At 41.9% G+C, this 288,358-nt stretch overlaps 1 protein-coding gene and 1 long non-coding RNA gene across 3 annotated transcripts; one reads left to right on the top strand and one right to left on the bottom strand.

The window, feature by feature from the left end:
* The first annotated feature begins 33,047 nt into the window (after positions 1-33,047).
* Positions 33,048-205,270, top strand: DIAPH2 (diaphanous related formin 2). Of its 2 annotated transcripts, XM_054516303.1 has the most exons (28): positions 33,048-33,255; positions 48,658-48,690; positions 50,923-51,099; positions 51,955-52,059; positions 55,598-55,618; positions 59,713-59,852; positions 60,229-60,303; positions 60,385-60,454; positions 61,436-61,572; positions 62,349-62,460; positions 64,723-64,833; positions 65,998-66,116; positions 67,049-67,165; positions 67,710-67,828; positions 68,116-68,180; positions 68,801-68,905; positions 70,544-71,185; positions 73,915-74,029; positions 93,278-93,379; positions 94,817-94,911; positions 96,692-96,793; positions 102,650-102,889; positions 107,347-107,476; positions 118,681-118,804; positions 134,648-134,813; positions 143,508-143,643; positions 154,193-154,288; positions 200,687-205,270. In XM_054516303.1, exons 1-28 carry the CDS (start codon positions 33,139-33,141, stop codon positions 200,749-200,751), a joined length of 3,636 nt encoding a protein of 1,211 aa, XP_054372278.1. In that variant the 5' UTR covers positions 33,048-33,138; the 3' UTR covers positions 200,752-205,270. The 2 variants fall into 2 exon arrangements, with proteins under 2 accessions (XP_054372278.1, XP_054372279.1); XM_054516304.1 differs by lacking the exon at positions 55,598-55,618.
* LOC118698551 (uncharacterized) lies at positions 184,704-197,773 on the bottom strand. The gene is made up of 3 exons (XR_004981911.2): positions 197,679-197,773; positions 191,974-192,105; positions 184,704-185,177 (listed from the first exon to the last, which is right to left on the bottom strand). It is a non-coding gene; the product is annotated as an uncharacterized LOC118698551 (long non-coding RNA).
* Positions 205,271-288,358: the final 83,088 nt, after the last annotated feature.

Here is a 288,358-nt window from a genome sequence, read left to right on the forward strand (position 1 = left end):
AACAGGGCTCACCAGCCAGGGACCAGCGTATCCCGTGATTTCTGTCTGTCTGGAACTGCCAAAGCAGCAGCACACCTTCCAAGCGTTGTATTGGGTCTGCAGGATTGGTCACTTGCTCAGGGTGAAATTCCAAATTTCTGGGGGTGATCACTGCCCGAGGCACTCGCACCACCCAGCCTTGGCTGGGATCGCAATGGGCGGCTTAGCCCTAAGCAGCACAGACCTCACAGCCGTAGGACCGCGCTGCTTTCAGCATCCTGGGGATACTGGGAGCTCCAAGGAGCGGCTGGAGCGAGCCGGGAGGAGGTGGAGGAGGAGGAGGAGGAAGGAGAAGGAGCCGGCGCAGGGAGGGTTCGGCACGGGCGGTGCAGTGACCGAGAGCGGCCGACAGATGGCGCCCGAGGCACGGGCAGCGAGCGAGCCGCAGCTCCGGCACCGCCTAAACCCGGCTCAAAGCAGAGCCTAAATCACCTCGGCCACGGCTCCATCACCGCCTAAACCCGGCTCAAACCAGAGCCTAAATCACCTCGGCCACGGCTCCATCACCGCCTAAACCCGGCTCAAAGCAGAGCCTAAATCACCTCGGCCACGGCTCCATCACCGCCTAAACCCGGGTAAAACAGAGCCTAAAATCACCTCGGCCACGGCTCCATCACCGCCTAAACCCGGGTAAAACAGAGCCTAAAATCACCTCAGCCACGGCTCCATCACCGCCTAAACCCGGGTAAAGCAGAGCCTAAATCACCTCAGCCACGGCTCCATCACCGCCTAAACCAGAGCCTAAAAGTAACCTCAGCCACAGCTCTGTCACCACCTAAACCTGGCTCAACCAGAGCCCAAACACAGCCCCAGCCCAGCGCAATCACTGCCTAAGCCTGAGCAGTAATGCCGTCACTCCTCCCCAGTTTTAAATCCACGGCTTTCTTGGCCTCAGCTTTGGAGCCCCACAACATCCCCTCCTCTATTAGCTCTAATAGAATGCACCACTCATCAGCCTGTAAAAATTAGTTTGGAATTTTAAAAAATCTAAATTATTATTTTGTACCTGGGTAACATTTTGTTTGCTATGTAATTATTTTCTTATTAGTCTGTTTAGTTCGATTTATCAGAAGCCTTTAAGTGATCATTTTGGAGGCATCCCTAGACAGAAGTTAATTGCTGCACAACAGTGTTATTTGCTGTTTCACACAGAGACTCACATCCTGTCCTGTTTGCTTCCCTCGTTTCTTTGGGTATGATAAAGTATCTACAAACATGGTTAACCCCAGGGTTGAAGTATTTAGTTCTGAGAAACTTTAATACAATCAATTATGTTTTGAACACAGGGAAGCAGGCAAAGGGGGAAGTTTTAATTACCATTAGTTAGCACAACAGTCCTGATGCACTGTTTGATTACATTTTCTCTAAAATTCCCTCGATATTTTAAGTTCATTACAAAGATATTTGAGTTTCTCTGCATATTAACTATTTCACTATAGCACTTCAATACAAGCTTTTAAAATTAATTGTGTTGGGTTTTCCATGAGAAAAGGAGGCAGAGACAGAAGCATCTAAAATCAGGAGATGCAAAACCATGATACTTCCATAAAAGAAAGCTAAAATTAATAAATCTGTATTCCATGGACAAACCAGTTGGGTTTTTTCTGCCAGCAGAAAACACAATCCAGAAATCAAAGATGTCAGCAAACCATTTCTGTATTGAACAGAATAAAGAAAACTCTTGTTGTTCATTAGTGTTCAAAACAAAGACTAAAGCAAATCCCCAAAAACCAGAACCCAACAGAAGACCTAAAAATCCTAAAATTCAACACCCTCCCAATAAAACTATCATGGCTAAATCATTCCAGTGAATCAAAATTGGGTTTCTCACAGGCCAAGAACTGTCTTCAGCACTCATCTGTTGTCCTGCTCACAAATTACCTTACTGATCAAAAAGGAATTCCATCCCACGTATTCAAAACATTTGTTTATATTTATTTTATTTCTATTCAGAGCATTCCTCTCCCTCCTACGCAGACAAAAGGCTCCCATGCCAGCAGGGATGCCAAAAGTGAGCAGAGCAGATCAGACCTGCAGTTCCAAATGCACCTTCCTGCCTATTTCAGCTTCCATCAGTGACAAATCCAGGGAACAGGAGAGCCCCAAGCACAGGGATGTGCTCTTTGCACTCCAGGCCCAGCTCTTGGCATGCTCATGATGTCACTGGGTTAATGCTGCCTCCAAATCTTTTGGATTTATAGATCTTATCTCTATTAGCTTGGTTCCCAACAACCCCAAAATGCAGAACAGCAAAACTCCCAGCTTAGCTTTACAGGCAAGATTTGCTTTTACAGATCAAATTTCATCCACATTTATCTTAATTTCTGATCTAATTTGAAGCCAAACCCTTTCCAGTTCCAGCAACTGAAGAAAACCCCAACACACTAAAGGGATTAATCCCTTCAACTTTCTCTTTCAAGCTTTTCTTACACCAAATGTTAGATTTAAATATATTTCACAAAGTAAACCATGATTTTTTTTTTTTTTTTTACAAACAGAAGTGAACAGCCAGTGCCTGCTATTTCAAAACATTAGAGAACGGGTGGAAAAAAGCAGGAATAATGGAAGTTGGAATACCATTCTTTGCCATGACTTGGGGATAGATTTGAGACAAAGCAGATGAGGGGCCTGGGGCTCCCAAGCCACCCCCTGACTACAGATCAGCCTCACCCCATCCCTGCTGGAAGGTCACTCCTCCTTCCTAGAAAATGCAGCTGCACTGGAAAAGTGAGCAAAGCACAAAATAAAGGATTAGTAAGTCTAAAAGCTGCTCCTAAGTTATCCTCTTGTCTTTGGTGTGTCCCACACACCCGGAGCTGCCAGTTTCCAGAGTCACTCTCTGCTCCTGGGCTGGGTTTGCTCACACACAGCATTTGGGAGCACGGCTGCAGCACTGCCATGCATCTCAGAAAACACATTCCTGTGCCTCCTGGCCACACCTGACTTCACTGGATGAGAGCAGCTGGAGCCTGGATATCAGGCACTACACTGAAATGTTAATTCTGACGCTATTGATAAAATGGGAAATCAGCTCCACCCCACTCAGAGCCAGCCACTGATAAGGAAGGAGCTGAGATGAGAGTGACTGATGGAGGGATGCAGCAAAGAGTTAAATCCAGCACACAGCACCCTTTGAACTCCACTCCATATGGCTACTCCCACCACAGCAGATGGTGGAGCTATTTGTTTTCTGTTTACTCTTGCTGTACTGTTTTCTGTCTTCTGATAAGAATCACTGTGGCTAAACAGCAAAACTGACAGCTGCCCATTGCTGCTGTCCTTTCCTCACAGCTTGCTGCCTTCAGGCTCAAGAACACTGCTGAAGGAGGAGATTGCTCATATGCTGCAGGCTCTGCAGTTGCTGTTTTCCCACTTCCCACTCCTCCCCAGAGCAGCTTTGCCTGGCTGAATGATCTCCCTGCTTGGGAAGCACGAGCAGGAGGCTCCAGAGGAGCCAAGGCCTTGCTTAGAGGCCACCAGCACTGGATAAAAGTAAATTGTTGTGCAACACCTCCTCACAACGCCCAGTTAGAAGTCCCAAATCATGATATATTTTATCTTGGGGGTCTTTATAAAAACATCAAAACTTGTACAAGATGCTTAACTTGAGCCAGTTCAATTTTCTAACTTCAGACAAAGTTTTGGCTTTCCAAGTCACTTAGTTCCAGCCCAGCTGTGCGCCCCAGGAAAGGCTTCATACAACTCCACTCTGTGCCTGACTCCTCCTTAAAGATGAGGCTCATATTTTATTCAAGTCTGTCTCAGTCACTTCCTTCTCCACCTCAGAAATGACATTTTGGCTGCCAAATATCCCAGGAACATGGCAGTGAGCAAGAGCTGTGATAATTCCCAACCTGCACCCAGATAATGGATACAGACATATTTCATGCAGATCACAGAACAGTGAGGTCTTCACTACATTTTCCCTATAATTTATTGTAAAAACAGATGAGCCTACAAAGTGCAGCAAAACCCCACAATCATTTATATAAGATAATGACAACAACGTGCACCCATTTACAATGTGAAAAGACATTTCTGGGGATTATTTCAGCCACTATTGAATGAAGTCATTACCTTTCATTTCTTGGTATGACCGACTGAAAAATGATCCAAACGCCAACATCAAACTGAAACAAGAATTATGTACTGCTAAATTATAAAACAATCTCCTTAATACAGAAAAATCAATTCTGTAGGCAAGGTGGAAATTTGTGGAAATGCCTATTTGGCAAGAAATAAGTATTATTCAGTCTTTGTGATATTTCCCAGGAGAGTTTAAACTTCTATATTTATCTGAGTTTGTGTCACTCAGCCTGCAGATAAGTGACCCCTACAGCAGTGGCTGCACAGGTTGGTGGTGCTGGCTCAGCTCTGTCTTTTCTCCCTAGAAGTAATACTGAGCTGACTCCTAGGATTCACCCCACAAAGCCCAAGATCCTGGGCTGATGCTCACTCAGGCACTTCTAACAGTGACTTTCTCATGGTATCAATGGGAGATTTTCTATCCTTGGCTGCTTGTAGAGTCACAGCAGTTTCACTGTGAAATGCAACCCTTCAAAGAGACATTTCCCCAACTGTGCCCTGAACTCCAAGCTGCTCCTTGTCCCAGCCCAGGCTCCTCAAGGATGATTCAGGTGTGCTGTAACAACATGAAAGCTTCTGGTATCAATTTGAGTCCAAAACATTCACTTGGCTCACAAACAGATTTGCAGATGAGGTTTGCTTGAACCATTTCCAGCACTGAGGAAGATGTGTAGCTGGAAATTCCAATGTTCTTCCCTCAGGTGTTTTCTCTTCTTTTAGACCTTATTAAACCACTTCAAGGACCCAGGTACCTTATTTTGGTCATTGTGCTTGGACCACTCTTTCTTCTATTGCCATCTACTACCTGTGCTGTTTATCATGTGTGAATTCTTATATTTAAATGGATTGGGGACAGTCCCTAAGTTGACCACTAGACTTGTGCTACATCTGAACAGCAAATTCCTTCTTCTCAGCACTTACATTTCACCTAAGGAAGAATGAATGAAGTGTAGCATTTGCTGGAGGACTTCAGAGTTTTCTGCATGCTGATGGACACAAAACACTGCAGAACCTGCTGCTGTTCTGGGCTGAATCCTCTGTTTCTGTATTACACCAACGTGGGCCATAAGCATAATCCCATTTTTGAGTCTGTGTTAACCTCTACAATGCCCTGTGGTTTGTCCAGACTGGCCAGCCAGGCACACAAACCTGATACCTGCTTTGGTTTTCTGTCCATTTGCCACATCAAATGTGAAGCATGAATGGTCCAGCAAGGACAGGGGATGCTCCTGCAACTCCTGCAGGGGCTCAAGGCTTGCTGAAGGATCAGCCATTGCCAGAATTACTCCAGGTACTTATTCTGAGCTATGCACAGTCACTGGGAGGTTGTGTTTCCCTGGCAACTATCAAACACATTCTAATGTCCCTGGAGGATTTCTAGTCAATAATGACTTCAGCCCTTTCAAGCTCATGTTTTAAACTAACTTTTTTGTTAGCTTAATCCTACCTCTAGTTTGTGTATTTATTATTGTCAGCTGGCTGAACAATAATATATATTGAATTTTCGGAAAGCAAAGTTTTTAACCTTAGTTCTCTGTAGACATTCAGAGCAGCACCTCTGAAGAAATCAGAGACATCAGTGAGAAATAAAAACACACGAGGGACCTACTCCATCTTTCACAGAAATGCAGAACCAAACAGAATTAAGGTGACTACTGAGATCAGATGCAAACACCTGCTCCCATCTATGTGGTTTTTTCCTCAGGTAACTCCTACATGGAAAACAGCAAACCCAATTTAATTGCAGAGATAAGGACAGTCATTGAAAACACAACTGTAAGATTATAAAAAACAGCTGTAAAGTGAGCTGGCCCCAAGATGATTTTGTTTTGTGGTTTTGTTGTTTTTTTTGTTGGTGGTTATTTTTATCTTGCTTTTCTTACCATGCTGTCCACAAAAAATGCATGTGGCTAGTACAATCTGCCTTGTGGTTCTTCACATGAAAGGATCATAAAAGTGCACATACAATTACTGAATATTAAGAAATATTGGGGGGACATAGTAAATTTGGAACAATGATTCCCTTCAAGGGAATTTCTTTAATAAGAGGAATTTCTGGTATCTAAAACCACTAGAAGGCAGCCCAGTTATTTTTCTTTGGAGCTGGTATTTTTCCTCACAACCAAAGCTTTGCTGTAGAAGAATCTCAGCCAGAAAATACTTTATGGGAAAAGGAAGTCAATTGGTTTTGTAAGCTATAAAGGTCAAAATACTTCTGTGAAATATTCCCTTTGGAAAGCTTGGAAGCAACCTTTTCCTCCAGAATTTTATGACAGCTGGCAAAGCAGGAAGACATATGGTTTTTTGTATTGCCTAAATAAAAGTGACTGATCTGACTTATTAACACTGATTCTCTCAAGATGCAAAATAGAGTTTGCAGCAATTTTATGCTGTTCTTAATATTCATTAGCAATATCTGCTTTTAGATGAGCAGTATTTATCCTAAACATCTGTTTGCAGGATCAGTTAGAGGATTTACAAGATACACTTCCAAATTTATTAGCTTTCATGGAAAGTATTTTCCAGTCTATTGAAAATGATTAACTGAAGCTTTCAAGGCTACAGAAATAAAAACAAGCACTAAGGTCTGATAAAAGTCATGCTTGTAATTATCTGATTCATAAAACAGAGAAGTTCAGCTTCTTACATGTTGAAAAAGCATTGCAGAGTTTTCTTTTCCATACACTTTTAAAACCAGGGAAAAGACTATTCTATAGTCTGAAAATAGAGGAGTAAATTCATGGCAGTAGGTAATAATAAAAAAAAACCCTCTAAGTAAGTGACACAGACATAAAAACAAGAACCTCGTAAAAATTCTGACTAAAACCCCATACAGCTTCCAGAAGAGGCAAGACCCCATAATGCCTCCTGCAAAACCAGGCTGGGAGAGTGGTACTTGCTCAGCCTGGAGGAGAGAATGCCCAGGGAAACCTTGGAGACTCCTCCAGTGCCCTGAGGGGCTTAATGAGAGGGATTTCCTACACAGGCACAGTGACAGCACAAGGGACAACGCCTTCAAACTGGAAAAGGCAGGTTTAGGTCAGAGATTAGAAGGGAATTCACTCTGAGGACAGTGAGGCCCTGGCACTGGGTGCCCCTGGATCCCTGGCAGTGCCCAAGGCCAGGCTGGACACTGGGGCTGGAGCACCTGGGACAGTGGAAGTGTCCCTGCCATGGCAGGGCAGTGGGACATAATCTCTAACATCCCTCCCAACCCAAACCATTCTGTGACTTTATGATAAAAGCAACAAATGAGAAAAATCAACAACTAGCTGGGAATCTTTTAAGAATGGGTCTATTAAATCCCACTCAGACTGTGTATAAAATAATCTAGAACCTCCAGACCTTTCAACTGACCCTCCTTGTTCTGAAGGGCAGCACAATTCCAGTGAAGCTGGTTTTGGGTAGAGTTCTCACCCATGGACACGAGAACAGCCAAGCATGGTGGGGAGGCTGGTGACACGGAACAGTGTCCCAAAGAGGGGCACACCTGCAAGGGGGCAGCCAGGGAGGGCAGGAAAGGGGCAGCCAGGGAGGGCAGCAAAGGGGCCCAGGGAGGGCAGCAAAGGGTTCAGGAAAGGGGCCCAGGGAGGGCAGCAAAGGTGCTCAGGAACTCAGGGAGGGTTCAGGAACTCAGGGAGGGCAGCAAAGGGGCCCAAAGAGCCCAGGGAGGGCAGCAAGGGGGCCCAAGGAGGGTTCAGGAAAGGGGCCCAAGGAGCCCAGGGAGGGTTCAGGAACCCAGGGAGGGCAGGAAAGGGGCCCAAGGAGGGTTCAGGAAAGGGGCCCAAGGAGGGCAGCAATCTCCATCCCACACTCCTTTCTGCAGTCACCTTCTCTCCCTGCTGAGCACAGGCCAGACCCACAGAGCCCCAGGAACTGGGCAGGCAGATTTTAACCAATACTCACAGGCTCCCTGTCAACCTCCACAGAAAGCACTGACATTTTGTGCACATGGAGGCTGCTTGGCTTAAAATACACAGTAAAGAGGAACTGGGATGTTATTAATGCCTCAAAAATAGAAGCTGTTAGACAGCCATGCTATGCATGCTCCTCATACAGACTGCCCCACTTTCCCCCTGCTCTGTAGCATCACTAACACTGTATTCTCACTTACATGGTTAAGCACACAACTTTTTTTCCCCTCACAGGGAGTTCTTTCTACTTCTTTGATACAATCCAGCTGTCTAACACTGGGACACCCTCCTCGTAATGGAGCAGCACAACAAAGACTTCCAGATTTACACAGTAAACCAACACTGCCCTGCTTTGTCCAGTTCATTTTAGCCAAAGCACAACCTCCCTTTCCTTGTCAGCAGGCCCAGTCCTGAGCACACACACTGCAATGCAAATGAGAAGATTTCAGCTTTGTTACACTCCAAAAATCCTTGGAAATATTACAGTTAACCACGACCAAGTCCAGCAGAATTATCACAGAAGTTCCATAATAGGAAATAAAAGCTCCCTTCCATAATGGAGTTGCTGGTTCACCACCAGTCACTGACTGCCCTCCTACTTCAGTGGAACAAAACAAATTTTTCTCTTTTTTTCCTCTTTATTAAAACAGGTTTTCATCAGTATTACAATAGACAAAGTCATACTACAGAGGTTTGTTTGGTTTTACTTTACCTAATACATCTAAACAATAAACTGATAAATAGCTCATGCTATGGTTTTCTTCCAAATGCAAAATATTGCAAGCCCCCTGTTTTTCCATCACATCCTTCTCTGCTGAAGCCTCCCAGAGCTCCCTGAGAGCCACCATTGATTGCTCTCAGGTGTTGAACAATCAGCTTAGAGACTTGCAGGGCAGTGCTGGTCAGCCCAGCAGCAGGCACCACCAACCCCAGGGACTTCATCTGAGTTCTGGAATCTCCTGCTGTGCTTCTTATCCTGTACAGATCCCCCAGCCAACCAGTTCTGGGCTTTGCTTCTCCAATTACTCCAATAAGCACATACGGGAGAATTAAGAGCCAAGCCAAGAGAGAGAAAAGGGATAATGATAGAACAAAAAGATAAAAGGGGAGTATTGAGGAAAATCAAGACAAAATACAGTGATTTAACCCACATTATAATGTGATATCTGAAGAATAAAATTCTTAAGAATAATTCCTGAGGACAGGACGGCAGTTGAGGCTGCTGGTCTTTGAATTGCAATGTGCCAAGACAGCTCTTTAATCTCCCAGCCTATCTATAGTAACATTCTGCAGTTCTACAGAGCTAAGCTATTTTTTCCTTTCCTCTCACTGTTCTTCCCATGCTCTCTAATGCTAATGTGCAAAGCAAGTAATTGACTTTCAGCAAAAAATCCAGTTTTTCAGTTGTTCTGATCCCCTGCCTGCCATTTGCAGGGACCTCAGTGAGGTTGGCCAGTGCAGGGTCAAACTCTCTGCACCATCCTGCCCCTGTCCCTGGAGGCCTCCAAAAGCAGAGGAAAGCACAAGAAGGATTTCAGCTGGATCTTCACACAGCCAGTGCTTTGTGTCTGAGCAGATGCTGCCCCAGCCCCAACAAAAGCTGTGGCAGAAAATGCAGTGTGCTATGGAAATGGGTGCATTCACTGATTAATAGAATCTGCAGTGTGCTATGGAAATGGGTGCATTCACTGATTAACAGGTTCTGCAATAAGTGCTATTTAATGCAGGTAACCAGGCAAGAGTTACAGTAAACTGGAAAAAACTTGTTCTATTCACAGTGAAAGGAAACGACTACACTAATAATTTGCCCAAATAGAAGAAAAATAAGTTTTGCAATTACCTGATACTACTAAGATCATACAGCAACTCATTCAGTAACTAGAACTGATCTGGCCAATATAATTCCTATTTTCTGGCCCTTCCCTGTGAACTGAATGTGAACACAATTCCAGCTCAAATCCCCATGGTCTTTAGCTCTTTTATATTGTTTCAGTGTTCTTTGGTATTAAATCCTGAACATTTCTGTGAAAACCCAGGGGATCCCCAATCCTGCAGAATTTCAGCAGACTGCACTTACACTGGGGATGGGCCTGTTGGTCCCAAACAGAAGAGCTACAGTCCCTAAAGCTGTAAAATTGGCATCTTCCTCACAGGCACAGCTCATGCTTGTTTGGAGCTACAAAGTCTTGCTCCAAACCATGCAATTGTAAGTAAACAAATCATCACAAAATTATTTTGTGCTATTATGTCTTCCCTCTCCTCTGAAGGCCTCTATTTAAAAGGAAAGCAAAACCAGGTCTCAATATTTAGTACTGAGTGCACTTTGAGAAACTTCAGTAACCAAATCTGACAGAGAGGAGATGGATCATTATGTACAAAATTACACAGCTCATCACTCATCTCTAGGCTCAAAATGGGAGGGAGGGGCAGGAATTTCCATCACCTAAGTCACTTCAAAGCAGTCCCCAGCATCATTTTCAAACTCAAACCATGCCATACCTCCAATAATGTTATAATATGACTTATTCTCTGCCTCAGCAGCGACACAAACATCAGTTAAAGTACGTTGCCAGCAGCCAGTGGTTTTTTTCAGGTTGGAAGGCATTTAGAATTCACATGCCTACATTACCCTTTCCTTCTATTCATTATTGTCCTATTTCCAAGGTCTTATTTCCACAAATATCTTCATGCACCTTGCTGACTTTCCCCCATTTCCATCTTCCTTACTGATGGCACATCTAGGAATTCATGCATGGAGCTGGTCGTCCAGATGATGGCAGAATCATTTCCTCCAAAATAAACATAATAACTCTGCCTCCTAAGGTTATTACTTTTATTGGTTCTTATTTGAAAGAAAACAGGGAGAAAAGGGAATGCAAAAAAAAAAAAATCAGCATTGCACTGGTGAGAACTGTAGCAGTAAAATGCACTGAGTAAAAAGCAAATGGAGACAGGAGGATATTTAAAAAGAGGTACCTGTACAGCAAGCATTTATTAAACATTAACCTTTTTAAGAGGGTCATTAGGGGAAGGGAGCATGTTTCCTGTATATGGCCTTAAAGACCAAGCTTAGGAAAAGGAATATTTATTGTGAAAAACTTCAGGGAGTTTAAAATATATCCACATAAAAGAATTTATAATCAGGTAATTCCTCCATATAAGCAGTTCTGATAAAGCAACTTATCTTCACTTCATCAACTGATAATCCTTGTGTCTCAAGGGCTAGCTCTCTTAAAATGAAAATTGGATAGAATTCCCTGTTGAAAAATGAATCCATATCCAATGAGCACCATCCTTTTGTACGAATTTAAATCATCAAGCATACAAATTCTTGAATTTCACACCCTAACTACAGAAATTATTTGTTTCCTTGGAGAGCACACTTCCATGTATTCGGTGTGATGTATTCAATGTTTCTCACATCATGCTTATTTGCACCCCAGAAACTGTTTAAATGATGATGCTTTTCCTTCTTTTCGATCTCTGCATCAGCAATGAACACTGAACTGCAAAATCACCTTTTGGGACCTTAATCTGTTGCCAAGGATACTGGGGATATAATTATGATTTTATTGTAGACTAACTGAAAGACTTCTCTTTGTTGCAAGTGCAATTCAGCCTCATCCAGTGTTAATTGCAGCTCCACACCCCCTTTCATCCTGCTATTGTGGAGTGCTAGGAAAATTATACACCAACACTCCTGAGACTCTGATTCTGGTCTGTTCCATGGACTGGGAGCCTGCAGCACAAAGGAATGACTTCCTGAAGGTCAAAACTGCTACTGGAAATCAAACCAAGTGCCCCCCTAATGGGGGCTGATCAAACCCACACACACCTGGCCAAAGGCTGCTTCCACTGCCGGCTCTGGGTGTGCTCAGGAATGCAGCTGAGCCACATCTCCCTGCATTCCCCAGGCTTTGTCAGACCAATTCCACTCCAGCACAGCTGCTGTCACTGCTCACATGCAGCTGGGACCTCCCTGGCCAAAGCTGCCAGCTCCCAGGAGGAAATACAAATTCATTACCTAAGGTTACCCTCCAAAGAGCACAGAACTTGAAGGAAAACTGGGCCAATTATTGTTGCAGTTGTAATGATAAAAAACAATAACAATGGTATGGAGACTCAGTAATGGAGGGAGGGGTGGGGTGGGGTGATCCCCTTTGTTTAGTGGGGGGGAATTGTCTTTTTTTTTCTTACTAATTTCCCAATATCTTTATGGAGTAATAGACTATTCCCCTTCCTACAGCTCTGAAGTTTGGTACAAATCCTGTGGACTCATTCTTCTCCCCACTCTTATCTTTAAAACAAAATAACTCAAAATACAATGGGGAGACAATCTAAAAAGAAGCCATACATCTACTGAAGGCTCAATTCAACCCAAACACATCCATCAAAAAGATGAAAACCATCACACGAGGGGAAGAAAAATGTACTAAAGGGCTCAAACATTTTGGAGAATTTCAAATTTCAGACCCTAAATTTCCTGCTGCAGGGATTTCCCGTCAGAGTTGAGGAGCACACCTTCTGCAGGTGGCCCACAGGCAGGTCCAGCTCACAGGGTGTCAGCAGCTCAGGACATCTCTGTGCCACATTTCAATGCGTGTCCACCCTGCTCTCTGCAGTTCCAGCAGCTCAGGGCCACCAGGACATTTCTGTGCCACATTTCCATCCATGCCCATCCTGCTCTCTGCAGTTCCACGGCCACCAGGACATTTCTGTGCCACATTTCCATCTGTGTCCATCCTGCTCTCTGCAGTTCCACGGCCACCAGGACATTTCTGTGCCACATTTCCATCTGTGTCCATCCTGCTCTCTGCAGTTCCACGGCCACCAGGACATTTCTGTGCCACATTTCCATCCATGCCCATCCTGCTCTCTGCAGTTCCACCCATCCTGGTGGCCCTGGCTGATGTGCATCCAGCAGGGCTGTAAGGTGGATTATGGAATAGCTCCTAAGCTCTCAAGAACTGCCTCAAAAACCAGTCCTCAGTCAACTCAGCCCTGTTTTCCATGTGAACCTCAAAAAAACCCAAAAAATCAGTGCTTTCAGATAATATGCACACAACAACAACCAAGCCTTTACGAACATTTATCTTTTTCTTGGTAAGAATTTCACTGCTGAAACTGAGCCATGTTCTCTTTCATGCCATGAAAAGTTTAAGGTGTCATCAATGCAGCACCCTCACCTAAGAACAACAAAGTAACAATTAGCCCACTAATTTCAGCCAAAAAGCCACTAAAAAGTGAAAACAGCCTTGATGCACTCATTTTGATTCCTGTTTTCAAATAATTAATTGTTTGCTCTTTGTACTGAGAATGCTCAGTGTGAGATCACTTGTAGACATGAAGTGACTTCAAATATTTGCATTTCCTTCTTTCCCAAGCAGAGGCCAGTCACTTGAACACAAATCTGGTCTGTGATGCAGGTAAGTGATTTAATTAGCCCCGTGTAAGACCCTGCAATAACAAACTCCTTTCCTCCCTCCTAAGCACGGGCTGCCTTTTTTTTTTTTTTTCTTTTTAAGAAAAAAGTAAAATTCATTGCTCGTTTCACAATAAGATTTCGTCTCTGTGTGGCCGGCAGAGGGAAGCATCGATTCCCAAATGTGGCCCAGGGATGCAGCCGCACAGCCTGAACATCTCCTGGTTAATTATTGGTTAGCTCCAATAAGAACTTGCCCTAAAGCTCCGAGAGCCTCGCCCAGGACAGCAGAGGGGCCACAAACACCCCAGGAGATGTGGGAACATCAAAGCCAGGTGCACTTTGCTCACCAGGTGAGGTGAGAAGTGAGACAGGATCCACATGGCAGCACCTGAGAGGGGCAGCTGGACTTGGGCATGGACATTGTATTCAGGCCAGAGTTGGGTTGGTGCTTCTTCATGGTTTTCCTTTAGGTGTTCTAGAAGAATTTGAGGAAGCAAATCCCTAACTATTCCACTTTCCTGTTTTCATCTTAATTTTATTCCAATTTGAAGGTATATAAATTCCTTGAAAATTAATTTAAGCAGGGAATTATGCTTAGGAACCACATAAAGATAAGAACAATTAGAACGTGCCCTTAACAAAACACTTGTTTTCTAAAACAAGACTTGATATTTAACAGTGAAAGAAGCACCCTTATAATGGTTCTCTTAGATTTGTGGAAATCCTTTCTGTTCCTAGCCTATTGATTTTTGGCTCCTTCACAAGGCCAAACCTTGAAGGGAGGCCCTCACACAAATTTTAAAACAAACAAAATAGATTTCAGCACTAAAAAGCCTCTTGTAATCCATCATGCCATCTAATTTTTGGTTTGTATTCATTCCTCTGATTAACATGAGTACCCTCTGCAGCATCTTGTTTGGGAACACTGGAAAAAGCTGGAACAATTTTAGCAATAATCTGTCTGTTCATCAACCTACCCCCCTGTTTCAGTTCTTCTCCTTTCAAATAAAGCAGGGCCAATTCTGCCACTTGGAGTAGAAAAAACCACTGCCATGGCCTCCTTGAGCAGGGCTCACAACCAGAAGGGGACTCCAAGTGATCTGCAATTGTCTCTAACCTGATTTGTGCCCAGCTTCACCTACCAGACAGGTGACTCCTTTATAGCTCCTTTATTACTCTGCTAATGGACAGTCCCCAAACAGCCCCTGTGGGTCACAGCCTGCTGCAAACCTTCAATAACAGGACCTGAATCACATTTCAGTGGCATTACAGGTTCAGATGTAATTCTGTTCTGGACTGGGACAGGCATTCTCTGCTGAGCACGGCCTCTCCAAGCTCAGACTGCATCTGGTACATGTGGAGCTTAATTGGTTATTAATTGCCCCCCTAATATTGGAGATTTTGAAATGCTTTGTCCCAATGACCTCTCCTCCTACAGTTATTGCTGCCAGTCCACAGTCACTTGTTAACTTCTATCAGACAGAAAGAAAAACTGGGTTTAAATTAATAAAGCCCTAGCCTTCAGGATGAAGAATTTATTACTAGTGTTTAAAATTGTATATCCGAGGTAATTTCATAAATGGTCTTCAGAAAACTTTGATTAGCAGAACTTGGAAAGGCAGCAAGGCAGAGAGAGCCCTGATGAAGGGAGGACTGAGTCCTTCCAGTGCTTTCTCTGGCACAGCTCAAACACAGCACTGGACTCTTCCCCCCATAAAAATCACTCACTGGCTTGCACTATTTTCAACAATTACAATTTCCAGCTGTGCACAAACATAAATATATTTTTATACAGAATATGCATTTTAAAATTCCTCTCATAAATTATTTTTGCAGCTTTTTCCTCTAGTTTCACACTCCTGGATGTCTCCATACAATGCCTGGTTTCCTGCCCCATCATCGCTTCCTATCTGACAAAGCTCCAGAGGGCATAAATCACAACACAATCCCCGAATCAGTGCTGACAGCAATGTCCTCTCTGCAGGCTCAGGAAGCAGTGGGGAGGTTTGATGTCCCTTATATCCATAACAGAACACTGAGATGTGCAGAAATATAGGAATTATACATGTGGGAGTAAACACAAATCTCGCTTGTTATAGAGTTTTATATTCCTGAAAAGTTTAGATACTTCCATCATCTGGATTTTAAAACTGTGGCAAACTCAGGGTCAGACATGAGATGATGATAAAACACATTATTTCATGCAAAGTTCCCAATTCACACTGTTCTCTCTCTTTCTCTGTGCAGATCTGTGCTACAGAGGGCTCAGCTGCCCTGCAGGAACCCTGATTTCCCTTACACAAGTCTGGTTTTGAGGTCAAGCTGATTCACCTTTAACTTTTTCCATGGCCATGACACATCCCAGTGCCAGGAGCAGAGTATTTCCATATCCAGGATTCACTCTCCCCCCAAAGCCAGCATTGGTGTGATTTCACACTGTCACCTCTGCTTTCCAGGACTCTGATGCACTCAGGTTTCAGAACAGACTGTCCAAGCACAGATCAAGACTTTTATTTGATCCCTTGGCACTACAAAACAAAGAATGAAGGGGAATTAGGGAATAGCACAACTGGGGGGACTAAAGATGAGAAAGACTCAACAGATCCACTTCTGGTTTTAAGTTAAGCCTTGATTCTACTCAGTGCCTAAATTATAAATTCAATTACAACAGCAGCACTACATCATAGCAGAATTTCTCAAGGACTTCAAACACAAAAAAGAGGAACAGTACAAGAGGAAATTCAGCTGGTGACTGGGACACTGTCTGCCTCTGTCACATGAAAAGCTCTGTCCCCACATGGTCTGTGTACCTGCAGTGCTGAAATCAGCTGGAAGCATTCTTCTTACTCATGGGCCTATTTCCAAAACTTGCAGCTTAGGAAGGTGCAGAAACTGGGCTGCTCTTTTGTACTGGTAAAGGTCAAAACCTGAATTTCTTCAGCAGCAATCAATGTTCTCTGTGTAGAGGATAAATCCATGTGGGTAAACCATGAATACCTCCTGCTCTTCAGAACAAAGATGCTCTGGTTACCCACAGGTACCTCCCCCTTCCGAGAGCCACAGCCTCTCCAAAATGCTGTGTCCTGTCTACAGGTAAATGACAGATTTTAACTGCAATGACTTGGTGCTCTCCAAGGGTCAGAGATCATTTCTAGAAAGCTTTTATTGCAGTCTCAGCTCCATCTTCAGTTACCTTGTTGACTTTTCTAATACCTAAAGATGCAATACTGTCCTGTACCATTAATTTGTGCCTTGTTTACATTATGGCTTCAAGGAAAAAAAAAAGGTTTATAACTTAATTACATTATGCCACTATTACTGAAAGCATTTGGTGCTTCTCAGCATCATTATGAAAAGGCAAGTTCATTTCAAATTGTGTTGCACAGAATTACCAGTGTACAGTGGTGGTGACCCATTTCCCTTTAATGATTATTTCCAGAGCAACAAGCAACAACATTAAATACAACTAAAAAGTCTGGCATGCAACAAAGCTGAATGGAAATAATTAGCAAAGACTCAGCTATGAATTGGTTTTCTTCTGGATAAATTTAAAATAAGAACGTTGTAGCTTTTAACTCTTGTGAAATCTCCAGGTAACAACAGAGAACTTCAGAGACAGCAGAGCAAGCTGAGGTGTGGAAAGCTTTGGTTTTTCAGAAGCCTGTTTAAAAATGTTCATAAGAGATAACCAGAGAAAACAGAGCTCTTGGTTTACTGGGGGGAAAATTTCATTGTATGTAGAAAATCTGCTTCAGAGAGCAGCAGGGAGAATGATGAAGATCAGATCACCTTCATCACTCACAGTGACATGTTCCCACTGCTTATTTACTGTTCCACAAGTCACTTGGCAGGGAAAACAAAGTCATCTTTAATTATTTACAGAACACCAATATAAGCAGATGACAGAGGACAGTTAAAGCTTTCCCCAGTTCATGTTACAAATGCTGTGCTGATTCTGACAGCAACCCAGAGCCTTTCTTCACCAAGTTCCTGAACTACCTGTGGTATATATAGTTTCTCTTTTTCCAACCCCATTTTAACCCAATTTCCCCCAGAGACCTCAAAAGACAGCCTTGAAAACCTCTCTGAAGATGGGTGGCAGTGTAGAGGAGAGCTCCATGGTACATTCTGTATGGAAACATCAGAAATCATCCCTGATACACCAGAGAACCTGTGTGGCAAGGAGGCAAGCACCTCATCTGCAGGAATGATTTCAGCGTTTACACCTTACACATGAGAACTTGAGCAAAACACTTCGAGAGAATTCAGGCTTCATGAACTCTTCTGTTCATCATATTAATTATCCTTTTACAGCCTTGGTTTTGGTTTTATTTTTATGATCTTTCACAACTCCCAAAGCATGAACTATTTGAATCTCCACTTACTTATATTTGAATATCTGCAATTTCAGCTTGGAGAAATCAAGGCAAGTTTTGCAATGTTTTCCAAGCATCCCAACAAGCACCTGCAATGCCACAAATCCAAATAAGAACTTAAAGTGTGTGCTTAGATTGGATTGCTAAAACACAACTTGATTTTCACAACCACGTTTGGCTGGAAGCTTTTCCTGCCTACTCATATTCCATTCAGGCTTAAATACTTGAAAAGAGGACCCTTGTTTTTGGAAGAGGCTAAAATCTGCTTCGATATATGGAATAGAAGATACATGACTCAAAAGAGGAAACAAAACCCTTTATCTGGTGACCCAGATCTACTCTGTTCACAGGTGGGAGATCCCATGGCTGTCATGAACATCTGAGTTATTCACTTATTTGTAATAGAAATAATCCTGTGCAGTTAAGCACTCAGCTTTGCAGTATCTCATCATCTTGTTGTACTTACACGGAGTAAGTATCCATTACCACTTGGAACACTCATTTAGCTGCTCAACTGACTGCTTAATGAGGTCTGCAAAGTAAAAGCCTTATCTGCAGAAAGCCAGTGTAGGAAGAAGCATGTATGCAGTCCTTCCTCCAAAGCAAAGCATTTGTTCAGACTTAGTGTGAAAAGGAATTAAAGAGAGTGTTCAAAAAAATAGAAATGAAATAAAAGATGAAATACATATACATAGTATTTTCTACTAATGAAAGCAATGTTTTTCCCCACTCACTGAATACTGTGTTGTTAGAATTTGATCTCTATAAACACCATCAGACTTTCAAAATTTCTCCTAGGAACTAGGCCTGCTGCCTCACCCCCACCAAATAAATCCTTCATGAATTCCATGCAGAAAAAAGGCCCAGTACAGCTTTTTTTGGAGTGCTTAATAATGACTCAGTCTGGTCTGTGTTTCAGCTCCAGAAATACAGTGGGACACGACCAGCTGCATTCACTCCGGTTTTAATTAACACACTGGTCATCATTAAATGCTTCAAGGATACTGGCAGGAAGGGCTGAGTACTTCCCTTGCCCTCAGCACTCATTCAGAGCTGCATGCAGGACTCCAAAGCAGAAACAAACCCAGTACCAACCCTGCCAACAGCTCCAAACCACAGGCAGCAGCTCAGAGGTGCCCAAAGGGATCAAGCAGAACTCAGAATTCCCACTGAGATCATACAGACTGCTCACCACAGACCTGCAGCATGACTCCAAGGCCCTCAGCCACAACTATCTGCTACCTCAGGAACCCAAGTTTAAGAAGTGTTCCATGAACTTTTATATGTCTGTCAATTGAAAAACACTGTTTTAAGCAAACTTTGAGTCATTTCAATGCTTTAAATTAAGTTTATGCTTACTTTGCTGCTTAAGAGCGTGCATTTTTTAAAGCAGTAATTTGTCTATATTTACTTATTAGTTAAAACAAAAACATCTCCACTGGTGGTGCAGCAAGCAGAGCACTTAATCCTTCCTCATGTGACAGCATTACTCAAAGATCTGCTATGCAGCAGCCCTTCCATCTGCAGGAACACCACTGAAAGCTCCCTTTTAGTCCTGCATATGCCCAAGGAGAAGCTGAAGAACGGGTCAAAGCCCGTCCTTTGTCATTGCAGCAGCCCAAACTGAGCCGCCCCCACCCCCCTGCTCAGGGCCAGCCCTGGGTGTGCCCCAGAGCTCTGCTGATGCGTGGTGGTGACACAGCAGCCCCCAAAGGAAGTGTGACAAAAAGCTGCTTCCTGCTCTGTGGCCACGTTATTCATCAGTAACTAACAACAACTTCAGTTTGTCTGCCCTTGGTTCCACACACTGACATATCCCACACACAAACAAAACAGAAACACCAACCCCAAACAAATGGAAACCCAGGACAACTTGTGTAAAACCCATATGCTTTCTCTTCCTATAAATACCTCTTGGCACTGTTCACACAGGTCTATCCTGTGCTTATGACACCTGTCAGTCAAGGTATTTTTTCCTCAATAAACCTCATTTCTCTGCCTTTATGGTGATAAAATCACTGTCAAGGGAGTTGGTGTGACAGTTGTATGAAGTTTCCAAATCACCACTGCCATTTCAAGAGAACTGGTCTCATGAAAGACAGAATACAGTGAATTAAATGGGGAAAGGTAGCATCAGCTACAAACTGGAAAAGCTCTGAGGCAGTAAGAGTGAACTGCAGGCAGTTTGTAAAAAGAAGGGCTGGGTGGGAAGCCCACATATTCCCAGGATCCCTGACTCTCCAAAGATGAGGTTTCCCCATTCCTCTGTTATCCCCTGCCTCATCTTTGAGCACAGTTCCCAAAGCCCTGCAGGTGCTGGAGGCAGGCAGGAGGTGGAACAAATCTGAAGGGCAAAGCAGCTCTGCCCCAGCGTGGCTAACACAGCCCAGTGCTGCAGTGCACGGAGCTTGTACCTCACACAGAGAAAGAGATCAAAAGAAACAGGTCAGGGATGGCAGGCAGGTGCAAACTCAGAGATAAAACCACCTGTGAAACAGGGCAGCAATAGGAGGGTAACAGATTTTTGTTATCAGTTATGAATCAGGTGAACTTCAGCTCGTTCAGGGCTGCTGGCTGGGAAGGCACAGGAAAAACGAGCACCAGAACCTTCCTGAGAATGCTCAGGAATGTTCAGAAAGTGAGAGCCCAGAACAGACCCACTGAGTGTTCTCTGAGCAGTGCCTCTGCCCTGGAAGCTGCTCACAGCTCCACATCTGAGCACTCTCCTGCAATGCACCACCAAAGAGGCTCCTAAATGAGCCAGCCCTTTATCAGGGGAACGAATAATTCCAACCTTGTCTCAGCATTTCAGGTTGTTCTCATTGGTACAAAGCATGCATTCGCTTGCTGAATGGAAACTTCAGCCAAGTTTAAGGTACAGACAGGCAGAAATAATAACCCTGTACATCTGAATAGCACTTGTGGTCATCAGTGCAGGACTAATTAATACAAGAACTACTGTGGAATCATACTTTGACTTCCAAAGAGGACACCATACAAACATGATACAGCTGCTTATGAAGACATTTCTATAACAAAAAAAGCCCCAAACTAAAACAAATCAAAGATGCTAAGCATGCTAACTACCTGGACCACTTCTTTCTTCAAAATGATTCTACAACCAAAAAGATTTGACATTTTTAATAATTAAAGTGTATGCTTTAGAAGCAGATATCTCATTTCAAGCAACACAGGTTTTGCATATTTTTTAAGCCATCTTTTTATGCAAAAAAGGAGCTGCCATCCTAGGAACGTGTTACAGGCAAATGTTAATGCCCTTGATGTATTTCACTTTAGAGACTCAAACCCCTCTATTCCTTTGTTCAGTTTTCAGAACAGGCTACTTGATTTTGAAAAAGAAGCTCTAAAATTCTCATGCTTGTGTCACTAAACCCAGATTAACATAATCTTGGCTGCTGTGCATCACTTCAAGGCCTCATTAGCTTCAGTTCTAAGTACATTAGCCCAGGACCTACCATTAAATAACTGAGTTATTTAATAGTTCTGATAATTATTTCATTGTGCTTCCCGCATTTAATTAGTAAATAAACATGCAGAAACCAGGAGCAAAAGGCACTGAGCTGTCCAATCCGAGAAGGAAGCCCTGGAGCTCTGCTCCCAGCTGAGCATTTCCCTCTCTCCCACACAGAGCTGGGCACTGGCAGCTCCATCATTTGCTTCTGGACCTGCCAGTCACTTCTGCCTGTCCTGCTGCTCCTGTGGGACATTATGGGGTGGATAAAACCCATCTGTGCCAGGGCAGCCACACAGGGAAAGCCCAAGGTTCAAGCACGTGGTCAGGAACAGCCCAAAATGGTTTCCCCCATGTCAGTGGAGTGCCCAGCTGCTCACACACAGGGCGCTCCTGCTCCACTAAGCTGAGATGATAACAAGCTTCTTATGCCAGCTTAATATAAGAATATTTGTACAGAAATAAGTGTAAGCATGGGACATAATACAGCAATCACAGTGAAGAAACTCCAACAAGCAGCTCCTTTTGTTTATAATAGATAACGCTAAAAAAGAAAATTTACTGGGTGGGTCATATACAAAGAGCTGGAAGTTTCTCCCAAGTTATTGTTATTGGGAGGAAATGATGCATATTAATTAATATTATCTACCAATTGATTTACTAATATGAGTTTACATCACCTAAAAACCTGCAACAACATCCACAGACTTTTAAAACTGCTATAAAAATTATATACTTCTAGTTTTGGATATTTTTATCACTGTTTAAACACTGGATGTGTTTATCCAGTAAGTTGTCCCTAACTGCTGTTGTAGATGGAAATTATATTTTTGAATACTTGAAAGCTTAATTACTAATCAACAATGGCTCTAACATGGTAAATCTCCCAGTTTGCTGTGTTTTGTTCCAGAACAATTACATGATGCATCTGTGGGGCCCCTTACAAACATAACCCCACCACAGTGAACACTGTAAAACGTTTCCTGGAATGGAAAGAACAAGGAAGATCCAAGTTGTTGCTTGTTCACATAAGGAACACGACAGAGCCAATGAAGTTTTCACTGATATGCAGAATTATCTGCTGGGGTTCTGACTCATAAGCAGCTTGCTGCTATATTTAGCAGCAGAGGAATGTTTACTTGATTACCTCTCCTATAACAATAAACAAGATTTTACTGAAATCTCTGGAATGTACTGTTAAGGATTTCAGGGTGTGGGACATAATGAATGCAAAGCCCAAGACCCCCAATTAACCAAAAACCCATTATAAAGCTTAAAATAACCTCTCAGTTGCTAGAAACTGGGACTTGTTCACAATTGTGTCATCTCCCTTATCTAAACATTCATAAGGCCAAACCATTTTTACCTCCAGTCAGTCACCCATGACCAATTGCCCATGTAATGGCATTAAGGGATTTGGTGACCTCACTTAGATGAGGCCTCCCAAACACTCCCCAAACCCAAACCTGAGCCCTGCAGCCTGGAATTACTGAAATTTCTATCAGAAAGCAAATCTGGGTAAGATTTTTTAAAAAAGTTGCCCAGTCCAAGCCTGAGCCCCATGGTGTCACCCTTTGTCCCTCCAGCTGAGCCAAAGGGAATTTTGGGCACTGCTCTGTAACAAGGCTTATTCTGCCTCCTCCTCTTGGAGCACGCTGCAGCCAGGGCTTGTTTAACCAGCTGCCAATAGGAAATAAATACAGATTTGTATTGCTAGGAAAAAACTCAAGGAACAGCATAGTTTACAGAGAAAAAGCCATGATGGTCTGGAAGGCACCTACAGAATAAACTCTGGGCAGATTCTTAGCTATAGATACTGGCCTGGGACAGGCATTTGGTTATGAGTGAGAGAATAAATGGGTTTGTTAAAGCACAGATTGACTTTGGAAAAATAATTTCAGGAGTTAATTCAACAGGTTGACCACGGCTGATCAGATTACAGCAGGATTAAACTAGTAGAGGACAAAGTATGAAGGGAAATTTGAGTCATACTAACACAATGGGATTTTATTAATTACCTAAAAGTTTCAGAAAAATGGTTTACGACTACAGTAGGTTCATAAACAAAAAAGGAAATAACCAACAAAACCACAAATGCCCTTTTGAATTCATAGCATGACCTAAACCCATGAATTTATTTAAAATACTACATTAAGATGCAAAAAAGGACCAGGAATAATCAAAAACATTCCTCTTTACTTCAACTGATTGGTCTAAAAGTAATTAAATCCAGGGAAGCTCTTCTGCTGCCATAAAAGTACTGGATGCTGCTATTTCCCATGCAAGTGAGACAAAAGCCATCCCTTGGATAATTACAAACACAAAGGGCCAACAGTGGTGCTAAAACAGCCTCCAGCACTGCCTGGGGCTCTGCTCAGGCACCCTCAGCTCCCAGCAGAGAGCACACAAACGTGAAATGCAGCAGCTTCCAGACATAAAGCAGTGACCTAAAAGTAGAACGTAGTTTAACAAGTAATTTCATTAAGAACACTCACCAGGCTAATAAAACACCTGGAAAACCCTTGCTGGCCACACAAAACTCCTAGGAGATAAAAATGAGCTTTTCCTGCTGAAGCATTATCATTGTTATTGTACCTTTCAATAAGTTCTTCCTACTTCCACTTAGCATTTCTTATTAATGCTTTTCCTTTTAACCCTTGAGCCAGCAAAAAGCCAAGCCCAGGCTGCAATTCTGCCTTTTCCCCTGTCCTGGCTCTGCTTTCCAGCCTTGTCACAGCTGCTCTTCCCAAGTGGCCAAGTCCCTGCAGCCAGGCTGGGGCACTGGGCCAGCTCAGAGCAGGGAAGGGGCTCCTCACTGCTCCTCCTCACCAGTGCCCCCTCTGGTACCACTGCAGGCACTTCTGGGAGTGCACGATAGGCAGGCACAAGGGACTGAGCTAAAATCAGCCATTTTGTTCAAGTAAGGTAAATTTAACCCAGGTCACTTCTGCAATCCCCTTAACACCAGTCACATGAGCGTTTGGTGTGCACAAAGCAAAGCACCAGGAGACTGGAAAGGGTAACAGGCAGGAACCAAAAAATCCAACTCTTAGCTCTGATGTTCTAAAGTGGCACCAAAGCCCAAATAAAATTTGAAGCAACTTCCAGTTGATAACAGTCAATGAGCAGAATAACACATGGAAAAGGAAAAAAAAAGACACTTTACAGCAAAAATCTCAGACCCAAGCGAGCTGTTACCTGCACAGAAGCAGCCCCCAGGGAGTAAAGGCTGCCCTGTCCTCAGGCTGTTTAAATCATGTCCTTAATTAGGGGGTGGGAGGCTCAAATCCCCCCCAACAAGCAATGACGGTTTCTATCACAGAACCCCAAATTCCAGCAGAGATGGGGCCAGAGAGCTCCATGCCAGTTCCACCCCTTGAGGCTGCAGGGAAAGCACTCAGTGAGGTCTGGAATGACCTTCCCTGGTGGAGCTGGGCAAGCCTGGCCTTTCCTGTGCCATCAGACACCTTCAGAGGTGACACAGCCACCCCTGGCCCTGAGCTCCTCCTGCTGCTCCTGGTTCTCTTTCAGAGCCTCTGTGGACAGTCTCAGCTCTCTGTGAGGATTACAGTGCTCTCTCCTCTGGACTTTAACTCTCTCTTCTTGCTATGGTCTCCTTGGACAGTTTCCTCCACAGATTTCCCTGCCATTTCTAGTCTGAAATTTTAAGACTGTCAAAACCACCATGTTCTTAAAAAAAAAATCTACAATAACCATTCCTGCAAGTGGAACCTATACTCTCCTACACATGAAACTTGCATTTTTTGTCCCATCCTTCTCACTGGACTTGTGTCACCTTCCTGTAATGGAACAAAGCATCTGCCACGTGCCTGGGCTCATGTTCCTCCTGTGCAGGAGAAGGTTTGGCATTGGCACCTTTGGATTCATACTGAAGACTCAATAAAGAACATGATTACAAAGAGTTCTGACCCAGAAATAGGCAATAATATCCACTGATATGGCTGATGAGCTTAACTTGCCCTCAGCCTATGGACTTTGCCCTCTTTGCATAATTTCTATTGATCTTCAAGCACATGGCTGAGAACTGGTGCTCAGTGCTGGTCCCTAGGTCAATGTGGCAGCAGGAAAGGATAAAAACCCTGCCAATTTTCACAATATAAACTGCCAATTTTCACAATATAAACTGTCACATCTCATCAACCAGAGCACTCGCTAGTGGAGAGTTAAAGGTGAGAGAACATTACTGGGAATCTCTCACCGCCACACTTGTGCCCTTTGCCTGTGCCAGAGCTGGGGACACTGCAGGTGAGGATTGGCTCAGCAGACTGACCTGGCAGAGAACTGGGCTTTTTTTAACTCTTATTAATTTTGTATCACAAAAAAACATTTAGGCTGCTGGAGAAATCCCCTTTGCACGTGCATAAAGTGAGGGAAACAAAGCACTGCCACCCTGAGAGTCACCTCTCACACTAAACCAAGTCTAACGTGCGTTCTCCTGGGCTGAGCCTCCAACTCATCTTCAGCCACTTGTGGGACTAAAACCAGACAATTGTGCACGTGCAGGAGAAGATCAGAGTTAATCTTGCTTCTCACTATTTTAACACATGCCCTCTTCATTCATTTATAAAAGGGATTAAGTGGACAAGCAAAGAATTTTGATTATTGCTTTTTACAAGTAAGTTCAGTGTGAGCAATATTTAAGGAACTAACAGACACAAAAGGAGGAATAATTCAGAACAAACCAAACATGTAGAAGAAGAGCAGATCCTTGTTTTCTGCAGTGTTTTACACACACAGTCCCATCCTGCTGGAACTGTGCTGGATGACAAGGATGCATATTTGACTTCAGAGCCAGGTTTTTCCCTCACAAAAGATAAACATGCAGTCGATTTCAGTGAGAGTTACTAAAGACTCTTAAGTTAAACCCAAATATTGAGTGAACCAAAATCAACACAGGGAGTATACTAAAAACATCCCTGCTGAGCATAATTCTTCTCATTCCTCAAAGCTGCAATACCTGCTTTTCAAGGTATTTAACTCTGTCAGTCATTTAAATGACACAATGAAATTATATAATAAAATTAGTTTACATACTAAATAACTGCACCATACCACTGGTTTATCCCCCTTGAGAGAAGCTGTTTAAATAATCCCACTGTTAGCTCCTGTAAAAGGACACACCTGTAAAATGTGTCCCTTTCTTGTCCCAGAAATGGGCTTTAGAGGAGTTAGCATAGGAAAAGTTAGCAAAGGAAAAACCTTTGGTGAGGATGTAGTGATGGAAGTCCCTCCATACCCCCCCTAATAAATGATCTGTGCTACCCACAGGGCAGAACAGTAAAATACAGAGTAAAATCCATCTCTTTCTAGTAAGTGCAGCTATGATTAGTATGCTGAACAGGCAGTGACCATGGATGAACATTCCACAAGTTTTTATCTAATTCTTCCATTGAACAATTTGAACAAAGATTTCTTAACATGATCTTTAGCTTTAATCAGGCCTGTTTTGTCCATCTGCTGGAACTCTTCATTAGCATTACTAATGCCTTCACCATGTGCGTTATTTCCATCAAAATGAACTTTATTTCCACCCAGAAATCTGCTTGTTGAAGGATGGGCTATGGAGAGAGACATTTCAATTATAATTATTCATTCCCTGCACTGTAGAATTCTTATCTGTTAGGGGTTTTTATCATGTACAGAAATGATAAACACTGTGATAGAGCTTTCTTTATAGACAAAATAAATAAAATAGGAAAGTTCCCAGCCTGACCATTAAATGCCCAGTTTGGTTCTGTCATGCTTTGAGTGGCCCTGGGCAGCTATAGAAATGTGGTTTATTAAGGAAATTGCTGTGGTACTTAGTTTTTGTGAAAAGCTGTGAAGATGTACAAAAGCAGGATAAATACAGACATCTCTAGTGCTGAATGTGGTCAAGGGAAGCCTTACAGTAAATAAAAGGAGTTTATTTTGAGCTGTTCAGTCATGTTTGGGAAGCAAATTGTGCTGTGAGATACGAACATCAAAAGCTATTTTCTGAACAATTTGGGGAAGATGCCCCAGCAGGATAAGCTGAGAACTCAGCCACGGGGCTGTGGGGAGATGTGCACAACAGAGAGAGGAAAAGCCTCCAGGAGCCTTCCAGGGGAAAATCAAAGTGCCAGTGGGAAGAAACAGGGTTCAGTTTCTTCTGCAGAACTGCAGGCAGTGCCAGAACTGCAATGTCAGAAAAAGCAGAGGTGCTGGGTGCCTAAGCCACCAGAGATGACAGAAAAAGAGTGGAAAATGAGTAGCTTTTACTGAGACCTTGAATCCTCTATTTAAATCCACAGGTACTGGTGGGATTTGATGCTAAATCAAAAAGATGTACTATGCTAGGGTAGCACATATGAGTAATAATAATTGTATGTTTAAAAACTGGAATCCAGTGTTTAGTGGCAATGTTAACTTTTTTTTTTTCATCTCTGTACAGATCATTTCCAGTTCTTTCAGGCTTGGAAGAAAAACTCATAAAGTATTATGAGACATAAATGTGTTTTATTAACATTGAGCAGTTGTGTCCTAGAATATAAAATGTTGGGAAAAAAACCAGAAGTACTAATGCAAAAAGTTCTGATTATTCTATGGAATAGGATATTTGAAAAGTAAAGGGAAAAAAGAGAATCAATTATTAACTAATTATCATTACTTCATATATTAGCAGTTTGCTTAGTTTTTCTTGTGGGAAAAATCCAAAATCAAGCAAAATAATTTCTTGTATTTTTTACATTGTCCTGTGAAATAATCCTGGGCTATTTTTAATACATTCCTTGCTTCTAAAAAGCATGACTGGAGCAAGAAGTATGTTTTCTTACTTTTCTGCTAAAACCTGAAAGCAGAAAATCTTTTGGAGAAGATAAACCTTGTTGGGATCTAGAATTATAGACTGAGGGGTCAAAATGGAGAAAAGAGTGACAGTTCACCTAAATCAGTTCACTGCTTCAAGGAGGGGAAATGCTTCCAACAGAGGAGTTGCACTTTGGAAAACATAAACCTTCAAACTGTATTGATGTTTTGTTTCCTAAGTATGAGTGCTCTGGGAGTCTGGCCCGGAGTAAATTAAAATCTCTAATGATTTTTTCTAGATTAAAACAATTATTCAGTTTAATGAAAAAAGTGCCTTGACACAAGTAAACTTCATACTCATACTGTATCATTTAATAATGGTAAAGCTTGTCCAGCTTTAGAATTTAAATCAGGGCTGGATTTAGTCAGTCAGGGTCAACTGGAGGTTTGCTGTAAGCACAATTACCTACCCAACACATTCAACATGAAATCTTTCCTAAACAAAAGGTGGGAAACTCAACTTCCTCTTCCTACAAGGCAAAACGTGTAAGTCATCTTGGAACTGAAAAGTTTAGAGCCCGATAAATGAGCTGTGCTGCAGCCACCTCACAGCTGGTCAAACACACCCTGCAGCCTTGCTCAAGTGTCACCCTGAGCCATTCAAAGCAATGTTCAGAATCAGTTTTAATTAACATTTGTTCAAAGGTTAATGTAAGGTGTTTTAATGTACCTTCGGATCACTAACAGATTTTATGTGTGTGTGATAGTAACCTCTGGTGGCTTCATTGACAGAACACTACTACGAGTGTTCAGTTACTGCTCTAGAAAGCCAGGAAATTGTGGTTTAGATTAAATAAAATTGTAGCGAACAAATAATTCTTGGAATTATCAGTGAGTGGATTTTCTGTGGATTTGAGTTTGCAAATAAATAATATTTACAAAGTAGTCTAAGAGAGTATTGTTTAGAAAGTGAGGTAGTTTTGTCAATAGAGACTATCTATTCATATGCAATTAACGCTCTTCATTTATTTTAATTGCTTAGCAGTTAATACTTCTAATCCTATTTTCCCACCTGTTAAGATAAGCTATTCAACCCCAGCTTTCCTTGTTATTTACCACATTCTCATGCACTGTCAACAAGCTGACTGATTTCCATCTGAAGATAAATTCAGGAATTTTTAAAAATTCCTCAATGTAAATCGATTCCAACTAAAACTGCAAAAAAGAGGCAGAGACAGGAGAGTAAACACTGAGTGCAGTGATGACACCGATCAAGAAGAGAGAAAAGCTTCCAGCTGGGCAGGAGCAGGGAAGGATTGTGGTGTGTTCTCTTGGTACAGTGGTTGTGCTAATGACATAGAATTTCTGGATGAAAAGCTGGGAATGTTCTGCTGGGTGACTTAGCAACAGATTTCCTGTTTGTGGTTGAGTTAAATACTGTGTGTTTTCTCTTCTGGTAGCATACAGAGTAATTACTTCTTTTTTTTTTTTTTCCCTCCTGTGCAGTTAGGACAAAGACTACAACACTGTTGACTTTCTTCTTCAGTTCTAGAAATGTGGAGACCAGAACATTTCCCAGGGACTGAAAACTCAGTCGCTGCTCTGGTGATCTGTCAGCTGCATTTTCAAGCAGAAACCTATGCCTTGTCTGGCAAATGGAAATTCAGCCACTGAATTATGAATTCTCACAAATGCAGCATCGTTTTCCTTTTGGGATCTATGAGTGAGCGCCTCCTGCAGCCCTGCATGACTGAACCTTTGGTCTGTTTAGAGGGAGAGTGTTAAGAGCTGTAAGATCTCACATTGCTGGGTTAGCCAGTCATCCTCAGAGGCCTATCTCAGTTCAGATATAAAATCTTGCACGTTTTGGGGATGCTCAGAATGCCTCATGCTCACCAGTGCCTGATCATTTTGCTGCCAGGTCATTGTGTGATCTCTGAGCTGCTGTGGTTGTGTGACTGAATGGGACTGAGATCACACCTAAGGAGAAGCGTCAGCACCTAGAGAGCAGTGGCTTTTTGGAGTTAGATGTTTGCAGCGTTGTGAAATGATATTTGTAATAAATAGTTCTGAAATCCATTTGCTTCAGAGACGAAGCCAAGTTAAGAACAGTTTGTACAACTCCTCGTTTCCACCCTCAGGCCACACTGTTGCTCTCGGAGTTGAGCCAAAATGCTGCATTGCAATGTCTGCCAAAATGAGGTTTGGCTGCTGCCTTAGGCAGAGCTGTGGTTTTCTGGAGGGTTTTTTCTTTGTTTCATTTTGATGTCGAGGGGCTTTTCCCTGTAATTTTTTCCTGATTGGGATAGCTATGTTATTTCTCTTCATTCCTTTTGTTTGGAACTACCTGCAGAGTTTATATGGTCATAAAGGTCCTCAGTTCATACATGGAATTTTTGCTTCTCAGTCCTGGAAACTGGAGTGGGGTGGGGGAAGAACTCTAAAATGCAGCAGTATGACTAAAAACATTTTCAAAAGAAAGCAACAGGCTTCAACTTCTGCTGAGGAGGCTGTGAAGTGGATCTAATGGCACTTGCTCTATGGCAAGCGTTTCAAGAGCAGGTCTCCAGCAAATCCTGGAGCAATGTTTTGTACAACACAAACAATTTTAAGCCACAGCCGAAATCTCCAAATGGAGACTTGCAAAGCATTTGTAAATCAGAGTTAAAAAAGGGAAATAACTCTGGCAAGCAAGCAGCCATCTGTCCCAGGAGGGCAGGCAAACCCAGGAACTCAGAGCAGCTGTGGGATGACTTTTCAGCACATGATGCAGCTGCAGCCCAATGGTTGCACATCTTTTCTCCATCACTCAGACAAGGGTACATTAATTACAATGTACCAGCACTAAACCAGCAAATCCCCTGGGATGTTTTCAGTGATGTGTGGTGCCCCCACACCTGACTTCAGTGGGTTTTTCATGTTTTGCTAAAATCAGGAACATGATCTGAATTTTACTCCATCAAAACTGAATTAACTCAAGGCCTGATTGTACGTTTGCTCAGTTTTCTCGATTTCTCACACGTGCACTTGCTTTCACTCACACCACAAATTATTTTTGGCATGTTGTGCCAGCTGCTCCTGAGTCTTAGAGGTTGGTTAATGTAAAGGTTTTACTGAAGAACACTTGGCAAGTGCAGTATGAGCAGCATTGTGGCGCATTTAGAACATTTGAGGACAAAAAGTTCTTGAGCACTTAAGAAGTTATGCTGAACAAATAGTGCTACAGAATTTGGTCTGAAAACTCTGAAATTTGTGCATAGAGATCCCAGGCTGCTGGAAATTCTTCTCTGTTTTCTCTGAATGTGGACTGACTGAACTTTGTACTCCAGATATGGGTGCTGCTTAATACAGAAAAATAGAGACAGCAGAGAAAACCCAAAATGGTCATTAGAGCTAATTGAAAAGAAGAAAAAAATAGATTTGAGCATTTGTTTTTAACAAACCATTGTTAAAGTGGTGCTGTAGAATGATATCCTGTAAACTATAAGTGTAGGTAGTTGGAAATAACATGACATTTCCTGACATTGCAAACAAATGATTAAATTCATGATTACTTGATTAATTTCATCATTACAACTTAGGTATGGTTAAGATGGTATCACAAAGTATGTCCAAATAATTATTGTTAAAATCAACAGAATGAGAAAAAGGAAGATTTATACAGCAGGGAAGACATGAATCGCTAAGAAAATTTTATAACAGAGCATCTAGACAGAGCTGGCCTATTTTATAACCTCCTAACTTCTGCTGCCAAGATTCTACTTTGAGTTCAAGCACCTGCCAGTTTTAGAGCTGTCCTTGTATTTGAAAGCTGGTATTGTCAGATTTTATCAACAGGTGTTCATTGCTGGATTTAAAATGTAAATATTTCCCCCATTACTCAGGTAAGCCTCAGAGAGCCACAAGAAATGGAGAGCCCCCCGAATCTCAGGTTTGTATCACTGTGTATGTATTAGACACAGATCAGAAATTCACTATTCTGTCTTGTTTGTCTTTTGGGACTCTCTCCTAGAGGGCAATCAATGGATACATTTATATCTCAATGTGAACTCCAAAGGATTTCCCTTGTCCCATCAAAACAACAGATCGTGATGGTTTTCATCACTGCTTTCTCAACATAATTTAGCAGGCATAGATTCAGCTATACCAACACAACGTGTGCATTTTTCTTTTAAAAACAGCCACGATATTGATGTGACACATCTGTCAACATGACGCCTTTAATAACCAGACATGTGAGCCGTGATTTTCCTCTGTCCATGCCGATACAGAGTATCCTGAGAGTCCTTCAGTTGAAACAGCGAGGCTCGGAAGGGATTCTGGAATCCACAGAAATGGTTTAAACAGTTTTCCATTGTTGTAATCCATGGGCACGGCCAGATAACTCAGATATTGCTCAGCCTGTGGAAGAGAGGAAGCTTTGGGGTGCTCCAAGCGGCCTTCCAGAGCCCACCGGGAACTTTCACCCAAGCCTGGGCAAAGCAATTTACAAGAGCACGTAGAGACAGGACCTGGTGGAGTGGGTTCAGCCTGGAAGAGTGAAGGTTTCCACGCGATATTAGAAAGAAATCTTAATAGAAATCCTCCCCGTGGGGCGGCCTTAGCACGGGCTGCCCAGAGCAGCTGTGGCTGCCCCAGGATCGCTGGGCGTGCCCATGGCCAGGTGGGACGGGCATTGCAGACACCTGTGCCAGCGCCAGTGCCCCGCCCATGGCAGGACGGGCAGTGCCGGCCTCTCCCAGCGCCCCGTGCCATAACCCCGGGCCGGGTGGCGGCGGCCGGGCCCTTCCCCGCTCCGGGGGCGTTCCGAGCTCCCCTCACGGCTCCGCCATTTGCTGCCCGCTGCCGCAGGGCGCAGGCGCGCGCCGCCCGCTCAGGCGCGGTGGCTCGGGCGGGCCGTGCGCGTGCGCGGCGGGGCCGGGGGAGCAGCGGAGCCGCCCCGGGCGGAGCGGGCGCGGGGGGCCCATGGGGCCGGTGCGGCCGTGAGCGCTCGGCTCGACTCGGCTCGGCTCGGCCCGGCGGGGGCAGCCCCGCGGAGCCATGGACGGACACGCGGCTCCGGGCGCGGGCGGCGAGGAGCCGCTGAGCTCCGGCAGGATGAACGCGAAGCGCGGCGGGCGCGCCGCGGAAGAGGAGAGCCGGAACAAGCCCAAGCTGGTGAGCGCGCCGGGAGGCGGGCGGGGAACGGCCCCGGCTCGAGCGGCGGCTGCAGCCGGAGGAGGGGGCGCGGACGCGCCGCTCCCTGCGGGGAACGCTGGGCGTGGGAGCCTTCCCGGGGACTGGCGGCTCCGCGCTCCGGGGTTCCGTGCGGGGTCGGGGGAGGCAGAGCCCAGAAGGGCCGGGCCGCGGTGCCGCTGCTCGGGGCCGTGGGGGCTCCGGGCGGTGCCGGGGTGGGCGCTGAGCGCGGGCGGCGGCGGAGTTCCCACGCTCGGGAGGGGACGGGGACAGCGGCAGCGCTGCTCCCGCAAGCCCTGCCCCGCTCCGCGGCCGGAGCCGGGTGCGGCCGGCCCCGCTGAAGCATCCAGAACCATCGCGGTGATCGCCATGCGAACCACGTGCTTGCCAATGGAACCTCTCACTTCATGGCAAAACAATCTCAGAAACTGGGTGGTGGCTTATGGCTTTTTGGAACGTAAATCCTGTTTAGGACTGCGGTTTGCTTATAATGGCTGTGCTCTTGGATTTTTTCACTGACAGACCTGATAAATCGAAATCCAGGTAGAGTTCAAGGCAGCATCGCAGGGTTGTAGCGCAGTTCATACTTGTTGCGGTAGCAAAAGCTGCAATGTGACAGTGTTTACCTTTGACTGTTTACAATTGTCAGCTGCACGTGTCGAACCTACCCCGCTTAGCTCAGTTCTTGCTGTATTTCCAAAAGCAGCAATGTAGCAGACACTTACAACTCCCTGAGTCCTCTCCTCGGAGAGAGTACTGAAGTTACAAACTTCATTTCACCTGTTGCAAGGGCTTTCCCCGACCCTGGTACAACTAAGTCAGTATTGAAGTTCTCCCACCACGTGCTCCTTTCAGTGAGTACAGAGCTTTTAGATAATCAGCCTGACAACTGCAGTTTCGGTTCTTGTTGTTTGTTTGGGGCTTTTTCTTGTTTTGTTCGTTTTTGTGATTTTTTGGGGTTGTCTTGGTTTTTTTTTTTTTTTGTTGCTGAACATGAAGTTAGCGTTTGGGGAAGTTGGTAAATATATAACGTTGAGGCATAGAAAGGTTACTGAAAGCTGTAATTGTTTCAGAGGATGGCAGTCAGAAGCGTGAATGACCTTAACTTCACTTGTATTAAAATTGACCAAGTGTATCTTGGCAAAAGATAAGCACATGTGGTGTCTTGTTTTGTTTCATGGTGTTATTGGAAACAAACTCGTGTTTCCTTGCATAGGATAAACTTTGTATAAACAGCACCTTTGGGTGTGTTTATACTACCCCTATGATTTCCTGCTCAAGTATCAAGATACTTTCCCTGCCTGAAGATTCCTGCAGGGAACTGATTCAAAAATCACTCAGGGAAGTGCTTCTCTTGGTAGCTGTGAACATAAATTTGAATTTTGCTCTAGCAGAAGAGAACTCTGTTCTGATAGAAACACATAATTTGAAAAATCAAAGTGAAATGAGCTCAAAATTGGATTGAGCAGGATGACTATTTCCATTGCATGGTCTATTCACTTATTTTAGAATTGCTAGAATAAACTTTCATTGTTCCATTGAGTGGAAAAAAAGAACATTATGTTAATATTTGGCTTCATTCACAGCAGTATGCATTTGTTTCTTGAGGGGGTGGATGATTGCAGTCCAGCAGCACCCTGGATCAGAGCAGGGATCTATTGCTCAAATCAGAGCCTTCTGAAAGATGGTTTTGCCCTGGGGTGAGTGACTGGCCTTTGATGATGGAATTGAGTGAGTGGGTTGAATAAGAAAGCAGATTTTTTTCACTCTGGACATGAACAGAGATTTACTTTTGAGGGAGAAAAAGGGCTGGGATTCAGGTGTGCTTTAAATTGAGTGGAAGTGACTGGACAGCCAGATTTACCAATTATTACTGTGGGTTTGTAAGAGATAAACAATTCTGCAATCAGGGAAAGGCTTCATCCATTATACACGAGAGTGATCCTACAGAGTTTTGCTGGCTTTGATTGCAATGAGGAGTTGGTTCTGCTGGGCTGGCAGCGTTCCCAGGCACGGGGAGAGCACTCTTACCTACACCTCATCCCTGTTCTCTTCTTTGTGCAAGATAAAGATGAGTTTGGGACCTGTGGCAAGGAAACCACGCTGTTTGTGCTGCCTGAGTTGTCACTGAGCTCATATCCAAAGTTTCTCACAGCTGGGTGTGGAGATTTGCTCGGTTCATCTTCGTAACTTCCAACTGATGGAGTTGTAGAGATGAATCAACCTGCAGTCCCTGTCATGTGTTGGGTGTAATTCCAGGAGCTGGCAGGAGTGTGCCTCCTCCCAAACTTCCTTCACACATCCAGGGGAGTGCTGAGCAAGGGCTTGCTGGGAGAGGCTGTGCAGCTACACACAGAGGAGAAATTATTTCTGGTTCCTGGCACAGGAGCTGAAATTAGGCAAATCCTTGGGAAGAAGTCCAGAGGAATGATAGTTTTATGATAAAAATGGCTCTAGGTGACAGAGGGCTAGGAACTGAAGTCGTTATCCTGAGGGAAGGGAAACTAAAATAGAAAGGTGGAAGGTTTTGATTTCCCTGTTCTTCTCTTCATCTGAAACTCAAAGGTGTGCAGTGCTGCTCTGCCTGCAGAAGTGCAGTGCTTTGGTTGGTGGGGCTTTTTTAGGGCTGCAGCCTGATCAATGGCACCTTTCCTGATGGACAGGAAGCAGGACTGGGCTGTTGGGAGAGAATCTGTGCTGGGAAGGAAAACAATGCTTCAGGTATTTCCCTGTAAGACAATTGACCATATACACACACAAATAATTGAGGGTGAGCTGTGTCAGGACTACTAATTCATTTATTTTCTGCTTTAGGTAGTTGGGAGAGGTGTTCAGGTTTCATGCAATTTGTTGAGTGTGACTGAGCTGCACAATGGTAATTTAGTTCCAGTAGTAGTAAAGTAGTGAAGTTTGGTGTCAGTGTTAACAGCACCTGGACTCAACTGCTGCTGAGGGAGCTCTGGGTTGGTGTTTTGGGGTTTTTTTCCCCCTCTTTTTTTTTTTTTTTCCTGGCTTAAGGGCTAGAGGTTGGAACAAGTGCCTGGTATTTTTGTCGTCATTTTTGTTTACAGTGAAATGGGCAGAAAAAATCGAGATGGTTTTGGCACACAATCATCTGATCTCCCGTCAGCCCTGAGAAGAGGCTGGCAGGAGGTGGCAGAGAGCAGTTCATGGGTTTGGCAACGTGCTAATTTGCTTGTTTTAAAGCATGCCTGTTCTGCTAGGGCAAACATACTAAATTAAGGTTGTCAGGGAGATTGCTGGGATTCCTCTGTTGGTTAATGCTTAACTCAGATGTTCTTTGCTCTCCTCCACGCTTCAGTCACATGGGAAATTGATAATTCTGTCAGGGACCTCGGAAATGGGAAGTGCTTGAGGGTGGCAGCTCTGGTTTGGCAGAGCTTACCAAGGGCCTGCCAAGCTGAGCATCTCTTTGGTTGAGAAGTCGAAGCCAGACTTTTGACAAAAGTTGATGGCAGAAGAAGGGGAGACAGAGGTCATGAAAAGGAGCTGGAGTAGAGACTAAAAGGGGAAGCTGATTTGAAGGGTGATGAAGGATTTGTTGGTCAGAGACACTGAGATCACTGCTGTTGGAGGTTTTCAAGTTCTGAACCTGGGTAGAGTCTTTAGCATGTGAGCTTGGTGGGTGATGCTGCTTTTTGGGCTGCCCTGAGAAAAGCGTGAGATCCTTTCAAACATCTGTGGTTCTGTGAGTCAGCACTTGAAAAGAGGTGCTGTAACAGGATTTGGGGTGCTCTGGGAGTGGTAGAGCACTGCCTAACTAGAAATCAACGTCACCAGTGGTTTTTGGTGGCGTTTTTCATTCCAGTTAATGTCTCATGTCTCTGCAGGATTAGCAGAAGCACATGGTGGCCAGGACGTGCTAACACTCACTGCTTTACCCCCAGGTTCCTCCAGGTCTGTGTGGGAGCTGTTCAGTGCAGGATTCTCCACTTCCTACAGACCACATTTCTGAAAGGGGCTGCCTTCTGAGTGTGATGTGGCCTTTTAAATCAGATTAGGAGAAAGATGTTGTGTAACTTGAAAAGCAAATTGTTAGGGGGAAGAGAGAGCTCCTTTAATTGGAGAGCAAGTGGATTTGGTGATTCACCCAAGGAGGATCTCATTTATTGTTTTAAAAGCAGAAATTGTTTGTGCTTAACACTGAAGTCTTTTAAACCATGTGAGCTTTAAGCAAAGCTAGGAACTCAACATTCTGACTAATGTGCCATAACCTGGCATCAAATAGCGGGATAAAAGCTTTTATGAAGTCACTTTAAAACAAAAGTAAGCTGAGTGTGCTTGGGAGAGGTTTCCCAGCTGTGCTGCACCACCCATATCAGTGCAGGAGTGATTGAAATTGTGCCTGTCAATCCCTGTCAGACAGACTGGGTGCTGCTGGACCCAAGGAAAAAAAAAAGGCAGTGTTCTTCTTGCATGACTCCTTTAGATATCTGTGCACTGCATACGTGAACTATGAGTCAGGTCGAGCAGGGATTTTTGGCAATCGAATCAAATGTCTTACATTTGAAATCACAGTGTCTGAGTGAGATCTGTGCATGCCTGCAGAGAGTTCTTGTTTCAAGTGTATGCTTGAGGAAGAAGTAAACCAAAATGCTTGTTTTCTAAAAGAGTCTTGGTTTTATTAGCTCAAAGTCAGGATATTCCAGCAAGTGAGGCTGTCCTGGGGTGACTTCATGATGCTCATATCCCCGTTGGTCTGTCTAACCCAGAAATAATTGTGCACCTCTAAGGCCGGTTCTGAGAGCAAAGACTGGGGAAGAAGCACACAGTTTTTCTCCCAAATTTGCCCTATACCAGGACAGAAGTTATCAAGGGTACAAGCATTACTGAAGAGTAAAATTAATGTCTTCTGGAACTTCTGTTGCTTGGAGCTGTCCTGGTCAGGCACTGCTGCTGACGTGGAGGGCAGGGCAGGCTCGGTGCTGATGTTTAGGTAAACGCTGGAGTTAATTAATGGGAATTGCTGTTGATACCGTGTGAGTGAGGTGATAGAGACAGTGATAAGCCTATCTGTGGTCATTAAACTTCCTGAACTCCTCCTTGTGAGACAAAACTGTAGAGCACTTCTGTACCTTACAGGAAGCTTTGCAAACAGAGCAGATTCCAGCCAGGCTGGGTGAAAGGCAGCTGTGAGAGCTGGCAGTGTGCACAGCAGATGGAGGTGGTGCTGTCTGAGACTGCAGGCAGCATGGTGCTGCATGTCCAGGTGTTCCAGGATCAACTTTGGTGCTGCTGCCCCAGAACTGGGATTGCTGGTGACCCAGCAGAAGGAAAAGATCTGCCTCTCCCCGTGGAGTGGGCCACAAGATGACTTCATGTTTTCTGCATCATTGCAGTTCTCTGGAAGTAAACAATAAAGCAGTAATGGCTAATAACATCCCTCTGGTTCTTTTCATCCTTGTCCAAATTCAGAGTCCAACAAGCAGTGTCAGTTACTGCTGGAGTGACTGTCACTTTCAGTTTGTTCTTCATCAGTTTGCTTGTTCAACCTTGAAGCACAAGAAGTTAGATTACTCAAATGAATAGTTTTAGCAGTTGCTTGAAGCTTTTATATCATTATTCCTTACAAAAAAACCTCCCCAATAATGCTGTAACTTTGTTTAGGAGGAAATAAGGGTTTTTTTCTTAAAATCAGCTATGGTGGTAGAGCAGATCATTTTGGGAGATTGAAACAATTGAAAAACTTTCTTTAGTATGTGTGTAGCAATTGATAAAGCTGCAGGTAGACAAATATAATTTGTCTTAAACTTGCATATTGGTTTTGTATCAAACTGATCTTCAGATCTTGTGAGTGAGGTGGCTTTTTGCTGCAGCCTTGGAGTAGTGAGCAGCCCAAGGATTCCCACCTGCACCTGTGCCTTCCTCCCAGGTAGATGGGTGGGATGTTGTGTGACAGCTCTAACACAGCCTGCAAGGCAAGTCTGTTCTACCTGGTAACAATAAATTGCATGGGAGGAAGGGGTGCCAGGTCAAGAATTGGCTTTTTTAGGGAGCAGTGTGGCTCCAGCTCTCTCCCTGCTGCCCTTGGTGCTCTGCTGACATCAGTTTTGTGTGGCAGTGGGACAGACAAGGTCACAAAATGAACCTGTCAGAACCACTCCTGTACTATTTGCTCTTCTCTGTTTATTTGGAATTATGGCACTGGAATTATGGCACATGATAACTCCTCCTGTTGGATGAATTTGTCTAAAGTTCATCCACCAGTTCCATGGAATTGTGGCTGCTTTTCTGCCCTCCTCTCCTGACCACCTGTACATGGTGTGATAGCAGCACAGATCTGAGAAGGATCTGCTGTGGCAGTGGAATGATATTGTGATGTACATCACGATCTGAATCATGGACTCTTCTGATTTATAGAAATGGAGAAATACCTTGAAAATTCCGGAACAAGCCACACATGGGGATTTTATGGTTTGCTCCAGCTCCTGAAGGTTTTTGGTTCACCTGGGTGTGGTGATATTTGGCCTGAAGGTGCAGGGCAGAGTGTAATGCCACCACACCTTGTGTGTTGTGTAAGGCAGGATTGTTCTGAGGAGTTTCTAATGGATACAGGCTCCTCCCGTGCCAACAGCAAACCCTGGGGAGACCGAGGGAAGGGCCCTGTCGAGGTGGTGCTTGTGGTGTTCCTTGTCAGGCTCCCTTCCTCTGAGTGATCCTCAGGGAAAATCCTTGGAGACAGGAGGGTATTGGGGAAAAGGATGGATATGGTGAATGCCTGATGTGTCTGCTGACCGCTCGTGTCCTTTGCAGAGTGTTACTAGGAATCTTTTCAGTTTGCAACAGTTTAAACTTGTTTCCAAGGCTGAAAAATGTAAGTGTAAAAGTGACTGATTGAAAACAATGTCATTGGAAAAGGAACTGCCTTACGTTCCTTAGTGATTTTTGTGTGTGTGTAAATGTATATTAACACACTTACTGCTGCCCTACTTATAGTGGAAATATGAACTTTTCTTTTTATAACAAGACCCCGTTGACACATTTAGTTTGTCCCTTTGAGTCGGAATAAATACAGAAGGACTTGCTTGAGGACTGTGGACCTTTGAGTGTTGCTACCTTGCAGTTTAGAGCAAGTGTCTAAATAAAAAAATTAAAATATTTGGGGGATAGTGCTGTAGAATCCCATCCCCTGGTGCTGCAGGACTGTTGCTCTTTTGCCAGGAAGTTTTAGGTTCCAAAGGCTGAGGGAATTGCAGGATTGGTGGGTGCAGGTTGCTTTGAGGGACACAGCCTGGTTCTTGGCTCAGGGATTAGCTGGTCAAACATTAATAACTTTGTCCTGGCTGAAGTCACATGAACAAACTGCTCCATGCTATGTGTGCAGGCATGAAGGTGAGAGGAAATAACCTCAGACCTTCAATGTCCCCTTTTTGTGACCTTTTTGTCACAATTAGTTGGTTATGTGTTCACAGGTGGCTCTGTATAAATGCAGTTTGGGCTCAGGGATGCTGGAACAAGCCTAAAGAAGTACTTGGTCATGAGAAATGTTAGTTCTGCACTTCATTACTCCTTCTTAATATGGTAGGAGCTAATGATGGTTTTATAATGGCCTTTAAGGGTGCCTGTGGTTCAGTGTTTTTAATGAGTGTAGCTTTGTCAGGAGCAAATACAAAGCCAACATGAGATTCATTAGATTCTAGCCCCTAATAACAGAATACAAGCTGTTAATTCTTGTGCAGTAGAAAGTTTTCTGCTTCCTTGTCTGCATTTTGGTTCTTCATGTTCTTTCTCTTGCTGTGAATTATTTTTGTCTATTAAATTTGAGCAACTTCTGAAGCACTTTGGTTTCATAATGGAGCTGAGCTGGATGTTTGCATTTGTAATTGTGTGAGTACAGGAGTAGATGAGAACTTGACAGTTATTAAGAGTTGGAGTGGTTGTGTGTCCCAGTTGTATTAGAACAGGGAGGAATTTCCATAAAGGAAGCAGATAACAGCACACCAGGCTGAGAATATGCACTGGTGCCATGGATGTTTGAATTTTTGTGCCAGCCTCAAGGATGGCCCAGTTCCACAGCTGCCACAGGAGCTGAGCCCACTGCCACCCTGCAGGCTGGCCCTGCCCCTCCTGGGAGCTGCACTCTGACTTTATCTGGTTTGTGCCCACTGAAGGGAATTGCACAGTAACAAATTCACAGCACTGAGTTTGGTTTTCATCCTCCCGTTTATTGTAGCTTGGTGGAGGTGTTCCCAAACTAGAAAGGGGAAGAGTGCAGCAGAAGGGTTTGGGGAAGCTTCTGCCTGAAAACCAGAAAGGCAATTTGAATTTTTAATATGCATTCATATTTGAACTTCAGACAAAGCTTGGGTGGATAGGACAGGCTTCCTAAATCCATTAAGGTTAGTTTATAGTGTTCTCTGATTCAGACTAATTCCTGAATGCCTTCTAAGATAAGCAGTATTCCCATCAGTTAATATTTGATATTTCAAAAGAATTGTTCCATGAAAAACCTTTATAAGATTCATGTAAGTGTTCAGGAAGAGCCAAAGCACATTGAACACTTAAGATAAGCAAAAAAAAAACCCCAAGATGGTTTATGTCCTTTAACAGAAAATAACAGTTTCTCCATAATCTATGACAAGTTTCTCTAATTGTCCTGAACTCCAGTTTCTTCTTAATAGGGACCCTCACCTGTACTGAAGTCAAGTGATACCATGGGATTCCTCATTATGAAGTACAATGTAATTGCTCTCTGTTCACGTGGTGTTTCATTTCCTACTTCCCCAAAGGACAAATCATCTTCTGAGGATGCTGTTGCAAACAGAAAAGAATAGGGAAGAGAACAGGAAGACCTGGAGTGTGACACAGGAGCTGTGCATTGTTCAACCCAATATTCTTGGCCTGTTGAGGTGTATTGTGGTCCATGCCTGTGGAAATTGTTTAACCTTGAATCTCAGTTCTGTGAGGAAAAGCCAGGGTTCCCTGCTATGGCAGCAGCACTACTCATTTTTCCAAGTTTTAGTATCACAGCGTTTATTATTAAGGGAGAAAAAAGTGGCTTTAGCACCAGCTTATTGTAATGCAGAGATCAAATACTGCTCTGATTAAGTACTTGCTCTTTACTTGTAGGTCTGTCTTGGAAGACAGACAATGTTATTCTAAGAAGTTGTTGACATGATCCCTGTGACCATGCTCCAAGTCTGCTGAGTACACACCAAATGAATGTTCTTCCCAAGGAATTCCAGCTCCTTTGGCTCGCTGCCCCCCTTCTGCTGCCAGCTTGTTTGTGGGCTGTGGTTTGGTTGGTTGGAGTTTCTTACTACTTACAAAACAACCCAAACAAAGCAGATACACATGTTCCCACTTTCTCAAAGCCTATCAAAGGCAATCTATTCCATTCTCCAGGAACTGCCCAGTATCCAGTGAAGCTCCTGCAGCTTGCTGTGGGTGTTCTGCTTTCAGTGTCAGTCCTCTCCCAACAGATGCATTCTGCCAGTTTAACTTCTCAAATGGTTTTGTGGGAAAATCCAAATGGAGTCTGACACTTATTTCAGTGTTTACTGTGCCCACAAGAGCAAGAAATGTTCTACACAACCACCAGCATGCAGTGAAAAATCTTAGCAAATCCATCTCTGCATAGAAGAGTAAGAAAAGTTTAGGGAAGCTGAGCCTCTCCCTTGCAGGGCCATTGGGCTGTCCTGTCTACACTGTCATAGAGGAAGCAAGTAAGCTGAAATGAAAAAAAAGTGTCTAAGAATTAGAGTGAAGAAATTTCTCAAGGCAGTTTCTGCTTCAATTTTTAAGATAATTTCAAACCAACTCTGTCAAGTCAAGTTGTTCCTCTTGAGAGAAAATACTTAGGTTACAACAAAAGAATAATTTCAGGTTCAAGGTGTGTGATTGTGGTTAAAAGGGTAAAAACCAGGATTGCAGTTCAGTCAGAGCAAAGGTGACTCTTGTCATGATGAAAAGGCATCTCTTGAGAGAGTGAGGAGGATAAAAGGAGGCCTGCTCTCACTGCCCTGCACTGAGCCACTCAGGGCTGTGAACAGCTCCCACTCAGTCCCAGCAGCTGCCCAGAGGGTCTCAGTGAGCACCTGCCCCCAGGAGGGCCAGAGCAGGGGCCAAAGGGGAGCAGCAATTCAGTGCACATCAGGTATTGCTGCCAGAAAACTGCTGTGTGCTCCCCCTGGGGTGGGAGCAAAGAGCTCGATCCCACTGCTTGTATCTCAGCATAAAATTGAGATACAGTCTGCACTTACTATGTCAGGAACTGTTTTGACATTGTTTTTCCAGTTTAACTGTTCTAGAATATTTCAAAAGCGCTTCACCATCATAATATACCAAAAAAGCAAAAGCCAAGTTTGCTAAAAACTCCAAGCTCAAGTGAACCACATTTTTGAAAAGCAAGCAGAGATCCAGTGCTGACTGTGGTTCTCCTTTGCAGGAAAGCAACTTGGCTCTTTCCACAGTCTAATCTGCAGGAGTTTCACAGCAAACTCTGTTGCTAGTTTGAAGTGAGGAATGTAGAAGCTGTGGAGCATTCTGAGGAGAGCCTGTGTTGTTGTCATGAGACTGATGCTGTCTCTAGTGAAAAGCATGCTGCCCCTGCACTTTTCCTGGGTGCCCAAGCAGTCCTGTCATGCAGGGAGCAGAGCAGGACCCAGCTGCTGGCTGTGGCCTGGGGAGCTCTGCACTTGTGCAGCAGGGCTGTGGACCCTTGTCTGATTCAGCTGCTCTGGAGGCTTCATGAGAAGTGTTTGGATTCCAGCTGTGGCTCTGGAAAATGCCAGGACTGCCTTCATTTGCCTGTGCACTGGCAGATGTTTCTCAGATCAGCCTAACCTGATTGGAGTGTCCTGCTGCCACCCTTGCCCTGTGTCTCACACCCAGCAATTTTGTTGGCTTAGACTGACGTGGAACTGCAGCTTTTGGTAAAAAGCTTATAATGTTCTTCTGGATTTTAAAGCTTACTTATCAATGAGCAGCAAGAAACCATTGTCTGAAACAAACTTTTCAAAACAGTGATGGCAGTTTGAGCTTCAAATTCTATATATATATATTAAAAAAAAGCTAGGTCAGGTGTCTTCCTCAACTCCTTTTGTATCTTCAGTTACAGAGCTGATGTAATTGACTGTTTGTTTACAGTGATTTTATTTTTTTTTTTCAATTTCTGAATTAATTTGCTTCTTTACAAAACTCAGCCCTTGGCATTTGTGAGGGGAGTGTCTGATATGATCTCCATCCTCTGGCATCTGTTCCCTCCCCTCCTGTGTGGGAGCAGTGCTGAGGCATCTCCCAGCAGGTGATTAAGGATTGCTGCCCTCTGCTGTTAATGATTTACCAGCCTGGCTCACCCTCGGGCTTTATTTAGCACGAGGAATTATCAAACTTATTTCTGGAGCATTGCTCATTCGTGGATGGTCATTTTCCTGGGGAGAAACTGGAGAAACTGGGCAAAGCTGGCAGCTTCCCTTGGGGAGGTGGTGCCATCCTGCCCCGACTCAGGGATGCCAGCAGTTGTCCATCTGCGTTTTGGCAGCCCGTGCTTCCCTCCATGCTCAGCTCTAGGTTGGGCCTTAATTTAAAACGTTGAATAATGCACATTCAAGGGGTTTGTGAAGCAAGCAGCTGCAAGGCAAACAAGATTTTTTCCATATGGTGTCATATAGCCCAAATGTAAATGTACAACAATAGTAACAAAACCATTGGTATTGCTCAATTCAAGTGTTTTGGAGAAAGCAGATGGATTACAACAGTCATTTCAAGGTTTTTCTGAAAGCGTGGTGAATGCTCCTCAAAGCGTGAAAAATATTATGCTAAAGCAAACACTAGTAATAAAATTAGTAAAAATATAATTCACAAAATGTCAGGTATACTTCATCATGAATAAAGATCTTGAAAGGCCTAAATGAGTGTGTAGTCCTGGTTTCTGCACATCAGCTTTATAGCTTGGATATCTTTTCACCATTTCCTAGGTGCCTTTTCAGATTGAATTCCAAAACTGAATATGTTAACAGATGGTTAAATTGTCTAATGGGAATATTATTCATCCTCTGAACTGAAGAACAGAGGTTGTAGGAGTGAGTTCTATTTTGTGACTAAGATTCAAGATGCAGACAACTTTTTGTACTTCAAATATTAACCAGGTTGGGGTTTGTCCCTTTCAACTCCCTGGGTTCAGGTGCTCATATGGGAAGTTATTCCTTTCCTGCTTGTATGCAAATTAAAAAGCTCCTGTCCTTGAGTGGAGCTTTTACCATGGCTTTTGCAGGTGTTGAAGTCGAGGTAAACTTTAGAAAACAGCAGTATCAGCACAGTTAAAAAAAAACCCAAGAAAACAACAAAAAACCCCGTGAAAGTTGAGAGAAGGTCAAGTTTCTGGTTGCTACCCCTAGAAAATGAGCTTTGCTGGGAGCAGTGGGGGCTGCAGGAATGGGTGTTCCAGAGCACCACAGTTTGCCTGGGCAGTGGAGGGAAAATTGCTGAAAGGTTTAGAAGCTCCCCAGCTGATCATTGTTCATTCTGCACGTGGTGATCTGGGAGTTACTGCTGATTGGATTTTTGTGGTGAGAGTGAGACTCCTGAGCATAACAATTAAGCACATGGGAAAGTAATACTTAAATATAATCAATCCATGTAAATGTACCTCAGTGTACAACTCACGGCCAGCTGAAGTGATTTGGAAGGTTTTATTAAAGCACAAGTTAGGAAAAGGTATAAACAAGTAGACTTGCTGTGAGTTTTGTATTAAAAGTTGATGCAATCACCTCAAGTAATTGAGTTCTGTGAGTGTGACATCGTTGCTGTTGTAGCCTGCATTGTTTGCATGAGGAAGCAGTGATTTTTGCATCAGGAAATGTAGTGATCCACAAATATCTTTCTCCTGTTTTCATGTGCAAGATTTCAATTACTCTGAATATTAGCTTGGCTGAAACCTTTTGAGATAAAGAATTGTCTGGTGCAGGTGCATTAGTATATGCTGTTATTTTTGGGTGATTTACTGTCATCATCTGTCTGTGCTTATAAAAGTAGCCAGATGCACAGAGTAGACTAAGACTGGGAAGAGTGACTAGAAAATGATATTAACTGTTGATGGACTGGCAAGGCTGTGTTTGAAAGGGAGAAGCTCTATCACTTAAATCTTCTAAGTCCAGAACTAAGTCAGTAGGAAATAGTTCTCTGGTATAGATGCTGAAGAAATTCTGTGGTTTGTGTTGACATTATAACTAGGGGAGGGAGATGATCTGCAGCTGTCTTAAATTGTATATGTATTTTAGATATAAAGGTTAATTTGGTATCCTTTATCTGCAAATGTTTCCCCAGAGGTTTTTGTGAAGCCTTTTCCCTTGGGCTGCTCCTGCAAACAGGGACTCAGTGTCTTTAACAAGCCAGGAAGGTACAGATCTTTCTGTCTTGTGTTGCTCTGGCTGTCTCATAGATGGCAGAAAGAATAATGCTAGAGGACTACAGAATCTACAATATCTTAAATTTCCTTCTAGAGTGCTAAACTACTTTTGGGTTATGTTCTGAAATCAGCCTGGAAGTGCCATTTCTTTGTTAGCACAAGAGATTATCAAAATGGTGTGAGGATCTGTGGCTACAGAAGTGCCTTGACTTTGCCTGCAGCTCCTTGCGGTGTCTCTGCTACCTGTTAGATGTGCTGCTTATCTCGAGTGGCTGCTGGCAGCAGTGGAGCTGTGCACCAGAAGGGAATCTGGGAAGAGTGCTTGCAGGGCCTGAAGAAATGCAGCGTGCTATCTTGTTTTAGTATTCTGTACTTTGCCCAGAGCAGTTTGAGTGACAAATGCAGTGTAAGTGTAGAGATGGGGTAGATGATCCTGTTCCAGCTTCTGGCAGAGATTGACAGTACTTCAATGAGAAGGGGAAAAAATGTTCTCGTACAAGTAGCTCCTAAAATGTATATGGAGTTTCAGAACTTCTTGCTTGCCTGGCTGTCTCTATTAAAAACAGGCTCAGGCTTTACTTCGTTTTTCTCTCCAGTCTCAATTGAAAGGTTTATTTACCAGAGTGCTAAGTGGACATCTTAGTTTTGCTTTCAAGATGATAAATTCCATACTAAGCCCAGGTGAGGGGAATACAGGAGAGGTGTAAGGAAGGGCCTTGAGATGAAAGGCTGCTGTCAACACCTGGATGTGCAGATGTCTGTCAGGCTCAGGTCGAGCTGGTTCAGAACAGCCCATCTGGTGCTGTGTCCTAGGTTTGTGACCAAAACAGCACGGACAGAAAGAACCCCCCCAGTGCTGCAGCTTTTGCTGAACAGCCCTTCCCAGTCTCCAGGATTTCTGCTTCTTGTGAGCTCCCTCCAGGAGCAGGGGGGGTGGCCTGGAGGTGGGGACACAGCTGGGACAGCTCATCCACAGTGACCAAAGACATTCCAAAACGTTTTACATCATGCTGAGCAGTCAAGGCAGGGCTGCAGGGTGGGGAGGAGCAGTTTTTCCAAATCATCAGGTGCTCAGAAGCTGGGTATGCATTGCCCTGCTGATGCCAAACAATGGCTTTTTTTGTTTCTTTATTTTCTTTATTCCCATCAGTTATTACATTGTCTTTATATCTCAACCATCAAGAGTTTCTTGCTTTTGTACTTTTGATTGGCTACATGATCCTGCTGGGAGGGAATGAGTGAGGACTGACCTGTGAGCTGAGGTTTGTCCTCTCCACTGTCCCACGGATTTCTGAATGCTTCTCAAATTCTCTCCCCCCATGAGGTCTAGACCTGAGCTCCTTTCATGACTGCCTTGTGTCAAAAAGCAGTCATGAAAGGAGCAAAGTTCCTGAACCAAATGCTTCCTCGATAATGCCTGTTGATATTGGTGTGCAATATGTGCAGGTTTTTGGCCATGAATAAGAACGTAACGCTGGTGATGGTTGTCAGCAGGATTTTCCTGCTTAGGAAGAAGTGAGGAGGGAGGGAGGGAGGTTTGTGCATCATCACTTGAGTGACTTGAGCCAGTTCCTCTCCCGGCCGGTGCCTCAGTGGCCAGCAGCAGCTGGCAGGAGGCTGCAGGAGGTGCGGGCAGTGCAGAGCCCTGAGCTCACAGCCCCGCGGTGCTGCTGACGCACGGCCGGCCCTGCACTGTCTGTGTTTGTTTTGGAAACCCTGCTGGGAGCCCTGGCTGCTCCTTTGGGCAGCACTGGGGCTGCTGCAGCTCTGAGGCTTCAGGGGCATCGATTCCATACCCGGAGGATAGGGTGCAATGGGATGCAGGCTTGCTTTTTCACAGAAAAAAAATGGGCATTCTGTGTCCATTTGCCTGCAGGTTTTTAGAACACTTAGTGAAATTTCAAATGCTTTTTAATGTTCAATTACATGAAATAGACTCCTTTATTCTGAAGCAGTAGGTAACGCTGTCTTTTTTTCTTTGATTTGTGTGTGTTGTTTTTTGTTTTTTTTAATAGAATATTCAAATAAAAACTTTGGCAGATGATGTGGTAAGGTCTTTGTAGCATCTTAATTTGCAATGGTAACTCCACGCTGCATGCTACTTTACTCAACGTTGTGGACAAAATAACATTCTTATAAGGATATGAAGCATTGGATGGCAGAAAATTGAGTGCCTATTCCTAAAGATCTTAATTTGTGGCTTCAGTTGAAGAAGATTAATCATGATTTCTATTTGGAGAAACTTCCCTAAGCACATTTGAAATACTTTAGTAATACTGTGGCTATGTTGAAACTGTTGCTCAACAGTTGAAGTGTTATTTCTCTTGACCTTCTCTTTACCAGTAAATGGTCTTCAGTGGCTCTTCAAAGCTGGTTGCCACATGATTCAAGTGGAACCATTTTGGGTAATAAATGTCCACTGAATGCCAAGGAACAAGTGTGTGTTCAGCAGCATTAACTTGATAAAGCTGAATACTTTGAAACTGATTCCAAAGTATTTTTTTCAGAAAATTGATTTCATTAAAATTACCGCCTTGTATTATATATATACACAAAATAAAGGCAGACTGGTTCTTTAGTTAATGATTGTCTGCACATCTGAAATGAGGAAATGGTGCCTGGAAATCACACAGAAGATTCCTTTGTGTCTTTCCAGTGATCTCACCGGTGCAATCTAATTGAACAAATTTGGTGTTAATAAGTTACACTTGAAACAGATGAAATGTGGTGCAATTGGATCTTAAATGACTTTTTGTGACTGTTGAATGGTCAATATAAAACTGCATTTCAGGCACTGTCATATCCTTGGCTTTTCACCAGGCTATGCCCTAATTTTAGTTTCCAAAAGTGTAATTTAAACTATTCTAATGAAGTAGAAAATGGATTAAAGTTATGTTCTTACTTTGTCAAAGACATTAACGGTATCCTTATAGGTATTGTGCTTCTGTCCACAAATATAAAAATATCTAAGGAACAAAACCTCAAAAAAAGTTCAAAAGAAGTTCAAAGGGAATGCAGCTTATCTAGGGACACTTTCCTTCAGAGATGTAAGGTAATGTCCTTGGATGTCAACAATAACAACAAAAACAATGAACAACAAAAATTAATAAAAAGAAACAAAGCAACAGAAATATAATCTTTCTTCTCCATACTCCACAGCTCTCACTCTAGTGTCTCCACTCTGGACTCATTAATCTAAAATGAATCAATTTTTGCAAACAAAGTCTGTCTCCATCAGACACTTCACACCTCAGAGAGGTCATTTTGTTGCAGCCAATATAAATTTTGGTTGACAAGTTCTGGTGGAGATGACAGTGACTGCTCTGAGTGATCCTGGTAACCCTACATAAGCTGCTGTTAGATGAAAGCACATCTTCATAAGGCTGTTGAGTGTCTGAAACGAATACAGGAGTATTTGTGGATGCAATCAGTTCTTTGAGAAAAATTGCTGTATGCATGATGTTCTCAAATTGAACATGTATATGTATATATATATAAAAATAAAGACAGATATTAAATAAAAGAATTCGGACTTTCTCCAGAATAGAGTTCTATGTTATAAACACGACAGAAATGGCCTTATAAGGAAGGTGCTGGTTATTTCCAACATTAACCCAGTAACTGAGCATGCTTCCAGCCCAGGAGTGGGGCTTGGTGTCAGCCCTAACCCGAGAGCCCTGGCAGTGCCTGGCCGTGTGTTTAACCCTGGGGGCTGCTGTGGGAGCCACCCTCCACCTGCCTTTCTCAAGCTCAGCACTAATTCCACGAGTTCCTCCTCAAAAACTCTCCAAGGGGTTCTGAGCTATGCTTGGAGCATTAATTCCTCTACAAACTTTCTTTTACTTCAGCAGGATGTTTTATAAGCCTGATGAACTTGTGAGTACCTCCTTCCCCACGCTGCCCTTTTTAGTTATCCTATAGCCCTTCAGGTGAAGGAACAGTGGACATTGCCTTTGTGGTACCATATTTATTCATTGTCAGGATAATTAGTAATGGGAGAAGATGAGCTGAAGATTTTGAAATGCTAGCAGTTTAACCTAGCTGGTGCCCTTTTGGATCAGTGCAAATTATTTAAATCCCTTTTGCATGTGACCTGTCATGAGTTTACCTTATATGTTATTGTCTTTCTGTGCAAAGTAATCTCTAAATATTAGAGTACTTTTACTTACAGTTCAGTTTAACTCTGATGCTTGAATTAACTAAAAACATGTGCATTGCTGCCATCCAATTGGCTGCTTTTCTCTCTTTCTATTTCTGCTTATTTTGGAATGTCTTTGCAGCGTGACAGAATCACAAGCTTCAGGAAATCAGCTGTGAAGAAAGAGAAGCCTCTCATTCAGCATCCTATTGACTCCCAGCCTTCCATCAGTGAGATCCCACATGCCCAGGCACTTGTGGATGAGCGCTGCATGAACTTATCAGAGAAAGAAGTTATGGATCTCTTTGAGAAAATGATGGTAAGATGTGCTATGGGGAGAAGTGTCCTGTTCCACTGGGTAGCTCTGCTCTGTTCTGTGGAGCTGTGAATGTCTTTTGAAGGATTGGATAAGTGTTAATTAACTCTTGCTTGATTGGCTTGTTAAGGGATTAGTTTTTAACTTTTCCAAGTAACGGTAATTGAAGCAGACAATGGGTCTGTCTCACAGACGCTTAAGTTCAGTGACAAGGCTGTTCTCCAGTAGTGATTACAGAGCATTGACTGCTCTTAGGTGCCAGTCTGAAATTCCTTTGACTTTTAATGGCAAGCCAGAGTCATGACTGGTAATGACTGCATTGTATTTAATCAGTTATCAAGTTAAAAGAAATGTCTTAATAGATTTAATCTAGCAGAGCATTTTGACTTTTAGGCTTATTTTAAGTACATCAATTGGAACAGTTTCAGCTCTATCCCTTCCACAAGCTACTAATCCATGTAATAACAGCCCTCTGATTAGATAGTGCAGGAATGGTGTCCACTGTGATAAGATTTCACTAAAAACACAGCAACATGTCAAGAGTTGGCACTTCTGCATCAACTTGAGATGTAGAATTGTTGTACTTGTCCTCTAGATTTACTTCTTGAGCCAAATTTTCCAAATGTTAACTCCCTTTGATTCAGTTTAGATTTTGGGTAAGTCTCAAAAGCAATGAACACTTGAGATGACAGAATTAAAGGAGAAAATCAGGGCAAAGTCAAACACACACAGATAAACTGGAAAAAGTCACTTGTTTGTTTGAAAATTAAATGTTTAACAAAAGTAGCTTAAAAAGAACAAAGACTACTGAAAACCCTGAGATGTGTTCCTGATGTTGTGTGCTGTGGTTCTTTGCAGGAGGACATGAACCTGAACGAGGAACGTAAAGCTCCTTTACGAGACAAAGACCTGAGCACCAAACGTGAGATGGTTGTCCAGTACATTTCTGCTACTGCCAAATCCGTAAGTTCTCACCTGAGGAAGGAGCTTGGCTCGCAGTCTTGGGCTTTTCAAGCTTAAAACTTGAATTTTTTGGTCTGGATTTATCTCAGAGTGGTAGGAAGAAATAAATGTGTACTTGCTAACACACTTGTGAATGCTTGCAGCTGCATCTGAGCAGTTGGTTTGCATTTGCCTTGCTGGGCAATGTCAAAACTTGGTCCTTTCTTGGAAGCCATAAGAAATTGCAAATCCAGTGATGTAGAGTCATGGATGGAACCTGAGCATATTTCTGTGCAATTCATCTTCAGAATTTTTGGTACCCAAAGTTTCTTTGTGGTTTCAGTAGTGATGTATGTGCTAGACTCCTGTAGTGAAAGGATGGTCTTAAATCCAGTTCCAAATTACATTTTGAATAGAAAAAATGTTTTGACTTTTCATTGATGTCGATTATTCTCTGTAATTTAATTGATTGATTAACCCTTCATGCAGAATTTTTGAGGTCTGTCTTCTTTGGGGTGCAAGAAGTGTAAGGAAATTGAAGACTGGGTACACAAACATTTTTGGGGTAGAGAAATAAAATTTCAAGTAGTGAAGAGCTGCAGTTTATTTTCTGCAGTTGAACTTTTGTACTAATTAGTTATAAAATACACCAGCAATGCTTTGTGTGTGTTAAAAGTTGACTGTGGCAAATATAGAAATAAGTAAAGATTATGTTGGTGTCTGGCTAAGGAATCTTTAAGCATAGACTGCAAGCAGTACAATTGACTTGTTAACCTTGGAAATCACCTCTGCAGAGTTAAATTTCAAAAATTAAGATGACAATGACATGCAATTATTATGCAAATGCCTTGCCTGAGACATTATAAACTTCAGTGAGGAGAAGTTTGTGTTATAATGGTGATGAAATGGTAATGAAAGTGGTGATTTAAGTTCTGAGAGGAGTGATGTTCCTGCATGAGTTCATCTTAAAGAAAATCCAAAGTCCTTTAGCGTGTGCTGGAAGGAATCCAGTGCTTTAAGCATGGTCCAACTAAATGTACAAATTACTGGAGAATTATTCAAGCTTAGGCAGTGAATGTTATGAACTATGAACTAGACTGTCTTTGGGAACTGTTAATTATGCTTTGCAAGGTTTTTATCTTCACTTCATGATCAATATTAAATCTGGAATTTTTTTCTTAGTATGCAGAAATACTTTAGTGAAGGAGTAGATTAAGGCAGTAGAAATGGAAGTATTTGCATTTTTCCCCAAAATGCAGTTGAACAATGGTGATGTCCTCATGTACAGTGCAATTGAAATGTAGCTGCCTCCAGCCCCAGAACTGTGCAGCTGAGTAAGGAAAGCATGTCTACCATTGCATGGCTCACTGCTGGAATGTTCATGCATTGCATTGCTCCCCATGTGTGCTGCAGCATGGGAAACGGAACAGAACTGGCAAGACATTTGCCTAAATGTACTAATAATTTAAAAAGAAGTCATCCTAAAAGGTCCTCATACATGAATGTCCACTTTGGGCTTAAGTCAGCACCAACAGTGTGGCTGTTTTACACATTGCAAAGTGTTTTTCCTAGAGGAAAAACAACTCATTAAAGTTTGTGTGCTTCAGTATGTCCTCCTTGCAATTGAATCACAGCATTTGAATGGAATCTTCCAGAAATACACATTACCTTTCTGTAGTGTTATCCTAATTTAACTTTTAAATAGCTAGCATCTTGATTGTTAAAAAAAAGAAATTAAAATACAGAGGTTAATTTTAAAATGTTGATTGGGATCTTATGGTGGCACCAAATCTCATTTTTACTTGTGATTTCATCTTCTGTTTAGTGCAACTACTATTCTGCTCAATGAATTCAAGCCCTACTCAATCTTGACTGCATCATGAATTGTCAAACTTTCCTTTCTTCAGGATTGTCTTCCATGAAAATGCTGGTTGCATTCAAAATGATCTGTCTTTAAATTTTCTACCTTTTTCTTTTGTCACAGATAATTATCTGTCTTCCCTTTTTACCCTGCAAATACTTGGACCTTCTGCTTAGAGCTCACAAAACACATTTAACAGTTGATGTGACTTTTCTTGCAGTTCATTTCATGTTTGTTTTAATTAGGCTTTTGAGCTCCCTCCCTTCATGTGAAAATATCACTCTCATTTGCTGATGTTGTCTTAGCCAAATTATTTTCAATTTGGTGCTTCATTTTCTCTGCCTGTGTGCTGTCTGCAGCATGTTGACCATGCTTTTCTGAAACACTTGTCTTCAGAGTTCTGAGAAAGGAACTTTGGGTTTCACTGGGTGAAGAAAGTTTTCCTTGGCCTTGGAGGACATATAGAAGCTGATGAGCTGGATGCTTTCATGGGAAGTGATTTTCTGTGCTTCTCATTCCTTCTCTCACTTGAAGAGAAAGACTGTTGACCATGGAAATTATACCTGAGAACTGGTGAAGGACTGAAATCCTGTTCCAGAACTGACCCTGGTGACATTTTGTGCTGTACTGACTAGTTGAACATTGGTGAGAGGAGAAGATAATGGAGTAGGAGAGGAGATTGTCTGGTGTTGGCAATCCCTTCTTGTGCTTCTAGGGGCAACTTCTTCAGGAAGAGAAGTGTTGGTTGTGAGAGACTTGCAGGCACTTTTGTTTCTTGAAAGAGTTCCTAAAGGAAAAATGGAAAAGAGTAGAAAATGGAGCAGATGGAGGCTGAGCAGAGTAGTGGTGACGAGAGGAAGGTGGCTGTGCAGTGAACTGGCTGCTGGCAGCCTGCAGCAGGTGAGCTCAGGTGAGCAGAGCAGGGGAGGCTGCACTGCTGGAGCAGATGGCCACGGTGCTCCCAGCAACCTGGGCATTTGTGCAGGGTGACAGAACGGGCACAGATGTGCTGCCTGCCTGCACTTTCCTCTGGGGAAAGTCACCTTTTTGTTCATGAATACAGAGAGATGCTGTTCCATGGTAAAGAGGAGATGGCATTCTGAAAATCACTGTTTAATTATCCATGTAATTAAAAGCATCCATACCGAGCAGTTGAATAAAAATGTCATGTGAGATTTTCTGAAATGCAAGTCGGAGTTCTAACTGTAGGCTATGTTTTTGATTACAAAAACTTAATTAAATTCAGTGGTGACATCATCTAAACAGATCAAAAGCTCCACAATAAAAGCAGTTGTTATACATACAAGGAAGTCAGTATGCCATTAGTGTTCTCAGTGTCATATGTAAAGTATCTGACCTGATAATTTTAACAAATGGCATATTTAATCTTTCAAGATGTAGCTGTCAAGACAGGTATTCAGTTATTTGTAGGTAAATGTGTCAAATACTGAAGATTCAGCAGCAAAACATAAGAATTTGAAATTGTTGCTCCTGCTGTAGAGCTGCTGTTTTCCTGTAGAGAAGCTCTGACCCCTAAACAGGTTGATAAAGTAATTAAAGAATGTAACTACTACTAATGATTAAACACTGAAAAATGTGTGTGCAACTACATCCTACTAAGTACTGTGCTGTGTTTATTTATGTATTATTATTATCTTTTTTACACAATAACCTCTCTTGGCTGACCACTGCATGCAGATAGTCGGAAGTAAAGTTCCGGTGAGTACGAACACCAGAGTTTTGTTTTCCCTTATGAACTTCCCTTTTTAGAGATTAGGCTGGAATAGTTTGGATTTTTATCTGGATTTTAAAAGTTCAGCGGGCACAACTGAATCCTTGTTTTATCAAAATAATTGTCAATCATGTTGATCTTAGCAGAATGAGATCATTGCTTTCACTTTTGAGGGATTTCTTCAAGTTTTCAGGAGTCTATTTCTAAATACTTCAAACTCACTGAGCTCATCTCTTCATTATGAGCAACAAATACAATTTAAGCTTGTCTTGCCTTTTATTGAAGGCAGGCACTTGAAATTTAAAATTGACAATGTTTGGCTTACTTCGTTCTGTTTAGATGGGGAATTTTTTATGTTCCAATTGTTGTTATTCATAGCTTGTCTTGGAAATGCCAACTTCAGCAATCAATGTGACAATAAGATTAATTTAGAGGATTCGGGAGGTCAGTATGTTTAAGATGAGATCACTGAGAGCATAACTTTTCTCTTATTAAGGACTCATCTACATTTTATGTTGTTTTGATTGAATTCAAATATTATAAACAAATGTTTGGGATTTAATTTGTTGGAGTGAGTTCAGCAAGTTTTTGTTTCCTCGTATATAGGATTTTTTTGGAATAATTACATATGGTTTTAAAGTAGTGGTTGAAAGCAAAAATGTTCTTTTAAATTATGGACGGACTTTATTTTTGATTACAGCTAAAACAGGCTTTTCAGGTACAGCAAGCCTCTCCACTTATTCAGTAATTAAAATATCATATTCAGTAATTAAATTCTGTAGTAGAAATAATAGGGAACAATCTATGACTTGAAACTGTCTAATCATCACCTCAGATGTAGTTAGGTTTTTCTCCTACACACTATATTCTTATATATTTTTCTCTTGGCTTTGTTTTATTCAGAGTGGCCCTTAAAGAGACTTGTGTTCACCAGTACTTTTTAGTTTTGTGCACACTATTGACTGTTCCCCTAATTGAGGAAAATATCTTCATTGTGCTTATGTATTTATAAGTATTTGATTTTTGAGGGGACAAATTACTAATTTTCCAGTTCAGTGTGTTAAAACCAGTTTCAAAAAATCCCTGCTGCTGTGTAATTTCCTTTTGGTATGAATTAGCCTGAACAGCTGCTTTGTGAAGAGGTTATTTTGTAAAGCAAGCTGATATTCCCAGAATGGGTAGGGGAGAAATTCTGAGATGCTTTCCTCCCCTTGCCTTTGAGTTCAGGCTCTGAATGGAGAGCAAGAACAGCTCTGCATTAAAAGCATGTTTTTGTGCAAATAACTTGCTAAATACTAAAATCAGAAATGCTGTGCCTGGTGTATGGCTTTGCACATCATTGCTTGAAGAGCTCTTGCACCTCCGTGTGCTTCCTCCAGGGTTCATCCTTTAGGAGCTGTTTGCTTCTGCCAGCACGTGGAGCTGTTTCCTTCAAGATCTACAGATCCACTGTGATCAGGGAGGAGAGGAGTTTTGGGATGTTCCTGGTAGTGCTGTTGGGTTGTAGAGATGGCAGAGAAGAGGTTTCCCTGTTCATGGGAACTTGGGAGCTTGAGCTGATTTGAATTTTACATGGGATCCTCAGCACTGGGGGGACTGCTGTGTGGTGCAGGCTCTCATTTGAGCTGGCATCAGGGAATCATCCTCTGCCTTAATTGTAACACTGAAGGTGACCAGTCATAAAGGAATTTCTGAGATTTTCATTCTTGAGCATTGGTTTAATCTCTGAACATTCTGATGTGGGACCCAACCCCCTTCAGTTTCTTTCTACTTCCCTTTTGCTTCCATCTTTATTAGGTGTTCTCCTGTAAACATTTTTCACTGAGACCTTACACCTCAAAGTAAATGAGAAATGTTTGTATCCAAATCTGATCCATGTAAAGGCATAGCAATTCTTAAAAATAGTATTCCAGTCAAACTCTTTGAATAGGGACATAAAAGTAGTAGCACCTGGTTCAGCATTCGAGTTAGCATGGCTAGAGGTGAGAGTGGATTGAGACTGAGACATTCCCTGATTGCAGGGAATAACAAAGTAATCCTGGTGAGCTGAAAAGTCTCTGAAAGATTTCAAGAATGGATTTTTATGAGCTGTCTTGAGTCACCATCCATTTTGAAGACGGAGGAAAATAAGGAAGAGGAGTTGGTTCCTTATTGCTGTGCAGTTCAAGGTGCTTTTTAAAGAGCCAGTGAAGAAATCTGCCTGTCCTGCAAGCTGTGGGAAGGAGCCTTAGCAGAGCTCACTGCCAGTTCCTTGAACTGTTGATCTGTTTTTGAGGAAGTCCTGGGCCTTCTGCAAATGAGGGACTGGGCAGAGCAGAGGTGCTTCACCAATGGCCTGGATGGCACAGAAGGACGAGGCAGCAGGATCCCAGCTTGGTTTAAATATGAAACAAAGAGCAGCAAAGACTTGAGGCTGCCCCATTCTGGACTGGAGTCTCCTGTGGAGCTTGCAGCAGGCTGCAGTGAAGGACAAACTCATGCTGGGAGCAGCCACTGCCTTGCATTCTGGAGAGCTGTTCAGAGTCTGGCTTCACAGGCAGTGGCATTGACTGAGGTTGCCATTGCCTCATCTCTGTGCATTTTGTGGCTCTGAGCAGCATTTCTGTTCTCTTCTTTTACCATTTGAGGAATGGCTGAAATGACAGCTGGATCTGTATTGTGTAGGTGATGTGCATTATTTACACACAAAATCTTTTCTGATTCCCATCCATCCAATGGGTGGGATAAAGCTGTTCCTTTTTCCTAGTTCTTTACCTTTTGGTCCTTCAGAGTGATGATTTTTCTGAATTTTGATGATATTTGATATATTAATCTGATTTACAATCAGCTCCCACTCCTATAAATGTAACCTCACCCATTTATTCGTTTCTCTTTTGGTGGAAGAGCATCTTTGTTTAGGATGTTGATGGAGACTGATTCTAGTCCCTCTGTATCCTTCTTACTCATCTTTCCTTGGTCCTTTGATGTGATGCCCAGCTGAAGGTGCTTTGCAGGTCAGCAAGGAGCAGCTTCAGAGCTGACACAGTGCAGAGGACCCTGATGTCTCCCTGCAGTCAGTCTGTGCTGGCTTTGTTCTGAATCTGAAAGTATATTGTGAACACAGCTCTGGTTTGTGCCTGGAATCTGCCTAGGTCTAAGTCATTAAATTAAATTTAGCCGAGTCTTTTTGTCATCAGCCATACTTCGTGTATTTTTGGAAAATGAATGGTAAGAATTTGAAGAGAGCAAAGCAGCAGCTTCATAAGAAGTGGAGCTTTGTGAAAGAGAGACAAAAAATGGAATATTTGTGGTGGAAGTGATACAATTAAAACCAAATACATCTAAATCCTCTTCTAGGACAGGCACTTGATAGGGCATTTGCACCCATGACATCTTTATCAGGCTCTCTTCAACAGACCCTTCAGAGCTAAGGAGCTTTAGGAGCTGCAAATGAATCAAAACCACTCTTCTGAGATAAGCCTGCTGCAACTTGTCAGAGCTGTACAAAAGATTAGTTGCACCTTTTGGAAAAGTGTTTTGTCTTTTTCAAGAGTCTGAATACTATAGCTCTAAAAACTGATATTCAGATATTTAGTAGTGAAATACTGTGTGAGTAGTTATTCTTCTGTAGTGGCACTTCAGCAGGAGGGAGCTCTTTGTCAGATCACCTGTATGATTTTTTTGCAGTAAGCAAGAGCCTCTAGAGATCTCTATTAGGGGTCAAACATGAGCTATGGTACAGCAAAAAATGAGCTCAGGAAGTTGCGTGAACTGGGTTCTTTGTATGTCTCTCTTTATGATTGTTTCCAATACACTCTCATTGCATATGTTAATACAGCTGAATGATGGAATTAAACTTTTCTATTCCATATGCAGTACATGCACTTTTATTCCAAGTGAAAAAGATTCCAGCAAAAATAATTATCCTTGTGATGTAAAACCAAAAGTATTAAACACTGATGACAAATCCAAGTCAAATCAGCTTTCTTGAATACTTGTACTATGATTTGGAAATTGCTATGGAAATATTAGTCCTCTATTTTATCATCTCAGCACTGTTTGATCACTAGAACACTCAGCAGCATTCTGCCTTCTGTGCTAGGGGGGACTAAAAAACAGCAAGCACGAGTGTACCCTGTCCTCACAAGAGTACATCCACGAGCTGCGGTCTGGAATTTCAGATGAAAAACTTCTCAATTGCCTGGAGTCTCTGAGAGTGTCTCTAACCAGCAACCCAGTCAGGTAAGCAGAGCAATTTCTGCAGCAGTTTTCATCATGCTGTTTTTGCTAAGCAGGAGAGTTGTGGGCTTTGGGGTTTTTTTGGAAAGCAGAGCCATTATGCTAATGCTTGCTGACAGGAGAGCAGTGCTGTCAGCACCCTGGATCAGGAGCAGTGAAATGGTCTGCAGGATCTCCTCACCTTTCTCCGTGGCTTTCAGCAATTTGTACTTGTTGGAACTGTTTGCCTTCGTGGCTGATCAGATCTTTTGGGAAGTGAGACTGAGAGTGAAGCCTGTGAAGGGATGCACAAGCACTAACGGAGAAATAGCTTTGCAAGTTCTGTATTTGATTAAGAAATAATTAAAAGCATTTTTCTCTGTTTTTTTTTTTTTTCCAGCTGGGTTAACAATTTTGGACATGAAGGTCTTGGGCTCCTGTTGGATGCATTGGAAAAGCTTCTGGACAAGAAACAGTAAGGACCTGGATCATTTGAAGGGAGGGATGGGGAGGTTGTGAGGATTTTCCTTATGTGATTTTCCTCTTTGCTTTCAAGGCAAGAAAGTATTGATAAGAAGAATCAACATAAACTTATCCAGTGCCTCAAAGCATTTATGAACAATAAAGTAAGTATTATTTTAAATTCACATATTTTATCATGTTTGGGTTTGAGTTCAACATGTATATAACATGGTAAATGTGGGAGAGGGAAGGAAAGCTTTTATATCCAGTATTTGGGAATGCCAGTCTTGAACTTAGTGTAACTTCTCTTCAGAGTCTTCTTCATGAATATTTCTGCATTTTTTCTTATCTTTGTTAAATATTACTGATTTTTGGAAGTAACATCTTTGATAAAGAGAGGATGATAGTATAAATTTAAGGTAAGTAAATATGGAAATTAATTACTTGGAAGCTTAAAAAAACAGCTTTCCAAATTCAGATTTCAATACATGATTGTTAATATAATGTACTTTTCAGCTGATTTAAATTGAGTAGCATTTGATCTCTTTTTAGCTGCAGTTTTTTAAGTTGGTAGGTCATGGGTAAAGGGTTAGGTTAAGTTGTATCTGATTTGTTTCTAACACAGCTTACTCAGGTTTACAGATTATGAGTACCTTCTGGAAGCTGATGTGTAAAATTTGTAATTTTGCTTTATTCATAGCAAAATCTGAAGTCTTGCATTTATATGTCCTCCCCAGCAAATAAAACTGCATAAAAGTTACTTTTAATTACTTTTGCTCAGTTTAGAAAAATCTCACAGAAGAATTTGTCCAACGAATTAGGAGAAAAGCAGATTTTTCCTGCTTCTGAGGTGTTTCAGATATAGACAGAAAATAAAACCTGACTTGTCTTTTGGTGGGTGCTGATTTTACAAGGTCCTGGTGTCCCGAGGAGCTGAATCTGGTTCTCTCTGTCAGGGGAAAGCCTCCAATGCAAGACGGGGGACCCTGACTTGTGTCCCCAAGCAGTGATGGCCGGGGGCTGGTGGGGTTTTGGTGGGGTGCTCTGGGAGGGAGGGGTTGGGGGAATCCCTCAGGATCTCAAGTTGGGGATGAATTTCCAAGGCAGGCACAACCTTTTCACCACCAGCTTTTTGTTTCTGCCAGTACGGTTTGCAAAGGATCCTAGGAGATGAAAGGAGCCTCTTGCTGCTGTCAAGAGCAATTGATCCAAAGCAACCCCACATGATGACTGAGACAGTGAAAATCCTTTCTGCTATCTGCATTATTGGGGAGGAAAACATGTAAGTGAGATATTGAAGCTGTTTTTTTTGGTGCTCATGAGTTGTTAATTTGGACACAGGTGAGAAAAGTTGTCAATGAAGCAAATGTAACCTGTTAAGTGTTTAATAATGTGGTTTAAAATTAAAGAGACTTCACCTGTAGTGTTGCCCTAATTCAGTATTAAATCAGAGAAAAGCAAATGAGCAGAGACCTACAGACTGTGGCTGAAGTGGAAGATGTGAAAGGACAAATCACCTCTCTACCACAGGAGCCAGGAATTTACATTTACAGCTGGGCTTTGGAACAGTTCAACTTGGAGTTATTTAGCACTTGCCCATGAGATTTTTAAAACAAAGATGATCACTTGTTCCTGTAATTTCACCACTGTGTTTATTTACTGAAGGTTAAAATGGGCAACTTCATGTCTTCTATGCAATAAAGGGATTAAAACATTCTGATTCCTGAAAGGACATTTTATTAGAATTTCCAGATGTTAAACATGTCCACTGTTATCAAGTGCACAGTTTGCAAAGGGAGGGATTTTTTCCCCTCATTCGTTGCTTGATTGCTGAAAAAATAATATGGAGATTTAGTCACCCCTTTTTTCTCATTTCTACATTAATCTTGTAGACATTTATAACACTTGCTTCTTGGATTGTTTTCATCTTCTGTAGATAAATGCATTTAAACTCTGTCAGTGCACCAAGCCTTGAGCTGTGTGAGTATTGGGCTGAGTATGTTTACAAGGAGTGAGGTGGCTGTGCTGTGCTCTCCTGACAGTTTGTGTCTCTCTTAGCCTGGACAAGCTTTTAGGTGCTATAACCACTGCTGCTGAGAGGCACAACAGGGAGGAACGTTTCTCCCAGATCGTGGAGGGCTTGGAGAACCACGAGTTCATCCAGCTGCAGGTGAGTTGGTGTGTGAGTGCTTCAGTGAAAGGCTGAACACTGCCTATGGCTTGGTGATCCCTGATTCACACACACCTTTTAGTGCTTTCATCAGTAAAAGAGGAGAAATACATACCACTGGCCTGCTGGTACTAGATTTTCTACTTGTTAGTAGGGGGAGCCCAAGGAACTCGCTTCCTGTCCCAAAAATAGGATTAAGAACTCTTGACCTGCCTAAAGAGAGTGATTAGTGATATTTCTTTCCTTGGATGCCAGGTGTAATGTTCAGGTAAGGTATCTGGTCCCAGTGCTGGTACTTTAGGCAGCAGTACCTGTGGCCTCTCAAATATTCAGATATATGCTAATTATGGCAGGTGTGGCATGGGGTGTGCCCATTTTTGGCAGGGTTCCTTTTGGGATGAGTGAAGTGCAGCAGGATATTATTGGTACTTTTGTCAACAAGGACTCTGCATTCCTTGCTGTGTGTGTTCAACATGTGCCATTCACCAGTGCCTCTCTGATGGTAATCTAGTGAGCTTATAAAATTATTTTTATAAAATAATAAAATCATCTGCGCCAGTGGTTTTTACTGTCGTGACTTAGATCATGTTCATTGCTGCATATGTGTCCATGGATAGAGGATTTTTGTGCTCTGTGGGCACCAGAGTTTTGGTTGGCATTAAGATGTGAGCTTTTTTTAGTTGGGATTGGTTGGGCTTTCTTGGTACTGCCATTTTTGCATAGAGGCCAAGTGGCTGAATATCCTAATAAGGGATGACTTTGACTTATGGCCTTCTCATTATACAGAAATTATGCACATTTTGTACTAAAATTTATTTTTCAGCTACCTTGGCTGAAAGATATGGAAAAATACAGGCAGGGCAGGTATCCTTGGGATGCCTTTTTCCAGTCTTGGCTCAAATCCACATCAACTGTGTTTACCATCAGCACCTCTTGTTTCAGAGCTGATGAGTTAATGATGGCCAATAAGTGTCTATAAATGACATTCTAATCTTAATGGTGCTATCACTGGAGAATTCATTCTGGAGTTGTCTCCCACTCCATGACCTTGTTGATTTAAGGCAAACAGCAGCCACCACCCCCATTCCTGCCAGCCTCCCCTCCCAAAGCTCACTGATACCTCAGTGAAGGCACAACTGCAAGACTCATTACCGTGTTTCTGACAAAATCCTTCTTTGCTGGGAATGTATTAGCACAAGCCATTAAGGCAGAGTCTCTCTGGCAGAAGCAATCAGAGCAGATGGCACCTCTTCTCTCTATTAATTTCAGATTGGACATGTGCTTTGGCTTGTTAAGTCATGTCATAGTAGTAAAATAACAAGAATCATTCAAGCAAGCATGATGATACTGCATTATCTGAAGATGCAGCTCTATCAAGAGAGTGCCTTTGAAAAGGGGGTTTTAATAGAAATTTGAGACTCCATAAGGTGTTCTATTAGAGCTAAATAGTGAATGTAATTAAAACAGGAAGGTGCTTTTTATCTGATTTTTTTCCTCTGCAGCTATTGATTTTTTTTTTGTCCTACTCTAAAGCTACTTCTATTTGCAGTTAACATCTTTTACCAAACTTGCTATTTCCCTTGAGTCCCATTTTAGTCTTTTAAAGTGGATCAGCACTTTTGGTGTTGTGTTGTTGTCTACCTGTTTTCAAATAAATCAATTCAAGTGCACAGCTGTTCAATTAAAGCATTAGCCACTACCCTGAGACCAGGCATTTTGCACAAGTGCTCTGCAGGAATGGAAAAAACACCTGGTGATGTGGCTAATTTGGGTATGGGTGTTTATTGGGTGGTTTTTAAGTTGTTAGTTATTGTAGAAAGAGTTTGCTTTCCAACTGGTGGATGCTGAGGAGAAACAGAAGGAGGTGCAGTGGGCACCTTCAGTTTGGGAATAACTAGGGCATGATTTTGGGGTGGGGAGGCCCCTGGCAGTGTCCCAGGCCAGGCTGGACAGGGCTTGGGGCACCCTGGGCCAGTGGAAGGTGTCCCTGCCATAGCAGGGCTGGCACTGAGTGGGTTTTGAGGTCCCTTCCAGCTCAAACCAGTCCATGACACGATTCTGATTCTGTAATGATCATTCTTGTGGTACTCTTTTGATACAGTGGAAACATCCTGATATAGAAACAGAGCAGTGTTTGATGTTGCTAAAATAAACCCAAGTGTTGCATGTGTGCTGCATAATAAATAATTTCCATCTCTGGTTTTATAGTTCAACTGAAGGAGTGACTGAAGGTATTGATTTCCATTCTGTTTCTGGTTGCAGGTGGCATGTATGCAGCTCATCAATGCCCTTGTGACATCTCCTGACGACCTTGACTTCAGGATACACTTGAGAAATGAGTTTTTACGTTGTGGCCTGAAGAAAATATTGCCTGTAAGTCCTTTGTATCCAGGAGTTGGTCACTGTCTACTGTGAATGCTGAAGATAACCTAAGTGTTTAACCAGGAGAGCAGATGGGAAGGATTTGGGGGTGCAGAGGGTCAGATTATCAACCCAAATCTGCTCTCAGCCTGCAGAGTTACAAATTCAGATTCTCATGAGCTGAAGAATAGTAGTGGAAACAAGTCAATATATTAGAAATTAAATGAAGGTAGCCAAATGCTGCATAATGAGCTCAAAGCACATGCAGTGAATGTGAATCTGGCTGTGGAACCAATCTTGGATTAACTTTTTGTATATGCTGTTCCTGTTGTTTTCTGTGAAATCTGTTTTTTTTTTTTAATCTGCCTGCTGAGAATGCATTGGGACGTTTTAAGGAAAAATCAAATCAGAAATTCATTCTGGGACTGCATGTCTGTGTTCATGCAGCTGCACAGACAGGAATATTTCTGACTTGGGGAGAGATTTGTAACTCTGAGCCAAGGAACCATTCTGATGCTTACATCAAAAATAGGTGTATTTAAGGTACTCATCATTTTCTTGCAAAAGATGAGAGAAATTATAGTACCTGCTTATTTGTCTAAAACAGTTTATTCTGCTATGACTTTTAAGATATGAAATTTCAAATTGTCAATTTGTCAGGAACAAAAACTTCCATTTTTGGCTCATTCAGCCTTGAGACACTTTCTGATGTGTGATGTTATTTTTTCTTAGGTTTATTTTTATGTTTATATCCTATAGATAGATTAATATGATCTAGTGACTGTAGTTGCTGTGGAACATCTGAACAAATCTTTTTACACCTGTTTAAACTTCTTAAGCTCATGTCAATTAATGTTTTGAATTATACCTATTGTGGTTTTTGAATGGAATTCTGACATTAACAAGCAGGAACTGCTATGTCCCATTAAGAGGAATGGATTCAACTGGAAGTCTTGTTGTCTATTCTGTAGCCCATACCTGCTCTGTGAGCTGATGTTTTGCCTTGAGTTTTTTCTCAGTTGAATCATTATAGCAGATAAGCCCAGGCACTGAGTTGAAACTTGCTGCTGTTCTAAAGGTTAATGTCTTTTATTTCATCATGATGCAGTCCTTCAAGGGGGGGAATTCTTCCTTTAAAAAAGAAAAAAATAAGATATACTCTACCTTGAAAAACAGGCCTTGAAAGATAAGGAAAATGACGAGCTTGATATTCAGCTGAGGGTGTTTGATGAGAACAAAGATGAAGACCACTTTGAACTGTCACATCGTCTCAATGACATCAAAGCTGAAATGGAATATCCTTTAAGGAAATGCTGTTCTAACTTGTGTTGTTTCAGAACTTTATTAAATGGAAATTACAGTGCTCTATGTGCAGGTTATTTGTCTCAGTTGTATGTCTTACCAGGGGCTTTGTCAAGCAGATTTCTCTCCAGTTGCTTTTTTTGTTGGAAAATATTTGGATAATTAGTGCTTAAATTTGCATGTCAAATGTAAGTCATTGGGAACTGAATTAATTTTTCATAAATAACATTTATTAAGCTAAACTCTGTCTCATAATACATGAAGAGATAAAATTATACCCGTGGAAGATCATAAGTTTGAAGAAAAATGAGTTTTGATAATAAAAGGAACAAAATTTCTTGTAGGTTCTGAAGCACTACAGATGTGTGCCTTTTCTAGCTGTGAAGGAGCAGGGAATTTCAAGTTACCTAAGTTCAGAATGGCTGCTTGCAGGTTTCAGGAGGAAGCAGAGGGAGGTAGAGGCCATCAGTGGGAGGACTGTAAAACCCCGTGGGATGTTGTTGCTGTGCAGAACAGGGAATTCCAAGTAAGGGTCATCTCTAGGAAATGAAAAAGATTGACCAGTGTGTGTTTGCCAACAGCCTGGCTGAGCTCAGAGTGGAGACCAAGCTTTGTGTGAAATGTTCTTACAGGATTCCGAAACACAAGGTCTATACATGATTGTTCTGATTGATAATGAAACATGTCCTAATTGATAAACAGGGCACAGAAATTTTGTGCACAATCTTAGTGGAGAAATAATATTTACTGCTGAGGATAGGAGCTCAAAGTGTGGAGGGGTTTTACTTGAACAGTATGGGAAATGGCTGGGGAGCTGTGTTGGGCTGGGGTGGCTCTTCTGACTGCAGTGGGGTCTTTCTGGCTTTTGTTTGTTTTTAAAGTTTTGGTTTTTTAAGTGCTGCTATTTTCTTAACAATGTTTGCACTGATGTGAGCGAAGTATTTCACCTGCTGTACAATATGGTGAAAGACACTTCTTCTGAGAATTACTTCTTGTCAATTCTCCAACATTTCCTCCTGATCAGGAACGATTACTATGTCCGGTGAGTGCCAGCTGCCAGCCTGGGGTTCTTGGGGGGAGTAGGGACAAGAATAGAAATGAAGACCCTGGTAAACTGAGTAACTCATGCCTAAAAAGCCACTCTTTGAGGCTGATGTGTTATTTATCTTTTTGCTCCATGTTAGTATTAAAAAGGTCTTGGTAAATATAATTGTGTTTATTTCAAAGACTTGAAGCTTAGTTTAACACCCTCATCCCAAAAACCTCTTATTTGTTGGGCACTTTTTCTTTATTCAAGTTTGATATATTCATTGCTTCAAAGAACAGGGAAGTTGTACACCTGAGAATTGAAAATTCTCCCACGTGCCTTGGATCTGCCCGTCTCAGTGGGAGCTTCTCTCATGTGCAGCACGGTGTCATAGCAAGGCCGAGGCATCGCATCCCAAATATTTCCCAATAACAGTTTGAACTTGATGCTTCTTCTGGCACTTGTAGAATTCAGATATTAGGAGTTAGTTGCCCCCTTTTCCCAACTGCATAAAGTCTTGTTCATGTTCTTATTGTCTTGTAAATGTTTCCTGTTTCAGACCTCAGTATTACAAGATCATAGAAGAATGTGTGTCACAGATAGTGCTGCACTGCAGTGGCACGGACCCAGATTTTAAATACAGAGGAAGGATGGACATCAATTTTACACACCTTGTTGGTTTGTACTCTTTAAGCAGTTTTACCTTATTTTTCTTTGCGTTCTTCTCTCTATTCTTACGCTGGCTGGGAATTTTGTCAGTGTTCTGGAAATATGCATGTAAGCTACAGGTGTGCTTGTGGAGTACCAGCCCAAATGCTGTAACCTTTAATGAAATGAGACAGGGTCAAAAAAATCAAGTGCCTGTTGCTTTTGTGTCATGGGCTCACAGGGTAATGATGGTTGGAAGCACCTCAGAGCTGTGGCATGTTTGACTTGACTTGTGTGTTGTCTTATTTAAATTCTAGATGCCTGTGTAGACAAAGCTAAAGTAGAAGAGAGTGAAAAGAAAGCAGCAGAATTTTCCAGGAAGGTAAGTCCTGCTCGTGGTGACAGGAGCACACTCAGCTTGTTTCTCAGCTGAAACTGGGAAATAGTGGCTCTCAAAATTACACTTGTTGCTCTCCTGTCCTGAAATAGTCATAATTAAACAAATTAAGTGCAGATATATGTTTAAAAAAAAGGAATGAATGTGCTATATTAGCAGCAGTAGTACTGAAGTTCAGGTGTTATGGAGGTGTGTATTGAAACAATTCCAAATTTTGGTATTTTTTGCTGGTCTGGTCTAAGTAGGCATTTTCAGGCCAATGGCAGAACATGTTCTTGAACATGATGATTGCAGGTTTAATTTTAATGAATTTAAGCTTGCTGCAATAGATGTGTACTCCAGTTTGGTTTCAGAAGTCTGCAGTGTTCTCTCAGAGGGAAGAACCTGACCTGAGTACCTGGATCTGGGTGGTTCTCTGTCATTGACTTAGTGATGGAAGAAATTGTGGTGCTAAAAGTGAACATGTTAGATAGGAAAATTCTGCTAAAAGGATTAAAATTGCATAATTGCTCCAGCTCTGATGTTGTTCAAAGAATTCCTGCCAGTGTAGGCTCTGGTGTGGCCATAACTGGACCAACTCTGCTGTGCTGGTTCAATCTTTACAGTTTGATGAGGAGTTCACAGCTCGACAAGAGGCACAAGCAGAGCTGCAGAAACGAGAGGAGAAAATCAAAGAACTTGAATCAGAAGTCAAACAGCTCCGGACCCAGGTAATAAACAAATATCACATCAAGTTCCACAGCTGGGTGGGTTTTTTTGAGGAGGAGTTGAAAAGAAATTGCCCCAGAGTACCTTGTCTGTCTGGAGTTTGGAATCCTGGTAAAGGTGTATTGATTTGTTTGGCAGCCAGCATAACTTACTAAGGGTAGTTAATGGAGGTAAGATTTTACAAATAGTAGTATGTGCAACCTGTCACAGGTACCTGCTTCATTGAGAAAAAATGTTCTTTACACTACAAAAATCTTGCATCCAGCCTGATTTTTTTTTCCTGCAGGTATTTAAGCTTTCACATTACTGCTTCAGTTATGTTTTGCAGAAAGTTTTGGTTTTGGAAGTGTTTATTTTTAAAGCCTTTTGGTTTTATAGGTATTTTTTACTCTTACACTTTATATAAGCCTTTTTTATTTTTTACACCAGCTTTATGTTTTAGACAGGAGCTTTATGTTTTAGACAGATCATTTATACCTTTTAGGAACTTACAGATATTACGATTTAGTGCTTTTGCCTCAGTCTGGCTTATTTTGTACTCCTTCAATGCTAGGCAAGGTCTGCCTGTTGTCTTTTTGTCTTTATTTTTTCTGCCTTAAAGCTTGTGATCTCACTTCCTCTTTGGGCACTAAGGTGGAGACCCAAACACTCCTGTTCTTACTTCCTTCTTGCCAATTTTCATGTTTGTTACAAATTCCTACAAGCCAGTGCTCCACTGAAATGTGACAAATGCTTTAATGAGTTCTCCAGCAATTGTTGCATTATAACTTGTGAGCAAAGAAAAACATTGTGCTTTGTGCAAGGTAAAGAATGTACTTTTAGTCTAATTAATTGTTAATCCTGTTTTATTGATTCTAACACAGTTCAGATTATCCAGACGTGACAGGGCATTCACAGTATTGCTGACCACTGGTTAATTAACCATGTAATTCTGGTATCTGTTCCCTTTTCTGGTGTTAAGCTCCCCACAGAATATGATGACACTTATTTTTAGCTGCACTCACCCCTCTGATGGCTTGACATGCTGCTCTTTCTCTTCCTTATTAATTAGTAAGGACTTATTAGAATGGATATTGTGATTGCTCAGTCCTCCTCTCACCAAAGAAGCGCTCTCAGACAGATCCAAAAGACATCAGCACAGGTTGTTGCACACCCTTCACCCCTCCAGATGTCAGAATAGTTCTGAGCAACTGTGGTCCTGTGACCTCTTCCACTGCACCAGCTGCTCCACTGATTGCTGGGGAGAATCTCCCAGCAGCAGATGAGTGTTGTTAAAATTCACCCTGGTTATTCTCATCTCTGATGCCCCAGCTTGCCGGGCTGTCCTAAGTGGGATAAATGTTTTGTGCATTGGTAAGAAATAAAATGCTGTTCTGTTCACTTAAATGTTACTGCTACTATTAAATTTTCTTTAAAATTGAAACAATTTGTTTTTATAAAAATGCTAGGTTATTCGGTTTACTTGGCAGCTTTATGGTACGTGGGATAATCTATTGTTATTGTTTCTCATTTAAATAGGAGAACATTTGCATTTCTCACTTTCTTGAGATGCAGCTGCCTAAAACCCATCCTGGTTGGTGCAGCTTTCCATCCAACTGCCTCCTGTCACTGATGAAGGGAATTCCTCTGCTCTGTTCCAGGGTCCAGGCCTGACAGAAGCCCCAGCAATGCCTCCAGCCCACTCCAGTGAGAACGTCCCACCATCTCCAGCGCCTTCAGTCCCTGCTGGAGCCATCCCTCCTCCTCCTCCCCTCCCTGGTGCAGGAGCAATTCCTCCTCCTCCTCCATTACCCGGTGGAGTAACAATTCCTCCACCACCTCCCCTGCCTGGTGGAGTAACAATTCCTCCACCACCTCCCCTGCCTGGTGGAGTAACAATTCCCCCACCACCTCCTTTGCCAGGTGGAGCAGCAATTCCCCCACCACCTCCTTTGCCCGGTGGAGCAGCAATTCCTCCCCCTCCTCCACTACCTGGTGCATCCCTTCCTCCACCTCCTCCTCCTCTGCCCGGTGCAGCCATCCCACCTCCCCCTCCTCTACCTGGAGGAGCAGGGCCTCCTCCTCCTCCTCCTCTGCCTGGAGGAGCAGGGCCTCCTCCTCCTCCTCCTCTGCCCGGGGGAGCAATCCCTCCCCCGCCGCCTTTTGGGGGGCCCCCAATGCCTCCCCCCCTGGGAGGGGCTCCCTTTGCTCCCTTCCCGATGGTGCCAGCACTGCCCCATGGGATGAAGGAGAAGAAGAAGTATAAGCTGGAAGTCTCCATGAAGAGAATCAACTGGTCCAAGGTACGCCAGAGGCGTGGGGGTGATGTTCCTTCCCCTCCTGTACTGCACTGATAGCCTTGGCACCGGGTACTGATGGGTTTTTAAATCTCATTCATCTTGGCAGAGCTCATTGTTGTGCCCAGTGTCCCAGGAAGGCAGCCTAATTCCAGTCCTTGTTGTGCCCAGTGTCCCAGGAAGGCAGCCTAATTCCAGTCCCTGTTGTGCCCAGTGTCCCAGGAAGGCAGCCTAATTCCAGTCCTTGTTGTGCCCAGTGTCCCAGGAAGGCAGCCTAATTCCAGTCCTTGTTGTGCCCAGTGTCCCAGGAAGGCAGCCTAATTCCAGTCCCTGTTGTGCCCAGTGTCCCAGGAAGGCAGCCTAATTCCAGTCCTTGTTGTGCCCAGTGTCCCAGGAAGGCAGCCTAATTCCAGTCCCTGTTGTGCCCAGTGTCCCAGGAAGGCAGCCTAATTCCAGGGCCTTGTCTCAGCTGCAGTGGACATCCAGAGCAGATTTGCATCAAGTTGTATATAAATACACAGCTATCTCCACACTGTTTTAAAGTAGCTTTCACACATACCTAGCAAAGCAAACCAAATGAAGCTTTTTAAATTTGTGATGTTTGATGTTGCTGTGAGTTCAGAGATTGCTGATACCAGGTCTTAGTGTTACTTGTTGATTATTTATCCCAGATATTTATTGTTCTCAATCAGTGATGTGCTGGAGCAGGGCTGTGGCCACTGGGAGGAGCCATGGGACTGCTCAAGGGAAGGGTTTGGGCATCATGAGCTTCTAGTGTCTTAGATTGATTGTATTTAATCACATTTCATTTTTAAAACCATCTTAGAATCTAAGCATTACTTGAGCAGTAAAGTGCAAGCACAATCTGATTTGGAGGCAAACCCTTAGAGCAGTTCCCAGTTATCCCTTGGCTCTCGGTATATCCAGTCCCTCTAACAGCAGAAGTTGTACAAACATCCAGGTGTGTGCTGGGGTGTGTTGTTTTAAAACCCCTTTTTGATCAGTGTAGCCACTGCTCCTTCCATATAAAGGAAATTAATGTAGAGTGTTGGATAATTTAATCTGTTATCAAGACTAAATCATTGCATCCTAAAGTTGTGGTTGGCAGTTTTTTAGTGGTTTAAAATATGATAGATATGTTAATGTTTGGTGTAGGAAAAAGTACCAAAATCACTCAATCATCATCAAGGCAAATGAAAGGACTTTTATATATTCCATGCTGTGTGGTTCCTCTAAATTCTGAGTAGTCAAAAGGCTTTGAGGTAACAAAACAGCAGAATAATCCCACAAGCCTTGGAGGAGGAATCCAGAAGGTTGAGAGAGAGCCTGTGTGGAAATGTGTGGCATGCAAATTTATAGTTTCTTTTGGCAGAAGAATTAATGCTTCAGTGATTTCAAATGATTTCAAAATATTTGGAGATGTGCTCAAACAATCTGAAAGTGTATCTGGTGGCCACAGTTGAAAAACAGGCTTTCAATATTTAACTAGACTGATATTGAACAGCCTGCCATGTTTTTAGAGTATTAATTTAAATAAATTTTAGAATCAGTTGGAAAATCTTTACTTTTTCTGTAATTCTAATAAAATAATTGCATAAAAGGATAAGTGATCCTTCCCTTCTTCATTGTGGGAGGAGGAATGCAATGTCTTGGGGAGAAAGGACTGGATCAGGATGCACTGCAGGAGTTGTGTAACTGTGGGACATAGACTGCTGTCCTGTAAGCACAGAGAAAAGCAAGCTTTTATTTTATAACACATATTGGTAATTGCAGCCAATTTCATTGTGATCAGTTCCATTGGGGAGTTTGCAGGAATAATTTCTGAAGTGTCTGTGTGAACACAGGCTGTGACAATGGGAAGGAACTGCAGATGGACGCTTTGCTAAAGTGCTCTGGGAACAGTGCCAGAGATCCCTGCCTGCTGAGAAAGTGCAGAGTCTGTTTGATCATCACTTTTAAGGAGCCATCATTTGAGGAATAAAATTCTTACTGTTTAATTTAGTCCCTTTTGCTGTAACTGTCTTCCCCATTAGTGTTGGATTAAGGTAGTTTTTTTAAAATGTCTTCCCTGGAGCTGCTGGTAAAGCAGGGCTGGAAGGTGGAGGACCAGGTTGTTGCAGGGAAATTGGAGTGACGCTGACAAATGCAGCATTGCTAAATTCCCTGCATATCATCTTGAAGTTAAATAGCCCTTGGAAATGATTTTCATCTAAACAAATTTATAAACAATCATTAATAACATGCTCAAAGCTGTTGGAGGAATGTATTTTGAAAACAGAACACCAATTCTGAGTCATACATGAAGAGTCAAGTTGTCTTTCAGCTTGTGTATTGCAGAGCTTTTCCTTGTTTTAGTACAGCCAGCAGAGAGTCCAGCCTCGGTCTCTGCAAGGTCCCCATGGCCAGTTCTTTTCCTGGTACCTTGTTCCACACAGTTCTCAGGTAGCAGGGAAAAGAGTCTGGGAAGTCTCTAGAAAGTCATCAAGAGAGAGCTAGAACACTCTCAGAGCCAGCTGCTGTTATTAGTTCTGTTTGGAAAACTTGCTGAGAGGGAGAAGTACCAAAAAGCCCATTTGTGGCTCAGCTCACCGTCCTTGCGCAGGAACAGCAGGGGGAGAACATTCCAGAACAGGGCTCAACTTCCTCAGCCCAATTCTCACAGAGGTTCTGCAGCATTTGTTTTACCTTGGCTGTTGAAAACGCTCCTGACTCTGGAGATGCTGTTTTTCTTGCAGATCGAGCCTCAAGAAATAGGAGAAAACAGCTTTTGGGTAAAAGCTGAAGAAGATAAATTTGAAGACCCGGAGCTGTTTGCAAAATTGGCACTTACCTTTGGAACCCAAATGAAAGGTACATTCTTTGCTCTTTATTGTGCTTTTATTAAGTTTAAAACTGTGTAATGGCAGTTTCTTTTATGCTTTGTGCAATACCATGGAATTCATTTGATGGTTTTATAGCAGGGAGATGATTTAAAACATATATTAAGCATAACACTATTACAGGAATTGCTCCCCCTTCACTTTACAGCATGAGGGGAGGAACCTTTTTTGCAATAATACCTTTTAAAAGTGCACTGTATGTTGCAGACAGATGTGAGTTTTCTTTTAATGGAATTATAATTAAATTTAAATTTTTGATCCTGAGATCATGTTTATTTGCATTATTATTCCTAGCTGAGAATTTCTGGAATAAGAACAGCAGTTCTTACTAACACAGTGTTAAAAAAGATGAATTCAGGAAGGGCTCTCAGAGGACTGTAATGAACTATTTCTTGAGTAGATTCCTTGAATTATTTCTCAATGTGGTTTTTTTCTGTGTCCTTTCGAAACTTCTTCAAAGAGTTGGTCATGGCTGTGTTTTTCATAAGATAGATTCATATTCCTTTCCATAGTCAGTGAATTTAAACCATTAGAATTCTCTTTTTGCAGCACACCTTGGAAGCACTTTTTGGTCTAAATGTTCAGCTATTCCATGCAGTAATTCAGAAGCATCATTTGCAGTAATTTATTTTTTTTTTCCATGCCCATGTTGGATTAACTCTTGGTTCCTAGCACTGCAGGGAGGGTAAAATGCTGTGGAGTTGGTCACTTCCTTTGGTGTGGCAGGAAGAGCTTTAAGGGAAGGAATGCCCAGCAGCAGATGACAGAATGAGCCCCTTCTAAATGAAAAGGACAAGCTTCTGCCTTGAGATCAATTCTTGCACCAGAAATCTGAAGAAATGTTTCAGAATTCCTGAAAAGCTTCTTCATTAAAAATGCTGAAAAAAACCCCTTGAAATGTTGACATAGCTGACAGTTTGCACTGAGAAGAAATTCTTGTTGACATAGTTGCACAGTTGTAAAACTAGGAACAACAGCAACTCCTCCAATAGCTTGGTGTACTGATAGCCTTGCAGATATTTTTCCTTGTTTTGTTCTCAGTTAATGGCTGTAGAAAACAAGATGCCATAGCAAAGGATGCACATTAAAAATGCTGCTGCACAGTAGTCAGGATGTGAAAATCCTACTTGGCTGGCTCCTGCAGAAAGGCAGAGTTGTCTGTCTGAGTTCAAGGGGTTTTTTTTAAACTTGAGAACCTACTGGAAGTCAAAAAGACTCTTGGAGCATTTGGTTGCAGCACAGACCCAAAGAATTGCATGCCAGAAGCAACTTTTCCTGCAGCTGCCATCTGCAAAGGGAAACGTGGAATGATGTTCACTGTTCTTCCTCCCCTTTGTCCTTAAACAGCTCCATGATGTACCAAATACTTAATTCAGGCATCATCTGGGATCACATTTCCCTCTTGCTTTATCCCATTTTCTGAGTACATTACAGGAGAAATACAAATAGAAATGCATGTGCTATTCTCTCAGGAGCACAGTCAGCATGTAAAGCAAACAAAGGGATGAGCGGAAGCAACCTGACAATTGCCAAAAGCAGTTTGGGTGACTTAGTGTTTACTGGTTTGTATTTTGTGGAATTTTGGAATGCCAGTGGGAATGGTAACTGAAGTAAAAGCAATGGTAGGGTGCACATTTATTAAAAATGTGTGATTCCCTGTAAGTTACAGCATTGAAATTTGATTAAACCTTGAATGCTGTTCATCATTCTTTGGTACAATGAGAAAAACACGTGGTGAATTTTTTCTCATGTGACACAGTTTTGGTTTAGGATACTCCAAACATGACTCAGTGTTGGCTGTCACTGAGCTGCCAGCTGCCTTGCTGTTTGAGTGCTCTCTGTTTTAGAGAAATGCAGCCAGAGCTCAAGGGGTGTGGTACTTCTGGGGAGGAATATTATTATCAAGTTGAACAATAATTTTTACATGTTATATTATTAATCCAGTGTAGTTGTACATCTCAGGAAACCTGGGCTACTGCTTTTTGATGGAGTTGGGGCTGTGTATGATTTAATTCTGTAGAACATCTTAAAACCCCCAACAACTGAAATTAAGAGTTTAAAATACTGGTGCTCTTGTCAAGAACCTACTTAAATCTTTGAAATCATTTCATCAGGTCATTTTATGGTAAGCACTCTTTTACCAAAGAATGGTTTTGTCCCTTAGCTGGATATGAAATGTTCTCTCTGGCCACCAGCAGAAGGGAGAGCAGCAGCAGCACTGCCATCTTCACTGCTTGCTGGAATATGATGTTAAAAAGCTCCTGTTTATTTATGGGATGTTAAATCCCATAGAATTGCATGTGAAGTGTCTCCTAACAGTGCAGGTAAAGGCTGCAGTGCTGTGACTCTGCAGCCAGGTTGTGACACATCCCACCCTCAGGACTGGGACAAGAGTCAGGGCTGGGCCTGCTGCTATCCAAATCATTTCTCACTGTTTGATTGATGGTCTAATTGCAAAACACTGCAAAGCAAGTTAATGCCTTCTCCCTAAAGGATCATGTTAATTTCTGCCTCTTGTAATTTAGGTTGTATATTTTGCCAGTCAAGAATGATAGTAGTGCTCTGAAGAAATTAATTATGTGTACAGTAGGTCTGTAAAGGTAGTAATTAGTACATAATAGTCTGTAACTACTGGGATTGTTCCAATACAGAATTCATTATCCATCCAGCTTGCCTCAAGGGAAAACTTCTCCATCAGGGTTCTGTTGCTTTACAATTAGACATTTAAAATACAATTCAACAGTCATTTTCATATGTTTTCAAAACTGAAGCAAGGCCTTAATAGCTGAGTGGTATTTTCCACATTATGGGAGTTTGAGTGGGAAGGGACAAGAGAAAAGACCAACTGCCATGTAAGCTGTGATTGAACAAAACATGAACAAAATGTTCAGGTTCTGATTTTATATGTATAATGTATATAACATCTAGAATATGTATATAAATAATGTGTATAATGTATATTTAATGTATATAAAGAATATATGGTAGGTCAGTGCACCATTCAACTTGAAGGAAAATTCTTTGCATTCATTTGCATTTGGGACTTGTAAATACCAAGAGCAGCAATTAGTGCTTTTAGAAAATGGCTTTGAATTTGCTATGCTGAGAAGCCCAGATCTAATTCATCAGAGAGCTTCAACATTTGCCAGCTTTCAGTGCATGCAGCTGTGGCCAGGTTTCCTGTGAGGCAGCTGTGTTTGTAGGTGTGAGGCAGCAGGACTCGCTTGATGCAGAAATCTCTGCTGTTGAGCGTGGCTGTGGTGCACTAGCTCAGCTTCCTGCACTGCTTTGTCAACAGAAAAAGGAAGAAAAGGCTCTGAACTCACCAGGAATTGGCTTCAGGAGGATTGCAAACTGCAGGTGGCTCCCTCGGTCTGCTGATGGTTCAGGCTGAGTTCGTTGGGTCCCCTTCCCTCCCCAGCCTCTCCTTGCAGAAGGGTGGGATCCAAACAGAGCAGGATCAGCTTTGCAGTGTGGGGTCACCCAGGGCTGTGTGGCAGAGCAATTTCATTTCCTTGGCATGCACACCTAGGTCATCATTCTTCATATCTGTTTCACACAGAAGTACAGCAGATTGGTTTGTTTTCAACTCTGGATGTATTTGAAATTGTTGTTTTTCAGCAACAGAATAAATTCAAGTACCATAAAGGAGGAGTGAGTTATTAGTTTACTGTTTTTCACTTTCCTTTTCTTCTCCACTGGATTTATCCAGCAGATAAACTCTCAAACTCAAGGGTGAAAAAGCCTTGCATGGTTTAAACAAACTGCTGCCTGAAATTATTACCATCTAGCATATATTTATGTGTATCTCTGTATTTTGATATATTTTATGTACATTTGTTTCTAATTCTTAGATGATCTGAGAGTTATTTTAGTGTCCAAGTCTTATTTCAAGAGCATCAGAACCCATGTCATTTATCACAGGACAAAAGGACTGATATGAGTATAGTATATAAAGAAAGCACAAGTTCCAATTAGGAGGTAAAGATTGTAAATATTACTTCTTAATATTTTATTTCAAATAGCATTTTGATGCACTCACTTTTCAATAACTTAATTTCTATGTCAAAGGTAGTTTGTAATATGGAGTCTAAGAAAACATTATTTTGAAAAACCATCCTATGTAAAATACATGTCCTGTTGGTGTGACCTACTGACTGTAGTTGTTCTCATCATGTAACAGTGAATGAAGAATATCCCAAATTGAAAAATAAAATCTATTTAGACTTTTTCAGGAGTTAGGCTCAGTGTCAGTTGTACTATTTTTGTTTATTGTTTTCTTTTCCTGTAAAATTTTATTTATAGAACACCTTCAGAATGTTCATGTTGTAGGGCTGGACAGGGCAGGAGTTTCACTGCGGGTCTCAGGGTGGCACACTTTGGTTGTGTCTCTTAGCACTCTGCTCTCAAAACTTTGTGGTAGATTCCTAAGGGGGAAAAATCAAGAGGGATGGGTCAGGTGGATGCAATTTTCCTCTCTCCAGTTTGTTGTTCCTGGAGCCTGCTTGCTTTACATCTGCAGCAGAGTTAGAGTTTTTGCAGAGAATTGTTGTTCCATAAGAGGGTTCTGAGAGAGAAGCTTGGACATTGTCTCAATCAGCATTACAGCAGAACTGCAATAATTGCACCTTGAGAAAATCAAATCCAAGCAGCCTGTGCGTGAATTAAATTGTATTCAGATGAGGAGACAGGTGGGAAATAGGTTGAGGTCTGGGCCATTTGAAGGCTGCTATCATTATTCATGATTTGCTTGGAGGTACAGCACAATGCATTCCCCAGAATTCCTGCAGAAATGGAGTTCATTCCACAATCAGCATCCTGGCTGCTCTGATTCAGGTCAGCTGCTCTAACGTGGAGGCCATCCCTTCAGTTTTACTCTAATTGGCAGTGCTTAACCCTTTTGGAGCATCCCTGGGACAGGTGAGAGCTCCCCACTGGAGATGTGAGGAGCAGGGATCTGAAATGAGCAATCCTGCTGGCTCCTGAGTGCCAGGAGTGGTTCTGCAGGTACAGACTGATTGATTATCCAGATTATCCACTGCCTGCTCAGTGCCACGTGGCAAACTGGCATTGGAGATTTGGACATTGGACAGTTCTCCTGGCTGTGTGTGCCTGCTGCAAGGCCATCCTTTGATTAAACAATCTCTGGCTCTGAAAAACATTACTAACAAAGCCCCTGCTGCTCAGGTTTTCTGCAAGTTTCAATTAGTAATTTTGTCAGAAAGCTTCACTGGAAGAATTTAAGGAGAATTTAAATAGCATTGGAGTGGGGACAGACATGTATTGTCTAAAAAAACCTCTTTCTATGTATTTATAACAATGTTGTGACTGAGTTGTCTTAGTAATGTGTTAGATTTTAGGTGGTTGCTTACAGAGTTCTTGTATTAATTTGTTATACCTCAACTCTCAGAATATGAAAATGAAAATCTTGAAGAGGAGAGATGGAACAGCAGTTGTGACTATAAAAAAAAGCCAAGGGAAGGTGAACTCTCAAGGGCATTGGGTTTTCCTACAAAGGAAATGGGTCCAGTGGGTTTTTCCCAACCTTTAAGGGGTTGGAGGTTCCCATTAGGGATGTGTGTGGATCACTGCTGGTGGCACACAGACAAATGTTCATTGCCCACACGTTCCAGCAGGCTGGATTGCAGCCCTCTGTGCGATCACTCTGGTACAGGTTGGTACCTTCTGCACCTCCTCCCTGCTCATTTTTCCCAGGAGCTGGAGCTTTGTGTGCACGAGCTTGCTGCACTCCAGCAGGGGAAGAGAGGCAGCTCTGCGTTCCCAGTGTCTGACGGAGGCTCGGTGGTGATGCAGTGCTCAAATAAAGCCCAGCACTTCTAATGAGGAGCTGAGGACAGAGACACATGTACTGGCACTGCAGAGACAGGGATTGTGTACAAAGACTAATTAGCATGAAATATGAATGCATTCATGAAGCACTCTTGATCTATAATGCTCTTACAGAAAGTATTTTTTTTCCTGTGAATTCGATGAAAAAGAAATTCAGAAGTTGTATTGAAAAAAGAATCTGTGTTGAACTGCAAAAAGAAATGGGGTTTGTTTGTTTTTAAACAAATAGAAATCTATATTCCTGGAATAAAACCCCTTCTGTATGAATAAATAAAGAGATTAGACTGAGAAGAATGCTTTTTCTAATGTCAAAACAGAAAGAATAACCAGCAAAAGATGCTCCTCTTCAAGTATGCAACTACATTTTTCATGGGAAGTTAGGTTAGAAATCCTAAAAATCTATTTAATGTGGATCTAGTTACTCTCAACAGGAAGTGTTCAAGGCCAGGTTGGATGGAGCCCTGAGCAGCCCTGGGGGAAGGTGTCCCTGCCCATGGCAGGGCTTGGAACAGGATGGTCTTGAAGGTCCCTTCCAGCCCAAACCATCCAGTGATTGTCTGATTAACCCATCCGGTGGGTTTGACAGCAATCCTCTGTTCAGTGATCTGTTGGGATTATCCACTGTGGCAGTTGTCCTCAGGTGTGGCTTCTCTTTCACCTGCAGGAGTTGCTCTCTGGAAATGCACATGCAATGCGCTGCTGGTGAGCCGCAGGTCAGTTCTGCCTCTGTGCAGAATGGTTCTATGACCATTCCTTTTGCCTTCTGAGGAGCTTGGAGCTGTAGATCCATTTTCTGGCAGCTCCCTCCGTGCTGGTCAAGGGAACTCCAGCTGAGTGTTCCAGTGCAGGTTCTTCAGCTGAACATTGGCTGGGAATTTGTGACCCAAGTGAAGCAGGGAAGAATAAAAAGCCTGGAGGAAAGGGGAGAGCAGACCAGCTCCTTACCAGGATAGTTGGTGCTGACTATTAAATGGCTTCTGCACCAATATTTCACTCTGCTGAACACTTCCAGCAGAGTTCTAGGAATAAAAATGTATTTGCTTAAATAAATAAAGCCCCACTGTAAACAAAGCCATGGTTATAAGCAAAATTGATGGTCTTACTTGTAAAATAGTTCTTTCAAGGCTGCATTAAAGAGCTGCCCCTGCATCTTTCAGCAGAACCACAGTTAGCACATCCTGCACTTCCTCCTAAATCTACTTTCTATCAAAAGAAATAGAATGTGGGGTTTTTTTCCTGCAGAAGCATAAACTGACAAAATGTGTCTGATTCATGGCCTGGTTCCACTTGCTCACTGTGCTGACCTGCAGTGATTCTGTGTTTGTAGAAAAATGATGCCCTCTCCATGGATTTTGTGTTTTATGTGCAAAACTGTTTTTTCCTTTCTTATTGCTGACCAAAAAGCTCAAAAAAAATGTCATCTGCTCTTGACATGGAACATTTCTCTGAGTGATAGTTGCTTCACCTGTAATGCTGTTCCAGGCTGCTTTGGACAGAATAGCTGCTATTGCAAGAATTTCTGCCCTTTATAGCAGAGCAAGGATAGTTCTGTTACCTACATGAATAAAGGTTCTTTGGAGAAGGAGACATTCAAAAGCTATCTAAAGGATTAAGAGTTAACAATCATGCTATTAAGTTTCTGAATTCATTGAGAAATTGAAAATACTAGGTACATGGGCATTAGTACAGATAATAACAAAAGTATCAGCTTTTTGAATTACTTATTAATCATCTCAAATGGATGTAAAGCTATAATTACAACTCTCTATATTGTGTGTCTTCTGCAACGTGAGAAACTAAAATGTCTCTGAAAGTTCTTCCTCTCAGGTGCTTTATTCTGTTCTGTGAGGTGGGAATGTCATTATTGTAGAATACTGCTACTGAGTCATTTCCCACTGTGAAAAGGCCGTGGCTTAAAGGCTTTCTAAAAGCAGAAGTCCACATGGTAAAAGTCAGTGTGGAATTATCATCAAGTTGCATTTTCTGGCGGGAGTACCTGTGAGTGAATGTCAGGGTTTTCTTTGGCATTTTTTTTTTGTTGTTTATTGAAGATTTGCATCATTAGCAGAGACTGCCTTCTTAAGGAGTCACTCCAGCCAGATCTGGCTTGTGTTGGTGGTGTAAAAGGTAAGCAGAGCACAGGTGCTCAATCCAGGCTGTCCAGTGGATCCTGCCTGTGCTGAGCTGAGCAGTGGAGCCTGGCGTTGTGCTGAAGGTGAGAGACTGGGAGCTGTGTCTTCTGCACTATTTTTAGTCTGCTACAATGCAAGCAGCTTAATTTAGTACCCTGAGTGTCCCCTGGGCCTAATGCTGTGATGTGGCAGTAATTTATCTTGTGTGTGTCCTGAAGGCAGATAATCACTGCCTGTGTGTTCTCTGGGCACCTGGGTGTGTTCACACACTTTGGGTACCTGGACCCCAAGAAAGCTTTTCCAAGGTAAACCTAAGGTGGTGGCAGCACACGACCATCCAGGGCTGACTTCAGGCTGCTGGAGCCCTGCATTTCATCTTCAGCAGGTGACTGAGAGCAGCTGCTCAGTCCAAAGAGTTATTTAATGTTGATATGAGTTACACATGTTAATATGTATTAGATGGCTGCTGCTGGATGTACACAGAAGGGATTAAACAGAGATCCTTCTCAGCTGCCAGCAGTTGATGTTTTTTTTTCCAAGCCAGAGGTCAAATCTTTACATGTAGTAAAGTCTTCCTTGTGTTTTGTCTTCAGTGAACTCAGGATCTTTCAGCATTTATAACCTGTGCCATTGCACTTCTCTGTATTTCAGAAAGTTGTGGTGTTTTGCAGAGTTTTAACCCTGCTGCTTCTGGTCATCCTGGTTTGCTGCCTCCTCTTTCTCTCCCTGAAGATCTCATTAATAGCTAATTTATATTTATTTCTCTGTGCTTTCAGAGCCTGCCAAAGGGGCAGACCCAAATAGTGCATGACCCACAGAAGGCCCAGTAAAACACCCCTCTGGCCACCACCCAGAAATGATCAGTGGGTCCCCCCCCTTTACTGAGGGGCTCTCAGATGTGCTTGTCACCAAATACCTGGCCTGGCTGCTTGTGTTTCAGAGTGACACTAGAATGCCAGGAACACTGCAGAGTCCCAGGGTGCTGAACTGTTGGGGTGGCCATTGGTCAGTGATGGGGACAGTGGCACTGCCTTCCCTGGCACTGTGGGGCCTGAGTGAGGGAAGGGGTCTGAATGAGGGATGTGGGACTCCAGGGGCTCCTCAAAATGCAGTTTAGTGTGTCCAAGGTGTTACAGCAGCCCAGGGCGTGGGTGACAGAGCTGTGCCCACAGCTGCCAGCTCCAGCTGCAGGCAGGCCTGGACACCCTTTGGTTTTGGTTACAGTGCATTATATACTCTTCTTTTGGTTACATTGCATTATATACTTTTCTTTTGGTTACAATGCATTCTGTACTTTTCTTTTGGTTACAATGCATTCTATACTTTTCTTTGCTGAGCTTCTTCATACAGCAGAAGCAATCTGTACCTTAACTTTTACCTGTAGCCCATCATAACTGCTGTAATTACCATATTCATGTTACTGTTCTCCAGTCACTAACAGTCAGTACATTACAGTTGAAGCTAGAAGTTGTTTTTCAGTTTTCTTGCAGTGGAAAATTCTGAGACCTTTTTTCTACTTGCAACATGGGCAGACTCATTTGCCTGTGGAATCTTTTTTACTTGGTAAAAACTTCTTGTTTGGGGTGGGTTTATCCTTTGCTCTAAGCCATAAAACCCCTTCTAACTAACAGACCCTTTGCCTCCTTGGTTATCCAGTGAGACTGGCTCAGCAATTCTTTTCTTCTAGATCAAAACTTGCTTTCTTTTCTATTCCTTCTTCAGATTCTGCACTCAGAGATCTTTCTGCCAAGCACACACAGATCTGTGAGACTCTTGTCCAACTCTGATCCTTCCCAGCCAGCCCTGCCCTGTGCTGTGTGCTCAGAGCCCTGCTGGGGCTGGGGCAGCTGGCACAGCCTCCACTCAGCTCCCTGGCTTTGTTTGGTACTGCCCCCCTCAGTGCCTCAGTTTCCAATATTTGTTTGTGGAGGATTCATTTCCCAGCATTTCATCCTTATTTCTATTGATCAGCTCTGCTTACCAGTCAACCTCATGGGGTGCTGACTTTTACTGCTGAAATTAATGGAATCTATTAAGGCAGATCATTTGCCAATTATTTTTAATATGATCCTTTTACACTGTGAACTTCTGCTTTGGCCCTGAGGCCTATGAAAGCTTCTTTTTGAGTTCTGCAGGTTCAATATAACAATAAATACCAGCTAATCTTATTTATTTTTTTTACTCTAAATGAGAAAATAAACATAAACATAAAATCAAATTTCTTGTGTAGTAAATCAGTGGAAATTTAACATTGTGTATTTGATTGTAGGGCAGAGTGTATAACCAGGGTGGGCTACATTACACTAAAAAGTCAAGCAATTTGGAATTCAATATGTTTATGTGTTTTGCATGCATGTTTATTTAAAACCTTGTTGATAGAGCAATGCTTTAAAAAGGAAGAGAATACTAAAATGTCTGTTTGGGCCATGTGTATTTTACTTAGTGTTTCAATATTTAGTCAGGATTGTTAAATGTCAGATATCACAGTGATAGAAGAAATCAATTTATCACTTCATTTTTATTAACATTTTAGTGTTTTCCATTAAACACCAATATCTAATTAACTTGACTGTGTAAAAGGATTTTTGGATATTGGGATTTTAGCTTCATAATTTGGAAAGTTCCTTTGGAAAATGTGATTCCCATAAGTGTGTTTGTTTGTGAAGGTGAGTTTTTATGGGCATCATCAAGGGGAACAGTGGGTGAACTAATAATTTAAGAGATATCTAGTTATTAGACTTCTCATGGTAATAAAAGAAAATTAGTTTGCTAGAATCTTGGTAAAGTATGACAGCAGTTTAATGACTTTTTTTCCTGAGTCTTGATAACTTTTTTTTTTTTTTTTTTACTTTTGAAAATTGTATGGATAAGAAACTCATCAGAATCTGGGAAATAATTACACCTGTCCTGTCTCTGCTTGGTGGTGCTGGTGCCCTGATGTCAGAGGAAAAAATACAACTGGGCCATGTGGTTGTTGAAATTAGGAATGCTGTTATGGGCAGCATTTTATTGACATAGCAAACATCTCCTCTCCCCCATGAGAAAACTTCTGTGAGAGTTCTGAAGTGCAGGCATGGCTCTGCTGGCTCAGACCCTGACCCCAGGGCTGTGCAGAGCTCAGGATCTGCCCCAGCCCCTGCAGGGACAGCCTGGGCACGGTGGCAGGGGGACAGATGGGGGGCACAGTCCTGAGGCTTCCTCACTTCAATATTCATGGGAAAATGGGAGAGCAGAGGTCATGGAAAAGGCCTCTGGGTTTTATTCCAGCTTCTTACAGCACATCTCCCACGCTGTAAATGGGGCCCACGGAGGATATTTTCAGTTTAGTCCTTGTTTGCCTGCTGTTGTTTGACTTCTAATGTTCATCTGTGTTGCTGTGGCCACTTGTATGTCATGAATTGTTAATATTTGCTTCTACTGTCTCACAGCAAAAGCAGCATCTTCCACAGGCAAAGCCAGTTGTGCAATCAGCTGTGGGTGTGTTTGGGGTTGGGATCAGCTGTGGGTGTGTTTGGGATCAGCTGTGCGTGTATTTAGGATCAGCTGTGGGTGTGTTTGGGATTGGAATCAGCCATGGGTGTGTTTGGGATTGGGATCAGCCATGGGTGGGTTTGGGGTTGGGATCAGCTGTGGGTGGGGTTGGGATCAGCTGTGGGTGTGTTTGGGGTTGGGATCAGCCATGGGTGTGTTTGGGATTGGGATCAGCCATGGGTGGGTTTGGGGTTGGGATCAGCTGTGGGTGTGTTTGGGGTTGGGATCAGCTGTGGGTGTGTTTGGGATTAGGATCAGCTGTGGGTGTGTTTGGGATTGGAATCAGCCATGGGTGTGTTTGGGATCAGCTGTGGGTGTGTTTGGGGTTGGGATCAGCTGTGGGTGTGTTTGGGATTTTCTGTGTGTACATAGGGAAAGGAGTTGTTTTGGTTGTTGGGTTGTTCTTTTTTTGGATTTTTTGTGGCCCAGGCACCCCCTAGATGCTGTTGATAGAAAGCTGAAAGCCATCCCAATGCAGAGTGGGTAATTAAGTTCACTTTAGCTGTACAACTTTGCTGCACAAGTTCTTGCTAGAGATTGACAATTAGACTATTTACAATCATTTTAGGGCAATTTTAACAGTGCAAGGAATCTTTCATGTGAAATTAATAGTAGTCATTAAGTGTGGTGGTCAAATAAAGTAGCAATCAATTATGCAAACAATTAATAAGAGTACAGATCCCCTGTTACATTTTTTTTGGAAAACTAATTTGTAAAACTAAGTTATGATCTTTTTTATTCTTCCACAGAGCATAATTTGTTGGGTTGATGCCACTTCCTTCAGCTTGATTACATTAATTAGGCAAAAAACATACAAGATTGCAAGAGGTTCCATGTTTTTTTCCTCCCTGTTAGTTTTATTTTTTTATCTTGAGAGCTCAGTGTAAGATTTGCTTTTAGATCAATTGCTTGCTTTGTAATAATTCTTTTTTTATTGCTGTACCAGGTATTGAGCTCTTCTGATTGCAGAAAGGACAGAGTGACAGCAGGAGTGCTTAATTAATTTTGCTTCAGGAATTGGTAACTGAGTGATTTTAGGTGAACTGAAAAATGCCAGGTGGCACTGGGAATAAACATGAGATCCCACAGCTGCTGCCTGAATTGACAGGAGGCGTGGCTGACATCTGCTGATGCTCTTGCATTTCTCTCTGGGTATTTGGGGAAACTGTTTTCTGCTTGTCAAAGTTAGAGCCCAAAGGACAGAGTGAAGCTGTGAATGAATTTGGATGCCAAAGCACCTCAATCCCAGTCCCTGCAGTTCATGGATTGTGTCCTGCAGGGTCCAGGACAGTGTGTGCCTTCAGCTGAGAGAGCTGTGGCTCTGCCAGAGCCTCTCCTGTGCATCCTCTGCATTTCTGTGTCCCTGCATGCAGGGCTGGGGAGGGCACTGCTCCCTGGGCACTGCCCTGCTGGGCTTGTCCTGCGCCTTCCTCCTTGTGCCAGCACCAGGGCTCTGCTCCTGCGGGCGACAAGGGACAGGGGAAACGGCTTTGGGTTGCACCAGGGGAGGTTTGGATTGCATCTCAGGAAAAATGTCTTCACAGAAAGGGTTCTCAAGCATCACCTCAAGCTGCTCGGGGAAATGGCATCCTGGAGGTGTCCAAAGCCACCAGGAAATTGCATCCTGGAGGTGTCCAAAGCCACCAGGACGTGGCATCCTGGAGGTGTCCAAAGCCACCAGGACGTGGCATCCTGGAGGTGTCCAAAGCCACCAGGAAATTGCATCCTGGAGGTGTCCAAAGCCACCAGGACGTGGCATCCTGGAGGTGTCCAAAGCCACCAGGACATGGCATCCTGGAGGTGTCCAAAGCCACCTGGATGTGGCATCCTGGAGGTGTCCAAAGCCACCAGGACGTGGCATCCTGGAGGTGTCCAAAGCCACCAGGATGTGACACTCGAGCACGTGGTGCTGAAGGTGGTGGTGCTGCTTGGACTTGAGGATCTTAGAGGGCTTTTCCAGCCTGAGCCATTCCATGAGTCCATGGGCACGTTTGAGGATCAGCAGGATGTTTGTGCAGTTTGGCTTGAGCGCACAAATGTTGTCAGAGTTCGTTGTGGTCCTGCAGCCAGAGCTTGGGCATGGTTCCTCTGCTCTCCCAGATGTTCCTCTGCTCTCCCAGATGTTCCTCTGCTCTTGCAGGTGGCTGGAGGAAGGTCAGGCTGTGCCCCAGCTGAGCTCCCCAGCCCTGGGTCATTCCAGCTGGGAATGCTGTGGGCACACCAAGGGACACTCTCAGGGTGGCTGTATTGCTGAGGGAAAAGAACAGCAGCAATTTTGAGACTTCTTTGTGTTTGACTTCCCTCCTTCTCCCCCTTTATTCAACTTTTATTTCCATTTCTGAGTGCCTCTAGGATAGCACAGGAATGGAGCACTGTCAGTAGCATTCCAAGATGATCCATTCAGCCAGACTCTGAGAAGTTTTATTGTGTTGCAGCAGAATTTGCTGCACTTTTGTGCTACAAATTACTTTCTAATCTTTTGGTGGCATTCCTAGCTCTTTATTTCATTTTTCTATCAAGTCATATCACATCAGGAGTTTTTTAAATTTTTTTTTTTTGGGAGGAGGATAAATTCAATGTAATTATTATTTTCAGCTGCTCAAGTCTTCTCTTGTGTGTTTAGTTCACATCCCTTGCAACTCTATGGACACTTAATTTTTTTCTCCTACACTCCTGTAGTAGCCATAACTCTTGTCTCAGGTAGAGGCAATAACAAAGCAGTTAATTTCTTTTGTATGTTTACTTCTGCTGCCAAATACTGGTAAATGCAATGGGGAAGCCACTTGCCAGATGGAAATAAGATGAAATTACTCGTTCATTTCCCATGACAGTACAAGGATGTTTTTGTTCACTGTGTGAACAGACTTGACAGAAATTGGAGACTTAGGCTCAAGTTAAGGTAAGCTAAAGTTCACCTGAATATCTGCTTTCTCCATGCTGTCATTCAGTGTATTCCTTTTTAGCTCCTTTTAATTTTCATCCTCATCATGTTCATGACTGACAGTTTTTGCTGTTAATTCTTTATTAAAATTATTCATTGATAATTTAAAGAAAGAAGGGAATTTCATATGAACTGGACATTTCAGCTCATAATAAAATGCTTTAACAGCTTCAATATCATTAAATAAAATCATATATATTTCAAAAAAGTAGTCATGGCCACTTCAAATGCTATTCAGTAGCTAACTTAATGAACAGGTGTAAAATGATAATTTTCAAGAATAATATATGCTTCCTTTTTTTTTTACTACAGAAGTACAAAAGTACTGATGGTAGGATTTTTTCCTAATTAAGTCTCTAAAGTATTTCAACCTGTTTATGTATGTTCTTTGCCATGATTACCATTAGCCCTGCTTAATGTATTTTAAGCTTACATAAGGTTTTGTTAAGGTTTGTCTGCCCTGGCTGGGCCTGCAGGGTTTCAAGCAGGGCACTTGCAGTGGGATTAGAGGAGTTCCCAGCTGAAGGCACAGCTGGAGCTGCCCATGCACTGGGAAATGTCAGATCAACAGCAAACAATGCCTTGCAGCTTCTTGCATCAGCTTTTTCCCTCCAACACTGATAAACAAATGTATTATTGCTATCCTAATGGAGCTCTAAATTAGGAAAAAGTAACTTCTGTAGTGCTGGTGTTTACATCTGTGCTTGCTGCTCTCCAGAAGGAATCCGTGTGTGCTGAAGGGCCTGGGCTCTGGCTTTGTCATGGTGGCAGTCCTTCCCTGTGTGGAGGGAGAGAATGTAAGGAAATAAAGATGGTGCAGAAGGCAGTCTCACACCTGAGGAGGTGCAGCTGTACCAATCACCAAAGATTAGGAACAGGCCTGCCCTTAGCAGGCCACAGCTGTGTCCAAAAAGAAGAAGAGTGCTACACAAGAGTGGGGTAGCTGGGTGAGGAGTGTTGGAGTTTGTTGGTTTGTGAAGGCTGTGAAGGGAGATGGAGTTTGTTGGTTTGTGCTGTAAAGGAGAGGGAGTTTGTTGGTTTGTGCTGTGAGGAGAGATGGAGTTTGTTGGTTTGTGCTGTGAAGGGGAGATGGACTTTGTTGGTTTGTGCTGTGAAGGAGAGATGGAGTTTGTTGGTTTGTGCTGTGAGGAGCTGCCCATGAGAAATCACCGAGCAGGTATGGGACTTCTGCAATCAGATGGCAACATCCCTGCCCCTCTTCTGTCTGTCTGAGGTCAGGTACAAAGAAAAGCCCTCCCACAGCCTTGTACAGCTCAAATGGTGTGAGGTAATGGTGCAAGAGCAGCTCAGCACTCCCAGAACACACTCACTGCTCCAGACCTGTTCTTTCAGGGCTCTATTGCTTCATCAGTGGTGGTCGGAGAGCAGCAAGGAACATTCCCCTCTGCTGCACCTTTGGTTTTAAACCCTGACCATTTCTGCCATGGAAACCTGGCTGTGGCAGCACCAGCTCTGGTGCTGGCTGTAAGACTTGCTTTGGAAAGGAGCTGGTTCTGCATGAGGATGTAAGGCAGCACCATTATCAAAGTGCTGTAATGAACAATCACAGCCCTGAACTCCAAGGTCTCTATGAAGTAACACAGCTGCTTCAGCTTCCACATTGATTTTTCATCTTGCTTTTCTGAGCTGCCCTGTGCTGTCTGCTATAAAATCCTTCTTTCATCTCTCCCTTTGGTTCTGTGGCATCAAACCAAGAAGTGTCTTATCTTTGAACAGGCATTTGTGAAAGGAGAGCCTGACGAGGGCTGGGAGGTTGGTCAGCACCGGTGCATTGAGTTCTGGAAAGTATCAAGTCTCTTTTTAATTGAGTTAATTATTTTTCCACGTTCCACAATCCGTGGTTGTGTGACAGTTGAATCACTGCTGAGATGGATTGTGTGAGCAGAGCCTCTGGCAGAAGGGGGATGAGCTTTGGAGAGCTCTCTGATGCCCCATGTCACCTCAACCTTGGCTGAAATGGTGGTGGAGAGATTCTAGCAGCCCTCTCACCTAGAAATTTTACTGTGTCTCTTTCTACCTGTGAATTTGGGCATGGTAAGATTGGTGTTGATGCTGTAGTGTGGCTTTAGTGCAGTCACAAAAGCATCTGGTTCTAGTGTTTCTCTGGTTTTTGTGAATTGGCATGAAGTGAACTTTGAAAGATAGAACTTTTTTGAAAGACCATTTCCTCTGGCCTTTTTCAATTGGAAAAAGATTTACTTTCACCTTAGACATCTGATGTTTGTCAAATGGATGATCTGTAAGTAGTGGTGTTGCAGCCCTTCAGGCCTGAGCAGGCCAGAGTAGCTGTGGTTTGTTGTGAGTGTGTGATGTGCTGTGGTTTAAATGCAGCTCCTGACTTTAGAGCCAGCAGAGTGCACCTGCACACAGGTGAGGAGGGGGGATAAGGGAAGCTCCTCCTGTGCCCTGTACAGGCAGAGTTCCTGTTGTGAGCTCTGCCTCAGCTCACCCTCTGTGTGTCTGTTTATCAAATATTATGTGTTTAAACCTCAACCCGCTTTTCCTTTTTTGATACTGGAGCAGCTGAAAAACTTCATGCCTGTTCTGCATTGGGCTGGTGTAGCACCTTTGCCCTTGGACTCTTGCTCACAAGGGTGTTTGTCACTGGCTCTTTTTGAGAATTGTGTGAGAGTTGAGAATTTATTTTCTTGTGTGAATTACCACCGTAGGAAGAAAGTTTCCTTTCTGTGAGTTGATATTTGGTAACAAAACCATTTATTACTCTTGTTCTGCAGTCTGCAAGCCAAGGAGAGCTGGGTGTGTGTTTTATGCAGGTTTATCTTTGGTGCTCCCAGCTCCTGAGACAAGTCTGGGACCTGTTTGTGGTGTTCAGAGCTTTAAAGACTCCAATCCCTGGAGGTCTGGAGAGCTGAACTCCTGGGCAGATCAGGTTTGCAGGAGGTCACTCCTCTTCTTGTGTCACACAAGAAGGACACAAAAGAACACAAGCTCACCACCGTTCTCAAGGTGAAGGAAAAAAGGGCAGTTTATTTTCTGATTCTAACATTTATAATTTTCCAAAAGTGACAGTGGATTGGAGGATGACAGTGGCACCTCTCCAATGCCACTGGTCGAACCAACAGTCAATCAACTCTCTCCTCTTCCATAAAAGAATGCAAAACAATGATTTATTTACAAAAAGTGTGTGAGAAAGTTCACTACAAGAATGTCAACATCAGAAAAGTTAGAAAATCTTAAAAAACCAGAGTGACATTCTTGTATCACACAAGCCCAGGCTTTCTCTCTGCTGAGACAGAACAAAACCTGGAATGAAGTTTGTTGCCTGCCCATGGGACAGCTCATTTTTAACTCTTGGGTGGTTCTTTTGTTTGTGTTGTTGAGCACCTGGTCTTATTGCCTTGTTTAATTGAGAACAATTAGTGCCAAGGGCCTGGTTACTCACCCAAGTGTCACTTTAGGGTTCTGGAAGGAGCTCATTGCAGCTGGGGGGTGCTGGGCTGGTCTGGGATGGGGCTCACACTGGTACAAGCTCGTGGGAGCTTGCAGGGCAGTGGGAGGCAAGGGGAGAGCAAGGGTGGCTTTGTTGTTGAATCGTTTTTTTGTTCACCTTTCTCTGATTTAGGCTCTTTGGAGGTGGCTGGGGCTGAGGGCACGGCCTGGGACTGGCTCAGGTAGTGCTGGCACCAACATGGCCAAGATAAACTGATAAATTATTCAGGGCTATAAACACAGCAGAATTCCTTTGTGCCAGATGTTTTCCTGGTGGTAATGGGTGTGAGGAGACAAATTCCTGGTCTCTACATTATTTTATATTTTTTTTTTAGTAAAGAGATTGAAACTGAGGTTTTATGTTATTCTTCACACTAAAAATTAGCATTTTTCCTTAGGAAATACCTGTAATTAAACCCAGGATGGCTCATTACAGTGCAACAAAAAATAGTGCTCAGAGAGCAAAACTGTATTCAGTCTGCTTGAAACTTCATCTTAATTTGACTTTCCAGTTTTTCAGTTACTTTTGAATGACTTAAAATATTCATTAAGTTCAATTAATGTTAAGCACATTAAGATTCTATTCCTTCAGTGCCAAATATGTTATGTGATATTTAAAAGGAAATAAATCCTTGTTAATGGGTTTACTTAATGCTTAAGAAAAGTCTGCAAAAATTGACTGTTTTAAATTATGCAAAAAATCAGCTTATATTTGAGGTACTCCAATGCCACATTTTTCCTTGTAATTTAAAGTGCTGAATATAAGACTAGTGAACCTTGCTAATTTAAGAGGAATCACTCTAAAATACACACTGTTTTCTAAGTTTTGCTCTTTACCACTGACAACAGAGGTATGAAAACATGGCTTTGTTCTGTGTGTTAAATATCAAATGATTTATCTTGTTGGTTTTGGATGAAGAACCTACAAATATTATTAATGTTTCAATAGAGGGCACTCATGTGCTTCGAGGTAACACCAAATCCCTGCATTTTTAAAAATGCTTGCAGTGAAATGTAGCTGAACTGAAATTCTATGGGGTTAAAATACATAAATATTATTTGATAGCGCTTGGGAAAATTGTTCATTGTCATATATTTTTATTTCTTGCTCCTTTCAATTTTGGACATTTGCTTTGTTTGTTTGGATATTTTACAGCAGGTGGAGGCAGTGCAGTCACTTTGCCTTGAACTGATTGTAAAAGATGTATTATTATGGCTTGCTAATGGACTTGCTGTTAGCTAAGATGGAACTGTTGTAATAATGAATAGAATTTCATAAATGCCTTCTTTCCAGCCAAAAAGCCTGTGGAAGAATCAGAAGAAAAGAAAGCAGCTCAGTCCAAGAAGAAGATCAAAGAATTAAGAGTTTTGGATGGAAAATCTGCACAAAATTTATGTAAGTGATGTGAAGGGCATTAGGTCAATGTCTAAGCAGCATCTACACCTCAGTGTTCATAAATTGTCTTTTTTTGTTTACAAGTGCAATTGCTTTCTCTAAAATCTGCTAATTTGAACATGAGTCTTAAATTCAGTGGTATTTAAGCACACATTCTGAATTCTCTGTATAACTTGGGAAAAATGAAAAAAAGTAACATGGAAAAATGATGTAATGAGTTCCTGGGGTTTTTGTCAGTTAATTCTCTCAATTAACTGACAAAATTAACTGCTCAGGACTGGAAGTGCCATTCAATGATCACTAATTTGGGCAGAGCACGGGGTGGGGTGGGGTTTAGGGGCCATTCCAGATTGTTCCTCCTGGTCAGAGCAACGCAGAGATGGAGGTTCAAGGGAAGGTAAATTCCCAAATTACCAATTCCCAAATTACCAATTCCCAGGTGGGCTACAGAGGTGCAGGTACTACTGCTACAGCTGGGAACAGAACCAGCCCACTTGGGCCATCCAGCTTGCTTCTTTCTCCCTTAATTTGCAGGGAAATCAATCATTAAGAGTAGCAGAGTCTTGGATTTGAATGTTTGTGGTGTTCAGAAACACCATAAATGTCACTGGTCCAACTGTGCCCATGGCAAATACAGTGTATGAACCCAAATGTGGGCATTGTTTAGTACCACATCCATGAGCAGAAAATGAACTATGATAGAATAGTTTACAACTGATAGGAAACTTCAAATTTTGAAAGCATGGATGCAGGATAATCAGCAACACAGGTTAGGCTGAATATAAAGTGTTTTTTCACAATGCTATGCTGATCCATCTGTTAAGAATTCTTTGTAGTTTACTGAATGGGGCTCTCTTGAGATTTTATAACATTCTGAGATCAAATTGCTTTGAGAGCTCCATCTTTGAAGGGTTTGCATTATGTGTGTTTCTTGTACAAGTTCAGCTACCCTAAAAGTGGTAGAGTTAGGGCTTTTTTCTTACTTTGCCCAGCTCTTCATGACCACTTGGATGTGAAATCTTTTCTAGAATCTCACATAAATATCATTGACCCAATCGTACATGGTTATGGAACCAATAATAATAATAATAATAATAGCTAAAGTTATCTATTATTGGCTGAGTAGTTCTGCCTAAGTAGGAATGCAGATGTCATTCATAAAGATAAAACTTATGGAAAGTAGCATTGCTAGGGAGAAGCTGAGGCTGATTTAAAAGTTAAAATTGTTGTCACAGTTCCATTTCTTAGAAAGGGAATTCATTATAAGTCAAACTGCAGCAGTGTGCCTACCTAGCATTTGTTTGTATGGGAGACTTCTTAACTGTAGAACAATTTAGATGGAGATGTGAGTTTTTTGAGTTGCTAGCAATGGTTTGCCTTTGTATATCAATCTTTTTTTGACCTTTTTGATTCTGATGATGTGTTACTGAATTTCAGCAATATTTTTGGGTTCCTTCCGTTTGCCTTATGAGGAAATAAAAAATATCATTTTAGAGGTGGATGAGGAGAAGCTGAGTGAATCCTTGATCCAGGTATGTGAAAATGCCTCTGCTTTTGGTTATAGCTCATTTTCCACATGAAAGTGGCAGGAAGGAGTAAGAATTCAAGAGTAAGACAGGGCATCAGCTGCAGGGTATCGGTTGTGGTTCCTGTTCCATTGATTTCACTTCTGCTGCTCAGTATGGCCACACGTAGCACTAAAACTGCCTTTCAAAGACCCTCTTAACAGAATAATTCCTTGGGATTCCCCCTCCCCAGAGGAAATCTGTGAGAATTCCAGTGTTTCAGCTTGCAAGAGAAGCTGAAGACGTTTCAGGCTGGTGCATAATGAAGTTTCGGGAGGTTTCTTGTGGGAACTGCTCTGCCTGTCTCTGGTGAGAGATGAAACTCCCTGAACCTTTCAGGATCCTGCTGCAGCTCCAAGCCCATCTGTAAATCTGCTCTCAGGCTGCTTTAGTCTCATTTTGAGCCCCGGATCTCTCAGCTGGAGAGTAGAAAGGATGGAATTCAATTTCTGTGCATCCCTCTCCGAGTCCCTCCCTCCAGGGGAAGAGCAAGAGTGCGCATGGTCCCTCTGAGGAGTGACAGAGCAGCAGGAAGCCATGAAACCCTAAACATCACCAAGATTTAGCACCCCAGTAATGCTGCTGTGGTTTTATTTAACATCATTCACAGATTCCTGCTCCCTCACTGGGCCTGGATTTATCTTTTTATCCTTCCCTGTCTCCTGTTTGCACCTTTGCCCCATTCCCCCAAGTTTTTCTAAATGAATTTCTTCTTCCTCTCTTGGACCTGCAGAATGGTTATGCTGGGAACTCTGGTCTAAACTGAGTTGCCTCAGTATTTGAAAATAGGTGCAAAGCCCTAATTTTATTGAGGACTTGGTTTATTGATCAGAGATGGCAGATCAGATGATTAGGAAACCTTCAGGTTTAGTAAAATCAAAAATCAAAGGGGAGGGACAACCCCAGCTTGGATAGCTGAAGTGCAGAGCAGTTATTGATCACCTCTGCTACAAATGCATTATTGTTTGGATTTCAACTGGTATATATATGAAAATTCTATGTATTAAATGCAATTTGCACTTTAAAAAATGCAATATTTTAATGCATTATTTTGAAATCATATTATGTATTAAATGCAAATCTACACCTTTACTGAGTATTTCTTAAAATAAACTATTATTCAATCATACTGTAAGTATTTTAAATACTTACCACATCTGTATTTTGACACCTTGAGATCATACAATAATTCTCAATTTTCTATTGAAACATGAGTAAGACTGCAAGCAAATTGAACTTTTCCCTGAGTTCTTGTATATTTGCCATCTATAAGATCTGTACCATTTTGGGTTGTTGACCTTTTTTACAAGGTATTTTTAAGTGTACTTTGTGCACAGATACTTTGAATGTCTAATGATTTTAATTTTTTTTTTTTTTTTGCTACTTCTGTCATGTTTTACACAGGCCAGTTATTTCTTGATTGATATTTAATGAGCAAGATGCAACCATTAGGGCAAAAGGAGATTGTAGAGAGACAAAACTCATTGATGCTGTCAGGCCCTGAAAAATGATACTCTAACCTTTTAATGCATTCTTCACATCAGAGACTGCAGCAGAGCAGTTGATGTCTGTATTAAATAATTGCTGCTTTGATTTGATGTTTATATAAAGTTAGAGCTGCGTAAATAAAATAAACGTCCCGTAATTTCCTCGTGCATTTCCATGTTGTGGTATTTTAAGCGTGTTATTTTTAATATCTTAGATAGTTTAATGTAACAAATTTGATATAATGCCTTGTTTGTTTTAGAACCTGGTGAAGAATCTTCCTGAGCAGAAAGAACTCAATGCCTTAGCTGAATTAAAGGATGAATACAATGATCTTGCTGAGCCAGAGCAATTTGGAGTTGTGGTATGTATCAGTGCAAGGAGGAACTGCAGAGTTCCATTTTGGCACATAAAACAAAACAAGTTTAAGGATAAAGATCCTCTTTTAGCATTTTTGCAAGACCTGCAGTAGGAAAAGTTAAGATTTCCTGATGAGTAGTAATCAAGAAATGTCTTTAGTGTGTGTTAGGCCAGCCTGGGCAGGGCTGTGACCAGCCAGGTTGGGAGCAGATCATCCTTAGGGTCATGTCCAATGCGAACCCCTCTGATTCTGGGTGTTTTTCTGGGAGGAATTACAGCGTAGCATTAAAAACAAAAGGCACTCAGGTGCCAGACCAAACCTTTTGTCTGCCTGTCTTGCCATGAATGTTTATTGAACAGCTCTGAAGAACCCTCTGCCTTCAAGCAGATCAATTCCCAGGAGCCCACAGACGACCCAGTTACCCCTTGGCATTGAGAACTCTGATAAATGTGCTTTGCATCCAACCTGTCAGCAGCAGGAAGGGTTGATATATCCATATTGTGTTTGTATGTATGCAGACACATCTGCATTTACACCACACAGCCTTGCAGGAGGGCTCAAGGAGAGGCGTGAATTTATTCTAGAACGGAAACCGTAGCTTGTGTTCTGCTCCTCTCAGCCCTTTAGTCCCTGGGTCTGTTCAGGAGCGGGGCTGCCAGAATGGCTGGGGCCCCTCTGGAAGGAATTCCAGCCTTTTCAGGAATTCCGGCCTTTTCAGGAATTCCAGCCTTTTCAGGAATTCCAGCCTTTTCAGGAATTCCAGCCTTTTCAGGAATTCTTGGTTCCGTGTCTGGGGGTGAGGATGGGACCCGAGTTCTGTGCCAGCCCTTGGGGATCCCTTTCTGCTCCTGGCCTTCCAAAGACCTCAGGAGTCTTTAGGCAAACGAGCTCCTGTTTTCCCTTCCCCTCTCAGCCTAGGAGATTAAAATGATGATGAGAGCCTCTGGAACGTGCTCAGGATTTATCCCCAGCTCCACAGGAGCTACGCTTGCTCTTGCTGGATTTTTAAGGCATTATGTACATTAAAATGCATTAAAACAGAAATAGAGGCCTCTTAGAAGACTTTTTTACTAAAAAGCTCTGATTTGAGCATAATTTGGCTGTAGAAGTGGCTTTTGAGTGCTTTTTTTTTTAAATTATTTTTCAGTTGGGGAAGTAACAGAATATGATTTGTCCTAATGAGATTTTTGGAGAGGATTTAGAAAGTGAAAGAGATCAATGGCTTCTTTTGAAAAACTTTAGCCTATTGATTTCCTTTTAATAAATGGCATAAAGTTCCAAAAATCTTTTATTTCCAAACAAAGATGAGTAATTTTGGTAGAAGTGAGATAGATTAATTAGCCTTACTACAAGCAGTAAAACATTGCCATTTATTGATCAGTAACAATCTAAAAATCTCTATAAATACATATTTCCTGCTTTCTTAGAAGCAATAATAGCATGCATATATATTTAAAATAGAAACATGTGTATTATGTCTTTAGACCAAAACTTATCTATGAATATCTGTATTGTGATATATGCATATATTTTATATTATTTTATATATATGTCTATTTATGGGTATATTCCCCCCTACCTGTCAGACAAAGTGAGAAATTCCTTGGGTTTTGTGCAGGTTTTGTGCACTCCATATCTGGGGTGTGTTGAAGGCAGATGCTCAATGGGAGCAGGCAAGCTGGAGGTGTCAGGACAAAGGAAGCCTCTGATGTTTGGGAATTCGGTTCAGTTTCCTGCTTAAACTCAGCCAAGAAATTGGCAAAATGGTGCAATTTTGACCTTGACTGAAAGGGCTGTGTAGGCATTCCTCTGTTTTACTGCTGTAGATTGCTCAGTGCTTCACCCTCATCTTTTAACTTGGATCCCCTCCTGCCCTGCTCCCTCCTCCTGGCACAAATCCCCTTTACGAGCATCTCCTGCCCTGGCTCAGCTGATATTTCTGGGTCAGGATGCTGCTTTCCGTGCCTGGGCTCCTCCAGGTCACGATTCCTGCTGGGCTGGAGCTGGCCTGGCCTTTTCCTCTATTGAAAAAGGCAGAAAAATCCCATTTATTTCCCAGCAGTCCCAGCGTGGCCACAGTCCCTGTTCCACTGCTTTCTGAGGAAACACTGACTAGAGCAAGTTGAGAGAGTTTCCAAGTATTTAATGCAACGTTAATTAGCAAAAACTGCTTAATCAAACATCTCCAAATGGTGCTGTTTGCCTTATGAAGGAACCAAGTTTCCTGAAGCTTGTTTGCTTATTCAGCTTTGCCATCTGCTTTAATAAAAACCAGTACTTTGCCTTATGGGTCCTGCTTCTGTCTGATTCCTGGAGGCCTCTAACTGCATCACTGGTGCTAAAATGCTGGGTTTGTTCCTGATTGTGATATCCTGGAACAGTCCCTTAAAGTGGAAGAAATGCAGCTGACCCTAAAGTCTTGACTGAAGTTCTTTTTTCCGATGTGTCAAATTAATTTTGGAGTTTTTTCGTTAATAATAATCTTAACCTTGGCTTTAGGAATAGAAGACAGAGTACCTAAAACAATATTTCAAGTGTGTCCCCTTATTTTTATGTAGATTTAGGTGTGTTAATAATTAAGATATGTTAATTGGATAATCACTTTGCCCATCAAATTTAATAAAGGTTGGAATAAGTTGCTTAAAATTTGTGTAGAAAAACCATACTTAGTAAAAGATTAACTTACTTGAAGGAACCGATTAACTTAATATTCAGCTGATATGTAAATGAAAATTAGAGCTGCATTTTCATTTAGATGAATGTTAAAACCAATTATATATTCTAATTGGTTATTGGAACTTTTTGAAGTTATATCCTGGGATCAAAAAAGGCACCACAACTTCCTCTAAAGGAAAGTTTGCATTGATGTTGAAGTAGAGCAAGAAAAACAGAAAAAAAAAATAGAATTTTTAAAAAATAGAAAAAAATTTAAAAATAAAAAAAAAAAAGAAAATTGCTGGATCAGCTGTGTAACATTGACTGAGCTGGGCAGGATGTTACCTGAGTTCTACACCTGCCATGAGCAGTCCTGGCTGGGAGGCAGACAAAGTGAGTTGAGAATTGTACAAGTTTACTACACCTCCCTTGATTTAGAGTCATTCAGTCTTTTAAATTGGATTTATTGGCTGCTTGTTTGGCCTCATTGTAATTTTGTGAGCTGCTGCAGAATTCATCTTCCTAGAATGTTTCCAGGGAAAAAAAGGCAACTTTAATATAACATAGGTAAGAGGCTAAGTTGTCTTAGTAAGTTGACAAATTTTTATTAGAGGAATGTCAGCTTTTTCTTAGGAAGTGAGGCAAATTTAATTGTGCTTTTTGCCTTTCTCCAGTAGCCTTTGATCCTCATTTTAATACAGGGCTTGAGAATTGAATGATGATAATAAAGCATAAAGAACTGAATAAAGGACTTGATTAGGTAGAGAGTTCAGACAAGACCTTTATGAGAGCCCAGAAGGGGAAATAATGACGTGCAGCCCATCTCTGACAGTCAGCTGGAAAAGAAATATCCATTTTCTGGCCTCTTTAACTGCTTGCAGGGGAAGCCAGTGCTTGCTGCTCCATGCACCTGTTGGAATGTTTCATTTCTTTTATATATATATAAACATATATATATTAAATATATATATATATATATATGCATTTGGCACTAATTTTATTTAGAGCCATAAGGAATTGGAGCTTTCCAAGTGAATGTAGGCTTTGCTCCTTGCCTAATTCTGGGAGGTTGCTCCAGATTCAGTGTGTGATCACTCCTTTCTCTGCCACTGAACACATGGATTTAGAAACAGGCCCAAAAAGGGGGAAACTAGGGCAGGGTGGGGCAGGAGGAACTAAAATAGCATTTGTGGCCATCTTCTGCTGATACCTAAAGGACATGATGTGTGTAAAAATGTGCTGGGCTTTAAGGAAACAACCCACATAAAAACAGCTCTTAGGAAATTACCAAGATAGTTCTAAAATATTATGTAGGTCAGGGAATGGAATTAAAACTTGCTGCTGGGTTGGTGGTCAGGAGCTAAGAAATGATCAGGGTTCCATGGCACTACACAGGATTACAGAAGAAAGGACACTTCTCTCAGGTTTAAGGATTATTCTTCACTAATGTTTATGTCACACTCTCCTGTGGGCTTGTACTTTGTTGCACTCTGGTTTTGGGATCTAAAGCTTTCAACAATTTTTTTCTGTGCCATTTTGAGTAAAAACAGCAATTGGAGATTGTTCTACAAAAGTTAAAGCAAATTATGTGATTAATTTTAATTTCCATCTACTGCAGATTAGTGTAAGTAGATCCTTTCAAGGCAGATGTTTTCAGTATGATATTTCTGAAATACAGGATGATTAGAAGAATAATGTTTCAAGACTTTCAATGATTTTGGCTTATAGAGGCTCAGAGAGAAATTTATGACAATGGAGATTTATAAAAAAAGATCACTAGTTCTGCTGAGATGCTTCTTTTCTGATCCTTTCCTTTTCCTTGTTCCAGCCTGATCATAGGAATTGTTTGAGACCATCTGGAGCCTTCATGTTTATGTTCATCTTAGAATGAATTCATTATTATTCAGGCCACTCAAGTCCTTCCTGTGAAAGTTATTGCTGCTGCTTCTGCTAGCTGTTGGGAGATAGCATTGGTAGAAAAATCGTGGTTCCTCAAAGGACCATGGCCAAATTTTGGCCAACAGAAACAGGAAGAAACAGGAGCACATCAAAATCTTCCTGTTTTGCCCGTCAAAATCTGTGATTTGTCACACAGCAAAGCTTTTCTTGCCAAGGGCTTCAGGAACACCCCTGATGGTGAATACATTGGGGAAGAAATCTTTCTGTGTTCTTCTAAGTAAGATGGCCTAGATTTGGAACATGATTTGGAACATAACCATTCTTGCAATTAAATTAAAAAATTTCAAGTGGTTTAACAATGCTCACTACATCTTTTTTCCCTAATTTAAATTTCTCTTGTGAATTATGGTGTGCTAAGTGGGAGGAAATAACTCTGATCACTCGTGCAAAATATGAAAGATATTTTGTGACCTGGGCTGGTGAATTTGGTCTTGGGGATTTAAATTAATGAAATCAGCATTGTAGATTATTTTCAGTATCTGCTGTGTTACAACATCGGGATTGTAGCCTCCTTGTCAGGATTTATAACCTCCCATCTTTTTATCAGAGCAGGAAGGGATGAGTGCTGTGCTGTCTTTTGCCAAGTGCCTGAAACACAGAGGGAGCTGCTGGGATCCTGGGGTGCCTGGAAACACGAGGCAGGCAGTGCAGACACACAGAGAAGCTGCTGGGTTGCTGGTGCTCTGTGACCGTGTGCACAGGGGTCTGAGGATGAGGGAAGAGAGGAGGATCTGACTCCATGGTTCAGAAGGCTGATTTATTATTTTATGATATATATTACATTAAAACTATACTAAAAGAATAGAAGGAAGGATTTCATCAGAAGGCTGGCTAAGAATAGAAAAGAAAGAATGATAACAAAGGCTTGTGTCTGGGACAGAGTCTGAGCCAGCTGGGCTGTGATTGGCCATTCATTAGAAACAACCACATGAGGCCAATCACAGATGCACCTGTTGCATCCCACAGCAGCAGATAACCATTGGTTACATTTTGTTCCTGTTGCATTCCACAGCAGCAGATAACCATTGGTTGCATTTTGTTCCTGTTGCATTCCACAGCAGCAGATAACCATTGGTTGCATTTTGTTCCTGAGGCCTCTCAGCTTCTCAGGAGGAACCATCCTAAGGAAAGGATTTTTCAGAAAAGATGTCTGCGACAGTGCTGCATTCTAACAATTGGAATCTGAACTTTTTGAGCTGTTGATGACTTGAGCTGCCCTGCTAAGTCAGAGTTTGGTGTTTGCAGATGAGCTCGGTGAAGATGCTGCGCGCGCGGCTCAACGGGATCCTGTTCCGGCTGACGTTCGAGGAGCACGTCAACAACATCAAACCCGACATCATGGCCGTCACCCTGGCCTGCGAGGAGCTCAAGAAGAGCGAGAGCTTCAGCAAGCTCCTGGAGCTGGTGCTGTTCCTGGGCAACTACATGAACTCTGGCTCCAGGAACGCTCAGTCCCTGGGCTTCAACATCAGCTTCCTCTGCAAGGTCAGTGCGGGCACCGCGGGCGGCTCCTGAAGCCCAGCACAGGACAAGGGCCCAGAGCTGGGGCAGCAGCACTCAGTGGAATGTGCTGACTGCGCCCTGTGTGACAGCAAACACAGCCAGCATCCCAGCATTCCCATGCTGGTCTCTCTATTTTTTGCTCCTAAGGAATGTATTTCAGCCTTCAAGCTCGTCTAGCAGAATTTGGGAGCCTTTATTTTGCATTTTGTTGTCATAACTCCTTTTATACTTAAATAGTTATAACTATAGTTATAATAACTCCTTTTTCAGACCAGTGACTATCATTTCGTGGACTTTCTGCCCATGATAAGAGATTTTTATTATTTTTTTGAGCCAGCTGTCAGCAAGGTGTCTGTGTACACATTTCTATGTGCAGAATACACACTCTTCATGATGAGGAGTCCTAATGTGATGAATTCACTTTTCAATACAACCAGAGTTTTGTATTGATTTTTTCTTTTTGCTTGTTTCTTGAACAATCTTAAAATTAATTGTCTGTTTACTGGATGCAGTGCTTACATTATGCAGTCTGAAAAAAAGAGGAGAAAATAGGCAAGTATTGATCTGGGATAAATGTTTGGTTTTGGAAAATAAATGATTTTACAACAGAGCTGGTCATTTCATACACAGAGATCTGGTTCTGTTAAAACTTTTATTAAAACATGATAAAGAAAATAAAAGAAAGCACCATTCCAACCTGTCTAGCCTGAGCTAGAAGGCTAATGAATGAGGAGTAATTGCAAATCCTTAAAAACAGATTATCTCTCTGGATGTTATATTGCAGTGTATGATGTTATTGAAGATAGAAATGATCTGTAAACAACCCTTGGCAGAAGGCAGAGAACTTAATTTTGTTCCAATGAGAGACATCAGCATCAGAATTCCTGGGATGGATCAGGACTGGCCAGGGAGAGCAGCTATGCCTGAGCATGGAATGCAGCAGGGAAAGAGCTCAGGCTGAGGGAGGCTGCTGCTGTAATCCACTGGAGTTTGCTGTGTTTGTTTAATATGTCCAGAGGATCCAGCTGCTTTCTGAGCCCCCTCAGGAGCTCCAAAATTCTGCTCTGTGGGAGTGGAACTAAAAGGAAGGAGGTTTGCTTTAGGGATGTGCAGGTACAGCTGCTGGGCCTGTGGGGCTGAATTCCAGTGAGGAGCAGGAGCTCAGTTTCAGTAAAGCTTTTGCAGTGCTCTGGCTGGATCAATGTGTGCTCATCTGTTAAGTGCTGCTATGATGCTTTTTGTTCAAAGTGCAAATAGAACAAGACAAGCTGTTTATCCAGGCTGAGCATTACTGATGAGGGGACATTTATTGTCCAGCAGCCCTTGTTCTGGCAAGGGGGGAAAGATTTCTAGGGTAGGAGAAGGTCTATAATCTCATAAAAATCAATAGAGAGCCTTTTTATAGCTATAATAAAGTGTCACTCCACTGATGGTTCCTACATAAATTTTTCCTTGCATTGGCTGCCACGTTTAACCCTCACACCTGAGAGCTGCATCCAGAAGTACCTGGGAGGGCCCAACCCCATCCTGGCTGTGGGTTATGTGTGATTGGCATGGGTTAAAGATTTACTCTGTCTAGGGGCAGAGTTTTGTTCTGGTGGTGTTTTCCTGGCTCACAGAATTAAACACCTCACTCTGTGCAACTCATGTTTGAGTGGTTGTGCTGTGTTGTGCTCTCTGTCCCTTGGCCTTTAATCCTTCCCCAAGCCATGGATCTCATGGTGTTGACCCTCAAATTGGTGCTTCAGCATTCAGCTGGAGCTGCTTCCTGTAGCCCACACTGTTTTAGCAATTTATTTCATTTATTTTTAAACTGAATGTGTTATTTCCAAATTCCATCTCTCGGGCAAGGCAGGGCCCTAGACTCAAAACCTGTATTTTAAAATTTGAACACCACAGTGTTAAAAATTTATCCTGAATCATAGAATGATAGAATATCCTGAGTTGGAGAGGACCCACGAGGTTCATCAAAGTCCAGCTCCTGGTCTGGTAAGCACAACTTAATAGGCTCTTTTTGCTTTTCATCCACTTGGCTGGAGTGTGTAGAACAGCAGAAATCAGGCCAAGCCATTAGGTTCTTTACAAGCCAAGGAATGTTACATCTATTGGGCAGAATCACTGTAAGTAAGAGGCAGAATGTAAAAAGTATTGCATTTATTGCAGAAGAATTAAAATAATGGGTGTGTTATTGAGTATGAGTGTGTATTGAATTTGAGTGTATATTGAATATGAGTACAGGGTGTGATACAGACACAACCAAGCTGCCACCTGTCCAGCTCCTACCTTTCATTTCTATTTTTATATTTAAATATTATGGGCTAAACTACACTCAAACAGCACCTATCTTGTGTTGCATTATATCAGTGGGCTTAGGACTTGATTTTTAAAGTACAGCTATTGATTCTAAATATCAAGCAGACCTATCTGCATCCATTGTGCTAAAAGCCAAGATGAATATAGGAGAGACTTGTTTGTGATTGGGCCAAAGAATTAATTTCATACATTTGTTCAAGTTCTAAATAAATGTTTATTTAGGTATTTATTTAGATGTTTACCTTTACTTCAAGGTGCTAATGATGACTCTTATTGTGATGTTGCTCTTGGTGGCAAGACATGTTCTTGTGTAATTTGAAAGCAAAATAATTTTGTCCATTTAGAAAAAAAAGTGCTTTATCCACTTGATGATGTCAGAGAGATCAAAGACTGCAAATCCCACTACTGTTGTTCACAGACAAATTGAAATGCAATTTCTTTTTTCCATGCAGATGTTTAGCCAGTAAATCTACCATTTTTTTTCAAGTCAGGAGAACTTCTGTGTGTGTAACACGTGAAAGCCCTTTAACTGCATACCATTACTGAGCATTGTTTAGTCTTTAATCGCTGAATTGGTATGAATTAAATTGCTTTCTTAATTGCCTAAATACCTTATATTTTTAAAAGCCTGTTTTTCCACTGCACTCATTTATTCCTAACAGGGTAATCCTTAAAGCTGAAAGGCCTCTATTAAATTGAACATCGATGGCAAGCCTGTCATGAGGATTATAGAATTAGAACTTCAAGTGATTTAGAGAATGAGAAAACAAATAGGAGATTTTACACAAGCATTTATGTATTCTTCTTAAATAAATCCTTTATTTCATTTCTTGTCTATGTTGTAGCTTACTTCTGTGTGTAAGAACTGTACTAGATGAGTAAAATGCTGTTAAAACAATTCTTTCCAGATGTGTTACTAATTCTCTGTCAAGTGAAGTGTGCTCCTCTCAAACTCTTACATGCACCTACTCTGTCTTGCCTTTGTGGATAAATCTCTGCTCCTGCTGGCTCTTCCATCAGCTCACACATTCCTCCTTCACAGCACAAAAATGGGCAGACTCAGGAGTTTGGTCTTCAGTTTGTTCTCTGAAGTTCGTGATGTTCCTTTGTGCAGACACGTGCACTGTGCCATGGGGTTTGACCATGAGGGTATTTGGAATGTGCCACTGGTCCTGTGTTCTAACAATTAGTTCAGATTTTTATTTTGTTAACTAAAAACCTCATTTCAGCAGTTCATGCGCTCAGGCTAATGAATGTGATAGATTTGTTCAAGTTCTAAACAAATATTTAGGTATTTATTTAGATGTTTACCTTTACTTCAAGGTGCTAATGATGACTCTTATTGTGATGTTGCAGAGAACAGAGATTTATCACTTCTAAGATTACTGATTTCTTTCAGGCCACTAAAAATGCCTCTGCAGTCAAAAGAACAGCAAAAATATGCATTTACCTGTTACTTCCCATTGTGCACAGTTTTCCTGCAGCTTTTCATGAATACAGCTGGCTGCATTGCATTTCCTTCAGCTGCAGTCAGGATTACCTTTGCTGTTTTGTTACTGTGTGTTCTGGGAAGGCAGGGTGCATTTATTTTGTGTATCTCTATAGAATTGGTCTCCGAGTCTTTAGCCCAACGCAGCATGGCTTCGATTTTGCTCCAAGGAAAAATTGTGGATTTACAACAAGGAGTTACTTTAGTTTGACTGGTCAAAATGCAAATTCTGACTGTTAGCATGGTGTCCAGCCATGCAGCATTTCAGGGATTCCTGCAGAGATTTGGCATTGAAGGAATGCTCTAATTTCAGTTCTCTTTAATCTCTGTACACAATTATTTTTTATCTGGGGGATTCTGAACTGGCAATGCTGAAATCTCAGAACTTTATCTCAGATCTTCTTCTCATCAAAATTAATCATTATTTCTTAAAATACATCATAGGGCAGATTCCTTCTAGTCCTACATTATGACAAATTAAAGAAATTCCATTTTTAAAATAATGTGTTTATTTGCAGGCAACCACGTAGGTAACTTTTTGCTAATGAGTTGAAGTCTGCAATATTCACTTTATTGAAATGTTCTAAGAATGTTTTTTTTTTTTTTATTTTTGCTTTCTCCTTTGTTCACATTTTAGATTCGAGATACAAAATCATCAGATCAGAAAACCACCCTGTTGCATTTCCTGGCAGAAATCTGTGAGGAGAATTACAGGGACATCCTGAAATTCCCAGATGAGCTGCAGCACGTTGAGAGTGCAAGCAAAGGTAAGCAGCAGCCCAAGCACCTGAAGGTAGCAGTTGTTTGCTTTGACATGAAATACCTCCAGCATTTCATTTGGGATTGTGGGATTGTGTAACCTGTAAGCATTGATAATCCACGTGGATTCTGCTTTTCTGGTATTTATTGAGCTGAGGAAAAACAGTAATAGAGCAACTCCTCCCCTTCTGTAGTAGGCTGTGAAAATAATACAATTTATAATACGATTAAAATTAAAAAAAATTAAATTGTATTTTAAAAAATTGTATTACAATTTTTAAATTGTATTAAAATAATACAGCTAATAAATTGTATTATGAATTGTATGATGCATTTATTATTAAATTTATTAAATGTATTATCAATTGTATTATAAATTGTATGATGCATTTATTATTAAATTTATTAAATGTATTATCAATTGTATTATAAATTGTATTAATGAATTGTAGTGAGGTGGTTGAAAAAGCACAGCTCAGGAGCTGTGCCAGCAGTGCAGGGATGGTGCTGAGTGTCCCATCCAAACCTCTGGAGAGTGAGCTCTGGGTGTGCAAGGAGCCTTCACACACTGAAGGGCTCCTCATTTCCACACCTGAGAGAGAATAACACATAAGCAGCTATGCTATTTATGTAAATAAATATATATCTTTATACATTAAATACATAAATATAAAAAATTATATATGTCGAGTAGACATACTATAAAATATATATAATAAATATGCATATTTGTTATTTATACAAATAAATAGCATGCTCTGGAAAAATCCCAGGCTGCACATGAATAGATCCAGTTTAGTTGTGCTGCAGAGGCCACAGTTAATGATTATTTTTGGTCAGTCAGCACTGCAGGCTGGGATGTGGTACCTGAGTTCTCACGTGGCACAGGCTGTGCTGCTTGGCACCCTCATTGCTGAGTTTTCTGCTGAAAAACAGAAAGCAGATGGAGATAACACAAACTTTCAATTGCTGCATTTCATCAGGAGATCCATAAATACAAATATGGGTACCTGGGTGAGCACAAGAATATGACGAAAAACAGAGGTGAGGAGGAGTTGGACGCACATTTGCACCAGCCCTGTCCAGGCTTTCTCCTGGACATTTGTGTCTCCTTTCCTCCAGGGCCATCAGCCAAAGTCTCTGCTCAGTGCAGTCATTTGCTGCTGGATGCTTTATTCATTAGGCCTCACTTGCTCTCAGTCTGTGCTCCCGTGTCCCCCAGGACCTGGGCACAGTTCATCCATCAGCCCAGCTTTGCCATGGCTTCACTTCACACTTCTTCACACTTTTGTGTCTCTGTCTTCATCTTTTTTTTTTTTTTTTTTTTCCCTGTATCTCAAACTTTGCATCCACTTTTCCATGGTTTTTTTTTTTTTTCCTGTATAAAACCTGTGTTTTATTTGTGTGGGTTAAATGTGTCCCTGCCTCACTTTGCTGCAGGATGTCTCATTGGCCTGAGTCCCTGCTCTGGGATTTTTGGGGTGTCTGTGCAGGGCTCAGAGATCCTTGTGAGTCCTTTCCAGCTCAGGACATTCTGTGATTCTGTGGACTAACATATTAATTAAGTTATTTATGCAAGTAACAGTTTGGCATCTTATCTAAATTCCAAAAATGTTTTCTCCCACTTGATAATTCTTTTCTCGAGGTGACTTTTCATCTTTTTCTTCCTTTCTTTGTAAAGTCTTCTGGTTTACCAGGCACTTTTGATGATCTTTTATGAATTTTCTTCTGTGGGTGACACTTGACCTTGCAGCTTTGAGATTTTTACAGTTTGATTCCAAGCCTCTGATGTTCTGTAAGTTGACTCGAGGAATTAAACTGGAAGAGTCAGAAAAGTTTAGTTAAGCTGTAGCATCCTAAACACAGAAAGCATGTTAATGGGAGCAAAGCCTCTAATAATTCTGATGCTTAGAATACATATGAAAAAGATTTTATTGCAGCTAAATTTGTTTCATTCTGTAAGATAAAAGTTGCATTTCCTATAAACAGCACTGACTTCTAGCAGAGCATAAATTGCTGTTCATTTTTGATGACCAAAACTTCTCTTCCAGCCCTTCTTTGCTTCCTGGAGCAAGGCAGATTTTTGGCAGAATAAATGGGATTTGTGCAAGTTGCTTCAGCTGCTCCCCATGGTGCTGCTGGGGCTGGGTAATGGCAATGTTCACCTGCTCTGTCACACTCTGTGGGGCTTTTCCTGTGCAGGAATTTGAGGTGCTTTGCACGGAGGAGATTTGCACTCCCTATTTATTGTTTGGTGTTTTATAAACCAGTGGTTTTGGGGATGCACAGTTGGGTTTATTTTTCCTGTGGGGAAGCCTCTTTTGGAATAAATTGGCTGGATATGAGGATGCTGGCATCAGTTATTCATAAAATAGGAAGAAATCTACCAGCAAATTTTATCTCTGCATGAATTTTAAATAAAGAAACACGAGCTGGGCAGGTGAGTGTCATTGCTTGAGATGGATGCTGCTGCACTCCCTTTTAATCTGGAGGCAGCTCTGGGCTCTGCAGAACCTTCCAAGTGCTGCACTTGGCATCTGCAACTTCTTTTCAATCTTGGCTGCAAATTCTCACTTCCATGTCAAGGAAAACAAAAAATATCCTGTTCAGCTTAATTTTCATATAAGAATAAAGAACCAGCATCTGAACAGCTGATTTCTTCTTTTACTTTTTAACAAAGAGCAGATAAAGCATAAAACTGGATTTTAATATGAAAAGGTCAATGGGATTAGATGAACTCCCCAGGCATGTACTAAAATCTTCAATAATCTGATATTAGGTATAATAAAATAGTTGATCTTTTTAAAGATGGAAGATCAACCTGCAGCTTTATGAAAAGTAAAAATAAATTAGGAAACAGTTTTATTCTGGAAAATACAAGCAAAGGTCAAAGTGATTAACTATCAAGAGATCATTGGAAAAGCATTTCTTCTTCCTGGAAGCAGATTGTGAAAGGAAAACCAATCAAAACTCACAAGGCTGTGATGCAGTGCATTGTTTCATGGCAGTGATTTCCTTTTCCCCCTTTCTTTTTTTCCCCCTTTCTTTTTTCCCCCTTTCTTTTTTTTTCCCCTTTCTTTTTTTTCCCCTTTCTTTTTTTCCCCTTTCTTTTTTTTCCTCTTTCTTTCTTTTCCCCTTTCTTTCTTTTCACCTTTCTTTCTTTTCACCTTTCTTTTTTTCCCCCTTTCTTTCTTTTCCCCCTGTCCTTTGGAACCAGGCCCATTCCTGTTGGCACAGTTCTGCCTCCTTCACTTCACTTGTTATCCCTCTTGCTGCTTTTCATGGTATTTGCTCTTACCACTTTAGAACCTCAGCTTTTTATTAAAGACCTGAAAAATTCCCATCCCATTTTGGGCTTCAGTCACATTTCCAAACAAAAACCAAGAGGTACCTTGCAAGTCAGATGTTTCTAGACAGCTGTGTGGTTAAAAGTATACTTTTAATCACTCAGAAAATAAATATATTTTTCAAGTTAAGGCTCACCTGAGTGTCAAGCCTCTCAGAAATCATAAAAGTGAAATAGGTGACATACAAAATGAAGATGATTAAAATAAGTCAGCCATATGTTTTATAACAGCAACTTAATTTTAGATATTGAGGAGTAGTTTTACGTCCCAGTTTGTGATTTAACCATTGTGCCTGTAAATAATAAAACAAAAAGAAGCCACAGCTCTGTCTTTATCTGTTGGATATCACATTCCTGATGTAGCTGTTCCTGCTTGGTTCCTTGGGCTGTGCAGAGCCACAGCAAATTGAGATTAACTGAGAAAGTGGGATATATATATAATATAAATATCTGTATGTTTTAGTCTCTTTCAGTAATAATGAGGAGTTTTTTGAGCACTCAACACGCTGAGTTCTTTGCCTGACATCAAGGTGTGCCCCTTGATAGTTCTTTGAAAGTGGTGTTGAAATTCAAATGAAGTGGAAGGTGCCTTGTGGGGGTGAATGAGGTCTGTGCAGTGGCCTGAAAAATGCCAATATCACCAGCACCGATTTCTCACTCACCTGGACATAGGAATTTATTTCATTAACTTGCAAGCATATGGTTCTGGTGGTGCAGGCATCTCTCAAGAAAGGCCATTAGCAATGGAAACACTGGGGAATGCAAATGTGTGTGTACTCTTTATTACAAATACTGTAATAAAGTATTAATTTTGAGATTTTATACAGGTACTTCACTGTGATTTAATGGCATAATTTCAGAATGGGGGAAATATTTTAAAACATCCCGTGCCACTGTCACTTTGAAGTACAGCAATTTAAAACATGCTCATAAGCAGCAGCCGTTTTTCTGTCAGACAAAAGTTTTATAGTTTGGTGCAGCAGAAAAAAAACCTGGGTTTTAGCTGAGAGATCTGCAGCATTTCCACCTTTAAAGCACAGTTTAAATTGCAGCATTTCCACCTTTGAAGCACAGTTTAAATTGCTGAAGCAGAGTTTGCCCAATCTGGCCCATGAGTGGTGGAGAGCAGAATCCTCACAGGTGCTCCTTGTGTTGTAGTTGTGAGCAGGAATTTCTCTAAGGGATCCTTTTGGAGCCTGGCTGAGATTCTGGATTGCCTCACACTCTGCAGAATGGCTCAGTGAGTTCTCCCAGTCTGGGAAGGCTTTGAGGATTTTTTAGTTGCAGTCTGTGTGTAATAAATGCTGCAGAGAGCTGTGGTTGTTCTGGAGCTACATTTTTGCAGTTATAATTTGGAATCTCCATTAAGCAGCTTTCTGTATGGCTTGCATTTCAAGGCTCTGCTCCTCTCCCTGAAGTGTAAGTATCAAGGGCAAAATGAAAGAACAGCCCAAATGACTCTCATGGGCTGTTGCTTATTAAAGAAATTAAAGCATTTAAGAATTTCTGGCTGTAGTTAAACCAATTCAGAAGTGAAGATTGCTTTAAATGTCTTAAGTTGTGTAATCCATTTAGAATTCCTTAATACAAGCCTCCAGAGAGAGGCAAAAGCTGCAAAAATGGCACTTTGTTCTTTCTTCTCCTGCTTCTCTGTGGTGGAATTTGCACTTTGGTGGCTGTGAGGAAGGCTCCAGCCCCTCTGGACGTGGCTCAGGCAGTCAGGAAGGCCAGGATGAACTTGCCCACAATCTCTGAGAGTTGTTCTGTCAGCAGCAGGTTGTGTGAGAGCAGCTCTGCTCCTTCTCTGTGCCTCCCTCACTCTGTGTTTCCTCGTCTCCTCTGCTTCATTTGCAGTTTGTCTTACACCCCTGCCAGCAGCTCTGCTTCAGCATGCTCATTTAATACATACTGATTTTGTAATTATGAGCTCTCTTTTAAAAATAAACTCAACTTCTGAGATCTTGAAAGACATCTGTAATTAAGTCCATATCAAATGGGGTGGGTTTCTGGAGTGCTCTGGAGGTGAGATCCCACACTGCTGACTGCAGAGCTCTCCCCTCCCAGCAGCTCCAGTGCTCCTGGTTGTTCTTCTAAAACTGGGGCATCTGTTTCCTAAAAGATTTGTAGCTGTGATATGAAAAGGCCTTCAACTAAAGAGCTTCTATTCTATGGCATTGTTTGGTTAGTGAGGTAAACTTAGAAGCTTGGGGGAAAAGCTGCTCCTGACAAGGGCAGAGCAGGAGGGTGGCACATGCAGAGTGCCTGAGCCTGAATCTCTCATTAAACTCCAAACCAGGAGTTATGGGGCTTGTTACAAAGGGCTTTTACATGGAAATTGTGTTCAGCTCTCCTGCAGGTGGGCAGGACAGGGACAGCAGAGCACAGCTGCTGGGTCTGCTTGGCCAGGGCAGGGAAGCTCCTGTAGCAGCCTGGAAAGGTGGAGCAGAGGAGGCTGGAAAGGTGGAAAACAGGTTGGAAAGGTGGAAAGGTGGAGCAGGGGCTGGAAAGGTGGAGCAGGGGCTGGACAGGTGGAGCACAGCCTGGAAAGGTGGAGCAGGGGCTGGACAGGTGGAGCACAGCCTGGAAAGGTGGAGCACAGCCTGGACAGGTGGAGCAGGGGCTGGAAAGGTGGAGCACAGCCTGGAAAGGTGGAGCAGGGGCTGGAAAGGTGGAGCAGGGCCTGGACAGGTGGAGCACAGCCTGGAAAGGTGGAGCACAGCCTGGAAAGGTGGAGCACAGCCTGGACAGGTGGAGCAGGGGCTGGACAGGTGGAGCACAGCCTGGACAGGTGAGCACAGCCTGGACAGGTGGAGCAGGGGCTGGAAAGGTGGAGCACAGCCTGGACAGGTGGAGCACAGCCTGGACAGGTGAGCACTGCTGTGCCCCTGCCTTCTGCCCCTTCCCCTGCAGGGCTGGGAGCAGGCAGAGCCTCTGCTGGGCAGGGAAACCTCAGCCTGCAAATCAGAAGTGCCAATGAGTGAAATCTGTCTGTTAAAAATTCTGCTTTGGGGCTTCCTCAGATCAAATCCCAGTAATAGGATACAAAAAAAACCATCTCCATTGGGGCAGACCTGCTCCTAAAGCTGCAGAAGTGCAGGGAAGATTGTGCCAGGGAGCAAGTCTGTTCTGCATGGTGGGTTGGTTGTTAAGCACCAGGACTTTGTGTCAGAAAGCTTTCCCAGATTTTGGAAGAGGAGGATGGCAGCTCCTCTGGCTGGGTGAGGTGGGAGCTGTTCTTCCCCTTTGACTCTGAGGTGTTTAAACATTTATTGTCCTAACAAACAGAAACTTGCTTGGTATGAATTGAGTAATCAATGCTTGTAATTCCTGCAGATTATGAACTTGCTCACCCATTTCCCTCCAAAGTGCCTCTCTTTCCTTTGTGAAAGTCTCTTTCCATCTGCCCTCAGGCAATAAGAAATAAATAGTCATTAGTATGCTTACAATGTAGTTATGGTGCAAATGCTGTCTAGACTTAGAAATCCACCAGTTAATTTGCTTGGTACAGACCTGCTTTTGCTTACTGAAGTAATTGATGTTGGCTTTCACTTCAGAGTGTTTTCCAGCTGTGGACATGGCCATCCCAGCTCTGCATCATGATCAGAGACCATTTAAATTTCTCATGCAAGAGGCACTGCACCTAATGAAAATGTATCATTTCACCTCTTGTTGTGGGGAGGACTCTCAGTCTGATGCCATCTTATTTTAGAAGGGATTAGTCTGACCTTTGCTCCTGTTGCTGTATTAATGTAAATACAAAATGCTTAGCTTGGCTACAGGGACCAGCTCGTGCTCCCCCTCAACATGAGATTAACTGCTGGGAGCATTTTTCTGGGACTGAGCTGCTCCAGCAGACACTCACTAAGCCTTCCTTAGCGTGCAGACTGTGCAATGCTTTCTCCAGAATAAGTGGATAGGATTGGTTGGAGGGGTTTTTTTCAGAGGAGCAATTAATATAAGGAAAATAACAAGGTGAAGGAAATTATTGCCTTCCATGTCAGAATAACGTTGTGCCATCTCTGCAGTGGTTGTGATTTTCTACTATAATTAAATAATAATATGCAAAATAATCTCTTAATCAGTCCAAGATTTAATGATGCATGATTAAGTGAGCTGCATTCAGTATTTGTGCAGAGACAATATTGGTTTGATGGATGAAAGTGCTTGTATTGCTCTGCCCCTGACAGGAATCATCTGGACAAGGCATTGTCACACATCCTTTGCCTTGTTCCTGTGTGCTCTGCATGTTACAGAGACTCTGCAGGGAGTTGAAACGCAGGTTTAACTTCTGCTATTGGCTTTTTCCTTTGTCTCATAAATCCTTTTATCTCCAGGGTCCGAGGTCCACACATTCAAGGTCCTGCATTTCTTTCCACCTTCGAGCTGCAGGTGCTGTCTGCAAGCCAACCTTTTCTCAGGGCTAAACTGAGAGCCAGACTGACACAATTTGGCACAAACTGAGAAATTTTGCTGCTTTTTTCCTCTCTTTGGCCTTGAGGATTGATCCATATATGGGTTTTGGGGTTTGTGTGGGTTTTTAGACAGGCTGGCTGGGGAGAACCCTGCAGTTCCTCCAGGCTGTTTCCCCTCCGTCTGCACATGTTCAGAGACTTCAAAAATTCCATCCCTGCTCTTACATTTGACTTCTTTCTGAACCTGCTGTCCAAGAATCCACATCATTCCTTCCTGAACTCATTTCTCCCCTGTCCTCACTGTTCCCTGTGTCAGCAAATCAGTCTGACTTTGGAATTCTCCAATTTTCCCATTTCTTGGATGCTGCTTTTCCATGGGTGGGAGTCCTGACTGTCCTGTGAGGGTGGGTGAGGTGGTTCTTACTGCTGCTGATTTCTTTTCATTTGGAAATGAAAACAACCAACTTTTTATCCTTGTTAATACAAGGAAATCAATGGCCAGGCATCCTTTAGATTGCTTCCCTTTTTTCTGGGGTCTGTTCATCATTGAGTGTTCGGGGCTTACACACAGAGTATTTTTGCTGGTGACTTTTGCTGCTGGGGTATTTTTTCTTCATGTTTTCCTCATTTTCTGTACTTGCCTCATGTTCCTACTTTGGCATCAGTTATTTATGTATTGGATTTGGTTGTTGTTTCTCTCTTGGTTGTTGGTTGTTCTCTCTTGCTGCAACATTAAGTGGAATAACGTTGGAATGGCTGCTCCAGAGAGGCTTTGTCAGTAAGAGCCCTTGCTGCTGAAGGCCAAATGCTGCCTTTCATGTCCATTTTGAGACCAGTTCCATGAAATGCCAGATTTTCCATGATGGGCAAATGGAAGGTGAAGAAGGCTCTGTCTTTGGGGAGTGCAGGGGACAGGCTGTTCAGGGTGTGCAGATGGTTTCAAGGAAATGGCTTTGTGCTGCAAGGAGAATTTATGCTTTCATAAATTAAAACCTTGCGAGAGTTTGAAGAAATTTACATGAATTTCCCTGAAAGTAGAAGGTATTCATGTTGATTCCTTTGCACATTACTGAAGTAGTAAATCTCTAATAAAAGGGTTTATGGGAGGAAATGCAGATATTTTATTATGGTCTATATATATATATGTTCCCTGTTCTGTCATCTTTTGAAATTTGTCTTGCAGAACAACAACTGCATAAATTACTTGAACAGAAACTTGTACATTTGCCTGGGCATGGGGGGAGGAAAAAGTGAACATAATTGCATATTCTATAACATTTTTTAGTTAATTGAGTGTGAGTATAGAAGTTAATTATGGGAAGCACAGCTTTAGGATGCAGCCTTCTTGTTTGGATAGAGTCCCTCCCTGCTTTCAAAGCCAGTATGTTCCTGATCTGGGCCTTTCTGAACTTCGTTTTACAGAAGTGAAAACACTTTCCATCCATCTCAGTCACAAAGTTCAACACTTATTTGTCATTGCTTGCTGAATTTCTTGGCACTTTTGAATTCCAGACAAAAATAAACTTTTACTCTTGCTACGTGGTCGTGCATTTAAATATTTTCAAATTGCTGCTAGCAGTTAAACTCTGTGTCATGTTGCCTATTTCCTTACCAGCTGCTATTCTATGAACAGAATGACCATTTGCATCCTCCTCATTTATTTTTCACTTCCAGCATTTTCCTTCAGTGCTGTTTGTCCCCCTCTGCAGCTCCACGACAGCCCATAAAAATATTGCAGTAATTCAAGTTCTTCAGTTCGAGCAAAAATGGGTGCTTTGATCATAATATCCAATGATTAAACTAATGCGAGCAGAACCTAAAAGCTTTGATAATTTGTGTTATTCTGAGTGTTTTAGTGGTTGATTTCAAGGTTAACTCTCAAATGTGAATTAAAAAGCTACAAGGATTCTGTGGTCAATATAGATTCCCACCCCAGCTGAATTCAGCTTTAAAAACTTCCACTATAATTCTAGGATTACATGATTAGTAGTTCCTTTGGTACCCAGTATAAAATGGATAAAATTGAAAATAAAATCAAGATAATGGCTGCTATAAAGACAGCTCTGTTGGTGCCATATGTATTTGAACACGCTGGTGAAATCAGTGTTACAGCTGATGTGAGTCTTCACTTGGAAAGAATAGAAAATTGATTTTCCTCTGGGAACAGCTCCCTTATTTACCAGATTTTTGTTTCCTATGTGCTGTTTTTCAGGCCATCGTGACTCAATTTCCTTCTGCTCTTTAATCTCATGAATCCACAGCATCTTTTTTTTTTTTAATGACAAGAAAATAGAAAAATAAATGGCTCTTTAGAAAATACTTAGTGGAACTTTTGGGCAAACTGCTTTCCAGCAAAAGATAATAAAAACTCCTTAAAAAAAAAAAAAAGGAGTAATTTGATTTTCTTGGCTGCACTGGGGCAAAGGGGTCTTGGGATTCTCTGCTTTTTCCTAAGGGCACTGAGTTTTGAGCTGTGCAAGAGGAGCCAAAGGATGGCAGAGAGCCTTGGGTTGCTTTGCCTGAAGAGCAGGAACGTGGCCAGTTGTCCTTTGGGATCAAACCTGCCTGACGAATGGGCTCATGGCTGATGCCAGAAAAGTCAATATTTCCAGTTCAGGTTGTTTTAATTCTCCAGCTGCACCAGGGCTTTCTCTGCTGAGGCTCTGTCCCTTTTCACCAGCCCTGGGGTTCCTGTGTGGCGTGGGGTTGCTTCACCTCCACGATGCTGCTGTCATTTTTTGCTCCCAGGATGCATCAATTAGGGGCTGTTTAATCCAAACTGGCAGCACAGTGCTTTTCATTAGAATAGCTTGTCACACAGCAAGCAGGAGTTCTTTACAGTCCCCTCTTTTTTTTTTAATTAGTGTGCTGTACTCTGAGTCCTTCACTTCCTTTTGATTATCAGCAGCTTTTATTATTCAGACCTACCTTTGCTATTAACACAGCTCTGGGCTCCAGAAATCAGAGCAACTTCAATATAAGAAAAAATATTTAATTTTTTTCCCCCATGCCTATTCTTTAAATCATTCCTGTAACAGAAATGTGCCTTAATAAGATCATTCATTTAACCAAGTACATGCATTAAGAAGATGAAATCTCTTTGAACTCTAGTTAGTTTTTAATCTTTGAATTAGATTTAAAAGAATATTAGAAATAATAATATTAGAAATATTGGAAATTTTACCATAAATTTAAATAGAAATGGAATAATTTGAACTAATGGTAGAATTAAGTGGTGACATTTCAATGTTAAATATGATGATCTGGTATATTACAGTAGATATTTTCAATTTATTTTTATGACGGGAAGGATTTTTTTATGAGCTGTAATTCAGAAAAATATGAATCTACTTAATGGAACCCTTCTCTTTCAGATTATTTATACTGCCATTGTTTTTTTCCTCTCCTGATACCCTTCCTGGAATCGCTTTATAAACTCTTTTCTTGCCTTCAGTTTCAGCCCAGACTCTGAAGAGCAACCTGGATTCCATGAACCAGCAGATCCAGCGCCTGGAGAAGGACATTGAGAACTTCCCCAAAAGCCAGGACGAGCACGACAAGTTTGTGGAGAAGATGAGCATATCCTTTGGCACGTGCCCCTGCTGACCTGAGCATTCTCATCCTCTGCCTGGGCATTTGCAGCGCTCCAAAATAGGTTTAAAGTCTCTTCTCATGCGTTTCTTCCAGAGCAGGGAAAAAGCATCAGTGGGCGTGGTGAATGTAGCAAGCAGAGAACTGAGGAGAGCTGAAAGCATCAATAATCAGATTTTCCAGGGCTGCCCAGACAGCTTTCCTGAAGGAAGGAGTTACACTGAGCAGTCATAGACTCAGTATGGGGATGTTTTTTGTCTGAAAAGAATTATTTATTCAATTTTAGAAAAATACCAGCAGTAAAGTTGATGTATTCATTATTTTAGCTCCAGATGTGGTGTTTTTTGAAGGGCAGAGTATTAATTTTGTTAATGGTTTTAAGTTACACTTTTAACATTTTAGAGGAATATTTATGTTTGTTTTCACTCTGAAGTGTTATTTCCTTTAATTTCTGTTGGGAATAGAGACTGGATTATTTAGGTAAAATCTAGGGGGGACTTTAATATGATGTCTGTCTAGCTTGTTTTTGTGTATCCAGCTTTCAGTTGGTTCAAAACTTTAAAGGAACAGGTCTGCTGAAGATACAAAAAGTTCACAAAAATGCAGCAAAGACTGAGAAAAAGCTCTTAAAACAAAACAAAACAAAAACCCCCAGGTCTTTATTGTGCTCAAATCCCAGCTCAGTGTGGAAATATTGGGAGCATTTGGAGTGTGGGGCCAAGCCCAGGGCATTTTGTGCATTGCCAGAAGCTCAGGTGTTCCTGTGAGGTCTCTCCTTTCTTGCTGCAGCAGAACTGGTGGGTTTGGGGTTTCCAGAGGAAGGAAAAGGAGGGGATTGATGTTGGGATCCATTCCAGCTGCTCAGCACCTTTGGCTGCCATGAAGCTTTGTCCCCTCTGCTGTGCCTGTGCCAAGTCAGTTTTTTGCAGGATTTGCCATCTGAGTGGAGTCAGTGACAGGATTTCACAAGCAGATATTTAACATCTCCTCTGGATGGATTTGTTTTAAGGTTCTGACAAGGCTGCTGCAGAGTAGCTCAAGGGAGACAACTCCTGGCTAAGTGGAAATTGTTTCTGACTCCTTCCATCTTCCCTTGCACCTTGTCCTGTGTGCCAGGTTCAGGGACTTGCTGCTGGTAATCACTTCTATCAGTTCTGCTATTAAACAAAGCTCATTATTATTTCCCCGAGCTTCATTCTCATCAGAAAATCTTCCAATATTGCCCTGTAATTGTTCTGTGCCTTGTCACCCCAGCAGAGGCTGAATTCTGTCACCTTGGCCCCACTTTTGTTCATAAATCAAACCAATTTATGAAACGCACCTTTACCACTGTTTTTTCTTGGTAAGTTTGACAGCTCTGCTTTTCAGGTTGCAGAAACGATTGCTCAGTTTTATTTTTGTTTTTCTGCCCGTGTGTTTACTTACAGCCACGATTAGCATCACTCTGATGGTTTGGTGAGGAAAAAGAGCCAAGTAGATAATGTTTCACATTTTTCTCTCTGCAGCTTTTCACCTGCATTTCTTCGAGAAGAAAAAGTTTGTCTTGTCTTTACATTTCTGCATTGTCTGACAATGCAAAAATGTAAAAAAAAAAAAAAAAAAAAAGTACTAATGCTTCTTTGTGTTGGCAGAAATGGGAGGAGCCTCTGGAACGTTTGAAAGTGAATTTTTCCAGGGTTGTTGATTACAGGTAGATTTCTCCAGGTTGATTCCTCCCTGCTTTTCTCAGCACTGGGGGCCTGGCAGCACAGATAAGGCTGGAGCCAGGGGCTGCCTCCCCCTGGGCATTTGTATTTTGCATAATGAACAGATGACCTGATAAGTGCCGTGCTTTTATTGCAAAAGTCATCTCCCCTTGGATCGAGGGATCCACTTTGTTTCTGCTTATCACTGAATATGGTAAAGCTTTCTACACTCCCATTTCTTTCTGTTAGATTGGAGAATCATTCTGGAGGGTGTAAAAGTGACACCCTCGTCTGCAGCGTGTATTTCTTTGATTCCCCAGCTGCCTGGAGATTTGTTGGTGATGGCACATCCCGAGATTGGAAAGTTATAGAATTTCAGGCTGAGCATCTCCCTGAGTGTTTGAGAAAATCTGAGATGTCTCAGTAGAGTTTTGGGATGCAGCAATTACAATATTCAAGGCACAGTTTCTCATTCCTGTCATAAACAAAGCTATTTACCAGGAGTTGTGCATGAGACTTGCTTCAGAGGATGTGAGAGTGATAGATACTGCCTGGAGATTCATGTAGGAGGCCAGTGACAAGAAAAACACCATTCATAATATGAATTTGTAATAATTAAATTAATAGTCAAAATAGAGAAGCAAATTCTGTCAAACAATTTAAGTCACTTTAGTTTTTCTAACTTTTTTAACAAATAAGCTTTTGGTGCTGTGACTGACAAGATGAATAGAAATTCTACCTGCATTTTCATTTTGGGGTTTTTTTCTTGCTCAGTTTCTAAGCAAGATAATTTTTCTCTTTGTTTAATCAGGTTTTTATTTAGCACATACAGTTATTCATCTCAGTGCAGTGTGGCTGAAGAAAATAAAGGGATTCAAATAGTCCTTCTGTGAATTTCTCGCTATATTAAATAACTTAGGTGTGATTTCTGAAACAACTTTTCCATGATCTGATCCGTGACTGGAATTGCATTTTACCTGAAGGTCAATTTGTAAATAATTCAGCTTTAAATGGGAGAGGTTCCTTTTATAATTAGCCCTGCTGCATGCAGCACTGGGGAGTCTGATTCCACAGTTTAGAAAAGTAATTACAGACTATGCCAAATCTGGCTTTCACTCCTGGTTTTATTTCAGTGTTTGTGCCTCTAATTGAAGATTTTTCCAAAGTGCAGAACTCTGAATTTTATATTTGTGTGCTGTAAGTGTATATAGAGATTTCAGTGATGCTAAAACGTGGGTGTCCAGTTGGGGATTGAGAAAAGTGTTTACATTCATGGAGTTCAAATGGAAATGTTATTAACAAAGATTAAAAACAACTGAATTGAAAAGCAATTTCAGAGGGAACAAATGGAAAGTTGTACTGAGTTAACATTAATATTGATTTAGAACTATAAATACATGAATAATAAATATCACTTCTTTCTCCCTTGCAACACACAAACTAAACTTTGTTCCTCTAGAAAATAATTAATTCCTCTAGAAATACCTATAATATATGTATTATAATATATCTAGCTCCTGCTGTAAACAGGAGCTTTGCATGCTGTTCCAAGGGCACATATTTGTTCATGCTTTTTGTTATCCTGCTCCCTGCACAGGAATAACTTTGGCTGTGTGTGTTTTGTAAAACACCTGACATGAATTTATTCCTCCAATGTGTCCTGCATGAGCCTTAAGTGGAGACCTTGTGTGGCTTTTCTGCTTTCCAGCTGATCATTTACCCCGATCAGAGACATTAATGTGCCTCAAGTCATTGGAATCTTTTGCCTCCCAGAGCAGTCAGTGCTGCCACGTGGCTTTTCTGACTGATTGCGTACATGGGAGGAATTCAAAGCTTTTTTTTTTAAAGAGTTTGCGAAATTAAGGGAATGATGAATGAAAGAGCAAAAATTACTGCAGATAAAAAAAATTCAAAGCACTGTGCATTCATCTTATCATTAAATGGAACAGCAGCAATTTGTGAACTAATTTTAATTTCTAGTAAGGAACACCATTCATTAGAAGAGAATCCTTTTTATGGAATAAAAGAGCTGCCTTCCTGACAGGCATGGATCCTCTCTGGATGTGCATTTTCGCTCCCAGTGCTGTCTAACAACCACTGCAGCCTCACAATGAAACACGAGGGCTTCATTTCCTCTCTGGATGCACTTCAGCTGTACAGAAATGATCTGGGGACAAGTCTGGGGACTTTGGTGCACTGGGAACGTTCAGATTAAAATCAGCTGATAATTCTCTTGTGGGAGCTGTTGTTGTTTGCATTTAAGTACGAAAAATTATTTCTTAAAAAATAAACTTGGGAATAATTTAACTTTCTGTTAGCTTCATACAGAAAACAACTATTTTCTTCTAAATTACAATACTAAGTGGAAGAAAAAGCCTTGGCAGTGCCTGTTGAAGGCACAGCACAGGAAAGTAATGATTTATTTACTGTTGAATCTTCAGTTTTATGAGTTTTATGTTTAAATGGAAAACGTTTTAAGCAATAATTGCAAGCTTATAATGCTGTACATCTGCTTTGCAATTAATTTGAGTACATAAATTGTTCAAGTTTCAAAGAAGTTTTTGAAGCAGAGCCTGAATTTATTTAAGTGCCAGGAATACGAGGGTTTTTTGCCCTGCTACAGGCTTGTGTCAATTTGAATTTATTGGTAATAAGTTAATCAAATGTTCTTCAGAATATCCACCTTGCATCACCTATTCCGTATGGTTTTATGCAAATTGGTTAATATGAGCAAGGTAGAAAGTATCACATGGGTGGTGTATGTTGAATTTTGCATCTAGGATGCTCTGTTCTGTGTTCTTGGAGCTTTAAGACAGCAAAATGTGTGATTTGAGTATTAGATTTGAGATCCCAGTGATTTGCTTGGCTGTTTGACAGCCCCAGTCTGCGTGGCCCAGATTTGCATTATTTTGTATTGCCCCAAATGCAAGTAAAGAATCCCTAAAATGCACTTTGGAGAAGGAAATTGTCAGTGCCTCATCTTCTGAGGGGTTACATTTGAAAAGCTTTCATCTCTGAGCACTCGCCTGCTATTCAAATGGGGCTGCCAGAGCAGCCAAGGCAGCCTTGATGGAGCTGCTGGTGCTTGTGAGTCTGAGAAACGCATCCAGGGCCTTCATCAGCCCTGCCAGAAAATCCCCCTGCTGAAAGCACGCTGATAGCAGATAGGAAGCATTAGTTTGTACAAATAATCTGCCTTTCTTTCCCAAACTAGAGGCTTTTTTGGGGAATTCAGGGCATTGGTGAATAAGCAGAGTTTTCCTCCTCTGTTTTTTTTTGTTTTTTTTTTTGCATTGCTAATTGTTTAAGCTCGTGGCATCTCAGCAGTTTGAATCCTATTGGAGAACTGACCCAGCCAAGTTAAAAATCAGATTACAAGCAATTTGGGCTATATTTAGTTACTTATATTCAATTGGCATTATTAAGCTTTAGGGGAAAAAAACCACCAGTATTTGATGTTGTTGAGCTCAAATGTACTTAAGTTCTTTACTCAGTCTTTGGGGAGTGTGTCTCCCCAGCACACAAAATGATCTGTGTGTGCAGAGCTGCCTTTTTATAGGTAAAAGTTTAAAAATAAGATAATTAGTGTGTCAGAAATATGGCCAGGGCCTCTTGCAGTTAGAGGGAACAACATCAGCAACACATTGTGAAATGTCAGCCCTGAGCAGCCCAGCAACACTCACACAAACAATCCCAGAAGCTGGAATTTGTTTATTGGTTTATTTATTTGGAGAGGCTGTTGTTCACTGACAGTTCTGATAGAACTGTTGTCATTCAATTTGATTTCCACTGAGAAATGTCCTCTGTGGCATTTATTAATCCTTTCCTTTACCTGATTTTTCACCCTGGAATAAAAAGAAAATATAATGCCCCCACTAAAAGCGCTTTAAAATATTTGCATGTCTGGTGTCACGTTTGGTGTGTCTGGATGTTTGTCATGAGAATCAATGGATATAATTGAGTTAAGGGGAGGTTCAATGTTCTGATTCTGCTGCAGATAAATATTCCAGACCTGCAGCTCATTGCCCCTTGTGTTTGCTGGGATGTGCAGCAGGTGAATGCTGCGAGTCTTTGGGCAAAGTTAACTTAGAAAAATATAGTGCTGCAAAAAGGCAAATTGTTTTGCTGTTCTAATAGAATGGCTCTCCTTTTCTGGTCATGGCTGAAACCAGCTGTTTGGTTTGTTATTTAATACACTAAATGGCAATGTTGCTAATTATTGTCTCAAATGATCATCCTTCTAAATTAGTGGGGGAAAAAAATCAATCCATTTGTCATGATCCCATTACAAACCTAATTTCAGAATTGCTGTGCAGGTTTTTACCCTGGCCATTTAAAGGGAAATGCTTTTCCTTCATTCCCTCTTGTGCTTTGAGCAGGCATGGTTACTAAGCTGTAACCCTGGTAGAATTAGATATTTCCCAATTAAAGATGAGTTTAACCTTGTGGAAAAACAACTTTAATCTCCTTCTGCTTGGTCAAGCCCAGTTTCCCTGCTGAGAGGCAGGAGAGAGGCAGGAGAGCATGAACATTTCTGTGCTGGGAGGTGGCTGAGGAATTCAGGATTTTTAGCATTTTTCTGCCCTCTGCTTTGTTTATCCTGAGTAAATTCTAAGAGGGATGTGAGAAGTCCTGGTGGAAAGGACTGGCAGCCTGTCTCCTGTTCAATCTGGAGCTCTTAAAAGCCAGGCTGGAATCACAGGGGCTCCTTGTGGGGTGTGAGGAGCGCCAGGTTTATCTTGAACCAGAGCCCACAGCGTCATCTCAAAGCTTTGCTTTACAGCCCCTTTTTCTCAGCTCTAGTGAGCCATGGTGAGGACTCTGGGATGGATGTGGGTGATTCTGTGTGTGTGTGAGGGTTTAATCACTCCAAATAGGAAATTTTCCATGAGGTGTACTGAAATTCCGTATCTGCCTCTGTGGTGCACTAAGCATCCAAAGAATTGTTAGTCTGTTTTTATTGCAAACCATCAAGTAGCAGACGTGCTGTTGAGGTGTTTCATGTGAATTGTTTAATTTGATGTAGTCTGCATGTTGCTCAGTAAGATGGAATTTGAAAAACTTTAAATTGGTCAGGTCTCATCTGGCAAGATTCCACATGTTTGTTTTTATCATAATGTGAGGTTTTTTGCAGTACTCTGCTCGGTACCTGGCTTTGTTCCCTTTATTATATCTATGTATTTTAATATCTTTATGTTCATTGTTGGGAAAAGAATTCTACCCAGGCCTGCATAATTGATCATGAGATATTCCATTCTTTTATGAGCAAAACACGGTGTAAGCCAAGAGGGAGCTATTAGCAAGTCAGTGTTTCAGTGCTTGACCAGTAATGTGAAAATTGTTGATTTGCTTTGAGACAAGCTCAGCCTCAGACTCCAGGCTGCCTTAGGGGTGTGAGCACAGCAAGAGGAGAGGTAACAAAATGTTCAGCAAGATAAGGGAGCACTCAGGGTCTTCAGGGGCTGGTGGGAAATCCATTTTTATCTGCCTGCTTCAGAGAAAGGCTGTAACAAAATTTAGTGTATCTGCTAAATTACCAGATAAAAAAATCAGGAAGTAATTCCCATGCAAAAAAAGCAAAATATGGAAGGGCTGTGGATTAGGAATCATAACCTAATAGTGTGAGGAAAAACTTTGGAGAGGTTTTTCTCCACTATAATGAAGAAAAACAGTAATGGGTTTGTGCATCTAGGAGGATGTGGTTTAAGGTAGGATAAATTGTGCACTCTCTGCTCTGTTTCATGAGGTAAAAATCCAGAAAGTCAACACAGCAGGAATTGCAGTATTAACAATATGTTCATCATAAAGTAAAATTAATTAATTTGAATTTGGTTTTTATTTTGTGGTGCAGGATGGCGTTGTTTGAGAGCCTGGATTCCGTGGTTTGATGCTTGTGTGGGTGCAGATAGGAAGGAACTCGGGGCACTCTGAAATTGCTGGGCTGGGAGGGTGATGGAACCTCCCAGAAATACCTGAGGGCAGGCCTGGGGCAGGAAAAGTACCCAGAGACAAAAAATATGGCAGAGGAGTGTTAGTGATTCATCTTCCTGAAAAACCCTATGGTTTTATAGGAACATTGAATCTGAAACCTTGTGTTTGTGTGCCCTCAGTCATGTCTGAGAACAGCTTTTGTAAACTCCCAGATGGAGAATTTAACCAGTTCAGCTGCATTTCAGGGTCTGTGGGGACTCATTTTTGTTACCTTCCTGTTGCTCCTTAGAGGGGTTTCCTCTCCTTGTTTCCCCCTTGTACAGAAAGAATTAAATCTCTTGTCTTGCCAGACTCAACAGAGCTTTTTCAAGAGCTTTCCACTCCCTTTCCTATCACATAATATTTCTTTTCTTTATTTTTTTTTCCTCTTTGATCCATCTTAAAGCAAAGTGAAAATGCTCACCGTGTTCCAGGTGATAACTCTAGGATTATTTAGGTATAATCTTTGCTTGGATTGAATTTGAAAAGCACCTAATAATGTGTCATGTTTTACTGCACAATGTTCATTTCTCTTACAACTATTTGATGTCAGGAAAAAAAAAAAAGACAAATCCCTTTGGAAAATGATCCTTTCTATTTTTACTGGTCTGGACTAAGGCAGAGTTTTCATAAAGTTAATAGTTGAAAATACAAGAACTTGGGAGCATTATAAATGAAAATTGTGTTATGCAAAGCACGATATCAATTTTCTTTGACAGTTTATTTCTACCTTCAGGTTTTTATTCCTTTTTACAAAGGAAAGCCCTGATATGAGCAGACACAGGATTATATTGACTCTTTCATGTTGGGTGCAGCAAGAATTCTGTGAACAGAAGTGCACAGGTGTCTTGCATTCCACGGTGGTGGGAATGAGGGGGAAATTGATAAATGTCACAAAGGGGAGGCAGAATGATGTGCAAGAGGTGCAGCTGTGGGACAGTCAAGAACTTGCAGTCGTCTCATTTTTTCTAATTTTTATTTAGTGAAAAACGTATATTCTGTGAATTGCGTGGAATGGACTTTTGTGCATTTAATTGCTGACTTCAGATCAGAGGTCTCTGTTGGGTTTTCGGGTGAATCCCCAATCTAATGGAGCTGTGCCCCAGGAGGGAGCTCTGTTCTGTTCTGCACCCTGAGACAGCCCCTGAGTTGTGCTGCAGAGCTGAGGAGGAGAACGAGAGCCTGTGCTGGCTGGGGACAGAGCTGTGACAGCCATCTGCAGCACATGGAAAATCATGCAGGGGGAAAAAATCCTGCAAAGATTCCATAGAATGAAACTCCACGAACAGAACTCCACTTCTGTACATGTACCAGAGATTTAATGGCTCCTCAACTGTGAATCATTGCCTGGGGGAAACTGGGCTTTCATCCTTAAATTTGCATTAAACCAAGTTGTCCAGATCACTGAAAGATATTTTTTGTAAAGGACTGTGCTTTATTAGGGTGATAACCCATTAGAAATCCATTCTCTAATTATTGTATACTTATTTTAAAATCAGAAATTGAAGGGGAAGTGCACTCTATAAATGTCTGGGGCTGCAGCTTTTAGATACCAAAATCCAAGTGTCCTGAGAATCTGCTTTAGCAAAACTCTTGGTGTTGATGGGGCTGCTTTGTGCTCTCTGCAGTTCTGTTTTCCAAACAGAAACCTTTTCTTTTAAAAGCTGCAGTGTCCTGGAGGGGAAGGATCTCACTGAGCAGCCAGAGCTGCCTGTGAGTAAAGGAAATCTGGATTTCAGATCCCCATTGCCTGTGAGTCTGCTCTTGGCTTTTTCTCTGGCCAGAAGAGTTCTTTAAGGGATTCTTCAAGTTCCTGTTGTCTGAGGGAGAATTTGGAGGGATCCCTTCACTTTCCTGACTTTTCCTGGGGTAATCCCAGTCACTGGGGCCAAGGCTGTTTGTGGTGAGCTCCTAGCAAATCATTGCCCAGTAAGTTAATTTTAATAATTGCCCAAAAATGTGGGGCCACGTCTGGAGAGGAAAGATGATTGAAGGGATATAAACCACCTTACTCAAATCATATCTGATGTGTGGTTTTACATAAGCACCTGCAAAATAAATTCATTTTAGTGTAGTCTTTCCCTTTCATTTCCTCCTGTGCTTGAGTTTGTGAACATTTCATTGCAACAGTTGTTTGTGCTAAACAATTCTCAATTTGCTTTTTTTTTTTCCTCAGGTGACATAAAATTCCTTTTCCTACTTGATTTGGAACATCTGGGCTCTTGAAACATTATACAATCAGCAGTTTTTCAAATTTCTCAAAACAAGAAATTGAGGCTTTCTTGCCATGGCAGCCTTAAAGAAAACCTAAAAATACAGGGAGGAATTTCTCTTTTCTTTGCCCAACCTTTACCAAAAACTTTCTCTTGCTGAAGTAACCATCAGCTGTGATTGAAGCTTGTGAAAAGCAGCTGCAGTGACAGCTCAGGCATTAATGGAAGCAGCTGAAGTGGGGAAAGCTGCCTGATCAAAGAGAGGGAGCGTGGCTGCAGCTTCCCTGAAAGATCCAGGGCACACCAAGCTGTAATTATTGTTTAAGGCACCTGATTGGGGCATCCAGAGCTATAGAATATTTCTAGGAGCGGCCACCAGGCTTTTGCTGAAATACCTAAAAAGTGATTTTTAACATTGTTAGAGCCTGTCAACACTTGTGTTATTTGAAACAGTCACAACTAATTTGAGTATAAGATGCAAAACAAATTTTACAACAGCATTTCGTCTGTACAAGCTGCATTTTTGTTGTTTCCTTCTTGTTTTTATTCATCTAAAGAGATTTTAATCTAATTGTTCTCCAGGGAAGGGATGCTACAAATCCATTACTCTGGCAACATTTTCTGCCTGATCCATGCTTGAATATCATGTTCTGTGTTCCTTCTAATTAATGCAGGAATAGTGATTAATTGTTCTGCCACCACAAAATAAAAAAGATATTTGAGTTTGGAAAAAGCTGCAAATGCCACTCTTCATACTGTTTGAAATTAGTTTTAAATCAGAATATCACAACTGAGAATTTAGAACTAGATGATTTTTGTTGTCAGGCAATATGAAGGCAAATCCAAAGTTCTGGTGTTGCATCAGTGGAGATCAAGTGTTGCTTTTGCCAGGATGAAAGGTTTGGTTTGTTCCAGTAGTTGTAGAGCTTTTAAAAACTCTCTTTAAAATGGGACTATGGAATTCAGGAATTATTTCTCTGTTACAATAATGGGAAAAAACATTTTTGAGTTCAGCAACTTTCTTTTTCTTTTTCACAAGTGATTCAGGTTAATTTAGGTTAATGCCTAGCTCTAATTTTGGAGTGTTTTTTTGGGTTTTTTTTAATGCAGATAAGATCTTGCCTTCTCTCTAGCCTGTGCCTTTAGAAATTTTGTCTTTTGTGTTCCCTTTGGAGAGCCAAGTGCTCTTATTTATTTTGCAAGTTTTCTTTTTGCTACCACGGGAAATTCCCAATTTGCCACCTAAATCTTGGAGCCAACTTTCCCCCTATAAAACAGTTCAAGTTTTTAGTTCTGTGGGCCTTTGCTCCTTGGACTGAATATTTTAAAAGTAGGCCCTTGTTTATCAGTTTGTGCCCAGAGACTTCCTCTGGGACTTTTGGAGAATTGAGCAGTGATCTTTCTGTCCTCATTAAAAGAAGTATAAATAAAAAAGTAATATTGAAATGATGTTGACAAAAGCTTTCTCCTGTGCATAGCAATGTGGTGGAATCAATGGAAATTGTCTTTTCATCACAGAGAAGTTTGAATGCAGCAAAGTTGGGAATTGATTGCTTAGAGCTGGGAGAAAGCAAACACTGACAGATTCTTTAGTGTTTACCAAGATGAAAGTTTTGTGGCCATTTAGACACAAGTCAGAAATTTCATCTTAATTACTGTGAATTAATTGTTATTCTGAGATTTTGGGAGAAGGAGCAGGTTGAGCCAGGGCTGTTCTTGGATGCTTGTGACCTTTCTGTGCTTCATTCCCACAAACACAAAATCCACTGAAATCCTGGCTTTTTCCAATGAATGCAAGAGCGTTACACAATTCTGATAGTTAATGATAATTTCGGGTACTAATGGCACAAAGGGGGAGGCAGAGCCCTCCTTGCTGAGAATCCCTGCTCCACTGTGCTTTGCTTTGTTTGGGCTTTCCCTGAGCTGCTCTGGCAGACCCTGAATGATGAGGTAATTTGCTTTGTAATGAGAACGAAATTCTCACACTGAGCTTTTTATGGTATTTTATTGGGGAATCTTTCAGCTTTTCAGAAGCACATGATTTTGTGTACACAGACAAAGCTGGGCTCCTGCTATGGCTCTTGGCTTCTTTGGGTTCTGATTTGGGTAAAGTGCATTGCAATGAAGATTTCTGCAGGTTTTTTTGTTTTGTTTTGTTTTAGCAAAGGCTTCCAAGAGGAGGAAAAGATTAGGGATATAATTGTGATTCCTAATTATCTGTGTATGCTCCAGAAGCCTTGGCTGCCGTGCAGGCACAGAGATGCATTGTGGATGGAGAGAGTGATGAAATTGTTAGCATGTGTTTACATCCTGATAGCAGGTGAAAATAGAGCTATCAGTGGCAATGACTTAGTGCTATTAAAGCTGAATTTCTGTCTTCAGCTAACAAGTTCTGTTTGCATTGCCACAGTTCAATTCAAAGAATGCTCTATTATGAATGAGCTGGGAGATTAGAAACTGAGAGCTCTTGTGCATCCCTCATTAAAGATGGCACCATTGACTCAAACTTTCTCTTCTAACAAATTAAAAGAGATATTCAGCCTGGTGGTTCCTCAAGCCAGAATCCTGCTCTGCAATGGCATGCAAGAAAATGTGGGAAAAACCAAGTTTCTGAATAAAGTACTCTCTGCTACTTGAACAAGCACCTTTAAACTTGCTAGGAAAAAAAAATATGTGATTTTTGGTTTGGTTTGGAGTGGGCAGAGTGAAACCAAGTTCAGAGTTTTTGAACGAGCGCTTGGCAAAGCTTCAGTCTCTCTTCAGGAAATCTGTTGGAATGAAGGGTTGCTGTTACACAAAGCTGACACACCTCGTGTTCTCGGGGATTTTTTAATGACACAGCGTTGGCACAGCTGGCTGTGCTCCCCTGGAATCGCTCCACTGCCTGAATCACCTCGTGTCCAGGGATGGTTTCCACCTCTGATTTGTTAGAAGTAGGAAGGTGGGATGAAGCACACAGAGTGTGGCAGTAACTTTGCTAATATTGCATGCTCCATGGCTGGAACTATTGTCCTTACAGCTCTGCCTTGTCTTCTCCAGAATGAAGCACGGCTGAAATCCTCAATTCTCCCTTGGCTCACCCTGTTCATCTGTCTTGCTGCCACCCCTTTGTCTTGCAGGCCATCTGTTAAAGATATTTCTCACTTGCAGTTTGGTACTTAATAGATAAAAAATAATAATGTTGAAATTACAGTGTCTATTTCTAGCGTGGTGCTTTAAAATATCCCCTTTCAGCAGCACTGCTGGGGTTTTTTAGTGCTTACTGTTGTTATTTGTTATGTGAGTGCAACATCAGTGGAGAGCTGGGAGCTCTGTCTCCAAGGATAGGCTGCAAATCTGGAATTGTCCAAGTATTTTTCTTTTTTTTCAGACTTTTCGGTCATTTTTGGGTTTGTATTACGTAATGTAAGATTGTTTTTAAAGGATCCACTGAATTAATCTGTACATTTATATGTATTTCTTTTTTTTGGTGAGCTGCTCACTACAGCAATCTGCTGACTGTAAGGCAATTCCTGTTTTTCTAAAATTTTTAGTCTGTGCTCAATAATTCAGTAATGTGCCATTATTACCTATTTAATGTATTCTTGCCATTAAACTTTCATTTCCTTTTGTGCAGTTAAATGTCACTGAAGGCTGAACTGCACCAGGTTTATCTGGAGATGAACAGCTCAACAGTCCAAGCTTGAAATTCTAATCAAGCAGCTTAAACTTGTTTTCAATAAACTGAGAATTAGGTGTTGCCACTGCTGTGGCACTGTTTGGGCAGATATTGTTTCAAAATCTTAATTTTATAGATTAATATCCATCACTGAGTGGGTTTCTGTTTCTAAATGAACTCTAGGAGCTACCAGCTCTGCTCTTAGGTCACTGAGGCTTTGGCTGAGAGGATTGCTTGGAAAAATTGATATTGATAAAGTTATCAATTATATTTTTAAGAACCAAGTTTTAACTGTTTATTTTTGTTTATTTATTTATTTATTTATGTACTCTCCCTCCATTCAAAGGGGCACATCCAGGGGGGATATTTGGCCCCTTTCCAATGGAAGGAGTTTTCAGCTCTGTTCCCCTTGTGCAGGGACAGCCTTTAGGGGCTCAGCAGCACCACTGAGAGCAGCACCTCCACCTGCATTTCCAGGCTTTACTCTGCACTTTGCTGCCTGTGTCTGCAGGATCCCTTTGGGTTTGGCCTAATCTCAAAAAGAAATGGTTTTTTTTTAGGGTTTCTCTGTGTGTCTGTCCCCTGTGTGCTTTGCAGAGCCCGGGACGCCAGCATTGGGCGTGATCAGAAATGAGGGGAGGCTCTGGGGAGAGGCTGGATCAGAGCTCTGCCCTGGCCACCACCAGGATTCCCATGGCAGGAGCTGCCAGAGGGAGCAGCCATGGACTCTGCAGGGCTCTGTAGCTCAGGGAGCCTCTCCTGTCCTTTATTCTCTCGTCAGCAGAGCTGCTTTCATCCTGCAGCACATGTGCTTTGCCCAGGCATTGGTGACTTTGTGGCTCCAAACAACCCCACGGAAGAAAAGAGCAGACTAAAATGCACGTGCTTTGAGGCAAAGAAATATTTCCTTTAATAGCTTGCACCCTTCCCCTATTTCCAAAATAATTGTATTTTTATATATATATATATATATAAATATATATATATGAATATATAATATATATATAAAATATATAAATATATATAAAATATATAAATATATAAAATATATATAAATATATATAAAATATATAAAAATATATACTATATATAAATATATAAAATATATATAAATATATAAAAATATAGAAACATATATATAAATATCTAAAATATCTAAAATATATAAATATATAAAAAGATATATAAATATATAAAAATATATATAAATATATAAAATATATAATATATATAAATATATAAAAATATATAAAATATATATAAATAAAAATATAGTTTAAAATATAAGAATATCGTTTTATATATATAAATAAAATATAGTTGTATATATAATATATAGTTATATATATAATATAGCTTTTATAATTATAATTTATATCTCTATTCTAGAGATATTATATATATATATATATTTATATCTGTCTTTTTCACATAGGGAAGAAAAAGCACCACATTTTTCTGTTTAAAAGCATTATGTCAAACTTCTAATGATGGCTGCTGGGATGAAAGTCAATCTCAGTCTCATTTCCAGGCTTCCACACTTCCTAAGGAAAAAAAACAAAACCAACAAGGTTTGTGTTGTTCCTTGGTGTTTTTCTCACTAATAATTTCTCAAAGCTGTTTGTCAGTGTGCTGGGATGGGTGGGTGGATATTTCATTTTTGTAAGTTGGGTGAAATTACTGAGTTGTGATTGTGCCTCAAAAAGTGAAGCTGATACAGGCAGCCTGAGGCATGCACTGTGTGCCTGGGCAGGAGAGAACCCACAGAGAAGAATTTTGTGATAAAAGGCAAAGAAAATGAGATGTCATGCTGTGTGACTTTGTCATTGGTGGTTATGCACATTTTATATATAAAATATGTGTGTGAGGTGGGGGACATGGCTTCACTGGAGCACTGAGACCACAGATTCTCACAGCAACCTGAATTTCACTGGGTGTTTCCATAGAGTTCCTTTTATAAAATTGTTCATCTCCTCAAATAAAAAGGCCTACAGCATTTAAACATTTTATAGAGGAAGTTGTATTCTCTGTCAGTGGCAAATCTTCACTTGGAAAGGGATTATTTGAAGGAAGTGTTGCCATGAACTTGCAGACATTAATAATATTAATTCATAAAATGCTAATATTAGTAATATTACTAATAATATTAACTTCTTAAAATGTGATTTTTGGAGGCACATTTTGCAGTTGTAGTCTTTGTGCTGAGAGCTCTTTCCTTGTGTACTGTTTCCTTTATTTACTGGGTTTTTATTTTTATTCCTTTATTTGTGCTGCATTTGAGGCATTTTCCTTAACAAAACCTCACAGCTTTGCTGAGAGTGCCCGGGAACAATATGAAAAACTGTCCAACATGCACAACAACATGACAAAATTGTATGAAAATTTGGGAGAATACTTCACCTTTGATCCCAAAGCAATAAGCATAGAGGAATTCTTTGGTGATCTGAGCAACTTCAGAACTCTGTTCTTGGTGAGTAACACCTGCCAAATGTTATGTGACATTTTTCTTACAGGTTTTTTTTCTCCCAGTTTTAACTCTTTCCTTGTATCTCTATTTTTTTTTCTGTTATGCTTAATTTTGTGTTTTGTTCCATGGCAGGAAATTGGGTGCAGGTTTCCAGAATTATTTAGATTTTGGTCATGACATATTGGCCTCCAGTGTGTAAGTTGACAACTCAACTGTGGATAAGGTTGAGCCCAAATTTAATTCAAGTTTCATATTTTAGCAATGTGATGAATCAGGTTTAATGGATCAGGGCAAACATTAAAAGCTCACAGTGAAGGATTTTTTTTTTTTTGATTAGGGGCAAAAAAAGGTACAAAAAAGAATTAAGATTTTCTGCAACATTTTGATGCTTGCAAGGAGTTTTCCCAGAGGAAAAATGTGTTGAAATTCCTTTAATCTGTGGGATTTACTTTGAAAAAGTAATAAGCACTGATAAGAATTGAGGAGCAATCAGACAAGGCTGGTGTAGAGAACATCTCCAGCCATTCCCTGGAGCAAGCGCTGTGTTAAATTTGTCCTGTTCCCATTCCTGACCCCTCCCCGCTCCCTCCAAGGGCTCCCATCAGCTTCCTCTGGGGTTTTGGTGATGGGGTGAAGGGGAATTCCAGATATTTTATAACTATTGATGGCTCGTTTTTATCCTGTTTGCCAGTCTTTCACGTTCTTGCTAGAGCAGGAACTGTCTGTTGAATAATTCCCCTTTCCTGTGCCATGAGCCAGTTCAGTTCGGAGGCTGTAAAATCCTCCAGGTGGCTGCAGTACCACAGGAATTAAATTCAAAGGATTCCCCTTTGCCACTGGAACATGAGTCAAGTCCAAGGCTGGAGAAGAAATAGAAAGATGAATTCTCCTGGAGCCAACTGCAAATTTATTTGAAAGCAGCAAAAAGGGGGGGGTTGTTGTGGGTTTTCTTTTTTTTTTTCCTCTTTGCAGTTAAAGATCCACTGGATAATGATATTTCTTTAATATTTAGAACTCTTCTGAAGAAGATATATATTTTTTTTAGATTTTTAGTCCTTTATTACCTTGAAAGTGAGCACAAATTTCCATTGTCCTTGAGAACAACTGCAACCTGATACAGCATCAGGCCCAAAAGGATCAGGCTCTTATCAAATAATGATTAATCAGCTGCCTGCAGCAAGATGCCAGTTTGTTCTTTTCCATTTTTTAACTGGCTGTCTCACACTCTGTATCAAGTGACCTGTAATGTTCTCAGGCTGTCGCTTTCTCAGTGTTTGTTTGTGTTGGTGGCAGAGGATTTAAAAACCTCCCCCAAATGTGTCACGCCTGCATTTGTAAATGAGCATAAACTTCCTTTCAGGCTGATTGTGCTGTGGAAGTTGTGTGAAATATACACCTCAGCACTAGATTGGAAAATTTCCTTTTTTCTTGAAAAAATTTTCCTTTTTCCTTAAAATTTCCTCTTTTTCTTTTTCATTTAAAAACCTAGTTTTTAAATGTTTTAGATTTTGTTTGCTCTGTGGGCTTCTTTTAGTGCAGATGGTCTCAAAGGTGAATTTTGAGTCTAAAAAAACAAACTTGTTTTTGAAGCTGGAAAAGGGATTTTTGGGTCTAGTTGCATGAAATGCAGAGGCTGTTTTGTTTGGAGTGATATTTTTGATCTGGTAAACACTTTTATCAGTGGGGACTGCTTCCCTCACATTCGTGTAAACGCAGCTTTTTGAATAAGGAATTAAATCTTAAAGTCCATTATAAATGTACTTGGAGGACAAGGGTTTATTCCAGTTCCAGGCCGTGTTTAGGCAGATGTGAGCAACTCCTCAGGTGGCAGAATGAGAGATGGGTTTGGTAAAAGAGCAGTGGAATAAATTGAAATTGTCCTTTTGTATCAGCACTGCTGTTGATTGATGGCAGCGTCCACAAAGTGAAAATCTCCCCAAAATGAGGAGGCACATGACATGATCAGCAGGCTGAACCCTTTTTATTGGTGCCCACTTCTCTGGGCTCCAGGATTTTGTGAGATTGATGCCCTGCCCCAGCCAGGACAGGAACATCTGTTATGTTGCCTTCATGGCAAAGAGCTTTTCCCCAGTGCATTCGGCATCCTGAGCACAAATGGACCTGTAAGACCCTTCTTTCTCCCTAATATTTGTTTGTTTATTACTTGCTACAAAGGGACTTTCAAGCTCTGTGACTCAGGAGTGGTTCTTGTGGTGGCTTTTTTGAAGTGTCCCTGGAATGCAGCAGGCCATTTGCTGCAGTAATACAACTCAATGAATCTACAATACATAAATAAATACATAATAAACATCTGATTTGCCACGAAATACAGTGCGTAGTCAGGCTAAATTCCCAGCTTTCAAACTCATAAATTGTGTTTGTAATTCAGGAGCGGTTTAAAAGAAAGGCTCTATTTATTCATTGTTCTCTGTGGTTATTTGTCTGGGAATGCACTTCATCCCTTCTGCCTAAAAAGTAACAGTTCTTTAATGCAGCCTGAAAGATAACAGTTTCCAGCTAGCAGGAAGCTGGGAAAAAATAAAGAATAATGAGCAAGAAGTATTTTCTTCAGCGAAATTTCCCAAGAGGTGGTACCAAAAGTGAAACACTGTCCTTATTAACAGGCAATATACAGCAAACCCTTCCTCCCCCTTGCCCAACCCCAAAATACAAACCTTTTGTGAGCTCTCAGTTCTCATCTGAGCGTACACATCCAGCTAGTGCTGAGCAGAATGGGTTTTAATCATTATCCTGAACAAATCAGGCATTAGGGGTGGGCTAGGAAAGGATGCAGGTGGTGGAGTTCACACAGCAGCAGCAACTCAGTTTATTTACCAGGGATTAGTGCTGCTGATTAAGTGCTTTATTCGTGATGTAAAACACAAGGATGGCATTTCTCTTGGAGCTCCCCAAAAGGTGCAAAAATAATTAATAATAATAATAATAAAAGAAATTAAAGTGAGTTCAAGTACACTGTGTTGGCAAGGGTAGAAATAAGTGCCCAGGTGGAGTTGGGATTTTGTTCTGACCTTGATGTTTCTCTCTTGAGGTGGCTCTTTGTGGATGGGGGAGAAGCACTGGATGCCATATTTCAGGGTAGAGATGCCTTTGATTAGGGAATATTTTCAAAAATTATACTGGAGAACATGGTCCAGAGGAAATCATGAAGTTAAATTTCCTAATCTTGAAAGGAACAGGATTTAAAAGGTTTCTTTAGTTGGTTTTTTTCAGTTTTATATTCAGTGCTGGTAGCAGTGAGTCCAACTGAGAAATGTCATTATTTCCAGGCATTATCTTTGGAAGTTTGTAATATTTAAATGAGGATTTTGAATCCTCATTCCACTCTGAAAGCAAAGCCTGGTTTGGGATTTGGGCTGAGGCAGAGCTTAAGGATCTCTTGTGAAGCTCTGCCTTCATCACCTGGCCTGGGTGAGGCCCCTGGGGCTGTGCCCAGCAGAGCCCCTGCCCAGATGATGTGTGCAGGCTGCAGCTGCCCTCAAACCCTTCTGAAAACTCTTGTGTTAGAATGGACCTGGCTTCTCCAAAACCCCCAGAGTTCCCTTTCACAGGTATCACCTCAGCCTCATCATTCTGTTTGTTCCTATATCCCATTAAGATCATTTGATAATTGGGATCCGTATTTGTCTTAATTGTGATTCCAGATTGATCACTGCATTATTGCAGCTTCATTTAGTGTGATGCTGCTGGAGTCAATTAGAGCTCATTCCCTTCCTCAGGTTCAGGTTTGCTTGCTTGGCACGTGTGGGAAGGCCCAGGCAGCTGAAGGAGCTGCTGATCCTGTCAGAGCACAGAGTGCGAGGTGTAAGCGAGCTCAGGGAAGGAATTGCAGCTGTGGGAGCGGGTCCCTGCAGTTGTTTGTCCCACATTTGTTATTTCTTTGCAGGGAAATAATGCCTCACACCCTCTGCAGGGCTTCCTTCCACAGCCCACCAACCATGGCTTGCAGGAAGTCTGCAAAGTCTTTCCAAGGCAGGCATTTTTCATTTGTTATTTAATTACATTTTGTCCTTATATACTACACTGGGTGTAATTCTCAGAGCCTCTTTTAAAATCTGTCAGAAATTTCTACCCAGAAACTTTGAAACCTTTCAGCATGTCACATTCAAGGTCCTGCTGTTAAGAAGAGTAATTCAGTTTTTTTTTTTACTGGATTCAAGCTCTTGTATGAACAGTTCTTACAGACTTACCTTAGAAAGAATTTTTGTTCAAAAGTCTAAAGGCTTGTGCTCACATGATGATGTGCCAGAACACTGATTTTTTTGTCTTCCTTGATCCAGAAAGATTGCTTTTGGAACAGAGCAATAATTGGTCTGCCCTGGGCTGTGGTTTCTCTTTTAGGGTTGTACCCAAACAGACAACATTTGTTTTCCTGGGTGTGTTTTTTGTAAAAACAGTGATACAGCTTTGTTTTTGTGTGTGTTCTTCAGCTCTGGGTCTCTATCAAGAATAACCTGAACGAGGTGTGAGTGTTTATTCTGCTCTCCAAATATTGATGGACAGGAGCAGGAAACCAGTCCCAAACCTGTCCACTCAAGGGCCATTCAATAATGATTCCACCTTATTACCCAGTGCAGTCATTAAGTGATACCAAGCAGCTTTTCCTTGGTACTGTTAAATTTGGTGAGTAAACACTGCAAAACAAATTTGGTCAGTGACCACTGCAGAGCTGCTGTGCCTGGGCAGTTTTTGGAGCAGAAACCCCTGTCCCTCCCTGGCCAGGCAGCTCCAGCTCCCCTTGCCAAGCCCTCTGTCCAAGCCCAGGGCATTTCTGTCCCTGGGGTCACTGTCCCAACCCCATCCTCTGCTCAGAGCTTCACTGCCACCCAGCAGGAATTCAATTTGCCTGTCCTTGTTTAATGCCATCTCTTTTCCATTATTTCCATGGGGATAACAATGTATTTAAATGTGTTATCCTCCAAGGAACTCCCAGGAAAGATCTCCCTTTTACATGTACACGCTGATTGCTCAATCTGCTGTATTTTAACTGAATTTCTGTAGATTAATTTCCAGATAATCTGAGTTGGTCGTTCCCAACGATTTATGGCTGGAGAAGATTATTTTGCTGCAAGTTCAGCTGACATATTTTGCAGTTGCAAGGCAAATTTGGGAAGGCCTGAGGGATCACAGGCAGCCTCATTATTGGTGCATGACCGCTTTGTAGCCAGCTCCATCTTTAATATCCAGGGAGATTTGTGCATTACAGTTTGTTTTCTTTCTTCTTGTTTTTAATAATTTACCTTCGAGAGTCTATTTACAACCGTGTCGATGTGTGAATATGTTTGTCTGTCAAAACTTAAGATATGTGCAGAATGCAAGAGATGCATTAATTTTTTATTTGCTTCTTAAGGAAGCCAAGCTGTAAACTGGCAGTGCTGAGTACCAGAGCTGCACTTCAGTGAATCCTAATAAACACAAGGGGGAACATCAAACTGTGTGCTCCTTCAACTAACTCACTTAAAAAGGGATAATATTCCTTGCTGAATCTCTTTGCTCTGCTAGCAGAGACAATAATTCAGTTTTGGTTTTATTATAACAAAGCAAACCCACACTCAAACTTTCTCTAACTTTTAATTTGCTGTTGAATTAGCAAAACTGCTTGCCCTTATGCACCAACCAAAATAACAGAGGGTCATGAAAAGCCCATCAATAAAAGGGTTTTATGCATTTAAATATTTCTGTCTGCTGAGATTCACTCGAAAATTATTTCCTTTTTTGCATGCACTTACATGTTTCCAAAAGACAGCATCTAGATGAGTACTTTTCAAAATGTGCTCTAAAGCTGTTGAGAAGGCTTTTATTCTTTCCAGAGGATTGCTTCTTTCTCTGATTTCTAGCTGTTAGATTAGTTTACTTTTAATTGGAGAATAAATTTAGTTGTCCAGTAGATCCCTATGAGCAGTAGTAAGTTCTTTGTCACTGTATTGCAGTATCAAAACTGCTGGGTTTTATTCCCTTTTTTAAAAGCAATTACAGAACTATTTTTTTTTTTTTTTTAGTTTTCAAACTGATCTTTACCTTTTGAAGTAATTTAGCTTGCAAAACTACACAGAAAGGGGATCACTGGTGTTTGATAGTTGAAAAAAACCCTGCTAATCTGGAATAGCACTGTTCTGTGTTAGAAGAAATCCACTGCAGCTCAAATGTTTGGAAGAGAAAAGGTCTGGGGGAATATAAAAGCATGCCATGAGAGAGAAAAATAACCCTTTGTCAGTAGAACTGTAGGAAATGAAACTGCAAGATTGATACAATTCAGGCACAGCAGATGCTGTAGAAACCACTGTACACCTGAGTCAGAATTCTCTTTATTTACATTCATCATCCGTCAGTTTTGAGAAACTGTGATCAAATTTGTTAGCAATATTAATTTAAATATAAAGTATGCTTATAAATATAGATGAAAATAGATTTCTTTTGCTTTCTGCGCTGACTCTGAGAGCAGGTGGGAGAATGTTCTTGCCAAGGATTTATTTCCAGCTTTCATCTAAGTCTGACTAAAAGTATAGCAGTAAATGACATAACAAATATGGAATGGGTAAGAGTCCAGCTGCCTGATGGAGGGGAGTAACAAGCAAGTCCATTCCAGGAGGTGGATGGATAAAAAGGGCTGCTCTCACACAGAGTTATCAATATTTTCTTATCTTGCTGTTCTTCAAGAAGATTAAACCTTTATTTTGAATGGCTTTTTGTGTTTTTTTTCATCTTCATTGGTATCCGTTCTGCTTTATGAAGTGCAGTCCAAATTTTCCTTCAGATACAACTCATAGAGTTTGGCTCAAGGAGATTTTCCAGATAAAATTTAACTTTAGAGCTTGTTTAGTTCAGTCTGCTGGTAGAAAATGTGATGGAATCTGTGATGTGATCACAGAATGTCAGTGGCTGCTGAGCTACCAGTGCAACCATGACATTTCATATTTGCTTTCTCTGTAAGACTGGGGGCATCTCCTCCCATTCCAGCCTGGGAAGCTGCAGTAAAATGAAATTTCTGTCAGGTGGGATTGAATGTGCAGTGACAGAACTGTCCAAAACCAAAAAGGACAAGACATTGGCTTTGCCCTTTAGTTGTCTTTTTTTTCTGGAAGAAAAGGTGTTTATGGTGTTTGTGCTGCAGCTGGCTCAGTGCTGGGGCAGTGAGTGCAGGTCCTGGTGCAGGTCCTGGTGCAGTTTTTCTTGGTGCAGTTCCTGGTGCAGTTTTCTTGGTGCAGTTCCTGGTGCAGTTTTCTTGGTGCAGTTTTCTTGGTGCAGTTCCTGGTGCAGTTCCTGGTGCAGTTTTCTTGGTGCAGTTCCTGGTGCAGTTTTACTTGGTGCAGTTTTTCTTGGTGCAGTTTTCTTGGTGCAGTTCCTGGTGCAGTTTTTCTTGGTGCAGTTCCTGGTGCAGTTTTCTTGGTGCAGTTCCTGGTGCAGTTTTTCTTGGTGCAGGTCCTGGTGCAGTTCCTGGTGCAGTTTTCTTGGTGCAGTTTTCTTGGTGCAGTTTTTCTCGGTGCAGTTTTCTCGGTGCAGTTTTCTTGGTGCAGTTTTTCTTGGTGCAGTTTTCTTGGTGCAGTTTTTCTTGGTGCAGTTTTCTTGGTGCAGTTTTCTCGGTGCAGTTCCTGGTGCAGTTTTCTTGGTGCAGTTTTTCTTGGTGCAGTTTTCTTGGTGCAGTTTTTCTTGGTGCAGTTTTTCTTGGTGCAGTTCCTGGTGCAGTTTTCTTGGTGCAGTTCCTGGTGCAGTTTTCTTGGTGCAGTTTTTCTTGGTGCAGTTTTCTTGGTGCAGTTCCTGGTGCAGTTTTCTTGGTGCAGTTTTCTTGGTGCAGTTTTTCTTGGTGCAGTTTTCTCGGTGCAGTTCCTGGTGCAGTTTTTCTTGGTGCAGTATTCTCAGTGCAGTTCCTGGTGCAGTTTTCTTGGTGCAGTTTTCTTGGTGCAGTTTTTCTTGGTGCAGTTTTCTTGGTGCAGTTCCTGGTGCAGTTTTCTTGGTGCAGTTTTCTTGGTGCAGTTTGGAGTGAGGCTCTGGGTACCAGCAGAGTCTCTGCAACTCAGGGCTGAAATGTGGTGTTTGACCTCAGGAAAAGCCCTGAAATGGCACATTGAAAGATGCTGCCCCTTGCTTGAATGATTATTCTGTATTTGGAAGCATTTGGGAGTCTTGGATTTTTAATTTGCTCTATATAGCAAATATATAACCTGTTACCTCAGAGACCTTTTAGTCGTAACCTAAAAAATCAGCTATTTTCCATTTCTTCTCCTGTGTTTTCTGAATTTTAGACATCCAGACTGGCTGTATCAACAAAAAAATTTAATGAGTTATATTTAAATTCTAGCACCTGAGTTTCAGCCACTTGTAGTTGAATTTCCATCACAGTGGACACTTGGCTTCCTCCCCACTCATCCCTCCTAAGAGCATGGCACAGGCTTAAGGTAGACTTGCAGTCTTAATAGGGAAAAATACAAACATGTTGCTGCTGGAAATAAATTCCTTTTGTCCTTTACCATAAATACAAAGCTATTTCAGTTCCTCATTGCTCTGATCAATAATTCTCACATGTATAAATGCTGTGGTGCATTATGTTCTCTCCAAGATTTCTGGGCGTGCACCAAGTGTTGGGTCAAGTCTCTCGTTTCTTCTCCTCTTATTTCATTTCAAACCAGGTTATTTTGGTTCTCCTCAGTGTACAGACGCTCACATTGCTTTCCTCTAATGCAGGAGGCATTAAAAGAAAACAACAAAAGAAGAGAATTGGAGGAGAAGACCAAGAGGGCCAAGCTGGCCAAGGAGAAGGCAGAGCGGGAGAGGCTGGAGAGACAGAAGAAGAAGCAGCAGCTGATTGATATGAACAAAGGTAAGGCAGCATTTTTAGCTGAGAGATTAGCATTGAAAAAGGCAAAACCAAGTCAGGAGTAATAAACTGAAGGCTATTTCTGATCAATATGAGAAATACTTGCTGGCTGCTCTGAAAGCTGGAAAAAGTTCACTTTTCAAAGTGGAAAATTCTGTTTTGTTTCAGCCTACCTGGTCATGTCATCCCATTTCTGCCACTTAATGTGTGTCATGTTCCTTTCCAGGCATGTTGTTGTGAATTATTGGCTATTTTGCATTTGTAGCACTTAATTGATTTTTTTTTTTCCTTATGGATTGACTTCCAAGAAGAAGTGTCTTCCTTGCTTTGTTGTTAATTTCATTCTGTAAACATCTCTATAATCAAGGCATTGTGGCAATTAATGTCTTTGTTTTTGGGCTTGGGGGTCTGTGTTAGGATGGATGTTCTCCCAGTAGTCCTATTAGGAGCTGGAAAATCTAGTTGAGCTTGGAGCCTGAGTACAGAGTGACATTTCAGCACGATAAAAAGCAATGTGTTGAGCTTGTCAGCTGGGAGAATATTGTATTTCACATGAGACCTCTGTGACAGAGAGGGAGGTAAGAAAGCAGAAGGAATGGGGTGGGCTTGATACTGATGCTGTGCAGATTTCCAGAGGTTGTAAAATAGAGGCTTTATTCTTACCTGACTCCAGAAGGCAAGTAGAGGTAAAATTGGATTTAGGCAAGAGATCACTTGCAGTTTTTTGATCAGTTTCTATGAGTTTGTGTTAATCTGCTAATCTGACCCAGCAATAAAAACACCTGTCCTTGTTATCCATTTAACAGGCCCTGCTCAGGGAAAAATGCTGCAGTGGCACCACAAATCCTGTAATCTTTGGCCTTGCTGGAGCTGGCACTGGCACTGCCTGGAATGTTCTGTAGCAGAAATTCCTGTCTATAGATGACAAACTTTATTATTAGATCATGTAAAGGTTAGTCTCATTTCAGTATAGCTATAAACAAAAAGTAAAATTTAAACACAGGGGGATGCATAAATACATTTTCTTTTCTTTGTGAAGGTTTCTAATGAGACTTTTCTAATCTATTAATTCAGCATATGATTAATATTTCTTTAATATCTGCCACCTGCCACAAAAATGCCCATGGTAATATGGACAGGCACTTTTCTGAGAGTGGGATGAGAAGCAGTTCAATATCCCTGCAGCACCCTCCCTCTGCCAGAGTGCTCAAGAGTTTCATTTGAGCTGCCACTGAGGACACTGCAGGCAGAGTTTGGTGAGCTGGTGAAAAGCGTGGGGAGCCCATGGGAGGCTTTGTCAGTGACCTGGGCTGTGCTGAGGGGCTGGAGCTCTCACTTTGGAGCTCCAACATCTGCAGTTTCCCCAGCTCAGCCCTGAGAGCACACCTGTTGGGGAAGATGAAACAGGAAAGCCTTGTCAATATGATTGCCTGGCAAAAGATTGTGAGAATATGGAACTATAAGTGAGATTGAAATGAAAGCAGCTTTGAGATCCCTCAGTCACTGAACAACAGGAAAACAATGGTGTGGCTGCTGAAGGTGATCCCCTTTTGATGGAACAACACCCTCTGCTTGCAGGCAGGCCCAAGGGTCAGAGCAGACCCTACAGCTTGGCAGAAGGGGCCCAAAGAGGAGTTTTTAGGGTTTAAAATGTAACACAGTGTGGTAATGTAGTGATTCTTATAGGCTGTATGGAAATGCTGTAGGATTTGTGTATTGTACTAGATTGGTTGGTGAGAATCAGAATATTCAGCACAGAAGAAGATTTATGGTAATGTAACAGGAACCTCGCTGTCTTAGCTCTTACCTCTTGTCTCTTAGCTCTTGCCTTTTGCTCTCTTACCCTTTTACTCTCTCACCCTCTCATCCTCTCTCCCCCTCTCTTCTCTCAGGCCTGCTCCAAGCTGTGCCTGGCAGCTCCCAGCAGGGCCCTGCACCCAGGCCCTTTGCAATGAACCCCAAATCCCAAAAGGCTCCTGCCCCCAGGCCCTGTGCAATAAACCCCAAATCCCAAAAGGCTCCTGCCCCCAGGCCCTTTGCAATGAACCCCAAATCCCAAAAGGCTCCTGCCCCCAGGCCCTTTGCAATGAACCCCAAATCCCAAAAGGTCCCTGTCCCCAGGCCCTCTGCAATAAACCCCAAATCCCAAAAGGGCCCTGCCCCCAGGCCCTTTGCAATAAACCCCAAATCCCAAAAGGTCCCTGCCCCCAGGCCCTTTGCAATAAACCCCAAATCCCAAAAGGTCCCTGCCCCCAGGCCCTGTGCAGTAAACCCCAAATCCCAAAAGGGCCCTGCCCCCAGGCCCTGTGCAATAAACCCCAAATCCCAAAAGGGCCCTGCCCCCAGGCCCTGTGCAATAAACCCCAAATCCCAAAAGGCTCCTGCCCCCAGGCCCTGTGCAATAAACCCCAAATCCCAAAAGGGCCCTGCCCCCAGGCCCTGTGCAATAAACCCCAAGTCCCAAAAGGGCCCTGTACCCAGGCCCTGTGCAATAAACCCCAAGTCCCAGCCCTGCCTCCAGAGATCTCTTGTCTCCGTCCATCCCGTCAATCCTACACTCACCTTCATTTTTCTGCATTTTCCCCTTCCCTTTCCAAGCAGTTTGTGCCACTCTCAGCAGTGGCACAAATCACACTGACAGCATTCTGCTTTCCATCATGAAAGTCTTTTCCTATTAAATGATACAAGTAAAGTTCCATTTTGCATTGTAGTCCTCTCTCAATGAAAATGCAAATGTATGAATGTCTTTACATGGCCCAATGCACCAAACCTGCCATTTAAATAACTAATGTTAGGAAACCTGTGGCACAAAGTTAGTTTAATACTTCTAAAATATTTTTTTTCCAATTTGTAAGTATTTTAAAGCACCCATTTCACATCTTACAGCTCTGCTGCTGTGGTTGGAGGAGGGCTAAACCCCCATCCCCAGTGGATTCCATGACATTGATATTCAATTGACTATTTTTGCCAAATAACTAATTTTTTCTTGATGCATCTACTTCTGTGTGCTCATTGCTGCTTATATAAACAGTTTGTAAATTTGTCTAAGTGAATGTGACACAGCAGGCTTAGAGGAAGGAGGCAGATGTCCTCTCAAGCTGTCACTTGGACAAGGTGATTTTCACCCAAAGGCTCATTTTAACCTCACCCTCTCAGCTCTTGCTCTGCATCTCCCAGAGTCAAATTTGACTCAGAGCTGCAGCCTTTGAGGTCACAGCAATTGGCTTCCTTTTTTGACAGCTTCTTGTGCAGTTCTATAAAAAGGATTTTTCCTGTTTTCTGACTATTCAGTGACCACTTTTTGTGTGGTCACAGATGAGGTTAGTTATAATTAATTAACTGAAAATTAATATCTGTTTCTTGGTGTAACTGTGGAAAAGCACAGTGTGGCCAGAATCAAGAGTTGTTCTGAATATTTCCTAGTGATGGAGTAACTCAGACTTTGGCAGTATTTTGAAGAACACTTTACTCAGTTTGGTGGTTTTGTTCTTTGTGTAACTGAGCTGCCACATAAACACTACATGTAAACTGATACAAAACCTGCTGAACATTCCAAAATATTTAAAGATGAATGTAAAAAAATTTTAAAAAACCCACTCTATAAAAATGAATATTTCAAAAAGTTATCAAGATGGTTAGCACCTGAAAAGTCCAGGTTTCCTGGTGAGGTTGGGAGGCACAGAAATGTCTGTGCCTTGTGCACACACCTGCAGATCTGGAGTTTCACAGCTCAAATCATGAACAATTCTTTCTCCTTATGGGAGATGAACTGGGAGGAGAAGCCTTTCATGACTCCCATCTGATTCAACATCTGCAGAATTCCTGCAGCATTGCCTCTGTGTGCAGCCTGAAGAGAGAGAGGAGAATGGGAGAATTCAGCTTCCTGGGAGCTGCAAAGTGTCTGACTGCAATTCTGATGCAAATCTTATTTAATCAGAAACAGTTTTGCTCTTCATTATATCTGATTACCATGGCAATTAAAATCACCTTTTAACTACCAGCATTCTGATAAAAGATAGAATGAGCTTTCTCAGTCCCAATTAGGGCTGAATTAATTGTTTTGAAGACATATTACCATTCTCCCCTAATGCAGATGAAGGTAATGCCAGTGCAGTTCTGTGCTGGGGGTTGATGGATATTCCTGCTTTCCCTTTCCAAGTGCCCCCATAGAAGATTTCATGGGTTTTCCATTCAGACTGGTGTGTTCTGTTTCCTTGGGCTGGTGTTTGGTTTCACTCTGGGGCAGGTTATCATTCCAGGGGTTGTTTTTACTGCAGTTTTCTGATGATTCTGTGCTTTTGTGGTTGGTTTGTCTTCCTTCCACGTCCTTTAGCATAAACAGAAATCCATACTAAGCTTATTACGAGTTACATGTTATTTTGTAAATGTCTTTTTGGATTTCTCTATTTGCTGGTGATTGCATGGGGTACCTGGAGTGGTAAATCTTGGCTCTTATTTACATTTTAAAGATTATTAGTTTGTGGTGCTGATGTCAATGAGCCAAACGTTGAAATTCCTTTGGGAAGTCATTATTTTTCACATTGACATGGATGGTCTGTTTGAATATGCTGCACACCTCCTGAAACCTGATATTCACAGAACAAAAACCAGATTGAGCTTTGCATTATGCTTCAAGGTGAGCATCTACAGGTTTGAGTTTTCCTCTTCAAAGCAGTTCTGCAGGAATTGCTAAAAAACTTTGTAAGAGCTGTTTGTGCAGAGTTTAAGGGCTCTTGAGAATGGGGTGAGTGTCAGAGTTACTGAACTGCTGCTAAATGGGTCAGAAACAGCTCAGGAGAAATTCAAATGGATGTGAGCATGGACAGCAAGTCAGAAAGAAATTACAGCTTGAAATTTAATCTCACCTTTAAATGTTTTGCTCTGGAAAAATTTGGTTTTGATAATGAAGATGGCCCATATGGTACTTTGTGACTGAGTTTATTGGGGGGAAAAATTATGAGACTGACAAATCTGTGACTGGGATAATTGCAGGGAAGAAAGGAAAATTGGATTCTTTGCTCTTAAAAGTATGTTTCTTGGGGACTGTTTACTGAACAGTAACAAGTAGTAACTTCAGGGAGTTTTCTATGCAAATTCAACTTTTCCTTAGAGAAATTATTTGTGTTTCAAAAAGTAGGTACTGTTTTTAATGTTGAGAGTAGCCTTAATTTTGCTTATCTCAATGTAACTGCTGTAAAACAGTTGATGTTTTGTAGAACTTACAATGTTAAAAAGCATTTCAGAAATAATTCTTGATCAGCCTTACTGTAAGGCTGGTTCAGGAATCAGGGTGGGATGGGGAGCAGAATCACCCTTGGCTCTGTGTAAGGGCTGCTCAGTGATAAGAAAACTCCCCCTGAATTATCAACAGATTCCAGGTCCAAAACACAGCCCCACCAGCTGCTGGGAGCAAAATCAACTCTATCCCAGTCAAAACCATCACCAATATCAAATTAAAAAAGAAAGCAACAAGTCATCAAGAATGTGTTAAGAACTCCCCTTTCCTCCGAATGTGTTCCCGAAACTTCTTTTTTCCCTAATATGTTACAGTTGTTCAATAATAAGGAACTGCTTTTAAAAGGAAATAATTGACAAGGGTAAGAGCATTGATGATTTGTTCTGCCTTACATATCTGCTCATCAGAGAAACTAAAAGTACCTCAGTACTGTAACTTAAATGCAGCCTTGGAACTGCACAGAACTTTATTTACAGGTGTAATTACTGAGGTATCACATGGGAATTTTTGGGGTGGGTTTTTTTTGGTGAGCTGCACGATCTTTTCCTTCCCACACAGAGGCAATCTCTTCCCATTTGTTCCAGATAATTCACATTGCAGCCTGTCTGAGGCGTGGTCCTTGCAGGAAGAGGCTCCAGGGGCTCTGTGGGGGCATCTCAGTGTGGCCACAGCAGACCTTGACCACTGGGACATTTTCTCCCAAAAAAATAAAAAATGTGCATTTCAAACATTGCTTTCAATCGCCTGCCTCTACAACAAAGCACTTTCTTTTTCTTCTTCTATTAATTTATTTGAGCCTGAGGTCAGGTTACCATCAACAGTATTCTTAATTGGTGTGTAAGCAAGGCTCTGTCTTGTTTTCTAAACTGACATGAGCTGGGGGTTCACTTCTCAGTCACACTGTCCTAACTTGTTCTCCTCTAATTAAAAAGTAAATAAGAGGCACGAGACAGCACTCTGCTGCAAGCTGCAGAGCAGGACTGCTTCCTGGAGATATTTATTATGCATGCAAAATGAATTTAGCAAATGAATAAAATGCAAATATATGAGGAGAACACAAAAACACGCTTTCCCAAAGACATTGAGAGCTGACCTTTTTAAGTGAATATATTGCAATTAAAAATTCTGGTACTGGTTATGAATAAAAAGTCTTGTTTAAAAGTTTCTACAGGACACCCATTAGACTTTGAAAAGTGCATAAAAGTTCAAAGCCAAACAGGGTAGTGCAAGATGTGAATAGAAGCACAATTTTAAAACCCTTTGGAGCAGCAGGAGGCAGCATGTGTTACCTAATGAGATGTTTGACTGGACTCCTTCAGTGAGGACCTAAATTTATGAAAAAATTCCTGTAAAATTCCTGTAAACCTTTGCCCAAATGGCTGTGCAATATCTACACTTCTTATTAACTTAGATCAGTTTGCAGTCTGGATATTTATAACAACGGGTACAAGATGTTTTGCAAGTGCGTTTGGAAAATACTAGAAAATAAAAATGTGCCAGCAAAAATATGTTTGTAAATATGTACAGGTGGTCCTGTAGCAATCAGAGCAGGCAGCAAGAAGGGAGGGCAGCAGAGCCCCCCAGGAGCAGCAGCTCCTTCCCAGCTGTGGCTCTGGGCTGAGGGAAGCAGATCCCCTGGAGCTGGGCCATGGGCTGGGCTCTGGGGCGGATTCTGCAGCCCCCAGCCATCCCAGCAGCTGGCACCTGCTGCAAGATCGCCCTCAGCTTCCATCAGAGTCCTCTTTGTCAACATTTCTGCCTGGCAGAGCCCAGCAGGGGCCAGGCTGGGTTCAGGGGCAGGCAGTGCCGCCCTGGGGCTGCGCTGCACTCAGAGCTCCCAGCCCCTGCAGGGTTTTTGTTTTTGCTCTGCTGGGGCTGCCCAGGTCCCAGCACGAGCTTGTCCTGCATCCTTCCAGTGGCTGCTGTGTGTGGCTGAAGGAGCTGTGCTGCCTCAGGCACTGGGAATCCACCCCCTGGTCCCATCAAAGGCTGTTCCAGTGGTCATTTCTCTCCTGTCACTGCTGTGATCAAGCTGGTGCCCCACTGCTCCTGGAACCACAGGATCTGGGGTTTTGGTGCTGTTTCTTTGGTCACCTCTGCAGACTGGAGCTCCTGGCTGGCCTGTGAAGTTTCACACGTTCATTCAATTATTCCAAATCTGCACGTCGCGTCTCTTCAGCAGTGCAAGTAGCAATAAATTGTTCTATGGAAGAATGAAGTTATTTTGTCTTTGTAATACATTAAAAGTGACCCAAATCTGCTGAGCAGCACTGGTGTAAGCCCTGGGCCCTGCAGGAGCACGAGCATTTCTGAGACTCCCAAAAACACACCTGAGACTGGGGCTCCAGAGCAGAGGGCGCAGAATTGGTGTCAAACCCAAATCCAAGCAAATGGGGCTCGTGCTGAACACATCAATTCATCACTGGGAATCCTTTTGCAGTCCTCTTTAACACCTGGAGTGAATCTGGCTCTTTGCTAAGGCAAATCAAAGAAATCACCAATTATTTTTTCTGCATGTCTCCACACATTTTCTCTTTTTTAAATGCTTGGGGCCAACTTGGAGCAGAAACAATGAGGAAGAAAATTACTTGTTCCAGATGAAACTCCTGTCCTTGTGTACAATGAAAGACATCTAAAAGACAAATAATGATTATGTGTTTTATTTCTGCTGACAGAAATGTTGGAAATAAGTTTTTAGTTTTCAAACTTCTGGCAATTTCTGTCTTTGTTTTTTATTTGTGTCTATAAATTGCTGTGGGTGGTATAGAAATGACAAATGGAGGAGGTTGCTGGTCCTGTGTGAAGAACTGCAGGGAAAGACTGAAATTTCTGTTGAATTTTATTTATCAGTTTTAATCAGGACTCCCTGAAAATGCAATTTTTTGTCCAGTTCTCACTGAACCACCTGAAGACTGTGATTAAGATGCACTGCTGAGATCAGACCTTGCATCAATTTGACTTTGAGGAGTTAAAAATCTCATCACTCTGTCCTGCAGCTTCCTCAGTCATGTGTTTTATGTTGTATATGCTGGCTTCCCAAAGCCAGGCTGGCTTTTGGCAGTTGCAGTAATTAGCAGGTAGAGCAGCTCGCTCAGCAAAAAATTGGAAGGCTGCATAAACATTCATGAAGTATTGAAGGATTTTTGTCTTTTTTAATAAACTCTGCCAACTCTTACTTTTAATGAAGATCGAAGAATATTGTAATTTTTCTACACATTAAATATTCTAGATATTAACTAGTTCTGGGTGTGCAGTCACTGCCATGAAGTGTTTCAGACCAACTTGATGCGTATTAATTTGGACAAAGTGTATTCACAGACCTTTGATTTTGAAGGTAAATTTAATACAGAGCCAACAATCAATGAATAAGCATGGGTAGGATAAAAAGCACAAAGAAAAACAATTATGTTGTACAGTTTAGAGAAAATTCTGGCTTTGGGTGTGAGTGGGAATTGAGAAAAGCTAATTTGCTTGTTTGTTTTGCAGGAGCTCAGTTGTTTAAGGCTTTTAGATGGAATGTAATTAAAACTGGTATTTCAGAGTCCTGTGCTGGTTCCTGCACTTGCTCTGCTCCCTTTGCTCTTGCTCTGGGGGTGTTGTGTAGTGTGTGGAGAATGGTGTCAGATAGGTGGATGTATAATTTAAAGGTATCCAGCACTTGTTCTAATGATCAGCTTGTAGAAATTTGAACCAGGTTCTGTTTTAGGTGTGCTCTTACATCAGGTGTGGATTGAGTCTAATAAATCTGAATGTAACAGAGAACAGGACAGAACAGCTTATTCATTAATAGGCTGCTTTTAAACTTGAGCATTTGGGAGCCTGAATGTGCATCTAACCTCCCACACCTCGTGTGAGTCAGAAGTTTTTTACCATAATGTAATTTTTTTTGCATGAAGTAATGATCTTCCCTTTCCCAGATGGGGAAGTTTGTGAGTTTGGAGTCTGAGAGATGTGGATGAAATGTCCACCTACCTGCTGAGCCTAACCTATATTTTAGTTTTGGGTTATAACACAGATATGGGAACAGAAAGAGGCATTCATCAGTGGTTTTGTAACCTTTCAGTTCTTTGACCTCTATTTCTCATGCTGCTGAATGCTGCTGTCAACTGTTATTAACAGACTGAAATGCAAAGGAATGTAAAGACTCAAATATATAAAAGAAGTAATTTTTCCACCCAGATTTCCATAATGCACCATAAAGTCCAGCAATTTAAAGGCTGCGAGTTAGCCTGGATATGGAAAAAGCAAAATAAAAAATTGAGCAGAAATAAAATTCAGCTGTTAAGAAATGTTACACCACTGACTTCCACTGCATGATTATCCCCTCTTCATTCTCCTTATGTCACCTGAAGACCATCCATGCTATTGATTGTATAGATGATTTTTCCAAAGATCTAGTGAGTCATGAAGTCAGGAGGCATCATATAAAATATTTTCTGTGTGCTGCAATATTGAACTTTCTGCTGTTCAGTGCCATCAGATGCATTGATTAAATTGACCTGGTTGCACTTCAGAAAAGGCTCCAGCTCTCCCAGCAGCGAGGATGGCTGCATCACTCAGCAGCTGCTGCCCCTCTGCATGCTGAGCATGGCATCAATAATGCACAGGGGAACATCTCCAAGCTGAAAGAAGGGTTGGCATCACCTTTGCCTGGTGGGCATCACCCACAGCAGAAACAGTGCCCCTGAGATGTGCCAGCGGCCTTACACAGGTGCCTCCCTCAGATGTGCCTTCCTCTTCTTTGGCAGCATTATGGAAGCAGGACAGCATTTGGGCTTCCATTTCCTTCTAAATCTGCTTGCACTTGCGCTGATGGAATTTTCTTCCTGAAGGAACAGTAGGGCTGGCATCACCTTTGCCTGGTGGGCATCGCACGCAGCAGACAGTGCCCCCTGCCCTGAGATGTGCCTGCCTCTTCTTTGGCAGCATTGTGGGAACGGGACAACTCTTGTGTCGCCCTGATTTTTTAAGATTTCCTAAACCTTCTGATGTTGACATTCTTGTAGGGAACTTTCTCACATGGTTTCTGTAAATAACTCATTGTTTTGCATTCCTTTCTGGAGGAGGAGAACGTTGATGGACTGTTGGTCTGTCCAGTGTCATTGGAGAGGTGGCACTGACACCCTCCAATCCACTGTCACTCTTGGAAATCTGTAAATGTTAGAGTCAGAAAGTAAACTTCCCTTTTTCTTCACCTTGAGAACAGCGGTGTGAGCTTGTGTTCTTTTGTGTCCTATAGCGGCACTCTTGGACTTCTGTTTTCCTTGTAAATGTGCTTGCAGCTGTACTGATGGAGTTGTGTTTTCCTGCTTGCAGAGGGTGATGAGACAGGGGTGATGGACAGCCTGCTGGAGGCCCTGCAGTCGGGAGCAGCTTTCAGGGACCGCAGGAAACGAACGCCGCGAGCGCAAGGTAAGGGAAATTCTGCAGACTCTGGGCTAAAACCAGGACAGCTTCAGCAGGGCTACAAACACAGCAATCTGAAGCTGCTTGGCAAAGACTTGCCTGCAGTTTTCACAGGGCTGCTGTTGGGCAGTGAGCTCCTGTGAAAGCCCAGCTCAGTCACAGATTTTCAACCTGCAGCTCAGGCTCCAGGTTAGTGTGTGCTCTGAGGGCTCCTGTTGGCTTTGAGATGGCATTTAAGCATCTCTGCACTGAGTGTGCTTCATTCTTACAGCTGTAAGTATAATTAATGCATTGTAGGTGGTGCCATGAGGAGTGTTAGCTCCTTAACAAATGAGATTTGAGTGTTCAAGCTGGTCATCATTTCTTGGTGTGTTCTGCTCTGGTAGGAGCTTCCAGTTTTTGGAAAATGGATGGATTTTGAAAAATGCATTAAGATAGCTTCATTTTCCTGAGGAAGACAATGGTATTGGACTCAACTCTGTCCACTTTAGTGAGCAATTGCTTCTTGCTGCAAAGCTGATTTTGAGACAACTTGAGAATCAGTGGCAGCATTTCCTTTGTTCACTTTTCTGTTCATGATATTCTGGTGGCACACACCTTGTGAAATGCATTTACTCTGCTTTCACTTTTCATCAAAGCTCATGGTAACCGCGCTTTGCAATTTGTCATTTCAAACATGTCTTATAGTAAAAAATGCAGTTTTAAAAAGCTACAGTTGGAGTTATTTGGTATAAAATCAAAAGCTTGGGTTGGATATGTTTGGCAAAAGAGGGTCATAAATAAGCCGTGTTAATCCACCTGATCCTCAGTGAGCTGGGGTTAGGTTCGTGTTGGCTGATGATTCTTTTTAGAGGAACAGAAGAGCAAAGGCAAATTCTTTTGCTCTCTTTAATAGCAAAGGTAGTGCATAATTATTTTTAATTTGCCATATGCATGATCTTATGAAAAAAACCAAATAAGTGACTTGATTTGTTCATACTCTGAAGTCAATTCCCCTCCAGTTCCAGGATCATTCTTAATTCAGGGCTTGTTTCTGCTCTCAGATCAGACGTGAAAGAAATCCTGGATCAAAGTTTGGTTTTTCCCCTATCTTGAGAATTATCATTTTGAGAGATGGTTTCTCTGTATTGTGGCTTGAGGAGACATTTGTCACCAAGTGGTGACAAAACAAAGCTTCCCAGGGACCAGAGGGATTGCACAAAATCTGCTGCAGCTGAGGAAACAGAAGATGATTGAACCTGGGGCAAAACCAGGGATTCCTCAGTAAAAACAGGGGACAGAGCTAATTAAAAATCCCTTTGGCTGATCTTCTGCTTTATGTAGTTACTTTGATTTCTGTGTTTGGAATTTCATTGAGTCAGGTGATATTCCAGTGGGGCCTGGCTATTAAATGTAAGGAGCTGATGGACTTTGGAGCACTCACTGTAAGAAAAGGGCTGGGCCCTTCAGCTCCAAACTCTGGCCAAATGTAAGTGCTCTGTAAGAGAAGAAGGCCAAAAAGGAAAATTTTCAGGGGTAGCTAAGAGTTGAGAATAGGATGCAATAAATGTTAGTACCAGTTAAATATATCATTGAAACTTTCATGTAAATTTTCTCATGTGGTTTAGAAATGTACGTGACATTTTGTGAATAACTTGTCTACACACCAAAGTAAAAATGTGGCTAAAATGTGAGCAGTGAACTACAGCATGAGAATCCTGGAACCATTTACAACCTTCCCCATCTCTCCTTCAAAAAAGGAGCAGCGACAGTTCCCTCCTTGGTGCCTCCCTGTCCTGCAGAGTTCCAGCCAGTGAGATTGGAATAAACAATTGATTCCATGCCTCCTCTGGTTCAGTGAAAGGGGGGAAAAAAGGAAATAAAAGGCCTGGAAAGACAAGATTAGGGGATTTCTGGGCTTGCTGGGTTGTGTGGTTGTGATTGGCAAATGGAGTAATTCTGTCTGTGGGCAGGGAACAGTGCAGGGGTTTTCTGGGCATTGTTAGAGCTGAACTGCTCTGGAGTTTGGGTTTGGGACATAAAATTCATAAAGGTGTTGCTATTTCCAAAGTTAGACTTGTCCAGCCGAGTTTTGGGTTTGAACTTGTCTTGGTTACACATTATGGTCTGAGAGGAAAATCCATTAAAAGTTTTCTGCCTGTTTGGACACAGATCTCATTTTTCTGTGTCAGTTGTGGTTGGAGTTTAGCAAGGAGAAAAAACAACGTCTGCTTGTTTACTTTTTGGAGTTTTGCTAATTCCTTGGTAACAGGTGGCCCCTACAGAAAGGCAAAAACCCCTTTCCAAACCCCTAAAAAACCCACAAAGGAAATGCCCCCCAAAACCACTCAACAGTACAGCACGTTCACTTTTGTACCCTTCTCGTGTATGTGCTCTAGATCTGTCCTTTTCCAAACTTGCTCGTTCTGTTTGCATCTTCTCGTGGTGAAAATTAAAACTAGAGAGGTTTCACACCCTCACAGTGGCTGCAATCAGAAGATCATGGAAATTTAGCTTGTGTTGTGTTTTCTTCCAGTGGTTTCATGAAGGAAATTTAACTCTGAAGGAACAAACTGTAGTTTCACTTCTAGATTTTTTTGATCAGTTTAGCTGAAACCCCACAGCTCTGCAAAACAAAAAACAAAACAAAAAAGCCAAAAAAAACCCCTGTGTGTGTTCCCTGTGGCTTTGGGTCAGTGGGCTGGACCTGGGAGGGATTAATTAATTTGGGTAATGGAGCTCCAATTACTACAGGCTTACAACAAGGAGTGTCATTCCAGCCCTTCAGTTTGCCTTTTCTACAGGGGTTGCTGCTGTACTTTGTAGAATATTTGTGCTCACATGGTCATGCCTTTAAAATAATTCCTTTTAAATTAATTTCCAGTCAGATTCAGACTGGGTAAGAGGCGCAGAAGGGAAGAGAGGGACTGCTCAACATTGCAGTGCTTCTGCAGGGGAAAAATCAAAATGTGAAATGTACAGACAGGTTCAGAAAAATAAAACCCATTTCAAATATGTTTCACTGCATTATGTTTGTTTGCTAAGCCTGGAAATGAAAAGCTACACGTTAATGGGTTGCATTACAACCCCAGACTTTTCCGGTAAAAATGGTTTTGTTAGCAGGTCATGGAAGTAATAATAATAAATTCCTGCCCCCCTCCTCTGGTTTTACATTTCACTCGACTCTTTTGTGCTCTTTCTGCTGTAGATTTCTCAGTGTACAAAACCATTGAGGGGATCCTCTCTCCTGAGCTCAGTGCTCCACTTTATTGTTTCTGGCCTCTGGATTTTAGGGAGAGAGATTGCTCTTACAGGGGCTGGCTTTGCTTACAGAGCCTACAGAATAATAATAACTGGACTTCAGCCTCTAGAAATGTTGCTCCCTCTTCCAAAAGTACCCCTTGCATTTTGCAAGTTTGCCAATATTGGGATAACAAAGAGCAGTTTTAGGTGGCATTTATCACAGGGAGCCATTAAAATCTGCATCCAGCACTGCTGCTGCACAATAATCCCTGCCCTTTCTCCTGGCCCTGGGCTATGAAATTATTAAAAGAAGACCAATTCAGGAATAATTTTTTTTCTCTAAATTAGCTTAAGCAAATTTCTGCACAGAGCTAACTATTCTGCTAAGGCTCTTTTTATTAAGTTTCTAAGTTTTTTGGCACGGAATTTAATTTCTTTTAGGAATGTTAATAACCAGTGCCCTCTCCCATGCATGCAAGCTCTGGCAGCCTCCCTGATGCCCTGGGCCATTCCTTCTGTGGCTCTCAGTGCTGGGCATGCAGTGATGCAGGGACCTGCATGAAGGTTCTGCTTTAGGTCTCTCTGTGTTTCTTGAGGATTTCCTCTGCTCTCTCAGCACACATTTTGGATTTGTCTTTAATTCCTGCATCACAGTCGGATCAGTTGCTGCCCTGTCATTATTTCCATGCTAAGAGCACACCCTGAGCATGGAAAGGAGACCCTGAACCTCCCTGGTTCAGTCTCAGCATTGGTTTGTGGTTCTGATGGGAGCCATCTGAAGGGCTTCCACTCCTTGTTTAACCTTGGCAAGACAAACAGGAGTTGTGGTAATATTGTTCCTATTTTTTTAATGATTTTTGGTAATTTTCATACGGCATTCAGACATTTTAATTTAAAATATGGGTTTGTTTAATTAGGTGGATATTGTTCATTGCATCAGAATTCTAATAGAAGGTTATTGCTTTAGGAATCCTGTGTCTTCTGCTTGGAGATAAAACTGTGCTTAAAGACTCACTTCTGCTTGTCTACCTTGCTAAACTGATTTTACCTTTGCACTGGTTGTATTAAACAAAATCTGGAGGGTTAGTTGGCTTTGTGGGTGCAGAGTCCTCATTCACCTGAACCACATTCAAATAAAAACCTTCAGTCAAAGCAAATTTGCTTTCCTGAAAGCACTGTCAGTCATTCTGGATGTGACAGTTGTCTAAATAAGCTGGGTTTTGATATGCTTGCATCTGTGAATTGGTGAGAATGTCATAAATGTTCAAATGCAAGGAGGTGGGAGGTGCACTGAATTTGTGCTCAACAAAATGTCTTTCAGAGGAACAGATCCTCAGCATTAAATACCTGTTATCAAGCTGGCAATATCCATTATGAGCTATAAAAATTTAGCTCTGAGTTTAAAAATCAGTTTGTATTTTAAACTTCTGCATCTTCTCAAACATTTTAGCTTTTAGGAGCTGAGTATTTAAAGGCATGTTTGCTGTGCAGTTGTGTCAGGGAGGATTTTTGCTTACAGTCAGGTGCTGTGGACTGATGGGACTCACACAAGATCCAAGTGCTTCAAAATTCCCACATCTGTAATAGCAAGAGCTGACCAAGATCACCAAAAATAAATTTACTCATTTTGCTATCATGGCACTATTGTAGATTTAGGTTTGCTTTTTCTTTCTAAATATAAATATGGGCACCATTCAAATTGAATCTCAGCAAGTTACCTGAGTCCTGAGAGCTCCATAAACAGTCCCAAAGCTGTTTAAAAATAGGTATTTGTGGTATAATCTATTTTTACTGTGTCTGCATTTTGTCTTATGGCTTTTGTAATTAAAGGAGTACTTAGATAATACATTTTTCCTGTGGCCTGGCATGAAAGGAGCAGCTTTGATACGGGGAGATTTTACTTGACAGGGGGAGGTGTCTCTGCCTATGACAGGGGGCTGGAAATAAATGATTTTGAAGGTCCCTTGCAGCCCAAACCTGAATTCTGTGAGTTGTCAGGCAAGCAGGATGGAGGAGAAGTGGACAAGAAGGGACTAAAGAGGATTCAGCCTGCTCAGGCTGGATGCTCCAGGTTTTTAGGTGCACACCACATTCCCTGGAGCAGGCAAGGAGTGAAGGGGCTCCAGAAACACCTCAGGACCGCTGGCTGGCTGGACAGAAAGACAGAAATTCAGGAGTTCTGCACATCTGCATAATTGCTCTCACCTCTGTGGGTGTGTTACCCTTCTCTGAAGCAAGGGCTGGAGATTGATTTGTTGTCCTTAAATTGATTTTCTGTTCTTGGCATGCAGGGACTGTTCACGTGTTGGCCTAGAGCATGTCAAGTGTTTGTAAATGTTTGGGGAGCTCCACAGACACAGAGAAATGGGACTGTGAGCTCTGGGTTTGGATCCGTTGTGCTGCTTTCCCTAAGTTGTTCTTTGCCATTTAATGTATTCTTATTTCCCAATACAAGAGTTTTTCCTGAACAAATGAAAATGGGACTGTGAGCTCTGGGCTTTGGATCCGTTGTGCTGCTTTCTCTAAGTTGTTCTTTGCCATTTAATGTATTCTTATTTCCCAAAACAAGAGTTTTTCCTGAACAAATGAAAATGTGCCATCAAGTGGCAAAGCCCCGTGCACATTCTGCTAAATGTCCTTCAGAAAGTTATTGTGCTATGTAATTGTAACTAATTACCTCAGTTTGCTGTTCATCTAAAGCATTTAATTACTTACCCAGGCTAAGGAGAGTTCTGTACCCCTTGCCTTTATTAGTGTGCTTCAGAGTGCATTCAGTGCAGTGGGAAAAGTTCTCCCTGTGAAGTTTCAGAATATTTTTCAAGTTTCAGAATTTTTAAAACCCAGCACTGGTGCTGCTTTACTCACTGGATTGCCCTAAGATCCAAACATAGGAAATTCTAAATTTTTGTGCCTTTTGAAGTAAAAACCCACAGTCCATGAGGGATGATGGGAGTTCCATGGGAGCACTGAGGATTCTTCATCTGCAGCTTTACCACAGAACATCTGACACCTGCAGAACTGGGCCAGTTGCAATTTCAAGTTCCAGACCTTGAGACTGAGTGTTGGATTTCATTTTCCATTTCCATACATATTTGTATTTATATATATTTATTCATTTGAAGTTGTTATTGTCTCTTTGGTGACAGGACCCTGCAGGCACCCAGAGCAGCCCTGGAGTCACTCTCAGTGTTGATTGTGGAGCTCCTTTCTCTTAGAGTTGCTCTGGTTCAGCTGCCTCTGAACCTCCTAAAAGCCTTTTTGAACATCCTGTGTTGTGAAATAGATTTTTAGACAAACAAAGCTTTTCTGAGAAGCAGGAATTCTTCCCAGCAAGCAGCCTATCAAAGGAGTGATCCAGGAGGAGACTGCCAAGGTCACAGAGCAGGATTTTGTACGAGTTGGAAGTCACTCACCATTCTGAATTTATTTATTTTTTAATTCACACTGAATCTGAAAGCTGTTCTATTTTAATGAGCTATGTCCTGCTAGATGGGAAGGCCTCCATTTCCAGAGATTGATAGCTGAGTTTTGGCTGCATCTTTATGCAGTAGCTGAAGTTAGAGGAACTTTTTTACATGCAGAGAAAGGATATTCATGCATTCATTTACCAACTACATGAGTAGTAATGAACGATATGCAAGGCTAACTTAATTTGCATTTGGCCATTTGAATTTTCTTTGTCAGTGCTGACAGTGTTATCATGCAATTATTGTGAAACACTTCTATTTGAAAAATTTTCTCCCACAGTACTGTTTACTGAGGTAAAGCACATTGGCTTTAATATTTTAATATATATACATAATGAATGGAAAGGGAAGAGATGAAAATCACTGTTGCAGTCTATGACTTGGGAGGGGATTAATTGGAGTGACATTAGGTCCAAATGGTTATTTTGTAGGCAGGGAGGATTTCTGTTCCATCCTGTTCAGGGCACAGGGCGTAGGATTGAGTCCCCAGCCTCAGCACGGAGCCCCTGGCCCAGAGTCCTTCACTGTGGCCGTCATCTGAATTGTGAGAACTTCATTTGTTTCCTTGCTGCAAAGGCAATATTTACCCTATGGGTTATGATGTAACAGAGCCAACTGTGAAACTTCTCATTTTCTTGTGGCATTAGGAGGAGAAAATAAGAAAAAAATCCAAAATAACAATGCTCAGTTACAGAGTACTGATATCATCTTAGGCAGTTGTGTCATTCTGTGAGAGGTCGGCATTGCAGTTGCCTCAAGTAATTTTATTTTCCTGATTTTTTAGTTTCATAATCATAAGAATTTATTTTCCTGATGGTCTACGTTCACCATTTTTCATTTTATAAGAAATAAATTTATTTTCCTGGTGTTTTTAGTTTCATATCCTTCTAAGAGGATAAGTTGAAGATGCAGCCCAGGTGTGCAGTGGCAGAGGGACAGCTTGAGGCCAGCAGAGCTTTTGGAGCAGCTCTGCAGAGGAGGGCACCACGTGTGGGATGGCAGTGCAGCCTGAATCCTGGGCTTAATTCTGCTGCTGTTATGGTGCTCAGAGAGGTGTGCTACCCAAAACCAGAGTTTGGTCTTTATAGCTTATTACAAGTGCAAAATGTTAGCAATTTTGTGGTATAGATTTTGTGATATCACCTCATCCTCGATTGGATTGCTTTTGTGCTTCTAGGAATTTGGGAGAAGGTAATTTCAGGGAGCTGATTTGTGTATTGGCAGGTTGTTGGCTGGCTTTGTCTGAGATTCTTTTTGCATCTTTGTACAAAGCATCTCTGGCCCTTTATTCACACTCTGGTGGGTTTAGAAGGCTGCAGGGCTGAGTCTGCCTGACTTTGTCAGGTGCAGGCAGGGTGGGATTGCAGGGCAGGATTGGTGCTGCCTTGTGCAGGCTGAGCTGGAGCAGAGGCTGGGCACAGCTCCAGAATAAAGCAGGGATTCATTCAAAGCACCTCCTCCATGGATGCACCTTGGGCAGCACCAGAGCCCAGCCAGGGCTGCACCCAAGATGAACCAAAATGGCCCCAAAATGCACGGCCGGGCACGGGCTCTGTCCCTGGGATCAGTTCTGCTCCATTTGCACCTTGCAGTTCATTGTCCCATCCCAGCTTTAGCCCCTGCAGTCCCATCCTTGTTTTTCTCTCTCCAGCCCACGGGGTTTGTGCTCTGGGCTGAGATTTGGGTCATTTGTCCTTGGTGCCCAGCTGGAGCAGGAATTGTTTTGTGTCCCTGCTCTCTGCTCACCATCCCCTAATGTGAAGCCCAAACCTAAACACTAAAGCAGTGCAGAATCTGAAGATATAAAAGCAAAACCTGAGGCATCATTGAGACCTGGTCAATCATCATTTCAAACCCAATTTCCTGTCAGTATCTCCATTGCATATCTGAAACTGCAGCACAGGTGGTTCATCTCATTATTGCACATTATTGCCTCAACATAATAAAGCTGAGCTGGTACATTTGTAATGTATGGAGCTCCAAAATTGCTCTCACATCCTGAGCACCATCCGTGCTGGTTAATTGTAGGACATTTGCACTGCTGGGTTGTTTCAGTTTTCAATGCTGTTATGTTTTAAAGGGTGCTGCAATTAGGGTGAAGTTATTTTTAATGACGACTAAAACCAGATGTGAGATATTGATGATGGGCATTAATAATAATTCTGATAGTCCTGTATTTTAGAGTAACTAGTTTCAAATCACAGAACTGCCTTTAGTTCTGTAAAAACCAGACACCAGCCTTAAAAGAGTTGGTTTTATTTAGCCCTGCTCAAAGCACCCTGCAGAAGTGAACCTTTGCTATGGTTTGTTGATCTTCTCAGTAGAAGATCTCTGCACGTTGCACAGCTGATTTCTCTTTTGGAGGGGAAAGTGACATAATAGGCTTTGATATAAGATTTTGTAAGAACATTATCACTAATATATCTATTAGTGTGTGCATTAGCTCATCTCCTTTACCCTCTCATGGAAGTATATAATGTCATAATATTGTTATTTAAAAACTATATACACACTGTATAGTGCCTTCCAGATGGAGGTCTAAAAATAACAGAGATACTAGAGTTCTTCCTTAGATCTCCATTATATTCACTCCTCATTTTCTCTGTGATTTCTGTATTTTTTTTCTTCCATTTCTTGTTGCATTGGGTATTTCTTCTGTTGGTGAAGAAGATTCTATTTAAATAATTATAAGGAGAGTATATAAAATTTTACAATGCTGTCTATGTGTCTGTAATTCCATGAATATATTACCGGAGTGGAATGTCAGCCTTCCTGCATTTTTCCTACAAATTTAAATTACAAATTAAAATAGACATACCACACTGAAATAGGGAAAATGTTCAGTCATTGTGAGGATGATTTTTTTTTCATTTTAAAGGGAACAAGTTTCTAAAATAACATAATAGGAAAAAAAGCCATTATTGCCAGTATTCCCTCAGGAGAGGGAGAAATCATTCAGCTTGGAGGGCCAGAGCATTTTCTGTGCTGTGATCAGGTTACATTGTCAGTTCAGCTGGCTTTAGGCTCTGTAAACTATGTCCAAACCAGAATGGGATGGAGGGAGGACCCAAAAGGTCCTTATGACTTCATGGAGCAGAATTTGAGTCTGAGACCGGCAGCAAATTCCATCATCACTGGGGGTTGATCAAAATCCAGCAAGGTGTTCAATCAACAATTTGGAAATTAATTATTTCCTTACAAAAGAAACAAAACAAGACGAACCACCGAAAAACCTACCAAAAATACACCCAACCAGAAGAAGAAAAACCTCCTAGATCTGGTGATTCACTCCTGAAAAAATACATTATCATCCCTGTCAGACATTGCAAAGATGACTGGCAATTTCTTTCCTTGTAAAATCTGTTCATTACAAGATGCCTCTGACAAAAGCTTATTTTATTTTTAAATCTACTTTAGCAGAGTGTAAACCTTAAAGGGAGATTTACTAGAAGTTTCATTTTTTTTTCCCCTAATGGACAACCACTCAGAAGGAAGCTGGAGTTATGTTTATGGAGTTTTCTGAATATTTACTTCCTGTTGAAATAATAGAGACACTAAGGAATATACATTTCCAAAAGATCTCTCTTCACTGAAGGCAATCATGATTTGGTTGAAAGGAGTAGCAGCTCATCATCTGAGGGAACAGATACGAATCAATTCTGAGTGAGCAGATATGAATCAATCAATTCTGAGCTGTCCTTAAACTTCTCAGGAAGATCTCTTGAAATGTGTTGTTAAAGAATCAGAAAGTTCTGTGGCACTGAGGGAGGAGGATTTCAGGAGTGGAGGAACATTTACAAAGCAGGTTTAGCAGTTTGCTGGGATTAGATTTGTGCCAAAGCCTCACTGGTGGGACAGGAGTGAAGGGATGGAGCATCCACAGACCAAGCAGGGCAGTGCAGCACAAAGGCTGCTCTGGAGGAACTGCTCCTCAGTGCAGGCAGGTGTGGGAGGTGAATCTCTGCAGAATTTTAGGGACTATTTGTAGGTTTGATGTGGTTTTTTGTAGTTGTCCACTTACTAATTTTTTGAGAGTACTTTTTTTTTCTGTTTAAGAGGTTATTGATCTATTTAAATGGGCTGATTGGTTTTTTATGATAACTTTGGAGCAGTAGGTGTTGATGTGGTTTCTATCAAAAAGTTTTTATCTTCATTTCATTGGGACAACACATCTTTCTTTCATACTGTGATGGGTTCCTGTACTATGAAGGGACAGATGGTTGTTGTTTTTCTTTTGGGAGAGTGAATTGTAACATCTACTTTATAACATCTACATTATAACATCTGTATTATCTCACCCTTCACATAAAACTGGAAAAAGAATAAAAGCTTTTAAAACCCATCTCTGGGTAAAAAAAGGCTTAATCCAGGAGAGGATCCTTGGACAGGAGGTGCTGTCCAAGGTCTGCAAAGCTCTGTAATTCCATTCAGACTGAGCTGGAGGATGAAATTCTGTCGTGGGGGAGAGAGGAATAAAAGCCCTTGGTCCTCCCTGAGTGCCTGTGGTCAGGCTGGCCCTGTCCCCTGAGTGATGACATTTAAATGCATTAAAAGGCCTCCATGGATGCACCTTGGGCAGCACAAGGGCCCAGCCAGGGCTGCACCCAAGATGAACCAAAATGGCCCCAAAATGCACGGCCGGGCATGGGCTCTGTCCCTGGGATCAGTTCTGCTCCATTTGCACCTTGCACTTCATTGTCCAATTCCCCAGGATTTTTTCCTTTATTTCAAAGATGATATAAAATACAGAAGGAATAGAAAATATGATGTTTATGGGACTATGTAGCCTTTTGATTTCCACTTGCAACTCCTTTTTTCTGTACATAGGTAACTCATAGAAATCACAGGATATTCTGAGTGGGAAGGGACCTGCAGGGATCATCAAATCCAGGTGTTACTGAATGGCCATGCAGGGATTGACCCCTTGACTTTGGTGCTTTTAGCACCTGGCTTTGACCAGCTGAGTTCATCTCTATTTAGATATATGAATATTTTTTGTTATTTTTTTAAATGTCTATTTTAGAAAGGGCTTCCCTCGAACAATTGGCATGAGAAGGTTGCATTTGGTATTTTTTTAAGAAGAAATCTCTCCCAATAGCTCACTGTTACTATCAGTCCTGTAAATACTCTGGGCTCTGGGTTTAGCCTTTTGAAAATTACTCAATATGAATTTACTGTAATGATGGGCTAATTAGTTAAAGTTCACTGAGTTTAACTAAACACACAGTGTTTGATTTGGAGAGATAAATCTGTGCTCTGTCAACCTTTCCAGACATAACCCTGCTCCCAACATTATGTGACAGGTAGCGAGGCCTGGGGATGTGCTGCAGAGCAGCTCAGCTCAGCCCTTCACTCTTGACTAGTTATTTATCTCGTGGAGCAGAACTCACAACTGCCAGATGGGAAGTGGGGAGCACCCCAGGAAACCTCCCCAGCCTTCCTTTCCTTCTTCCATGCAGCAGGAAAGGGTTTGGAGATGGTGCCTGCAGCTCACATTGCTGTGTTTTGGGGTTTTGGTTGCTGTAAACCCTTTCTTTGCCCTGTATATTCTGAAATAACTTCATATTTATCTGAAATATTTTTATATTTAGGAACACTCTGTTATAAATAAGACTCTGCAAGCATTTTTAACATTTTGCATCTTCAGAATATTATACACTTCCAAAAGATAATTTCAGAAACGTGTCCACAAGTGAGTTGTTCACACTTCACCAGACAAACCCAAACCCCCAAACCTTATTTATCTGCCCTGTGGCACCTCTGGGTGTTGTTCTATTGGAAGGAAAGTGCTGAGCTCTTTCTGCTGCAGTTCCAGGCGCACAGGAAGGTGCATTTAAATCCATCCTTTACTGGAGCCCGTCCCTGTTGGTGGGGAGATAAAAGTCAGGAGCAGGGTGCTGGTGCCCAGATTGCTGTGCTGGGGGCTGAGCAGGGCCACTGGATAAAAGGAGCTTTTTTGAGGCAGCATCAAAGCCCCCAGCAGCAAAACCCTTTCTGCTCTCAGCTGCTCAGGAAGGGCTTGCTCTGGGCCACAGATGAGAGCAGTTGTTTAAAAAAGACACAAACAACAAAAGGACCCACAAATGTCATCCTGTACAGAGAATTTTCTGGCAATTCCTTGTAGAAATCCTGTCATTTTAGCCAATGAATCAGTTGGAAGGGGCTCCTGGAAGAGCCCTTATGGTTTAAGGAGAAAATGGCACTGTCTGGATTCTGGTTTGCACTGAAAATGAATGAAAAAATAATGAAAATTAACGTTCAGCTAGTGAATAACTGACTTGTACAAACTGAAAGCTTATCCCTTAAATATTTGATGGAGCTGTAAGCAGTGAGGGCTGTGATGTGTGCAAGGGATGTCAGCAGAAGCTGTGGGCCTGGGAGCCGTTCCCAGTTCGTCCCAGTGCTGCCCTGGGGCCCTGTGGGTACCACTAGGTGGAACCATCACCCCTCCCTGCCTGCCTGCACGGAGCTCACTCAGCTCCAAGAGCCTCTCAAAGCCATGAAGCCAAGAGGTTTTGTGTCATTTTTTTTTTTTTTTTTTTTGTGTATCTGTGAGGGAAGGAATAAATTGCTGCCTGCTTGGCTGAAATTGTTTTTACTAAAATAGGCAATACAATCTTTCCTCTACGACCACTGGGATTATGTGCACTGGCAGTAATGCAACCTTTGCAGCGTTCTCACCCCAAAGTTTCTGGGTTTGTGTCCCAGTTCCTGGCTAAAATCCCCTTTCAGAGTATATAATCACTTCTCCAAAAATTAAGCCAGGCTTTAATATAAATTTCATTTTTTGCAGGTTTTTGAATGAGTAGTGTCAATGAAGGAGAGCTCTAGAAATACTTTTTTTTAGAATCACATTAAGAATTTATATTAAATATATAATATTTAGCATTTATATAAATATTTATATATTTATTTATTTCTCTTCTTAGCAAAAGAATAAATGTTTTTTCATTAGGGAAAACATGAATTCCAAACTATGACTGTGAATAAGGGTAAGATTTCCTGGTTTATTCTAATTTTCTGGGTTTGTTTGCATTGTGCTATATTGTCCACAATCCTTTCCTCCAGTAATTAATCTTTCAGTGCTGTCACAGGGCTGTGCTCACTCCAGCTGTATCCCTGACACTTTGCTGGACACGGGGATCTCTTGTGGAATGATGCAACAGCACTAAAAATAATTGCACCTTGAAATGGGGAACATCAAGGAATGGAAACAGTTTGTCATTGGGATTTCCCTTTCTTTCATTGCCAGCAATGATTGTAGCAAAAGATGAGCAGAAAAGAGAACTTTTATGGTGAGGATGGTTCCTTGTGTCTTATTTTCTCTCTTTTTCTCTGTCTTTGGTGCAGCAAAGGGGAAGCTTTTCACGTGGGGACCCACAGAATGCAGCTGCAGACAGCAGGGGGAAGAGTTTGGCCAAATTGCCACTCTACCAAACATCTATAGAAAGAAAACAAAAAAATTTCCATTGCCAATGACAAATCCAAGCTGAAAGTTGGCCTTGCCTGTTGTCATTCATTGCCATTCATATTTAGGAAGCAGACTGCTGTGATAATTGATTTGATGGTCCAGCTTGAGTGGAAGCACTTCTGGGCATAGCAGGCCTCAGAGATGCCAAAAAAGAAGAAAAGGTGGGAATGAAATAATGCACTACTTTCTCCTCAGAGGCATGTGGCCCAGTTTTTGAGAACAGAAAAACATGCTTTAGAAGAAGAAAGAAGCAAAAAAAAAAACTTAGTAACTCAGTAATAAGTACAAAAATGACCATATAGCCTCAGTCAGATAAAAATAGGCATTCAGAGAGAGACAATGAGTGTACATATTTTACTGGCAGGTGAATAATAGGAGAATGCTGTGGAAATAATCTGATTTTTAACGGGCTCTGTCCAAGGGAGTACCTTTCTTGCTTCTTTTTTTGTGTAACAACAAAAGAGGCTCCCTTTCCTCAAAACACAGACACAAAATAAAAACCACCCAAAAAAACATGTTTAATTTTTTTTTTAGTCTTTCCAAAGAGGAATTGATAGTTCTGAAGAAGGGAACGAAGGCAATTATTGAATTTGAGAGGCAATAGACGTGCTTGGATTAAGTGAACTCCCGTTGGGTTTATTTACTTCCAGCCTAGGTGATAATGAGGCCTTTCCCTGCATTTCTGGCCACGGGGCAGTGCTCACCCACAGCCTCCTGCTGCTATGAATAACTCAGGACACTGAGTGCTACTTGGGGGGAAAAGTAGATTTAAAAACTTTTGTATTCAGTGCTTGACCTCTTAATCACAAGTGCCAGCAGCCTTTCATCGATTTAAAGACCCAAACAAAACCAGATCAGATTGAGCCATGGAAACACAGAACTGCAATCACAACTGGTTTGTCTTTTGAGTGATGCTTATTTACTGGCAAAACCAGTGTGGTCCCTCAACTGCTGAACTCTTTGCATTCATGGTCCTGAATCTTTTATCCAGGAACTGAACTGTACCAGTAAAGCTGGAAAAGCAGAGCTGGTGGAGGAGCAGGAGGCTGGGACTGTGCTGTCCCAGGCCATACATGAGCATTACTCTGATTTGCAGGGTTTGAAGGACCTACCCTGCCTTCAGGGGTGATAGTTGGTGTGAGCACAGAGTATATTCCACACTTAGAAAAGAGTCTGTAAAAACATACTCGTTTATTAGGAGAAAATATCAGATTTTCTGATATGTTAGGACTTTTCAAATTCCTTTTTATACATTGGAAGCAGAAGCTCAGAGTTTAATAAGGGATTAAACATCTGAAAGTGATATAACCCACGTGCCATTCTTCCTTTGAATTCTTCTTGCTTTCTATCTACTTTTCTATAAAATTCCTTTTTAAGTATCAAAACACTCCCTTGAATTGATGGATAGGAGACATCACACGTGGCAGGTGTTTGAAGGAAATGCTCTTTGTGCATCTCAGCAGAAGGAAACTTCTCAGAGAAGCCTTGGTTTGGAGTGATGCTGAAGTTCAGGTGGGATGCTTGTCTTGGTCACAGGTGGGGCAGCGAGGGAATAAATGGAACACTTGAAGAGTTCTGGTTTTTTGGGAGTTGGTGGAGAGCACTGAAAGTGGCAGCAGGAAGGATCAGCTGATGGGGAATGCCTGGATTAACTGACTGCATCCCTTGTGCATCCCTGCTGAGTTAGTCTGGGTCTGCACACAGATCAGTTTTCTGTGGCTCTGAAATGTGTGGATTCTCCCCTGTGTTTGTTGGGAAGTCTGTTCTTCCTTTCAGGGTGCTTTGGAGACATTTGTGACAAATTACTGCAGCTCCTAAGCACACAGACCCTGGTCAGTTCATCTGAGCTGGAGCTTGGGAAGTGCTTCCAGCTGAGCACACTGCAGTAAATATTATTAGACCTTGATTAAAAGATAATTGGAGTAATTTAGATTTTGACTGCAAATTCTGTGTGAGCCATTGTGTTGTAGTGGCAATGATGAGTAATTATTTTTATTCTATTTTCAAACTGGGCAGCACCTCCATGCTTCACCAGGTGCATGCTCCTGCCTCTCAGGAGTTCAGGGAATGGTGCTGGGGCTTCCAGCTGGAGATGTGGAAAATGGCAGGAGCAGCTGCTGGCCCTGGGAGGGGGAGCCTGGCACCAGGGAGTGGGGGAAGCTTCTCAGACTGAGGGGATTTTCCACTCTGCTCCGTGATTTACTGATAAGTGAGGGTAGCACCTTTGGAATTCCCCTCCTGTGCCATCTCCCTGCCCATGGGGGTGGTTTGTGTCTTCTCAGACCATGGAAAGGTCTGGTCTGGAAGGGACCTCGAGGTCACCTCATCCAAGCTCTGCTGGCAAAGGGCCACACACCAGGGGCTGCTTCCCCACTGCCCTGGGTTGAATAGATGATGTTTTTATCTGCAATCCTCTTGCTCTGTCTGTGCTGAATAAACCCCTCCCAAATCTGCCCTGAACCAGGACACCCACCCAGCTCTCCTGGCTATTTCCAGTGCAGGAGCCCCCAGCATCCCAACATCCCAGTCTGGTGATGTTCAGTTGCTGCCACAGTGGGTTTGGAGCTGACCCTGAAGGGCCTGGGGCCTTGTGTCACCCCCTGGTGCTGGCAGGGCCCGTTCCCCTGGGGGCTGGTCCTGGCTCAGGGTTAGGCTGAGCCCAATCTCATTGCCAGGTGTCACAACGTGTCAGGAGAGAGCTCCAGGTTCTGTGAGTGGCTAAATGTGCCTTCTGTGAGTGGCTAAATGTGCCTTCTGTGAGTGGCTAAATGTGCCTTCTGTGAGTGGCTAAATGTGCCTTCTGTGCTGCCACATCATTTCTAATGGCCACATGCAACTGCTACATCGTAAAAGCAGCCAGTCCAAAGCTCTGCTCAAAGCAAGGCAGGGATCAGCACAAAAGCACCTGATTTAAAAAGGGAGAAAGCTATTGGAAGGTGACAGCTGGAATTCCAGTGCTTAATCTGTGTAATTAAAACTTTTCTGAGGAGCAGGAAAAGCAGGTTGGACTTGAGGTAGTTTTAGGAGTTAATTAGCAAGGTCTTTTTGAATATTGAGAATGCCTTTGAAGGATAAAGTTTTAAAAAACTAGTTCAGGGCTTTCAAACAGCATAAATTAAGAGAGAAACGTTCTTTTTACACATCTTCAAGATGCAGACAGAGTCATCCTCCCTAAGCATGCCATTTCCCTCCATCAGAAATATAATCATAGATCTCCTCAATGTCTGATCTTCATAAGGATTTATTAGCTTGCTAACAGTGCACTGGTAATTTAACTGGAAATGATATTTTATAGGAGTTTTTTTTTTGCACATTCACCATTGCAAATACTGAAGTCGGTGGCTCTCCAGTCATAAAGTGAATTTCTTCCTGGGCTGGGTACTGTGATATATCACCAATATTGGGAACAGCAGCCTGCATATTTCAAGGCACAGCCATAGAATTATGGAGTGCTTTGGGCTGTGAGGGAGCTTAAAAATCACCTGAACCATCCCAACCCCCCTGGCCCACCTCCCATCAGCCCAGTTTGCTCAAAGCCCTTTTTAACCTGGCCTTGGACACCCCCAGGAGGGGAGGGGGCGTCTCCATCTCTTGGGGCATCCACAGCCACTGTCTCAGCAGCCTCTCCATGAGAATTTCCTGCCAGCATCCCAGCCAGCCCTCCCCTGTGGCAGTCTGGAGCCATTCCCTGCTCCTGCCTCTCCCTGCTCTGTCACAGGTGCCCCCCTCCAGCTCCATGGAGCCCCTTTAGGGCTGCAAAGGGCTCTGAGCTCCCCCCAGAGCCTTCTTTCCCAAAAGTTCTGCCTTTTTACAATAAAATACAGCCTTGCTTGTTCCCCCACGGCTCTGGTGGGTTTTTGTAAGCATTTGCCAAGAAATAAAACTTAAGTACACTGAAAATTTGGGGCCATATCTCTTAAAACATATGGAGAGTATGGGCTTGTTCTGTTCATATTTTACCTGGGTTTATGCTTTGTTTTGTGAATGCACTCACTTTCACAGGGAGAAAGAGCTCTGTGTTTCTTTTACAAAGCTATGTGGGCAAAATTTAGGAGATGTACTTTACTTTCACTCACTTTTTATTAGTTCTGATGTACTCAGCTCTTAGAGAATTTCTCACCTGTGAGCTGTTTCAAACAGCTGTTACAACAGCAGAGTGCATCTAGATGTGAAACTAAATTAATTCACCTGGATTATCACCTGTGGGTTTGGAAAGCAAATCAGCCTCAGAATTATCTATCAACAATAAATACATCAAAGCAGGACACAGTGAATGGCAGTAAAGTTCTTGTGCTGTCTGCAGAGATGATTTAAAGAGGAGTGCACTGTTCTTTGGGTGGGAACTCCAGAGGAACTGCAGAATTCTATAGAACTCAATCATTCACAAGGCATTATTTAAGTTTATTTTAGTACAGCATCCAATCCATTGAGTATTTAAGCTTCCCAAACGTCCAGATTAAAAAAAAAAATCAACAACCACTTGGTGAAAAGGCAAAAAATCCAGGTCTGACAAGGAAGATGAAGGTGTAAATTAGTATTTGAAGTTTTGCCTCTGCCCAGTTGTGAATTATTTAGAAATGTTACACTGATTGCTTCATGACTCAGTACTTATCTTACTCCTCAAAAATGCATTGTTCTAGAAACTGTAGAAATTTATAAACAGAACTGTCCAAAACTTCTCTGCTTCTGGGATGAGGGGGCTGTTAGGGTTCCTAGTCAGAGGAAACAAATGACAACAACAACAACAAAAAAACCCCTAAATAACAAGAATAACAACAAAACCCAAGCCTGAAGTTCACATGAAGCCATGTAAAAATAGCAGAATTGAGGGGCAGCGTTGGCCTTGCAGCAGATCACTCTCCCAGCCCTGCGTGGAATGGTGTGGGGAGGAGGCACATTCCAGCTGTGCCCAGCTGTGCTCAGACACCAGGATGGGAATTCGTTACCCCTGGCAGCCCCAGCCCAGTTTGGCCCCACATCTGTGCAGATTATTTACCCATTAAAGGGGTGTTTGGCACCCAGGGAAAGCCTTCATGGTTTGTAGTCTTGCAGAAACAGTGGCAAGCATGAAATAATTGATTCATTTGCTCAGAGTTGGGAGCTTCGTGGTAGCACAAAAAGAAACAGAACCTTGTGCTGGAGCATATGTCACATCTCCTCTCTGCTACACTTCAGCTTCATTATTTAGGATTTTTGGATGCCTCTTCAGTGGCAATGTCTGCCCAGAATCCCAGAGAGTGACTCTGATGCTTGTGGTGTTTGTCAGGGTGCCCTTGCCCCGGCTGCAGCGGTTTGCTTTCAGCAGGAGTGATGAGGAAATGCTTCGTGGCATGTCACACACACACAGTGCTCCCACAGCAAGGGATGGAGCAGACAAACCTCTGAGGAAAACGCTCCCTGAGCAGGGCTGATGGATTTAAGAACATATTTTAGACAACCTGTCTGTGGTGCAAATTAAAGATGTGAGAGGTAAAACACTTTTAACGTGCACGTCAAAACATTTCATCATTCAGAAAGCACCATGTCTTTTTTATCAGTCACTCATGGGGCTCTGTGAGGGGGAATCTTCAGACCTGAAAAGTCATTTTTGCCGTGCAGAAAATGAGACCAAAAGCTCTGTGTGTGTATGGATATTGTACATGGGTGAATCTGTGTATGTATGGATATTGTACATGGGTGAATCTGTGTTGGATTCTGTATAGACAAATACATCTGTAAAAAATTCTGTGCTGGCACCAATATTTCATGGAGCTATAAAATTTTATACTGACTCAAAGCAGACAGTTCAGGACTGGCTCTGCATGCAGAAAGAACCCAAAATGTCCCATAATTTCTGTGAGAAAGTCAAGATGTAGTTGTAGTGTATAAATTTATTTTAGCTGACTTGTAAATTTTCCTTTTAAGATAATCCATACTGCCTGTAGTTTTAGTGTCACCTCACCATTTATCTCTGACTCTCATCAAGCTTTGGAGAAAATGTTTAAATTACAAAATAATTATGTCTTTAAATATTAGTTCAGTTTGTCTTTATTCCTCATTTTCTACACAAAAAGGTTCTTGCTACTGTTTCTCTTCTTGGCCATATAATTCACTAAGCAGAAATGTTCAGTTTGTGACATTTTCCATTTAAGTTATTATTTCCCTGGTAATCTAACTCCATCTCAGGTTATTTGTGGGCTTTAGCCAGACTTAGATGAGTACAGCAGTGACCTTAAAAAAAACCCAAAAAACAATAAACCAAGAAAATATCATCCCAAATGTCATTCTTCTGTTGGGTTTATTTCTAATTTGGCAACACAGTGGGCAAGGTAATGGCAGCATCTTCTAGTTGTAATATTTCTCTTTTTGACTATGTTTTAATTTCTTTCATGAAGGCAGGGGTTTATATCCTGGGACAGGTACAAGATAAATCCTGATTTGTGCATTACAGGTGTGCTGAACGGGCCAGCCCCATTTGCAGTGCAGAGATGGAAATTCTCTTTTTTCTGACATGTCACTGGTAAATCCTCAATGCTCATTGAGAGGAAATATTTCTATAGCAATGGGAATGTGATTGTTGGCTCAAAGAGTTGTCAATTTGTGTTCATTTTAAATACATTTCATTTTAAATACCTCCTTGTCAGAGCTTTGCTGGGCTCCTGGATCAAACCCCACCTCTGAAATCAGATTTTAACAAAAGGCTTTTGCAGGTGACAGCAACCTTTTCAATGTTTCTTTTTCCCCTGGTGAGCTTCCAGGTGACAAGTTGCTGTAAAATGGGTGAGATTGTGCTGAGGGGTGTCAGCAGGTAAACAGCTTTTTACTTCCAGTTAATCCAAGTTGTTTTTCTTCACCTTCTTCTGCCTTTAAAAGTGGCAAGAATCATCATTATCCTATAATTAACCCCTTCCAAAGTTGAATATAAAAGTAATGAGATATTCATTTTTACAGCACAGGGGAAAAACAGATACTCCTGAAGTAAGAAAATGGTTTTATCATCATGAAAACTGTTTTGTTCAATTTCACACAGCTTTAATTAGCGACCTTTCTTGAATAGTGGCTTACTCATAGTTGTTCAATTTCAAATTTCAATTTATCTTCACCTCTTTTATTGACAAGGCAAAGGATGTGAGAGTTGACAAATTGCAGCCAGTATTTGTCTGTGCAATGGAGTTTCTCCTTCACAGAAGACGCAAATATCTAAAATATTTTCACTTTTTAAATATCCTCTTGATACTTTGTTGTCAATTTTTCTTGCTGAATCGTATGCATATTAAAAACTAGGAAACAGTAAATTAATTAAAAACAATCAAATTAGACAACTCAAAACTAATGATAATTTCTAGTGCAGATGAATGGAAAATTACTTTTGTTTTGTGCGTTTGTTTCTGGTGCTAACGTGGCTCAAAGAAACTTTCCTTGGCATAACCCAGTTTCTCCCCAGGACAAGTTTTTCTCAGGTGCAAATAAGGATTTTTGCAGCTCCAGACACCTTTTCATACTCACTATAGCTCTGCTAATTCTAATTCTGCAGCTTTAACTTCTGCTGCCTTTAATTGCCCTGTACAAATCCCAGGGCTGGCAGGGGAGCACTATTGGCCATTTGAGTTGTTGGTCTTCACAGATATTTTTATTTACTGTTAATTTTCTGCTGTGTAGAGTCACATATTTGTATCTGAAGAAGATATTTTTACCCACTAAAGGCTGAAGCTGCTTTGTTGAGAATATTTAATGATAGTTGCTCGCATCTCTGACCATAAATTCTCAATGTTCTCAAAATTCTCAAATTCTCAGTATCTCCCACAAACATCATTGAAACAGATTTTCTAAATAACAAAGGTTAATTTTAAGTGAATTCCCCCTTCATTTGTCACTCTACATCTTTCTCCAAAGTTTAGACAAATAACATTTCAGTGCTTTGCTGGGTTTTGCTCTGCCATAGGTTGTGCAGAGGTGTCGATAATTGAGTTTTAGAGCTGTAGTTCCATTGGTCTGTAAATCTGTGAAGAAAAAACACCCCACATAACATTTTCAGTGGTAAAGCAGAGTTCATGACAGCAACCAAAGCACTTTACTTGTGCTTGAGATCCTCTGTGCTTCCAAAGTATCTGGAGCTGGGTTTGTCCTGGCTCTGCAGGCCCTGTCCAGCTTTTATGGTTGCATAATTCATGGTCCAAATATAGAGCAAATGAGTGCAGATTTCTGACTCTGTTGGAGGAAGTTCAGTTTGGAAGTGATTTCCATGCAGATAAAGCTACAGTGGTCTCGTGATGTGTGTGTCATTTTATTCCAACAGATTTTCTAAAGGGCAGCGAGTTGTCTTTAAGGCAGCCTTGATTTTTCACTGTTGAGGTTATTTTCTAACCTCAAAATTAATTAATTAATTGAAACACATGAGTTGGGGTTTTTTCCATGCAGCTTCAAATCCAGTCTGCTTCTTGAAAGAGCTCTTTTAAAGGCAGGTATGATTGGGACCACAATGAAAGGAAAATTGCATTTCTGAAATAAAGGGCTTGAGGCTTTTGGGGGCTGGAGAGAGGTGGACAGGAGCACTTTGGCTGTGCTGAGAGGCAGTGCTGGGGCTGCTCCATGGCCCCTGCTTCCAGCAGAACTCTGCTGCTCTAGTCAAGGTGACTCAGAGAGAAAAAAACCCAGGGGCAGCCTGGCTTTGCCATCCCCTCGCTGGGAAATGCACAAATGAAAATGGACAGGCCCGTGATATTTATGTTTTATAAAGCTGAGCACTTGAAGGCATCCTAATAAACTCCTCCTGAGAGCTCTGCTGCTGCTGCTCTGGTGGCAGCACAAGTTTCTGATCCTCTGCTTTGGGTTGGGATACCTCTGTGTTATCCTGGCTTTTGCAGCCTTTGCTCTGCACCTTATTGGCCAATATTTGGGGTTTGTGTGTCTGGCCAATATTTGGGGTCTGTGTGTATTTGGCCAATATTTGGGGTTTGTGTGTCTGGCCAATATTTGGGGTTTATGTGTTTGGCCAATATTTGGGATTTGTGTGTATTTGGCCAATATTTGGGATTTGTGTGTCTGGCCTATATTTGGGGTCTGTGTGTTTGGCCAATATTTGGGATTTGTGTGTATTTGGCCAATATTTGGGGCCTGTGATGTCCTCACTGAGCACTGTCAGGGACAACCTATCAGCAAAAAGCCCTTTGGATACACACACACACCCCTCACTCTTTCCACAGCTTTGGGAGACTGATATTGGGAGTTTAAAATGATCTGTGCCTTAGAGAATTAAGATTATTAGGAAAATCCATATTTTAGGCCAGAGTAAGACATCCCCTATTACCAAACAGACAATTTAACTCCAGGTGCAATGGTAGCAATTTGAAATCAGCCACATGCCTCAGCATGGGAAATTTCTGATGTGGCTCCTGCGTGACAGCTCCTTTTTCACTCAGTTATACTCAAAGCACTTGAATTATTCTAAAGATCTCCAGACAGAAATGTTCAGAAAGCTGTAATTGCATCAACCGTGCACCCACTGCTGACCTCCCCATCTGCTGGAGCTGCAGAGGGAAAAGAGCCCAGCTCTGGGGCTGCTGCAGGAACCCTGAGGTCAAACCCAGACTTTTGTTTTCTGGGAACATGGGCAAGGAGTTGATTTAGCTTAAGTGCCCTTGATGAGAAAGGAATGAGGCCACAGGTTGTGCTGCTGCTCTGGAGCTGCAGGAGGGTTGCAGAGTGTCACTGCAAAAGAACTTTATTCTCTTTCTGAACGAGGTGTTGTGGTTAAACACACGGCCTCTGCTTTCCTTTGGAAGAACAGTGCCCAGGATTCGTGGGGAATGGAGATAAAGCCTTGGCTTTGCTGTGTCCTGTAGGTGTTGAGGCTGGGAAATCCATTCTGGGCGTCAGAAGAGCTGGGGACTAATGGCACAGTCATGAAAAAAACCATTTTATCCTAATGCTGAATTGAGGATACAGAGCTGCCTGGCAGAAGAGCTCTGTATCCTTTTGGAGACGTTGTTGAATTCTCTCAATTCCAGGAGATGACTGCAGGTGCAATGCCTCAGCCTCAGAACTGGCTTGCACATTGGTATGCATTTAATGTTTTCAACATAATCCAAATAGCCATATTAATTTGCATTTTATTATTTTATTTACTCTGATATCGTGTTTCAGAAAAAAATTATGACTTTATTGGATCATCATCATCTTTTGAAACTCTTCTGCTGTAATTAACCACGCAAAGTAATGAATTCTAAATTACATTTTCAATTACTCGTGACTAAAATTATCTTGAATTTTTTGAAAAATGGGTTTTTCCTCTGGAAAGATTCATTGCTTTCTCGATGTTGTTGTGGTAGAGCTCTAGATTAGGGTAACTTGATTTTTAAATGTCAAATATAATTTACTGTTAGAAACATAAAGGGGTATGCCTGTATTCTGAAGGAGAAAAAAGTCACTTCAGCATCATTTAATAGTGATGTGTATTTAAAATCAGCTTTTTACCAGCTGGATCAAGTCTGGCAGAACAAAGGAAGTTTTTATGTCCAAAGGAAGTTTTTAGGTACCCACTTTTGCATGGATGGATCTAGAATGTGTCTGTGCACACGGTGCTGGAAATAGAGGACTCTGCAGTTTGGTCACAGAGCTCCTGGAAAGAAAAGATTCCATCATTTAGAACTTTCCATGAACTATGAGTGGCTTTAGAAAGGTGAGGTTGGCCTGTTGGTCATGGGCACCTCAGGCTGATGTTGTGTGTGAGGGGATGGATTTAAATGTTCTGAGGCTCCAATAAAACAGCACCACTGAGGGGAAGGGAAGGAGGAGCAGAGGGGAAGGAATTGAAACAGGAATTTACATTTATTGAAGAACTTGCAGGGAATGTGTTTGAGGATTATATTTTAGGTATCACTTGGTGTGAGTTGGAGTTATCCAAAGTTTTCGTTAAGTCTCCAAAGCAAAGAACTTTATCTGCTCTGCTGAGATGGGAAAAGGCTTCCAGTGAAAAGAAGTTCCATTTTTTCCTCATCATCTGCAGAACTGTTCTGTGAACATTGGGCTCAGCCTTTGCTCTTGGAGCAGGTGTATTTTCTAGAAAGTTAAAATAGGAGAGCAGTCATTTTAATTAAAATATTCAAGATGTGAAGATTTTTGGACCAGTCCAACATAAAAGTTGTAGAGAACATTAATCTAAAGGGAAATTCGGGGTGTGGTTCATCTAAAACCACAACAGCATCGTTGCTGGCACCATTTGTCACTCTCACTGCTTGGGGACATCAATGCCATCGATGGCACAAGTGCCAGCATCTGTCACTCCTCCTGTGCCAGCTCCGGCATTTCAAACTGGGCCCCAGGGGGCTGTGACCTATCAGAGGTGACAGTGAAAGGGCTGTGACCCCTCAGAGGTGGCTGTGACCCCTCTGCGGTGACAATGTGACCCCTCAGAGGTGGCACTGAGGTGGCTGTGTCCCCTCAGAGGTGACAATGATGGGCCTGTGACCCCTCAGAGGTGGCCCTGAGGTGGCTGTGTCCCCTCAGAGGTGACAATGATGGGCCTGTGACTCCTCAGAGGTGACAATGATGGGCCTGTGTCCCCTCAGAGGTGGTACTGAGGTGGCTGTGTCCCCTCAGAGGTGACAATGATGGGCCTCTGACCCCTCAGAGGTGGCCCTGAGGTGGCTGTGTCCCCTCAGAGGTGACAATGAGAGGTCTGTGTCCCCTCAGAGGTGACAATGAGAGGTCTGTGACCCCTCAGAGGTGACAATGTGACCACCCAGAGGTGGCAGTGCCACCAGTGCTGTGTCCAGAGGAGGCTGTGCCTGTGCCCCTTGGGTGGGCTGAGCACCAGAACCGATTTCCTGCCCATTTTCCAGTCCTCGTGCCGTGAGCTGGCAGCACTCTGAGGCCCAAGCCTCTCTTTAATGGGGACGTGGCTCCTCCGAAGACTTTTCCAAACTGACAAAGCAGAATGGGAGGATTGAGATGGGGAGGGCTTGGAAGGCAAAGGAAAGTTAATTACTTCCTGCAAATCCCAGGTTCCTCCTTTGCCACTGAAGAGATTCAGCACTTTTCACGGCACCTTTTAAGTTTTATGTTGAAAATAGCAAAGAAATGGATTTTATGGGTAAAATGGCATCTTTGGGGAGCCCAGAAGTGGTATAAAGTTAGCATGAAGGACAACTCATTCACCTTTAGCTCAGTGTGCATTCTGCAGCCCACTTAATGGGAGCTCTGTGTGCAAGTTCAGAACTGTTCTGATACAGAGCAGAAAATGCCAGGGATTAAACATTTTCTGTAAATGTGGGGAGAACGGCAGAGAAATGGATGTGTGGTGGTGTTTGAGGGTCCCCAGGATGAGGGAAGAAATGAGAATCTTGACTCCAGGTTTCAGAAGCCTGATAGATATATATATAGATAGATATATATTATATTATCAGAAGCCTGATAGATATATTATATTATATTATATTATATTATATTATATTATATTATATTATATTATATTATATTATATTATATTATATTATATTATATTATATTATATTATATTATATTATATTATATTATATTATACTGTATCATATCATATTATACTGTATCATATCATATTATAATATATTATCATAATACACTATGTTATACTATATCATACTATATTGTACTATATTATATCATACTATACTATATTATATTAATTATATTATATGAAAATTCTATACTAAAGAAAGAGAAAGGAGACATCAGAAGGCTGGAAAGGAATGGTTTGTGGTTTGATGGTGATTGCAGGCAGGAGAGGCAACGTTCCACCCATTGCAGAGGTCCAGTTTCAGCTGCTTTGAAGTACAAATGTCAGTAAAGAGCACAGGGGATAAAGGATGAGCAGTGAGGTTGGAAGGTGCTTCCCCCAGAGCGGGTCAGGCACAGGAGGAGGCTCCAGGGGATGGGCACAGCCCCAAATCTGAGCCCCCAGGGCACCTGGACCATGCTCAGTGCAGGTTTCAGAGCTCTGCAAGGAGCAGGGAGTCACACCTGGGGATCCTTGCCGGTCCCTTCCAACTTGAAATATTGTATGATTCTGCGTATAAATAGATTGTCATTGGCTTGTTCTTGGTTTTACACTGTTCCTGCTGCCAGAAAGAGCTCTGGGGCAAAAAAAAAAGAAAAAAAAAAATCAATGCACAGGCTGTAGAGCTTCTGCATCCCCATTTTTCACACCACTGTTAGTTCTAATGTTGCCTCCCTGCAGACATGACCTGAAAGCTAAAAATTTACCTAAAAATCATTTACTGCATATCATTTTTACCAGGCTGAAAGCAGTTGCTCTGTGAAATTGCACCAAGCACATTATTTGAGGGCATGGTTTTGGCCTGGTGGCCCTGGGTGAATAGATGCCTTGATCTGGAGAGCAATGCTGCCTTGGAGTGAGCAGCAGTGCTTCCACAAGGTCACCGGGTTAAAATCCTTCCATGTGTTTTCCCATTCCAGGCTTTTTTGGAGGAGTGCTGGAGGGGCTCAGTTTGTCTGTTTGATCAAAGCACAGGGTTAAAGCTCTGCAGATTTTAATGAAGGCCCTTTTTACCTTCTGAACCCTTTACTGTACATACCAAGTCAGTTTTTTTGCTCTGTGTTTTCTTAAAAATTAGTTACTGCTCCATAGGAAATGCCTAAATGGATATTCTGCACGATGTTTTCCTTATATATGTAAAATCATTTTATTTTGTCTGAATTATTATCTCAGTTTACTTTGTAATTCCTAAGGGTTATCAGATGATCATTAAATCTTGATTTTCTGTCAGGAAGAATTAATAATCTTGACTTCTGAATGAATTTAGAAGCAATAGGGGATTGGAGTCAAATATTTGAATACCATTTCAGTGTTAAATCAGTTATTCATATTTCAACTTAGGCTTACTGGTAGATAAAAAATAAATTCAATTCATAAATCCTCCTTTGCATTTGAATATTTTATTTTTTTACCCCCACAGCTGGGTGAGGATTGCTGCTCGAGTGTTTAGAACACATTTTCACATACATTCCAGCACAGAATTCATGTAGCCGTGTGCATGCATCATGTATGATGCTGTATCAAAAACCAGCTGTGTAGAAGAAAATAAGAGTTGGTTTCTGGGTGAATTGGTCAATTTAAGATAAGGAAAGCTCAGGTTGAAGGTAAGACTTGGACATTGTGGCACTGCCTCACCAGGAACTGCCCCTTGAGAGCTGCTTATTCTCTGTTGTGATGACTTTAAACGGCTGTGCTTTCATTAGTTGCTTATTGCTTCAATCCCAGGCAGCCCTGAAAGAAAAACCAGTGAGGCTGCCAACGTTTCAGAGGTGTCTGTGGTCTGTTCTTGCTTTGTGGATTTCTGGGCTGAGCCACAGTGTCCCACAGCTTTTCTTGTTCCAGAACATTCCCCACACGTGGCCTGCTCTGCATGGACCAGCACAGGAGGCCTCCTCATCCTCTGCTGCCTTCAGTCTGGTTTGGATTTACCTGGCATGTGCTGCTGCACAGCATTTCATGGCTTCTCTGAGACTCCAGGAAAACGTTTTCCTCAGCTCTGCTATTCCCTATTAATTAATTTCTCTGCCTGGTTTTTCCTGCTGTGACAGATTTCTGATCAGCTCCTCGAAATGCCATGGATTTCTCCCAGATAGATTTGTGTACATCCATGCACCCATCAGCCGTGGACATATATTCCACATATTATGGATGTGTTTATGGCTTTAGGCTTGGAGTCTTTACAGTATTTTGAACCCATATGTCATCCCGTCTGTCCTTTGAAAATAAATCACATTTCTTGCCTGTATTTTGTTCTTCCTTCTGTGTTTATCCTGAGCTTGAGGACACAACATTCAGCTCTCAGTGAATTCCTGAATCTAAATCATGTTTTAGCTTCTGTAGTCCAGCTTCAAAGAGCCACGAACTGAAAGCAAAGATGTGTTGTGAATTCAGTCTGAATAAGTGTTTTAAATTCTATATCTAATAACATTAATTCATTCATTCATTAAGTGGCAGTGAAACCTTTTGTGCATAACAAACAAGTTTACTTAGGAGCTACAGGAAAATATTTAGTCAGAAGGTCAAAATCACTCTGGTTTGCTATCATGAAAATTAGTTCATCTTATTCTGTTTTCCTGTTGACTATACAAATTTTTTCTGTAAAAATTAATGTTTATACTTTCTAGAATAAGAGCTGGTTTTAGTAATGCTTTGCTGATTTAAAGGCTTTTTTCCCATTTTACCCCTAAGGCAAAGATCCTACCTGAACAAAGGCTTCCTTGGCAGGTGCAGTTTTCAGTGGTGGCTGGAAGTTATTCCACAACTCAAGCAAAAATATGATCAGGCCAATTGATACCAACCAGTTTATTCTTGCCTTGACGTTCCCCTGTAATTTATTTTGTTTCCAATTTTAGCACATGCCATAAAAAGCAAAGCTAAAGTTGCTTGTGCTTCATGTTTCAGACCACGCACACTTGAGAGACACCTGTCAATCTCCAGTCCCTGCAGATCCCATCCTTGCTATAATAAGGCCACAAAAAGTAACAAAACAACACCAAAAAAGCCTCCACATCACGAAGCAGTCTGATGGGCTTTTTTTTCCCCTTTGGTTTCTTTTAACTTCTGAATTTCCTTCTGTTTTCCATGCTGACTTTTCTCAGTTACACATCGTTTCCTCTCTTACACACATTCACAAATCAGTGACATCTCAAGAATTTGTCAAAACTCGCTGCTTTTCTTGGAATGTCCTTGCTCACAGATCCTGTCAGCCTTGTGGTGGAGCCCATCAGCAATCTAATTAATAAATGAAGCAAGGAGAACGAAGTTTTCCCAGTCTTACTCTTGCTTTCCCCCTTCTTCACCACCTTTGCCCAGCTCCCTCTCTGGGTGAATGCTGAAGCAGATTTTGATGATAATCTTGAGAGCTGAAGATCATCATCTGCTGAAGATGATCTTGAGAGCTGATTTAGGCTTCTGGAAGCCCTGAATCATTCCCTGATTATGGCTGCTGTAGTTGTGAAAATGTTATTAATCATAGTTCCCATCTATTAAATTCCAGACCATTGCTGGTAGTTGGATCTAGTTCTGCTGTGTCTTCTGAGTCCTCAGAAAGGGGTGAAGATCCCCTCTCTAAAACTTTGGTTTATTTTTTCAGTGTATGCTGTAGCCCGTGGGCATATGTTAACTATTTTAAGAATGAAGCCAAATAATAGATGTTAATTTATTTTAATTTTGTACAGTTATTTATGAAGAAGTCTCACTGAAGAGTTCTGGCTTAAGCCTTGAACAGATTAGAAATGATAAATTGGCAAAAAAAAAAAAAAAGCCCTTTCCTTTTTGAAAATAAATATCACTGGAACAGGAGCCTTGGCATTTCGAGCTGCTAGGAGTGTGGATGTAAATACTAATGACAAGCCCAAAATAACTAATGTTAATAGTTATTATTTCTGAGAGCCTCCATGTGCTTGCCAAGCGCTGGTGAGCTGATGGGGTGTGAGGAATGCTTGAAAGGACTTGGGGATTTATCTTCTGCAGAGCTGCCCAGCTCCTGGGCACCCCATTCCTTGGGTAAAATAGGGTTTTTTTAATAGATTAAAGCTGCAGGTTTGGGCTGCTGGCTCTTGTTTTACCTCCTGGCTGTGCCCAAGAATGTTTGAGTCGGGTTCTGTGATTTTTGTGGTTTTTGTTGTTGGTCCTTTCCCAGCCCTGCTCTTCACATGAGCCAGCAGGACCAAGTCCTTGAGCCTCTGTGCAGCCCACAGGAGCAGTCATCGGCCTGCAGCTCACCTGAAAGAAAAAGCAGGACAAAACATCTTCACAGACTGAGTTTTCTTCCTTCTTTCCTTTCTTCCAGAGCCTGTATGACCTGAATTCATTTGGGGGTTTTGGATCAAAAGTAGATTTTGCAAAGGCAAAGGGGATTGGAGACAGAAGAATCAGTGATTTTAGTGAATTCTCTGAATATGGGCAACATTAGTATCACAGATTAAATATCAGTTCTGTAGGATAAGAATTAATGTCTGCTTCCATCAGCTGTCAGTCACAGGCAAGGAGCTTTTTAATTGCATAAAGGCAGGCTGGGTGGTAAAGCCATTTCAGGGAGGAAGAAGGAAAGACAGCCTAATTTGGGGCTAAACTACAAGGATTAGACCCAGCATATCCAGGGCTAAGTGCTCTGCTTAAATGCTGACTCTGTATTTGACCTGGGATTTTTTAAAGACACTTAGTGAGATTTTCAGCACCACTGGGATGAACAGGAAATAATTCTGCCAGACATCTTTCACTGGGAGACAGGGAGGGGTGGAAACCCTCCTGCTCTTACCCATTCTCATGTGCTGCACTGGAAACAGGGGTGGAAATGACATCGCTGCTGCTTGTCAGGGGCTGGCTTTGGGAACTTTGGGGTGATGCAGAGATCATCCTGCTTTGCTGGAATAGTTTAGACAAGATTTGGGCTTTTGGAAGGATTCCTGCCTGTTCAGAACAGCTTCTCTGCCCCTCTCAGCGCTGGCACCTCCCCTCCATCCAGTACCACACTCTGTCTGTCTCTCCATTTATTCCTCCATAAATTCCCCTTTCTTTCCTGCAGTGGCTGGATTGTTGTAAAACAGCTCGGGGAAAATCAGATTGTACCTGTGGATTTAACTGCTCTCTAAGCTAACTAATGTTTTATTTACAAAAATAAGAATGCTCTGCATTTCTTGCAGGCTTCCAAATGTATTATTGGGACTTGGTGGGTGTAAATTATTTTTCTCAGTGCCAAATTGGTGTGAAGACCCTCCCTTTTTTATTTTTTCTTTTTTAGAAAGCTGATGGGTTGTTGGTGACACAATTTAATATGCAAAACAGCTTTCTCTCTGTCATGGATCTCAGCAGATAGCTCTTGGCAAAGTGCAGCTAGGATAAACCTGTAAAATATCCTCACTCACACAAAGATCGTGAACTCCTCATGGTTACCACTGCCTTGCTTTGTTTTTTGCAAGGATTCTGAAACTTAATATCACATTTCCTTATTATTCCCTAAAGAGGGGACACTGAGCAGCAGATTGAACCTTTTGTACTTCATCTTGTGAAGCAGAAATAAATCACTGGAAGTGAAATTATTTGAAAAAAAATCATTTTATTACGAGCAAACTCAGCAGAAACTGGCAAAAAAAGTAACTCAGAGGTGTACAAAGTCAAAATAAGCTGTAAATGTACATAGAGATTTGAGCATAAAATACTGCAGTGTGCTGTTAACGCCTTATTAAAGTTGAGAGGTCTGGTGGTGAGAATGGAATTAATGTTGTCAGCAGCACAAAATCCTCCCCTGATCCCCCTGCCTCGTCTGCAGGGGATGGCCCTGGACGAGGAACATCCAAGGAAAAGGGGAAATTGTGGTACTGCTCAAAAATCTTCCTGAGGAAGAATGAATATCTTGTGTAATCATGTATTTTCAGAAAATGTAGAATGTGCTGGAGCCCTATTGCTCTGTATAATTACCCTAAACCTGAAAAATGCTTTGGGGAAGGTGTTGAAAATGGTTCAATATTACCTTTCATTGCTTCTTAAAGGAAAAGAGTTTTGGTTCTTCATTTAGTCAGTCTATCAGAACTTCAATTAATACTAATTTTATTGAGTTTTGAGAGCATTTTTAGACGTTTATCTTTCTACTCAGATTTCAGATGGCAGGGATTTTTGAAATGCCCTGAAAATGAGTTTAAAATGCTAAAATTTACTAGATTTAGTAGTGTCTTAAGTGGTGTCTTTAAACTGCAAAGTCATAATTGTTTTCAGCTGCTAATCCAAGTCCAAAGACCCATATGTGACCAGAAATTGAGTGAGGACCATTTGGACTGAGTTACTGCAAAGCTTCTGAATTTCCAGGCATCATACAAGCAGCCATTACCTATGTCAAAGGAAAATCAGAAATGCTGGATATCAGCTGGTTGTCATTTTTCCAGTGAAACTTTGCCTGTCAAAGAAGTTGGTGTTCCTCTAAAATATACATTTATGTACATATATATATGAACTTATTTTAAATTACCCAGGGCGTTTTTATGTGACTTGTGGAGGGTCCCTTCTGTGCCCAGGTTTGCTCCTGTGGGTGAGAATGCAGCAGAAAAGGGATGATATTTTCAAGAGGGGAGGCTCCCAGACCTTCCAGCCTGATGCAGAGTTTTTGAAGGCACCCTGCTGGACTCTTCCTCTTCAAACTCTTGAATCATTCCCTATTTTAAGGATCTGCCATGCCCTGAAGGTGTTGTGACATTTTCTAATCCTTCCTGCTGGACTTTGCAGATATTGAGGCTCTCTCATGCTGGGCTGGACTTGAAGTGCACGAGGCTTGGGTTTGAATAAGAACTCAAAACCAAATAAATGAAATTGCAGTTAGCACTTTGACTCTTTTTTACTGGCATTCCAAGAGTATTTAACTGTATTCTTATAAAAAAAAATTAAAAGGCATCTGAAAATACTCTGCATAGTTAAGAGCATTTATCTTCCTTGGATTTTTCCCTTCTGGAGTGAGATATCATTTCCAGCCCTGTGCAAGCATGCTCTTTTATGAAATAGTTATTTGCCTTAAACTGAGTCAGTAGAACTCTTGGAATATAAGTAGCCAGATTTGCATAGTTTATGGAAAAAAAAAATCTCTGTAACAAACTTTGTAGTAAACCTTTTGAAAATATTTCATCTACAGTTTGCTTTGCTGCTGCTGCTGAGTAGGAAATTCCAAAATCACAGCTGTGAATTTCATAGAATTAAAACCACCCCATATTTTAAAAAGTCCCCATCCTCACAGAAAAGTCCCTAGAGATGGCTTTCTGTATCCAAAGCCTGAAAAATTGCAAGTCAAGTTGTTAAGCTGAAATACAAGCTCTCTTTTATTTACTATTTCAGCTTTTTGCTATTTTCTATTGGAATATTAGGCTGGAAAATTGGAGGAGTTTGCTGATCTCTTTTTAGGTTTTTTTTCCAGTCATGATAAACAGCTGATGAAGCACTTGTAAGAGCACCAAAAAATGTCTTTTTTTTTTTTTTTCCTCTGTAAGTTTTTATAATTGTTTCCTTGAGTATCCAGTGCAAAAGAAATACTTGGGCAGCAGCAGGAGTTATCATCAAAGTGCAGCCAAGTCTCAGCCCTGTTTTACAGAAAACCCTGTCTGAAACACCTCTTTAAAGAGGATGCAAACAAAAAAGGTAACAAGTCCTTTGATCAGCCGTTTAATTCAACAAAATGGGCTTTGCTGGTGCACAGGGGCCAAGCTGCTCTTGGTTTGCACTGGTTTGGATTAAAAGCAATCAGAACCGCTGGACTGGGGGCTCTGAGAAAGCTCAGGGAAGGGGTGGGAGGTGGAGAAGAGAAAAGGCCGGGGTGGGCAGTGAGTCCCAATAGGTGTGAACTGTTAACACTCTGCCTTTGTTAGTTCTGAAGATGAAACCAGTCCAAGCGTGAAAAAATATTCCCTGGGATGAAATAGAAGGAGCTTGTAGTGAAAAGTGTTTATGTACAGCAAAACATCCTTCTAAAGGACATTACCAGCTTTGGGCAAAACCAGCTGATGGATTAATGTGATTTTAGTGGCACTGAGGATGTACTTTCCTAATCATTTTATCCAGCAGCAAAATTTGTGTAAGTTCCTACTCTCTCCCACCCCAGAGAGAAAGTCCTGACTCTTTCCTTTCACCCAAATTCAGCCTTTCCTTGTCTGTATGGTAAAACCAGTTTTGGAGTTGTGCCCTAGATGAGATCTCTAAATGGGAGCAGAACTGGAAAGAGAAATGATGTTTATTTTGTGGCACAAATCATCCTTTTCCAGTCTAAGGCATGGAAGAGGGATGGGGGATCCTGAAGTCTCTTCCATGTGAGAGTGGGGAAGCTGAGCCAGCAATGCTCACCCTGGTTAGCCAGGCAGGCTCTGTGCACAGGGCATGCTGGAGGGAGGGCTTGTCCCCAAATTGCTCATTTTTGTGTCCTCTCAGCAGTGACCTGTTCTGAGCCTGTCCTGAGCCTGTCCCGAGCCTGTCCTGAGCCTGTCCTGAGCCTGTTCTGAGCCTGTTCTGAGCCTGTCCTGAGCCTGTTCTGAGCCTGTCCTGAGCCTGTTCTGAGCCTGTCCCGAGCCTGTTCTGAGCCTGTCCCGAGCCTGTTCTGAGCCTGTTCTGAGCCTGTTCTGAGCCTGTCCTGAGCCTGTCCTGAGCCTGTCCCGAGCCTGTTCTGAGCCTGTTCTGAGCCTGTTCTGAGCCTGTTCTGAGCCTGTTCTGAGCCTGTCCCGAGCCTGTCCCGAGCCTGTCCTGAGCCTGTTCTGAGCCTGTCCTGAGCCTGTCCCGAGCCTGTCCTGAGCCTGTCCTGAGCCTGTCCCGAGCCTGTCCTGAGCCTGTTCTGAGCCTGTTCTGAGCCTGTCCTGAGCCTGTCCTGAGCCTGTTCTGAGCCTGTTCTGAGCCTGTTCTGAGCCTGTCCCGAGCCTGTTCTGAGCCTGTCCTGAGCCTGTCCTGAGCCTGTTCTGAGCCTGTCCTGAGCCTGTCCTGAGCCTGTTCTGAGCCTGTTCTGAGCCTGTCCTGAGCCTGTTCTGAGCCTGTTCTGAGCCTGTTCTGAGCCTGTTCTGAGCCTGTCCTGAGCCTGTCCTGAGCCTGTTCTGAGCCTGTCCTGAGCCTGTTCTGAGCCTGTTCTGAGCCTGTCCCGAGCCTGTCCCGAGCCTGTCCTGAGCCTGTCCTGAGCCTGTTCTGCTGCCCAGACACAGCCAAGCTCCCCTTGCCTCATCCTTCAGTCCAGCCTGAAGAACAATTTGAATCCCAAACTCCTCCTGGGTCCCTCTGTTGGAGGTGCTGGTGCTGCCTCCCCTGCAGCCCCAGAAAATGTGAATATATTTATTCACTCTTTACATCCCCACGTGGTGTGGGAGCTGAAGGGGGGGCCTGGTTTAGTCCTTCTGCATCCGGAGAGAAAAAGCCTGAGTGAATTTGGAGCAGCACATAAAATAACCCTCCTCAGGTACAAGTGTTGATCAATAAAAACACTTTTTGAGCTATTTAGGGACACCTTGCTGCCCTGTCCCAGCATTAACTGCTTCTATACTTTTATTCTTTATATGAACAGAAGGGGTCAAATTCTGCTTTATGTGAGCATGGGGTTCTCACACTGAATCATAATGGAGTTGTCCGTGCTCAGCCAAGAAAGAAATTAGACTCCTAAGTTCTTAAAAGTTATTATATTTTACCTCAGAGCCTGCCATGTATAGTCCAAATTACTTTCTTGTATGAATTATTTTAATAAGCAACAGTTTCACATTCACATAACCTGCACATGCAAATAATAGAGATTAAAAGTGACTTTCAGGCTGGAGTTGTTCTCATTGGGGGGTGCAGAGAGGTGTCAGGTGGTGGTGAGATCATCCTGCCAGGCTGGAACAGGAGCTTTTCTTCCATGTCCTGTGCTAAAATGCAGATGGGCACAGAAAGCCATGGCCTGTGCCAGCCAGCCAGACAGGAGGGATGTAGTTTTAAGTTTTCTCATAGCATATTCAATTCCATTTAAATATTGCAAAATGCTGAATTGTAAATGTTAACCCAGCCATGAATAAAAAATGCTGATATTTTATTTAATCAAAAAAAAATAATTATGGATATTCTGCCTTTGTTGTATTATTTAAAATATTTCGTTTTACTTGTAGCCTACAAGTTCTTGCAGAGTGGGTTATATATATATATATTTATATAGTGAGAGAATATTTTTCTGATGCATAAAAAATACAGAAGACTGACTTTTGCAAGCTACAGGGAATATTGCCATTGTCTGGGTATGGAGAGAATCAGAAAAATCAGAACAGAGAATAAAGTAATAGGAGAATAAAGTAATTTTTTTTAATTACTTAATTAATTATTTCTTTTAAAGAAAGTAATTTTAAGTAATTATTTCTTTCAAAGAAATTTCTTTCTTTAGGGACAGGGGCAGTGGGATGAGGGACGGGAACTCTGGGATCCGCTGTGCACTCCACATCCAGGACCTCTCCCTGTCCATATCCTTGTCCTGCACCTCCCTTCCAGAGCAAGTACAAATTGTAGGATGGAGGTGTTCACAGGGGAGCTGGGAATAGGACATTTTGAATTTCATTATTGATGAAGAGTACAGCGGATCAGCACCAGACAGATCTGTTTGAAATGTGAATACATGGTTTTGGCAGTGTCACGGGCTTCTCCTTAGCAGAGAAATGGAAGGGACAATTAAACCAGGGGAACACAGCTTTCACATGAGCAAATCTGTCCTCTCTGACATGAAGGGATTTTTGAGTAAAGGCTTTGCTTTTACTTTTGGACAACGACTAAAAGTGTGTGTGTAGCCATGAAGGAAGAATCACAGTCTCTGTGTTTTGAGATTTGGATTCTTTCAGCACTTGAAGCAGACAGTTAATTTACTCTCTGGAACTTGTTTTACCCTTCTGATTCATCAGCTAAATGCTTCCACTATGCAGGAGAGGTTACAAATGAGGAGTTCAAGGGAAAAAATATCTGAATAAATGTATTTTTATTGCCAAGGATCTCTCTCTCTTTCTCTTTGTTACTGTTACTTAGTTCTGACCTTGCTGGATGTGACACCTTCGATTCTCACCTGTTTTATTCTTTTCTTGGAGTTGTTTTCTGAAGTACTTTCATTTGTCTCATTTGGTTTCAAAGAAATCCCACGTCCGTGTCCTAAATGTTTCACTAGTCAGAGTAATTAAGTTGATCAGGTCTGGGAGCACTGGAAGGAAAATAATAGGGTCACTGAAGCATTCAGGCTCTAATGGGAACCTGAGTTCATTCAGATATCAAATAATTGCTTTACACCTGCACACGCACTCCCAGTGAGCGAGGTCACATCAGTGGTTTAGTGCTCTCAGGACTGTTTCCAGGGAATATCAGTTCTGTTTTTCAAACACTAAGTTGTTTTGACTTTTTTCAACTTTGTTCTTGTTTTTATGTATCAGTTGTAGCTTAGCTGATTACTCATCTTTATGCACAGGGAAATATTTTCACGTGACAATCTCTTATTAAAAGTAGAATGTGATTAATGTATTGCAAAGCAGATTTAATAGCAATCAGAAAAGTCAGAAGACTATCATCTGAGTTTCACTGCTATCAAACAATTTATTAGCCAATTTAAATGCACTGTATACAATTTACCAGTATTCAAAGGCTGAAACTGAGTCTGCAGGTGATTATGTGTACAGAACAGCAGAAGGATTCTAGGGATATTCACAGCCATGATTGCTCCTTGAAAAGGGCAATTTCAGAAGAATAAGGTAAAAATCAGTATTACTTTGTGAGATTTCATGGGAGATGAAGCAATAATTATAACTCCTCAGTCTGACTAAATTCTGTGATAAATCTCCATGAATGCCAGCAGTACAGGCTGTCACAAAAATTCGAGAAAATTTTATCATAATCAAGAATAAAAAAATACTTGCCTAGGAAAATGACAGCTATTCATAGCAGGTTTCAGTAAATTCCAGCCTCAAATGCTGGTCACAGTGCTGCTTGTTATTGGAGGGGATTTGAACTGATGCAATCGTGCCTCTTCATCTTCTTTTTATTTTCCCACCTTTATAAGTTTACCTCTCAGCTGAGAATTCCAGCTGCAAAAGAAATGGAAAATGGCTGTATATGTGCCTGCATTGTGCTGACAGGAAGGCCTATTTTTCTCTGTAATTTTAAAGGCCAATTACCCTTGGAGGAAAGGAGAAAAATAGATTGATTTGTCTTGTAACCCCTGAGGCAGGCATGTGTTGTCTCCTGCTAAGGCCTTTCCAGTGCAACTCTTGTGGAAGAGCTTTCACTGCACGTCCCAAGTGGTGCTATTAACAAAGAAAGCAAAGGCAAATTAAAATATTAAACAGATCATTTAAAGGTTTAAGGAATCTTATCTTACTGGGCCAGTTCTTTCCTTGTTTTTTCGGGTGGTTTGGAAATCTTAAGGCCGGGAGTAAGCAATAGTGAAATTTCCTTTAAACTGATTACTTGAAAATAGGGTTTACAAATCCATTTGTCATCCTACAAACACTGAGCTTCAGCTCTAAATAGGGTAAGTATTTATTTCTTCATTGGAATTATGATACAGATGGCCAATATCCTCACTCTGGGCTGCAGCAGTGTGACTTTCATTGTTTGCCACGCTGGATTGGCCGTGGTCACAGCTGGATTGAGCTGAGCTGGTAAATGTCATCACACATGCCATTTAGCATTAAAACTTCCCACATTATTCCCTTTTAAAGCATTTTTGTGTCTAACACACTGGACACAAGTAAATGGGTTTTCTAGTGATGTTCTGCATTTTCCTTGGACTCAAAGGCTACAATTAACAGTGCCCAGCAAGCTGGGTCTGAGTGGCAGCGCAGAGATTAGACGTGGCTTTGTTCCCTTTTAATCTGAGTAAAACTCTTTTGTGGCAGGGCTTAAATTCTTTAACTCTCTGTATTTTAGACCTGCTCCTGTGCTACAGCGCTGCTGGGCATTAACAAATTTATTTAGCAAGTTAAAGAGGATCCAAACAGGCACGTATCTTCTCCGTGAGAAATGGCTCACACGGAATCATCTGGAAACCTTCAAATGAAGGTGCTGTGTGTTACCTCAGTGACTTCACAGCTTTGAAGGCAGCGTTCTGAACAGAACACGACACTCCTGACTCCTGCAGATAACTCAGGAGATGTGTTTCTGCTTTTTTCCTGAGGAGGAACCATTCAGCCTTCAGAGACATCCTTTTAAGTGCTGCAGCTCTCCTTAGTGCTTTTTCTTCCTCCTTAGTTCTTCTTAAACCTTTTCTTCCCCCTCAATGCCTCACAGATCAATGGATTTGTAAATATCCCAGTAACCAGGAACACATTTTTAACAAATGATGTCTTTATAATTAATGTGTTCAGCTGTGCTATCTTGATTTGGAGGCTTTAAAAAAAAAAAAAACCCAACAAAAAAGCAAACACCAGAAACATTTTGCTTTCTTTTTGGCCGAAGGGTAAGTTTCTGTTTCTCGATCATAACATTTATAAACCCAGGTTATCACTCAGCTTTCACATGAAAGTCTTGACCTACACCAAAATAAACCAGGATTTATAGAATTTGACCTTACAGCTCCAGGGTTTGTTTGAAATCTCGATGTTTTCTTTGAAACTGATGCTAAAATAACCTTTTTAGCTGGCATTTAACTTTGATTGTCAAGAATTCGAGATTCTGTTTAGCAAAAAAAAAAAAACCCAAAAAGCTGGGAACAGAGATGTTGGATCACTCGGTCTGTTCTCATTTTTGGTTACAGAAATATCAAATCCAAGTGAATGTCAGATGCCCTGCTGTGATGGTTTAATGGGCCAAGGTCAGATTTTGCCAGGCATGTTTAGGTTGAAATAAGAGTGGTTTAAATACTTAATGATTAACAGAAAACACATTAACTGTACAGTGTCCCTTAACCCAGCTAGAAAAGTGTTTTATTTGCTTGTTTCATCTGCTGGCAATAAGGATCTTTTGAAAAGAGCTATTTCAGCCCCTTTTCTGCAGTGTTATTTGGGCTGTATTTCTCCCATAACTGATTTTTACCTTATTGCTATTTTTTTTTCCTCTATAGGCCATACATTCTGAGAGATCAATTTGAAATCAAATCTCACAGAGATGGACTGAATCTTAACAGAATTGAGGTTAGGAGAGCCATTTTCTCTCAAAAAGGGTTTTGCTCCAGACAGCAACAGCAGTTTTGATGCTCTTAATTTCCTTTCCTGGCCTTTTTCTCAGCTGGGATCTGCAGTAATGTCAGAGGGACAGGCCAGGCAATGTTCAGCTGCTAAAGAGCTGCTGGGTGGGGATGGATCTCCCTGCTGGTTTACTCTGGGTCAATTCTGCTCCTGCCTGGGGTTCTACCAATTCCATTTTCCAAAAAAATGTGCCTCTCATTGTGGGATGCTAAAGGCGACGGAGGTGCCCGCAGTCCATAAAGGAAAATAATAATAAATAATAATAGAATAAAGACAACAGTAATAAAATTAAAACTAAAACGAAAATATTATTAATTACATTAATATTAATTATTTTTTTCTTGGGCTGTTCCTTCAAGCAGTTGGTAATGTGCTGTTACAGCAAATGATGGCTTGGCTTCAGTTTTCCCTGTGCTTGGGTAGCTCCAGGAGAAAACTGGAGGCTGCCCAGGCTCAAGTGAATTGAATTTAACCAAAAACTTGTCACAGTTTTAATCAGTTACACTGGAAAATATTTGGTTATCCTGATCAGAAAAAAAAGTGATACTTGTAAAACAAAATTCAGGTTTTCACCTTTTTCTGTAGAATAAATGCCAATGGCATCCTTATTACAGATGAGGTGTTTGATCCTTGGAATCCATCTGTTGTGATACTTTATCCATTTAAAACCTACTAAAATGAGTCCTTTCCTCATTTTTTCATCATTCCCCACCTGTAGGAAATTGTCTTGCTGTTTTCCCTGTTTCACTGCTGCAGTGCTTGGGACTGCAGGAGTATTTTCCCTTTGGTTGCTCATGAAAACAAGATGTGTTTCAGTAGGATTTCCTAGTGAACAAGATTTTACATGAATGAAGAAATAAATGTTTGATGTAAAGGCTTTCATTAATTCCCAAAGGCACAGGCCATACAAATTCCCTTACAGCACGCAGTTCTGTCTCTTTTGCATAGTCAAAACTATTTCAAAAAGATGAAATTTTAAATATTTTATTAACTGCTGAGAGTTCTACCTTCTTGCTGTGATCATTTTCAAGGCAAGTCAAGCCAGGACCTCCTTCCTCTGAGCATGGAACAGTTTTTATTATTATTATTATTATTATTATTATTATTATTATTATTATTATTATTATTGTCAGCTGTGGAAAGGTCAATTCTCCCACCTTGGGGAGGTGATTTAGGAGGGGAAATAGGAGTCAAACAAGGTACCAAGCCCAAGGTAGCAGTTTGTAACACATTTATAATTTTAATATCAGGGCTGAGAGATAATGATAGAAGAGAACTTTTTTTCCTTGTTGCAGAATGATGCAAATTCCAATCAGGTACCTTTGAGGTATGGTTTTATAGACTCTGTCTTTCCATTATCAGATATCTCAGTGTCATGACCAGTCCATTGGACTGCACAACATCTCTATTAATACTAGCATTGATTGCTCATAAAAAATAGGGTTTGTAATTAGGAGTGCATAAAGTTACTACCTGGAAGAGTGGATAAGGAGAAAATGAAATGAAAAAGTCACTTAATCTTAGCACTGCAGTTGTGCAAAGTACCATTTATTTTTCTCCTCATATAACTGAGTTCTGTGTTGATAACAAGCTGCTGAGTTAATAAATCTGTGGCAGCTATTGAGACTTCTCTTTTAATAACAGAGCTAATGAAGGAGCATTAAGGAAAGGAAAAATAGATTTTGCAGGGTTTATTCCCATCTTGGTGCTCTGCTGAGTGCAAGAAGACTTGAGCAAGGAATTGTTTTTATAACAAAGTCCATTTGTTTTTTGCAGGGTCACCGTTGCATTCCAGGGCTATGGGTACTAAACAGGAACTGCTGATTTGATTCCTCAGCATTTAATTTTATATTGACTTCATTTTCATTTGATCCAGCTAGCTAAAAGATGGGAATTATTTTGTGATATAAAAATCTGCTTTGTTTCCCATTTTAATCCTTCACTGTTCTACCTTTCACTGCTCTAAGATCCTTTCAGCAGGTTGAGAGGCCACTTTGAAGGTTGTGTGTTCACTTCTGAGACAGATTATAATGTCTGTAATGGGAGCAGAGTGGGTACACCCTGCTTTTAAAAGAAATGGGCTTCTAAGATTAAAGTGAGAAATCCAATTCTCTCCCTGTGGGGTTACCCAGAAGGCCTGGCTGGTACCCACAGAACCCCTGATCATGGTTTCTAGTCATGTTTGCATGTTTTCAAAGTACACCTGAGCCTTTGGGCAATGAGTTCCTATTTCATTTCAACTACTTTTAACTTACTCTTATTTTCCCTCTCCACCCCCCCTTACAAAAGGAAAAAGTTTTACCATTTATTGATGTTATAGTTGATTTTATGCCAGAATAGTCAGTCATGTTTATGGGCCAGACTTGCTTTGTGTTGTATTCAATGCAGTCTGTTACATTAAAAAGGTAAATACAGATGTTGGAGATAACTGAATGTGCATGTTGAAAGTGATAGAAATTTAATGATTTTTCAAAATTCTTGCTCAAGTAACTGAAATGCCAGCTCAACCCAGTTTCACAAGGCATCAGGGTATGAAACCATATGAAACCCTTTGTTTTAACTTAACACATAAAGTATTAAGAAAATACTTTCTTATTACCTGAAGAAGGAAATTATATTTCTTTACAATTTTCTTTTGTGGTGGTTTTGAGTTTGCCTGAAGTCCCAGCCCAGCTTTGCAACTGCATGATGGAGGGAGAAAATCTAAAAAAAAAAAAAAAAAAAAAATCAAAATCCACAGTTGTAATACTCTCTTAATCTGTTTTTAACCTGTGGAGTTGAAGCTGGTGTGCTGTGGCCACGGAGAGCAGTATCAGTGCAGCCTTTGCTCTTGGAGGAGCAGCAGCACATGGGAGTTGATGACTTCCCTTCCTCTGTGCTTTAATTGCCAGCTCTTAGTGACACTGCAACCAGCACAGAGATTTATTCCCATGCAAAACAGATTGACTTAGGGTAATTTGAATACTTTATGCATGGCTAGGTTCATTAGGAAAAGGAGGCAAGGCAGAACTATAAAAAGAACCAATAATCTTGCTAAAGGAGCCGTTAATTCCCCATAGCGCTGCAGACACTTGCACTGAGCAGGGAAGGGGAGGCTGATTTTGCAGCCTCTGTTCTCTGTCCGGGAACAGATCACAGAGATGACTTCTTTGTCTCCTCTAATTGCCTGCCCGTGTCTGGCTCTGCTGGGTTAGAGCAGGGCCGGGCCTTGGAGAGGGCTCTGGAGGTCACCTTGGCCACCCTGTGCCCAGCCTGGAGTTTGTGCAGGGGAATGGATGGAAGATGTCTGAGGATGGAGCCCCAGCCTGTCCTGGGGCAGGGACCAGTGCCCTTCAGAGCCAGGAGGAGCTTCCTGCTGGTCACCTGTGCCCTGTCAGGAGGAATTCCCTGCTGGTCACCTGTGCCCTGTCAGGAGGAGCTTCCTGCTGGCCATTTGTGCCCTGTCAGGAGGAGTGTCCTGCTGGTCACCTGTGCCCTGTCAGGAGGAGGTTCCTGCTGGTCAGTGCCCTGTCAGGAGGGGGTTCCTGCTGGTCACCTGTGCCCTGTCAGGAGGAGTGTCCTGCTGGTCACCTGTGCCCTGTCAGGAGGAGCTTCCTGCTGGTCACCTGTGCTCTGTCAGGAGGAGTGTCCTGTTGGTCACCTGTGCCCTGTCAGGAGGAGTTCCCTGCTGGTCAGTGCCCTGTCAGGAGGAGCTTCCTGCTGGTCACCTGTGCCCTGTCAGGAGGAGTGTCCTGCTGGTCACCTGTGCCCTGTCAGGAGGGGGTTCCTGCTGGTCACCTGTGCCCTGTCAGGAGGAGCTTCCTGCTGGTCACCTGTGCCCTGTCAGGAGGAGTTCCCTGCTGGCCATTTGTGCTCTGTCAGGAGGAGTGTCCTGCTGGTCACCTGTGCCCTGTCAGGAGGAGTGTCCTGCTGGTCACCTGTGCCCTGTCAGGAGGGGGTTCCTGCTGGTCACCTGTGCCCTGTGTTGTGCCTGTGGCCAGCTGGACACCCCTGGGCCGAGCCTGGCTGCAGCCCCCTGGCACCGTCCCCGCAGGTGCTCACAGCCCCTGCTGGATCCCAGAGTGCTCTCCCTGCTCCCGCCTGTCCCCTGGCCCTCAGTTTCACCCAACCCCAGCTCACAGACCGTGTGTGTGCCCCAGGGGTGTTGGGGACCCAGCTCTGTGCCCAGCCCTAGCGTGGCACTGCCAGGGGCACAGGCCGGGCAGGCAGAGGGAGCTGAGCCTGTGGGAAGGGCCGAGTGCCTGCAGTGTGCCTGCCGGGAGTTTTGCTTCTGAAGGGACTTTGATGTCTTAGGATTTGAGTTTTTTGTATTTTTCATGTATTTGTGACCCTGCAGCTCTTTAGTGTGTAACTCTAAACCCCATGTACAGTGGGAGCTGCTGCTCTCCCATGTTGGGCAGACACAACAATTCCTCTCCAGGCTGGGAACCAAGGACACCTCAGTGCCTCAGGGCCCAGAGATGGAAACAAAAGTGGGTCTGGGGGAGCAAACTTGGGGTCAATGACTTCATTAGCTGAAGCTGTAATTGGAGCATTAACCCCCAATATGCAAATGGACCAAACTTATCCAAGTGTGCAAACCTGTGACCCATCGTCCATTTTTGGGGGTAGCCCCTGGAGGGCTTCATCTGCCCCAAATGTACCTGAAGGCCCTTCAATAAATGTAACTGCTTTTTATTCCCTTGATTCTGTTTTTAGGTAGCCCCAAAAGGCATCAACCTCTTTATGATATTCCAGCCCTGTGTAAAAGTCTCAGCCCATCTTTTGGGACAGAAATGGTGCAGAGCAGCACCTGAGTGAGACAGGGAGAAAAGGTCGAAAGGAAGCAGCCACCAAAAAAAAAAAAAAAAAAAAAAAAAAAGGAAGAAAAAAAGAAAAAACGTTTATGGCAGGAACTCATTGTCAAAAAGAAAGATGCAAACCTGCAGAACACTGAGTGGGGGTTAATCTCCTGCCCCTTTGTGTGTGTGTGTATTCATGGCTTCAAAATTTTATTGTAAAGGCATTTAGGAATGTGGCTGGTACTTGGTGATTGTTTTCCTGTGATAGAGACATATTTATTATTCATTGCAATAATTGCTGGGTAATATTTTACACTGAAAGTTGTTCACGTTGCACAATCAGGAAATGCTTAGGAAGTGGCTGATTTAACTGGTCTATTTTTAACTCTGTGCCAAATTACAGTGAGAGGTGTTTGGGCTTTTGGGCTTGGAGCATCTAGCAGGTTTTCACTGGTCAGTGTGTTCTCATCAAACTTGAAATGTCTTTTTCCAGAGATTCTCTGCATAAATTATTTCTAAAATTTGAAAGATTTTTACCCAGAATTGTATTTATTATGCGCTGTTTCCAAGGGGACCGTGTTTCAGGATTCCACCAATGCTTTTATCACCCAGCTTCTCTGATCAAGAAAGTAATTTATTGCTGATTGCAGAACTCTTGAACTCAGTCTGGCAGCTGCAGTGTGAAACTTCTCTGATCCAGTCTCCTACTTACTTATTTACATATCATTCAGAATGATTTTCAGGGCTGTTTGAAAACCTCTTGACATTGCATTATCCGTGTTTCAAATCTTGTGGTGATTTGTTTTTTTCTCTCTTTTTGTTGCAGATAACAAACGAGTGACTTTGGAAAGGTCTCGTTCTCGACACAACGGAGCAATTGCAGCTGTATGATTCTTCTGATGCCAAAGAATTAATGAATTGTTTTATTTACAATGAAATGGATGTGCTTTGGGAAGAGTTTATCATCCAAATTGGCAATGATCATAAAGGAATACTGGTATTGATTAAATGAGATGGTGTAAGAATATGTAATTTTAAAGCAGTTGCTAAAAAATCCACATACTGTATCTTATTGCCCCAACTACCAAGATCTGTAAACAGTGTTAAACAGTAGGGTATATATCTTATTTTCTTATGTTCTTTCTTTTTTTTTTTCACCCCTTTTTGTTTAAGCTGGCAACTCACATGAAAGGAGTTGGGGATTTCTAGGTTATGTTTTATATGGGTAAGAAAATACACTTCTGTTGAAAAAGTACAGCTGTGGATTCCATTTGCAGTTCTGATTTGAACATGAAAGGAAAAATAATAAAATTGTATGTTAATAAATTCAGAGATGAGCTGGTCTACATTATCAGAATCTTTTTTGTAACCATAAAAAAGCAACACATAGCCCCAGTCAGGTTGCTGAAAACCTTATCTCAGTGTAAAGCCTGGTGGATTCAGCTGCCAGTGGGATACACCACATATCTACACCTCTGGTGATATGATGAGGTGTAGTTACTTATCACTGCTAAAAAGGAAAAAAAAAATTAAATCAAACAGAGCATAGGATTTTTCCAAAATTATATCAAGGGCAGAATATGTTTTTAACTGTATCTAAGGAGGGATTTTTCTAATTGTGCACTTATATATTCTTTATAAAGCTATTTGGGGGAAAGTGTGATTGTCCTATTTTGATGATGCTAAAATGCCTGTGTGTAGGTTTTTAGAAACGAGCTACACAATGAAGTTTTTCAGAACTGCCTCTGAGTTTTTCCTCTGTTTCTCAGGTAAAATACCTAGGGGGGTCTCCACTGGTGGATTTTAGTGCTGAGAGTTCAGCAGCTACCAACACATTTCCTGCCTGGAGCACTGCCTAGCAGTGGCCAAGTCTGATTTTTGGGAAGCTCCTCCCGTTCCCCTTTGTGTCCAGGCCCTTGCACTGCAGTTCCTCAGGTGAGCAGCTGCCACTGTTTGTCCTGGCACTCCTGGGGAAATCCAGTCCTCCCTCCCCTGGCCCCTTTGTCCCCAGGGCAGCTGCCCCCTCCCGAGGGTGCGCTGCTCACCTGGAGGGGATGGAGGATTTGAAGTGGAATTCCAGTGGAACTACTGCATAAGTTGCTGAGCTATGATATTTGTAAAGAATCAGGATGCTCTGCAGCAGCTGGCACTTGTTCTCAGATTATTAATGCTTATCACTGATTGATGAAATTTTATTGTGGATGCTTTTATTGCCTGGGGTTGTGGGGAACTTGGGGTTTTTTAGTGTCTGTAAAGGCTGTTTGGAAGGTGAGGTGTCAGTGGTTGCTGTGCACAAACTCCTTGCTCTGGAGGGCCTTTGCTCCTGGGGCAGTGGATCTTTGCACTACTGCTTGAGCCAAGCATCTTTGTACAGTAGATTCTTTTTGCTTCTCTGCTGAGATCCTCTTGAAACTATTGGACTAGTTTGGGATGAATTCCCACAATGATGAACTGCATTGTTGTAAGAAAAGATACAGCTCCTTTTCAATCTAGTATTGAATTGTAATTTTTTTTTTTTTTCAAAGACTACAGGGGGTTTGCCCATAGGTCTAGACATAGGAATACCACTGAAGCCTAGTGAAATGCTTGCTGTCAACTAAATACTCTCCCTAAACTGTTTGGGGGCTTTAGGAACAAACTGAAGAGCTGATTGGTTCTTCAGGAAAAGCAAAAAAAAAAAAAAAGGAAAAAAAAAAAGTATGCAACAGGATTTTGTCTCCTTGTTTATCAGTAAGAGCTAAAAAGAATTAAAGATTTCTATCCTGTTTTGTGCAAGGTCAACATCAGCCTTGTACTGAAGCCCTGCTTCTTGAAATGGAACTATTAAATTTACTCTTATAAAAATGTGCTTAATGTACAAAGCCAGTTTAAAGGATTAGGTTCATAATGTCTATAAAAATCAATAGTGTCTTAGAATTCAGATTTTGAAATTAGCATTTTGCTGGGATTTACAAGTATTGGTATAATCTTTCTATGTAAAAACTCAAAAGCTCTCCCCAGAATCTTTATACGATAGCAGTACTTATTAGTGCACAAGTTTTTCATTTCCATGGGTTATATTTTTTTTTGGAAAGCTCTGTGAAAGCTGGCTACAGATTTTCAAGAACCAAATCTTAGGAAAAAAAGGCAAATCCAAAATAACAACATCATCTGATGCTTCTATTTTACTACTATTTTTTTCATATTTGAAACATTTATATAATTTAATGGACATATCTGTTAGAACGAAAGTGTCTTTCAAAGGAAAACTAGTTTAGAAGATAATTTATGTAAATATAGGGTGCTCGTATTTATGAAGTCTAAAATATTTTCTGAAATTGATGCTGGTCACTTTGTCTTTTGATAGTTTTTCAGTCTATATTAAATTGCAGATATTTTTAATGTTTTTATTATTGATCTAATTTTCAGAGGTGTCACATGTTTATCTAGAAGTGTAGAAGAGTAGCACCTTTTTCAGAAATGCACTTGCCTTATTTTCTAATTTAAAAAAAAAAATGAAATATATCAGTTAAATTATATTTGTATTCAAAGTAATCCCAGAATGAAAATCACTGGAGGGTTCATACATAAATTTCTTGCTAATTATGTTTCGCTCTCTGTCCTCTGAGACATGACGTTAACAATATACCAGCACATCTGTTTGCATTCACATTTTACCAGTTACAAGTTCTGAGAGAGTTTTTTGGTTTTTTGGTTTTTTTTTTAATGATGTTACACTGTTTACATTTCTTAGTTTATTTAAGAGGAAGATAATTTTACCTTTGCGATGAATCGAACCCAACCTCCGAATGTCATGGGAATGCAAAGTTTCGGTCGTGTACAAATGTTCCACGTCTGTGCTGAGCTCCTGGCTGTGCAGCTCAGCGGTGGGAGGCCCTGGGCTCCTCCTGCTCCAGTTTCATGCAGTTTGCTGAGAGAACAAGTGCAACCTGCTCTGTCCTGTGCGTTTGTGTGGCACCCGGGGGATCCACCCCGGCACACCCGCGATGTTCCTGTAAATCTGATTGTTTGGCTAAAACCAAAACGGGAGCAGTGCCTCAGAGGGCACTGGCAAACAGGAGCGTTGTCCCTTGTTCTGGTTTCAGCTGAATATGAGCAGTGTGATCTGAAATGATCTGTTCTTCTTGAGAATCGAGATACAAGAGCGTTCCCATAGTTCCCTTCTGTAATATGCAAATAATCATGAATATCTGTATATTTTTGCATTTTTGTGTGTGGTATATGTACTACCTCAGACAAATGCTGTAAAAAAACCGTAATATTTTCATGGTTTCTATCCAAGTCGCAATTCATTAGTAACCTACTTTAAATTCATCCCACAACACACCAAACTCTGAGAATCTGGCTGAGTTTTAGGTTTGGCTCTGGAAATCCTCCTATAGCTTTTGTTAAGGAAACTTTGCAGCCTTCAGCTTTCACATCCCTCAGGCAAACCCTGCTTTGATGGGTGACTTCAGCCCTTCCTGCCCTGAGAATGATCTAGCTGGTGAATATTTCAAACAGGTAATAGTTCTGTGGGAGCAAACTTCCCTGTGTGTGTAAATTGCTTTTTTTTTTTCCATTCAGCAAAGGCTTGGCTGAGTTCTACTTTGCTGTTTGCCTTCCAAGTGCTGCAAGGTCGGGCAGGACAAGTGCTGAGCAGTGTCCAGCCCACCTCTGATGTGCCATACTGTATTTGCAAGTTTAAACTCATTTTGAAATAAGTCTTGTGAGAAACCTCTCCCCCTGCGGTGTCTCCGCACACGCCCGCGCATGCACACGAAATGTAAATAAAAAATAATTCTTAAAAAAAAGAGATTAATCCAAGCAGATGCAGCCAAATGCCTCAGCTTCAGGTGTCTCCAGGTCTCCCAGTGCTGCTTTTTGTGCTCCAGGGAGGGAGTTGTGTGAGCCTGTGCATCCTGCAGTCCTGCAAGCACCCTCTGGTGCCACGGGGAGCGTGGGCAAGGAGAGGGATTTGTCCTTGGAGTGCTTTTAGCACTGTTTGAGGTGATACATATGCCACAGAATGTGAACAATAACCTATCACACTTCAGTCAATCTGCTACCATGCACCATTTGATTTCCCTTTTGGAAGTCATAGGACTCCTGATGCCAAAAAAAAAAAAAAAAAAAAAGATCAAAAAAAAAAAGAAATAAAAAGGTGACAAAACTCATGCATTTCTATTTTTTAAACAGCTCTGTGTTTGTATGTAATGTTTAAAATAGGAATTTGATGAAATCACAGCCTGGCCATTGTTAATCCATGTATTCTGAAAACTGTAATAAAGATATACATACCATGATTCTGGTAGATGCACCAATGTTTTACTTGATTATCATGATTATTTCCTGTTGAGTACCATCACCTCAAAGCCTGGGTTTGCTGTATAAAATTGTCATGCTGAAATTACATTCCATTTTAGCCTACTGTCGTTTTGTGGATTTCTGTCTTTTTTTTTCTCTGAGGTGTCAATTCTATTTGACTTGAATTTGGGGAACCAGGTGCCTTTTCCAGTGAAGGAGGTCTTTAGAAACCAAATAACCCAAAAAAGTATATAATTTAAAAAAAACCCAAATTAAATCATGGTGATACCATTTAATTTTTACAAAAATAACAATAAAAGGGAATCAATTAACAAATCCCATATTTATTTGAAGAGGCTGGATTTCAGTATCGAATTTCTAAGCAGACAAATAGTCAGACAGCTATTGCTGGTGTTTTCCAAATTATTTAATTCATTCTCAGAATGGTCTTATCAGAACAGAAACCTGACAGACTCTTCCCTTCAAAACTGTTAATGATGTCACCAGAACAGACTGAACTGCACTACAGTATAGAGAGATTTGAATTTTACTCAAAATTCTAATTGGATATAACCCTAATGAATATGAGCAGCCATGTTGATACAACTCTCCTTAAGTAACTTTTTATATGTGGAAAAGATGTGCCCAGGGATGGTCAAAGGCACCATAAATATATATGTGTGTGTATATATATATATAAAACATTCCCCCAAGCCTTCTGCAAATGCCCACATAAATATTAAATTTTATATAAGCTTTGATTCTTGAAGCATTATTAATTGTGGGTTTTTTTTGAAAATGCTAACATCAATGTATGTGTTTAGTAAAATTGTCATTGCTTTCCTTAGCAGCCTGTGCATGCTGATAGAGTATTTGTTGCTTTATGACATTGATGTTTTCTCATAATTACCTGCAAGCAGCTGATTCCCTGCCTTTAAATACCCATAATGTGAAACTTAAAAGTTCAATTCATTGTGGTATCAGGCAGTTAAAAATTATTTCATAAATTCTTTTTCACAAAACCGGGCACGGGTTCTGCTTGGGAGAAAACATTTCCAGGTATCTCCAAGTCCCTGTGAATTTCCCCAGGCCCAATGGAAGTGTCTTTTGAACCACCCCCATTACATTTGCACGACAGGCAGTGAGTAATCTGCAGTCATTCACAACAGCAAAACTTGATTATTACTTTATTATGGCAGTCCTGCTCAATGGGGTATTTAAAGCCCACGCTGGTAGAAAAGAGCTCTCTCCAGTTGGGCAGAGTGGGAGACAAGCATCTGACTTCTGAATGGTGAGGGATCCACAAGGGCAGGAAGAGGGGTGGTGATAATCCCCTGTCAGTCTGGGCTCTCAGTCATGCTGGCAAAAATATCCCGAGGAACTTCCTGATTTACACATTGGGAAATGTTGGAAAGCAGCGCTTGGAATAACACATAATGCCAGAAAGGACAGGAAGAAATAACGAGGGAGAACAAAACACACCCAAAACCATGTTAGAAAGTGATTTGTGAAAGGTGCTGTTTGAGCAAGAAACGAAAACACAGGAAGGCCTCCAAGAGAAAAGCAGAGGTGGCACCGAGAGGCCAAGTGCTGCCCCAGGGAGGGGAGGGAGCAGGCCCAGGGCATTTCCCTGCTGGCTTTGAGCGCCCAGCACCAGGTGCTGCTCCGGTCCCAGCTGCAGTGCCACCATCCCGGGCCATGAGGGTGATGCTGCTGCACAGCCCCGAGGTGCTGGGAGGGCAAAGGGCTTCACTCCCCCCTCAGCCCCTTCCAGACATCCAACCTGCACTTTGGAAACACTGACCATTCTCCTCCTGCCTGCTGAGATGTGGTGGCCACCCTCAGCACGGCACTGACAAAATCCAGGGCAAACTTTCCCTGCAAAATTCAGACCAAAGTCCCCATCCCTGAAGTGGAATGTTCTCTTCAGAGATCACTGAGGAACTGCCATAAGCTCAGAAAACAAGCTTCTCCAATGCAATACTTTACAATATAGGATGTTTCTTAACTATAAGGGGAATTAGATGCCTAATTTTTAAATATCCGGAATCAGAAGAAGCTGCTTTGCCCCTGCAATAGTTCTGCATTTATTGCAAGGCTTGCATACCTGCTGAAGTGAGGGGCTCAGTGCTTTTTCCACTTGGAGTTTTTCCAGAATGTGATAGCCATAAACTGGAGTAGACACAATTCACAAGAGGGGACAAGAGCATAACTCTAAATAATTCAGCAGAAACTATTCCAGGTGCTTCTGGGGGCTTTTTGCATTTATCATTGTATTTTCTTCCTAAATAATTTCATTTTGGTAATCTGACTTGTACAGCAGAGGCCATTTAGAGAAGCATTAAATCACAGGTGGAATAATCCCTTTTACACAAAAGAACAATTTAAAAAGGACAAACTTCATTTCTCTGGGTTTCAGTGGACTCTACCAGGGAAGTGCTGTCTTTTGCCATTCAGTTGTGTTTGCCTTGAGCTCACCATGTGTTTTGCCCTGTAAAATCTGAATATTCCAGATTCCTGGGTTTGGCAAAGGACTGACACAGTAGATAAAACATCTCTTGACCTGTTTCCCTGTGTGGCTCAGCAAGTGATTCAGGCTTCCAGCCATTTATCTGTGAGCCACACAGGCTCCAGTCTGGGGGTCAGGCTTAGCCCTGGGAGGCAAAATTTAAAACACAAAATTTAAACCACCAAATGCAAAGTAGAGAGAACCTGGAGGGCAACAGAAATGCATCTGTCTGACACCAGCTCTGATGCCTTGGTCTGGTTGGACTGCTGGAAAATTTTGGCCTTTCAAGAAAGCCTATTTATGCATATTATTCAGATATCAGATAGAAAAGTGATGCCAGGTTTAATTGTAGGTACTGCAAACTGCTGGGATTATTCAGTACTCAGGTTTTTGCTGTTGCTCACTAATTTCCCCATTATTGGCTTTCAGCTGGAACCAGAGTGATGAACACTTGCAGTGAGGAGATGTGCATTGATCAGGGAGGTGGGAACTGAAGGAGATGAGCAGGGGAAGCCTTTAATGTAAATTCTTCTGTAAAGCAAAACTATATTTCTGCATGGAGTTCCTTGTATAATCAAGGAAGCAAATTATATAAAACAGATCTTTGATCATGAAGATGTTTTCCATGCAAAGTATGCTGCTTTTCCCACATTAATATCCTGTTTGCTCCTAATGAAGGCAGAGCCTGCAATTTTTGTTACAATCCAGTACCAACACAGTCATCATTTTCTTTCATTTTGATTTTCATCACATTTCTTTCATGGGGGATCAGTTGCAGGTGCCTGAGTGTGGAAAGGAGCAGGTGTGAAAGATCAGGCACAATCTGATGGCTGATTTAAACCAAGAGGTTTCTGTTAAACCCCAGGTTTTTTCCACCTGTGAAGCCAATTCTCCTTTCACTGTGTGCTTTGTCTCAGTTGGTTTGTGTCTCTCCACACCATTCCAGGGGCTGAAAATTGGAGTTCCCAGTGAACACCTGCATTTTCCAACTGGAGAAGCAAGGAATGTCCAACAGAGCAGGTGGGAGCATTTTCTAAAGACACAACGTGCAAGAAACTTCATGGGGAAGCCCTTTCTGTGCACCTAGGTGGGGAAAAACTCTGTGTTAGATTCTTCCAAGGCAAAGCCCTGAGGATTTCCCTGAGGGGGAAGGATTCACATGATTCCACAACACAAAATTCAGCAAACTGAAGCAGGGAGAGCAGATCCTCCCAGTTCTCCTGGCAGTCACTTCACTCCCACAGGCAGGATTCACCCGAGCAGGCCCTGTGGGCCAGGATGTGCTGTTAGAACATCCTGCACTTGTTTCTGCTGCTTGGAAAAATGGGTTTTACTGAGCTACCCAGCTGAGCAAGGCTCCCACTGCTGGATTCTCACCCTGCACCTCCCTGTGCTGCTCCTCTGCAATGTGTTCTTCTCTTCCCCGCTCTCCAGAATCCTTTGGTGAGTGTGAGCTGGTTACAGTGGGGACAAACAGCTCCGTGGCCGTCTCTCGAGGAGGCAGCATTGACCAGGGGATGGGCTGCCAGAAGTGCCATTGGTTTATTGGTGCAGCGTGCTGGGAAATGGAATATTGAGCCCTGAAGGAGGATTTTTCCTTAGTGCAGGGTAAATGTGTGTGGGGAAAGAGGGCACCTGTGCTGCTGTGTCAGGGAGCAGTGACCAGCGCTGCATCCCTCCCTGCAAGGCTGAGGGGAGCAGAGGTTTGTGTTCTGCTTGTCCTGGTGAATGTAAATGCATCAATCTGTGCCCACCCAGCAGCCTGGGATGGCAATAATTGTTCCGGCCCCAATTCGTTTTAGCAGTGGTGGAATTAAAATCCAATCTGTTGACTGTTGGTTTCCCGTCCCCCAGAGGAGGCAGCCCCCTGCCAGAAAACCTCCTGAGAAAGGAGGGAATGAATCTGATTCTGCAGCTGGCAGAGTGAAATTTATCTAAATCATCTCTGGGCTCAGCCTAAAGCTGGGCCCGGCCTTCCTGCAAGACAACAGCACCAACCCCCAGCACAGGGGCTGATTAAAAACTCTCCATATTGCTGGTAGCTGGATGCAATTTAGAATATGAGTTGCTATACTGAGATGCTGAAAACTGTAAACAGTATTTGCATTTTGTTATGAATGTTTTGCATAACTTTAAGGATGTTTTCTTTATCCCCAAGTGGGGCTGGTTTGAGCCCATAATGTGCTGTGAAGTTCTAGGAACAGAAAAATTTGTTGAGCTCAAACAGGCCAGTATCACAGCAGACGTAAGAGTGTTCAAGCAAGGAGTGTTTTGCATCCAAAATGTGTATATATTTGCATTTTTGATGCAAAAAGCCACTTCATCGGCACTGCAAATGGAGCCCATAACTGAGGCAGTGCAGAATTCTATGAAATTGAAAAGCTGTGTGTAATTTCTGAAAAACAAAGTCTGTTTTGCACAGCTTTAACTATAGCTAATATTTAAACCAATTTAGTCATCAGTGAACTAACATGGCAGGAGCACTCTGAGCTTCTTTATCACTGTAAGTTTCTCATGTTCCTAGCTCTGCGCAGTTGCTTTTTTTTAAACATTTTTTAATTAAACTTTATCCTATTTAATTGCTAGGAAAAGAAAAAAAAGTGCAGAAAGATTGGGATCTGAATTCTAAACATCCTCATTTCAGGTGTGCTGGTTTTAGTTCTCAGTTTTAAGGGAGCTGCACTGGGAGAATCTCAGCACAAGGTTCCTCTGGAAAGCCAGAATTGAAGTTTTTCATGGCAGTCACAGCTGCGGTGCCTGTTCTAGAGCTGGCTTTGGGATTGCACTCTGTGATCACTGCCCCGAGCTCATTAACAATTACTGAATTTTATTCCAGAATCCTGACTTTTGAAAACACTGTTTTATCCAGGCTGAGTTCTGTTTTCTGGTGTTTGGGAGTCCCCATAAACTGGTCCTCTGAGCTGGGTTCTACCTGGCAAAGGGAGTGGCCTCCATCCATCCCAAGGCAGCTTTTAATCCAGTTAATTGTCACTGTCAGCTGTTAATTCTGATGCACTAATAAGGTATAATATCATTTATTTCTCATGCAATCCTTCTTGCTTGTGTTGATTGGCTTTTATGGCTTTTATTTTAGTGAACAAGGGTGTCCACTGCCCCAATTCCAGCACACGTTCAGGCTTCCCAGACTGACTGCACAATGCAAACTGCACAATGATTTTATCCCAGTGCCAAGCTCACCTCCCTGAGCTGAGAGGTGGAACAGGGGTGTGGGAACTGGCCAGGGCTCCTCATGCAGGTGGTGATTGGCTGACACAAAGAACTTCTTGCTTAGTCTCAGAAAAAAAAAAAAAAAAAAGGAAAAAATCCTAAAATCCTAATTTTTTGAAACTGTGTTTATAACGAACCCTGAATTTCAATATAGGATCAGAGGAAACGTGATTTTAAGTCAGGAGTGTGCTTGGTCCTCTTTCTTTTTTGCATTGACATTATTAAATTAAAAGCAGATCCTTCTTTCACAGAGGAAGAGAGAGCTAGTTGTCCCTTCTATAAGCTGAATTTCTTGTGTCAAAGGCTTGAGATATTTTGCACATGCTGTAACTGTGTTAATACATTTTGAATTCTGGGCTGTGATTGCAGCATTTCTAGACAATGTTGTTAGCCTGAGCAGGGAATCTCAGTCAAATGTCAGGATCTTGTCTGTAAGGTATTTCCAGTCCTAAGTGTAGTGCAGAATGTCACTGTCATTCCAATTAGTGCAGCTGATTGGTATTAAATTTGTTTTGTTTGACATACTGCAATATTTTGCTTCAAGCCAGACATTTTGTACACCACACAGAAACACCACATAATAACAACAGACATTACGGCTGGTGGCAGACAGGACCTCTAAGAATTGTCAAAGAAATCAACTTTCTAATTTTTGCAGCGTTTCAGCTCTGTTTGTTGCAGCAGCACTGACAGATATTTTAGGACCATCTACATTCATGTGCTCCTGCTTTGCTGGGCAGTAATATTCATTTACCTTTCCGGGCAAGGACATTCATTTTTAACACTTCACTCATTTGTCATTGTACATTCACTGTCTAGGAAATTGAGAGGATGAAATTTAAAGGTTCTTAAGGTTTTAATGCCTTAGCTCCCCCCCCCCTTTTCGAGTGGCTTCTTGTAGGGCTTTGGAACCCCAAGGGTGGGGCAAGGCACCGGGGAAGGAACGGCAGAAGGGAGGGACCCTCCACCAACACTGCCTGTTTATTTTTTATATAAATAACCCTCCCTGTGTCTGCCTGTCAGCCACACATCCTCCACAGACTCACTTCAGGAACATTCATGTGTGCCTAAGTTAACGTTTTACCTGCTAGAGCGCGCTTGTGTTGGGAAGCAGGGCTCAGCTCCTCCAGCTGAGGTTGGTGGGCGCAGCAGCAGCAGCAGAGAACAATTGCAGAGCCAAAGGAGCTCCTCACACAAGCGAACACAGCTTTGCTTCCCCCGTTAAGCCAGCAGTGTGATTACTCTGCTAATGGGACAACTGTCAGGTTTGCATCTGCATCACAGGTTCCTTGGGCACAGACCTGGATGCCATTCCCATTGCAGGGAGCCAGCAAGCTTCAGGAATTCCTTGCTAACAGAAAATGTCCTGGAGCAGAATGATAGCAAACAGTTTGAGGGATGTGAGAGAGGGAGGGTATTACACACTGAGAATATTTATGTAGATGTATTTGTAAAAATAATCCCAGAAAAAGCACCTTTCTATCTCTTGAATGTCACAAGAGGAAATTTGCAGAGGCTACATTGCAATCTCTTTAAATGATTCCTGGTGTATTATTTATTACACTGGCATTTGGGGAATTATTATTTTTGTTTTCCCTTGTTGTGGCTTTCAAAACATGATGGTACTATCCACATTTTCAATCAATAACATGACATTCTCAGGCAGCATTTCTCTGGGATCCAGTGATGGCCAGAATTTCAACCATCATCCTGAAATATCAGCACAGGACTGCTCAGCCAAGTGAAGCATCATTTCCCTTCTCTCAAGTGTTCAAGCCAAGCTGGATAAAACAAGCTGGTCCTTTAGGAGACTTGGCTCAAATTAGGACCCAGGAAAGGTCCTCATAGTTCAAAATTAGTTGTAATAAATTCCTGAAAAGAGCAGGAGAAGATCCTACAGGCTGCAGAGCTTCTTTCTCCCCATGAGAAGGTACAATTACTGCTACCATATTTATCTGGGACTGAGTGTTGCTAACAACTAAAGTTAACTAGAAAATTGGAAGGGGGATGGAATATTCTCAGTCTGGAAGGACAGTACAGACCTGAAAAGTTCCTGGGCGCTTCTAAGTGCACAGAAGAGGCTTTTCCATGCAGACACTGAGCCCTGGCATGTCTGAGCCTTGCTCTCAGGCTGAGTCTGTGCAGCAGTGGCACCAGCAACCCGTGCTCTGAGAGGGGCTGGGGCTGTGCTCCTGGTGCTTCAGAGCTCCTCATTTGCATCCCATTTCACCAGGGTGAGGTTGGTCAGAGGCCAGAGCAGGGCAGGAGCTGGGCAGCGCTGGGGGATATTTGCACAGTGCACTGAAGCTGCTGCTACAAGGGAAATATAAAATTGTTTAATGGTGCCAGGAGACTCCAGTGAAAGTGAGAAATCCAAGGCAGGCAAGGAATCATCCTTGTGGGAGAAGCAAGGGTTCCCTGCCCAGTGGAACCCAGGAATAGGAGGGTTATGGTTTGCTGCTCCCCCCAGCCAGGAGGGGTATGGGCTGGAGGAACCAGCAGGAGCACAGGGAGATTAAAGCAAACAAAACCCTTCCTCATGCAGCTGTTCCACAGCTTCTAATGGAAGTGATATGTGGATGGAGCAGAGCTGCACCAGGAGCTGCTGTAATAGGGGTAATATATCCTGCAGATAAACCCAACAAAACATCCTACAGAAAGCATGCATGGTCCTCTGGGATTTTATGCTATAGCTTTATGGACTTCTCAAATGAATATGTATTAAATCTAGCATGTTAAATATATGTCTAATTACTTGTATTTTTAGTGGCTGCTGACAGAATTTATCCCAGCAGCTCTATTTACTCATGTATGAGAGAAGAGACTCTATTATCCACTGCTTGCAAAGCCTACATCTGTTTTTGTTCCATTCTGCTGCCATGTAGCTTTAGCAGGGCGAGCAGGAGCTACTTCATCCTGTCAGAACACATAATCATCCCAGGTTAATTCAGAACTTCCCTTCTTTCTCCCAGCATTACCCTTTTACATCCATTGCTCCCTTTGTTTTGGGTCACTGGGCCAGGCTTTCTGTCTTGTTATCAGAGTTTTCCAGGTCGCAGTTGAAACCCCTCCAGTTGTTAACAGATGTTGCAGGCAGGAGATGTTTAAGCTGCACAGGTAAACAGAGCCAGCGTGGCAGGAGGTGAGCAATTGCATGCCCAAACAGAAGTGGCACAGTGGGATGTTTCACTGAGGCTCATCCCACAATTACCTGAGGTTTAGAAAATCTCCAGTGTCCCTTTCCATTGTGTGCCTTCAGTTGTCCCTGGGATTTCAGTCCCACTGCCTTCAGAGGCTCTAAGCAGATGCACCAAATAAATAATATTGCTCTAAATACTGCACTGGGCAGAACTGTGTCTCAGGCCCTTCTGTTCATCAGTCTGAGCGGAATTTTGGTGACAATGAAGTCCTGACCTTTTGGTCTAATACAGACTTCATGCAACTGGGATATCAACCACATCAGTCAGTAGAAAGTTATGAAGAGGAGGGTGTAGATTAAAACTTAAATTCCTTGTGAGTTTAGGAGCCTAATCCTGGTTTGAGGTTTTATATGTCAAATCAGAATCTTGGAGCTGAATTGCTCTGTCAGATGTCCAAATAATCATTACTATTTTCTCTTAATACACATCTGAAAAAGATGTATTTCTGCTTCCTGCTATCTCCTTTCATATAACTTGTGGCCCTATCATTTTCTCAGGCTGGGAAAATAATCTTCCCAGAAGCAGGAGGCAGCATTATCCTGGCTCTGTGTTAGCATTCCTCAGAGTACTCCAGCCTCATGCTCATGTTTCCCACTCCATGGAATATATTTATTCAACACCTTTTTTTTTTTTTTTTTCCTTGCTGCAAAATGTACAGACAATCCTTTCAGCTGCTGAACTGCTGTATTACAAGAGGCCCCAGCCAAGTGCTTTTACTCAGGCAAGCTGCTGTGCTTGCTGAGTTTCCTGCAGAGCATGATAATGCATGTAAAGCATGGCCAGGAAAAGCCCGCTGGGAAGTGCTGCATCCATCCCAGGGACAGCAGCAGAGTGGCTCTGGATGTGATGCCTGTGCTGAGCCTCTCAGCCCAGACAGAGGCAGCCTTGAGTGGGAGATCCTTGTGAAGATGGGGAAATGTGGAGTTTCACACGCTGCAGACAGCCCAATGATCACCGGTGGTTTTGAAGGGAGATAAAATAAAAGTTTGAATTTTAAGTGTATGAGCTAGGACAGATTTAGTTTCTGCTGGTGATATTGTTACAGTCAGAGCAAACAAGGCTGCTGGCACTGTGGCAATGCTGTGTCTGCTCTAGAATTAGGCTGGAAGTGTTCAAGGCCAGGCTGGATGGGGATTTAAGAGGACTGGAGCAGTGGAAGGTGGCTGAGGCTACAAAAGGGGGGTAGGAGTAGGGGTATCTTTAAGGTCCCTGCCAACCCCACCCTTTCATAATTCCAGGAGTTTCAAACTCTTGTGCATCCAATCTGGCACCTTTCACATTTGTTATCCATGGGAAAAATGTGAAATTGAACTACATTTCTTGAAGCTGAGCTTGGTCTCCTCTTTCCCTGATTTTTGTCATAGCATCTCTAGAAAAAGGATGGAGGAAAAAGAAGAATTTACCATTTGCTCTGAGTAAAGGAGAGCAGCCACAGCAGGGCCCTGCTTTGCTCCCTGTCCATTCCCCAGTCCTGTGTCTATTGTTCCACTAAATCTTTAAGGCAAAACTCCCTATGCTTATCTGCTTGATTAAGTATCCACTATCTTCCTTCGTCCTCATCATTAATGTGACAGTGATTACACCAAATTGAACGCGTGACCTCTGGGTGTTTGCCCCAGTAAGTTACCAGACAAGGGCTGCTCATACTTCAATCCACTTCCATCAAAGTTACAAAGATGTAGTTCCCCCAATACAGAGACAGTGATTCCCATCAGAAGGAGGTGCAGATAATTGCCATTTATTACCTGCAACACAAATCAGGTCTGAATCCTCTGTCTGTGTTGACATGAAAAATAACCTCCACTCAGAGGAGCAAAAGGTGGTGACCCAGCAGCTAATGAAGTGTCAAAATGAAGCCAGCAGAAAGGAGAGACTTTCAAAGTCAATGAAATGGACAAGAAAAAAAAAAGGTTAATATTTTATATATTTTTGAGGATTAACACTAATTAGATTTCTTACTTTTTTATTTGCTCTTGTCAATTCAGTCCTGCAGAACAGGCTCATCTAAACTCAAACATTTTTGCGCGTATCATGTTAGGCTCAGCCCTGCCCCTGTGCAGTCAGCCCCAGGTCTGCCAGGCTGGGCTGTGACTGCAGGAAACCCCAGCCCTGCTCTTGTCTGGCAATGGAGTCACGCCTTGCCTGTTCTCAGCACAACAAACAGGAATAGATGTCACTCCAGCCTCTCCTCAGGTAAATGGCTACATCTGTAGTTAACATTTTGACCTAGATGCAATTGGCTCTAATCAATCACTAATTACTTTCAATTTAAGCATACATGAGAACTAGTGAAGTGCTGTTCTTTCAAATATTTCTGTGATAGAGCAGCTTTTATTGGAATTATTCCACAAGAAGCTCTAGTGGCACAGGTCAGTGTCTAGCTACTTTTTCAAGAAAACAAAAGAATTAAAGTTTATTGGCTTTATCTGGAAACTATTTCTACTAGCTGTTACAAAAGTTTTGTTTGCTACAGACAATTTACTACTTCAGTTCCTAACTTGCATCAGTTGGCACATAATGAGATCAAGTGAGAGCTCAGCCTTAAGCTGTCTGTCTGTCAGCATATTATCTGTTCTGCCATGGAATAGGAGCTAGCAGAGCAGCTTGGATAAATCAGCTTTTGCAGTTGTCATTTCCTGCTATATGGGGACTTTATGGGAGAAATACATTGTCTAGATTAGGCATGGATTGATAGCTGTGCTCTCCAGGAATGATGAAGAAATACCAGAGATGATCATTATCCACAGAGGCAGCTTCTGCCAGCCAGTCACTGCTTCACCTTCCATGGGAATAACTTTTTTCCATCTCCTTCCACAGAGCTGTTGTGGTGTGAGAAGCAGTGAAAAATTCCATCAGTGAGTGCCTTTGTGCCAGGCTGAGCAGCTGCTGGAGCAGAATCCCTGGAAGCTCTGCAGTGGCTGGACACAGCTTCAAGGCAGCACCAAGGCAACATCACATTTCATCCAGCAGGAAGTGGAAGGAAAGGCTAGGAGGGAAAAGAAGAGGATAAAATTCAGTCTCTGCAGAGCAGAGTGAGGTGCTGAACGTGCCACAGGACCGGAGCAAAGGTTAGAACTGGAGTGTAAAATGTTGTACAAACGTCAGCCCCGGTTTCAATCCCGCATCAGAGCAAGTGGAGGCTGCTGGCGCTGGAATGGTGGCAGCCCCCAGAGGGGAGTGGGAGCTCTCCTGCTCCTGGCAGGGCTGCCCAGCAGCCACCAGGGAGCCCTGCCCGGAGATGAGACTCAGGCTCTGTGGGCTCTGCTGAGTTCTCACACCCTTTTAATACAACCCCTCATTCCTTGTACAAAAGACACAGGAAAACAGATCTATTAAAATACATTTCTCTTAACTTTAAAGTTATTTCACACTGGCACTTTCTGGTTTATATTGATCAGACCAGATCTTGCAATGTCTCCCTTTCCAGCTGTCCTGCCTTTGAACCCATCTGTCTGAAGAGCTGCAATTAAAGAACTTCTGTTCTCTTGACCTCCTGGTGAAGGCAACAAAGAGCACTGAGGACTTTGTCTGCAGTGGAACCTGCTGATGGTGAGGATGCATTAGGTTACTAACACTGTGTATATTTTAATATATTAATAATTATCAATATTGTTATGTTGTATTAATATCACATGGAAGTGTGCACCCACCTCTCCATATTCTGTTTTCACACCTCTGGGACCCAGAAAAGCTGGCTAGACACAGTCCCTGTTCTTTAGAGCACTGGCTCAGGTAAAAACAAACCTTACACACAGAGCAGTGACTCCAAGAAAAATCTGATTTCATAGCTGTCCATAAGAATCCTTTGATTTGAAAATGCTGTTTTTCCATATGAGATAAGTGAAGCATGAATATTTGCACCATGATAACAGATGAATCAGCTTTCCCCAGGAGCACCTCCGGACCCACTGCAGTCTGTCAATCCAGGGCTTTGCTAAGCCCAGCCTGCCTCTCCTGCCAAAGCGTGATCTGGTTCTGAGATGTGCCATGTGGGCCCTGAGATTAAACCTTCCAGCTTATCACTTACAAATTAAGCTGGGATTGAACATCAGAGGCATCAAAGTGTTTCTTGCCCGTATCACAAACTGGAGAGATTTTTATAGTATTCTGACAAGGCACAAATACAAGAATCAAATCAAGCAAAAATTGTAAAGGAGCAATGCAAGCAATGAAATCAAATGCTGTAGGAGCTGAAAGTTGAAGTGCAGGGATTTGATAGGAGCCCCTTTTGTACTCATGCAAGAATGAAATAAATACTATCTGGCAGCATGTGCTGAGAAAAACACAGAAGGTGAGCTCTAACTCAGGATGATGAGATTCCTGACCCCATTTCTTCAAATGCTTGTTGTTCACAGTCCAGGAGCTATTGTTATTTTTGTAATTCAGATGTGAACCAGGTAAAAGTCTAACTTCAATTCATTACTACATTTTCACTGCTCACCTGGGAGCACCCTGGGAAGCTGAACTCCCCCCTGAAGGCCCCAATATTGCAGGTTCTTCCCCAGGTGTCAGGATTTAATCTCGGCCAAATGCTGTTGGCTTTAACACCAAGTAAATGGAAAGACTTCTGACCCCAGTTACCACCTTCGTGCTGCAATTGGACTTGACAATATTCTTATATTCTTGTCTTCACAGAATTCCTTCTGGCATCTCTACAGAAGCACAGCCTGCCCTATACATTGCAGTTTGAGGTAGGATTTTTTTCTTTGCTTACCTAATTCCCACCAAGCCTTTGAAAGGAAGGAAACATATGGATGCTATATATAGAATTTTTTTCTCTCCAAATAAAGTGCAGCTACCTGTGGACTCAACAAAGCAGCTGTTTAAAGATCACACTAATTTTTGAACAAGGGAAACAAAATGTGACTTCAGGATCTTTGTGCAAGTCAGCAGCATCTGTGTTTAATACAGCAATCAGGCAGTGCTTTGTTTTTGCAAAAGTACAGGATTCAGTTTAAACCTTGGGGATTTCAAACTAATCAAATTAAAGATCAAGCCGGGGATTGATGCTTTAAAGATGGATGCTGATGTAATTTTTTTAATAGAATGCCATTGCAGTTGGGAGGAAGCAGTGAGACACTCCCTGGTCGTGGTGATTTTTTGCAAACATCCAAAACTGGCATTGAAGCAATGGTCAGGCATTGCTGAGTGGACTCTTTAAGCAGTTTGGGGGGATTTGTCAAACTATTGCATTTACCTCTCTGGCAATCAGTAAGCTTGGATGCTGCAAAGGATGAACTTTAGCAATGGCCACTTGTGCAAATTCAGCACTAAATAAATGCCAGCACACAGCAAAAATGGATGTGGTTTGTACAGGAATGGCAGAGAGAGCATGTGCATGATAATTATTTTAATTTTCATGCACTTGTGCTGCATTTTCCCATTTCCCACCCTACTGAAGATGGTCATAATGCCATCATGCTGTAGATGAGAAAATGGACAAATAAAAAGAACAGTTAAATTATTCTTCAATTACAGAACCATGTTTATCAGTTCAGTAGCTGCTTTCATATTAAATGTTCCTTTTATTTGCTTGTTGTTAAACAACATTTAAATATTGTGAAAGATTATGAGTTGGGAAGAGCAGCACATTCTTTACAGCCCTTCTATGCTGTGAGAGCATTATTGCAAATAAATCAGAGAATTCACTTTGCTGGTATTTGGTTTAAGGCTTTTTTCTTTCAATTAAAAGAAACATCTTAAGCGAGCTGCTTGCCACCTCCAGAAGAGTTTGCAATATGTAAAGGTTACATTGCAAATAAATAAAACCTCAAATGCAAACTCATTCAGGCTGTGATATTTCTCCTCAGAGCGTCCCAGCCCCTCGCTGTGCATTCCAACATGCAGCCCAAAATGTGTTTATTTCCCTGCCTGGTGCTGGGGATCATTTCAAGCCCATTAGGTCAGACCTGGAGAGAGATTGTTCAGAGCTCTTCAAACTCCTAAGGAAAAAAAAAATCACTATTTTGGTCACACTGAGGCTTTTGCCTCTCCCCCTTCCCATCTGTTTTTGAATGTCTGGATGCTCAAATCTCCCTGTGGGAAGGTGCTGAGGGAGCTGCTCGTCACTGAGTGGTGACACAGAGGAACAAATGGCAGGGGGAGCTCCCTCTGCACCCCCAGACAGGGACAGGGACCCCCAGACAGGGACAGGGACCCTGCTGCAGGGTCTGGGCTCCCCAGCTCCAGCTTTACCTCCACGATGCAGATTTAATGAAGGGAGTTCAGCACAAGCTTTATATTTAGCTTCCCTTGTAATAAATTACTCTGCTGCCTCTGAAATCTGTGGAAATAGGATGTTATTTTTAATGGGCAGGAAGATATGGTCCATGTTTTCTGGAAGGATTCCCAGAGTCTGAAATGGGTTTGTGTTGCTGGAAAACGCCATTTGAATTTTACCTTTTGTCTGAAAGATTACAAAGAGCAAACTTTCTTTTGAGCATGCATCAGCTGACATGGTTTAAGGCTCTTTTCATTCATGACAGTGAAGCAGAATGTTTGGAGGCCATTCCTAAAACTGAAATCATGTTAAATAATAACTATACAAATGTCATCCAAAGAGGGGAACCTCAGGACAGAGTTATTTTTAATAATATAGGTTAAGATTCCATATCTGACTGGAATATGATAGAATTCACAATTTTATATACATCTATCACAGTTGTAACCACAAATATATGGACACAACTTCAATCTTGTGTGTTCAAAACTTTTTCTAAAAAGCCAAGTCCTTTACAGAAAAAGCAATTCCCTGAAAAAAGGAATGCTCACTTTTTTAACTAACCAAATCAAGCTAAAGCAAATGCTGTAGATATTTATATTTTTATTTGAATGTTGATAGTGTTTAAATATTTGCTTTTCAGAAGGTATTTTGGTTCATCCAGCTTTCTGTCTGCTTTTTTATGGTTTTGTGATTTATTTGAATATTATTGAATTATCTCTTGAATATTAATATGGAAACATTTTAATAGCCCCACATTGTTAAGATTTTGAGATTTCTCTCAGATTTCCATCAATTTTATTCAAAATGCAAAACTGATACTGAATTCCATTCTAACCCAAAGTAAATATTAACTGGAATTTTTCATTTTGCCAATAAATTCAATCAGTATGTGATATAACCTTGCTAACACATTCAGAATTTAATTTTATATGCAGAACAAACAATACCTTGAACAATGTATTGAGGTTTTTTTGTGCAAGTACTTTAAGACTTTGGTTTCCTGGAGGTTGCTCACATATAAATCCAAATTACAAAATTCTAATAATCACTGAACAAAGCTGTGTCAGATCATTTAGACATGATCTCCTCTGATTGTCACAATTTGATTCAGTAAACAACAAATGCAAACCTAAAATTTCTCTAGGTTCTGACATCTTGTCAATACAAACTCGTCCCAGCTTGTGGTGGCAAAGCTCAGTTTGCTCACAGAATGGATTTTTGTGTTCTGATAATAAACTCCAGCTCACTGGAAGGTATTGGAACCTTACAGAGAAGCATGAATTTGAACAGAAGGCAATTTCTATGCTGCTAAATGTGAAATCATAATGTTTTTGCTACATAAACCAAGCTTATTTCACAGCACAGAAAAAAATCCAGTGAAAACCATGATATACTGAGTCACTGAAGTGAATCAATCTTTGAGAAAGCCTAAGGTGCTAATTTTAAAAATCTGCCTAAATATTTTCTGCGTAGAACTCGTTTTTATACATGGTGTGTAAGTGGCGGCTGCTCCTCTCAGAGTGAAATTTTCTTTTAAATTTTCTTTTCTTTTAATTCCTGGCTTGTGGGGATGTTTTCCAGCCAGTTCTGCAGCGCACAAAGATGGCAAGAAAGACAAGGGAAGGAGAGCTTTGCTCAGGAAGTTCTGTCCAAGATGCGTCACCCAATCTTGGAGACGTCCAAGATGCGTCACCCAATGGTTCATCCGCAGCAAACAAACCCCCAGACCTACACAAGGTGGAGGAATTGGCAGCTGGAAAAGCTGCCTGGAGCTCAGCAGCAAGGGCTGGTGATATTTTGCCCTCTCATCCACTACTGGGACCTGTGCAGGAGGTTCTGGCACGGGGAAAGTTCCTTCCCCTGGCGGAGCTGGAAGGCGCGGTTGGCGAAGCGCGGCAAGAAGGGAGCAGCACATCTCTGCAGAGCCTGCTTGGAGAGACACCAGCAGAGAGCTCACAGGGCCTGCTTCATGGGGAAAAGGGAGGAAAAACAGCATGGAAAAGGAGAGGAAAAAACAGCATTGAAAAGGAGAGGAAAAACAGCATTGAAAAAGAGAGAAACATCAGCATTGAAAAAGAGAGGAAAAACAGCATTGAAAAAGAGAGGAAAAACAGCATTGAAAAGGAGAGGAAAAACAGCATTGAAAAAGTTCCTCCTGTTGAAAGCGTTGAGTTTCGAGTACCCGGGGTTTTCAGCTCGTTTAAATTACACCCCGTGAAAAACACACAAGAGGAGCTGGTTTAAAGCAGATTTCCTCCATCAGGTGGAAGATTTAACTCCTTTGCTGGGCAGTGAGAATGTCATGGGCATGACTGGCCCGTTCCATATAAATCAGAATCAGGGGTATCAGCAATGGGTGGAACCCTGGCCCAGGCTCATGCCAGAATAAACTCCTCTGCTGAAAAGGAAAAGCTTTCACTCCTTCAAATCAGGAATTCTTTCAGGGTAAATGTGATGAGACAAGCACTGAGATTCTTGTTCATTTGCAGAGAGAGAGCAGTGAGATTCCTGTGCATTTTCAGAGAAATAGCGACTTGTAGAAATACTCTGCACTCCCTCTGCCCTATTTCTTGTCTGCCTTTAAAACTGTGGATCCCAAGAGCACAGACTGAGGTCAGCAGAGCAGAGACAGAGGCTGCCTGTGGCAGAATTTGGCCCAGAACACGAGATTTCCATTCTCATCTCCTGTGGTGGAGAGGAAGGTGGGCATTTACTCAAGTCTATAACATTAGATGGGGGGGGTTTTAGGCCTTATTAATAATTTTGGTGTTTTACAAATGTTTTGAGTTAAACAAGATTACAGGAAAAAAAAATCCATTCTAACTCAATCAAATTAAATGTAATTAGATTTTATATTAATTTTTTCAGTGTCAAATTTATTACCTTTAGGAGGATTTGTAATATAGTATAAATTGTAGCTCGTAATAAGGGGTTGGAGTAACAGTGAAATGAGTTTTTATTTTATTAGACTTTACAATTATGAGAGTGATTAATTTCTTCTTTAAAAAGATTTGTTCCTTTACTTGTCAAGTCGGTGTTTATGAACGAAACTTTTAAATTTAGTTACCATCACACCACTCTCAAAATCAATAGATGCAGATTTTTATCATGAATAGTATTTGTGCTATTTTTAGCCTTATGACACAGAAAAGAAAGAGAAAATTGAGATTGGTTTGCTCCTTTCTGCTCCAGTGGGTGAAGCAGAAATTCTGTCTGCTCCCAAGTGCATTGACCAACGCACAGATTCCATTTGTTAGGAAAATCTTCCTGTGGTAGCCAAGTTTTGAGGATGCAGGCACAGAGCCAGAATACAGCTGCAGTGGCTGCCTTTGCTGTGTTTGTGCTGCTGATGGGATGAGGTTCAGCTCTGAGCTGGAGCTGCTGCTCAGCTGAAATGCAGGGAATGTCCAGAACTGATTCCAGGGATCCGCTGCAGCTCAAACCAGTTGAGGCCAATTCAAGTCACAGCAGCAGCTCTGGGTGTTGTTCTCAGTGTGCCCCAAGAAATCTGCCCTTGCTGTGCTGGGGGGGGCTGGGGCTTGTGTCAGACCCCTCCTGCCCTGCCTGAATTGTCCTTGCTCCTCGTTCTTCTTGACCAAGTGCTCTTTGTTCTCTTCTGCCTGGGCGTTCTGTGGTTTCTTGCCCCACACTCTCTGCTCTCCTGTTACTGAGCATTCTGTGGTTTCTTGCCCCACACTCTCTGTTCTCCTGTTACTGAGCATTCTTTGTTTTCTTGCCCCACACTCTCTGTTCTCCTGTTACTGAGCATTCTTTGTTTTCTTGCCCCACACTCTCTGCTCTCCTGTTACTGAGCATTCTTTGTTTTCTTGCCCCACACCTTACCTGTGCTGTCCCCTCCCGTTGTTTGGGACCTTGCAGGATGCTCCAGACCCTGCAGTGAATCAGAGCCTCTGCCTTTCATTCCTTCTGCTGCTTCCCCTGCACAATCTGACCTTTGCCATGACTTCAACATTCCATTTTCCAGCTTTAGGGAGATGCTGACCACTGCTTGTTGACCTCAGCTTATCAGAGAGGGTGGATTTCCAGGCAGGGCTTTGGCTTATTTCTACAACAGGAACGAATATTTTTGCCAATTTTCCCTTGTAGATTCCTTAACTCACCATAAAACACTCCCAAGATTGGATCCATCAGCTCTTGCCAGGCCACAGATTACTGCAGATGAATAATTGATGTTCCCACTCCCGGCCCTGCCTCTCCTGCCTCACCTGGCCCTGCTTCCACGGGGCTGCTGAGCCTCCTCAGCTGCTGATGAGAAGCAAACAGCCACCAAGGTGGTGAGCGCCACAAATTCATCAGCCATTCCTCCATTCCAGGGATGCCTTGCATTTTTGAAACTATTTTCATTCCTTTTGGAGCCTGGAGACTGCTGAAGTAATAACAGTTTACCCTAGGAGCAGATTTCTTAGTAAACACTATACCTCTGTGAAAAAATAGCTATTATTGTGTTCCAAAGGAAGCCAAGGAGACAGATTTATTGGATTTGCTTTTTTTGCTTGGCCTTTTTTTTTTTTAAGTTGATTGGTTGGGTTTTTTTTTTTTGTTTGCTTTGTTTTGTTTAGTTTTTTAAAATTCCAAATCTTGTTTCTTCATTAAAATAAATAGAATTTGAGGGCATTTTAATCCACCCATTCCAGCATAAATGAGAGTGATTTGCCTTTTCTGGGTAATGTCATTGTCATTAGAGATGGTTTTTTGTTCACTAGGTGCCTCATAGCACAGCTTGCATCTCTGCATCTCACAAGCCAAAATTAGAGCCTACTGAGCAGAACTCTCACCTGTGCTTTAAAATCACAGATCTTGGTGAGGAGGAAACTCAGAGCTTATTTTGGAAGTCCTGTCTGTATCCTCCCCTGTAGCTGAAAGGACTCACTGTCAGTAGCAACTGGAGATCTAAGAAAAGCATTTCTATTTTGATACCTCCACAGCTGAACACAGATCTGGGAATTGCATGCTTTGGGGATACTTATGTTACATGTAAAAATAGGTGAAAATGAATCAATATTATGAAGAAAATGACATTTTTTTCTATAAATATTAGTGGAAGAGTTTAAATATTTGATTTCACACTGCTCAAGCTAGTCCATGCAGTCTCAAACTCCAGCACAGGAGTGACTGATGGCAGTGAAGCAATCAAAGCATTTCTGGCATCCATAATCATGTTCCTCTTTTCACCTGATTGGGCAGCCCAATTCCCCAAACTCCAGCATTGATCTGCAGAGGGAGAGGCCCCTGCAATGACAATGATACCATAAATGACACTGGGTGTCACTGGCAAGGGACAGCTCGAGGCTGCCCAGCTCGTGCTGCCCTGAGCGTTCAACCCCTCAGGATCCAGCAGCAGCTCATCAATAGCCACAATTGATAAGGCTCCCTGCAGGTTCCAGGTAAAATCAGCAAGGATTTGGCAGCAATTAAGTGCCAGCTGTCCTCTGGATTTACTGATGAGGAGACTCTTTGGTGGTGATACCAAAAGTCTTATCTGGATCGATTCTCTTTGCTAAATTGGGTGAGAAGGCCACCATAAGCAAAAAAAAAAAAAAAAAGAGAGAAAAAGAAAAGTTTGGAATTTTTAATGCTTTTTATATTTTTTATAATTTTTTATATTTTTATTAGAAATGCAAGTTATTTCTGTCTCTTCTTCTTGCAACAAGGGGCTCACAAGCCGGCTGCAGAGGAGCCAGAGTGGTCTCCTGGATGTCTGTGGGTGCCTGAGTGTGCAGCTAAAGGCCCTGCCACGGTGCTCTTGGGGAGGTCTTCATCACAAGATGCCCTTCACACGCCTGATCAGCTGGGAGAATTCTTATATTAAGTCTAATTACTGCAAGCATTCCACACCAAAGCCCCACAATCTCATTAATTCAACAAAATGTCTGTATGAGCACAGATCTATTGACAGTTACTATAAAGAAGCAGAGAAGGTATTATAAAACTATAGATAATAATGGATAAAAAGTACAGAGAAAATCACTTTGCTTGCAGTTTGATTATTCTGAAAGCCTAGAAAAAGATTTCAGGTGGCCTGGAAATTGAGAAGTCTGGGGAATCTTGGATTCTTTTGATGAATCTTCAATCCTTTTGATTTTGATGCCAATGTGTATTTTCTTCTTCTTGGTCATTATTATTTTAGGGGAATGTTGGAGACCTGTTACAGCTGGAGTTGTGAGTTATTGAAAGGTTAGAGCAACATGCATATTCTGGATATTTAATGGAGAACCAAAAAGATGACTTAAATTACAGGGCTTCTTGTGAGTTCTTGTCTATCAACCCAGAAAATAATTTCAACCTGTCAGGGAAAAATGAAAACTGGAGTCCTACTCAACAAGGTGCAAAATTGTTGCTTAATATAATAGTAAATAAGCTTATTTCGCACTGTTATTCAGGATGACTGATTTGCACTGCTATTTAGGATGATTGGTTTCAGTGCAAATGAAATATTTTTCAATTTCAGAAAAAAACCAATCCAAGTATATTTTAGGTCCTTTATGCAGATAAAATATCTGGGTGAATACAGTGGTGAGAGAACACTGAACTCGTTCCTGGGAGAACAATTTCCTAACAGCAAGCACAGATTTCACAGAATCAGTTATGGATTTCTGGGGCTGTTTCCAGAGGAGGAATTTTTTAACTGAAAAAGCAGATTGCACAGAAACAAGGAGGATGTTTGGTTTTGTTGAGAGTGCACGATTGCTGATATTTGCAGGGGAACTCCAGGAGCTCATTCCCTGATGTGCTCTCATTTTCTTTGCACCAAGACACGAAACTCTGGGAGGCTGGGAAGGCAGGAGAGCCCTCAGGTGCCAGGAGGAGCAGAGGATTGTCCAGTTAGCTGAACAGCCCCATTCCAGCAGGCTATTCCACCCCACCAGGAGCCCCCGAGGTTCAGTGAAGGGAAATGCAGCCCCCAGCAGCCTGGCCTCTCCCTGTGTCTGTTCCTGCTGCTTTTTGGCCGGGGCTCTGATTGCAGCAAAGCTCCGTGCCATGGGAGAGGCAGAGCATGGATTGGCAAATTCAATAACAGTGCAAAGTGAGACGTTTCTCCTTTCCCTACCCACACAGTCCCTGGCACCTGCTGCCTGCAGAGTGTCCCTGATTCTTTCTGCCAGCGCAGGGACACTCTGGGTGCCAGCAGAGTGAACCATCACAGCTGTCATCATCCCCAAACTCGCACTGACATCAGATCCCTGTGTTCCAAACCCTGCTCTCTAAACAGAGCTGCCCATCCTGTCCCTCACATCACTGTCCAGAGAGCTGGACTGTGCTTGGTTGTGTGTTCATTTCATTTGAGGATACTCAGGTATGTCTTTGAGAAGAGTGGAGCTTACACATTTTGATTTCTTACAGGAGTTCTGATTTCATCTCTCATCTCCAACTTTACAGCGCCTTCCCATTATCAGTACAAAACTTCAAATAACAAAAAGCGTGGAAGCACCTGGGCTGGAATTCCCCAGGAATCTCCAATGTGCTGAGTGATTTAGATCACTGACTCCAGCAGTCCCTTGAGCAATTACACCGCCCCAATCCCTGCAGCTCAGAAGTGCCTTTGTTTCTTTCATGTTTTCTGCTAACACCGCTGCACAATACGAGCAGGCAGTGTGCAGACACACTGCTCTAGCCTCTGCCTCCTCCTGGAGGGAATTTTTCCCCTGATCAAATGAGAAGTTCTGCTGGCTGTGGTGTCTGGTGCTCTCCCTTTAGCCTGTGTGACCTGCAGCACAACCCTGCTCACCAGGGCCTTTGGGGCTGGGCAAGGGATAAAAGGATCTGCCAAAGGCAGGGCATGGACAGCTGGGCAAGGCAAAACACAGGATGAAGGAATTCCTTTCTGGTCTTAAAATCCTGCCTGAGATTTACTGCACCTCTGCATCGAGCAGGGATTCCCTGCTGGAGCCTCTGCTGGGGAGTCACGACCTGGTTTCCCTGCCGTGCATCTCCAGAAGCACAGACAGAGTTTTTTTCCCTGGATGTGGTGCTAAGGAGCAGGCTAATTTTGGGAAAAAAGAGACCACGTCTTTGCTAATGAAGAGTTTACTTGCCTGTGCTGAGGAAAGCTGCACCAACTGGTCTTCTGTCAGAAAGTTTCATTTGAATCTATCCTCTTTTTCTAGGTAATTTTAACATTTCCTTTAAGTAGAACTGGAGGATTTCTATTCCCTGCCAGGTGGAAAGGCGTGTGCTGCCACTTCAGGGGACAGCCTGGCCCACCAGCAGGGCTGACAGAGCTCTGACCTCTGCTCCTGCCCTCAGCCTTTGCTCTACCTGCTAACTCAATTAAGCACCTTCCTAATTGGGGTGCCCCGGTGGAGGGAATTTCTGCAGGGCTTGATTGGTGACAGCACAAGTGTTTCCAGCATTTGTGCCAGAACTGGAGTTCCCCATTTGCTGCTTCCCAGACCTTCCAGTCAGGGCTGATGAACTCAGCACAGCCCAGAGAGCAGAGCTGGGAGAGACGCACGAGGAACTGGAGCTGAATCATTTCTGTCTTCCCTTGATGGCTGTTGAAATCCACCCAGACAGAAGCAGAACCAATTTCCATCCTGGGACTTAGAAGTGATTGGGTTTTTGTTGTAAGTGGCCAATTTCTGAAAAGAAAAAAAAAAAAGTTTTTTCTCAAACTTACATCCTTCTTTTATTTTCCACCTGAAAACCAAACACCACTCAGGAGTTTTCAATCTGTATTCAACAGATATTTAACAGATTAATTTTATAGAGAACTCGAGTGGGTAACAGTCACATTTAACTACTCTTGATGCAATTTCTCCAATTTCTCTAGGAATTAAGCTGCACAATCCTGGCTCCCCATCCTCACCTTGAGCCTGCCTGGGAGCTGAACTCATCATGACCAACTGAAGGTAAGCCAGGGAGTTGTTCTTGAGAGACACAAGAATTTATTTTACTAATTTATTTTACCCAATTTACTAACTGGGGAGATGAAGCACAGCAAAACTACAATGCCACCATTTTTGTCAGTCTGTAATTAACTTGTTGTTTCTGCAGACAATGGCACCATATTTAATTTTTAGTAGCTCTTTAATTCTTTGTGACCCTAAGAATTTTCTCTCTGCTAACAATACCCTGTATTGTTATTGTTTATTATTACACCCTGTATTTCTGTTTACTTCTGAGCATTGTTCAGTTTCCTGGTTTGTAATAGAATCCGATTAATTTGTCACTTATTTATACAGAACTCATTACTTATCTTCATTCCTCATCTTTGTTTAGCTCCTGCAAATATCTTTTTACTGCATAATCCTCTCATTTGATATTTCATTCAACACTTTCATGTAAATGACATGACATTTTTCCTTTTCCTGCCTCTGAGTCACTGAAGATTTTCTCAAGTGCTTTTGTCCTAAATGTATGTTATGGTCTCCTTCATTTTGTGCTTATTATTGTGTACCCTTCAATCACAGCATTATAGTTCACTTTATTCTTTATTTTTTGTATTTTCCAGCTGCAGTGCTTTCTGCTTCCACTCCTGGTTTTGACACTATAATTACTATACAGACCTGACATTATGTATTAGGTTCCTTTACTATATTGTTTAATCTACTTTTAATTCTCATTTTTAATTTTGTTTTATTAGTAGTGTTTTCCTCCTGTTCTGACAACTGCACAGCACATTCTGACTCTCCCACATCCCTCCTCATCCTGCCCTGTTTCTGCTTCCCTTCCCCACTGCCATATCCTAGCTGATACCATCTTGATGAATAAATTATCAAAATTGTTCTACAAGAAATCTGTCATGGGGTGTGTGACCTCTTTTAAATCTGAGCTTCAGCTCTGAATTCCATATCATCACTCCATGAGCTGCTCTGATGGAAATGTGGAGGAATGGGTGGCTGGCAGCTCCTGCTGAAGCTTTCCCTGTCTTTGTTCTGCTTTCCCATCCTTCTATAATTTATCACTTTTAGGACACGGTAAGTGACTTGGAAAAGGATGTTTTGCCCCAATTATGACTTGATTGAAGTCAAGTTCTAACAGCTGTACTCAATACACAACCTTGGAATATTCTAATATTACATATTAAGACATTAACACACATGGACACATGAAAAATGTGTGGGTTTTCCCTCCACCTTTATTCTTTATTCTTCAATGATAAATGATGGAAATGTCAATTTATGATTATGATATTCATAATTAGATTTTTAGATTCTAGATTTCAGTTCAGCCAGGGAAAGGTAGAATTGGAAACCTCTGTTAAAACATTCTCTAATAATCTTTTCAAATGTTCTAGATTAAGGAAACATTTGTATTGTTTGGATTTTATTAACACCTTAAAGTACATCCTTTAGCAGTGGAACAGAAGTCCCAGTGGAGACACACTGAACTTTCAAGGTAAAACATTCATTCTAATGTTTTCTCTTATGAAAATGGTGCAGAGATCTCAGACTTTCCGTAATGGTAAGAAATATTAAAAAGCAACAAAGTTGGAAAAGATGGGCGGAAAATGAAGATTTTCAGTTACCTGGCTTCTCCAGGCTGTGTCTGAAAGCACCATGATCAGTCTGATATTTAACCCCTGGTGCTGCTCTTAGAAGTGGAAAGTTTTCCAGAGAAAACTTTCTTTAGACTCTCAATGTATCTGTAGTTTAGGAATTTATTCTACATGGACTTCAGTAGGCTCTGCAGGTGTGTTTGGGGCACTCAGGTGCTGCAGACACAAAATCTGGGTGCGGAATGGGCTGAGGCAGAACCATGCAAGTCTTGGTTTCTGAGCATCCCAATTCCCACACCTGCAATAGCTCTCCTTTATTCCCATTATTAGATCCCTGTCTTATCCTTTATGAGGTCTCTTTCTGCCTTTTCTGAGGCTTTCATAGATGTGCTTTTATTACAGGAGCGTTTAGAATTTAATTTCTGGTAATTGTGGCTCCATATTAACTGCATATACTTTATGTACATGAATAAGTCTCATTATGCCTGTATCTTTTCCCAGGAGAATTATCCAAGAGACAATATTCACCATGCTCAACTAGGCAAAGCAAGCTGATCATTTCTGTGCCAGCAATTCTGGAAAAAAAAAAAGATAAATCCACCAACTGAAAATCCAGTCTTAAGAAAGCAAATCTTTTGAAAGAAGTTTCAGCCAGCTTTCTTGGAGGCACTATTCTCCTGAAATATCTCACATCAAAATAGAGAAAAATCAGTTTCATTTAAAAAAGTGTGGAGGACGGTGGGGTTTGTGTGCACAGGTGTGAGATGCAGGGAGAGAGAAGAGCAGACAGTTAATTCTTAGTTTGAACAAGGGTTTTTCTGTGTGTTGAAAGAGGCTGTGTGACCACAAAGGGAATAATTTACAGCAAACTTTGGTGGTTTTTGGGAGAAAAGGATGTATTTTGGGGAAGAGAAATCTCTCTATTTTATCAGAATGTATTCTAGCCTGAAGAATGACATTTTATACAGCATGAAGCTCTGAGGTTCAGAATTCAGCTATGGGAGAGCTTGGTGCAGATATGCAAAATGTGGCATTTCACATAAGGGGTCAGGAGAGCACTGAGAGCAGGACATGAGGGGTTGGTTATGGTTATTAACTGCAGCTTGATTAGATAACAAGGGAAACAAAGATTACAGTGGAAGTGTGCTGTGACATAATGCAAAAATGCCTGTAGAAGTGCAGATGTACAAAACTGAGCAGAGCTCCTCACTTCATCAGTATTTGCATGCAAATGCAAGAAAATAGAAAGTTAATCTTTAAAGGCATATACCAGCGATTTCCACAGTGCTGCAGCCAAGCAGGGCATGGATTTGCAGAAGCCTCACAAAGAATACCAAAGAAAATAGGAATTACAATAGGGAGATAATGACTTTTACCATGCTTTAAACCAGATTGTGCAGTTCCTGCAACACCCACAGCGACAGAGAAAACAGCTGGGAGGTGGAGAAGCAGCAGATTCTGCAGAGGGAAGGCTCTCACAGCTGGAATTCCTGCTGTGGGTGACAGCAGTGTCGCCCTGTGCTGTGGCAGTCCCAGGTTCTTTCCAAGCTCTGGGTCCGAGGTGAGTGCACAACTCTCCACCAGTTTGGTTCTTTTAGGTTCTTTTCCCCCTCACTTCCGATGCCTTGAGATTGTTTTGGTTCTTTGCTGCTGTTCCACAGCTCAGGGGCTTGGCAGGAAATGTTCACCAGGTGTTTCCATGCGGTGTGTGCGCCCTAAACTGGCAACACCAGAGCAGACCTGTCCTCCTCAAAACCCCTCTGGGGCCTCCCAGGACCTCTCAGAGCTCTGGGGACGTTTTCCTCACCTGGGCCAGAAGTCTCAGGGCAGGTTTTGTGGTCGGGTCTCAGGAGAGGTTTCTGCACTGGAAGTGGTGCCCAGGCACTGGCCCAGGGTCCCCATCCCTGGAGAGGCTCAGGGTGTTCAGGTGTGCTGAGCACCCAGGGACAGGGTCAGGCACTGGCTGTGCTGACCAAGACCTTGCAGGGCTTTTCCACCTTCAACCATTGCAGGATTCCTTTCCCACCTCTGAATGTCCACTGAGCCCCCTGTGGCTGCACAGTAATCATCCACACTCATCGGTATCTTTACTTAAAGTCAGTAATTACTCAAAAAACTCAGATCAGGCATTTATTTTGTCTTAATTTAAAGAGAGGCATGAAGAATCCAGCAGCTGCTGTGGTTATTACTCAGCATACAAAACCTTGTTTCTGTGATTTGATGCAAACCTTTGTGACCTTGTTTTTTTAAAAAAGGAAAATGAAAAACTTTTTCAAAATTCTGCTCAGAACATAAATGGATTGGCTCATGTTCCATTGCTTCTCTTTTATTTTGATAATTCCACAGTCCTGGGGACTCTAAAGTTCTGGAAACCACTCTGCTCCATTGTAGCTCGTTGGAACTGGGGGAGGGAGGAGAGCCTCCCTCATTTTCTGGATCACCACAGAAGAACTCTGAGTTCATTCCAGAGGCTTTCCCCCTTTTGCAGGGAAACAATGAGAATGAGTTTCCCTGACACTCCCCACAGCATTTCTGGGCTGCTTGGTTGTTTATTTACCACTCCACTCTGCAGCAGTTACAGTGATATTTTCCATCTGCCCAAAGTGTTTTGGGGAGAGAGACAGAAAGTGAATCCAATACTTACTTCCAAGGCAAAAATCGATTTTAACTAGAACCAATGCATTTTTTATTCCTTTGCAGCTCAGGGCTGGCTTGGTATTCATGGTGCTTTTCCTCATGCAGCCCATGTGGTGAGTTTCATTTGCAAGGAGGCAAGCACAGGGAGAAACAGAGGAGCAGAGCCCTCCTCCCTCCTGCAAAGAGCAAATTCCTCTTTCTGAGCATTCTGTCTCTCCATCAGCTGGGAAACCTGCTCTCCTGATGTCCAGTGCATTCTGGAGCAAATCTGCAGCTTGTTTGAAAGGCAGTTTGCACATAATCAGCAAACATCTGCAGTAATTCAAAGGGAAGAGGTGAAGCATCAGCACAGGGGAGAATGACCAGAGACAATCAGGTGCAGCAGATGCAAATGTTATCAATGAGCAGCAAGGGATCAGGCTGCTCTAGGAGGCCCAAAGTGCCCTAAGTGTCCAAAAGCAGGGTTTGTTGTCTGTCCTGCCACACAGAACAGCAGCCAGAGGACTGCACAAACCCACAGGAGAAATTCAAATGACAGTGCTCCGTTCCAGCCTGGTGGGAAATGTTTGGTTTCACTCACTTCTAATCGAATGGATTTACTAAATTCCAATCTAATGATTTACCCACTGCTGAGTGTGGGTGCAATTTTCCACGGTATCCACTCAGTGAACATTGATGAACACTGTAATTGTCCTCGTGCTGATCACCCGCCCCTAAAAAATCAGAATTTGGCACCCTTGTGCTCTGGCTGTAGAAGCAGAACTATTCACACAGCACAGAGATGACTGCAATGTGCATTTTGTTCATTTGTTCAAACACATCACACCCCAGATACCCAGCTTTTGTTTGCTTTTGCATTTTCAGGGCAGCAGAGACTGGATCTGCTTGGGAAGGCCTGTTTATTTTGGTTTGGACTTTCTTCCTTGGAGGTACAGTGGGCTTTTAGTGGAGTTAAGTGGAGTTTTTAAGTTTTCACTGGGCTTTTAGTGGAGTTAAGTGACTTTCCCCGAGGTGTGAGAGTTGGTAGGGAGACAAAATAGAGAACCGAGGCAGGATTTTGTGGCTCCCAGTTTGTGCTGCCACCCACCAGCCCTGCTCTCAGCACTCCTGTGCTCCACAAGGCTCTCCTAGCTGACACCAGCGGCACAGGTGGCATTTTTGGGGTGCTGTGTGCGGCCATGGGGCTCACACTGAGGTGGCATTTTTGGGGTGCTGTGTGCGGCCATGGTGCTCACACTGAGGTGCCATTTTTGGGGTGCTGTGTGCGGCCATGGGGCTCACACACAGGTGGCATTTTTGGGGTGCTGTGTGTGGCCATGGGCTCACACACAGGTGGCATTTTTGGGGTGCTCTGTGCGGCCACGGGGCTCACACTGAGGTGGAATTTTTGGGGTGCTGTGTGCGGCCACGGGGCTCACACTGAGGTGGCATTTTTGGGGTGCTGTGTGTGGCAATGGTGCTCACACACAGGTGGCATTTTTGGGGTGCTGTGTGTGGCCATGGGGCTCACACTGAGGTGGCATTTTTGGGGTGCTGTGTGCGGCCATGGGGCTCACACACAGGTGGCAGTTTTGGGGTGCTGTGTGTGGCCATGGGCTCACACTGAGGTGGCATTTTTGGGGTGCTGTGTGCGGCCATGGGGCTCACACTGAGGTGGCATTTTTGGGGTGCTGTGTGCGGCCATGGGGCTCACACTGAGGTCGCATTTTTGGGGTGCTGTGTGCGGCCATGGGGCACACACTGAGGTGGCATTTTTGGGGTGCTGTGTGCGGCCATGGGGCTCACACTGAGCTCCCAGGGCAGGTCAGGGTGCCCACAGCCCCTGTGTGTCCTCCTCCTGCTCCTCCCACACAGCACACAAACAAATCTGTTCAGTGAGGATGCACATCACAGCAGACTGGCAAGCAGTGAGCAACCAGAGCAGATCACTGACAAAATCCCTCTGTCAACTTAGCAGCAAATCCAAACACCGGGAACTTCACTGGGATGGGGCTCATGGAGAAAAGACAATGCTGATTTCATGATGCTGTCGTGAGCTAAAGGAAAATAATTGAAATGCTGAGCAGGACATTATGTCAGTTTACCTCCTCTTCCACTGTCCTCCTTTTAACTTCCTTTTGTCTGTCTCTCTTAACTCTATCTCACATATTTTTTTCTCATTTCATTCGTGTTCTGATGATCTTTCTTCAAGACCAGTTTTTGTATGCATAGTTATACCCACTCTTCCCATATGCACCAAGATGCCACTTTTATTCCTCTTATTAATGATTCTTCTCTGTTCTGGCTTTAAATTTTAAACACCAAAAGATTTTGAAAGTCTCAAAAATCTTACTGCTTAATAGTTCATATTTAACTCATGTTAAACTGCTTTTATCTTGCAAATGTCAGTTCTTCTGACTGGTTTATCTCCCTTTAGACTTCATGATCAGTTTGTTAATCGTGAAGTAGAGAACTGCAAATGTTTAGAAATGTATTTCAAGTACAAATGAAAATTCACATGGCTGGAAGGTGTTAATAAAGAGAAAAGCCAGAACTTCTGGAAGATTCAGGTCACTCCTCTAAGCCAAGAGTAAGATTTACACTAGGGCCTGAAAAGAAAATTCCGCTACTGACTGACATTTCTTTTTCCTGGAAAACAAAGTTTTGGAAACCTTTAATTCCCCACTGTAATAAAAATGGAGCCACTTAATAGTTTCCAGAAAGGGGGAATGTTATCCTAAAGTTTATGTTGGGCGTTTGCTTGTGGGTCCCAGATTCCATATCAAAACATTTTCATTCCACTCCACTCTGAATAAAGCAGAACAGGAGCTTTAGTGCTGTCACAGAGCAGTCTGGAAAGGGGCCTGCAGCAGCTTTTGATTCAGAATTCCAGCCCAGCTCTTTGCTGGTGGTTTCACTGGCTTTCCTGAACAATTGCTGCATTGTAGGTTATGGTTTTAGACCAGTGAGCCAAATCCTGCCTGCCTTTCTCTTCACTTTCCCTGGGAGTTCATAAGCAAAGCATCAGAGCTCAGAAAATGGCACACGGTCCCATTTCGGAGCTAAAGGGAGAGTTTGGGGTAGGTGGAATGCAATTGTGAGGCTGGAATTCAGCCAGGCTGCAGGCAGGAGCTGTGAACCCGCCAGGTGGCTTTGGAAGGGCTCAAAGTTGTCCCCAAAGCAGAGGCAAAAGAGCAGTGGGCTGAGAATTCCCTGTGCTCTGCTCCCAGGGGCATTGGGATGAGAATTCCAGGAGCATTGGGCTGAGAATTCCCTGAGCTCTGCTTCCAGGGGCATTGGGCCAAGAATTCCAGGAGCATTGGGCTGAGAATTCCCTGTGCTCTGCTCCCAGGGGCATTGGGCTGAGAATTCCAGGAGCATTGGGCTGAGAATTCCAGGTACACTGGGCTGAGAATTCCAGGAGCATTGGGCTGGGAACTCCCTGAGCTCTGCTTCCAGGGGCATTGGGATAAGAATTCCAGGAGCACTGGGCTGAGAATTCCAGGGGCATTGGGCTGAGAATTCCCTGTGCTCTGCTCCCAGGGGCATTGGGCTGGGAATTCCAGGAGCACTGGGCTGGAATTCCCTGAGCTCTCTCCCAGGTACATTGGGAATTCCCTGAGCTCTGTTCCCAGGTGGGTGCATTGGGAATTCCCTGTGCTCTGTTCCCAGGTGGGTGCATTGGGAATTCCCTGTGCTCTGCTCCCGGGTGGGTTCATTGGGAATTCCCTGTGCTCTGCTCCCAGGTGGGTGCATTGGGAATTCCCTGTGCTCTGCTCCCAGGTGGGTGCATTGGGAACTCCCTGTGCTCTGTTCCCAGGTGGGTGCATTGGGAACTCCCTGTGCTCTGTTCCCAGGTGGGTGCATTGGGAATTCCCTGAGCTCTGCTCCCGGGTGCAGAGGCAAGGGGGAAGCTGAGGAAGAGGAGGAGCTGCTTTGCAGAGCACTCAGAGGAAGGCAGGGAGTGCCAAAGGTGGGAGAAAGCCCCGGGCAGTGTCAGAGCACAGAATTTGTGCCTGTCCAGGTGAACAGCAGCAGGGCTCTGCTGTCACAAAGGCAATAAAACACCTGGGAGCTGTGGGCTGTGGGTTATGGAGCAGCCCTTTGCAGGAAATGCAAAGGGAGAGCAAATTAAGGTGCAGAGACCTCATCCAAATCCAATTTTCTGAAGCATTAGAATTGCCTAAACAGAACTCTGTGACTGGTTATTAAATTATCAGAAGTCTTTTATTGCCTCTCCCCACTTGCCTGGAGCCCAGAAATTCCTTTTGGTAAACAGGACCCAGGCAGAGCTGGGTTCAAACTGAGACTTTCCTTTGGTTCTACTCTATTGGAAGAAATAAGGAGAGATTTTTGATGCTTCTGCTCAGTCCCCAGATGGATACAGCAGTAATTAGAAGGGATTTCTCTGCTCTTTTCCCCCCTTTACCAGTTCAGTTTTTCTAGACAATAACTTTCTCTAGAGATTCAAGTGACAGACTGTGTTTAAGTTAGGAAACAACACGTCAGAAATAGCTGCTGGTTGCTGGATTGGCAGTGTTGGACTCCAAGAAGCCCCACAAAAACATGGCAGAAACTGGAAAAACTTGAATTTTTTAATCCATTTTCTTCCCAGCCCTTCTTTCTTCCAGTTAAGTGATGTTTTGAAATTCCTGGCTGTTTTCATCTGTATGTTGAAATAGTATGTTATTTAAAACGTTCCTGTATTTTTCCCCTTCCTTTTTAATTTTAAAGTATTTTCCTGAAGTTAAAATTAGTTCAGGGTCTGTTAAGAACAGCAGTGAGGCAGTGTTTGGCATTTTTTGCCCAACATACTTCAATAAAATATGTTTTACTGATTAGAGACATGTACAGGAAAACTAAATGACATTTCCTTAATCAGATTGTCAAAAATCTGGGCAAAACTGACACATAACCCCAAAATTCAGACATGTGTGTAACCGAGATATTCTTTGGAACCAAAAACCCCCAAAAGATCAAAAAAGCCTATTTAATTCTTTAAGAAACTGTAATTAACTTTTGTAATAAATGTTCCTTCTAAATGGCTACACAGGGAAGCATCTTCTGAGAACGGAATATGAAATAATCTTAAGGCAATTACAAAGAAGTTTTTGATTTACAAAATTTAGTATAATTATGTGATTTTCTTTTGTGTGCAAGCAGCCTCGGCATTGAACTCCCACAAAATGATGAGTCATATGGAGCTGGTTGTTTCCTGGAGAGTAGCAAGAAGCAAGTGAAAATCATCTTTGGAATGCAAGAGCCCAGGAGTGCCGTGCAGGAACCCGATTTTACAGCAGAACCCACGGCACCGAGTTCCCCCTGGCGCTTGAAGGAGGTTGGCTCTGGAGCCCTTGGAGCCTGGCAGGGTGTGCAGGGGTGAAATCTCCTTCCCTGAGCTGTGAGGATGCTCTCAGGCTGCAGCAGAGCTGACTGCACCAAGGGTTTCATTCCCTGCCAGGGGGTTTGCAGGGCAGGGGCTCTGAGAGCCTGTTTGACTTTGTCCTGCACGGGGAGGTGAATGGGGTGTGGGCACTTAGCAGGTTCCTCCTCTCAGACTTGGGAAAAGCAGAGAAATTGAGCCTTGTGCTGAGTGCTGCGACCGTGGCCACAAGGGTTTTCAGGATGAAGAAGAGACGAGAATGTTGACTCCATGATCAGAAGGCTTGATTTATTATTTTATGATATATGTTACATTAAGACTATACTAAAAAGCAATAGAAAGGAAAAGGCTTCTTGAGAAGCTAGCTAAGCTAAGAATAGACAAGAATGAATAACAAAGATCTGTGTCTCAGCCAGAGAGCAAGAGCCAGCTCTGCCATGAGTGGCCAGGAAATCTGAACATTTACAATCCTGGCTCTGCCTGTTGCATTCCACAGCACAGATAACCATTGGTTACTCTGGTTGCTGAAACTGCAGCTTCTCACAAGGAAAACTCCTAAGAAAGGATTTTTCATGAAAGATGTCAGCGACAGAGTGCCTGTGTGGGTGCAGCAGAGCATGCAGGCAGAGTGGGCCAGCAGGGACACCCTTCATCCAGGGTTCCTGGCTGAGGCTGGACCCTTGGACAGAAAATTGATCATCTCAGGCATCTTAGCCCACAAAACCTTTTGGATTACATCCCATTTTTTTCCTGCACCCAAAAATTACTGTTATATTGCTTACAGATAATTTTTGTAATTATATAATTACTATATAATATAATATATAGTTATATACTTATAGTTATAATTAATAATTATTACTATTATAATTATAATAATTATATAATTATATATAATTATATATAATTATATAATATAATTATATTATAATTATTAATTATATTATAATTATTATAATTATAATAATATTTATAATTATATAATATATAATATAATTATATTATACAATAATATAATGATCTAATATATATAATTATATAACAATAATTATATAATATATATTATATATATAATTAATTTATAATATATTATAATTATATAACTATATAATATATATAATTACTTAATTATAGAATTAAGTGATTATATAATTACTTAATAATCTTTGTAATGTCTTTTGGTTTTCGAAAATCCTTTTTACTGCTAAATTTATGGCTGAAAGGTGCTTTGTCACATTGGGAAAGTGCACTGTCCCACCAAGAGCAGGGATTCCATGGTAAAAAGACACTTTGGATTAAGCAGTGCCTTCTGTATTTTTTCAGAACTGAATATATTTTTTCACAGTTTTTGTTTTATATAAACAATAATTAGAATTAAGTTCCTTTAAAAACCCACAGTCAGATGCCAGTGGTGCCCAGTGCCAGGATGAGCAGCAGTGGGCACAAACCATGATGCAGAAAATCTGATTTAAATATGGGCAAATCACCTTTTTGGTACTTAAGGTGGTGCAATAGGTTTGGGACAGGCTGAGAAAGGGAATTCTTGGAGAAAGTAAAAACCAGACCGGCCCAAGGCCCTTGAGTGGAGCCTGCTCTGAGCAGGGGTGGGAGCAGCTGAGCTCAGGAGGTTCCACCTCAGGGATTCTCAGATAAATATTAATCAGAAAAAGGAATTATTCCCTGTTTTCAGAGAAAGGAAGTTCTAATTAATGCACCCTTTTCAAAATGAGTTATGCCTCTGCTAACACAGTCTTTAGAGCAGGAATCTATATTATAACTCATTTTTTCCCCTGGATTCTGGCTCTGGCAGGAACTTGTTGTGCCATCCCTCTTCATTAAGAGATCCATGACATGTTCACAGGAGCAAACCAGGGCCCCTACAGGACGTGTGCCATGGGACTGGAGAGGCATTACAGGATAATCAGGCATATTAAACAATAATTTGATTTATTCCATATTTGCTTTATATGGGGATATAAAAACTGCCTCATGCCTAATTCATTTCCAGGAAGCCTCTTGCCATGGCACAGATGTTGGGGAGGCAGTGACAGTGCAGATGTTGGGGAGGCAGTGACAGTGCAGATGTTGGGAGGCAGTGACAATGCAGATGTGGACAGGCTGTGACAATGCAGATGTTGGGGAGGCAGTGACAACGCAGATGTTGGACACATAGTGACAGTGCAGATGTGGACAGGCTGTGACAATGCAGATGTGGGCAGGCTGTGACAGTGCAGATGTGGGCAGGCAGTGACAATGCAGATGTTGGCTGGCAGTGACAGTGCAGATGTTGGGCAGGCAGTGACAATGCAGATGTTGGGGAGGCAGTGACAGTGCAGATGTTGGGCACATGGTGACAGTGCAGATGTTGGCAGGCAGTGACGGTGCAGATGTTGGCAGGCAGTGACAATGCAGATGTTGGGCACATAGTGACAGTGCAGATGTTGGGGAGGCAGTGACAATGCAGATGTTGGCTGGCAGTGACAATGCAGATGTTGGCAGGCAGTGACAATGCAGATGTTGGCTGGCAGTGACAAGGCAGATGTTGGGAGGCTGTGACAGTGCAGATGTGGGCAGGCAGTGACAGTGCAGATGTGGACAGGCTGTGACAATGCAGATGTTGGGCACATAGTGACAGTGCAGATGTGGACAGGCTGTGACAGTGCAGATGTGGGCAGGCAGTGACAATGCAGATGTGGGCAGGCAGTGACATTGCAGATGTGGACAGGCTGTGACAATGCAGATGTGGACAGGCTGTGACAGTGCAGATGTGGGCAGGCAGTGACAATGCAGATGTGGACAGGCTGTGGCAGTGCAGATGTGGACAGGCTGTGACAATGCAGATGTGGGCAGGCAGTGACAGTGCAGATGTGGACAGGCAGTGACAATGCAGATGTTGGGAGGCAGTGACAGTGCAGATGTTGGCAGGCAGTGACAATGCAGATGTTGGACAGGCTGTGACAGTGCAGATGTGGACAGGCTGTGACACTGCAGATGTTGGGCACATAGTGACAGTGCAGATGTGGGCAGGCAGTGACAGTGCAGATGTGGACAGGCTGTGACAGTGCAGATGTGGACAGGCTGTGACAGTGCAGATGTTGGGCAGGCAGTGACAGTGCAGATGTTGGCTGGCAGTGACAATGCAGATGTGGACAGGCAGTGACAGTGCAGATGTGGGCAGGCTGTGACAGTGCTGAGCCCACAGCATTGCCCCTTTTCAGCTCTGCTCTGGGCTGGCACAGAAAGGCTCAGCCAGGCCAGGCAGGCTGGGGGCAGAGTCTCCCCCACAGCAAGAGCACAAACACATCTGTCCTTGAGTGCCTCTCACATCTCCTGGTCAGAGGCTGACCAGCACAAAGAGAAGTGCTGAAAACAGGTAAGAACAGTTAGCTAGGAGAGGAAAAAAAATAAACCAAATTTCGTTTCAAGAATTTGGTATTTTTCCCAAATTTGTTTTTTCCCCAAATTTGGTTTTTCCCATATTTGTTTTTTTCCCAAATGACAATAACTAACTTATCATAGGCAGAAACCTTTAAAAAATGTGGTAATTATCCTTTCACTTTTCTCTGCATGAGGGTGGTTGCTTGAACACATGAAAATCTTATGATAGACCTAAAGTCAACAATTTTTTTTTTTGTCTGAAGCAGGTAAAGGTTTATTCTGATGGTACAGATAGTGAAAGTTCTACTAATTCAAAATGGAAATAGAACGATAAATAGACAAAAAGTTAAATGCAAACTTTATAATAACTGCAAAAATGTGATTTTCCATTTCTTTGTAACACATTTTGTAATTTAGATGGCTGGAGTGTTGTGAGTAATCCATTGCTATGAAACATCATTTATAAAACACCACTTAACACATCTTGTGTGAAGTATCTATTATTAGCAGATTGTTGATTTCTAAAGAGCAGAAAAAACCATCAAAGGTAGAGGTGAGATAAAGGATGAAATTTCACTTTTGTAAGTAGTTTTTAAGGAGGCAAAACAAACCATGGAAACTTTTAGCAATTATTATTCTTCATGGAATGCCATTATTTCAGAAATTCTTAAGGGGATAAATCTGGAGGTCAGGTTTAGAAACACACAGAAGCAGCAGCACAGGGTATGAAAAATAAGATGTCACATCTGAGAGCTCTTCCAGCACTATTTTGGCACAGCCATCCTCAAACATTGTCCTCAAGCAGCAGCCAAGGTCACCCCCACCGCTCCCATCTCACAGGATCCTCCCTGGGCTGGGCTTGGAGGAGCCTGGAATGGAGGAGGAGCAGAGTCCCCACTCCCAGAGCCCACAGAGACAAGGCTGCCCTGCTCTTGCACTTCAGTCTTCCTTTTGTTGCCGACTTTTTTATTTTATTTAATTTTTTGTTATGCGTTCCAGGTTGGTTTTGGGTTTTTTTTTCCTGAGGTGGGGAGTGCAGGAAGCCAAAATGTTCCTAAATGGGGACAAAGCCAGGTGGGCAGGTGTGGTATTTTCTGAGACCCTGTTGAGGGGAGGAATGGTGAATCTGACTCCATGTTCGCAGAAGGATAATTGATTATTTTATGATCTATATTATATTAAAGAATACTAAACTGAACCACACCAAAGAATAGAGAAAGGATACTTAGGGAAGGATAAAAGATAATAATGAAAACTCGTGACTCACTCAAGGCCCTGACCCAGCTGGCTGTGATTGGTCACTAAGTGAAAACGATTCCCACAAAACCAATGAAATAATCCCTGTTGGATAAACAACCCCCAGCCACATTCCAAAGCAGCCAAACACAGGAGAAACAAATGAGGTAATCATTGTTTTCATGTTTCCCTGAGGCTTCTCAGCTTCCCAGGAGCAAAATCCTGGGCCAAGGGATTTTTCAGGGGATGTGGCAGTGCCAGGCAGGGAGGCGAGCTTGGGCAAGGCTTTGTGTTCAGCTGAGCCCTGAGCGCAGGCTGGCCTTGGCTGAGGCACAGGCAGAGTTATTCAAACTGTGCTCTGGGGTTTCGGTTTCTCACTTTGAGATTTTGGTGATTTGGGTTTTTTTTTTGGTTAATTGTATTAATGAGCGTGGTGGGTTTTAGGGTTGGTTAATTACTAGTGCGCTCACTTCTTGTTCTGAGATAGGATCAGCAGAAAGGTAAAGTAGGTTTAGAACTTCAAAAGGGTATAAAGAAAATGTATTAACAGTAACTAAAAGAAAGAGTAATAAGAATCAGAATAAAACCTTTACAACACTTCCCTTTTTCTTATAACTTTTTAACTGATGATGCAAAGAAAAAAATGTAAATTTTTTTCTTGTTTTTTGAGTTTTGTTGGTTTTTAATTTATGTATTTGTTGTGTTAGAGTTGTAGCAGATTTTTTAAATTATTTTTTATAATTATGTAGGAAGAATTATAGCTCAGCTCACAGGGTGTATTTTTTGTTTGTTTCTGGGATGTCTATGTTTGGTATTGGAATCTTTGGTTTGTATCATTGAGATTTGGAGAAAGCTTTTTTTTAGTTTTTTGTGATTTTTAAAAAATTTTATTTTCAAATTTTTGTAGCTGTGTTTTTATGGTTGTAATTTTTGTGTGTGTTGGGCTACGTATCATATTTGTATATGGTTGGAGTTTTTTTATATAGTACATATAAATATACTTGATATCTATAAAAATATATATTTTTATATCTCAAATATATTTATGTTTGATGTATAAATATCAAATATAAATAGATTTAATACGTAATTTGATATATATTATATTGTGATGGGAGTTTCTGTTATTTTGTTTTATTATTGTTAAAGTAGAAGTGTATTTTAATTTTGGCAAGTTTTTGGGTTTTTTTTTGTTTTTTTGTTTTTTTTTTAATTTTATTTTTAATTCTGCCAAAGAGGAGTGGCTGTGTGTGGAGATCCAAACCCTGCTCTGCTGCAGCCCCAGCAGGTTTTACAAAAACTCTGCATTCTGATGTCAATGTCCATTTAGTAATGGCCAGTTCTGAAGGAATTGGAGCCATGAAAAACGGGGTTTATGTCAGATATTGCAACTCCTCTTTAATTTCAATTCCAGAGAGTCAATCTTCAATCTCCCACTGTGGTCAGGGCACTGGAGCACTGCATAATTCACAGGTCTCTTTGATAGACAGGACTGATTATTAGCTTCTTTATTTTTTTTTCCCTAATATTTCATTCTTTCAGAATATCTCTGCTTTTGAAGGCAGAACAAGGAAGTTTTTCTGAGGAGAGCTACAAGAGATTGCATAGAAATACCTTTTCCAAGACTTGCTTACCAACAAGATTTTCCCTTTATTGTTTTTCTAAATTAATAAAATCAGTGTTTATTATGCATTAATCACCTCTTTCTATTAGAGAAGTGCAATAAACACATTTTATTCATTTATTTGTATGCCGTCACTTAGATCCCCTCATTTTTAGATCATGGCTGGGCTCTCTGCAGACCTATAACAAAGAAACAAGTGCTCCAGAGAATTTACAGTATACATGAAAGAGAAGATGAAATAACAGAGCCAAGACAGACAATCAAGGTTGGGGAAGAAAAGGAAGAAAAAAAACTGAACAGAACTAGGCAGAAAACAAGAGTCACTCATGACTCCTGGTGAAACGAGACACAAATGTGAGAGTATGATATTTGATCAAAAATGCCCTGAGATGCACAGATGTTACAAAAAAGTAATGAGGTCTGCTTGCATTATTTCTAATTAATTACCTAAAATCACAGCCACCTTTACATTTTAGGGACTGAGACTCCCTGCCTCTGTTTGCATTTCAGGTAATTTTCCATTTCTCTCAGAATTTTGAGGGCTTTTGTCTCAGGGTCATTGGCTCACCTGGGCTGCTGCTCAGTTTTGTCAGTAATGGTCTCTGCAGACAGATATTTATTTCTTTGGGTGTTTTTTGTAATTAGGGGCTGATTTTGAGCATTGATCTTTCTTGCTCTGATTACAGAGATGCTGAGAGGTAAGTTGTATTATTTTTTTATTATATCTAGAATATGTCCTTGGTCAGCACTCTACATGACTGTCAGCTCTCTCTGTCTAAATTGCTAACTCAAGATTCAGAACACATTTCTTCCATTGAGAAAACCTTGACCAAAGCTAGTTCCTATCTTCAAGAAAGATTATTTTCCTGTTGTCTGACATTCTGCACTGGAAAAATATTTAAATTTGAATTATTTCTCACCCTCTACCTTTTCCTGTGTTCATATTTGCCTCCACAGCCCCATGCCCTACACATACAGGTTCATGGAATCCTTGCAACATCAGAGGAAAACACATCTCACTAAGTACACACCAATTAATTCATGTTTCAGGGCTGTAATGGCTCCTGTTCTTTGGTGATTTGTCACCTCAGCCTCGTGGACACAGCAGAATTTGGTGTTGTAACGTTCTGGAATTCCCTCCACACCTGTGCTAAGGGCACAGGCCCTGCTGATGAATGCCCCGTGCTTTGAGCACTGATGTGTCATTAATCACATTAAGAAATAGGCCTAACAAGCCATAATTTAATAGAAGGACTGTGGTACCAGCTCTGTTTTCAGTCCAAGTGAGGCAGTCTCTGAATATCCCTGCACTGGGGGTGCAGGAACACCTGGCTGTAGGTGCCAGGGCCTTTTCCAGGGGTCTGAGCTGGGAATGGCACAGAGCTCCCTCCATGCCCAGGAACCCCTGAACTCTGCTCAAGATTGCTCTAATCACAGCCAGAGCAAGGGCAAATTACTGACCCTAATCCTCATTTGCTCCTCCTGTGACAGGATCAGAACCTGCTTGGCAGCCCAGCCTGGAGGACTCGGGAATCCCACCCCAAAGTGGAGCTGTTTCCCCCAACAGCCACTCTGAAATTGTCATCAGCAGAAGCTGCATTGTTTAAAAAGGTAAGTGACTGCCAGCAAGAGATGGAATTAGCATCATCTGCTCTTTCAAACTACACCTGCCATTAAAGTTTTAAAGAAATGAAATCTTAGCTGAAATCGTCTTTGTAATTTACTAACACTCATTTCCATACAATTTTGTCAGAACAGCACAAACTTGGTGTTGACACAGCCTGAGCCTTCAAAGCTGGGCTCAGTTTATGCAGCTCTCCTGTCTGTAAGACTGACACTGATTTTCTCAGATTTCATACAAATTTTCCACTTAACTCTCAGTATTTTATACCCAGCTTTGAGCAGGTGAGAAACAATTCCCTCTGATGCTGAGCACAGATCCTGAGTGAGCACCTGGTGAATGCAAAGGGAAGAAAACACACTTGGACACTGGTCTGGGGAGAGCTGAGAGAGGGGAATGGTTGTTCCTCTAACCTGGCCCAGGTCCTTCCCTCAGTGCTGGAATTGCACCCAGCACCTCCCAGACCTCACCCAGGCTTCCTTGTTCATATTTGAATTTTAAATAAGCCAAGCATCTGCACCTGTTCACCTTGAAAGGCCTTTTAAGAGCTATTCCAGAAAGTCAAACCCTAACTTTTTACAATCCCTCTTTGAAAGTAGGAGAAAAAAGACAGAAATACCACATTCCATGAGAGGAAAATGGGAAGTAAAATTGCAAAGGTCACTTTTCACTTGTAACTGCAAAGATCTGTTATGTCAGGTGTTGCAATGTCAAAATTCTTTTATCCACTGAGGTGCCACCTCTCCTTGGGCTTGTGACAATTCTCCTACAGTTACACACATTTAATGAGAAGTAAACAGACTTTTTAAAGGCCTGGACTCTGCAGGAGCCAGTGCAGGTAGAAACATTAATTGGTTTAATATTCAGGTGTTTATTTCGGGCCATTGCAGCAGTAAAAACTTTCTTGTTCATTCTTGTTCACTCTTCAGTGAAACTGTGGAAGTCCAGAACAAGTCACAGATAATATAATATGTATGTATAATGTATATAACATAATATGTATGTATAATATAATATGATGTATAATAATATTACTAGGCTTCTTAAATAATGCTTTAAAATATTACTTTAAATAATATTTTAAGCTTCTTAAAAATATTATTTAAAGTAATATTCTCTTAGCTGTCAGGTGAGCTAAAGCTAATTTTCTCTTAGCTGTCAGGTGAGGGACTCTGCAGGTGAGAGCCCACCTGAGCCTTTCCCACCACAGAACCAGGTTCAGATCTGATAAAATCTGAGATTGGAAACGCTGGTTTATCTGTTTGTGTGGGGGTGCTATAAAAAGCACATCACCATGGCATCCCAGCTCTTTCCAATTAAAGAAAACCATTCCCACCATTTACTTAGCAGCTCTGACAATAGCCTGCAGCAGCAGTAAAACAACTTGACTGCCTGGCATTTTACAAGATAAATTCTTCACTACACTCTGTTTTTTCTTGCACTGTTGCTTGCAAAGACTTAAAAAGTTACTGCTCCTACAACGAGTGGGACTGGTACTGTTACACTCATTTGGGCTATGGATCACTGGCTACACTTTGTGCCTTCACATGCCACTTTGAGAAAAATCAATTTCAGTCTTGAAGAGCTCAAACTGGTGTTGCAGAAGATCAGTGCACATTTCCAGGTGCTGCAGGGCATTGGCATCTTGATGTGGATTCAACAAAACATGACATAGGTATGGTGCAAAATTGCTTACTCTTGTGCTAAGGGATCCTCTGAGGAAAATCACACAGTAAATCAGAATAAATCAGAATACTGTGAGGGTGTGCAAGGCACAGCAGCTGCAGTAAACACTTCTATGTTTTTCAATCTTAGCACAAAAACCATAATTTATGTTGCTAACTATAAATGGCTGTGCTATTAAGTTTCGTAGGTACAATAGGAAAATATATAAATATAAATACAATAAGTTTATTTATAAGTGTATATTTATATTGTACCTACGAAACTTAATAAGTGTATTAAGTGTCATAGGTACAATAGGAAAATATATAAATATATATAAATAATATTTAATATAGAGATTAAAAATACCATGTAACTGATGTTGAGGAAAGAAGCAGTTTGAGCCTCACAATGGTTGGAAGTATTTAAAAAGCTTCTGTCCAGCATTAATTGTCACCTAAATCAGATATAATGTCAATACAGTTACTCTCTACCTTTGTTTAAATTTTACTTTAAGTCTCTGCAGCGTTCTTGTACATCTGCAAAGCTTGAGAAAAGAATCACTTATTTTCTTTGCCCCGCTGTATTTGCACACAGACAGAAGGGTTGATTTCCCAGTCTGTGTGATTTAGCAGTGGGTGTAGCCCCGTCTGTCTGAAGGGCTCGGGCTGCATTTCCATGGGACATTAACTGTGCCTCCAGTGAGCACAGCCAGAAATGCTGAGTCCAGATGAGACATTCTGCTGAGCTCTCAGCAGTGTTCTCTGCCAGATCATATTTCTGATGGCTTTTGAAGGAGGAACTCTGTCTCCAAAGAGGTTATGCTAAATCAAGTATCATCTGTTTGTAAGAATTGAACTTCCTGCTGGGTCAGGTGCTGTCTGTCCTCCTGCAGCTGACAGGAGTCAGATGTGTTCTGGTGCAAGGATAAAGCAGAATATTCATTTCCCTGGGCATCCAGGCTCACCTGAGGCAGATCTGTGCTTCTGTCTGCACTCCCACCAGCTGGAAGCTGCTTCTGCTCCCTTTCCACAGCACCAGGAATGGAATCCCATCCGTAACCTGCTGGATTTCCTTACCTGGGCGCTCCTCAGCCCAAGGATCCAAGCTGGCAAACAGAGCAGGCACAGGGGAATTTTGCTGATCAGACTGATGGGGACTGGGACAGGTTTGGGGCTGCTCACAGGAGCAGCTCCACCAGGAGTTTGGTGGCAGCAGCGACCTCCAGGCACTGCAGGGTGGTGACCACAGCACCACAGAATCACAGAATCAAAAAATCACAGCATCACAGAATCACAGAATCAAAAAATCACAGCACCACAGAATCAAAAAATCACAGCACCACAGAATCAAAAAAATCATAGAATCAAAAAATCACAGAATCAAAAAATCACAGCACCACAGAATCACAGAATCAAAAAATCACAGCACCACAGAATCACAGAATCAAAAAATCACAGCACCACAGGATCAAAAAATCACAGAATCAAAAGATCACAGCATCACAGAATCACAGAATCTCAGAATCAAAAAATCACAGAATCACAGAATCTCAGAAGGAACTAGGTTGGAAAAGACCTTTAAGATCACCTAGTCCAATCTATGACCTGGGATTATCGCACCAGCCTTGCTTTACCTGGAGAAGGAGGTGTGAAAACAGCTTAACTGCTAGACAGGGTGTGGATCCTAAATAAATAGGGGTTGGAGCTCTCCATTCCCAGGGGAAGCACCGAGCACACAGCCAAGTGCAGGCTCAGGAGCAAAACCAAAAGAACAGCAAGGGAGGATGAGCAGACAGACTCCTCCAGGGATTTACTCCTCTTTTCTTTTTTTTTCTGTACAGTTTTCCAGAAGATTCAGTTAAACAAGCAGGTGTGGTATTGAAATACACTCTGCATTCTTCCCACAACAAATATGGATTTGTGCAGAGATAGTCAAAACTTCCCCAGTCATGCCAGCTTTGTTTGTGCTCTGTTTGGAAGAAAAAGGCAGGTGAAATTCACTGCCAGATATCAGCTCTGTGCAACAAACGGGATAAAGGAGCTGTAAAATCAGACTGAATTAAGAAATTCCAAGTCTATGACTCAGCTTGATCATAAACCCAATCATCACTGAAATCTGAAAACGAAAATGAATTTCATTTGAAATATGAAAACCAAACAAGGATGTTTCAAGTGCTTCCTTATGCAAATTCTGGATTTTTTTCTTATTGTTTCCTTTAAAAAAACAGGTGGTGATGGTGAGGAGGATTTTGTGATTTTGGCATTTACACATTCTGCTGAATGCTAGTGGACACTTGTAATTTTTTGTAATGATTTATGAGCAAAGAAGCCTAGCAGTGTTGAAGTGCTGATATCTTTTCTGCAATTCTGGCAAAGATTTTCTAAACAATATTCTCCTTTTGTAATTCAAGGTTTCCATAGCACATAGAACATTTACATTTGTTCCTACAGGGAAAATTTCACAATGACATCACCTGCACTTTATCTTCCTTTTTTGGGAATACCTTTGAGCACAAATCAGTTTTTACGTTCCTGATTTTATGATACTCCAGTTTCAGATCATTTGTATCACGAGTGACTGAACATCTACTTATCCAAAATATTGGCAGGGTATCCAATCTTACTCAAGTTCCCTTCTAGTGGGAGCAAGGCTTCTGTAGGCATCAAATACACTCAACATAGTGCTTCTCAAGGAAATCTGAAGAAAGAATCCCTTTATCTTGGAGAGGGTGCTGTTGTTCCATTTTTGTTAACAAGAGTGTTAACAACTATCAGGAGCCTGGTTGATAAATTAGAACATCAGGAAAATGAAAAGGAACTTTGGGCAATGTGGGACCCGGTTTATTCATGGCTGTCACCCTCAGGAGGGGACCAATGGTTCTGTTTTCAAAAGCCAGGGCAGGAATGAGGGGTTCCAGCTCTGCTAGTCCTGTCCATAAGCTACAGGCCACAGTCACTGGAGCATTTTGGTGCACAGTTCCCTGTGGTGCAATTTGAGCTCTTGATTTCCATCTCCTCTTACTTAACAAAGAAATCTTCCCACTTACAAAGAGAATTCCCCCACTAGAAATGAACCCCACTGTTCAAAGCTGAGTGGAACAATGTAAACGTTTCCTGGAAATCCTCCTTGTGTTTCTGTGGGATTGACTGTCAAACTCTGAAATGCATTTGATGAAATTATGGCTGTGCAAACCCACTTGTGTGAGCCCTAGCATGTAATTCCAGACTGTTGTCATGCTGTTCAAGAATTGTTCTTCCTATACATTGGCTTTCCTGACCATATGCTTAAAAGTTTATTTTCAGGAGCAGAATCAGTTGATAGGGCTGAGTTATATTTATATTATCTTCACTGGTCCACTTAAAGAAAGCAAAACTCACTTTTGGAGATTTTCCTAATTAGTCACCACCTTGAATGGAGTGGGCTCAAGGAAGAATGCCTCATCCATGCTCTATTTTTCATTGCTTTCTATTTGTTTCCTATGTGGAGGGTAATGTTTAGAGCAGCATTGCTGCTCATTACCCTGCTCAGGACTTGACTGTTTCCACTAACTGCCAGAATCTGTTCTTGGAGAAAAATATACTTTTAGTTTGCTGTTTCTAAATTCAACAAATACATCACATGCTGTTTCCTCTTTTTGCAGTTTCTGCAATGCCATACTTCATGCACAAAGCTAAAATTATCTGTGTGTTCAATTATAGGTGATTTCAAAATTAGCTCATTTATGGAAAATATTTTGGAATGAGTGTCTAAAGCAACTCTCCCCCTATTCCTTTTCATACACAAGAGAAGTAAACCCACATTTTTTTCTGTCTTCCTCTCCTTACTGCCTCACATGAAAAGCAGAATTTTTTTTCTCTGATTATTCCCTGTTTCGCTGCATTTTAGGACATCTTTGAAGAAGCTACTCTAGGCAGATAACATAGAAGGAACTGAAAACTCATAAATTAATTAGATAATCTCCTTCCAGCCTCAGCAGGCTCCAGTGAGTGCTCTTTTAAAACCTCCTCAGCTTGTTGGGACCTGTAGTGGCTGTTCAGGAGGATCTGGAGCTTCTCCTGTTCGTGGCCAAGGGTGCACTCCACAGCTGCAACGATTTTCTCTTGTTGAATCTGGGATAAAGGTATCTGAGCTCAGCTGAATGACATGTATTTTAAATATTGACTGGAAAGATGGTTAGAAGGCCAAAAATGTGTGTTCGATTTGTTTAATTCTGGTTTAGCACTGCTCATTGCACCTGGTGGTTTTCCTGCTCTGTAAACAGCAAATGTTTTAGGGGCTGAACCAAACCCAAACCCTGCACCTCTACAAGGAGGAAATTAACTTGTCAGAAACTCATTAAAATGATAATTTTTGAGTGTTTTAATGAAACTCTTTTGACACAGAGACAGGAGAAGCAGCAGAAGGATACAAGAAAGCCGTGAGTTAATTACCTGACCTTAAAAGCCTCACCTAAAATATCAAAAGAAGAGAAAAGAGTGTTTATTTTTGCTTCAATACTTGTGACACTTCTCACAGATACACCTTCTTCACCTGTGGTGCTATAAAAGAGCTTTTTGAGACATGAATGATTGTGAGAAAAACAATGCTCTTACATTAAACATCTTTATTAATATGGATACTGTTTGATTTAGCTGTGCCTAGCTTCAAACCGTGATGCTTTGGAAGACAAAGTACAGCCAGAATTTGGAATGAATGTGAGAAATAAGTATTTGTGGACGGATACTTCACTGAAAATTTGAGTTTAATCCTTATTCAAATTGAATTTCCTTTGAGAAAGCTTAAGGCTATCAATCTATTATCAGACAACAAAACTGACTATTACTCATTCCAGTTAGGTTTGGTGTTTTTTTATGAAACCTGAAAGAAGTGTGGTGAACTAATGTGTTTGTAAACCCAGCCTGCAAACCACAGCAGATTGACAGTCATGTTTAATTTGGGAAGAAAAGGGCTTTGGTGCAGTTTGTGTTTCCTGATCCTTCTCCCCCTCAGTTCTGATTCCTCTCCCCTTCCTTGTGTCCCTTGCTGGTTTCTCCTGCTCTGTTCTTGTTGTGTTTTGTCATTTGTTCATTCTGGGCTGAGTTAGGGCAGAGTGAGGGATGTGCTGCTGTGGGATTCTCACCTGGCTGAGGTGTCTGTGCTCACCAGCTGCTCCACAGACACCCCCAAAGTGGCACCAAACTGTTTCCATGGCAGAACCTTTGAAATCTGGAGGGAAATCCTGGTGGCCATGGATGCCTGTGACCGTGTTCACAGGGGTTCTTGGAGTGGGGAAGAGATGAGGATCTGACTCCATGTGTCAGAAGGCTGATTTATTATTTTATGATATATATTACATTAAAACTATACTAAAAGAATAGAAGAAAAGGTTCTCATCAGAAGGCTGGCTAGGAATAGGAAGGAATGATAACAAAGGTTTGTGGCTCAGGCTCTGTGTCTGAGCCAGCTGGGCTGTGATTGGCCATTAATGAGAAACAACCACATGAGGCCAATCCCAGATGCCCCTGTTGCATCCCACAGCAGCAGATAACCATTGTTTGCATTTTGTTCCTGAGGCCTCTCAGCTTCTCAGGAGGAACCATCCTAAGGAAAGGGTTTTTCATGAAAAGATGCCTGTGACAGATGCCAGGCCTGCCTTGCCTTCAGCAGGGCAGAGCAGGAATGGGATGGAGCCTGAGGCAAGGCCATGAGGAGCAGAGCTCTGCAGGGCTGCCCCAAAGGGCACTGCTGGAGCTGGAGCTGGAGCTGGAGCTGGAGCTGGAGCAGCACCAGCAGGACAGAGCCTGCTCTGTGCCAGTGCCCAGCCCTGACCCCAACCTCGGCTGGCACAGAGTTTGCACCTGCAGGGAGCCTTTGAGAATCCCTGAGTGCTTTGGCCTGGAAGGGACCTTAAAGCTCCTCTGGTTCCCCCCTGCCATGGCAGGGACCCCTCCCACTGTCCCAGGTGCTCCCAGCCCCAGTGCCCAGCCTGGCCTTGGGCACTGCCAGGGATCCAGGGGCAGCCCCAGCTGCTCTGGGCACCTGTGCCAGGGCCTGCCCACCCTGCCAGGGAACAATTCCTGCCCAATACCAAACCTAAATCCACCTTCCTTTACCTCGAGGCCATTAATGTTCATTAGTGGCTTCCTCATTGTCACTCTGCTCGCTGCTGGTTTTGCTCTGCAGCTGTGCTCATCTCTGCCCTGGACCAGTGATCTCCTCATCTCTGAGCCTCCCTTTCACATCAACACTATTGCTTTCCTCACCTCCTGCTCTTTAAAATAATATTGATTTGTTTGTTTTGCCAAAAGAATGCTTTTAGGGGACCAGGCAGGACCAATAAAAGTCACAGATACTAATTAAGGCAGTCACACATTAATAGATTGCTTTTCTAGAGGTTTGAAATCACCATACGTTGTAAAGTCAAAATTAATCCTCTTTAAGTGACATGTAAATGAGGACAGGTTATTATTTGGAAAACAGGAGCAAAACCTGTAGCCTCTATCTCATTAAGTTATTTTGGTCTAGAACCATAATAATCAGTGTTGCTCGGGGCTGGAACAGATGCCCAGGGTTGTGATTAAAGATATGTTTATCCACATATTTTAAAAGCAAGCCCCAGAGACAAGGACACAGCAGGATTCTGTATCCAGGCAGTTCTTCTGAGCAGGGAGGGGACAAGAATGACATTGCTCACCTCCTTCCCTTTTTGTGAGCAATACTTTAAGGAATAAAGCTCCACACGAACAGCAGGAGTCCAGCTGATAGGTTTTGCTCTGAATGTGCTGCTCAGTCACAGCACAAGCAGCACTTTAGGTAGATCAGTTCCATTTTTCCCCCTGCTAGTTGTATCATTAGGATTTTGCTTGAATTTCAGATGTTAAGTATACAATAACCCAAAATGATTAATGGCCCATCCTAGGGAACGTGTCATGTCAATAAAACTGGTCTTTAATAGCTCTGGTACAATTCCCAAGCTGAAAGAATTTCAGGAGTCACTTAAGACAAAACCTATTTTTCTTTATCAGAATTCCTTAGCAGTTCTGTGCCTGAGCACAGAGGACAGGAAGGGCTCAGTAACCACTCAGAGGATTATTGCCCCTCAGCTCCCATTCTCTCACTCCTGTTCAGGCAAGAGAACAACAAAAATATTGCTTGCAGTTCCTTTCCTGTATCTCCCACCATCCCAGCGACCAAATTAACCTGTGCTGCAGAAAAAGGGCTGGAACTATCACTGACTCCAGTAGAACACAGGAGCTGTGTGCCCAAAACCATCAATTGGAATGTTCAAAAAAAAAAACCCCATTTGTTTCTTTTGAGAATTTTTGTGGGACCAAAAAATCCTTTATCAAACCTCATCCACTTCTCCTGGGGGTGTGTCTAGAAACCAGGCATGGATTGGATGGGAGGTGAGGACATCTTCCAGTTTTTCATTGCCCCAAAGTCCCTTTCTTTCGCCTCAGTTTGTGCCCCCAGGAAGGCAGATGCAGCTCCTGGGGTCAGGTAGGCCTGCTGAAAAGAGAATGGTTCATAAAAGGGAAAAACAAAACAAAAAGCTCTAGATGTCTGGAACTGTTGCTGCTGAAAAGCTCCAAAATTATAATACTCCAACTGATTGCATGAAATTTCCAGCTGTTAAAAGCTGAACTTGATTCCTCTTTTAATCACTCTGAACACATAATACATGTCTGAAATTAAAGGTCATCCACTCACCCAGGGCCCTACAAACGTGCTTTGACATTAAAAGGTTTACAATTAAAATCCACCGGGGCTGGGAGGCAGCAGCAGGGGCTGCAGGGGTGGAGCAGGGCTGCCCCTGGGGCCCTGGATCATTTCTGGTTGGTGCTGGGGCTGAGAGAGAGGGGCTGGCTGGGCTCAGGCAGGGGGACCCCTCCTGCTGCCCCTGCTCCCGGGGGTGCTGGCAGCTCTGAGCAGCCGGGGCCACGCTCAGGGGCAGGGGCAGGGATGGCCAGAGGTGCCCCAGGGCCTGCCAGCCCCACCTGCAGAGCTGGGGCAGTTCATGGTCACAGGGGACAGTGCTGGGGAGTCCAAGCTGTGCCCCAGGGCCTGCCAGCCCCACCTGCAGAGCTGGGGCAGTTCATGGTCACAGGGGACAGTGCTGGGGAGTCCAACCTGTGTCCCAGGGCCTGCCAGCCCCGCCTGCAGAGCTGGGAGAGGTTCAGGGGCACAGGGGACAGTGCTGGGGAGTCCAAGCTGTGCCCCAGGGCCTGCCAGCCCCACCTGCAGAGCTGGGGCAGGTTCAGGGGCACAGGGGACAGTGCTGGGGAGTCCAAGCTGTGTCCCAGGGCCTGCCAGCCCCGCCTGCAGAGCTGGGACAGGTTTAGGGGCACAGGGGACAGTGCTGGGGAGTCCAAGCTGTGCCCCAGGGCCTGCCAGCCCCTCTGCAGAGCTGGGACAGGTTTAGGGGCACAGGGGACAGTGCTGGGGAGTCCAAGCTGTGTCCCAGGGCCTGCCAGCCCCACCTGCAGAGCTGGGGCAGGTTCAGGGGCACAGGGGACAGTGCTGGGGAGTCCAAGCTGTGCCCCGGGCCTGCCAGCCCCACCTGCAGAGCTGGGACATGACTGAGGTGAGCCTGGGGGGGCACAGCCGTGTCCTGGTGCAGCCCCAGATGTGCTGGGGTGTGATGCTGTTCACAGGGGTGTGGGGATGAGGGAAGAGATGAGGATCTGGCTCCATGTTTCACAAGGCTGATTTATTATTTTATGGTATATATTACATTAAAACTATACTAAAAGAATAGAAGAGAGGATTTCATCAGAAGGCTGGCTAAGAATAGAAGAAGAAAGAATGAATAACAAAAACTTGTGGCTCTGACAGAGAGTCTGAGCCAGCTGGGCTGTGATTTGCTATTAATTAGAAACAACCACATGAGACCAATCCCAGATCCACCTGTTACATTTTGTTCCCGAGGCCTCTCAGCCTCTCAGGAGGAACAAGCCTAAGGAAAGGATTTTCCATAAAAGATGTCTGTGACCCTGGGGATCACCAGGGTCAGGCACAGCCCCAGATGTGCTGGGGATCGCCAGGATGGTGCTCAGGGACAGCCCCAGATGTGGCACAGCTGGGCTGCAGGTCAGGCTGCAGCCAAACCCGCCAGTGCCAAGGGCAGAGCAGCAAAGGGGGGGCTGAGCCTGGCCCAGGGCACCCCCAGAGCTGCCCCAGAGCTGCCCCCGAGCCCTGGCAGCAGGAGCTGCAGAGGGGCAGAGCTCTCAAGGCCACAGCACTCTGATGCATTCATGTTTAGGAGAAATCTGGCTGTTCCTCTGCTTAAAATTATTTCTTTACCAGCAGAGCAGAGAGTCTCTTTTCCTTTACATTTCTGTCAAAAAACAATTGGTGTGTCAGGCTGCATTATGTCTGATGGTTTGGTGAAACACGAGCTGACGTACTGTAACCAAAAGGGAATTGAACAGATCATGTCAGAAACTGGAAGCAGGAATACAGCCTCTTGCTCTCTCTGTCTTGGCAGGAGTTCTTGTTTTCCACTCTTGTTTTAATTCCTCTTGATTGCCAATTAAAAAAAAAAAAATCACTGCAAAGACCAAGTGTCCAGTTCTGCTGCCTGTGCTCAATGTCCCTTTAATCTTTCCTTCTGTTCCTTGAGAAAATGCAAAAAAGCCATGAAAGCAGAAGAAAGTCTACCCAGGTCAGAGAATTTGATCAAAAATCACCTGTGAGACTTGACAACCTGAAGAAAGATTAATGAAAACAAAAAGAAATTTGGAAATTAAAGAAACAAGAAAAAACCCCAAGGAATCAATAGAAATCAGTGCATAAGAAAGCAGAGAAACCTGGTGCCAGTCATCATCATTTTGTGGGATGATACATGTCAAAGATTGAAACTGAGAGATTGGCAGTGATTTTTTAAAGGAGAAATCCAGGGCAATTTATGCTGCTGTCTCAGCGTGATGGGATTAGGAGGCAGCCCTGGGCATCCCCTTGCTCTTGGTCAGTCTGGATTTATGTGGCCCTGACCTCTCCTGATATCTCACCCAATTTATAAACTCATTCATTCACTGAACTGGGTGCTTTTACTCTGATGCTTTTCCAGACACTGAAGAGAAGGAGACATAATCTCATTAGTGTGTGTTCTCCCTCCCACCACTTTGTTACTCACTCTCTTTTCTGTCACTGCTCTGTGCTTTCTTCTCTTTCCCGTCTTCCTTGGCTCTGTTCTTCCTTTTCCCATCCCCTCAGCACATTGTCCTTTTCCTTACTCTCAACCTTCCCCTTTCTTGTTCTCCAAATGCCTTATGAACTCCATTCTTTTCCTGTATTATTTTCCATTTTTTTCTCACCAGAATATTCTTTTGTCTTGCCCAGGAGTTGAATTTTGCTGGAGAGGACTCAGAAGAAGCTGCTGCCTCCCCAGTTTCCCTCTGCCGTGAGAGTTCCCCGAGCTGGGGCTGCTTTGGCCTGCATTAATATTTACAGCCCAGGTTTATGGATCTGAAGATTGATTTAGCACGAGAGTAATGCAGGGGAGCAGATGAACCATGGGAATGGTGAGGTCTCCTTTGCTAAGATTCATAAATCTAAAAGCCATGCTGAGGTGAAGAGCAGCACCTAATGCCTGAGAATCATTGGATGTCTGAAGTCTTAAACAAGTTTGAAACTTATCTTTCCCAGGTAGCAAAAAAATGATCTTTAATGGTTTAACACATTCTCCAAACTCTTACAGAATTACAGCCTTTCTCTTTAAAATGTATAAAGTCTAAGGAGTTCAAGGAACAGCAGTTTTCCCAGGCAGTCAGGTGATAAATGTGCTATTTGCTAACATCAGGTATGCATTTTCTTACAAAAGCACAGCATATTTAAGATACTCTTGGCACTCTCATCCTTTTTCAAAAATTATGGATGGTTTTTTCTTTTTTTGCCACAGAGTTTTTTGTCTTCTAGATACTAAACCCAATTATTTTTCAAGGTCAAACCATGCAGTACAGATTTAATTTCAGCACGGACACGTGAAATTGTAATCAACTCATAGTTATTATTAACTCCAACAAAATATTCTTATTACAAGTGGAACACAGAATGACTTTTACCACCCCCTTGCTACAGAACTGCTGTGCTTTTTAGTCCAAGTAGAAAGGAACATTCTGGAATAAAATGTGACATTCAGAGGTTGGACTGTTATGTCTCTTATGCACAATAAGTTCAGTAATGGAAGCATTAGAGCTCTGTCTGAAGCAGGGGGTTTAACACATTTCCTGCCCTGCTGACAGGGACAGGCTCAGTGTCTGTCACACAAACCTGGTGTTTAAGGAGACACATTCTTCTCCTGGCAGCTGGGAAGCAGTGGGAGGGAAGGCACCTGAGAAATGCACCTTGTAGCAGTCAAGGACTTGGCTTTCTCTTTGTGTTGTGTGTTATTTCGTGCCAGAAAAGGGTGAGTCTGGATGTGTATTTGTGTAGTCCATGCACAGATGCTGCCTTTTACCTGTAAATCCATTTTGCTTTCAGACAAGCAGAGGAAACCATTTTCCTTGAACCACTGAGCTCTTCAAGCTCTACCAGTGAGACATGCCTAAAGCAGTCAGATTATTTTGCTATTTCCTACACACTGTTTGATGTATTGTGAACACTTCTCCTCAGTTTAGGGCTAAAAGCTTGACTTGTATAACCATGGCCGGTTATAAAAAAAAAAAAAGTCAAAAGCAGCACACAGCGTGCAATTAAAGAGTAAAACTGCAAGGGAGTTCTGTTTTCAAGAGGGCTTTTTCCTATCAGCCCATCATGCAAAGTGATGTTTGGACAGCTGCTGTGAGCGTCTCGTGTGTGTGGTACCCACATCACAAAAACGCACATTTTGGAAAACAAAGCGGTACCTATTCCAGGAAATGGAAATGCACAGAAGTCACTGCAGAGGAAAACCAAAAAGACCCATGGGGATCTACCCTGGATTGTGAATAAAGTGTGAAGCTGGGCACAGGGTGTGAGGAGAGGTGTGGTTATACACTGAAGGGAATCCAGTGCTGATGGAGCCTTCCCAGCATCATCCATTGCTCTCCTGGAGGAATGGGGTACCTGGTGGTACTTGGTCCTTGGCAACACCGATGTATTTGGTGTTTCCATTTTGGCAAATCAACCCAGCTGCATCCCAGAGCCCCACTCATCTTTGCTGAGCCCCGCTGCAGCCCCTGGAACACCATCGGGTGTTGAGAGCCAGCTAAGGAAATTAGAGTTCTACAGCTTGGCAAAAGTTTGGGGAAAAAACTCATCCAAACACCCTGTGAATGCTGTTTGTGTCTCCTCTGGAGTCATTACTCTGATGGGAAAGTTTGAAAATAGAGCAGGAGGTGTAAATGTTGTTTTGAACACAGTGGCTTTCAAAAGTGTCCTGAGCACCACTGAAGGATCAGTGCTACCAGGAGGATCTGATCATTCCATGATTGGCTGTTTTTTACTGCTGAAAAATCTCTGGTCTTTATCAATATTTGAAGAGTCAAACCATTCCCCCCAAATGATTAATAGAATCCCCTAACATATAGGGGAAAAAGCTTAAATTTTATTTTTTTTAAAGTAATCTAAGAATAAATTGTTTTCATATAGATTTTTTTTTTTCTGAACCTATATTGAAGCATTTGAATTGTGCTCATGGAGCTACATTTATAAAAAAAAGTATTATCTTTTATTAGATCACATAGTATATCTTGAAAAAGAAGCATCTCAGGCTCACAAATGCTTTCTTGGCCCCTCTGCAGGGATATGGAAAATAATCTTGCTGGGAGGAAGAGAGCTCAAGGGAGAATATAGATGTCCTGTTAATCAGGACATAAAAAAGAAAGGAGAAGCTGTGATGTGACAGTGACTGGTGGGAGAAAATCTGGCAAACAGCAGAGAGAAGATTGGGAGATATGACAATTTGGGAAATGTATGTATAATTTATAAATGCAGACTTATTTTATCAATTTCATGTAGCGCTCCTGCTCAGTCTGTATTTAATCTGCCACTGGCTGGCTGGGGCTGTGCCATAGATCACACACAGCAGCACAGCAGAGACCTGGGGACGGATCACAGGTCTTTGCTCAGAGAAGCACCAGTGCCAACCAGGCTGGTTGAACCAAAGGGAGCTGCTGGTCTCAGGTTTTCCTCTAAAATGGGAGCAGTGGGAGCTGCCCAGGGAGAGCAGGAGGGGAGAGCTGCAGCCCTGGGGCAGTGCTCCTCTCTCAGGGCTCACCCCGTGTGGAACTCGGGGTCACCAAGTGTGCTGGTGTTCTCAGGGGTCCCAGGACGAGGGAAGAGATGAGAATCCTGACTCCATGTTTCAGAGGGCTGATTTATTATTTTATAGTGGATACTGTATTAAAAGAAAATGATATACTAAAACTATACTAAAAGAATAGAAGAAAGGATTTCATCAGAAGGCTTGAAAAGAATAGAGTGGAATGGAATGATAATAAAATCTTGTGACTGACCAGAGTCTGAGCCAGCTGACTGTGATTGGCCATTAATTAGAAACAACCACATGGACCAATCCCAGATGCACCTGTTGCATTCCACAGCAGCAGATAACCATTGCTTGCATTTCATTTCTGAGGCCTCTCAGCTTCTTAGGAGAACAAATCCTAAGGAAAGGATTTTCCATAAAATGTGTCTGTGACCCAGGCTGACCAGCAGGACACAGGGCATTAACCCCACAGAGGAATTGTCCAAAACTCCAAGGTCCCCCAGGGTCACAATGTCCCAAGAGAGGCTTTGGATTGCCTGGATTTTTGTTCCCTTTTTGCCTTTCATTCTGAGAGCTGTAAGTCTGGGTGCTTTCTCCATTAACATGGCCTGGGTAATAATGTAAATTTATAGTCTTCACTTACTTTGTAAGTGCTGTAGGGTCTCACAAGATGAAACTGCAAGCTGCAGTGTTTTGTGTCTGGAGTGGGAGCTTATCTCATTCTCCTGGCTCCTGCTGTTCAGACTTTGGTTCTTCCTGCTCATTTTACTGATACAAAATGTTCAGGTTTGGCTTTCCATCAGTGAGTGTTCACCAGCAGCACTCTGGCACAATCACCTTCCCTTCTTCCTCCCTGGCTATTATGGCTTTGAAGAACTTGGAATGAGGGCTGAGCACAAGTTTCTGTTTGTGTTCTGCTGCCCTGAACAGGGAGAATATTTGACAGCAGCTGGAGAGGAAGCAGGGGATCCTCTCCACACCAGCACAGGTCAGCACACAGATGTTTGTTCTTCCTGCCTCCTTTAAAAGGTAAATACTGTCACAAGTTTAAATTGTGGGGATTTTTTTCTTTCACAAGTCTTTAAGCATTTAGGATCACCAAGGTCCTGTTCAAACCACAGAAGGATGACAGAGGAGCAATGTGTTCATTTTGACAGAAGTGTCAAATTTGTCTTAAGTTTTTTTTCATTTGCCACATAATGCCACTGAAGGAAGCACAGAGGAAGCACTTGAGAACTGCTTTTCAAAACCAAGTTCTTCTGGCAAATCAAGAGACTTCTTTTCAAACAGTTATTTGCTATTTTTAGTTCCTGTTGTAATATCCACTTTTCTAGTTGCCTTTTTATTTTTTTTTTTGTACCAGAAGGAATAACAGTATCTTTAAGGAAAAAACTTGATTTCTGAGGCTAGTCTTGGTTCTTAGAGCTGATCTTACTCAGCTTCTACTACTTTTTGTTTGTTGTTTATAACAAGAAGTCTTCTCATGCAAAGCAAACATTTATGAAAATGTGTAAATATTTCCTTTGGAAATGGAGGCTTTTAAGCCAATTTCAGTGAAATTATGCTTACACTGATGTATCAGAGCAGAAACAGAACACTGCATGTCTGCCTTAGACTGGGATATAAAACTGCACTTTGGGGCAGCCTTGCTAATTTGTTTCACTTCTGTGCAGGCTCTCTTTAATTTTTGTCTTGATTTTTTGAAGTTATTCTGGAAGGCATTTTATCCCATTCTAATTAATGTTCAATTTGCATGTTTTGAAAAATATCTTTTTTTTAAAAATTTGGAATCTGAAAACTAAACAAGAGAAGTATCAGGAAAAATGCAGAAAGGATCCCTTTAGCTGCAAATCCAGAACAGGAAAGAAGCAGTTTTGGGATGTTCTTCACAGGTGCACAAGAACAAGGAAGGAGTGCAGGCCAAGGTCTCCTCACTCACATCTCATTTAGTTCTTATCAGTGTGATAATGAAGCACAGCTGCATTTTTTTAGCGGGTTTTAACATGGAACACCATAAACCAATATATATTTATGATTTACCTCTTTTCTGACAATGTAAATGTCTTTATTTTCTATATCTATCTATAATAAAAATAGGTAGATTATAAATTTCCGTATTTTCTATACTATATATAGTAAAAATAGATTATAAATTATAATTTTTTGTATTTTCTATATCTATCTATAATAACAATTGGTAGATTATAAATTATAAATTTCTGTATTTTCTCTATCTATATACAATAAAACCAGGTAGATTATTATTATTATTATTGTGTCTTACCACTAGATGTGTAAATTTAAGAGACAATTTAAGACAGACATCCAAATTAAAAGCAGTTTCATGGTTTAGAAGTCACGGTGGTGCCATGACCAGCTGGAATTCCTGAGCCTGTGTGGAAGGGCTGTCTCCTCCTCCTCCTCCTCCCCTGCTAGGAGTTGCCTTTGCCTTTCCTCTCATCGTGGCCAAGGTTTTCTGAGCAGAGTGTCTTTTTCCTGACCAAAGTATCTTTTTCCTGAGAAAATAGGAGCACGCTTCTGCTGCAGCACTCAGCATCAGCTCAGCACCAGACCTGGAGAGCAGCCCGTGCTGTGTGCTCAGATCCCGTGACTCAGTTCTCAACAGATGCTTGACAGGTGCTGTAGGCAAATGTTCCTTTAGCTCCCAAAAATTGCAGCTGAAGGAGTCTCTGGCCTAAGGGATGCTAAGCCTGTGCTTCTGCATATTTCAGTTCAGTATGGAGCAGAGGCATTGCTCAGGACATTTCATGTCCTGTTCTATTAGAGATTTGTCCATTTCTATTAACTCTTGGGGTTTGAGAAATGGGAGATGTCTGTGAGAATGTCCTGTGAATTTCTTGGTGTGATATGAGAATCCTGGAGTGAGTATGTAACACATTTTCTCTTTTTTTTGTGTCTATCCTATCTGCTGACCTCCCTGTGTCTGATACCCATCTCCTACCAGTGCCTGTCATGCAAATGTTTCCCCTTCTAAGCAGAGCACTTCTTCCTGCTCTGTCTGTTCTTAATGCAGCTGAGTCTCTGCTGGAGCTCTGAGCCAGGTCTGAGGCAGTGGTGTCCCCTTGGATGAAGGAGCAGCATCATCCAGGAAACACCAACAGGGATCAAGAGTAGCTGGATCATCTCCTCAAGCAGAGAAATCCCACCTAGAGGTAAAAGGAAGCTCCTGGCTGGTTCCTTTCCACAGTGACCACACACCCTGGTCTAGTGCTCAGCCAGCTGGAAACGAGAGGGTGCAGAAAGATCCTTTCTGACTTATGTGCTACTTTCATTTGGCATCTTGGGCTCTCTAGAAATAAACACAAATGAAAATAAAAAACCTGCAAGAAAACCAACATTCTCAAAGAACTCTTGAGAGCACCCAGTGCAAACCCTGCTCAAACAGGGCTGGACAGAGCAATTGCTCAGGATTGTGTCCATTCAGGTTTGAGCATCTCCCCAGAATCATTAAGGAGGTGTTAACATGACTGAACAGCTGCTGCAACCAAAAAGCAATTACTGGTGCAGCAGGACATGGTTTGCTTAACAAGGCCTTCCCATTTTTCCTGATGACTGCTGGAACAGAGCAGGGATTGAGGAGGAGCAGAAGAAACAGAATTGGACTCTTTCAATAATTACAAACTTCTTTATCCCGTGTAGTGCCTGCACAAGGTAGAACCTGGTGGTGGAGCAAGTTCTCTGAAGAGATTTAGGGAAATGTTAAATCTGGTGATGAGCAGCCAGTGCAAAATCTTCCCCCCAAATATCCCAGCTGGAATTCCACCATGAGCTCACCCCAAGCTCTGCCACGTTGGGTGTGGAGGAGCAGATGTCCAATGCTGCTCCAAACGCAGCACGAGGGGCAGCACTTGCTGTTGGATTTGTGACTGTGTGGTTTCTGCTTGGGAAGCTGTGAGTACAAATCTCCTGTTATTAGAGACAACAAAAATCTGTTAATATTGAACTTAAATTGAGGTCTTTGCATATTTAACAATGGTATTAGTTTAAATATGCAAATAATAACAATTAACTTATTCTGGATTTACTTCATCACTAAAATATTTGTACTCCAAACCTGGGATATTTTACAGGTTCTGAGATTGACTTTGCAGACAGCTTGTCAGTGAGTGGGGGCTACTTGTGTGGCCTGGTGAGATGTTTCTGACAATCTGTTGCCAGAATATCTGTCTATCAATAAGTTTATCAGTAGACTTCATTTATTAAAGAGAAAATTAGCAGCTAGCTTTGTTTTTCTTTTCTGCTTAAGGAGTGGAATAAATTGCCAGTTGGCTTGTTTTGTTGTTGTATTTTTCCCTATGTGTTTGTGGTGGGTTTTTGGGTTTTTTTTCACTGCAGTATTTGCAGTTTGATTTGAATTACCCAAAGGAATAAATTTCGTTTTCAGTGATGAGGATTAAAAGAGAGCACCAAGGTATTACTATAGTCAGACAGCATCCACAGTGTCCTACATTAAGCATTCCCTGAAAGTCAAGATTTGCATGTTCCACGTTATTATCCCACCTCTAATTGTACCCCCTTGCCATAATACCCTGATGAAAGTGCTATTTATATTAATAAAGCATCACACTCCTAGGAACAACCATCACACTGGTCCTCACCTTACATATAAACCCTCTGAAATGAAAAAGGAAGAGAAGGAGCTCCAGGCCAAGCAGAGAGCGAGTGAGAGTGCCTGGCAAGCACAGCCCCTCCCCAGCCACATCTGGCTGCAGGGCAGGGGCAGATCACAGCCCAGAGAGCCCCTTCCCCTCCCTCGGGCGTGCTCATCCTCCTTATCCGCTCAATTAGCACGTAAAATGAGCACTGTTCCTGAGAATAGCGGGGACTGGAACTCAGTAATGCTCACATCAATGTGAACCCCAGAGCATTTTCCGTGACCGTTAAGGAGGCAGCAGAATTCTGTTGTGAGGCTCCTGTGACACCCCTGTTTGTCAGATTCTTGTCCTCTGCACCTTACAGGAGACTTAAAAAAGCCCAGACTATTGCACTTCAGAGGGAGAAATTTATTTTTTCCTTTTCTCAGTGGGCTCACTGTGCTGGTTGACACTTCTCAGTAATATTTAATCACGGTGTGGAGCTGATGCAGAGTGACTCCTCTGAAACATCTTAGCCCTTCTCTTTAAAATAACTCTGTCACATATTCATAAACAAAAATAGAGGTCAGATAATGTTACTTGTCAGCTCTGACTATGCCCTGGCTTTTATTAGAAAGTGTAGAGAGACCAATCTTAATAAGAGAACAGCACTGCTGCGTTTGAATTACATGCTTTTTGTCCTTTTCTTATTTGAAAATCCTGCCTGCTTAATTTGGCAATAAATTAAGGACTGCTGTTAAAACCAGATTTTCATTGAGACTGAAGGAGCAATGTCCCTGCTAAGGAGAAATGATTGCAGTGAGCAGGTCTGGGTCATCCATCCTCACCTCAGCTGAGCTCGAGGACTCTGGGTTTAGATCCCAAGCAGATTTGGATTCTCTTCCTGGTGAAGATCAGCCTCAACAAACAGAATGTCATTTTAGGATGCTATGAAAAGATGCCTTGATCTGCATATTTCCCTTTTCCCTGCTCCTTTCCCCACTGGGCTGACATTTCTGACCCATGCTGCCCTTTCTTCTGTGCTTCTGTATAAAGTCTATGGCCAGGCTCAAAAGTGAAAAGATATATTTATATTAAATAGATATATATATCCATCTATAAAATGTATTCTATATCAAGCAATTGTTAACACTTATATTTACTTATATTTATATTAAATATTTATATTAAATAGATATATATATCCATCGATAAAATGTATTCTATATCAAGCAATTATTAATACTTATATTTACTTATATTTATATTAAATAGATATTTATTTTAAATAGATATATATATCCATCTATAAAATGTATTCTATATCAAGCAATTGTTAATACTTATATTTACTTATATTTATATTAAATATTTATATTAAATAGATATATATATCCATCTATAAAATGTATTCTATATCAAGCAGTTGTTAATACTTATATTTACTTATATTTATATTAAATAGATATTTATATTAAATAGATATATATACCCATCGATAAAATGTATTCTATATCAAGCAATTTTTAATACTCAGAATTAATTCCTTAACAGGAAAGTAAAATTAGCTAATAATATACTTTACTAAAGCTGTTCCATGGCAGTGAGCATGATTAAGAAAGAGCAGTTTTCATCCTGGAAATTATATTTTGAAATTAAATTTTAATAACACAGTAATGCTGTCATTCATGTTTCCTATATTTTTAATAAGTGAATTGATTACCTTTCAAATCTTGTATAAAACTGGATTTCTTTCCTATGACAAAACTGAAAGTAGTGCTTTTCTCAAATTATTAAATTATAGAAATTAAAGGGAAATTCCTAAAAGATTTAATTTTCACTCCATATTTAATCTTCCCATTTGTGTTTATAGAGGTTTTCTCTGGCTCCTGTTTCTAAAATGAACCTCGTGGTGAACATTCATTACCACTGAACCCATATGAGCAGACATTTATTGACACTGTTAAAATAAACTCGGTCCCTCCAAGAGAGAGCTTGGTTATACATTTGATTTTGTCCATTTATCTTTGTTTTCTGTCCAAGCCAGTAACCAACCTGAATAGCTCTCTTCTGCTGGCTGTAATGACTCGAGTGGAAGAGCTTGGCAATTATTTCATTAATTCCACTGAATATTAATGCATGTGGTTGCCAAGATATTTATGAGCTGTTTCAGTTCACTTGCCTTGTGGAGCTCACTCCCCTTGGAAAGCCCTTCTCTCTTTAAGATCAGCACCTTCCCCTGAAAAATTCATATATTTGTGGTTTATTTTGCTTTTGCCATGTAGCATGAAGAGAAGTTTGTACTTTTCCCTGCCCACCTGCTTTTTAAAACAGAATTCCTATGGATTGGGGTGTTATATGTGGAGCCTTTCACTGCATTCAGCAGAGCAAGAACAGCAAATTAAGGGTTGGGACACTGCTGGATTACCCCGGTTTCAGGGATAATTCACAGGAATTATGGACAACCACAACTTTCTGGAGCCCCCATCCATCCCAGCTGGGCTGTGAGGCTCAGCTCGCTGTCCCCTGAGCAGGAATTTCCCCGGGCAGAGCTGCTATCAAACTGTATTAAACTAAATTCTCTTTAGTTCCCACCTGTGTCAAACAGGCTCCACTGAGGAGCTCTCCCTTGTGCAGAATTAACTCCTACAAGCAGGGCCCTGTGTTGGCAGAATGTTAAAAAATCATCAGGATACCATTCCCAGGGGCACAAACCTCACTGCCCTGTTATCCCCCGACTTCCACAGCATTAGTGCTTGCTTCTAAGCAAAACCAAAACCTTCAATTATTTGTACAAGTGGGTAGGAACACTCTATAACAATGTAATTCTGGACCTTTTTCCAGAAAAAAAATCCATCCAAAATCATGTAGGTGGAAGAAATTGCACCTTGCAAGTGAGCTGTGCACAAAGAGAAAATTCAAGAATAAAATGTTCTCTTAAACATGAAGTGTTTGCTGTAAATTAATGCTGCTGTGGTGCAGTCCTGCTCTGAAAATGCATCCTGCAAACACCACAGAGCTCCTCTGGAAAGCAGCAAAACTTTGGGAAGGGTCTGAGACAGAGAATTTCTTCCCCATGGCACTCAAAAAAGCAGAAAGTGGAGCAGAAGAAAATCTCATCTGTTCAAAAAGTGACTACATATGGTTCCCAACAAATCTTGTAAGCTCAAATTTGGCTAATTCTAGGGAAAAGCATCTAAACAAAGCCTGAGGGGAAATACTGGATGAACAGTATTCAGTGGGGATGTGGGCAATTATTTGGGCATTATTTGGGCATTTGAGCAGAGGTTAAACTGCTGGCAGCAGGTCGGAGGAAGGTAAGACCAGATCAGCTGTTTCATCTGCTAATTTTCCAAAGTACAGACTGATGGAGAGGATCAGTCTAAACATGATTTGCTACTTGGACCTGTAAGTTCCATAGCTGCCAGTAAATACTGCATTTTCTCAGAAATCCTCCCAGTGGTGAATTCTTTTGGAAGGAGAGTTTGGATTGTCAGGAATCTCTGAGCAGCAGCTCTGAATCAGCCCTAGGGATGGGGTGGGATTTTTCCAGGCCACCCAGTCAGGCTGGTTTCACCCTGTTTTTATCTTGCCTCCTAGGTTTGCAAACACAATTCAGTTTCTCTGCCAGCTCACCCCTCGACCTTCTGCTGAGAATGACATTATAACACCAGCTCTGGTGACAGTTTGGGATGTGGATATTTATCCACTGAAGCTCTGGACCAAACTTATCAATTCCCTGCATCCAGAGGATAAAATGGGGCACTGGGCAGCTCTGACTTTCAGCCTTTGCTGGCTGGGGTCAGCAGGGAGCCAGTGACCTTTCCATGGATGACACCATGGCCTGTCAGAACTCTCATTTAAAATACTCCTCTCAAATAGATAAAGATACACTCTGATCACTAATCAAAGAGCAGCTTTAATGCCTCAAAAATGTGGAGCAAGCTGCAGGCATCAGAATAAATTACAACTGATTTTGAGCAGTCATTGAAGAAAAAGTTCAGGGGCCATGCCAGGGAGAGCCCTGGGACTGGGTGATCCATCATTAATTCAGCCTGCGAGGTCAGTCCTGCAATGCTCCAAGTGCCCATTAAACATTTACAGCTTTTTATTTTTACAGCTCTGTGCCACACCCGGGTGGATGGGCACATTTTAAAGAGCTGTTTTGCTCAGTTCTGCATGGCCCGTGCTGAGGGTGTGATTAGCACACAATTGCACACAAACCTGCACCCCAACACGGAGCTGTGGGTGTGCAGAGAGCATTGGGGTGCTCTCTGTGTTCTCTCTTATTCCACTGCTTGCACTGCTCTTTCCCCTCCTGCTTCCACTGGGCCTTGCCAAGGGTAGACCCCGAGGCAAAATACCTGCAGGTTTTCCTGCCGTGCCTTCCCTTCCTGAACTCTGACATCCCAAATAATTCAGGAGGAGCACCTCAGACCAGTTTCTTCCTTTCTCTTTCCTTACTCCCCTTCCTCCTTCCTTGCAGCCCTATTGCCTTTATTGAGGATAAACATTAATAAAAGACCATTTGAATTCTTGATTTTAAAAAAAAACACACACACAAAAAAGTTCCTTTTTGGAACAGAGGCTTTGGGGGAACGACTGTGACGTGGAAATAGATAGGGGGAGATAGAATGTAAGGAAATGAAGACAGTGCAGAAGGTAATCTCAGCCCTGAAGAGTTGCAGTTGTACTAATTACCAAAGATGAGGAACAGGCCACAGCTGTGTCTAATAAGGATGAGAGCTATAATCGAGTGGGTTAGCAGGGTGAGGAGAGGGATGGGGTTTGTTTGCTGTGAAAAAGGAGTCGGTGCTGCAAGGAGCTGCCCATAAAGGATCACTGAGAAGGTATGGAACTTTTGCCATGAGATGCCAACGTTAATTCACTGTTAATTTTGGTTTTGAGGTTGGTGCCATGTGATTTTTGAGCAGATAAATGCAGCTGATGCTCAGCAGAGCTGCCTGAGCTCCCCATGGTGCAGCACAGGACTTTTCACAGTTCCAGGGTTCACCTGCAGGAAGGTGAAACCTTGGTGCTTGCTGGCATTCCAGGTAATCAGGGAGAGGAAACACTGGAGAGCCCAAAATGGCTTCTTTTTGTCAGTGCTCACTGTGCCAAGCTAAACCTTTCTCTTAAAACACAGAGAGTTTTCAGGAGTTTGTTGTGGCAAAGAGTTCTTGCAGACTTTCCTTCCCTAAAAATAGAAACCCTTATTTATAAGAATTAAACTATCGTACATAAAAGAAAATTATTACACCAAACATAACTTTTTCTTGTAGATAAAAATAAAATGCTTTCCAGTTATAGGTTCATACAGTTGATTTATTCATGCATATAAATCTTCCCAAGGATGTGTGCATTTTCAGTACCCTTTTTATGCTTTAATTTGCAGCTTATTCCAGAGAGCCTTTGTTAGAAAAACCCATGTAATGTCTTAAAAATATCAATTTTTGGTATTCAAATAGTAAAAAAAAAAAAAAAAAAAAAGGAATTAGAGGTTTGTGATGCATCTTTCCACCTGTTTTTACCAGCACAAAACTTAGGAGCAGTGAGGAAAAAATGTCACTTCATGTCTAGAAAGTGATGAGGGAATTGGCTGCACAGGCTCATAAAATGGCTTGGACTTAATGAAGCTGGACTGGCTCTTAGCTGGCTCCTGAAGGAGGAAAGTTGGGTGTGTGAGGCTGTTATCTGTGGAAGAATTTTTTTCATTGAACAAGTAACTCACTGTAATTAAAATAAAAATGAAATGGCTTTCACTGTAATGTCCTCAGAGAGTTTACCAAACTAATATCCTAACTACATAAAGGCAGAGGTAATTTTTCATCCATAAGGTTTTTATGGAAATACATCTATTACTTCCCAAAGCCGAAAATGATACATTTTATTTAAATTGCATTTTCTAAGCAGGAAGATTTTTTGTAATGGAATTTTTTACACAGCCCATAATTTATGGGCCCTGGGAACAGGTGATTAAAATGTTGCTCTCAGTTGAGGGGGATCCTTTGACACAGCTTAAGTTCACCTGTATTTATAATAAATTTTTGATAAATGTATACATTTTATACAAATATAGAAATAAAATAATATAAATATATATTATTATAAATATACAAATATATAAAATTATAAATATTTTAGGAAAATATTATATATATAACATTATATATAGAAATAAAATAAATAATAAAATAATTATTATTATTTTAATAATAAAATAAATATAAAGATAATATATATAGAAATAAATATAAATAATATATAAAATGTATACAAATACAATTTATAGATTAATCTTCACATGGAGCTTTCCCAGGACAAGAAAGCACAACACTGCCTGGGCCTATTTGTGTTTATCAGTCTATTCTGTGTTTACAGGGCAGTTTCTTTTATGTTCTGCTTTAAAAAAATCAATCTGGGCTGTTTTGAAAACAAGCAAACTGTGATGAAAGGCATTGATGGACAGTTCCATTAGCAGCTAAGCTGGGCCATCTGTTCTGCCTGCTCTGAAGGGGTTAACAGCCTTTGGCTGGCACGGCCCTGCCGGGCTGGGGCTGCTCCTGGTGCCCAGCCCAGCCAGGCAGGGCTCAGCAGGGCCAGGCTGGCACGGCCCTGCCTGTGCCAGTGTTGCTGGCTTGAAGCCCCGGGCACTGGGGGCTCCAGCAGCAAGGGGTGTGCGCAGCTCAGAGGCAGCTGGTGGGAGGTACTGAGCTTTGGGGCTCTCTGCGGTGAGAACTGCTGGTTATAAATGAAAATAAAACCAGGCAGCGTTTCAGCAAATCGCCAGAAAGCGCTGAATATCTTCAGAGAAAACTCTGGAGCGGGCTAATGAAGAATGCGTTGTTTAACTTCTACGCAAAAGGGATTTTTAAAATTATTTTTAAGTTATTTTTTCCATAATCAATGTTCAGTACATTGGCACAGAACGAGCGGCTCTGCTGTGTTTGTGGGGTCTGGCATGGGGAGGTGCCAGGGCTGCAGCTGTACCTGTGCCCAGGTGTGGGGCTCAGCCGGGCCTGGCACGCAGCTCCTCACAGGGGGGTGCGGGAGAAAGGGCTCTGGGAGTTACCCCCGAGTTTGTGGCTCCATCTCTTTATCAGCAGCACAGCTTTGATCGCAGAGAAGAGAAAAGAACCGTGGCAGAGGCAATAGTTTTGTCCATATATATGTATATATATAGTATACAGTTCTTTCATGGTATAGTTTGTAAATTGTAATTTATTATAATTATTAATAGTTCAAATAGTTCAATAGTACAAACTTTTCAGACTAAAATTAAACTGTTTGGGTTGTTGCAAATATCATGGGGAAAGGTTTCTCCTTCCTGTGAGTATCTAGGGGGTGGCTTAGCCAGGAGGGAGAAGGTAAACTGTGGTAAAAGCAGGAAAACTGCAAATGCACTGAAAGGATAATTGAGAAGCTGTCGCCCCTGCTATTGATTTTCTCCCAGCAGAGAAAGCTTTGGAGCAGATGAGAGCCTGGCTCTTCATTCTCCCTCCTTGAAGTGGTTGTAGGGGAGCATTTGGTCATTGCTCTCAACTGGGTAGAGACCCTTGGGGGCTTTGTTTGGCTGGGTTTAACCGGGTAGAGACCCTTGGGGGCTTTGTTTGGCTGGGTTTAACCGGGTAGAGATCCTCGGGGGCTTTGTTTGGCTGGGTTTAACTGGGTAGAGATCCTGGGGGCTTTGTTTGACTGGGTTTAACTGGGTAGAAACCCTCGAGGGCTTTGTTTGGCTGGGTTTAACTGGGTAACAATCCTCGGGGGCTTTGTTTGGCTGGGTTTAACTGGGTAGAAACCCTCGAGGGCTTTGTTTGGCTGGGTTTAACTGAGTAGAAACCCTCGGGGGCTTTGTTTGGCTGGGTTTAACCGGGTAGAAACCCTCGGGGGCTTTGTTTGGCTGGGTTTAACTGGGTAACAATCCTCGGGGGCTTTGTTTGGCTGGGTTTAACTGGGTAGAGATCCTCGGGGGCTTTGTTTGGCTGGGTTTAACTGAGTAGAAACCCTCGGGGGCTTTGTTTGGCTGGGTTTAACTGGTTGATCCAACACAGGCAGATTCTCTGGGAGGGGGAAATTGTTTAAGGAGCTGAAGAGGTGAGCTGTGCTGCAGTGGCTCTGCTTTTATCAGCCTGGGAGAGCGGCTCCAATGTGCCAGGAATATCCTGCAGGACTCTCTGAGCTCTGCAGTAAAAGCAGGAACCTGCCACGGCATTTGCACACCTGAGTTCATCAATCTCCATCACTTCTGAGTTTGCTGCATCTCGGGGATGTGAGAACTGCTCAGCCCTCTTTGCGAGCCAACCCCTGCAAGGGAGCAGCACAGCACAGAAAATCCAGACATCCAAATGTAAAACCACAGCATGAAGCACAGCCAAAGTCATTTAACAACGAATCATCAAAAATGTCTCTGATCAATTGAAAAAAAAAAAAAAATCACTGAAGTATTTCTGAGTGGCTGAGTAACCTCCAGAGCAAGAAATAACACTTGTAGCTGTGAAAAGAACTAAGCGAACAGGGATTATAATTGAGAGAACTTTATTCATAATAATGTCATAGGAGGAACAAGTAGAAGAATAGTATTACTCTATCAAATATCTTCTGTGTCTGGATCCCTATGTAAAACATAAGAAAGCAATTGAAAAATATTTACAGTGAGAGAGAGGAACTGGAGGTTTTGGCACACTGTCAAGATTATGATGTAATTGGTGTTCAGAGACTTGAAGGAATAATTCACATTTTATAAATTCTAAATAATATTTGAATTTTACAGGAGTATTTCTTGAAAAGAGGAAAAAATAAACAAACAAGAAAACTCCAAAAGACTGAGAGTGGTATCTGGGGTTTTTGTGTAAGAGCAGGATAATTTTATGGGTGAGGCAGCTTAATTTTTGGGAAAAACAGCCAACCAAACATATTCCTGCTTTTTCTTTCTACTTTTCTTACTCTCACCTCCAAGCAAATGTCTCATTGAAAGTGCCCAGATGTACAGCTCCAATCAGTGGAAGATAATTAAGACTTGGGGAAAGTTTTCCTGCACCTTCTGCTTCCCCTTCCAAGCCCGTGGCCAGCCCCGTGTGCTGGTTGGCTTTAATTGCAAAAATCACCATATTTTGCTCCTCACGCCTCAGGTTTGCTGCTCTGCAGGTCCTGTGATTTGTTTTGAAGTAAACTCTGCTATTGATACATTATTGAGAGGGAGTGGGGTTAGCACAGCCTTGGAGTGAGGTTTTTCCAAGGGGTGTAATTTCTTCAGCAGAAGGCAGGTTCTGTTTGATTCCAGGCACTCTGCACAGGAAGATTTTGCAGGCTGAATTTCCAAGTACTCTCCAGTACCTGAGCTGACTGATGTGCCCATAATGAAAGTTCTGTTTGCATCCAGAGAAAGACATCCTGCTATCCCTGGTGTCATATTTTGCCCTCTCTTTTAGAGGGGGGAAATGAGGCTGTTCCAGTGTTGAATCCTTCCACACTGTCCCAAGCAGACACAGCCTGGCAGGTTCCCATCCCAAGTTTCTTTGGTCAGCAGTGAGAAATCCCAGAGAGTCTGGGAAACATTTGAGCTTTCGATGTGAGTGCAGTGGCTGTGAGTGACGTTTGGGGGAGTTTTGCTGTGTCCTGTCACTTTAGCTTCAGCCTTTGACAGCTTTGTTGTGTGGACCCCCAATTAGTGCTTTGATCTCCTCCACGAAGGACTTGCTGTATTTTATGTCTAGAACACATAAGTTTTTTATTTAATTAATGAAGGAAATGAGCAGGAGATGTAAACCTCACTGTTCAGCTTTTAAATTGCATCACCAAGGTGTGGTGGGTGTGTGTTTGCTTGTTTTCTTCTTGTGTTGGTTTTGCTTTCTTTGGTTTTTCTTTTGTTGTTTTTTTTTTTTAACAATAAAAAAAGATTATGGTATCTATCCAAGCCCTTTCATCCATTAAATTCTGAGGGAATTTCAGATCTGGATTTTGCATACTTTGAAAATCAAATTAGTCTTCAATTATTTAGGGACTTCAGTTTTCCTTCTGAATGCAAATTCCTAAAGACATTTCTTACCCAGCAGAGTCTCTTCCTCATAGATTAACATTACCAAAGTTACTTTAGAGTTTAATTACTGTTTTGTGTAGGGTTTAAAATCAATAGTCTTGCAGGAGCTTCTGCACTGAGAACTGAAATTTACAGTATCTGCATGTCAGGTGTACAGCAATATTTTATAATATAAAGTTATCCTCACCTTGCAATGGCACATGAATGCCTTTAGCATTGCAGCAGACCAGAAAACCCAATCTAACACAGAAATATGTCCTGGCCTATGGAAGTCTTTGCAACTCTGATTTCATTATGTTCGTCACAATTACAGCAACCCAAGCTCCCAGACTCCTTGCAGTTGTCTTTAATTTATGAGCCTTGGGCCCATTTCTCATAGGGAGTTTTTAAGGTTGTTTGATTTAACTTTTTAATTTTTTTGTTGTTGTTGTTAATAGATTGGTCATCCTCATATCTTAATAAAACAAAAATTGAATTATATGCACCACTAAGCAAGCATGACAGGACTTTTGCTAGCAGATGTAAAGTGTGAAAACCTGTGGGAAAATCCCATTCACTTTAGGTTCCACCTGAGAAGGCTGCAGTGCACTGCAAATGGATTCAGGCTGAAAAACACAGGAGCAGGGGAACAATGGAAATCAATGATTTGAACCTAATTAAAAAGACCTGATAAAAATTCTGGAGAGGCAGATGGCAAAGTCAATTTCTCAGTATAATATCTGTGCAGATAAAGAATATGATTAGCTGTTGACATTCTGCAAGGGTAGAATGATCTTATCAGCAGGATGTCAAAGTATTTCTTTAACAGTATTAGACTGTGCTTTTATAACTATTGTACACCTGACTTAATGGAAATCATTTTTCTTCCAGGAAGTATGAGACATAATGTTTTTCTCAGATGTCACGGTGCAGAACTCACGAGTTGGTTATCTTGATAAAAGCTTTAGACTTTGACTGCTGAAGGCAGACACCTGCATGACTTGAACATTAAAGCTGAAACCAAACCCCAATTACAGGTGGTGCTGAACACTTTTGTATCTCTCTCTCCATTTGTGGTTATGGATTCCAGACAATTCTGTTGAATTAGCAGGGAATTTTGGACAAGGAAGTTTCCTGTACACATGCGTAGTGAAGCAAATATTTAAGTGCCTTCAGCTGAGCTGTTCCCTTTTTTTTGTGCAAAATGCTTAAAAAGACAAAAAGAATAAATGATGTGATGGTTCCATAGCTAAAATAGTCATGCTGGAGAAAAGATTGGTGTCTTTCAGCTCCTCCTCCACTTCCTAGACTGGAACCACCCAAGTGTAGAAAGGGATGGTTTGGGAGTTTCCTGGGAGGGAGAAGAGCCAAACTGAAATGTTGTTACAGGAATAATTAAATCTAGGTCCTGGATATGCCAGGCAAGAGTGGTCTGATCTCCCATCTGCTGAGTAAAACAGGACCTACACTCATACACCATTGTTTCCTCGTTGCCTCCCCTTGAGGTGTTGGCTGTAACCATTCCCAACAAAGCTTTCCATGTTCATTTACTGCTGTGTGCAGAGATCTGGAATGAGTGTGGCTGCTAGCAGATTATGAACCTTCACTTCTGGTGTAAAAGCCTCACCTGGCGTTCCTGATGTCAGCTTTTGGCAAAGGATGACTTGGAGGCTTTGTTTGTCCCCCTGAGCTGCCCAGGCTGGCTCGCTGCTGGTGCTCCAGAGCTGTCAGCCCCTGGCCCTGCACAGGTTCTCCTGCAGCAGCTCCTGCCTGGGCTCTCCAGACAGGAGCTGGAACGTGAGGAGAAGCAGCATTATTTGCTAATAGGATCTGTTTCTCTGCTAAGTGCTCTGGATTTCAGGGCTGGAGCTGTTCCAGCCTGGGTGCTGGACACTGGAGGGTCCTAAAGCTGCTTTAGGGACAGTTTTGTGGCCAGGCCACATTTCATTATTCCCCTTTCCTGGGCTTGGTGAGGGATCTTTTGCTGAGCAGCAGAAACAAGTCACACTGAACTTTTCTGGAGTGTTACTGAATGTGTATCTGCATTGGACTTATTCTTTTCACCCCTAAAAAGAAGCAATCTGCATTAACTGCTGGTATTTCATGCAATGCTACTTTTTATTATGTGCATCAAACTTCTGTGTTCATAAATATTAGAGTTTCTAACATAGCCATTTCTTCTTTTGAATTCAGACAATAGGAGACAGAAGTTACAGCTCTTTAAAAAAGCCCCAATAATGAGGGACAGCCTGTGAGGCAAGCAGCTCAGGTATCAATTTTAGAACAGATGAATCTTCCTTAGCATACACTAATTAAAGTGGCTTTAAAAATCTGGGCTGAGGATAAAGCAGATGATGCTGTACACTAGTAAAACACAAGTCTGTCTGATGAGGCTTGTCTGGCACACAGTGCAGCTCTGAGTAACTGAGCATGGAAATCTTCTTCTTTCTCTATAGTTTTCAGATAAAATCAGAAGCAGAACTGCTGACTAGCCATTGGCAGAAAACAATATTCAGATCCTGGCTTCAAAGCAACCTAAATTACTCTGTTTCACTTGTATATTTTAATTTAAACACCTCTGAGCCCTCTAATACCTTGACTATGTCTCCCCTGGGAGTTTGAAAGGACTGGCTGCATACAGCACATGGCTCATGGCAGTTATTGACTCCTGCCCTTTATTGAGATATTAGACCTCATTATGCTAATGCCAGAATTTGTCTCTGACCATGCTGAGCATTTAAAGAGGAGTAAAACTTGTTATTAAGTGATAATTGAGCTGACCCAGATGAGGAGCCCCTCTGGAGGTGCAGCTTGGGATAATGAGGGTTCAGAAAGTGATCCCCAACTGTTGCTGGGCGTGGGAGCTGTCTCTAAGGCATTGTTGCACAGACAAATGCAGTAAATGCAGTCCCAGTGGAAACAGGAGCTCTATTGGCAGCCCTTTCCCCATCCTTCAGACAATTTAGAGCTGAAAATCCTCCTACTGTGGGAACAAGAAGTGTAGCAGAATTCACCTGCTGCCTGATGGCTTTCTTAACTAAGACTGAAACTAATATGTTCTCTGGTAAATCTATACCTGTATTTCCCCCATGATATAATTCTCTGAAGTATTTCATAGCTGATTAGATCCCATCTAATCTTCCTGGATTTTGAAAGCTCCATTTTTCCTTCTAATCTGTGTTTTGCACTGCTTAGATATCAAGATAATATTTGTAATGCAAATGACTTATGCAGTTTGTATTTTTGGAGTTGAAATTGCAATAATCATTTAGTCCTTGGAGTGAAAGTCATTTTGCAGCCTTTATTTCCTCACCCTTCTGTTCCCCAGCTACTCTGTGTGTGTGGTTGTTCTAGATCTGCATTTCTTGATGCTGTAGTTAGTTCTGTTTTATTGTGCAGCACATCTGCAGCACTGCTGGGAGTATTTCTGATGATCTCATTACTGGATCAGAGCTTCAGTCTCTTGGGTCACAACCCTGCTTAATGTTCTTGTGCAGACCCCTCCAGACTTCCACTAAAAACAGCATTTTGTGCTCATAAAAGCAATTGCTCAGGACATAAGCAGCCAGAAAAGAAAAAAAAAAAAATTAAGCAGCATAAAAAGTAGTTTTGAGTAAAAAAAAGAAAAAAGGGGTTTGTCTGGGCATTTAGGTGCCTCTTCTACTCCTGCCAGTACAAATACCTACCTGTGTTTCCTTACCTTGCATAATCCTTCATTTGGAAAAAAAAAATTACAAAGGTGGGGCAGGGCGTGAGAAGGAAGGGGTTTGCAGATCCTCTAGCAAAGATTTTAATGCTTGAATAACTGCAATGTGAACTTATTGCCACATGTAATATTGCCTCTTGATTTATCACCTTGGAAACAGCCTGAGGGCTTTGTTTTGTGTACTTGCTCTACTGTGATTTAAAAGGAGAGGATGACTGAGGCAGATCTAATAAGATTGAACTCTTCCATGGCAAGAACGTTTAATCAGATATATTAATTTATATATATATATCTGTATAATTAATAATATATAGCATATAATATATTTGTGTTATTAATAGTATGATAATATATAATAGCTACATATTAATTGCTGGATTCTGGCCATAGTTTTTGAAATAGAAAAGCCTCTCAGGTGAATTAACAGAGTCCCTGTCACTCTATCAACTTCCATCCTTGTACCAGTAAATTTGTTCTGCTGTCCTTTCAGGAGCCTTTTAAACAGATAACAAAATAAACATGTTAGGTTCAATGTGTTCATATTTCAGGAATTTTGGGTGAAGAAAAGCAGCCTGTAGTGCTTTGCTGAGAATACCTGTGAGTGGCACTCCTGAAGCTGCCCTGCTGTGGTGCTGCTGGCTCAGAGCTGCGAGAGGAGTCTCAGAATCAGTAATCAGTAACCTGTGCCAAGCCAAGGCTGCATGCCCGTGTTTGTTTGCCTGTCTGCTGGAGCAGGGCTGCTTAATAACCCAAAATTACAAAATAAATAACCCCTCCTGGGCAGGTGGATGGCCCGGGGATGGTGCAGGAGCCCTGAGTGACTCCCCAGGAACAGGGGATCCCAGCACAGCCCTTCCGTGCTCTCCTTCTTCCTCCTGACCATTTGCACAGCAGGAGGATTGATGTTTCTCACAGTGGGCTCCCGTTTGTGCTGGTTTTGTAATCTTTACTGATATGAATGAATATTCTAATTATTTATTAATATTTATTTTGTAATATTTACTGGTATGAAATAATATCTATAATACAATATATAATATTAATATATACAATATTAATATTATTATAATATTAATATTATAATAATATATAATATTAATAATATATAATGTATATTATATACTATATATTATATAGTATATATTATACAGCATATATAATATATACCATATATTATACTATATATACCAGATATTATAATATATATTACATAATATATAATATACAGTATATAACATGTAATATATTATACATATATAACATTACATAATATATTAAATATAATATTTATAACTTCTCACCAAATTTAGTTACAAGTTGTGGCACCAGCACTCCCCTGGAGCCCAATCCTGCTGAATGCAGAACTGGAATTCCTCTGCCTTGCTCTGGGAGCTCAGCCCAGGCACTGCTTGGAAAGTCTCCCTTTTCATTTTGCAAAGCCCCACATTTAATATTATTTTGACCTTTTTAATATTCTGGGTTTAGAGTGTTCACAAGGCTGCAGTATTTCACCAGGTGAATGAGTGACTACAGTTTAGGACTGGGGATTTAGGTAGGAGAGGACCAAAATAAATTCCTTAATCTGTAGATGAGATAGTTTAAATAATCATGGTTTCCAGACTGTAATTTTCTGTTCTTCCTCAACAACTCTCACGGCTACAGTTTCTTCCTGCAAATCAGAGTTTTTATTTAATCAATAGCATTGAAATTGTGCATGAAAGTTCTTTTAAGTTGCTTTTATGCCTCTCTGTCATAGTCTGAGTGGTGGGAGGTACTGACACCAACATTGGGGTAAATTCTTCACATCAGTGACACAAATTTTCTTTTTTCTTAGGTTTTTGGACTGGGGGGAGTTTTGATTTCTCTCAACTCACTGAGCATTATTTGTTCATCAGATTTCTTTAAATTTGCATGCATATTTCTTTGTATTTCTGGAATGCTGTATTGCAAGGTAAAGTGAATTGTAGATTAATATGCAAGTGGACTATGCAAAATAACTGGAGTATGCAAAACATAGGGAAAATTTTAAACAGCTCTTGGTGGTTGGAGGGGTCAGGAAAATATTTACCTGAGAAAAAGTGCCTATCACAAATCATTTACAAATTAACCATTGCAATTGGTGCTGACTGTCCTCTCCCCTGTGATACCCTCAGGGAATTCTGATCCCTGGGTAATTAGGGAACAAATGGGAGGAGGTCCTAGGAAAGGGCAATCCTCATAGCAGAGGCTGAGGGGGATTATCTCATCTGTCTCACTGCTGAATCAATCGCAGCCCCTTTCCAACCAACAAAATTCAATTAACTTGTATGAATTATTTAGCCACACTGAGGTCTTAGATAGTATTAATATTTGTGTTTCAGCCTGTTTTGTGCAAGGAATATAAAATATTTCCTCTTTATCATCAATCAAACTCCAATGTAAAATGTAATTTTCTATTTCACTGTTTTAAGAAATATCATCTTTATCTTGCTTGATGTTGACTAAAAATGTTACATAGTAGCTGCTGCTTATGTTTGGATTATTAATTGCCTCAGGAGAACATCAGGAATTCCATGTCATTTAAATTATAGGTTAATTTCTTTTCTTTTACTCAATAGCAACTTTTTAAACAAAAACTTTGAGAACTTTCATGCTACCAGGCAAATTGCAATCTGCTACCACAACCCAAGAAGGAAGGGTTTGAGCAGTGTTGCTACAGTATTTATGTCTTTGACAAAAGACTTTAGCTCTTGTCTGAGGAAGTGTGCTCCAGAGAAGCTAAGAATAAAACAGGATTGACTTGTAGACAGGAAAGACTTATTTTGTGTCTCAAAAAATGAAAGACTGTCAGTCCTTCACTCGCTTCCTGCACTGTTCTTAGTATTATAGCAAAGATCTAGTCATCAAAACTGAGAAATTAGGAATGTGAAGGCTTGACAAGCCAATCACAACAATGAGAATGTCTCAGTGGAATAACAGCCAGGCTTGCAGGGGGGAGAGTGACAATTCTCAGTGCTTTGCAGCCACCTGTGTCCAATTTGTGCTCAAGGGGTAAAAAATCCTGAAGCTCCTTCCCCCAGCTGCTTATTCCAACTCCTGGCTGAGAGCTGCAGTCTGCAGGAACTTGGAGGTGGTGATGCCTTTTGGGGCTGCCTAAACACAGAGGCCAGACAGAATGAGGAGATTAAAAAGCAGTTCTGTTTATTGAAGGGCCTTCAGGTACAGTTAGGGCAGACAAAGCCCCCTGGGCTACACCCAAAAATGGACTATGGGTCATGGGTTTGCACACTTTGATAAGTTTGAGGCCATTTGCACATTGGGGATTAATGCTCCAATTCCAGCTTCAGCTAATGAAGTCATTGACCCCAAGTTTGCTCCCCCAGACCCACTTTTGTTTCCATCTCTGGGCCCTGAGGCACTGAGGTGTCCTTGGTTCCCAGCCTGGAGAGGAATTGTTGTGTCTGCCCAACATGGGAGAGCAGCAGCTCCCACTGTACATGGAGTTTAGAGTTACACACTGAAGAGCTGCAGGGTCACAAATACATGAAAATATAAAAGCTCCAATCCTAAGGCATCTTTGCTAGCCCAGCACTGGCACTCCTGCCTGAGCTGCTGGTTTACACTGGTGGGAGGATGGGATGGATGAGTGCAAACCCAGAGTCAGAGCAGGGGAAGTGTCAGCAGCATCTCCAGCCCTTCAATAATTTATCTCAGGCTTTTTCTTCTGAGCATTGTGGCATTCCAGGCATGTAAATGAGTTACCCAGCAGCTGTGGGCTCTGCCTTCACTCCAGCTGGGACAATACTGCATGACATCCCCTCTCCTTGAACTATCATATCCTTCCCCATCCATCAGGTATTTTATCAGTCCCCTCTGTTTTCTCTTGAATTTCCTTAGGCTGATCTAATATTCAACTTTATTCTGATTTTTTTTACTGCATCTTTTCCATTTACTTTAATTAAGTGTCTGAGCCTTGTGGATCAAGATAACTTTTATTAAAGTTAATAAATGGATGGTCCTTTCAGATCTGCTTGTGGCTCCTTGTAGTTTGTCCTGTCTTCATCAAAGCCCAAGATTCTAGAGATAGAATGAGGCTATAAGAGAGATGGTAAACCTGAATACTGAGGAATTTATGACATGAATTTCAAATGCAAGTAGCTAATTTTTCCTTGAGGAAGCACAAGTGCAGCGTTCCCAATCAAGCTGCAGAGATGCCTTTGTGAAACACCTCAGTCAATCACACATCAAACATCATCAGGTAAGAGAAAAATTTACTTACAAAAGCACCAAGGTTTCCACTGAAATTTGGCGTGTTGATTGTAGATGAATAATTTACGAGTCTCAGCAGTGCTGCCAATGCCAGGAAGAAATGCTAATTCTTGTACAGGAATGTGCTGTTCTGTGGCTTTGATTTTCCTCTGCTCCCACACCAAGCTCACCTTCCCAGTGAGGGGAGCTCAGAACTGATTTTTGTGAGTGTCAAAGCTGTGTGTGATGGGATGGCAGCATTTATCACATTGATGGAGTGCTGCTGGAAATGGTTTGTGTGGCACAACCCTACGAGTCCAGCTCTAAATTCTGATGTAGAAAGATGCATCTGCTTTATCTTCTTCCCTTTCAGTTGTTTCTCTTGCATAATATAAACAAGAGCTGGGGAGGAGAAATTGTTTGAAAATGCTTTTTTCATTTGCATGAGGCTTTCTCACTGTTAGTGTCAGTAGAAATAACAGCATTGATATTAGCTTTTAAAAATAGAGCGGTACAGGAATTTTTTTATTAATTGTGGAATTTTTTTATTAATTGCAGTAGACTGTGGTCTTGTAGCTAAAGCAGAATAAAGTCAGGTTTGTTCCCTTTCCTCTGCATCCTCCCAACACTTTACAATTCCTGTTCAACAATATAAATGTTATACTGCTGTAGTTTGCACAGCACTGTTAATTCTTTGATTAGTTAAGTAGCACTATTAATGCTCATTATTAGTCTAGAACTCAATTAAGATTCTTGCTGTTGCTTATAGCAGTTCACCAATTTTTCTGGGATGTACACAAACTGATAGGTATGTGCATGTGTGCACACATGTTTATGTGTAAAGATTGATGGTTCTATTAATTTGCTGAGATTTTTTTTTTTATTTCTGCATACCTGTGGCAATTTCTTGTTTAAAAAAAAAAAAAAAGAAATAAAGGCACCTGAGAAATGTAAGAATATACAGAAATCAGTGGCAACAGTAAGGGATAAACTAGAGAAAACAGCATTTCCACTGCTTCTGGAAGTGTCCATGCAGAAATGTAGCTCAGGAGCACTAAGGCAGCCTTGCAATAAAATCCAGGGATTTTAAATTCAGGCTTCTTGTTGTTAGCATTCAGAAACACACAATCACCAGAATGATTCTGTGCAGGTGCTTTTAGTGAAGAGCTCTGGGTGTCAGGGGTACAAACCCAAATCTGACCCCGACATGGGTTCGGGATGAGCATGTTTTTATATTTCTATCATTCTATAACTTTCATGTTAATTATTAAACTTATATTGTTCTATTGTATACATAGATTTCAGCCAAGCATGGGCTCCTCGTGGTCCCCCTCAAACTTCTAGCATAGTTTCTCATGATTCTTCTTACAATTAAACAATAATTAAATTTAATTACTAAACAATCATCACATCTAACGCTTATATCATTTATCATACACTGCTTATGCAGGTGCAATTTCACATGATCTGGCAAACACAAAGCCCAACATTTTCAGAGTCTACTCTTAACATTTTCCAGGGCCCCACCAAGTCTAGCTTTTTTCTAATTCCTCGAATTTTATGATTTTAAAACCTTTTGCTATCATTGTTAGCACCTAAAGATCTGTCTGGACGTTGTGCCACAGCTGAATTTCCTTATGCAGATGTTCTCATATATGTTAATATGTGCACCTGGCCTAGCTGTGGGCTGTGTAGTTACACTGATAAAACTGAGGAGAGATTTAAAGCCAAGTATTTGCTAAATTTCAACAACTGCTGAACCAGATTTGTACCTTCTCCAAGGGACAGCGTTTTTTCATTTTAATGGAGTTTTCCACTTGAACAAAGGGAACTGGACCTCCTGTACACCCTGAAGAAACAGTGAATAAATGTCCCTTGAGTGAATAGAGGAATTCTGTGATAAATATCAACACTTACAAACGTTAAGTTTGCATCTAAATCAAAGTTTTACCCTTTGAATGGGTGGCACTGAATATTTGTCAGGCCTCTATTGTGTGTGGCATCACAGAGCTGAGGACTGAGCAGGCTGCAGAGCCCTCTGCCATCCACTAATACCAGCAAAAAGTCATATTTATCAGGCTATTTAGCTGTACTTGAGCCTAATGCCAGGCTGATTGAAGTTTTTAAATCCAGAGAGTGTGAAAATAATTTAAAATTAATTTCCAGATCTTTCAGGCAGAACCCAATATCACAGTGCAGGTCTCCACAGCAGAAAAGAAAACTGTTTAAGTCCAGTTTAGGATCTAAAAAATGACTTGTTTGTGGATGAAATATTTTCTGGTAACAGTGATTAGCCAGACCAGGCTCCTGACTGAATAAATGTGACTGAGCCTCAGCACTTTGAAGTTTGAAAAAATTAAAGAAAAATAAGGTTAGAAAACCTGATTAAGAAAGTTTTAAACCTGATTAAGAAAGTTTTAAGCCTGCTTCAGTAAAATAAGTCTGTTTGAATAAAAAGTTTTAAATGCTGTACAAATAGCAGAAGATATGGCAAATTTTCACAAGATCCTATCTACAGGCTGATAAGGTTTATAAGATTGCCCTGTGCAACAAATAACAGCCAAAATTTCCAAGTTCTAAGCAGCTTGCTGCAAAACAGCTAAAAGCAATTCTATCATTTAGATATGTATAAAAGCTGTAAATTTGGGTAGCGTGGCACTGATCCAGACACAGAGCTCTGTTTCCATCTCAGCTAAGCAGGTTACAAAATAAAGATTTCCTTGAATTCCCTTGGACGTGTTCCACTGTCCCTTCACTCCTCTAAAGGGGGGATTTTCTGTGCCTGTGCTTAGGACATGAGGATTAATAGGAACACTCTGAGAGTGGTGTCTTTTTCTGAGATAACCAATGCTAGAAACCTGAAACCAAAAAATTCTCCTCTCAGGGAACAGGAGCAGAGTTCTCAGTATTGTATTTTTTGTATTTTTGTGAATATTGGAGTTTTGTATTTTTGGGAATGTGGTTTTTAAGTTTAATTTTTAGAACAGAATGTTTTGTCCTGTTGAGGAGCTTTTGAAGAGTCCACAATGCTTTTTTTGACTGTTGCTGAACAACAGTGGACTGTTCAAAGCTCCTCAATAGAGCAAAACACTCTGCTCTAAAAACTCAAAAAACTTAAAAACTTAAACTTTACGTGAAAAACTAAACTCAAAAACTTAACACTAAACTAAAAAACTTAACTTAAATCAACTTCTCATGGGCACTGCAGCCAGGAGAGACTGGAGAGAGGGATGTGGAAACCTTGGTGGGTTCAACAAGGTCCTGCTGTGAGCCAGGCTGGGGAGCTGGGGGTGCTCACTGGGAGAGGAGCAGCTCCAGGGACACCTCAGAGCCCTTCCAGGGCCCAAAGGGGCTCCAGGAGAGCTGCAGAGGGACAGGACAAAGGGAATGGCTTCAGACTGAGAGGTTTAGATTAAATATCAGGCAGGAATTGTTCCCTGGCAGGGTGGGCAGCCCTGGCACAGGTGCCCAGAGCAGCTGGGGCTGCCCCTGGATCCCTGGCAGTGCCAAGGCCAGGCTGGACACTGGGGCTGGAGCACCTGGGACAGTGGGAGGTGTCCCTGCCATGGCAGGATGGGGTGGAATGAGGGGATCCCTAAGGTCCCTTCCAACCCAAACCATTCTGTGCTCCTAAATGGTAGAAGACAAACTGCTCTTAGATTCCAACATGGGATTTCCCCCAAGTGCTTCTGGAATTTCTCTGGGTTTGTTTTGTGTTTTACCAGTACCTCTGCAGTGAGAGCAGCGCAAACCCTCCAAAATCAACAGAGTAACCTGTGGAGGAGGAGGGAAATGATTTCCATTCAGGTCCTGTCTGCACACAGATGTAAGCATTAGAGAGGTGACTGAAAGGTAACTCTGTTTACTGGAGCTTTATTTTAATCCTCTGGGAATTCATTAGCATCCCTCTCAAATGCCAGTGTTCAAATCCTGCTATAAGAAAACAAAGAAAGGGAACAGAAATGATTTAGGAGCAGATATTTCCCCGGGTTATGCAAATGCAGCTAAGGAGACACTGCTTTGTTCTGGGTTTCCCTAATTCACTGTAGTAAAGATGTATTATATGGGTTCCCCTATTGAAAAATCATTTATCAGGATGACAAGTGAATAATGAATGTAATTCACTAATATTGCACCATCTCCTCATCGGGGATCAGAGGAAACAGGGAGGAAGAAAACTGTTCTGGAGCTGTTTTAGGAAGGGCTTAGGTGAACTGCATCTTTTTGCCTCCTTGTAAATTCTGTTTCAATGAGACAGTGAGGATGGCTGTTGCTGTTAATAAAGGAAACAGTGGCCAACGATTCAGTTCCTAAATTGGCCCTGATAAGGTGGTCATGCTTGCCTGAGTTTTCTGT

This window comes from Molothrus ater, chromosome 14 (assembly GCF_012460135.2).
Source record: "Molothrus ater isolate BHLD 08-10-18 breed brown headed cowbird chromosome 14, BPBGC_Mater_1.1, whole genome shotgun sequence".
Classification (NCBI taxonomy): Eukaryota; Metazoa; Chordata; class Aves; order Passeriformes; family Icteridae; genus Molothrus; species Molothrus ater.

Coding starts and splice junctions, on each gene's coding strand:
- DIAPH2 (XM_054516303.1), top strand. CDS start 33,139: ATGGACGGACACGCGGCTCCGGGCGCGGGCGGCGAGGAGCCGCTGAGC. Junction 48,691..50,922: donor AAACTTTGGCAGATGATGTG/GTAAGGTCTTTG, acceptor ATGTCTTTGCAG/CGTGACAGAATCACAAGCTT. Junction 67,829..68,115: donor CAATTTTACACACCTTGTTG/GTTTGTACTCTT, acceptor TTTAAATTCTAG/ATGCCTGTGTAGACAAAGCT.